Source organism: Manis pentadactyla, chromosome 8 (assembly GCF_030020395.1).
Source record: "Manis pentadactyla isolate mManPen7 chromosome 8, mManPen7.hap1, whole genome shotgun sequence".
Lineage (NCBI taxonomy): Eukaryota > Metazoa > Chordata > Mammalia > Pholidota > Manidae > Manis > Manis pentadactyla.
Genome location: NC_080026.1, coordinates 64,815,774 through 65,103,165, shown reverse-complemented (window position 1 = coordinate 65,103,165; position 287,392 = coordinate 64,815,774). Strand labels below are relative to the sequence as shown.

Below are 287,392 nucleotides of genomic sequence, written 5' to 3'. Positions count from 1 at the left end.
TCCTGGGAGGGTGTGGAAGGACACTCGGGGAAGGGGATGGCCCAACAGGAGCTGGACCTTGGTGGAAGAGACTGGCTACTCATGCCACAGCCAGGAGGGGGCCAGGGTGGGGTACCCATCCCCACCCCCACCCGAGAATTACACTCCCCTCTCAGGACCCCGTGAGGACTAGAGGAAATAATGACACCATACAGCTGCAAGGAGATGAGAGGACCACCTGGTGTTTTGTATTTTCCATGCCATGAGCTTGTGTCATTGCTGGGAGGAGGAAACCTTTCAGACTGACATTCAGCCTGGCCCCAGGAGAGAAGGGACACTTTACCTCAAACAGACTCAGTGTGTTGGGAGGGGACATGGCAAGTCCCAGGCCAGCCTCTTCCAGCCTGATTGTCACCCAGAGTAAAATGAGGTGACAGCCCTGGCTGACTGGACAGCTGCGAGCAGAATCCCACACAGCACCCTCCTGGCTCTAGGGAAGGACCAAGACCTGAGTAGCAAAGATTCCTAAAGACACTCAAGTTCTTTTCCCAAGCTTCACAGCCCTTGTTCAGACCACTTTGGCCTGAGTGACAGCATTTACCTTCCTTTTTGGGCAGAGAAACCCATGGAATTACCTTCCTTTTCATATTTCCACTGAGGGTACAGCCTGAAACTTAAATGTGAGTTTGTCATGACAAAATGAGGACAGGGGACTTGCTGGGTGGCCCTTTCTCAGAGTGCTCCAGCAGGGCAATGGGAGCATCTCAGCTCTGCCCCCACTGCCCCCAGGCTGTTGGGGAGGGGTCAGGGTGTTGACTGGCTTCATGATGGTGGCTCAGGCTCTATCGGGAGTGTTTCATGGAGAAAGTGATGCTGCGTCAGCATTCCACAGCCATGCAGGGAGGGCTGCCTCTATCTGGATAAACTGATGCTCAGAGAAGCTCACTTGTATGGTCATCTTCCTGCAAAGTAATGGGGTCATGGATTTCTAAGGGAGTCTGGGGTTCTAGGGAAATTAAGATACTGGCTTTTATCTTTCAGCTCCAGTATTTTGTCCACTCACTTGATGATTAGTTTTTGTCTAACAGGAGCCTCTGGGCCAAGACTAAGCCCCAGGATCTGAAAGTAGGAAAGATTATACCCCAGATAATTTGACCATAGTGGAAGGATCAGTGAAACTTTCAGTTAAACTTGGATGATTGAGCATTTCATTTATTTTCACCTTCTCTGAATCCTACCAAAATGGTCATAAATAAAAAGAGAAGTTTGAAACCTAAGAATACAAGTGAACAATGAATCAATAAAAGCATAGGAGAAGAGATAATAAAATGACTAATACCAACACACACTTTTTTCTCCCAGACTTCAGTGAAATAATTCAGACATTTGTAAATGAAGGGTCTTGGCATCTGCCCATGGCACCCAGGGCCAGCTCTGGTCATGAAATGGGCCAAGTGGTTGTAAGAACCATTTGCTGGAGCTGCCCTGACATCACTGGGGCTACAGGTAAGTGGACACCCTAGGCAACTGCTCCCTGAGGGTGGGTCTGGGCCTGGGCTTGGGCTCTGGGGGCTGGGGGCTGGCCCAGTTCTGCTGACGACTCTGGAGGGGACCTTTTCTCTGCACATCAGAATGGGGTATGGGTTCAGATCCCCACAAAATCAGAGCCTGAGATGAGGATTTGGTCCAAGGCATTTATCTGGGAATTATCTTGGTGAAGCACAGTGAGGGAAGGAGGCAGGAGGTGAGACAAGTAGGAGGAAAGCTTAGGGTCCCAGAGAGAACTCAGGAATAGCGTGGGCAGTCTGGTGCCAGAGCCCATGTGCATGACCACCGTGTGTGTGTGTGTGTGTGTGTGTGTGTGTGTGTGTACAGTGAGTGTGTGTGTGTGTAACTGGCCTCTCCTCTGGGAGCCTGCCCAGGACCCCTGTGGAGGACCTGGAGCAATCACATCGGGATGAAGCTGTGTGCCACTTGCCCCCAGAGCTAATGGAGCCGCTTCCATCACCACCAGCCTAGGCTTTAATCATCCACACTTTCAAGAGAAAGATAGCCATCCCCAGACACCAGAAAGGCCATCATCTTCTATCTGGGGGTACAGAGCACAACTGATGAGTGAAAGGGGAGATGCTGGAACTTCGTTGCAGGCAGAGCCCACTGGGGACCTAGATAGCTCCGGACTGGGGGTGGGGTGAGGTCGTGAACAATAGCCAGAGGCAGCAAAGCCAAATTGTTTCTTATAACCACAGCTCCTGTGACCTGGTGGGGAGAGGGGTGTCCTCCACCTCTGGGCAATTCTGGGTGCAGGCTGGCAAGGCTGCAGGCCAGTCCAGAACTTGGCCCAGGGATCACCTACTCCACAGGTGTCCAAACTTTTTGGCCTCAGAATCTTGTTCAGGTGCAATGTTACGTGGTGGCCCAATGCATAAAAGCTGGTCTGGTTGCCACAAGGCAAGGAGCTGCTCCCTTTCTGCCCTGCATCCCCTCTCCCAGGCTGTCCCTAAGAGGGTGCTGAATAGCACACTTGAGTGCCCATTTCCACCCTGCCCCACCTTCCTACAGTGACCACCACCTGATGGGCATTCACAAACTCCGCAGACATGCTGGCCCCATTTCTTGTCCTCCTCCAAGATCCTTGTCCTCCTGCCTGCCCTTTGGTCTCCATGGCTTAGTGCAGAATGAGGTGTGGGCTCCACATTCCAAAGGCAGGAGAAACATGTGGCTAAAGGTACTGAAATGCGAAGGCTTATCCTTTCTTTCTATCTTCCTTTCTTTTGAGGTGTTTGTTATTTAATGTCTCTAAGAAAAATAAAAATATTTATTTGCATAAATTTTACATTCATCTCTCTATTGTTCAATGCCAGTTATAAATGCAAACACAAGAGTGTTTAACTCATGAAGAATCAGAACAGTGTGAATGCTTCACACAATGAACTGACTGTTCTTTTCACTTCTTGACACAAGAGCACATGGCTCACTCTTTCCCTCTCCGATGTCACCATTTTCATTGTAAATTGTTGGCTAGTACAGGGAGATGACACAGGTGAGAAAGGCGTGATGGTCTCCTTGGCTGTTTCTTAGCACACTGCTGCCCTGCTCATTTTGTTTCCAACGGAAGCATGGCCTGTTGGGGCTGTCTTGTCCCTGACCCTTACTCAGCCATCAACGTGACAAGCTCTCCTGGTCCTCATTGGGTAGCTGGTTCCCACACAGCCATCCGGCACCCTGGGCTCATGGGACCTCAGGAAGGCATATGTGGATGGGGCTGCATGTGTCACACATCTACCCTGCTCACACGTGTTCCCTTGTCCCAGGGCTTCACTTAGAGAACACAACTTCAAAGATAAAATTAAGAATATCAGGGTGGCCACAGCCTAGCAATAAACTGAGTGTGGGCCTTTCTGAGCTTGGACCCTGGGTCACTGTGCCCCAGGCCCTCTCCTCTGGCTGTTCTGTGTGCCTGTTGCTGGAACCTCACTGCACCAGCCCTCCTGGTGCCCCCGCTCAGGGGCTCCTCCTGCTGCCTGGCCTATTCTCTTTGTGGGTCTTCTCCCACCTGAACACAAGCTCCTGGGGACAGGGCTGTGTCTGTCCAAATGGCCATGGCCTCAGTCCTCAGCCTGGCACAGTCACTGAATAACTATTTGCTGAATAAAAGCATCAACCTAAAGATTGCCACCATCCAAAAGGCAAACAACAACAAATGTTGCCGAGGTTGTGGAGAAAGGGGAACCCTCCTACACTGCTGGTGGGAATGTAAGTTAGTCCAACCATTGTGGAAAGCAGTATGGAGGTTTCTCAAAAAGTTCAAAATAGAAATACCATTTGACCCAGGAATTCCACATTTAGGAATTTACCCTAAGAATACAGCAGCCCAGTTTGAAAAAGACAGATGCACCCCTATGTTTATTGCAGCACTATTTACAATAGCCAAGAAATGGAAGCAACCTAAGTGTCCATCAGTAGATGAATGGATAAAGAAGATGTGGTACATATACACAATGGAATATTATTCAGCCATAAGAAGAAAACAAATCCTACCATCTGCAACAACATGGATGGAACTAGAGGATATTATGCTCAGTGAAATAAGCCAGGTGGAGAAAGACAAATACCAAATGATTTCACTCATATGTGGAGTATAAGAACAAAGAAAAAACTGAAGGAACTAAACAGCAGCAGAATCACAGAACCCAAGAATGGACTAACAGTTACCAAAGGGAAAGGGACTGGGGAGGATGGGTCGGAAGGGAGGGATAAGAGTGGGGAGGTGAAGAAAGGGGCCATTAAGATTAGCATGTTTAATGAGGGGGGACACGGGGAGGGCTGTGCAACACAGAGAAGACAAGTAGTGATTCTACAGCATCTCACTACGCTGATAGACAGTGACTGTATTGGGGTTTGTGGGGGGGACTTGGTGAAGGGGGGAGCCTAGCAAACATAATGTTCCTCATGTAATTACAGATTAATGATACCCAAAAAAAAAAAGCATCAACCACCCACTGTGTGTTTGTTGATCACCTAGGATTGGACATGCCTCCAGGGGCCCAAGATACTGATGATGCAACAGCTTCTGCCCTCAGGGCCTCAGTCCATTCCTCCCTGAACAGGGTCCATGAGGCGAGTGGGTCCACAGGGCTCACCCATCTGGCTGCTGTGCGAGCTGAGGCCGAGCGTGTTGGACCCATCGCAGTAGCCTGGTTGCCAGAAGCAGACCCAGGCTGCTCAGACCCAGGACCACAGGAGCTGAAAGATGAGGAGCAGCGGGCAGGGAGGCCCCGTGAGACTTGGCCCACTGGCCCCCGGCTGCCGGAGGGGAGCCACCGCCCAACCCCGAGGGGAGGCCTCCCTGACTTAGAGCTGACCTGCTTGTGCTGCACAATCGATTTTCAATTGACCTTCGCTTCCCCCTTCACACTTCAGAGCCTCCGCGGCCTTGGAGCCCTCTGGACAAGCCTTCAATGCCCTAGAAAGGCCAGCTGGGCCCCAGGTCGCAAGCACCGCCCTTTCTGAGCCTCCCCAGAGGAGTCCTCATGCCTTTGGCTGTCAACACCCAGATCACCACTTCTTTCCCTTCCCTTCTTTTTAAAATCACACAAATTGCACTGTAATGGCTAGTAAGAGCGCTTTGCTGTTTTGACTTTTTATTTAGAAAATAATCTCAAACCTACAGAGACACTGCAAGAGGAATGCAACGAGCTCCCGTATCCTGTGAAATTCAGCACATCATGAACAAGACACGGAGGCTCTCTTGCAGGAACACAGCACAATGACCAAAGCTGGGAAACTGAACAGTGATGCAATGCTGTTTTCTAATATTCAGTCCATGTTCAAATTATACCCACTGCCCTGACATTGCCCTTTATGGCAGAGGTTTTTTCCCCTAATATGGGATCCAGCTACAGATAGTGCATCTCATTTACTTATCACATCTCATCATTAAGGACATTTTCAGGGAAAGAAGAGTCATCACAGCCTGCATTCCCCGCCCCATTCTCACACACACTGGACCAGCATGGGGTCTTGAGGCTGGGCACTTTGTCTACCACCTTCACCTCACTTTACCCCATCAGGCAGCCTCAGCTCCCAACTCCCCTCTGGCATCTGCAAATCTGTCCCCAGGGTAGAGATCCTGTGCTTGCTTTGTGGATTCTTCCAGAGAATAAGAGCTACCCCTGCCTCTGTGATACCTCAAAATCATACACCCTGCTGGGTCGGCAAAGGATTTCTCTGAGTGGCCGCCCTCTAGCTCAGGCACAGTCCCTGCCAAGGGTGTGTTCTTCCAGGTCAGCCTTGTTTGGGGCCAGAGGTCTAGTCCTGGTCAACTTGCTCCCAGGGAATCTCCAGAGTCTGGGGTGCCCAGCAGTAACCCCGGCTTAGCAGGAGGCACGTGAAGCTGCTGGCTTATGCAGGAGCCTCCACCCTCGGGAAAGGCAGTTGAGTCCAACGATCCTGACTCTCAGCTCTGCCTGCATGACCTTGGGAAGGTTCCCTGGCCTCTGGAAGCCTCATGTCCCCATCTGGAAAATGGAAAGAGTAAGATCTATTATGTGAAGATTAAATAGGACCATACTCAAAAACCTCCCTGTCATTCTGAGAATGGATTAAGTGCTCAGTAAGCCTTGGCAACAACCACCATCAGCATCCCTGCCCTCCGGAGGAGAAGCACAGAGCCCAGAATGGGCACACTGTCTCTGGGGTGCACCTGTGGGGCACACAAGGATGACAGGCCCAGGGCACAGAGTCCAGCCTGGCAAACAGCAGCATGAAACACAGGCCTGCCCATACTCAGCATCCAGAAAAGGCCTCCTCTCAATACCACCCATCCTCGGCAATGCAAAGGGGAGATGCCTTGGCCCAACACAAAGGTCAGAGCCATGGCCCAACACAGGGACACTGCCCAGAGCAAGTCACAAGCCCTGTGGGCTGCATGCAGTCCCTGCAGGGGCAATGGACACCACTCCATTCACAGGGATATATTCATGTATTCAAGGTGACCTGTTGGACCAACCAGACCACTGCACCTGCAGAGGATCCAGTTACACACCAGACCCCACCATTCTAACCCTGGGGCAGCCCCTGTGTGATAGGCCCAAGGGTCAGGCACATCATTAACACTTGGGGTCCTCAGGACACCTCGTGTGGCTCTGCCCAGGCCATCCTTGGAGATAAACAGTCATCAGTTTTTCCCAAGCCTGTGCAGGACAGGATGTGGGCCTTCACTGGATTTTGCAAAGGATCAGCATTTACAATGGAATACCTGTGCTGTTCCACTGTCATTTTTCTTACTTTTTTTTTAGTGCAATCTTGTTTTCCCAAAGATGATTATGACTATTTCTAATATATTATTTAACTTCAACATACTAATATGTATTTGTCATATTTACTTCCCATGACTCTGCTTTTAGACACTGGGTATATAATGAGATGTCATCTGAGAACAGAGAGGATGCATCTTGCAAGGGCATTTGAACATGCAGGCATCCTGGGGAATGTGGCCTTTGAGCAGGGCCCTCTGGCTCAGGGAACAGGCATACTGGAAAGTTGAGGTTCTGGAGCACAGATGTGAAGGTGGGGATGAGCAGTGGTGGCCCAAGAAATACTAAAGGAGTCACAGCAGGAGCCAGTGCTGGGTAGATGGATGAAGCCAGCCCCAGGGGGTGCCCAGGAGGGCCCTGGCCACTGCAGGTTCTCCTGCCCAGCTATGTGCCGGGGTCATGAGGCATGAATATGATACTGTGCACAAGCTCTCTGTGCTCAGCCTGAGGTGGCAACTGAATAGCCATCCCTCCAGACTCTCCCCAGCAGAAACAGGAGCTCTGAACTTCCCACCCTGGGGTCCACTGTTGAGCAGGTGCAGGGATCAGGGTGGGGACAGCTCCAGAATGGCAGCTCCCTCTTGATTACTGCTGTACTCAGACATGCGGACCCCAGCTGGAAGAGGCAGGGCTGACCACAGAAATTTTTGTATCCAAAGAGTATAGTAGGCTGTGGAGAACACGGCATGATGCTGGGCCCCTGGAAATTATTTCTGGTCATATAGAAGCCAACAGTGCAGCTCTGGTGTGCTGTGGTGGGGGCACACCCCAAGCCCTGGAGACCAGAGCAGGCCAGTGGGGGTGCTGGGTCAGGTGGCCAATGGGTGCCCGTGCCATGGGGCTGTGCAGAGGGACCAGAGTTGACAGCAAGGAGACAGCAAGTGATGTCCCAGGACATTTGCAGTGGCCTCATTACTCACCCAGGAGCACCCCCCAGTGGCACTGGCCCAACCCCACCTCTCCTGACCCGAAGGCAACTCCTTCCCTCCCCAAGGCTCCTTCCTCCCAAGGCAGAAGGGAGGAAGAAGGGAGGGTGCCCGCCCAGGGTGCCCACCCCCAGGAGGGGCCAGCACTGGGGGACCCATCCGACAGCTCCCACCAGTTCTCATAACCACTTAGGTAGTTCATCCTGTCTCTGTGTGTCTGGACAAAAAAAAAAACATGTTGAAATAATAGTATTCTTAGCCTTTTTCCCTCTCCCTGTCTGCTCCAGGTTCTTTCTTTGCTCCTAGGTCTTGACTGGGCTGAGAGGAATGTGGGTTTCCCCTGTGAGGTGTCAGGTAGCCTGGTCCACGTGCACATGCAGATGGTTCACCCCAAAGGAGGGCAGCTGCGACTGGCAAACCAGATGATGACCGAAAGTGGCTGGTGTCTACCTGGTGAATTCAAAGCACATGGTAATGCACTGCTATTTCTATAGCTCTGGTATAAACCTAAGTCTCATCCAGCCCAACAGGAGGGGTGAGTGGAGGGCTGCATGCACTGGCCTGGGTCCTTAAGTCGGGTGTGGGTGGCAGTGGTCAGGGCTGACCTCTCTCTGGGGCCAGAGCCACCAGATCCCCAAGCAGCTTCCAGGACAAGAGCTGGAGACCAGAGGGGCTGCTCAGAGGCCAGAGCTGGACCTGAAATGGGGGCCTGCAAGGCCTGAGCGAGCAGTGAGACACAGTATTCCAGGGCACCCACGGTCACCCTCCTCCAAGGACAGTGGGAGCCTCTGTGGGCTCGGACCCAGGCACGGGCTAGGCGAGTTCATGGGTGTGAAGGCCCATGGTCGGGCCTGGCCAAGGGCAGCTGCTACCTTCTTCAACTCCACTTGCTTTTATTTAACAGCTTGGTTTTCTTCCAGTTAATTCCCTTGTGGTTCCCCACCCTGCCCCCAATCCTCCACTTAAAGTTTTAAAACTATAGAGAAGTGCAAAACATAACAGACACCCGTGTCAGAATTTATAAATGTTGAGATTTGGTTGTGTTTACTTCAGAAGCTTTAAATTCATTTAAAAGCAATAGAACATTGCAGATGACCTCCCTACAGACTCAGGTACTTTCCCTTCTTCTGGGAGCTAACACTGGCACCACCTCAGCACAGTCCATGTTTTCATATTTTTGAGACATATAAACACACACATGAACATGCACACATGTGCACACAGGGCCCACGAGCCCATGGGGATGGTGAACGTCCACAAGGGCTTCAAACAGGAATCTATTTTTGAGCTTATCCATATTGATATATGTCTAATTCATTCATTTTAACTTCTCCATAACGGTTCTATCTTGCAAATATCTCACAATTTGTTTACCTACTTCCCTAATGATATAAGTTATTCCCAGTTTTGTGCTATAACGAACTATTTCATAATGAACATTCTTATTCAGTCTCCCAGTTGCACCCAGGAGTATGAGCCAGAGTGGAATTATGGCGTCTTCAGAAATGTACTGCAAATTCACATGTTTTTGCTCTCTGTTCTTCCAACAGGGTGGATTAATTTGCACCCCTGCTGTGGATGTAAAATCCCTCACTGCTCATCTTTTTCTCCATTCTTGGGGTTATCAGACATAATTTTTTTCCAAACTGATGGATGTAAAATGATATTTCATAGCCTTCATTTGCATTTCCTCAATAATTAGTGACGTTGAACATCTGGTATCAGATTTTTATTAGCCATTTCCTCCTTAGTAACTGTTCTTTTTTTTTATCATTTGCCCACTTTTCCTATTGGTTGTTTGTATTTCTTCTTACTGATGCTTAAGTTGCTAATCCTCAGCTTGCTGTAGGTACAGCACACATCTTCTCCCCATTGATTGCTTTTCTCCTTAAATTGTTCATCAAGTGTCACACCACATGGCAACTGTGGAGCTCCTTAATGTGTGTCTCCACAAGTTCTCCAAAGTGCCTATGTCCCTGTCACCTGGGCATTGCCAGGCCCTGAAGCCCCTCATGCCCCTCCAGCTACTGTCAACCATCAGATCCACTAACTAATGGACCCTGTTAGTACCTTTCCTAACATTGTACTGCCTTACTCACCAGAGTCACGTGCTCCTGGTTGTGGAGTATTATTCTCTGAATGTACAGTGGATTCTACTGCTAATAATTACTTAGGTTTTTACACCTGTCTTCCTAGAGGAGAGTAACCAGTGATGTGGAGTTCTCCGTTCTTTGCTGGTTATTGAGTTATGGGTTTCATCATGGACTGACTCTGTAATAACTGCTTTTCAAACATGAGTGTATTATTAATCCTGCAAGCTGTATTAGGGATAACAGAAAGTGGCAAATAGGGCTCAAATCAGAGTTTCTCGGTGGTCTCTGAGCCTGGCGCTGGGCATCAAGAGGGCCATGATGGGCCTACTGGTCACCATAGATAAACGTGTGCTCTCAGGGCATGGATACTTCTAGGCATGTACCATCATTAATCCTCTCTGCCCAAGGGCATCTCCAGGGCCGCTGGCTTTGTGGGGTATTAATAGGTGTGGTATTACTCTTATTATATCAGTCAGAAGTCTCTAGAGAAACAAAACCAATAGGATACACATATATGTAGGAAGGGATTTATTATAAGGAATTGGCTCATGCAATTCTGGAGGCTGAGAAGTCCCACAACCTGCCATCTGCAAGCTGGAGACCGAGGAGAGCTGGTGGTGTGATTTAATCAAGTCCAATGGCCAGAGAACCAGGAGCTCCAAGAGCAGGAAAAGATCCCAGGTCCCAGCTCAGCAGTCAGGGAGAAAGGGAAAAGGGTTCCCTCCTCCACCTTTTGTTCTATTCAGGCCCTCAGTGGATTGGATCCTGCCCACCCCGGCTGGGGAGGGCCATCTACTGAGTCCACGAATTCCAATGCACATCTCACCTGCAAACACCCTCACAGACCCACTCAGAGAAAATGTCTAATCTGGGCACCCCTCAGCCCAGTCAGGATATACAATTAACCATCACACTCCCCAAGGGGCTCAGGGGTCCTGGGTGTTTGGGACGTGCTGGGTCCTACAAAACTACACAGCCCTTGGCTCCTGTGTGTAGTTTTCATTCCAGGGCTTCTCAAAACTTCTCATATGAATGTCCAAGAATACAACAGGAAAGAATGTTCCTAGACATCTTGAGGCACAGGCCTCTTTGTTTTCCGTGGGACATACTGGAGGGTGGCGTGCAGCTGGCCTGGACACCCTCTCCAAAGTCTCACTGGCACAGGCTGGGACCACATACAAGGGGATAAAGTGTCCCAACCCCTCATTCCAAGGGCAGTGTTCAGCTCAGCCCCCAGTCAGCAGAGTAAGCAGAGCAAGGGCACAGAGGGCACATCCTGAGCTGAGCTGGCTCGCTTCTACCACTTTTATTACTCCATCCTTGCACATAACATGACACTGGGAGCTCAGGTGACCCCTGAAGCAGGCAGTGCTGGTGGTCTCCCGTGAGGTAGCTGAGGCCTGGCAGACACAGAGGCCGCCCTGGCCCGAAGGCCCCATTCCAGTGGTCAGAGAGCCTTTCTTGCCACTGCTCTTGGTTTTAGTCCTTCCCGCATGCCACACTTCTGGGGAAGGAGTGGGCACACCATGGGCCTCAGCACCCTTGGCAGACGCACCCAGCAGATCTACCAGAGGAGGTGGCAGCTGGGGAACTGGGGCCTGCCTGGTGGGAACCGAGGGGTCGGTGTGCAATACCAACTACCCCTCCCCAGAAACCTCAGAAAACCCCTGGGCCTGGATGTAGGGACTGGTACACACTCTCCAGGCAACAGTGGGCGGTTCCGAAGGCTGCAGCTCCCAGAGCACCTGTCAGGACCTCTGAGGGCTAGCGTTCTCCCTCTTCCCAGGGACCGGGAGAAAAGTCAGGTCCCTCATATAGGCCCATACCAAGCAGCAGAGGTCTGAACGGGGCTCAGATTTCAGCCATGCGAGTACCCGGGTGGGCTTCTTGGCCCACGTCCGATCACAGGATCTTCACATCTGTCTCTTGGAGAAATCGGGGAAGAAAATGTTACCTCCAAGGTTACCAGATTCCTGAAGTTCCTCCACTAAGTGAGTTGGACTCCAAAGACCCTTCCTGCACCCCCCTACCCTTAGCTACCCAGAACCAGCTACTCACTGTTCAGCAGGGGCACTTTCCAGCACCTTCTCTGGGTGGGTGTGGCCCTCAGCACTTGTCATGAATTTTAGTCCTCACAGTGAGCCTGGGGAGGAGGTGGATTGCTATCCCTGTTTTACGGATGAGTATGCTGAGAGGCCAGTCCATGTGTCAGGGTCATGCGCCAGGAAGCAGGGTCTCTGGGTTTCCAAAGCTCTTAGGCAGCCACCATGCTGTCTCTACAAAGCAGACTAAACTTGCTGCATTTCTGCACCAGATCCCTCAGTCCCAAGGGAGCTGAGGCACACCTGCAGGACAGCCCTGCCCACTGCCGGGCTTCCCCAGGCTTTGGGGAGCTAATTACATCACAGGAAATCACAGTGCGAGTCTCGCATCATCGGAGATGTCCCCTTGGAGGGTTCAAGACAGAACACATGTAGCAGAGCCGCTGGCCAGGCCCAGCTGCAGCAGATGTCCACCACAGCTGGGGGGCAGCTGGGCGTCAGGCCAGGTGCAGCTCTTCCAATGCAGGGCCTCAGCCGAGGGTCAGCAGTGGGCTCAGAGCACAGGCCTTTAAGTCAGCACTGGGTCCTGCTGTTCCTCCACTCAGAGTGCCCTGCGGAGCTGAGCCTTCACTGTTCCAGGAAGTGTCTCCTCATCTGTCAAATGGAGAAACATCAGCTCTGTGACCCTCAGTGAACTGAGCCCACGTGAGTCAAGGCATCACACCGTGCCCAGCATGGAGGCATAAGGAACAGGGTCCATGATGACAGGACCATGGTGTCCACCCTCAGTGAGCTGACAGCCTGCCTCAGGGCAGGAGATGGGTATGCTCAAAGCAAGGACCACTCAGTGCAGGTGCCAGGCAGGTGAGTCTCTACCTCTCCTAGGAGAGAGACAGTGACCAAGTCAACTGTGACAAGCAGGCACGGGGACAGGGACAGGGGTCAAAGAGTTCACTGGGGAGGTGTGAGTCACATGGGATGGCAGGGTGCTCAGGGAGTGACTTTCTGGAGAGAAGACAGCTGTGCTAAACTGAAGGGAGAGAGCAAGTCCAACAGGCGGGGAGGTGAAAGGGGACCCAGCAGAAAGAAAAGGACAGGGGTTCCCGGTGGCAAATCACCCCAGGAATGGGCAGTGGCTGCCCCAAGGAAGGAAGAGGCTGAAGAATGACAAGTGGACAGGAAACCACAAAGAGCCCTATGGACCTTGCTTGGAAGGAATGTGGAATTTATCTGCTAGCAACAGGGGGTCTCTTTTGGAGAGCTGGCTCTGCCTAATAATGTGTGTGAGCAGGGAGAAGGGGCGCTGTGGAGCCCAGAGTGGGTGGGGGAGGCCAGTGAAAGGCTTCTGCTCTGGTCCAGGGGCAAGGTGGTGTTGTCCAGGACGGGATGGTGGTGAGAATGAAGAAGGAGAATGGAGTGGGCCTGTTAGGCTGGCTGGGAGGCGCTGAGGCAGAAGTGGGGAGGCCAGTCCACAGAGCAGCGTTAGAGAATCTCAGAAAGTCCTGTGGGGAAGGATCCTGTGGCTTCCCATTTCCTAAACTAAGATGAGAGGCCAGAATTCACCCCCAACCTCTCAACACTATTACCCACCCCTCTATAACCCTAAACACCTCCTGGGAAACCCTGGGCTCCGTGGAACACATTTGAGAACCATGGAGTAGACCAGCTTTGCTGGCTGGGAGTTCAGCTAGCTGGTGCCCAGGAAAGGGAACTGGGTAACCCAGAGTACACAGTGAGTCAAGGTAGGGTAAGGGCGATTCAAGGACATCAGAGACCAGCCTAGGACTCAAGTACCCGCTGGAGTGGCCTCCCACCCCTGGGGCCTTCCTCACCTGATATTCAGCCTGAAGTTTCCCCTTCCTCCTGCCCAGTCCCAGGCTTTTCCAGCAGCTCCAGCTGCTCCTCCCCCTCCTCCTGGGTGTACTAATCAGGGATGTGGGAGGCTGGTGGGAGGCCCTTTGATTTTCCCAGGTAGGAAGCAGCTGCAGAAGAGTGTGTTGGGATGGGGGCAGGCCCACCCCTCAGGAAGTTCTAACCAAGTGACCTCTCAGCCCTTGTTCAGCCCCTCCTGACTCATTCATCCCCCAGCACTGGAAGCCCCTGTCAAACCTCAGCCATGAGGCCCTGAGGGCTGGGGCAACTTCCCCAAGCTCAGGCAGGCAGGGGCCATGCCAGGCTTTGTCAGCACAAACCACAGGAGGTGGGGAGCTGGCTGCCACCCTGCAGCTGGCGGCCGCATCTGAGAAGCTCGTTCCAAGCTGGGCTTCCACCAGGACCTCTACATGACCGTTCTTCAGCCTGGTACAGGACCAGCTTTGAGATCATGCCGGCCCCAAATTCTCAAAGTTAAAGACAGGGCTTGGCTTTCTTCCCCAGGTACTACACCTGTCCCAGCTGTGACATGTCCAGTGACGATTCCCATTCTTCTGAGCATCCCTCCTCTGACCAGCCTCAGCCAGTAAGGGGAGGAGGACCCTAGTTCCTGTCTGCTGGCTTGGTCTCTGCATGTGCATGTAGGGCCCAGGTCCAGGAACCCCTCACTCTGGGCTTCACCAGAACTGGGCAGTAGGCAGAAATGGGGTGACTCCTGCTGACCCCAGCCCCTTCCCCTGGTCCTGGGACATGGAGGCCCCTCAGGACTGAGACCATGCCATAGAGCAGCCAGCTCCCAGGCACTTGGCTACCCCTCCCCAAGCCTGCCCCTGCCCAGAGGTGCCCTGACTTGCTGGTCTGGGTGTCTGGGAGGCTCTCGTCACTGTCTCCCACTGCTGGCCACCCCTGAGAATAAGTGTGCCCCAAAGGAGAGACCTGGGCCCAGAAATGAAAGCTCTGCCCTATCAGGTCTCATCTCCTAGAGTTTAAGATCCTTGCCAGGACTTCATGGATCCCAGTCTTTGGTCAGTAGCCAAATGGGGCTTCAGTTACTCACCCACAGGGTAGTGGGGGAACTCAGTTCCTCTGGGAGCCCTGGCTATGCAAAGCCTCCAACTGTCATTTACATGTGTCTGTCCCCTCTGCTCCTGGTTCTGCCCCTAAGTGTGCCCAGAATCAGCCATGCCTCTCCCTTCACAGACCAGGACCTGCCACGTTGGGTTGGAAGCCTCCAACCTGGTCCTTGCCTTCCCATTGTCCCTCCTAGCCCTTGGCCATCCCAGTATAGCCAAGTCCTAGTCCCTACCCAGGAGCCTGAGAACCACAGGCAAGAGGCCACTGACTCCTGTGCTGTGTGGCACAGTCTGAAGAGATTCCATGGGGACTTTAGCGTTTGGAAAAGCTCGTGTCACCCACTCTCTACCCATCACTACCTCTTCCACTGTCCCAGAGACACCAGTGGTCCCTCTGTGTCTGTATGGAAAGAGCCCAAGAGGGGGAAGGTAGGGTGGGCACCAAGCCTCTCCCAGCCAGGAAAGAAATGCTCCACACACCATCCAGGCAGATGCATGTACCCCTCCCTGTCTTTGCCCCTGTGTCCCCTTGTCCCCTTTATCCCCCCTGTCCTGGGAGAGTGCCAAGGTGTTGACCCAACCCCTCAGGCAGGCTCTCAGCAGTTAGGAGCTCCTACTCTGATAACGCTAAAACTTTGAGTGCCCACAGTGGCAATTCCTGGCAGGTGGGATCTGGGCTGCAGTCCCACAACATCCCCTCAACCCCACTTGCTCAGACGGGATGGCAGTGGCCCACCGGGCAGCCCCAGGCCCTGCTCAGTCTTGGGGAGGAGGCAGGAGAGCTCTCCTGATATGCAAACACACAGCCCTTTCGTGGCAGTTGAGGAGGGTCAGCAGCTGGTCTCACCTGGAGCCCTGTACCAATTAAAATGGAAATACAGCCCATGATTTGCAAGCATGAGCTGGAGTGGGGATGTTTGCACAGATGTTCAAAGATACTGCCCAAATGGGTCCATGGAGAGAAAGCAGTCCGCCCAAAGGCTGACTTGCAGAAGGGGTATCAGCCCAGTCTGTGGCGCTCCATGCAGGCACTGCTTGGTGCGGGCCTGAGCCAGCTCTTCCTGCCTCTTCCCTGGGCCCTTGCATCTGGCCTGCATCCCAGGCATATGGGGAGATGAGGGCACTTTTGGCACCACCCTGGGAGTGCTGAGGGTGTACAGGAAGCACCCTAGGGCATGGCTGGTAGACAACTGAGTGGGGGGCTTGGAAAGTCATGCAGCCAGTAAGCGGCAGAGCAGGGATGCACACCCGGGTCACTGGTCATGACACCGTGAACTAGTGCTGGGAGGAGGGAGACCCTGAGCACCGTCACCTCCTCAGAGGGCCTGGCTGAGGGCTGAGGAGGAATGCTCCTCAGTCTCAGGTGCACCTGACTGGGGATGCCCCAGGAAGGATGTAGCCCTTGAAATGGATCCTAGAGAATAACACAGATTGTGATTTTAGCCTGGTGCCCCCCAGCAGGCACCCCACGGGGAAGCAGATGCTGGTGCAAAGATACAAGGAGGCAAAAGAGCACAGCCCACCAATGCTCCAGGCAGGGTAATGCAGAGCACAACCCATGGAGCTGGATGGGAGACCCACATGGGGTCAGCAGGCACCTGCTCCATGAGCTGCAGGCCCACTGAGGAGAAAGGCAGGGTCTCATCTGGCCCCCCATCCATCCTGCCTCTCAGAGCCCAGCACAGGACCAAGGGGAGACTGGAGGGCCCCTGCATCTGCAGGGAGAGGGGGGTACCTGCCTCCCTTTCTTCTCAGGGAAGGAGGGTATGTGTGTGTGCAGGCCTGCGGTGTGCAGGTCGGCTTCTCTGGAGCAGCAGGGGCAGAGGCAGAGGGCATAAGCTCTGTGCAAACATCCTGCCTTCTCCCCAGGATATTTTCTTTAATAAAAGACCTTGGAAATGTCAACTAGTCTAAATAAATAGCCAAGTTTTACAAAGGACAAGCAGCCTGAGAACAAGCACCCCAGGGCCTGCTTTCCAAGGTGGCTTCGGAAAATTGTGTGGCAGAAAGGCAGTGTGGACTCCTTCCTGTCAGCGTGAGCATTTAGGGTAATGACAGCTGAGCCCAGAGGCAGGGCTTGCAGGGTCCCTGGGGAGGAAGGGGCAGGTGGACCCTGGGCCTGGTCTGGGGTGACTGTCCTAGGCAGCCCTTAGGGGATGGACTCCCAACAAATGGGGCCTCCCTCCTGAGGACCCTCAGGCAGGGCTGATCCACCTCCTGGAATCAATCTTCCTTTTGTCCATCATGCAGATCTCTGAGTTGTGGGAGACACCACTGAAGTCTGATCCCAAGGAGCCTGCCAAGGTAAGGGGGACCCTTCGATCTCTCACTGTGTCCACTGGACAGGGAAGAGACCCTCTCCAGTAAGGGGGACTTACAACCAGTGCCTGACACACTGGGGCCTGGGCCTGGTGGGGAGCTGGAGGAGCAGCTATTGGCTCAGTACCCCCACAGTGATCAGGAAGCTGAATCTGATCAGGGTTCAAGATCCTGCCAGGGAGCACAGCATCCCCACTCCTCCAGGGGCAGGTCCAGCTGCAGCCACCAGCTGAGCGGGGCTCAGGGCCCAGGCTGCCACCATAGCTGAGAAAGGGTCTCAGGGTGCTGTGTGGGCTCAGATGACTTTTCTGGATTTGGTGTCCAGGAAAGAGCCACTTCCAAGGCTTGCAGTGTGTCAAAGCCCACTGGGGAAAGGGCTCTGGCAGGCAGGTCAGAGCTGCTCAGAGGGCCAGTGGGCCACTATCAGGGCAGTGGTGAGGGTGGTCTTCCTGGCCCTGGGGGCTCACTGCAGGCACCAAACCCCATCACCAAAGCAGGAGATGGAGCCCAGCACAGGCAAGGTTGCCAAGGCTGCGTGAGCAGATGAAGAGCCAGGACCGAAGCCCAGGGTCATATCCCCAGCCAGGACAGGGCCTCCAGGACCACCACATGGGGAGAAGGGTGCAGGCTGTGGGGTCTGGGGAGTCGGACTTGAATCTGGTACCCTGGTACCCCTGGAACTTTGGACTGTAGGTCATAGAGCCTCCCAGATCCCCATTTCCTCATCCATGAATCTGGGCAGTGATGTCCACCTCATGTGCTGCTGGGAAAGGGCCAGATGGTGTGCTGGGGTGCCAGGCATGGGGCAGGGTGCTCAGTAAGTGGGGGTTGGTCCCCTTCTCAGGACCTCTGAAGTAGGGGCCAAGGCAGGCTCTTCTCACTTCAGGGACTCTGTCCTCGGGCCTCTGGGGGAGGGGGTCCAGTGTGGCAGATGTAATTCTCCAAAAATGGTCACAGAAGTAGCTCTAGTCCCACATGCTCTCTCAGAACGTTGCCATTCCCCCACCAACAGAACTCTTTTCCTTTTCCCCATGTACTCAGGGCAGAGCTCGGGGTGTGGGGCAGCAGGGGCCCTCATGGCTGCCTGGATAAATAGAATTCTGCAGAAGAGATGCCAGGTGACATCACAGACTAGGTCAGACAAGGCAATTCATTTTCTGCCCAGTTTTCTTTCTCTCCAGAGCTTCTCCCTGGGAACCTGGCCACTGTGTTTTGAGGAAGCCCAGGGCCCCCAGGGGGTTGCTCCAGCCATTGCGTCCACGCCAGACCTGGGAGCCGTAAGCCTTCAGCTGCCCCAGCTGCCTTGAGTGGGGCAGAGACGAACTGTCCCAAACCTGCCCAGGCCAATTTGTAGTGTTGTGAGCTAAATCAACATTGTCATTTAAGCCACTAAGCTTAAATGGAGTGATCTGGTACATAGTGAGAAATGACAAATGACATCAGCATTCTGGAGCTGGGCCTTTTTCCTGGGTTCTGAGAGTCACATGCCGAGCATGGAAGGCTGAGTGCCTGCGTCTCCCACTCTCTCATCAGTTGGACCTGGGAGAGCCCCCACCCAGTGAGGCCCATCTCCAAGTGCCTTTCCATCCCTCCTAGCCTGAGGTCCAGGCAGGGCTAGACTTGGAGTCCAGAGTTCCTTGATCCTCAGTAATAAACCCCCCTCCCTGAGCCAGTGGCTGTGCCTCTCACTACTCAAACTCTGCCCCTCTAATCAACTGGAGAACCTTGTGCAATGGGGACTGTTACTTTCCACATGAGAGAATTGAGGCCCCGGGATCAGCTGAGGCCCCTGTCTAATGTGTCCTGGCTTGACCTTGGAAGAGGCACAGGAGAGAATGATGCCAAAGCCTCCACTCTAGATCGCTTCCCAGCGCCCCCACACCAGCCACTGCCTCCATTGCTGGGGCAAAGCAGCAACTCTCAGCCATGGGCACCCCCATCAATCAATACTTTTAATTACTTACATGATTGACTAATAAAATTCTCCACTGACTAATTGATTTTTTGATCAAAGGAGAGCCTCTGTTTTTATTAAAAGCCTACTTAGATGAATTTTTTTTTTTTCACTGAAATGGGAGGTTGTATTTCTTTTGGTCATTTTGGAAGAAGAAAAATGGGAGAGGTGGGGAACAGGGTGAGACACAGAGGCCAAGTTTACAGGCCCAAACTGAGAGGCCCTGTGATAAATTAACTGGCAGCCCCACTCTGCTCTGCTACATGCCTGGAGGCTCGGGCAGTGGGTCAGGCTCTGACCAGAGGGACCCTTGGAAATTCATTTTACCCAGCCCAGGCCTTGGCAGAGCTGCCTCTGTTGTGGTTAAAAGTGAACTGTAAACTTTCTCTTGATTTTAGGAAAGTACTGGTTTTTAAATTATAGAAGTAACTCATTCTTCATGCACAATTTGGAAAAGACAGGAAAATCTAGCAAAACAACAAAGTAATAGGAGATGTCCCTCAGCCTGGGCCACAGCCCGAGAGGGCAGCTGATGATGCAGCTGCTGGCAGAAACTGCAGGGCTGATGCCCACCCCGTAGGGCTCTTCAGTTCCAGAGAACTGTCACCGCAGAAGCCATGGGGTCCCAGGACCCAGAGAAAGCCACTCAAGGCTACTGTCAGTGACCTTCATGTTTGTTTTCTTTACTTTACCACATTGGCACCCCACGGATTTGGTAATGTCCCATGGTTTGCACTGACCTTTAGAGCTGTGTTGTAAATAGCTCCTAAGGGGCCATTATCCATGGTCTGTCCTTCTGGCACACACCCAGACAGTACCAGGCATCTGTAGGCCAGGAGCTTGGTGTGGACGGTTAGGGTGAGGGAAGGTGGGATGTTTAGTGAAGGAGTAACAGGGAGCAGAGAGCAGGACTAGGCCTGGGAGAAGGGCACCCTCGAGTCCTTTGGCCACCCCTTCTGTCTCTAGTCTCAGGCTCCCCACTGGGACCTGGATGCTTCTGCAAGGGGTCCCCAGGCCCTGGCCCCTCCCCATTCTCAGCCTTGTGGGGGAGGGGGTGCACTACACCAGCACAGTTCTGGGCCCCAAGCCTATCATGTGCATGGTCACAGCTGTCCCACTGTCCCTGATCCCACTCTGCCCTCACTTCTGGTAACTGCTGCATACCCTGTAACCAGGACAGAACGGCATGTGGCTGGTGCTCCGTGACCACCTAACAGGTGGATGCTGAGTCAATCCCTGTCACCCATGAACACTCACTGTGGCTCCCAGACAGACTTTCCCAGCCAGCCCTCAAGCCAAGCTGCCGTGACCTAGACATCTGCCCGATAGGAAGGTCATTACTGATGTGCAGAATGATGGCTAATGGTGCCCCTCTGTCCTCATACCAGCCCTGTGCACCGAGGCCATTGTGATGTCCTCATGGACAGAGGTAGGAACAGCTACAGAGGGGCCCAGAGACTCACTGAGCAACAGGTTCTCTGCAGGGGATGCTCAGGATCATGTGGAGAGCCAGTCCTGCTCAGCCAGTGCCCAGATGACCTGTCCCCAGCTGGATGTGAAGTCCCCAGACTGGGCTGAGGCCAGGAGGCTGTCCCAAACCTACCACAGTATGAAGGATCCAGAATGACTCTGGAACCCAACTTGACTTTTAAATAAAATAAAATTCACTGGGTGTTTTTTTTTTCTTATGCAAAAATAACATCTGCTCAAACCAGAAAACTGAGAAATAAAAAACCATAAAGAAAAAGGTCTCTATCCTCCTTCCCTGAGAGCTAATGGCATGGAAAGTGAGGACATTTCAGAGGTGCAAAGGCCCAGGAGGGTGCCAGCTACTCCTCTCCAGATCTTAGCACGACTGGGAGACATACTCGTGTCCAGGTCCACCATGACCTCCAGGTTGCTGGCTGCTCTTGGTGTGGTGAGTCACTCCCTCCTGGAAGCTTTTCCCTCCCTGGCTGGGGCCAGTGGAGGAGCAGCAGGTGGTCAAGGGGGCCCCCAGCCCACACAGAAGATCCCTGGATCTTACTTCACTGGCCACCAGCCCCCGTCCCCAAGTCCCCCAGCCAGCTCCACCCTCTCATCCTGATGTGTGGACTTCGGAATGTCCAGGGATCCACCACTCTTGGTCCTCTTTGTCTACACTCTTGCCTCAGTGATCTCATCTGGGCTGTGGCTCTGGTGCATCTGTGAGCTGATGCTGCCCACCAGGATCACTCTGACCCTCAAAAGGCACCTCAAGGGCAACAGGGGTAACTTGTACCAACTCCTGATCTATGCCCAACACTCACACCTCTCCCCCAACACCTGCTCCCCATCACAGCAGGTGGCAACCTCATCCTTCCAGGTGCTCAATTCAAAACTCTGAAAGTTGAGCCTCTGGGACTCTGCCCCTGTCCTTACCCTTTATCAGCAAACCTTCCTACCCCACCCAGGGGTTCCAGCCAGGCGGGCCCTCAACTAGACCATTGCAATTGGTTCTGACTGGTCTCCAGCCCTACTTGGCTCCTTGCTGATCATTTTCAATGCAGTGATTCTACAGACACAGAAGCTAATCCTTGACTTGTGGTGTACTCTCTGGCTTGCTCCTCATCTCTCTCCCTCTAAAGAAAACCCACTGCCTCTGAATGGCCTTCAGTATCCACAGGACCCAGCCTACCACCTTGCCAACCTCATCTCCCAAAGCCTTCCTGCTCCCTGTGCTCCAGGCATGGTCACCTCCCTGAGGGTCCTGGAGCCCACAGCCATGTTGCCTTAGTCCCCCCAAAGCAGGGCCTGAGATAATAACTTGGGGCAGGTAGTTAATTTAGGAGGTGATGCCAGGAGGCAGGGGTGAGAAAGGGGAGAAAAATCAATAGAGAGATATATTATCAGTGGGGGCTGGGCTCTGGGACCTCCTGAGAATCTTCCAGAATCATTCACTGGGAGGATGCACAGCTGTGGCATTGTCCATGCTCCTGCCCCCCTACATAAGTGTTGCCCCAGCTTTACCTCACTGTACCTCTAGTCTGCCTGGACCCCAGGAGAAAAGGGAAAGACCCAGGGCATGGCTCAAAGGGGACACTGTAGTGGGGGTGACTCTGCATGCACAGAATTGTCCCCACAGCTGTGGCTGAAGACAGGCAGGCCAACAGCTATACCAGGGTACAGCCAAGGTCTTTCCATGGCAGTCTTTTCTCAGGGCCTAGCCTGGAGTGTCCCTCCTCCCAGAGTGGCATGCTCCTCACTCACTTCCTTCAGATCCCTGCTCGAAGCTGGCCCGGAGCCCGTATTGATGGAGCCCTGTTGCCGCCCCCTCCATCCTCATGGTTCTGCACCTGTAGAGCTAGGAGAGCAGATTTCATCACCTCCTGATGCAGAATACGTTTATCTGTTTAATTGCCAGCCTCCCCCACTCGAGCACAAGCTCCTGAGAGCAAGACTTGCTGTGTGGTTTGCCACCCCAGAGCCTGGAGCAGATGGGTGCACGGGAGACCCTCAGTACATCTCTCTGGACGAGTGGATGACTTCTAGCAAAAAGAGAAATGGATCCAAAGGAAAGATGTAGAGAAGGAGAAACAGCAGCTGTCACATTTAAATAACTTTTATCATGGAAGAATTCAAGCATATGGAAAGTAATTAGGATGTACAATGAACTTCTAAGTGCCATCACCCAGATGTGACGATTATCACCCTTTGTTATTCTTGTATCACCTATACCTCCATCAACTCCTCACTCTACTCAGTAACTATTTTTGAAGGTAAAATTTACATATATTTTGTAGAAATAAACAAAGACCACCCCAATGAGAAAAGCAATGGATATTTACTCCAAGTTTGTGACAGCAAGGAAGCCGGCCCTAGTTGCTCTCATGTCTGAGGAGACTCACGTGGGAAAGCCTTCTAGCGGAAAAAAGTGAAGGTGTCATCTACCCCCTGCTTGGATGCTGTTGGCCTGGGGAAACTCCCTGGGCTAATGATCAGTGGGTCATCCTATGTCATTGATTAGGGGGTGCACATCTGGCTTTCTCTAATTGGTCTTAAGTTGTAAATGGGAACCAGAATCAGGGAAGGTGTTTGGTTATTAATCAAGGCCTTGCCATTTGGGGCTAATTGTTACAGAACTTTAACTTCCTGTATTGTCACCAGAGATAGCAATCTGGCTTCCTGCGAGTCAGACACATAGTGGGGCTCATTAGTGTATACAAGGGGTTGGTTTCCTGGGCAGGTTTCTGCAGGCTGTGGGTCAGAGTTCTATTTTATGTATGGTTGGGTCATTGTTCACTTGTATATTCAGTCTCTTAGTTGAGATATATAAATATTAACTGTACAATTCTGATAAATAAGTATACCTGTGTCACATATACTCCTGGTGTTATATAGAACAAGATTTTAATTGTTTTTAATTGCTAAAAAATTTTGAAACTTAGTAGATGCTCAATAAATTTTGGATGAATGAAAGAATAAGTGAATATAGTTAAAATTCCAGATCATTGCAAATTGGGAAGTTGCAAGAGGGAGAAGAGTGGAATAGAAGCACACTATGATCCTTATGCCATGATAGAGGAAATATAGCCACTGCTTCCATTTAGACTTGGTAGAAAAATGTAAATTTTTGTATTAATTTTAAGAGTAAATACTAGAAAAACAGAAACATAATGGGTAGCTTTCAGTAAATAAAACAAAAAGAACTTAATTCAGTCATTTATTTGAATATTTGTTGAGGACTTACTATGTTCCAGGCTTTGTTCTAGGTGTTGGAGGCACAATGAACAGAAAAATTCCCTGCCTCCAGGAAGCTTACATCCTTGTGAGAAAACAGAAAATAATCAAAATAAACAAGTCAATATGTAGCATATCAGTGAAAAATGCTAAGGTGCAGCAGAGGACATTTGGCAAAAGAGGACCCAGAGGTGGCAGTGTTTGCTGGAAGACTGGGTTAAGGCTGCATGGCAGGCAGCTCTGAGATGACCTCAATGATCCTGAATACTGGCATTCACACCCAATGTAATCTGCACCCCTTGAGTGTTGGCTGAGTTTAGTGACTCATTTCTAGAGGATAGAACATGGCAGAAGTGAGGAAGTGTCACTTCCAAGATTAGGTTATAAAAAAACTGTGGCTTCTGTCTAGGCCATTCTCACATGGGGTTGCTGGTCTGGAAAGAGCAGGCCACTGTGCCATCAGAGCTCAGGCAGCTTATGGAGAGGCCCAGCTAGTGAGGAACTGAAGTCTCTTACCAGAGGCAGCAAGGAGCTGACACCTGCCACATAAGAGGGTTTAGAAATGAGTGCTCCTCCAGTTGATCCTTCAGATGAGACTGCAGCCCCCACCTAGCTCGAGTGCATCCTTATGAAAAACTCTGAGCCAGAATTTCCCAGCTAAGCCTCTCCTGACACAGAGCAAATACAACACAGATGCTCACTATTATAAAATGCTTAGTGGGGGGGGGGGGGGTTGTTACATAGCAAAAAGAAATTAACACCAGCTGTGGAACTTGAACAACTAGACAAGTGGAACCATTGATAATCTTGACTAGAGTAATTTCAACAGGAGAATGGGGAATGAATACAAATGTAACTATTTGGGGAAATCTTACTCTACAGGGAAGAAAAGAAGTTGAATAGTAGCTAGAAGTCTAAGGGAGATTAAGAAAGGGGCTTGTTTTTTAGGGTGGGAGAAATTATTTTTTGTTTGTATGGTTTTATAGGAAATATCCAGTGGAAAAAGAAAAATTGATGATGCAGGAAAGATTAACTGGGTAAACGACCTTGAGTAGGCATGAGATGGTAAGATCCCACTAGCTGCAAAGACAGTTTATCCATAGGAGCAGATGCAGAAGGTACTGGGAGCAGGTACTGGTAGGAGGGCAGATGTGAGTGGAGCTTGTGGACATTACTAATTGTTTCTGTTTTCTCTGGAAAATATAAATATACATAAAGTAAGATATACAGCTCCTGCTGAAAGCATGGCATTTCAAGTAGGGAAAAGAAGGTATAAAATAGCTGCCTTGGAGAAAGGGGGAAGGAATGAGTCAGAGCCTACAGTGTGACTGCCAGGTGACTCTGAGCCCCTTGAGGCTGATGACCATGGATTTCAGGTAAGACCAGCCACATGGTCATGGACTCTTTGCCAGCCTGTTAGGCTTGAGGGCAAAAGTGAATTAAAACACCCGTGAGATAATATTCTGTACCTAACATACTAGCTAAATTTTTTCTTTTCCTTAAACTTTTTATTTGGAAACAATTTTAAACTCAGTGCAAAGAACTCCCTTATGTCACTTACCCAGATTCATCAACTGCTCATATTTTGCCACATTTGTTTTCTCTTCTCTGCCCAGCCACCCCATGTGTATTCACGTATGTGTGTGTACAAGTAATTTCTTTTCTGAACCATTTGACAGTAAACTGCATATACCCATGCCTCCTTACTCCTAAATATTTAAACCTGTATCTCTGCCTACAAGGACATTTTCCCATTTGACCATGGTACAAGTTCAGAAAGTTAACACTGATACAATTGCCATCTATTAGTCATACTTTCTGAAGTCATTCCTTAGTTTTGTCAGCTGCCCTGATATTGTTCTTAATAACAACTTTCCAGGATCCTGTTGGCATCTGATGGTAACAACCAAAATTTCAGCACTGGATGTTGTTACTGGGGTGTTTGCAAAATGTTTAAAGATTGAATGAATCCAGGATTGGTGAGGGCATGGGTCAAGGGCACTCTTGTTCTCAGTCAGTGGGAGAGTGATGATGCAGCCATTTAGGAACACCAGTGGCCACACCAATCCAGCGCTGATGTGTGCACACTTGGACACTGCCATGGCACTGGTAGGAATCTCTTCAACTCAGTCTAGCACGTGAATACACAAAACAGCACATGGGAAACAGCCACAGTGCCCATCGACATGAGGTTAGCTAAAGAAACCGTAGTACTTCCTTCCTAAAGAACGCTAAGCATGTGTGGAAAACAATGAGCCAGATCTGTTTAAGTCCATGAATTATTACTGGAGAAGAAGCAATTTACAGAATGTCATGTATAGTCTGATTTTTTTTTAGGTAAAATAAGATGTATGCATCATACATTGGTGAGTATGTTTGTGTGGAGAAAACTGAAAGGACACAGTCCAGTCTCCTAGGCAATGTTACCCCTCTGAGTTATGTGGGGAGGGGTGTGGAGTTTGAAAATATGGGAGCAGAATATTACAATTTTTATTTCATATACTTCTAAACTATGTGAAGATTTTATAGCAGCCATGTATTTCTTCTGTAATTAAAAAAGCATTAAGAGGTAAGAGGTGAGGAAGGGACAGCCAGCTCCCAAGCCTACAAGACTCACCAGTATTACAGAAGACTAAGAAGCTTTAAAAATAAAGAAAAGGATGTTCATCACAAGTGGGTCAATAAGATTTGGAAACAGAGAAGGAAGAGAAAAATCTTGGCAGTGTTCACTCACATGTGCCCTGGAAGAGGAGGAGCTTTGGCCCAAGGTCTGGGCTCCCTGAGAAGTGACCCCACATGCTCTCCCAGCCTGAGGCTCTCGAACATTCCAGGTGTCAGCTCCTCCACCCTGACGCTGACTCCCCACCATCCTTCAGGAGGTAACTGGCTTCCCTGAGTGGTGCATGGAGTGTGAGCCACAAGGCTCAGGGCAAGAGGCCTCAGCCAGGCTGTGCCATTCTTCCCTGTATCCTGATCTTACGGATGAGATGGATGGTACTGCATGTGACTATGAGAACAGATCCCGGAGCCAGACTTCACATCCTGGCTGAAATCACATTCCTAGCCTACTGCCTACCAACTTGGGCCAGTTCCCTCAGCCTCTCTGTGCCTCAGTTCTGACACCTATAAAATGTCCCCATGAAGTTATTGGAAGATCAATATACTTATTGGAAGTAAATACGCCAAGTACTTAGTATAGTAGCTGGCATGTAGTGAACATCAAATAATACATTATTTGTATTATTATTCCTGGTAGTTACAGTGGGTACACCCGGTCTTGTCTCCAAATGTAACGGGAATGCAGCTAAGGTCTCACTGTTATGTGTGGTGCTGGCTGATAGTTGTCCATAGTGATGTGCACTAGCTAGGGATGCTTTCAGCTGCAAGGATTCCAAACACAGCAACTTAAACAAATAAGGTTTTGTTTTGCCTCAGTTTACAAGAAGCCTGTAAGTAAATAGCCGCTTGTCCAAGTTTAGCAGTTCAGCCAGGTTTCAGCAAGCATTTAGCTTCTCTTTCACACTTTTTTTTGCCTCACTGTTGCAATGTGGCTGCACCAACTCCTGGCATCACATCCTTCTTCAAGGTAGGAGGAAGGGAACATTTGGTTTTTTTCATCAAGAAAACCAACCTTTGCAGAATCCCCCAGCTGACTGCCAATTATGTCTCACTTATCAGAACTATATCATCTGACAATACTTAGCTTGAGACAGGCTGGGAATGGAGTTTGTTTTTCAGCCTTGACAGTGCAGATAACAAGGGAAAGGAGGTGGGAAATGATCTCACAGAGCCTGCCACTATTTGTTTTATCCCATTAAAGAAAAAGCTATGTGACCATATTTTACTAAATCAGGAGTGGGTAGTAGAGTTCACCAAATGTTTTCTCAACAGTGGAACTATTGCAGTGTTTCTGTCCCTCTCCTGCTCTTGGTGGCCATATACATAGAGGCCTACCTGTTGTGAAATAGAGGGGAGTATCCAGCTGTAGTGACCAGCAGGGAGTGTATATTCTCTTGGAGACTTAGCAGAACTGAGAGCCGTGGTGACCAAGATTCAGGGCTTTCAGAGCCCCCAGATCCTACTTCCAAACTCAGCCACCTCACTACCAGGAATGGCCATTGCTGCCAGCCCCAGGCCAGCGGAGGAGCAGGAAGCTGTCAGGTTGCTGGATCCACCTCTGCTCATTTCCTCCTGGACTGTTACCCTGTCTTCCATCTTCCAGGCTCCTGGGAGCATTGGGCAGGCGGGCCTGGAATTTGGCGGCTCCCAAGTGTGACAGCCACAGCCTCCCTTTATATCCGCTGGGCAGGCCAGGCTGATGGTATCTAGTTCCTGAGACCCCTCAGTGAACTCAGACCCCAGATTCTCTCTCTTGATAACAGCTTCACCTTTTTCATCTCTTTTAACAAATATCAACTCCTGGCTGAAACCCAAGCTCCTGGCTGAATACTAACTCCTGGCTAAAAATTTCTTGCTGCTTCCCAGACACGAGCCTGGCCTGAGAGGAATGGGGAGGAGAGGCAGGCTAAGTGTGCAGGACTTCCTGCATGCCCAGGGCCACTAGTGCCTCCCAGGGGCCCAGTTCCGCATCAATAAAGCAAGGGGCAGGTCAGATGCTTCCTGGAGCTGCTGTCCTTGGTACACATTCCGTGGGTTCCCTGCCCACTGTCTTGATGCCTTGGGGCCAGGTGCTGGCTCTGCAGCATGGCCACCTTTGGCAGGAGGGCCATGGCCATGGTCCCAGGCCTTGGAGGAAAGGCGATTCATTATTTTTGAGTTTGTGGAAAATGCAGTTTGAATAATTTTGCATCTATGGAGGAAATAACATCTCTCCCAAGAGGCTAGAAAAGAAAGAAAACACAATTTGCCCTGACATCCATCCCTTGGACTCTCTCTTACTACCTGCATTCAAGGCCATTGAGAGGTGGCAATCCTCCCGCAGAGGAAGGGAAACATGCACTGCAGCAAACAACAGGTTTTTCCTCAAGTCAGTAACAAGGGGATGCTTTCTTTCAGGATGATTTACACCTGTCCCCTCCAGCCCCTGCACAGAGCAATACTTTGACTATTCAGAGCACCCGCCTGTCCTGTTGGGGCCACCGTGGTCCCCTCCTGGCAGGCAGTCTCAGTCCTCATCCGCACAAAGTCACGGCCCGGCTGCAGAACCCCTCATAGCCTGTGAGGTTATGTTATTGTTCGCTCCATTTTCCAGATGAAACTTCAGGGTGGGAGGGCTGCCCATTCCTGAAACCGCAGCCAGAGCCTGGACCCAGGCCAAGGGCCGTGCCTCCACCATGGCTGTTCTTTGCCCCAGCTCCTCTGAGGGCCAGTCAAGGGTGTCTTGGGTCGGCCTCTCCTCCCCTCTGTAAAGCTTATCAGCCCTTATTTTATTTCAGTTTCTCACAAAGACATGAAACAAGGCTGTAGATGCAGCGCGAGATTAAGGGCTGAAGCACATCCAGGTCAGGAAATTCCGAGGGCAGTCTCCCAGCACGGCTCCAGCTCTCCCGGTCTCCCAGGGTCACCTGTCTGCCAGCACGGAGGGATGGCAGGGGACTGGCGTGTGCTGCGGAGGCACCTCCATCCTCTGGAAATTCCTGAGGTCCAGACGCTCTGATTCCCCAGCGGCTCCCAGGGACACCTCCCTCGTCCTTCCTCAGGCCAAGTCCAGCCATTCCCTGGTTCCTGCATCCTGGGGTTTCCCACTGGAGTCAGATGTTCCCATGGGGTCCAGATATACTGTTATTTTCCCATCTTCACAATCCCTCTTTGGCTTCACTTTGCCCCTCAGCTTCTCCCCTATTTTTTTGCTCCTTTTGACAGTAAGACAGTTCAAATGGTGGCCCTGCGTCTGCCTTGTCCCTCACACATGCGCCCCAGACCTCTGCAAAGGCTCAGCACCCTCACTGCCACTGCCCTCCAGTTTCTGCTCCCAAATGAGTGTTTGGCCTCACCTTTGGCTGCAGCAGTGCATCAGTGCTGCAGCCCCTGCTGCTCCTCATCTGCTTGGGGCTCCGGGCCCTGGCCTACCCCTGGGTCCTCTAGCCCCTCCACACTCACTCCTGTCTCTTGGCTCTAAAGACTGTCCTGGCCAATCACCACCTAAGCCCCCACTCCAGCTCAGGCAGGTAACTAGGCTTGAACCCAGCCTCCGGGTGTCCCCAGCCCCACCTGCCACCACCTTCCTCTGGAGGCAAAACCAGCTCTTTCCTTACAACCCATATCTAATCCTGTGGTCACTTTTAAAGTGCACCCAGGACCCTACACCACCAGTCATCTCCCTTCTACTGCCCAACTGGACCCTGTCAAAATGAGCGACTGCTCAAAATCTTAAAGGACCCCTTTTCCTGAGCCCAGATGCAAGCTGATGCCCCCGTCTCCCTCTGTTCTGCCCTGCCTTTGCCCCCTTGCTCTCTTCCAGCCACCCCTCTCTCCTGAGCTACAGCAAACACACATCCCTGCCCCCAGCTCTGCTGCCAGCATCCCATGATGCTCCATCTTCAGGTCTTTTCTCAAATAACACCTTCCCTGCCACCCTACTTTACACTGTACACCCTACCTTAGCACTCTAGTCCTCTCCATATCAGTTAGATCTTGCTGAGTAACAAATGAGCCCAAAACTTAAGTGACTTAAGACAGCACTTGGATGTTTCTATCTCATGGTTTCTGTAGGCCAGGAATCCAGGTGTGGCTTAGCTGTCTGTCTGGCCTAGGGTCTCTTGAAGGCATCATTCAAGGGGTCTGTTGGGCTGGGGTTATTTCAGGGCTGGACCCACCTCAGCCTCCCTCATGAGGCAGTGAGCAGGAATTGGCTCCTCACAGACTACCCTCAGTCCTCTGCATGGGGTGCACCATAGCTGCTCAGAATATCAAAGTGACTGAGGGACAAAGAGGGAGGGAGAGCCAATGAGACAGACCTATGGCCATTGGTGACCTCCTCTTAGAAGCCACATCCCATCACTTCCGCCTTTTCTACCCATTACCAGCAGGTCCAGGGATAACCCAAAAATGTGAGCCTCTGAGGCACTCCCTGGGACTGGCTACCACACAGCCCCTGAGGTTTTCAGAGTACCTCTTCCAGCTCATGTAACACAGTTTGCTCACATACTTGGTTCCTGGTCTGTCTCCCAAAAAAATGCAAGCTGTCTGTGGGCCAGGCTTTTGGTGCTCTTCTGGGAGGTAGCCTCCCCACCTACAGCAGCAGCATCTCAGCACAGAGCAGGCTGAACAAATGGGTTTTGGATGGGTGCTGGTGAACTTAAGGTGGTGCTCTACAATGCGAGGTGAATAAACCACCGTCCACTCCAGTGACTGTATCTTCTGCATTACAATGGATCTAGTGACAAGCACAGAAGGTTGATTTCTGCAAAAGTGAAAACAACTGAGCTGTCCTGGTTACCACAGCCACAGCGGCCAAGAAATCACAGTCCTACACCCTCTCTGAGACTGGGCCTCACCCCTGTGCAATGAGATGGCCCCAGTGCCTGACCTTACACTTCAAGGGCTCTATAAGAAAGTGGTGCTAATTTCCTTCTTTTCAACATGTGCTTTCAAATATTAAAACTATCATAATTTGTTAAAAAACACTCTGGGGACTATAGTTTGGCATCATCTACCAGAGCTTTAAAATGCACACACTCCTTGACCCAGCGATACAAAGCCCAGAATTACTGACTTCTTACTAGCATCACACATGAATGCAAAAATATGTGTACAGATATTGATGTGCAAGATCCCGGCCAGCCAAATATTCTGGTTGAGAGTTTCTGACCACCTAGAGTCCCCTCTGCAGCAGCTATACTCCGGAGGCCCCTACTGGGGAGGAGACAGCCCCAGCACAGGTCACACGTCCTTCTGCAAGTGCCGTTCATCTGAGTATCTGCCTGGCAATGTCACTGAATGGGGGCTGTGCTGTTACTAATAGAATCATAGCTTGCCAGGCAGAGCAGGAAGATTTATAAAATGCCCCAGGCATGACAGATCTGCCCTTTGAGTGGGTCATTTGCTAAAGGAGGTTCCATGGTGACTCATTCATAGACTGAAGGGCCCTGGCATCACAGTCTGAGCTGGGGAGCCTTGGGAGAGGGTCACGACTCATTTGTCTTTGTGTTGATGGGCCCACAGGGCCAGAAGGAAACACAGACCATGAGGCATTGACTCAGTCACTTCGGCAGCAGTAGGGAGGCATTTTTGGACTGGCCCTAACTCCTGATGAGTGAATCATATTTGGCACCTGCCCTCCTTGACCCAGACTCCCTGGTGTGACCTCTGGTCCATGGTGTGACAGATTGCATTTTCCAAAAATGACCACAGCAATATTCCTGCCCTAAAGCTCTTCCAGAATCTTGCTCATCACCTCCTTCTCCACGAGTAAGAGATGGATTCTATTTCCTTTCCTTGAAATTGGGCACGCCCTTATGACCACTGTGATGAATAGAACACAGCAGAGACGCAGGGTGACTTCTGAGGCAGGTCACAGGAAGGAACATGGCTTTGGCCACCATGTTGTAAGAAAGCCCAGATCCTGCAGGGCAGCACGACGGCGCCCTGGCTGGCAGCTCCGGTGCAGGTCAAAGGTCTGGGCCAACAGCCAACACCAACCACAGCCCCCTGATGGAGCCCTCAGATTATTCCAGATCCCCTGGAAGCCACCCTGAGCTGAGCAGCGTAAAACAGAGGCAAACTGCCCCAGGCGAGTGTTGCCCAAATTGTAGACTCACGAGCGAAGAAAATGATGGGCTGAGACTCTCAGTTTGGGGACAGTGGACAGTTTGTTATTTAGCAATGGAAAGAAAAACAGTGCCCTGGGCCTTCCTGGGGTTTCTCTGTTTCTCTGGGTTGCACATGATTGACAGGCTCTGTGGTGTAGGGCTCCTCATCCTTCAGGAGTTCCAGCTGGTCTGGGTGTGTGAGAAGCCTGAGAGCTTCATTCACCTGAATCTGCTGCACACGCAAAGGGAATGTGCCTTGTGCCAAGAAGCCCTGTCAGGGGTTTTCTGTTTGATGGGAAATGTTTTCATGGTAATGACATGCTAGGAGTTAGCCTTCACAGTTAGATACTTGGTCATTTTGCCAAAGATGTAATGTCTCTGAATCCCTCCTATAGACTTGCAGCAAGCTGAGGTCTGGCCTGCAGAGAAATTGCTGTTTGAAAACCTCCACTTATAAGTAGCAGTAATGAGGCTGCTATGAACAGCACTGAGCAGGTGCATTGTGGGGCATTGAACAACATGCTGAAATTCCCCAGAGTAACTCGCCAAGTGACGGCCTGTGATCTTACATACAATACATATCATATGATTATGCCTACATCAGTAATGTCCATGAAGTCTTCTTTATTAAAACAACGCTGTCCTGTTATTATGTGATGGGACAGGGCACTCAGAAGCCTATTTCCTCTATCTCTTGGGCTTCACGGTGCCCATTTGGGGTTACCAGGGGATCCCTGATTAACATCACCGCCATCAAAGGAGACAGGAAATGTCACCAGATAGTGGGAGGTGAGGGTTGTGACTACCTCATCCTCTCTGGGCTTCCAACAGCCCACACGACCAGCAGTCCTCTGACCTCCAGCCCAGCAACTGTGGAACAAAGCTCCCATAAGGGCTGCCACCCCTGGAACGCACAGACAGCCTCCCCGTCAGCATCTCCTTCCCAACCTCTGACTGCTAATAAATACATTCCAATGTGTCCATAAATACAAAACAAATTGAAAAATTAAAACCACAAAAATACCTTAAACACCAACCCCCAAAATAAAAAAAAACTAATAGTGCTCTGTGTTCATCATCATGAATTTCTCTACAGTCTAGTATCCTGGGGTGGCCACAACACAGCACCACATAGGGCAGCTTTAACAACAGCGATTTGCTAACACACAGCCCTAGAGGCTGGAAGTCCCAAATCAGGGCCCTGAAGGAAGGGCCTGAGGCCTCTCTCCTTGGCGGTGTCTCTTCACACTGTTCTCCTTCCATGTGTGTCTGTGTCCAGAGTTCCCTTCTCCAGGGACACTAGTTACATTGGAGGGCCCACCCGATGACTTCATTTTTTTTTTTTTTTGAGAGGGTATCTCTCATATTTATTAATCAAATGGTTGTTAACAACAGTAAAATTCTGTATAGGGGACTCAATGCACAATCATTAATCAACCCCAAGCCTAATTCTCAACAGTCTCCAATCCTCTGAAGCATAATGAACAAGTTCTTACATGGTGAACAAGTTCTTATGTAGTGAATAAGTTCTTACATGGTAAACAGTGCAAGGACAGTCATATCACAGAAACTTTTGGTTTTGATCACGCATCATGAACTATAAACAATCAAGTCAGGTATGATTATTTATTTGATTTTTTTTTTTGTAGATAATTATTTTTTATTGAAGGGTAGTTGACACACAGTATTACATTACATTAGTTTCAGGTGTACAACACAGTGATTCAACATTTATATACATGATAATTCTAGGTACCAGCTGTCACCATACCAAGTTGTTACAATATTTTGACTATATTCCTTATGCTATACATTACATCCCGGTTACTTATTTATTTTACAAATGGAAGTGTGTACTTTTTTTTTTTTTTATTGTGAGGGCATCTCTCACATTTATTGATCAAATGGTTGTTAACAACAATAAAATTCTGTATAGGGGAGTCAATGCTCAATGCACAATCATTAATCCACCCCAAGCCTAATTTTCGTCAGTCTCCAATCTTCTGAAGCATAACAAACAAGTTCTTACATGGAGAAAAAATTCTTACATAGTGAATAAGTTACATGGTGAACATTACAAGGGCAGTCATCACAGAAACTTTCGGTTTTGCTCATGCATTATGAACTATAAACAGTTCAAATATGAATACTCATTTGACTTTTATACTTGATTTATGTGGATACCACATTTCTCTCTTTATTATTATTATTTTTAATAAAATGCTGAAGTGGTAGGTAGATACAAGATAAAGGTAGAAAACATAGTTTAGTGTTGTAAGAGAGCAAATGTAGATGATCAGGTGTGTGCCTGTAGACTATGTGTTAATCCAAGCTAGACAAGGGCAATAAAATATCCACGTATGCAGATTTCTCTCAGAACAGGGGGGGTGAGGTTCTAAGCCTCACCTCTGTTGATCCCCAATTTCTCACCTGATGAACCCACTGCGACTGTGCCTGTCTTAGGTTGTTCCTCCCTTGAGGAATCTTACCCGTCTCTGGCTAACCACGATGACTTCATTTTTACTTGATTACATCTGTAAAGACCTTATCTTCAAATAAGGTCACATCCTGGAGTACTGGGGGTTAGAACCCAACACACAGATTTGGGGGAGATAATTCAACCCATAACACAATACAGAGAAGAATATTTATGTTATCTCCTTCGTAAGGTTCTATGACTCTGTGGTGGCCACAGCAGCATCACAGGCAACCTTAAAGCCAGACAGACTGGGCAGGCAGAGGTCCTGGAGGCCTTGGCCAGTCTCTCTGGGGCCTCAGTTTCTCCATCTGCATGACGAGGTGGCCACTCAGGGCCCTTCTATCCCTGACATTGCTCAGGGTCATTTTTCCCTGGCTGTAGGTCACATAAGGCTTGGGGCCCTGCCTTGGGTTGGCCCAGTTTGGGGGTCACCAGGCTCTTCTCCAGGGCTGCTAAGGGCAGAGCATACAGGGAAGTTATCAGTAGGTCTCCCTGGGAAAAGCCAGGTTCTTGTGTCATTAAGGACTAGGAAGCAGCTCTCCCTGAGCTTCCTCACTCCTGGCCCTGCAGGAATTGTCCCTGGGGCCTGTGTGGTCACAGCCCAGCAGAAGCAGAGGGCACACCTAAAGCGAAGACTAGGGTTCGGCGTCATTGCATAGAGCTGGGGGGGACATGGTGCGAGGCCGGCACAGTATGGAGCTGGTAGCTACGACAGCTTCCAGACCCCCAGAGCTGGTAGACAGTGTGGCTGAAGGAGCAGGACCCCTAAGGGGAGGTGGGACTTAGCAGGGAGGGGCTGGGGGATAAACACTGTCCCTTCACATGGATCTCCTCCAGGGCCTCCACACTGAGGAACAGAGGACAGTGTGCTCTAGCTGGGGGATAGACAGCTCCCTGGCAGGCTGGCCCTGGCTGGCCCAGACACCAGCTTGCGCACCCTGCTGTCCACCCCTACCCAAGTGTGGCATGTGCACAAGAGGAAGTGGGTGGAGCTGAGCAAGCATGGCCCTCACCACAGAGGGCTGATGGCCCCTCACAGCTCATCACGGCAGGATGGCCAGACCCACGGCTGAAGTTAGGCTCATCTGCTTCCGTTCAGGAGCCCTGTCTTCAGGCTCACCACAGAGAAACACCAGGGACTGGCCAGCAAGGGTTTGGGCTCCTTCAGGACACAGTGAGCCCTAGACTGCAGAGAGTGGGAATGGATGGCTGCCTGGGAAGTGTCACCTCACCGGAGAGTTTGGAGCAATAATCTCAGAGAGCAAGGGTGGGCGTTTGTGACTGACTCCTCTCAGGAAGCTCACAGAGCCCAGCTCTGAGGCAGGGCGGGGGTCATTGCTCTGGCCCAGCCTACTTGCCCTCTTCCCCCTGCATCTCCTGCAGCCATGAGGTGTTGGGGTGGGGGTGAGGCCTAGTGAAAAGGTGTCATGGCCCAGGGCTGTGGAAACCATCAGCCTCCGGGAAGGGAGAGAGAGTTGAGCGGGTGGACTCAGATGGGCCTCCTCCTCCCAGAAGCCTCCAGGGCAGCCAGTGTGCACCCCTTGGCTCTGTTCCCCGGACCTGTGGGCAGGCACAGCTGGTGGCCCCATTTCTCATCTCTATCGATTAAGCCAGCACAGCCCTGCAGCACAGAATGTAAATCACTGTCCCTGGAGTATTTAACCCGGGGAGGGTCAGTAGGAGGTGGCATCCCTTATAAGTCCCATATCTGATGTTTTTATATTAATTCCTATAGTGGCCAGATTAATTTTTATTCCACTGACTGTTATCACTTCTTCATTGACTAGGAACATCTCTAAGCAGTGCATATCTTATTGAGTATCAGTCATTTAGCAGGGTGCTTCTTATAGTAGCAAGGTTTTCATTAAAGAATGAAAATTTTTTGGCTCCGAAGCCTCAGTCTTTGGAAACAGCAGTACACAGGCCAGTCAGGGTCACCACCACCACTGAGCCTCCACCACCTGTGTGTGCTGTCTGGAGGGCCCAGGAGTCCCCAGCTATGGGCACTGGGTCCCCTGTCCTCCCCTCTTCCTAGGCTATCCTAGGCCCCTACTGGCCATACATAAGTCTCGAGTCAGTCTTTACCAAGTGACCACAGCTTGGCAGAGACAAGGTCCCCTAGAGCTGTGCACATGGTAATCCAGCTGAGAGCAATAGCAGTCTTGCTCTGCAGATGAGGGCAGTAAGTTTGCTATAGATTCCCCAAAGCTCAGTACCCTACAAGGGTCGGGTCCCAGGTTGCAGGTTGAATCCTGCATGATCATGGAAATGACCATCCTGTCTGCCTGCACAGTGAGGGCTCTGGACCCCCACCCACTGGATTCCAAGGGGTCTAAGCCTCATGCAAGGGGCCCAGCTGAAGAAGCCAGTGTTAGGAGGAGACAGAGCTGAAAGTATACGTGGGTCCCTGCACAGGAGCACAGCAGGCATGTTCTGGGTGTGCTCCCAGCAAAGCTAGTCCCAGGGGCAGAAGGCAGGGTGGATGGAGGCTGGGAACCGGGAGGACCTGCAGGGGAGGAGGAGGGGCTTGCTGGGGATGTAGCATGCTGGACAGAGGCTGAAGCGGTGGGTACCTTCCCCCTGAGACTCTCACCCAGCTGCCCCTCATCCCATGGCACTCTAGAGCAGTGGACCCCACAGTGGAGACCTGGAACCTGCAGCCACAGCCCCTGGGAATGGGTTCCAGGTACATTCTCTTGCCCAGAATCCAGAGGCAGCCTGCTTTGTGCTTGAATGGCCCTCCACTAGAGTTTGGGAACCAGGAGCTGCATGGGGAGTGGGCTTCAGAGAAAGAGCTGCTGGGCTTGCCCCTGAGTGACCTCACCTGTACAATGGGCAGGGGCTGTGCCCCTGAACAAGTTAGAGGCTGAGGTCCAGGGCCACCCACAGACAGGGTCTCAATAGTGAGGGCCATCCTCACTCTCGCCCCCACCCCCAGGGCCTGCTCTCCTTTTTCTAGGGGAGAACGATTTGGGCCCCAAAGCTTTGCCTCCCATAGTGATCTCACTTGGCCTTGCTTCCTTCCAGAGGTCAGACATGCATAATTAAACCCAAACTTTTAGGATTCAGAGAATGCTAATAAATTACAGATGAGGTGAGTAACCAGTCAACACCCCCCACACCAGCCCGGGTGTCAGCCTGGGAAATAAAGTAGAGGTCATGCCCTCCTGCCCCATGCCAGCAAGCTCGTAAGAGCCCCAAAGATGATATGTCCTTTACGGGCTGCTTTCAGTTTGTAGGCAGATGTTTTTCTCAAGACACACTGTGAAAAAATAAAAAAAGGTTTTGTGAATGGTGCTGAGAAATCAGCTGCATCAAGTGTCTGGATCCTGAAAGGAAAAAACTTTGAGGCAGGAGCAAAGCCTCAGATGACCATGGGGCTTCATCCCAACTGTTCTCATCCACCCATGCTGTGGACTCCGAAGAAGGTCCTCCAAATCCCTGGGGCTGAGAAGGCAAGTTTGGGGTGGGGGCTGGGGCCAACTGTCCAAGGCGGTGGGAAGGGGAACCCACGCCCCAGCCTCCAGCATTCACTGCCAGAGACAGCCCGGGATAAAATGACCAGAGCCACTGACTACACATGATCCCATTTGCACCAAAACTCTCATTCCAGAGGAACTTAAGACCAGGAGTGGCACCTGAGACAAGGTGAGGGTCCATGACTGGCCCCTGAGGGCCAGGGGTAGGAGGTGGGAGATAAAGGGGCAGGGTACGTGGGCAGAATATCCACAGAAATGGAAAAACTGAGACCAAGTTGCTCAGTTACAGCAGCAAGGGCTATTGAAAAACGTGGTTCCAGGTATTCACAGAAGTCACCTGCGCAATCAATGCTGAGTCTTGGTGTATTAATTAATTAGAACATTTCTGCTACCCCGAGGTGGGGGAGTCCTGCATCAGAGCAGGCCCTCTGCTCCTGGCTGGGCTCTGTGTGCCCCAGCCCTAGCCACACCCACTGTGCTGGGAAGACAGTCCTGTGGTCAGCAGGCTGCATGTGGCCATGTGGTGTAGCTCTTTGATGCTGGCCTCATTCAAGGACGGGCTGTAATTTGAAGAGGACACCACCCCCATAACACAGCCCCTGTCCTTGGGGGGAAGTGTTGGGGCTGAGAGCAGAGCAGCACACATGGGGTAGTGAAACCAGCCCCACATGTGGCTGGCTCCTTGATGCCCAGGCCAGAACTGGTTAGAGAGTGACTGCGGTTCCCAGGATTTCTGCAGAGCCTGGGGCAGAGCCCAGGATGGACAGGTGGGGGGGCCTATCTCCAAGCCGGAAGGGAGAAGCTTCCAGACATGATTGCATCTGACCTTCTTCTTGTGTCTCCTCTCTCTGGCATAGCGCCCGAGGTGAGCTCAGTTCCTCATACTCCTGGGCTTCAGTGTGGGGAACTTTGTAAAGTTTTTTCCAATTCATAGAAAACTGCCAGCCTCTGGAGGCCTCACATCTTCCACACAGAGCCTTTCTCATGCCTGAGCACCAACCATCTAGGCTCTTCTTCAGGGAAACTGGTGGGGGGCAGGGTGGGGGTAGGGGCTGCTCTAAGCTTGGAGGATGCTTCTAAGCTTCCCAATCAGCTTCCTGAGAGACCCCCACTCCCACTGGCCTGGAGAACTGAGGTCTCCAGAACCTTCCTGAACATTCCTCAGCTGAGCAATCCCAGCCCAGGGCAAATCCCCAGGGCACCTGGGAAGGAAGAAAGCTCCCCTTGCTAAGGATCCTAGTATCCTTACATTTAAAGGGCCAAAGGGACGAGAAAGATTCTGAGCTTTTAAGAAAAAAATCTCTCAACAAAACATTTCCTGGTGCTTGTCTGACAGTAAAACCCCCTTAAAGTCATAAACTTCTCCTGTGGTACACTTCTCAAAATGTATTTATCTAAAGGGCATCTGTGTTTGGTCTCAAACTCAAATGTTCCAAATGTCAGACCCCACATGATTTATTTGCAGCACTGTGTTCTCTGCCTGTAAGGTGTTTCCCAGCTCAAACCCCTGGTCATGTGGCTCCTTCTGCTGATTTTTATCAATGGCTTCGATTCCCCCTGAGGCAGGCAGCCCAGAGGAAGAAGGGGCACAGAGGGCTGTGTGAGTGTACATTGGGGGGCAGCACAAGATGCTGTCTCTGCAGACAGCCTCTCACCCTGCAGCTGTCACCCTGAGCACCTCCCTGCCCCTGCCCAGGCTATCCTCTCTGCCTGGAGGGCTGTTCCTCACAGCCGGGCATGTGCCCTGCACTCTGAATCCTCACTAGGTCCCCATGCAAAGGCTCAGAGATAAATCCAGCACATTTACACAGGAAACACTCTGGGCTGACTTCGACTATCTATGTTGAGCATAGGAGTATGGGTTGGGAAGAGGGGTCCCTCGGAGCCAAGACTTCTGAATAGGAGTTGAACAGAAGAGCCAGGAGGAGGTGGGAAGAGCTATCTGGCAGAAGGAACAACCAGTAGAGGCCAGTGGCCAGGCATGTGCAGATTCTGGGACCATTGGATGGCAGGGTGGGGGCGGTGCTCAGGAGCCAAGGGACACAAGCAGTGGAGATGAGCCAGGCACTGAACTTCCAGCATTAGCAAGCAGGCCCTTGGGTCTCAGACAGCTGCCTAGTCCCCTGACAGCCCTTCATCACCGCATCTTAATATGCACGAGCTCATCAGCCCCTTTCCAAAGAGGCCCCTGAGAGCCCAGCCTGTAGGACTGCACTGTACTCATTCTGCCTGCAGGAGGGGTTTCAGGAGGTGAGGTCAGGCCTGCAGGGGGGCCTGGAGGGGAACCAAAGATTCCCCAAGGCAAGGGGTGTGCCCACGGTGTACCCAGCAAAGCCACCCTTCAAACCATCAGGAAGTCAGGAAACAAAAGAGAGCTTCTGCTGGATCAGAGAGCCCACTGAGGCCACTCTGTGAGCACATGGCCCGGGGCTGAGAACTCAACAAGCTCTCTGTTCCTGCACCACCCCCAGGAGCTCCACAGAGAGACTGGGGAGCAGTTTCTCAGAGTTTTGCTGCCCAAAAAGTATACTAGCCACATGTGACTACTTAGTTCTACACTACTGTAAATTCAGTAGAATTAAAAATCAGCCCCTCAGTCCCACCAGCCACATTTCAGGTGCTCGACGGCCACACTTGGCTAGTGGCTATAATATTGGACAGCACAGAGTAGAATATTTCCATCATCACAGAACCTTCTACTGGATAGCCCAGTTCTAGGGAATGAAGGCCAAGCTGGCCGGCACCTCAGTAAGACGGAGAGGCCCATCTGGCCTATGTGAGGGGTCTGCATCAAGGGTGGGACTCTGGGCAAACCTCAGGGACAACCTCAGGGAGGTGCTGGAGAGGAAGCAATGAGGGCAGTAATCTGCAGATCAGCCCAGGCTTCTGAAATATCTGGGCAAGGCCTGCAGGGGGACTACAGGGTGGAGGATGAGTGAGTGTCATGCTCCTGGGCCTGTTCGCAAACACAGGGCTGGGGGAGCCATGCAGACTGGCTCCCACACTGTGCTTGCCTGCCCCCACCCGGGGTCACGGCATACTGCCTCAGCACTGCAGGCCTGAGATGGTCCTGGAAGTTGCACACTGTGCGTGGAGCTGCAGTCCACGCCATCCTGGGCAAGGAGCCTTGGGAGGCCATTATAGGGCATTAAGTCAATGGGCTTCCTATTTGTCAGCATTCCAACAGTACGGCAGGTTTTTCCCGCTCCAGAAGACAGCCTAGGTCAGAGTATTCGCTCTGCAGGTCCTGCAGCCTGCAACCTTCTTAGAGACCAGAGCTGCAGCTTCCAGAGGGCAAGGGTGAGGCTGCAAGCACACACTCTGCTGAGGAGAGGAACCAGGCCACCTCGGCCCTGCTGGGGCAGCATAGGGACTCCAAAGCCAGTCCTGCCACCTGCCCACCTCCAGCGCCTCCAGGGAGGGCAGCACCAGCCCCACAGCTGGATCCTCCTTGCCATGCTGGCTCCCCAGGGGACCCAACCCTGCTGATACCCTGCCCAGCCCTCCCCACCTGGGGTCACTCCCGACACACACCACAAAGGGGGGCCTTTGCTTTGTTCACTGTAGTGTCTCCAGTGCCAAAAACAGCATCTGGAATATAATGTGTACTGTGAATGTTTGTGAAATAAATGAACTCTTCAAGAAGGGCAAATGGGAAACATGCCGTCTGGGTGAATATAGATTCATACATGAGTTTGAGCAAAAACAAGTCTCAACTTCATGCTCATTGATCACTTAAAGTTCCATGACTGGGGAAGGGAAACAGAAACACTAGGGACCTGAGGGGGCCGGTGGCACCCTTCCTGTGAACTCTTTTTGAGTCACTTCCCCTTTGCCTCGGCATCCTTCCCACAAATCAGGCTTCCCTGCTTGGCCCTCCACTCAGACCTGCAGCCTGGCGATCTGTCCGCCCCCCGCAGCACACTGCCACTTTGTCTCCAGTTCTTCTCCTTCATTGTGGCCATAGAGCAAGTGGAGAAGCATCATCCATCTTACCTGAAGGTTTTGCTATTTTAGTCTTGAAACCAGGGAATCATAAATAAGTTTTGCAGTGATAAAAGTAAGCTTAATTTTTCATTCACCTCCAGCTAATAACTGATGGGGAGGTCCTCCTTTGCTTCCAGAAGCAAAAGGGGGGGGAAAGGCTTCCTAGTGACAGCATAATTTGTCAAAAAGTTGTGAGTGAATATGGGCAGGGCTGTATAGGAAGTGTGTATCGAATAATATGACACACTGGCTTCTAATTGCTGCTGCCTTTCTGATCAATAATACATGTTTTCAAAAAGCCTTCTGTTTGCATTTACACAATGGACTGTAACTACTGCAAAGGATCCATTAAGACCTATTTTAAAAAGTGCATTCATAGAAACTTGTCTAAATCTGCATTACAAGGCAGATTATGAAACTGCCTTGGGAGATATTTTTTCTAAAAAGCATTCAGGCCATATTTGTCGGACTTGCCAATTTGAGCTCCCTAATACGGCCATAGCTTTCTTGTGAGCCAGGCTGGGCCTTCTCTATGGCATCCAGTTGATGTGGGAGGCAGGCACGGTCAGGCCTTGAGGTCCCATTAGGCTCCAGCCAGCCTCCAGCCAGCATGCCCTGCATGCCCTGAGCTGGAGACTTGATGTGAGCAAAGCTCCCAGGTGGGGTGAGGGCATTAATCAACCCACCACTCACGAATGTGTAATTCATGGCCAGCTAAGTGCTGCAGCAAAGGGGGCTCTGAGGTTGCAGGGTTCTCTCCTTCCCCTGAGAAAGCGGCATTCATGTGGCATGGGCAAAAGATATAGTGCTGGCTCCTGCAGGCCAGTCCCACATTTGGCTGCCCTCCCCATATGTGTGTGAATTGTCATTTATGCAAGTGGGGAACCAGAGCAGAGGGAAGCAGACAGCTTGGGTTTAGGGACCACCTGCTTTCTGGGCTACTGTAGCAATATCCACTGACCTCTCTGGCCTCAGCCTCAGCTTCTACAGAGTGTGGGGACCCATGACAACGATGACAGCTTGGGGTCTCTCTAGTCCTGGGCACCTGCTGGGAGGGAGCTCCGCTTTCCACTCAGGCCCAGAGATGCTGGAAACATGCCAAGGTCATACAGACAAGAGACACAGGCAGGACCCAACTCATAGCCACCTGTAACATTCACCCCACACCACTGCCCCCAACCTACCACCCAGATAGCCCCATGGCCTTCAGAGGACCCTGGAAGAAGAGTGAGAAAAACGCTCATGTTCTGCTGAGACAGGAGCTGTGCTGATCCTGTCAGTGCTTCATTTGGGTTTAGCCTCAACACTGCAAGTCACTTCACTGTATTGTTATTTCTATGCTACAGATGAAGAGCCTGAGGCCCCAGGGATGCCTTGCCCTGGCTTTTGCTGGGTAAAAGGATGGAGACAAGAAGGGAAGGGAAGAAGGAGAGGGCAGAGCAGAGGAGGAGGGGGGCAATTCCAGGGAGAAAAACAAGTCTGATGGGGGCCCACAGGAGGGCCATTCAGGGCAGGCTGAGGTCAGGCCTCTGGAGGAAGCTGGACCTTGTTTGAGCCCCAGGGGTCTCTGACAGATGTGTGGCACACACTGCTTGTGCTGCAGAGCCCTGGGCTCAGGCCTTGGGCACCCATGCCTCGTCAGGCCTGAGGGAGGGTTCTCTCCCCAGCCAGGCTGAAGCCCTGTCTGTAAACATCAGCTGTGGGTGCCAGGCAGGTGGGAAGTTCTCCACACAGGCAGGCTAGCAGTGTACCTGGGCCACACCCTGTGAGACCAAGCCTGCTGTGTTGTCAGCGTGTTATAGGGACAGAATATTTGACATGGAGGTGGGTGGGTGAGGAGCACCATTTGGGGGTCCTCAGAACCAGCTGCTGGGCACTGGTTGCTCTTGCAGCTTGCCTGAAGGAGGGCAAACTGTGGAAGAGCAGTTGATCTGCCTCCACCCAGTGCCCCCTGGGGTAGCACAGTGCAGCACCATTGGCAGGTACTATTGTTATCCCCATCTACAGTGGAAACTGAGGCACCAAGCAATTAGTTACAGGGAGCACAGTTAGCCTCAAAGTCTACACTTCTGGCCACTGCTCATGCTGCCTGTAGGAGGGACTGAGACCCCCTCCTACACCCACTTGGACCAGTCTGGCCCTAAGCAGGGACCTGAGCAGCCTCAGTCAGTAGGTTGGTAGTTCCAGGAATGCTACCTGGCCTTCCAAAGTTCTGCTGCAGCCCCTCCGCCACGCACACAGGGCTATGCTCCTAGCTTTGTTTCCCCCTCCCTATAAGGCCTGTAAGGCCCCCCAGGGCCAGTGCTTCCTGTCTCTACACTCAGCCACCACTCCTAACAGCTGGACTCCTCAGCTCTGCTGGACGTCCCTGATGCCCCACAGCCACCTGGGCCCATGGTCACAGAACATCCTGCTCAGCCTTCTACCCCCTGGAGCAGCTTCCCCAACCTGGGCAAGCCTGCAGCACCTGGGATGTACCAGCTGGGATCCTAGGCTTGACCTCCACACTCCCTTTCCTGCACTGTTTGGAGCCAGACCCAGAGGGCTCCATGTTACCCTGCTCAGAAGCAGGAATGCTTCAGGGAAAACATGGGCATCCCTTGCTCACAGTACCCTGTTCTGTGCTGGGAGCAGGGCCTCGAGAGCCCTATTTTAGTCATGCTTCACAGTCACCCAGAGTGTGAAGGATGCTATTTCAGCTCCCATTTTACAGATGACAAAATTGAGGCTCAGAGAGGTAAAGTGACTTATGCAATGTCACATGACTATAAATGGCAACAGTCAAACTCAGATCTGACTCACTCCTAAGCAGAATCCCTTATCAGAAATTCTTGGGGATCTTTTTTTGAAATGTGGATTTTTATGGAGATGGACCCAGCAATCTATGTGTTGGTAGAAGCTGCCCTGGTGATATTCCAAGGTGGCCTGAGGACAGGGGTAAGGAGCACACTGACGATGCTGTGATGTGCCCCCCACCCCCGCCCAGAGAGTTTCTCAATACCTGTGGAGCCCACACCTCTCAACAGTATGTCAGGGCAAGGATGCTAGAGCCAAGTCCTAATCCTGGGCAAGTGGTTGGCTATGATTGGCTGACCATTCACCATGTGCTTGGCACAGAGCTCTGCCCTCACAGGCACTCCCTCTTCTTATCCTCCCTCTTCCTTCTGAGAGAAGATGCTTACAGTTGGGAAAACTGAGGCTCAGAGACAGATAACAGAGAGCAGGAATCTCCTGCAGACTGCAGTGCAGCTGTCTCATGGGGCTCCAGGGATGCAGAAGCATGAGGAGGAGCTTCTTGGGGAATCACAGACTATCACCTTTGGACTCCACCCCAGCTCAACCTCTGACCTCCCTTTGAGGGACCTCAGGGAGGTGACACCCATTCCCTCTCTGCTGGATAAAGAAGATCCTTTCTGCTGCTCTGATGTTCTGCTTCCTGAGTTACTCCTTCTGATGGTCCCAAAGGCAGCAAGCCCACGGTTTCACCTCTGCCTTCTACAGATGGCCCTGTGGTCAGGTCCCTGGGCATGCACATGGGGGAGGTAAGAGCCATGACCACATATGTGAATACAGGTGTATGCACATATGCATATATGTGTGCATATACATGGGTGTACAGAGGTATACATGTGAGTCCCCACAGACCTTTTTCTAAGAGGGCAATACCCCCACCACAGTGTCAGGTGTCAAGACCCCCAAGGGGTGGGGCAGTGGAGAGAGGGTGGAAGGGCCTCAAGTGGTCCAGGCTAGAACACAGCCTCCAATGGGCCCTTTGGGTGGTCACACAGAGCACAACCAGACATCTAGCCTGTCCACTGTCAACCAAGCCCTGCCAGGGTGGTCCCTGGGAGGTATGGAGTGGGGTTCTTTGGAAGAATGCGCCAAAGCACCCCTCTTCCTTCTGCATTCACAGGAGCCTGTTTGCAATGAAGTCCTCCTCAGCCCATCCCTTCCCACTCAGCTCCCTTCCCTGGGCTTAAGTCTGAGGATGCAGCCTTGGTTCCATTATTAGCACCAGAAGTAGAGCCTGTCTACACCTAAGGGAGCCCACCATGGCAAATTCAAGCCCATGAATCCAAGGTCTGGTGGCTGCCGGGTGGCTCTCCTGAGCCAGCAGGGTTGTGTCCTGGCCTCCTGCCAGGAGGCCCGCTGTGGACATCTCTGCTGGCAGAGCCCCCAGCCAGCCTCTATTCTGGCAGCTCCTCCTCCTGCCTGGGAGGGTGACTTCACTTTGACTTCATATCTGCAGAGTGATACGCAGATCTCTTATTCAGCCCTGAGCTCAGCCAGGCAAGAGGGCGGGGTCTGTGCACAACAGAAACAAGAGACACTGAAGTAGGGGTACCCCAGGCCTGGGTACTCTGGACCCTTCAGCCCCAAGGCCCCATGGGCTTCCAGTCCTCTGCCCTTAGGTGGAGGCCAGACCTCAAAAGGCAGCTAGGAGGTGGGAAGAGAACAGTGGGCTTTCCCACGGAGGCCTAAAATCCACCTCTAACTCACCCCAGAATCCCTGTTAGGAGCCCAGAATCTCCCCCCTTTTAGGATTGGATACGCTGGACATATTTCTTTGGGAAAAAGATTAAATTCTTTTGGGCTCCAGTTCCTCCCTGCTGCTCACTCTCCTACCCAGTCGGTCCCACATCCCAACACTTCTGTTTGGAGAGGGTTGGGTGGAAATGCACCCTCCAAGCACTCTATTAGGCCACCAGAGCCGGTCTCTTTGAAAGATGTGCTTAGAGCCAGTTTCCTTCTCCCACTCGCTGGAACAGTCCTAAAAAGTGGGCATCACAACCTAGCCCTAGGAGACCCCTATCCTCTTCCCCCACGCGACCTCAGCATCGTAAGCATCTGTCTTCCCCAGACTGAGCAGAGAGCTCCGTCCCCCCTTGCCTTGCACAGGTTCTCCCTCTCTTCTCGCCTGGGTCCCCAAGAGAGACCGCGCTCCCGGCTCTGAGAAATGGCGGAGGATGCGCTCCGCGTGGAGACCCCCCAGGCCGGGCGCCTGCCCGGTCTCCACATCCGCTCGGACGCACCCCCACCAGTCCACCCAGAGCCCGCATCCTCGCGCTGCTTCTCTGCGCAGCACAGAGGGCAAGCGCAGGGGATACAAGCGGGCGCACAGGCCGAGAAAGAGGGGCTGTGCGCGCGAAGGGACGCACACTGGGGCCGCGGTGACAGGCCCGCACTCTGCTCCTCCTCGCGTCCCGCCCGGCCCGCAGCCCAGCCCAGTCCTTCTCCCGCCCGCGCCCCGCAGGATCCGCCCAGGCGCCCCGCCCCCTCGCCCCGCCCCGGCCGCCTCTCCCGCGCGGCCCGTGCCCGCCCCGCCGCAGTCCCGACCCGAACCCGCCGCACGGCGGCGGAGAGTACCCCGGAGTCCGCGCCCGCCGCTCTGCGCCCCAGTGTCCGCCGCGTCCCGGCGGGCATGGGGCGGCCCAGCTGAGCTCCGCAGCCCGCGCCGCCCTTCTGGCCGCGGTCTCAGCGCTCCCGCGATGGCGAAGGCAACGGCCGGCGCCGTGGGGCTGCGGGCGCTGCTTCTGCTGTTGCTCGGCGAAGGTGAGTCCTGCCGGCCGGGCTCGCGGCGCCGGGCGAAGTTGGCGCCGCGTGGCGGAGCGGACGCGTTCGGAAACGCCTTTCTCTCGGTGGCGGGAGCGGGCTGCTCAGGTGCGGGCAGCCGGGGTTTGGCTGGAGCGAGACGGTGCGGCGCTCGGGCGCCTCCGCCCCGGCTGGGCGCGTCCCGGGCGCTCCGGCCCGAGCTGCAGCTGCGCGTCCCAGCCGGGCTGCGCCTTGGAGTCACCCGCACTGATCTTGTCGCCGGTTGGGCACAGGCGGGGAGGACGGGGGAGGCAGCCCTGGAAGCTCGCGACTTGCGGGGGGAGCGCTCATTCCGCCCCCCTGTTTCTCCTGCAGCCGCTTCCCCGTCTTGGCTCCTGTGCACGCTCGGCGTCGGGGCATCTTCCCGCTCTGGTGCCCCGCACCTCCGCGGGATGCGGAGGAAAGCTGACTTTCTATAAAAGGTTGATTTTCCCTTGTGCGGTTTTGCTGCCCTAATCTTTTTTAAAGAAAAACGAAAGCAAATGTTTTATGGGGAGACTGCCCTCAAGGGCGCTCTCAGACCGGCCTAGCGAAGCCGACTGAGGACCCGTGCGGCCCGCATCCCACCTGGGGCTTCAGTGTCGCGCGCCGCTGCGGGTCAGGAACGCTTGAAGGCGCGGCCTTTGGGACCATCTCATGGCTCTGGGCGAACCTTTACCAAGCACTTTTGACCATCTTGGGGCGGAATAGGGCTGTGTGCCGCCAGCGTCGGTGTTGGGAGGATTAGATGCGGCCTTGCAAAGGCTAGGCACCGCCCCCACCCCCAAACCGTGACGGGATGAACCCCAGGGCTGTGGAATCTTTGAGCCCCTTTACCACACATTTTAGTTTCTCTCAAACTGGCCCTGACTTGATCCCCTCTTGCAGCACTTATGCATGCACCGAATTTCAGAGAGAAGGAGCCCCTGCCACCCTCCCCCAGTGCTTACAAAGGGCTTTCTTTCCCTGTGGCCTTTGGGAACAGAAGGGTGATCGCCTGCCTGTAGTCCCTGGTCATGCACAGACTCTTGAGTTCACAGGCCACCCAAGGCTTCGTTTGTGTGACTGGATCCTGAGATCAAGGGGCAGATATTGAAGCCAGAACGGGTCCCCAGCCCATGTGGGAAGGGCAGGGAAGAAGCCCTTTCCTTGGCCTGGGAAAGAGTTGGGGGAGAGGAAGCCTGTTTCCAGTATATGGACTCTGGGATCACAATGCTGCTGGGAAAGGGAGGTAGGAGGCTGCCAGCAAGGCAGATGTAAACACAAACAGAATGTTCTGAGGATTTCCTATTACTCTGGGTTGCACCTTTGTAACTGTGGTCAGGTGGTCGGGTGTGAGCCTATGCTCCTACCTGCTGGGCAGCCAGGGCTAGCCTGCATCCTACAGGGGATTTCCTGGTCCCCTTGCCACAGCCTCGTGCTTATCTGGGGTGTCCTGGGAAGACTGAGGGAACTGTTCTTCAGGGGCCAGGCCACGAGGGTCCTCCTGTGGCTTTGGCAGGAATGGCTTTCCACACCCCTGGACCATGGAGTTCGGTAGCCCAAGGCAGGCTCTCAAACACAGGGAAAGTGAGCCCTGTGTCCCACCTACCCTCCCCTTGGAATTACCAAGAAATCACCATTGGTGGCATTGAGAGTGGAAACTTGGCCTAGCAGCACCCAGGAGGACATCTGGGGCCTTTGGAGAGGCCTGTAGTCACCTTTCGCCAGGAGCAGCACCCTGGAGCTGCTGAGCTTGGCTCTGTGAGCTGCTGCAGACCGCTGCTAGTGAGTCCTGGGGTGGCCCACCAGGCTAGGAGCAGCTTGGGGTCCTGGCGCCCTCTTGTGGATACAGCGCTCCTGTGGCCAGCCTGTTTCCAGCCCTTCTGGGTCTCTAGATGAAGGAAGGCATTTCCCCCCCTGGACCAGACGCTTCCCCAAGACAGAACATTCCCTTCTGTTCTGGGAACTGATAGGAGGGAGCAAGCAGGAAGGCAACCCAGGTGAGAGGTATCGGCCTAGACCAGAGCTCAGGAGAAGGAGCTGCTCTGCCTCAGGACTGAAGGGGTGGGTGCAGGGCCCTGGGAAGCCCAGAGCAAGGCCACAGAACATAAACACGGCCCCATGGCCTGCCTCTGCATGTGGGCAGACTCTTACTGGGTGTGACTGCACACTTTCAGAAAAAGGTGCCGACCCAGACGCAGAACCCCAGGGCAGGGCAGGCTTCCCACACCCTGGCATCCTTGCTCACGCACATACGTGTACACACACATGCACACAAACACACACCCTTGCATCTGTGCTTGCTTCCTCACTCATGCTCTGTTATCATCAAGACACACTCCTGCCTTTTCTCAAGGATATGTGACTATGCTCTCCCACAGCACGGCACGGCCCCCTCACACTCCACCATCATCCAGGGGGCCCAGCCCTGCCACTCACAGGGATACCTGCTTTATCCCCTCATACAGCCAGGAGTGAAGCCCATCAGCCCCAGGCATCCTGGAAGCAGAGCTAGGGAAACCTCCACCTAAAAGTTGCTCTAGAAGAGTTCCTAGCCTTTTGATATCCAACACAGGTACACCTACCAGGTTGCATGGATGAGGAAATAGTCCCAGTGTCTAGGGCTCCCCCTGCATGTTCCAGTTGGACCCCTCACCCCATGCATCTCACTGACTCCTCCAGCTTTTCAGTGGACCTCACATCGCTCATCTTCCTGGCCTGACATCGGGTCCCATTTTGCTAGCACTTCTGGCTTTAAGGAAGGACTTGCCCTCCCTGCCTGCGGACCCCTAGCCTTTCACCACCGGTTACTGAAGAAGGGAAACATTGCCATGACTTGGCAGGCCCCGTTTCCAGGCTGCCAGGCTAGTACCTCTCCAGTGGGGCCTGGGAAGGCCACTTACACTATGAGGGCACTGCAGGTGCCAGAACACCCCTGCCTGAAGGCAGCCCCGCCTACTCTTCCCCTTCTCTTTTGGCCCCTCCCTCTCTTTGGCCAGGGGCTGGGGGAAGATGTCCTGCTTCAGCAGGCTTGCTGGGCCCTCCCCTCTTCCTCCTAACCAATGAAGCCCCTCTGCCCTCTTGGAGCTGCTTTTGAGGCCCAACCTACCTGGGGAGAGGGGCTGGCCCAGCCCAGCTGGTGGTCTCCTGGGGGTGGAACCTGAGGTCACAGAGAAAACAGGAAAGTTTATTGAGCCCATTGCTAAATTGCCTTTACTCTGCAGAATTGCTTTAGGGACAGCTAAGTAAATCACTGTTTCCTTGGTGGTGTGAAGAAAATGGGATGCATTCACCTAATGGGGAGCTAATGGCCTTTTAGCCAGGGGAAGAGAAAACTAATTTAAAATTATGGTGTCTGCTAAAATGGAGCCCGGGGTGCTAAGGGGAAGGGAGGGCCTGGAAGCTGCAATCTCCCCTGTGGCCTTTGCCCCTGAGAGGACTCCTCTGTCCTCTGGTCCTAACTGGAGAAGGTTGTTGTCAGCAGCAGCCACCAGACAGGGGCTCAAAGCCTGTTGGCCCTGTGCTGATCACTGCCTGTTTGCTAGCTCACTGTAACCTCCTGGAACCTTGAGCACAAGCCTTGTTTTCCTATTTCACAAGTGAGGAAAGGGCCTCCCCAAGGTCTGTGGAGAGGACTCAGCGACCTCAGCACTCTCCTCCTGCTTTCAGCAAGTGCCTTTCTGTACCAGTGGTGTCAGGAACCAGAGATGGGGCTGAGGAGGGGTCCTGGGAGGGGAAGGTGGTCCTGAGCCTACTCACCTACTGGTAACTGACCTGGAGGGCACCAGGGCCCTGGGGCAGCCTCACAAAGAAGTGTTAGTGGAGTGTGGCTTGGTGCTTGACACCCAGAACAGCAGCCTCTCTGGTCCTGGCTCATTTCTCAGGCAGGACCACTGCTTTAGCTGATGGCTGGGAATCCTAGGGGCCTAGGGTGGCAGGAAGAGGCGCCTGTGCTGGCAGAGGCTGACATGCTGGGGTGGGGAGAGGGAAGTGGGGTTGGAGATGGAGGGTGTTCAGGGGGCGAGGGTGCAACTGGGCCTCCTTGTCCAGGACTGGGCCTTCCTCCCCAGGCCTCCAGGGCAGGCTGGGGGAAGAAGGCACTCAACTGGGCCCCCAGGAATAAAAGCAGCATCAGAGGGGCCCCCTGCCCACCAGCGCTTCCTCTGTCTTATGGAGATGGCTGTGCTTCCACTGTGGGACCGTTCCCCCTTCCTGTGAGCATGGGGGGCTATGCTCCCTGGAGGAGGGTGGGTTGCGCTTGGCTCCAGGTTGCTGCCACTCAGCTCAGGTGCCCCTCCTCTTCCTCCTCCCTCCAACATTTCTCCCCCATATATTCTCCTCCTCCTCATTTCTGCAGTTGTTTTTCTGAGTGGGTGAGACCTAATAGTAACAATAACCATAGTGGCGATCATCCCACAAACATTCCCGAGGGACCACCTCTGCCTGGGGGGCTTCTACAGGGCTGGGGATACACTTGGGAAGATGCCAGGAGGGCCCTTTGACTCAAGGCTGTCACTTTGCAGGAAGGGACAGGCAGCAGAGGAATGGCTTAAGTGTGTGTGTGTATGTGTGTGATTTCCGATGGAGTTCAAGCAAAGCCTGGCTTAGGGGTGGGTGAGGGAAGGGTGGTGGGGAAGGCCAGCAGAGAAGTGGCCCTCCTGGCCAAGGCTGCAGGGAGTAAAAGCACAGGGGGCTTAGTGCCCTCCTTCCCCCTCCCTCCCCCTCACTTACCTCCTAGGCCTGTGAGTGCCCTCTCCCATGCTCTTTGAGGTGGGAGTGCTTCGGCCTCTGGAAGGCTGTGGAGTCAGTATTACTTAAGGCAGGCCCAGGGTGTCCCTCTGGTGGCCTGGGAAGATGCTCCTGGGGAACTTGTAGGGGTGAGAAGGCTTGGACTTCCAGAGCCCACCTGGCTCCCCCACCACAGAACTGCAGCCCAGAAGTGTGGTGGGGGTGTACATGACCCCAAGAGGACCTGGGCTGGGAGGCAGTCCAGGCTCCACCTGAGCCCCCAAGGAGAGCAGGTGGCCAGCCCCGAGCAAACACCTCTGTTTGCTCTTCCCTTGTGGTTGGCTCCACGAAGTAGAGCAGCCAGGGCATTGCTGCAAAAGGTCACCTGTGCACCTGGACAGGTGTGTGCCCACCTGGTGCATTAGTGGTGCAGGCTTTCCATGACATCAGCGATCCCCAGTGAGGGCAGGGACTGCAGCTCTACAGCAGGCAGTTCTGGGACCTGCTCACGGGAGATGCCTGTGTCTCTGCAGACCCAGGTCCTGGGGGCCCCAGGCTTGCTCCCAAACTCTGATGCCTGCAGCCACCCCTCATCATAGTCTTGGGCCTTTGGTCATCTGTGACATGAGGTGCTGGTGTCTGGGTTCTGTGGGGTCTGGGGTTCCGGAGAAGTACCGGAGGGGTCATGGCCTGGGCAGAAGGGGCGAAGCTCTGAGCCCTGCCACAAGCACCAGCCCTGATCCGGTCTCTGATTAGAGCAAGGTCCTGTTGCTAAACTAACTCAAAAGGCCCCTGGCAAGATAATGGCCATCAAAACAGGCCCCAGTGCCCCCATGTTAATCTATGTGATCGCCAGAAAATGCTAATGATTCTCACTCTTCCAGAAAGAGAAAAAGAAGAAATGTAAGCTCCTGAAATTACATTAATGGCCTGGCAAGTATGTACCCTCTGTGCCAGGGCCAGAGGGTGCAGTGTGTGGGAGAGCAGCTGGGTGCACAGGGTGACGGTGGGCATCTGAGCACAGGCAGGCATTTATTGAATTCCTTCCTCTAACATTTCTTGCGTGAAACAAAGACGCAGGAACAGTGAATGAGTGAAAGACACAGGAACTGGGAGCTGGGAGCTGGTCCTGGGCCAGGGCAGGCTTCCTCCTGCTGCCCCATCCGGCCCTTCCAGTGTTCGCTGTGGGGTGTCTGAGTCTCCTTTCTGGGAAGGAGAAAGGGGTGGAGTTGGGGAGCAGGGTTCTGTCCCAGCTGCTCACCTAGCCCAGGGACCATGCAGCTGTCCTCCATCTGTGGAAGCAGGGTTAACTGGCACTTACAGCCTTGGGGACATCCTTTGTCACTGAAGGAGCTGAGACTTGTCAGGTGGGCTGGCTGCGGTGGTCTTCATGAGACCATCCAGCAGGATTACATGTGACTCCACAGGGCCTTCAAAAGTCTTGACTGAGGACCCAAACAAATCTTCTTTGCTCCTCAGCTTCCCACTCTCCTGCATCTGCCAAGGCAGGTGACACCTCACTTGGTAACAGCCCCCACAGTCTCAGTGATGTAACACAGTCTGTTCATCTCCTGTTCAGAGTGCCTGAGGCCCCACGCCCGGCCATGTGCACAGGAAGGGGCCCATGGCACTCAGCCCACGTTCCATGAGCTGGAGTCTTGTCATACTGCCCTTCTCTGTGCAAGGGAGGCCCGGACTACAGAGGAGAGCCTGGTGGATGGGGGAACATGCTGGGGTAACTGCACACACTCTTAAGGGAACCCTCTCCAGACTTGCACCCCTGAGCACTGGCTCTTCCAGGCAGGCTTCTCCCGGTCAGCACAGCCAGGGCCTATGGTGGGCCTAGCAGCTTGCGGGGGTGGGGGAACAAGTGACAAATAATTTGCTGACTATTCAGGTAACATTCACATACCATGAAACCAGCTGTTTTAAAGTGAAGAATTCAGTGGCATTTGGTACATTTCATGGCTTTGCACAGATGTCACCTCCAAGTAGTTCCAAAACACTTCCAACACCACAAAGGAAACCCCTCCCATTAGGCTTTTCTGCCCTCCCCGCCCCCAAGCCCCAGTCACCACAACTCTGCAGTCGGACTCTGTGGATTTGTCCATCTCAGATACTTACATGAACAGATCGTTGTGTCTGGCATCTTCCACTTAGCATGATATTTTCGAGGTGTGTCCACATTGCAGATGTATCAGGACTTCATTTCTTTGTAAGGTGGTAATTTTCCATTGGATGTATAGACACATTTGTTCAGCCACTCACCTGTTTGTGGACTTTTGGGTGCTTCCACCTCTTACCTCTGAGTAGTGCTACTGTGAACATTCATGCACAGCTATCTGTTGGACCCCCTGTTCTCAGTTCTCTTAGGCATACACCTAGGAATGGGATTGCTGGGCCATATGGTGACTCTGCTTTATTTTTTGTGGAACTGCCAAAGTGTTTTCCACAGCAGCTGGACTGTTTACATTCCCACAGCAGTGTACAAGGGTTCCCACATCACCACATCCTCACCATCCTGGTTATGTTGTCTTTGTTCTGTAATGATAGCTGTCCTAGTGGGTATAGGGTGGTATCTGGTCGTCATTTTGATTTGCATGCTCCTAATGATCAGGTGTTTTTGGCCACTTGTATCTTTGGAGAAATGTCTGTTCAGGTCTTTGCTTATGTTTTAATTGGGTCGGGTGTCTTTTTGTTGCTGGGTTTACTTTGTTTCATCAAATCTGCTCCAAGTACTGCTGAGGGGCAGTTTCATCCAGTGGCATTTCTGTCGGTTTTAAGCCCCAGCTCCCTTTTGAGGAGGACGTGGGTTCATTGGATGTCCTCCTGTGGGGCTGAGTCACCATGATCCCACTGGGACCCTGAGGATATTCTTGGAAGACCTAGGCCCTGAAGCCCCATTGAGCTCAAGGGTCCCAGAAGTGGTGTTATCATAGCTTGTGTGTGAGATGCCAGCGCCCAGGAACTGCTCTATGAAGAAGGGGAACAGGGCAGGGTGCCAGGACTAGTGGCCCACCCGGCCCCCCTGTCGGCAGCAGGGGAACCCAGGGCTACCCTGTCTTGCTAATCCTCCATCCAGACTCTAAAAATAACCAGGCAGATCCGGGGTAAGTTGATTACTGTAATTGCAGCTGTGTGATGTCATGCTGCCAGCCCCTTGAACCTGTTTTCCTGGGACAGCAGTGCATAGTGAGGCAGTGCCCCCCAACACACACACACATACCTAGAAGCTCAGGAGTGCTGGGGGGCCAGCATGGGGGCAGGAAGGCCCTGATTGAGGAGCTGGAAGCCTTTGTGGGCCCTGGGCAGAACCGATTCCAGAGTGGGGGAGAGGATGGAGAACTGGTTTCTGTCAACAGGTGCTCCATGCCTGGGCCACCCCAGCAGTGCTTCCAAGGAGAAACTCCGTCCTGGTACACAGCTGGGAACTGTCTCAGAGAGGCTCAGTGTCAAGCTGGACACATAGCGAGGTGGTAAAGGAGCATGGCCTTGGGCCCAGCTCTGCCCTAGTCTTTCTGCTTTCTTGTGTCATGCTGAAATCTCTCCTTTGGATGTAGGCTCATGCCTTTTTGCCTCATCTAGGAAGACATGTGTGGTCCTAGTCCTGTTCCAGCCCTCCAGGGAGCACCCAGGCCAGAGCCTACCCCAGTTTCTGTCATGCCCATTAACCTGCCTCTTGGCCTCTGGTCAGGAAGTTCAATCAGCAAATGCTCCTGTACTCATAGATGTGAAGGAAATGGGATTCTGGTCTAAAAGGAGCCTCAGCATCTGGTGCAACCCTCTGATTTTACAGATGGAGAAACTGAGGCCAGAGGGAGGCAGTGGTTATCCCATGTGGGGAGGCATCAATTGAGGACTCAGTTGCTGTGACTCTGGAATTTGGTGCCTTTTTACTCTTGAAGTTGGGGTTTCTGTGGTCCAGTGGTCTCATGGGCTTGATAAGTGCATCCCAGTGGAAATGTGTTGAGCCCACAGCACCGGTCCACTGGGGCACACAGTGGGGCCTTCAGGACTTCCCAACTTGTCTGGGCCCTGGTCCATGCTCTGCCCAAACCTGACTCCTGGAGCCTTCCCAAGCCTTTTCCCTCCACCCTCCCAGCAGAGCAGACTCTCAGGCCTTCTTTGTCCCTCCTACCCCCAGGGAAAGCCCACCCCTGCTGCACCTCCCCATGCTTACAGGGTAGTGGGGAGAGGAGAGGGAAGCTGGCCTGAAGTGGCAGGCAGGGGATTTGGGGGCCCCCAGAGGGAGCACTGTGGCATCCTGAGCCTGCCCCACAGAGGAGGGAGTATGTGCTGGGGGCATGAGGGCAGGCCTACTTGGCTCGAGTCCCCAAGCCCCTGAGCCCAAGGGGTATCCTTTGAGAGGGCTGACTTGGCCCCTCTCTGCTCCTCTTTAATTTGTCAAGGAGCACATCCACACCACAGGATGGCCTTCCTGGGGAAGGAGCCCCCAGCTCGAGCTGCAGCAGTCATGGTGAAACCCAGCTCTGACAACAGGCTGCCGAAGGCTCAGGGAGATCCCTTTGTGGCGGTCACCCCTTTGTGGGTGGCCCTGTATGCGTGCTGCTCTCCTAGGGGTGCCCTAACCCCTGCCCCTGCTGGAGGCACAAGCTGAGGGTCACTGTCCATGTGCAGAAGCCTGACTTTGCCAGATCCACCTTCTCGAATGTTTCTTAATACTAGGACCTGACAGGGTTGGGGGAAGGACACCTCGAGGCAGACTTCTGTGTCTAGTGGGGACAAGCTGATCAGGCCCCTAGCAGAGTGGGCACCTGGCAGGTGCTCCCCCTGCACACAGCAACCTTCACTGTGTCTGTCCCTGTCAGGTGGGTGTTGCCTAAGCAGACTCCCACCTGGCCACACTTTCCTGAGCCTTCACCCGCTTCACTGAAATGTTAAAGAGAAAATTTATATGAGGAAATTTTCAGGGGCACTTGCTTTTAGAGGAGGCTGAGGGAAGTGGTAGATGGTTATTTATGGGGGCATTTTTAGCCTGGTCTGCAAGCAGGTTGGTGGGTGGCCTGGGTCCCAGGTCACAGTGCCTTGGCTTCTCTCCCCGTGTGTGTGGCTGTCACTGAGCAGAGTGGATCGGGACTATCCACACCAGCCCAAGCAGGATCCTCAGCTGAAGTTCTGGCTTACTGTTCATGTGGCCTTGCAAGGTACTTAGCCACTCTCTGCCTCAGTTTCCCCATCTGTAAGGCAGGTATCACAGTCATCCTTATCTCTGGCAGTTGTGTTAAGTGGGATGATGCAGGTGGAGCACTTTAGAACAGGGCCTCTCACAAAGAATGTGCTGTGGAGGTCTTGCTGGTTAGTGTTGAATGTGAGCAAAAAGAGGGCTCAGTGGCCAACATGGGGAGGACCATCTCTGTTCAGGGAGCTTGCCATAGGTGGGGTGGCAGATTTAAGTCTGAGTCTCCATGCCCTTCGTGGGTGTGGGGGACAGTTACCTGGGAGGAGGCTACAGGGTCAAAGCTGGTATTGTCCTCACTGGTCACCCACAGACCAAACTCTGCACACCCAAATTTAGCTGCGGCCTCAGGGTGCAAGAGCCCTGGAGCGAGGGGCCCTTGTGACCTGTATATGGTCATCATCAGGCCACTTGGGTGGCCAGTCTTTTTCCAACCAGGCCTTGCCCTGGGTAAGAAATTAATTGTAACCTAATTGGCAGTTTCCTTTGCATAGAGGCCGGAAAGAACTGCCGGCAAGGCTGGTGATTAACTTCGGCAGCAGCTGGGAAATCACATTTGGGCAGGAGTGTCCATCATCTCAGCAAGGTCGCTGCAGCTGGTCTGGATGGGTGTGGGAGGTGGCCGCTGTGCATGCTGGGAGCAGAAGGCTGGGGCCTGTGGGCGAAGGCTGAGTCCGGGCTGCTGGCTCCTGTGCTCTGGGGTTGCAGACCTCAGCCATCAACCTCACTCCCCAAAACCTCAACCATGCCTGACCCCTTCCCCACTCTTGGCAGAGGGCTGCATGGATGATGTGGGGGTGTCAGGAGCTCCCAGCCCTGACTGCATTTCCACCATGAGTGCAGGTGAATTCTGAGTTTCTGTTTCCCAGCGTTGATTGGGAAGAGTGATGTATCTGGCCTGTAGTGAGAGCTCAGGTGAAGTGTGTGAGGAAGAGCTTTCCACAGAGGTGGAGGGGTGTGCCTATGTGTGCAGGGCCAGCAGTGCTGCTCCAGGCCACCAGCCCCCCCGCCCAGCCAGGACCCAAGAGGACAGGTGTCTGGGGAGACACTGCATCCCACCTTGGATCCCTGGCCTTTCCCCACTGTGCACCACACAGTGAGGGTCAGGCTGGAGGGGGTGATGGTTGGCAGGGCTCTGAGCTGTGTATGGGGCCCCTGACCAGACAGGCAGGATGGAGCCCTGGGCTTGGAGCTAAATGAGCCTTCAAGAGCATGGAGAGTCCCAGAGATCATTCTGGGAATTCCAGGCACCTAGTGTGTGCCAGGATGGCCACTTGCTGCTTCCCGTGTGCTGGGCCCATCCAGGTTACCTTGGCTGTGTGCCCAGCCCAGCCCAGGAAGGCCATTCAGCCTTGTGGCCACAGAGGACACAGGCTCCCATGAAGGGCTGCTGGCAGCATTTGGGAAGAAGGAATTGAAGCCTGGAGCTGAGGCAGCACTGCTCTAATGGTGACTAGAGTCTGCATCGGCCACCAGGGAAGCAGCTGGCCCTGGCACTTATTGGGCGCCCAGGGAGTGCACTGAGCTGACCATCTGTCAGGCACACCTGCAGAGGTCAGAGTTTCCTCAGTGGCTTTGCAGGCAGAGGCTTACATTCAGGGCATCAGGATTGAGACAGGCTGTCAGATTGCCCCCGAAGGAGGTGCTGGCTTACAGGTGAGTACAGACAGCTGAGCTGCCCCAGGAGCAGAGATACCTGGCTCCCAAAATTAGGTACCTAGAACTCTGAAGTCACTAGAGCTTGTCCAAGGCCATCCCATCACACTGGTTCCGTGCTGGGCATCAAGCAAGGTTCTGGAGATAAAAGTGAGCAGAGAGGCCCAGTGCTGGCCCTGTGGGACTTTATAGCCCAGCTTTCCTCCCATGGCTTGGTGTGGGTCAAACCTGGCAAAGCTGTTCTCATTTAGAAGCTTCAGGATGGCTGGCAAAGTGATGGTGGTGATGATGATGGCGGTGATGATGATGAAAGTAGTGGTGAAGGTGGCGGTGGTGGTTGGGATGGGATCGTCTGGTTGTGGTGATGATGGTGATGGTCCAGGTGGTGGTGAGGATGGTTCTGGTGGTGTAGCCACCCTCGTTGAACATTTACTAGGTGCCAGCTATTTCTCTGAGTGTTCCATGTGCATTAACTCAGCTTAGCCTCCAACAGCCCTGTGAGGTAGGAACTCTTGCTATCCTTGGATACAGAGAACAGGGACCCAGAATTTAGGTTGCTCTCCCACCACACCACCATAAATGCACAGTGCTCTCACTGCCCCCAGTCCAAGTTGCCCAGCATCATTCACAAGCTGGCTTATCCTGTCTCTCCTGCCAGGTTTGCTAAGTTCATGACTTCTTGGCCCTGCAGAGCTAGACTTGTGTCTCCAGCTAGCACCCCCCACCGCAGCTTTTTGCTAACCCTGCTCTCCTAGCCAGCTGCTGCTTTCTCTCCTCAACCTTCAAAGCAAGCCCAGCCCACCTGGCCAGTGGCCCTCAGGCCACCCTCCTTTCATCCCTCTGTCTTACCAGGGTGCTGTCTCCCACCCGATGGATGGCTCCCCAAGGACTGCCCCTACCTCCCATACTGGCCTCCACTTAACCATCTGCAGCATGCAGCCTGGATCCTCCCAGATCCTACCCCACTTCCTGCCTGTCTCCCAGTTCAGGCATTTTTCAGAAGGGGCAATTTAGGTCTGCCAAAGCCCCTCAGGGATAGAAAGGATTATTTTTCAATTGTGCCAGAGCAGCCAATCAACACAGATAGCAGTACCATGCAGAATCAATAAGGTGGGGAGGGGGTGTGGGGGTGCCCTCCCCCCATACACAAAGGTACATGCATGCACACACAGTAGGCTCCCCTGTGCTTTCCATACACATGGGCAGGAGTGTTCCTTGGGCCATCCTCAGTGCCCACAGTTGCCTGCCAGGCTCTTGGCCCTGGCCATCTGGAGCAGCCTGCTTGGGAAGGGGGCTTTGGGAAGGCGTCCCAGTGCTCTGCAGGACACCGGGAGGTCTTGTGATGCTACCTCTCAGGCTTGTCAGCTCCCCATCTTGGGCCCCAGCCACCTCCAGGTACTTATTCTCTGCCCAGGATGGGAGCTTTTTCAGACGGGGTGGCCTGCATACACTCAGCAGGAAGGTGTGTGACAATACAGGTCACACCCTGCTCACTGGGTGCTGACCAGGCTCACTGTGCTGCCACATCCCTTGGTCAGAGGTGATACCAGGGAGGCAAACACTTCCCCACAAAGTCTGCTTCCCTGACACTCCTGGCAGGGCGTGGTGGGTGTCTCAGTCGCCAGTGTCAAGATCCAACACATTCATCTCTCCAAAAGCTGGGATCACTAGTAGCAAGGGGCTGTGCAGCCCAGGAGCCTGGACCTCACGGACTGTGCATGGCTGTGAGGCAGTCAGACTGTGTGTGTCTGTCTCTGCTGCCTGGCTTAGGGTCTTAGAGCACCAAGGACACATACACCATCACTTCTCCCAAGGCAGGCAGATGATGGAGGGAATAGGTGCCCCTCTTTCTGTAGAGTGTCCCCCAGGATCCTAGGGAGACCGTGTGGAGAGGCAGAGCTGGTCACTGCTCACACTGAGCAGAGCAGAGGCCTAGCCCACTCTTACACCCTGTGCAGTCCTGTCAGGCCTCTGAGCTCTCTGGCCTCAGCTTCCTCACTCACACTATCAGGCTAATGAGAGCAGCCGCTGGTGGTTGTGCCGTGGGAGGCACAGGAGCATCATCAGCCTCTGCTTCTCTTAGCATTAGGTGAGTGCTCTGAGGGGTAAGGGAGCAAAGGCCAATGGGAGCTGGGGCAGGGGGGAAAGGGCTGAGCTGGGCCGGGGCTCTCCTGGGAGGAAGGACAGAGGACTATGTGCCCTGGGGGCCCGGCAGGACTGGCCGAGCCAGGATTGACAGTGTTGGTGACTGTCTGAACAGAGGCCCCAGGCTTTGTGTGCCCTCACACCTGGGCTGACAAGCTCCCCAGCCATTCAGGTCCCTCTTGTGCCTGGGCACTGTGGTCTGTGAGTGACTGATAGCTGGGGTGGGAGCTGCAGCAGAGACCATCTGCCCAGGGCAGCATTGGTGGGATGCCAGATATGGCCAGGGACTTACTGTTCTGTTTAGCCCTGGTTCTGGCTAAAAAGATAGAGCTGTGGGCACACCTTTAAAAGCAGGATCCTCCTATGTGACACCAAAAGCCCAGGCAACAAAAGGAAATACAGGTAAATTGGACTCCATCAAAATTTAAAACATTGATACATGAAAGGATATAATCAGCAAAGCGAAAAGTATTCTATGAGATGGGAGAAAAGATTTGCAAATCACATATCTGTTACAGGGCTAATATCTAAAACACATGAAAAACTCCTACACCTAAACAACGAACAACTCAGTTCAAAAATGGGTCAAAGGACTCAAAAGGACGTTTATCCAAAGAAGATATACAAATAGGCAATAGCACATGAAAAGATGCTCAACATCACTAATCAGTAGGGAAATGCAAATCAAAACCACAATGAGCTCTAACTTCATACCCATTAAGATGGCTCCTATCAAGAAAGCAGAAAATCACAAGTATTGGAAAGAATTTAGAGAAATTGAAACCCTATGCACTGTTGGTGGGAATGAAAATGATGCAGCCACTGTGGAAAATAATATGGTGGTTCCTCAAAAAATCAAGTATGGATTTACCATATGATCCAGAAATTCCACTCTTGGGTATGTATTCAAAAGAATTGAAATCAGACTCTCAAAGAGCTATTTGTATACCTACATTCATAGCAGCACTATTCACAGTAGCCAAAAGGTGGAAGCAACCCGAGTATCCATCAATGGGTGAATAAACAAAATGAGGTCTATCCACATAATGGAATATTATTCAACCTTAAAAAGGACAGAAATTCTGACATATGCCTACAGCATTGGTGAACCTTGAGGACATTATGGTAGGTGAAGTTAAGCCAGTGACAAAAAGACAAATACAGTCCTAAAGACAGCATCGAATTGTGGTCACCCTGTCCTGCAGTTGGGACAGGGGGATGGAGAGTTAGTGTTGAATGGGGACTTTTTCAGCTTTACAAGATCAAAGGGGTTCTGAGATGGATGATGGTGATGGTTGCAAAGCAAAATGAATATATTGCATGCCACTGAGCTGTACACTCAAAAATGATTAAGATGGTAAATTTTATGTTACATATATTTTACCACAATTACCTAAAAAAAAAAAATTGGAACCCCCTTCATATGCACCTCCAATTTTGTTATTTACAAATTCCATTTGAAGATATGTGCTTTTTTTCCCCAATGCAAAATTATATTGCAGTGCCTTGCAAAAGTAGCCTCCAGCTGGGATGAAGCATAGAAATTGCAGGGTGCATGAAGCATACTGCAGAGTGACCCCGCCCGTGTGTGCATGCATGTGTGTGAGCACTCACGTTCTGGCTAACATCTACTAGTTGGCAGTGTTCCTCAGTCACCAGTAAGTCATTTCCTGAGCTGGTGTTACAAGTTTTGTTCTCAGCCTGATGGCTCTCCGCACCAACCACTGGCCTCAAGTAAGGGGCTAGTGCCATAACTGCACGTCCCTCAAGAGTCTTATGAACACAGAGGGGCATCCACACAGTTAGTCTAGCTCATCCAGCTGCTGACTGTCCACCCGTGGCTCCCAGTGCCCATCAGATCAGGCCAGAATATCTTAGCCAGGTCTAATCTCACCTACCTTCCTGGTGAGGTAGGTGGCGCCATCCCCTCTCCTATCCTGTTCCCTATCTCCTATCCCAAATCCCGACCATTTCCCAAGTATGTCCTCAGCTGTTTCTCATCCCTATTCATGAGACTATTTGTTTGTCCCTTCATTGTTTCACTCATTAGTTCTTTTGACTCTTATATAGCAAGTTGGCTGATGGCTGGAAGTTGGGTACCCAGGAGAAGGGTGAAGATGTGGGTTGAGGGAGGGAGATCAGGCTTCATCCCTCAGAGGAGCTGTGTTTTATTCTGAAAAAAGCAGGCAATAAAGGCAGGGCTTCAGGCAGGAGGTAACATGGTCTGACTTTCTGTGGATGCTCAGGGGCAGGTGGCCTTCAGGGTTGAGAGTGGACCCAGGGAGGCCACTTGAGCAGCTTGGTGTCATCAACCGGAGGGAGGTGTGGAAGCATGCGGCTTGGGCTGAGGCGCAGAGGGCAGGCTATGGGCTGGTGAAATGGGTGGAAGTCGGAAGAACTCAGGGTGAGCGTGAGGTGTCTGGCCTGAACAATGAGGTGGGTGGTGCCTTGACAGTCAGGGAAGATGGGAGGCAGTGGGCTGGGGCCTAGGCTGCTCTCTAAGCTTGACTGAGACCTTGGCGTGGATGGAGCAAGGCAGTGGTCACATGCATCTAGTGCTCAGGGCAAGGTCAGGGCTGGTGTGCATTGCAGTGATCAGCACAGAGGCAGTAAGCAGAGCTGCGGACAGGCTGCCGTTTGCTAGGGGAGGGTATGGAGGGAGAACTGGCAGCTCCCAACAGACAGAGGCCGAGGAGGAGGAAACCAGCACAGGAGGTTAGCCAGCTGGCTGACAGTAGTGAAACTGGAGAACACCAAAGATAGGAGGTCCTAAAGGCAGCCAGAGAGAAGAGAGAGTACCAAGGAGTGGCAATTAGAAGGGGAATAGAGTTCTCAGCCAAAACAATGGAAGCAAAAAGACAGTGGGATGGGCCCTTTGAAAGACTTAGAGGAGATAACTGCCCTACAGAATTCCCTGCACAGCAAAAGTACTTCCCAAGGATGAGGTAAACGTGTTTTGCAAAAATAGGCAAGAGGAACACAAGACCCACGTTCATGTTTGCATGGAGTGAATGAAGTGGAAGGTGCTGGCCGTCCCCATGTCCAGATATGGTGGCCATTGATTCATGAGTATTGTAGTATTTACTTTCCACCTAAATGTTCTGCATAATGTGTTCTTTGCACATGTCAAATATTCAAGTAGAATAAAGAGAAAATGAGAATGGGATAGGAGGAGGGGCTGTGAGGTGGATGAGCTACACTCTGAGGGTGGTGTGCCAAGTGCTGGTGTCTAGGCCCTGGGTTGGAGCTAGAGGGACCCCCCAACAAGGGAAGCTGGCCCGCGGGGGTGGGGGGGCCATCTTGAGGGAGGAATCAGTGGGATCTTTTTCCCATTCCCAGTGAAGATGATGGCATTAGGAAATCGTCTGTTATGGAGATTCTGCTCAGTCGCAATAAAACTGTCATCTGCATGATCGAGTACTCAAGGGCAGGAGCCAGGGCTAGTGGGTAAGTGGTAGATGCAGGCACTGCTGCTACCCCCATGCAGTTCTTGGATCATACTTTTTCACAGTTTTCTTCTTTCTTGGGAGCCCCAAGGCCCAGCTTTCAAGTCATGGTTGTAGGACATTTTTCTTTGCTTGGGGCAGTGTGCATTTCTGTGGCGTGTGACCGTGTGCCATCGGGGTGTGACTCACTGATGCTCAGAGCAGCTGAGAGGACAGCCCCAGAGGTGGGTTAAGAAACCATGGGCACTCAGCCAGGAAGCACCTGCCCAGATCTAGACTGGCATGGTCAGCTGACACCTCAGAGGGTGGCAAGGAGGTCAAAGGAACCTTAGGTGAGCTAGGTATGGCCCTGAGAGGCAGGGCCAGCTGGGACCATGGAGAGCTGGTGAAGGTGAGCCTACAGTTAGGACTGGTGGAGGCTCAGTGCATCTACACTAAGTGAGCCAGAGAATGCATGTGGGGGAGAGGGGGTGTGTGTGCGTGAGAATGAGTGTGAGTCAGTCTGGGTCCCGTCAGGAGAGAGCACCCCTGCAGCAAGTAGAACAGATGTTAACAGAAGAGTCACTACACTGGGATGAGAACATAAGGCATGGAGAGCTCCGAGGGCCCAGGCCTGAGGGCACCAGGGGAGGAGCCCCTCCCCAGCCTGGGGTCACAGGCTGCTGGAGAGTGGGCTGGCTTGCCAGGGTTCGGGGTGGGCCTGCAGCCTCCAGGGCACACAGAGGGGTCTGCAGGCAAGCTGGGAGTGGACTGTGTAGGCACAGAGGGGCTGCATGCTCTGGGTATGTGGCTGGGGTGCAGCATCCAGGACGTCTCCACACCTCTCTGCTGCTCGCTACCCAGGGAAGTGGAGCCAGAACAGGCAACAACCAGAGCAGGAGCCAGCCTCTGTCCACCTTCAGTGTGCTCCACAATAAGGCCCAGCTCACTGTAGGGGAGGCTTAGAGCCCAGTGTGGACGTGAGCATGTGTGCATGTGTGGCAGTGGTTGGTGCACACATAAGTGTGTGCATACTCATGCTCTTGTGAAGGGCTGAATGGGTGAGAGGGAGGAGGGGCCTCGTTCTATCAGCATCCAAATGCAAATAAATTAAACATCCCAACCAAGGATGGAGCATTGGAAGCTGCCTTGCCAGGCTACTAAAAGGTGCAAGTTAGAAGAAAAATCATGGCTGGGTGCCTGCGTGCACCAAAGGAAGCCAGCATTGCCCAGTGGGCAGACCTCGTGGCGGGTTTACTTGTAAAGGAGATGGAGTAGACCCTGCTGAGAGTAGGACAGCACTTCACCCCTGCTGAGTGCCAGTTCCACTCCTTTTGCCCTGCAGGAAGGGGCAGGGTGGAAGGAGATGGGATCTTGGGCCAGCACACCTCTGTCTGGGTTCCTGCTCCCCCATGCCCATACCTGTGCACACACACCAACTCACACACATGTGGGTCATGAGAGTTCCTGGGGTCTCTGAACATGAGCAGTGATTGGGCCTTTGGCTGGTATGCCATGGGCAACATGGGACCTGTCCGTCCTGGGCAAGGAAAGGCCAGCTCTTCCCCCGTCGGCATGGTGCTAGGGCATGGGGCAACCCAAGGAACCAGAACCAGAGGTGCCCCTCCCTGGGGGAGGATGCTGACCAAGCCTGTCCAGGGAGAAACCCTATACTAGAGCTGTAGAGTAAGGATTCTGTCACCCTGTGGCAGGCATGGGTAGGAGGCATGGTGGAAATGGCTTTACAAGCCCTGCCGTGTTGCCTGTTTGAAGTGCCTGGGTAGGCTCTCACCAGAGGCAGGCCTGCGCCCAAGAGCAGCCATTCTCATCAGAAAGGTTCCAGGGGTAAGGGGTGGTCAGCCGGCAGGACCCTGGGCCTCCCTGCAGGCTCGGTGTCTGTGCTTATCCTGACTCCTGCCACCACTTGGTTAACCAGTGAACAAAACCTGAAACATAGGACCTCCAGCTGTTTGAACTTGCTAAGGCTTCTCACCTCCCAGCCTTGGTGTTCTGAACTGTGAAGTGGATAGTGAAGGGATCTGCTCCCAGCAGTTGTGAATCTGAAGGAAGAGTTCTGTGCGGTGCACGCCTATGCTCAACAAGGCCTGTCTGCATCTCTCCCCAGCATGCTCTCCTCTGGTTCACTAGGAGAGCAGGCCCAATGGAGGCCAGCAGCTGCAGGGCTGCACAGCCCTGTCTGGATGCCCATGGCCCATCCCGGCTCTCCTCATCACCCACCAGGATTGGCTACATCATTTGTGGGGCTCTGGAGAATGAAGATGTGGGCCCCTTTTTCTAGAATTATGAGGGATTTCAAGACAATGACATCAGAGCATTAAACCAGGCATGGGGCCCTCTGGGGCTGCTGGGGCTACCCCGCCTAAGGCCAGACCAACTCCCACCTCCTCAGTTCCCCAGCTTTGAACCATGTGTTTTTCCATCTAAAGTGTTTGTGACAAGGAGAAGCATTAAGGCATCCATGCCCTGCTGTGGAGACCACCTGGGAGGCATTTTAAGTGCATTTACGTCTGTTTCTGCTCACAATCATCACCCCACCCACAAATCCCTTTTGGCAGCAACAGCCTGGGCCCCACATGGATCCTGTAGGGCTGGGTTCTGGGAGGGGAGAGTAGCAGGGCTGATTCTCCCCTGCACATGTGGTCTGTGTGGTGGGGACTGGACCAGCTAGGGGGTGGGAGCTCTTGGGGGGCGGCCACCCTACCTCCCAGCCCATGGGCCACAGAAAGTGCATTCACTCAAGGGACCCCCCAGAGGAGAAGCCCTCTTCTGAGTCTGCTCCTACCTGCCTGTAAGGCAGGATGCTCAGGGCAGAGGGTCTCCCCTGACAGACACGCTGCTCTTCTGCAGCCCCCTGTGTCACTGGAGCCACCCTGCAAGGCCCTCCCCACAGCATGGCTCCAAGGGCAGTGGCTCTCAGATAGCTGGCCAGAACAGGGATGTATGCGCCCACAGAAGCTAGCAGAAGTTGTGTTGCCTCCTCCAACATAAGCTTCATTGTCATGCAGTGTCACCTCACTGGTACTCTGATGGCAAGAACGCAGACCCCACCTCTCCGTGGAGGGGTCAGGCATGCTCCTGGTGGGAGGTGGCTGCCAAACCCCATCAGGGACTCGTCCACAGCAGTCACAGGGAGCTCTCCTGTCTTTGTCTCAAGAGCCATAATGAGTTGTGATTAGGGTTCTCTTTGGTCCCCCCACCCTAAGGAGAGTGTGGGTGCTTCTCCCAGGAAGTACAAGCCCCCAGAGTGGGTCCTAGCTGTGCAGGGACCCACAGAGGACCTGCCAGCCAAGGCCCATCACTAGCCCAGCTTGCCCAAGTTCTGTCTCTGAGCAGGTGCATCGGCTGCCCTTTCACAGGGAGCAGCTGTGGCCCTTTGGGGCTAACACAGCCCTCTGAGCTGCCTACCTGTGCCTGCTAGGATCAGCTCCTAAATCCCAGAGACTGGCCCTGAGTGCTTCTTGTGGGTAGTGGGGGTGCCTGCATCCTCTGATCCAGTGGGGAGGCTGTGAGGAGAGGAAGGTGGCATTCAACCATACTTCCACCTGGGCAACCCCTGTCCTTGGTTGCTGCCAATGAGAGTCCAGTGTTGGTGAGGTATGTTCTCAGCACTTCCTCCCTGGAATTCCCCAGTGGACTTCTTCTTCATGGGGCTCCACTAGCTGCCTCCCCCTCACGTGGCAGGTGGTGTGACACTCTGGAGGGATTCCTCCTGCAAGAAGGCCAAGGCACAGGACCAGGCTCAGGGCAGCTCCTTGGAAGTCCTATTTTGCCCCTCCCTGAACTGCACTTGCCAGGACTGAGTAATTCTAGGTCCCACTCCGGGGACTGCTCTGCTCTGGAGGGTCTTTCCAAACGTCTGGAGGGCCAGCATAGTGGGCATCACTCGCTTCTCTCCATCTTGGGTTTCAGGTGGAGTGTGCAGGACTGGCCCTTTGGCTGTAACCAGAACATCCCTCTCTCCCCCTCCCCTTTCCTCCTTTCTCTTTATCCCCCTCTCTCCTCCTCCTTATCCTCCTCTCCCTCCCTCTTCTCCTTGCTCCTTTGCCCCTGTCTGGCTTGGCAGCACCCACACTGGAGTGGGCAGAACCAAATGTCTACTTCCCTCTGAGTTGCCATTCCCAGCCTGGCTGCCTTTTGAAGTTGCCCTGGGGAGACATTCTACAGTGCAAGTAGCTGTCCAGTTTTCTTACTTTTTACCACTTTGAGATTCAAAAGGTCTTCTTACCTGTTCCCACCACCTAACTCCAGGTAGCACTTGATTACTTCCCACACCCAGGCATGTCCTTAGGGACCCGACAGCCCCTGAGATGTCCTCCCACTGGTACAGACTAGACGGGCCACTCACCCTGATGGCTGCAAGGGAGGTGGAGATCTAGGTGGAAACACTGATTGAAAAGATAAATTGGTTACACACAAGTACAGTACTTCTGATGTTTTCTCTGTTTGTTGGTATTTTTTGTGCATTCTAGACTATATTTGCAGGTTTTTAATGGTTTTATAGCTTTGCCTAATTATTTTTAAAATTCTTACTAATATTTTAAGCTTTTTATTATGAGAAGTGTTGGACACACACACAGTGAGCAGAGTGTTAGGAGAGTCTCCTGTGTGGGTTCTCCCAGTGCAGCTGTGGTCAGCTTCCCCAACCTCATGGTGTCCACAACCAGACCCCCAAACCCCTGGCAAGCCAGCTTTTTAGGGACAGTGTATGTAGGTTAAATGCACAAATCTTGGCTATACATTGTTGGCTAACGGAGTGCCTATGTGACCCATGCCACTATCCGGACATGGAGACTACAATCCTGGAACAAGCACTCCTGCCCTTTGCAGGCTTGTAGCCAGTCTGATTTCTATCACCTAAAGCCAGTCCAGAAACATGCTGTCTGTATTCTTTTGTGCCCAGCGGCCCCTTCTTGGCAGGATGTCTGAGATCCATTCAGGTTGTGGTGTCAATCTGTCAATCCGTAGTTCATCCCTCACTGCTGTGTTGGATTCCGTGGTGGGATATCCACTGTTCGCTCACCCATCCACTTGCTGAAGGGCACCTGGGCTCTTCCCTGGCTGTGTGAATGGCCTTGCCATTTGTGAATAAGCCATTTGAGGGGCATATGTTTTCATTTCATGGATAAATGGAGTGGAATTTCTGGGTCACATGAGAGGAGGGTGTTTAACTTCAGATAAAGATTTGTTATTTGCTTGTAAAGTGCTCTGTACCCTTTTGGTGGCTGTTAGCTGCCCTGCTTGTCTGGCAGCATCTTGCATACTTGAAAGCTCTGCTCAAGGTGATTTATTCAGAAGCCTGTTCATGAGCGCCCAGCTCCGTGTGGCTCACTTCTTCAGGCACTAGAGAATAATCTTGCAACTATTTTACACTGCCTCCTCTTTCTATTTCAGAGCAGTGCATTTTCAGTTTGTGTTTAGTTATACAAATAATTGTGTGTTGATGTTCTTAGGACTACTGATGAGAAAGTCCTACTTAGATCGGAATTTTAAATTACTGAACTTTTTGTCCACAGAGAAGCTTATATCAAAATGTGGAATAAGGCCCCAGGGATGTGGGTCTGCCTAGAAGGCCTCTCTGGGCCCTGTCATTACCCCTCTCTTACCTGCTTCCCTGCTCCCTGCTCCCTGCAGCACCACTGGGACTCTACTTCTCCAGGGATGCTTACTGGGAGAAGCTGTACGTGGGCCAGCCAGCTGGCATGCCCCTGCTCTATGTGCACGCCCTTCGGGACATCCCTGAGGAGGTGCCCAGCTTCCGCCTGGGCCCACACCTCTACGGCAGCGCCTACCGCACACGGCTGCATGAGAACGACTGGATCCTCATCCAGGAGGACACGGGCCTTCTCTACCTTAACCGGAGCCTGGACCCCAACTCCTGGGAGAAGCTCAGCATGCGCAGTAAGGGAGCAGCCCCGACCCACCCTCCCTGACCCCAGGTCACACCGAGGCTCCAGGGTGGCTTCCCCTTTGACTCTGCTGTGTAAGAGTGGAAGGGACAAGAGGATGTTGGCCTGCCTCTGTGTCCAGCCTGCTGGGATAAGCTTGGGGGCCTCTGATGACTCTTGTGCTTTCTGAGGCTGTTGGGATTTTGGAGAATCCACATGAAGGATTTGGGGGCTTTCTCCATGCTGGACCAGATGCCTTTTCCAGTTGGGTGAACATGGATTTGGGGGTTGTAAGAGAGGAGTTAAAAGGGGGTGGAAAAATCTCAAGATTCTGATTTAACAAATGATTTGGAACTTGCTGGAGAAGCAGCAGTTCTCACAGAAAGCCTGTCTTACCATCAGCAGCGAGCTGCCCTTAGAGCAGAAAGGAGACCTGGCCATCTCCTCAGAGCAGGGGTGAGAGCCAGAGGGATGGCCACGTGTGATCCTGGTACTGGGGTGCGTGGAGCAGAGTGATGCCTTGGGGCATGAGGTGCTCGCACACCCAGTCGCCCCCAACCTGCCAAGCCCTGAGCACCTTTCCCAAAGACATAGCCTCACTGGACCTTCACACTAGCCCTGAGCACCCTTGTGCAGGCAAGCGGCAGACAGCATGCCTGTGAATGCAGAATGGGGGGACACCACCCAGCAGGGGCAGAATGAATTGCACCCCCATCTGCCAAGTAAGGCCAGGGTCACACGATGGGGTCCCCAACCAGGGCACCCCAGATAGTTCCCAGAGGAGGTGGATCTGAAGTGGGTCTTGGATACACACACATACTTAGTTGCTGCTGTCCTCATCCCAAGCCCCCAGAACTTGAAGAACTAGGGTTTCTGGGGTGGAGGTCAGAGTGGAATTTGCTGGGGGTCCATGTTTCATAGGAAGTCTATTCTGTTCATGACTTAGAGAACCACCTCAGGCACCTGTTGGATCCAGTTGAGAGAAGCCACACAGTAATTTGAATGGGGACTGTTTGAATAGAGAATTACTAACTGTAAGGGGGTTGGAGCAATGGAAGAGAGGCTAGTAAGAAAGAGAACTCTAATGAATGCGGGAAGAGCACACAGGAGCAGCCACCACCAACAGGGCCAAGAGAGGAGCCAAGAAGGTCCCCCACCCAGCTGAGAGCCAGCCAGAACTCCCTGGAGATGGTGTCCCAGTGGTGCCTCCATGGTGGAGTTTACTGGAAACCTCCCTCCAGGTGCTGGGGAGGCCCATCCCCTGGATGCATCTCTGCAGAGGCACCCACAGTGACAGTGCCTGGGGGTCATGTGGAGGTGGAAGTCGGCTGGGGGAGCTCTCCTCCTGGGCTTAGACCTGGGTCTCAGGGTGCCCGAAAAGGGAGTATTGGTGCTGAACAACAAGAAAGGTAGCCTGTGAAGCACCTCCAGGAGAGGAAGCAGAAGCCATGAAACAGGGACAGACCCCAGGTCCAGGGCAGTGGGGGGCCAGCGGGAGGTAACGAGCCAGGACAGAGGGTTCAGTGGACCATAGTGAGGATGGACGGGACTGTGCTTTGGCCCCCAAGCCCCTGTTCCCTCCCATCCCAGGGCTGTTCCCCACCACCGAGCCATTGGCTGATGCCCCACCGGGCCTGCCCTCTCTCTCTCTGCAGATGGTGGCTACCCTCTGCTCACCATCTACCTCCAGGTCTTCCTGTCACCCACGTCCCTGCGAGAGGGCGAGTGCCAGTGGCCAGGCTGTGCCCGCGTGTACTTCTCCTTCATCAACACCTCCTTCCCGGCTTGTGGCTCCCTCAAACCCCGGGAGCTCTGCTTCCCTGAGACAGGCCTGTCCTTTCGCATTCGGGAGAACCGGCCTCCTGGCACCTTCTATCAGTTCCGCCTGCTGCCTGTGCACTTCTTCTGCCCCAACGTCAGTGTGGCCTACAGGCTCCTGGGAGGTGAGTGCTGGCCTCATGGGGCCCTTCCTTGGTGCCTGCTGTGTGCTAGGCACAGCACTGCAAGTCCTCAGCATGAGCCATCTGGTTTGCTCCACACCACCATGCCATCCATTTATTTAATGTTCCAGAAATATCGTACGTCCTAGGGGCTGAGGATGTGACGGCAAAGTAGGCTGAAGGTCCTGCCTGCCTGGACCTTCCATTGCTGTGGGAGATGGATACCAGACATGTGCTAAGGAAATGGGGTGGCCTCTGGAAGGTGCTAGATGGGAGGTGATGCCAAGAGGACGTAGACTGGTGTAGATCACTGTCTTCAATCAGGTGGCTAGGGGAAGGGCACAAGAGCAAGGTGGGAGGACACCAGGCAAGCAGGGCCAGCCCCTTTGAGAGCACTGAGGTGGGATCCCCTTGTAGCTGGTGTGCACTGAGCAGTGAGATAGGATGGAGCCCAATGAGGGCAGAGAAGATTCTGAGGAGGGGGCAGGGCTTCCCACTGAGGAACTGTGGAGTCACGGAAAGCTGGGGGACAGTGTGAACAGGTTCTGGCTTACCTTTAAAGAATTAACCTAGCTGCTGTCCTTTAGCAATTTTTTGTCCTTTTAGGAATGATGTGGTGAGGGCAGTTTAGGGTGGAAGCAGGTAAATAACTAGGAATGTGCACAAGAAATCCCTTGGGCGAGAGGATAAGGACTGGGAAGAGGGCGGAAGCCACTGGGCAATAAGATGCGGGCAGCTTCTGGACATGTTCGGAAGGAAGACGTGGTAGGATTTGCACAAGAGTGGGATGTGGGGTGTTAAGGGAAACGGGAGCAAGCATTGTTACAGGATTCTGCCTGAGCAGCACAAGGACAGCTGACCTTGCCATAAGATGACTAGCCTAGAGGTGGTCCTGGGGAGGTGAGAGGTGGGCAGGGGGAGTAGGGTCCTAGTGGAAATGAGAGAAGGCAGCTGAGCAGCCAGGTGGGGGCACCATTAAACCATTTAAAGGCAATGAATGGGACTCACAGAGGCACAGGCGCTGCCCTGCTGCCATCTGGTTTACCACAGATTTGTCAGGCACACGCGGTACTAATATTAAAGACAATGTCAGTGAAGCAAGGAAGTGGTCACCACATCCCCCACCCGCACCCCGTGGCCTTTCATTGGCCCTGTGGGAGAAATAAGGTCTTCGTGCAAGATTGTCAGCAAAGCATATAGTTCAGCAGGTTGCCCTTTCTTGATAAAAACTACATAATTAAATTTTGTTGAACGTGTTTTTTGTAACCATAAACAATAGAGGGAAACATTATATGATAAACATTTCCCCCATATGTAATCCTTATGTGTGGCTCTGATGTGCAAGACGGGAGTTCCCATTGAGTGGAGCTGACATAACCCTCTTATGGTTGGCTGTGTGGCATGGTCAGGGCTGACCTCCATGCCTGGGGCATGTCCCAGTTTCTGGGTTTTTTCTGGAGGATAAGTCCCAGGACAGGCTTGGGTTCAAGAGTGCACTATGGTGACTGGTCCTCCCCTCAGCCACTCATTGGGAGATATGTGAGTCACTGAACATCCAGCCTGGTGAGGAGCAGCCCTGTTTGCCTTCAGAGAGAGGTATGAATGGCCAGTCTCAGGCCATACAGCCAGGAGGCATGGAGTGGGAATGTGAACCAGGTAGTTAGAAACATTTGTGTTAATGTCAAATCATGTATCGCATATCCACCATGCTTGTTTTCAAGTGGTAGAATAGTGGCTTTATTTCTCATATTCTGAAAAATGAGCACATACTACTTCCATAATGAAAAAGAAATTCCTAACGTTTTTTTCAAAGCCAGAAAATGCTGGGAGCTAGACCTCTGGGCCTGCGGGCTGGCTGAGTTGGTGCCCCCCGCCCCCACTGCCGAGGCAAGATGGGCAGAGGCCAGCCACCAGCCCTCCTTGGTGCTCAGGATGAAGACCTGATGCAGGCCTTGTGGTCGGTCCCTGGTCTTCCGCATGAGGACCGCTAATGCTGCAGCCACAGTAAAGCCCCTTAGCGCGTCGCTGCTGCTGCAGACTGGGCTGGGAGCGCTGTGTCCCCACTGCGGCCTGAACGGAGCGCAAGCCGCTCTGACCTCAGAGCCCCCGCCCGTGCCGCCACTCCCGCTGATCCCTTGAGGAAGGCAGCTCGCCCTGCCCCGGGTCACGCGGGGCTCCTGGTGTGCTTGGTGCACAGGTGAGAGTCAGCCCTTCCGCTGCACCGCGGACAGCCTGGAGGTGAGCGCGCGCTGGGCGCTGGACCGCGAACTCCGGGAGAAGTATGAGCTGGTGGCCGCGTGCACCGTGCGTGTCGGTGCGCGCGAGGAGGAGGTGATGGTGCCGTTCCCCGTGACCGTGTACGACGAAGACGACTCGGCGCCCACTTTCCTCGGGGGCTTGGACACCGCCAGCGCCACTGTGGAGTTCAAGCGAAAGGAGGTGCCTGTCTGCCCCCGTGCTCATCTGCTGTCTGTCGTCCTTTTATCTGTTCAGTGTCTGTGTCTCCATCAATCATTTATTCGTTGGTGTATTCAGCTGGCCAACCAGCCATCCAACCCCGTGGCTGACCGACCAACTAGTCCATCCGTCTGTCTGGTTGCTCTGCCTGCCTCTAGGGGCAGCTGAGGAGGAGAGGGGTGCTATCTCTGCCGGCATCCAGCTGGCCCCTGATGCAGAGGCTCAGGGCCCTGAGGTCGCAGCCTGTGTCTGAAGGGGCGTCGAGGCCCCGGGGAGCGTCTGGAGGCACACCTGTCCCACTGTGCTCAGGCACTTCATGCTGCCCCTAGGAGGGGAACAAGACCTGACTGCCGGGAGGCCACTCCTTCCACCAATGTCAGCCCTCAGGAGAGCCACTGAGGCTCAAGGAGCCAGAAAGGCAGGCAGATGGATCCGCTGGGATCTCTAGACAGCATCCTGCTCCTCTCTGGTAGCAGAGGTGGAGCATGACTGCCACCTTCAGGGCCTCTGGCCTTCCTGCAGGCGGTGGCCAGCCGTGCAATGGGAGGATAGGGGTGTAGTTGGTCTGTCTCTGCCTGCCTTTCTGGGCACCCACGGTGCAGGTTTGGTGGATGGGCAGGCAAGAGGAAAGCATATCTTGTGTGTCACGTGAGCCTGGAAGGGCTGCCTGGGGTGACAGCAAGGAGCCTGGTTATCCAAGAAAGCAGAGGTGCCTTGTGACTTTGCTCTGAACCTTTCTCATTATCCCCTCCAGCCTGGTATGTGGAAGATGCTTGGAGAGAAAGTTCTGGTGTACACCTGGGCTTGGACCTGCCCCAACCCCCTCCCACCAAACCCCTGCTCTTGCTATGTGATAAGGGGCTAGCACCTCCACCCTGTGAGACCCAGACTCCTCAGGGGAGAGTAGGGGTGCTTGCTCTGCCCTTTGGGGACCTGAATGAGGCCTGTCAGTAGAGCACCAGGGCATCTGATCTAATCCATCCATACAGGAAGCCTGTACATGTCTATCACACTGTTGCACAGGTGAGACCCAGTGGGAAGGGGCCCCATGGGAACTTGAACCCAGGTCAGTCCATCCCTGCAGCCAGCTCTCAGTGCACACTTGGTCCACCTGTGGGACACAGGCCCTTCAAGTCTGTGGGCTGCAGGTGCTCTGAGATGTTCCTCTCACCAGCTCTGATTCATGCCTCCTATTCTCTGCAGGGCACTGTGGTGGCCACAATACGTGTCTTTGATGCGGATGTGGTGCCAGCATCTGGGGAACTTCTCAGGCGGTACACAAGCACACTGCTCCCTGGGGACACCTGGGCCCTCCAAACCTTCCGTGTGGAGCACTCACCCAATGAGACCTTAGTCCAGGCCAATGACAGCTTTGTGCGGGCAACCATTCACGACTACAGTAAGAGGGGCTGGGCCTGGCCTGGCTGGGGCCCCTGGGGAACTAGCTGCCCTCTTCATGGGAGGTCAGCATCCTGCACATGCAGATACCTGTCCTTGTGCTGGGGCCTGTGGAGTTCAGGTGCTCCACTAGAGGCTGCTGCTGTCAAGGAGTTCTTGGGGGGACTGGGGGCCAGCACAGTCTTCCGAAGCAAGGCTGCAGGGTGGTGGGTTTTACCTTGTGTGTGCTCACTGCCCCTCATACCACATCCCCATACACATACCCCACACACATGACACACACATACCCCACACACACATAATACAAAACACACGTACACATAACACACACACACACACCAGGTTGTTACCTCCCAGCCGAGAAGGTTCTCTGGGCTTCCAGCTCAGCACAACTACTAATATTTAAGCAGTGGTTCTAATTTAGCACCACCTGCCAGGTCTGTTATCTATGCACAAGTGCATGAAAGTATGTGTTTGCACACGCGTATGAACGTGCAGAGTACACAGCTGGGGGAAGGCTTGAGGTGGCACAGGGCACTGGTCTAGGACCAAGCAGCTAGTCATTGCTGTGTCCCACCCACAGGGCTGGTTCTCAACCGGAGCCTTCCCATCTCCGAGGGCCGTGCCCTGCAGCTGACAGTGCTGGTCAACGACTCGGACTTCCAGGGCCCAGGGGAGGGTGTCCTCCTCCTCCATTTCAATGTGTCCGTGCTGCCAGTCAGTCTGAGCCTGCCCAGTGCCTACTCGTTCACTGTGAGCAGGCGGGCCCACCGCTTTGCCCAGGTGAGCTGTGGCCCACTGCCTGCCTGGGGAGGGGCATGGAGTGGCAGGGAACCCAAGGGTGGGGTGCTCCATTCAGCAGATTACAAACAGGGCTGGGGAAGCTCAGCGCCCTGGCCTAACAAGTACATGAAGTGGCTCAGGGGAGCCATGGGCACAGGGCCAGGGAGCCTGGGGCTGGGGAGAGTGGGAGAATCATGTGGGCAGGGCTGGTGGGCAGCATACACCTGTTTTAACCTCTCCCTTCTTGGTGTCTTTAAAAGATGCTCTGTACTAAGGTAAGAGGAACACTAGGTAAACCTCCGTATGATGACTTAGAAAGACTTTCCTGATGGATTGTTAAGTGAAAAAGTGGTTTGTAGAAGTACTGGTCTCACGTATCTCCATGTGTTTAAACTAAATCTTCACTGATGGGAATTTGCATGTGTGTAAAATACAGGCAGTGATTGATGGTGGTGCCCCTTGGGGGAAAGGTCGGAAGTGTTTCACTTAATGCCAGTGTGTTCACTAGAGCTTACCATGTTTGTCTTTGGGGAAAAATAAAAGTAATCGGTATTGGTTAAAGAAGATGAGGGATGGGAAGGAGTGATCCCTTCTCCCCATCCCAACGTTAGCATTTTTGGTTCAGTGGTTTCTAGAATGTTTCTCTTAAAGACTTCTGTAATTTTACTTGCATGCATATGATTTAACATACTGCTTTCCCCCAGTGGAACAGCTATGGGTATACATCCTCCTTAGAATGTCATGTTTAGAACTGTATCCTATTGTCCCAGTGGATCTGCCAGATTCTGTGCTTGGTTGCCATGCCCCTTCCACTCCTGGCGGCCACCTGGGTCCAGCACATGAAGGACCCCACCTTTGGCATAGCCAAGCTTCCTGACCCGCCACCCAGTCCTGGGCTTTCAAGGAGGTGAAGGTCAAGGATGGCGAGGGGTGACAAGGCAGAGAAGCCTGAGGGGTGTCTGAGGAGGTGAGGGGGAGCAGGCACTGCTGGAGGTGGGTCACCTGCACCCCAAAGATTCAGGAGACCACAGGGACCAGAGTCCTTATCCAGCCTCATACTCACTATGGCCTCTCACCTCCTTCTCAGTTGTTATGATTGTAAATTGAGGATAGTGACCTTGTGCTGTTTTGAGGGTCACATAGACAGTGGAAGTGAGCCTGCTTTTTGTGAAGAAGGCCGCCACTGTCAGGTGCAGGCTTGGGAGAGCTAGGATCTGCTGTATGTCTGCAAGCAGAGCCTCTCCTTACTCTGCCTCCCACCCCCACCTTGACTAGTTGCAGTGCCTGGTTTCAAGCTGCTGAAACCCTAATTCTAACTCCAATGACTGAAGGGTCAAAAAGGAGAGTCCACCTGGCCAGCTCCAGGCCAGCAATGGTGCTGCCAGCCTAGCATCTCCTCTTTCCCAGGGACTCCAGCCAAAGTCCCAGGAAGGCTTCCTGGGGCCCATGACAGGCAACTACACTGCACGAGTCGTGTGGCCTGAGAACTGGTGGTTCCAATAACAAACTTGGCCTGACCGGGAGAATCAAGGGAGGCACATAGAAGGGATCCTGATGGTCTTTGTGCTTGAATGAGTGAGCAAGTGGGAAAGGGCTTGGTGCATCAGCCCCTCTCCAGAGGACCTGCCAGTACCCAAACCTCAGTGTCCCTGAGTTCCTTCACCTCCAGCTCCTGGGAGGAAGAGGACACACGGTGGTGAGGGCCTGGGCAGGGCAGGGCCTCCAAGGATGGGTCTGCAGGTTCCAGGGGCATGGAGGACATCTGCAGGCCATATAAGGGAGTGCCTGGGACTAGAGCTGCCTGGGAACCCCTCCCACCACCATCAGGGTCAGGCCAACCACCCAGCTAAGGCCTTCCCTGTGCTCACGCCTAGATTGGGAAAGTCTGTGTGGAGCACTGCCAGGAGTTCAGCGGCATTCATGTGCAGTACAAGCTGCAGCCTTCCAGCGCCAACTGCAGTGCCCTGGGGATGGTCACCTCAGCCGAGGACACCACGGGGACCCTGTTTGTGAATGACACAGAGGCCCTGCGGCGGCTCGAGTGTGTCCAACTCCAATACACGGTGGTGGCCGCTGACCGGCCGACTCGCAAGCAAGCCCAGGCCCTGCTTCTGGTCGCTGTGGAGGGGATGTGTGAGTGCTGGGACTCCATGGAGGTTGGGTGGTGGGGTGTGGTAGAGCCTTGGGCTTGCCCCCACGGAAAGCACTGGTCCTGTTTGCCTCACCTACTGGTAGCCTCTCTGAGCCTGCATCCCCTCCCTGTGAGATGGGGTTAACAGTGCAGGTTGCGCAGCTGAGCCAGCAGTACCCCAGGAGAAGTATGGAACGGCTTAATGGCTTGTGATTGTAGGAAAGGGTTGCAACTTGCCTTCACCAATGTTAATGCATTCTGTACATGCACTTGCCTTAGGGCTGCTGGATGAAGTACAGCATCCTGGTTAAATTTGAATTTTAGGTAAAGCAATGTTTTGGTGTGTGTCTCATACAACCTTTGTAGAGTCTCCTAAAAGACCAGCTCTCAAGTATATAAACATAGTATCAGGCACATACTTAGGCAAAGCAAGTATTCACTGTTTATGTGAAATTCAGGCTTAATGGGGCCTTCTGTATGCTGTTGACTCAACCTGGCCACCTCACATGCTCCCTCTACTTATGCCAGCTCAGTAGCTGACCCCACTCTGTGACTCTGGTGCCCCCCTTCCCAGAGGGCCCCATCACTGCCCTGCACTCTGAAGCTGAGTCGCCCTCATCCCTCTGGGCTATATTGTTTGGGGCAGCTCAGCCAGTGCCCCTGTCTATGGGTGCTGGCTGGACGGGTGCAGCTCTGTGACCTGCTTCCTGCCACCCCCAGACACAGCTGAGGAGCCAGGCTGCCCCTTGTCCTGCGCAGTCAGCAAGAGGCGGCCCGAGTGTGAGGAGTGTGGTGGCCTGGGCTCCCTGACGGGCAGGTGCGAGTGGAGACAGGGAGATGGCAAAGGTAGGTTCCACACAGAGTCATGGGCCTGTGGCCAGGCAGTCCAGATGGTAATGGTGCCTGAGTGGGAATGGGGTCCGTGTGGGCCCAGTGGGCCTCCGTGTTGGCCCTCTGCACTCCAAATCTGCTCCCCAGAGCCTGTCCCCATCGTGTTTCCTGACGTCAGGAAGGCTGGGCATGAGTATGGTGCAGGCATTCAGGCTGCTCATTGCGTGGGACCACAGGTGGCTGAGACTGGACTCCCTTTGGGCTGGGAAGGTCTGGGTCAAAGCTGCGGTGTGCAGGGCACAGAGATGCTCAACCTGGTGGTGCAGGCCAGGGGCTGTGGCCTGGACAGGAGGAGCCTGAGCTGGCTTAGGTGTAGAAAGCAGCCAACTCCAAGCCACGCCCACCACAGGGTCCCACTAACATTCCCCTGCTCAGGCCTCATTTGCTCCTCTTTCTGGGCGCCGGGGTGCTGCCCTCCTGGCTCTGGTAGTGTGCCTGGGGTGGGCACTCCTGCAAGGCTCTGACCAGCCACTGTGTCATAGGGATCAGCAGGAACTTCTCCACCTGCTCTCCCAGCATCAAGACCTGCCCTGATGGCCACTGTGACGCCGTGGAAAGCCGAGATGCTAATGTCTGCCCCCAGGACTGCCTCCGTAAGCAGCTGCCTGCCCAGCTGAGCTGGGGCCGTGATAGGGCTGGGCAGGAGGGCAGCCAGTTGAGAGGTGTGGACCCCACCCACTTCCACCAGACAGTCTGTGTTCCTGGGTTTTATGTGCTGAGTTTCTAACATTTCAACAAAGATCTCCACCCCACCCCAAGCTGGTACCCTGATCCATGCTTCCCAGCGTCACCCTGGCCAACCATGAGGGTGCAGCTCCCCACCCCCATTCTGGTGGCTCCCCGCCACCCCTGCTGCCCCTTCCGCTTCTGGAAAGTAACCATAGGTGGACTCAGCAAGGGCCCCAGGCAGCCCAAGAGTGCCTCCCTGCCCATGCTGAGACCCCTGCCCTCCCCAGACCTGAATGTGCAGATACCAGATGGGGAGGGGCTCACCTCGCACACTCCTATCCATGTGGTCGTGGCTTCTCAGGGCACCCTAGGGAATGAGTGGGCTGCTGAGTGGCGGCATCTGTCATCAGGGGGCGGCAGCATCATTGGAGGGCACGAGCCAGGAGAACGCCGGGGGATTAAAGCTGGCTATGGGATCTGCAACTGCTTCCCGGAGGAGAGGAAGTGCTTCTGTGAGCCAGAAGACAGCCAGGGTGAGAGGGTGGGGGGCATGGGCCCCCACTCAGCAGGGTTTCCCACACCTCCCTGAGCCTCAGGGAGCCAGGGAGGAAGTTGCAGGGAGGCAGGTGGAACCCAAGAGGCCCTCCTTCCCTATGGGCCTTAGTTCCACAAACTTGTGCAGACAGGGAGGTGGGTCAGGGCCCCTATTGAGAGCTTTTGGCTCAAAGTCCTACGATAAAGACTGGGCTGAAAGGTTAGTTCTTTGGCCAAATAGCTCCATGGCTGCCTGGATTGTTCCTGTGTGGGGTCTTGGCTGCAACCATGGTACTGTTCAGCTGGGACCCCACCCTCCCAGCCAGACCTTCACCCCACCGCCCCTATGCTTTTTTTGAGGCAGTACTTGTGGTGGGCTGCTCAGGCCCCACTGAGCACAGGGGAGCTTTCCTGCCTCAGCCTAGGGACACTTGTGGTATTTGAGTTGTCATCATATAGCCCTAGGTACTCAGCTACTTTCCTACCTTCCCCACTTTTTAAAAAAACATGACAGGAACACGGGAAGTTTAGTTCCCTACAGCCCACCAGGTCCACTGGCTTCGGTGTAGCCACGGCTGGTGCAGTGGGGCACAGCCTCTGCTGTGGGACCTTGGGCTGTCTGCTTAAACTCTCTGTGCCTCTCGCTCCTTCTGTAAGAGGGTGCCACTATCCCTGACAGGGAACATGCACCTAAGGGTGCAGCGTGGTCAGTGCTGGGGTGTTTGCAGTCATTCTGGAACGTTCATACCAGCAGCACTTGCCAGGCTGCTCAGAGCCTGTCACAGCATCTTCCTGGCTGCCATGTGCCAGGCAAGCTCCTGTTAGGGAGCCCCTCCCACAGTGCTGCCCCTCACGGCCACCCTGCCCACAGACCCACTGTGTGACGAGCTCTGCCGCACGGTGATCGCAGCCGCCGTGCTCTTCTCCTTCGTGGTCTCCATGCTGCTCTCCACCTTCTGCATCCACCGCTACCACAAGAATGCCCACAAGCCGCCCATCGCCTCTGCTGAGATGACCTTCCGCCGGCCGGCCCAGGCCTTCCCAGTCAGCTACTCCTCGTCCGGTACCCGCCGGCCCTCGCTAGACTCCATGGAGAACCAGGTGTCTGTGGATGCCTTCAAGATCCCGGTGAGGTTCCACGTGGAGCCTTGGGGCTGGGGCAGCTGGAGGTACAGAGGGAGGGGTCTGCCTGCCACACTGTGCCCTATGGCTCATAAGCACCAGTGTGTTCTTGTCCACCCAGATCATGCCATGAGCGTTCCATCAGTGCCCTGCCCTCACCCAGTCACCTTCCAGTTTAGTGGTGTGGAGACTGATGGGTCCTGATTTAGATGGACTGAGATTAGGCCAAAAGGATACAGGGACCATGTTGCAGACACCCAAGGGCCTGGGCTGTAGGATGTCAGCTCCTTGCGGGCCTGGTGTCCAAAGTGGAGGCAGCACCAAAAGGCTTGGGCCCAACTCTTAGGGAAGAGGCCATGTTCTTATGTGAGCACCTGTGGGTGCTGAGTGACCCCTAAATCCCCCCCATTTGAGGGATGAGGACAGGGGTATGGGGTGGCCTAGGGAATGTTCAATAGATGGGGGACCAATGAGAGTCTGGGCATCCAGAGTCCAGGCCATTCTGTGGCAACACCTGCCTTCCCATAGGGAAAACCCATCATGTGACAGTACCTTGGGGCCTGAATGTGGGATCCCACCCTCAGTTGAGGTGGGTGGCCATTGCCTCCTGGTTTGGGTGACAGACAACCGCCTGCATGCAGGGGCCCATTGATGGGTCTTGCGTTCTTTCTTGCTGCTTACCCTTACCATCTTTCCCTCCTTTCTTCTTCTCTCCCTTCCTTCAACCCCAATGTAGGAGGATCCAAAGTGGGAATTCCCTCGTAAGAACCTGGTTCTTGGAAAAACTCTGGGAGAAGGTGAATTTGGAAAAGTGGTCAAGGCAACGGCCTTCCGGCTGAAAGGCAAAGCAGGGTACACCACCGTGGCCGTGAAGATGCTGAAAGGTACTGTGGAGGCAGCACCCAGGTTGGCTGTCATGCACCTGCAGAACCCTAAGGGGTGGATAAAACCACCTGACAACTTGGCAGCCAGCCGGGGCCCCCCTGAAGCTCCCTCATTGCTGTTCTTGAGTGGCTGCATTCTGGGGACCCCGCCATGGGTGACATGGGCCAGGGTGGTCCCTGGAGAAACAGAGTGAGGACTTTCCTCACTTGGAAGGTTCAGGAGAGGTGCTGTTTCTGCACCAATGTTGGGTCAAGATTCTAGTTTGTAAAACTTAGAAGCTCTTTGGTTTTGCACGAACAGCTCTCCTCACTCCAGTCTGTCCCCATCATTCCTCTCAGCCCATGTCCACTGGGGTCCTGATGAAGAGTCCACCTAAGGACTGGCCTCGGCCCCTGGGCCCTGCCTTGCCCAATCCCTGGTGCCCCAGCAGGTCTGCCCCACCCTGTGATGAGTTTGACTCAGAATGGGCACACGCACGCACATGTATATACATGCACACGCCCACACCCACACCCACATGCACTGGTATTGCTGAGCAGAGACTGAGCAGGTGGCCTCTGCTGTGGCCGGGCTCCAACCCGAGTGTGCTCAGGGCCCAGCAGTGCTGTGGGTACAAGTTGGCAGTGCACGTGAGAGTCTAGTGCAGTAGTCGTGGGGGAGTCCCGCTCTGCAGGTACTTCTGGGTGCTGACCCGGACCTCCACCTAAGGTTGGCCCATGCCCAGGAGACCCCAGGCCCTAAAGGGAGACCACCCCTGGGTCACCACACATGGACCCAGGTGCCTGACATCCCATCTGCCAGCTGTCCTCTCACTTCCAGACAAGTCTGCAGCCAGAGGACGCAGCGTAGCACAACTGGGCCCTGGGTCTTGGGGCAGCTGACCCAGGAGGACTGTTTAGCCACAGCTTCTGAGTCAGGATACCTCCACCCCAGGCTCCTGGTGGGAGCCCAAGCACAGCCCTCTACTCTCAGGACACACATGCTCAGCGTGGTGAGAGGCCACTGTCCTGGAGTCTTGTCCTAACCTCTCAGGGGCTTGCCCCCACTGTTGAGTGCTTGGTCAGCAGGAATTGGAGGTCGGAGTGTCCCCGTGCCTTCCCAGAGGGATTAATGGGGATGGTCTCCCCACACCACTGTCTTTGAAAGGTGGCAGTTGCAGGAAAACACCACTTACACAGCTCAACCCTGGGAGGGTTTCTACGGAAAGATCCTGCTTATGTGGAAGTTTGCTCCTTGGGACTCTTGTTTCCTGGAGGCAGATGAGCCTGTTGAACGTTCCACGGGCTAAGAGAAGCCCCAAGCAGCAGGGTCCATGGGGGTCTTGTCTGAATCTGGGTGGGGCATCTGTAAAGTGGGGTGGGGTGATGTGGCCCAGCATGGTCACAGAAGGGGCTTCCAGAAGGGATCAGTATGCAGTCTGCTCTGTGTTTACATGCATTTCAGAGAACGCCTCCCCAAGCGAGCTGCGGGACCTTCTGTCAGAGTTCAACCTCCTGAAGCAGGTTAACCACCCGCATGTCATCAAGCTTTACGGGGCCTGTAGCCAGGATGGTAAGGCTGGCCAAGAGCAGACGGGCATCTGCCAGGTGCAGGCTGGGGGTCTCTGGGCTGCTCTGTTCTCCTTTGCCCCTTCCCCTTCCTCTCCTTCTCTGGCTGTGTTCTCCCAGCACACCACCCCTGGCTCTGGCCTCTCCTGTATCAGTGGGGGCAGGACGGGCCACTGTGAGTGCTTCTGTGCTCCTCTGCTCTAAGCGTTCCCCAGGCCTGTGGGCTGCTCAGAGGTCTCTAGCCAGGTGACATCCTTGTTGTGGCAGCCACATCCCCAGGGCAGGGAGTTCCCTAAATGGACTGTGCATCCCAGTTCCAGCTGCGGACTAGGTGTGCCATGACCTCCAGGTGGCCCCAATCCCAGCCCTGCAAGGCAAAGGCGTTGTCAACATTTTTCACATAAGGACCAAGGAGAGTGGCCTGGTTTGTTGGCTTTTCAGATCCACTGTACTGCTTGAGGGCCTCTCACTGTGTATGCCTTTGCGTGGGTGTTATGGTGCTAAGAGGTGAGGGAGCAGGGACTCTGGTGTGCACCACCAGACCCAAGGCTCGGCCTAGAGCTGGCAGGAGTGGGGCCAGGTGCCTGGGAGGACCCAGACCCTCAGCCTCCCTCACCATGCCCAGCCTTTGCTGCAGCAGACCAAGGCTGTGGAAAGGCACAACATGCCAGCAGCTGGGCCATGCCTTGGGCCCCCTGGGACAAGGTAGTACTTGGCCACTGAGGGAGCCAGCCTTGGCATGGGAGCGGAGGCGGAAGCAAGCATGTGAGTGGGGACTGAAACTCTGGGTCTGACATGCAGTCTTGTGCTGTGCAGAGCCCAGGCCACATACCACAGAGCAGGCCTCTGTCCATCTTCTGCCTGCTGGTAGGGTACAGAGGCCTGCCTGGGGCCCTACAGCTGCCCTGGTACCCCAGAAGCACACTGCCCAGAGATGGCCTGACTCGGCCACTGGGCCCTGCAGGCAGCCAGCCACAGGCCCCCTCTGCCCCCAGGGCCGCTGCTGCTCATTGTGGAGTATGCCAAGTATGGCTCTCTGCGGGGCTTCCTCCGAGAAAGCCGCAAGGCAGGGCCCGGCTACGTCGGCAGTGCTGGCAGCCGCAACTCCAGCTATCTGGAAAACCCTGAGGAACGGGCCCTGACCATGGGCGACCTCATCTCCTTTGCCTGGCAGATCTCCCGGGGGATGCGGTACCTGGCGGAGATGAAGGTATGTGCCACCCCAGCCCGGCCTCCCCACCCTGCTGGCTCTAAGGCCTGGGTTTCAGCCATTCTGCTGTTGTCTTCCTTGCAGCTTGTCCATCGGGACTTGGCAGCCAGAAATGTCCTGGTGGCCGAGGGGCGGAAGATGAAAATTTCAGATTTTGGCCTGTCCCGAGATGTTTATGAAGAGGATTCCTATGTGAAGAGGAGCAAGGTGCCTGTGGGGTCCTGGCCTGGGGCTTCAAGGCTGGGTCGAGGGCAGCAGTCAAGGTGCCCACAGGGGTGAGGCAGGGCCCTCTGAACATCTGGGGAGGATACAGGAAACTTCTAGAGTCTGACCTTCCAGCCCTCATCCCCCAATCCTGCGTCCTCGGGGGCCTTGCAGAGGGCCTTCTGGGAACAGGGCCCTCAGCTCCTGCTGCTTTTCATCACTATCACTTGAAGGTGACCTAATGCTCCAGAGAGAATTCTCTCCTCCACAGTTCTTCCTGCCACAGAATAAAAGGCCACCGTGTAACTTTAGGTTTCTACATAAGTTCGGCTCATTGCTCAAAGGAGACTAGAATAAACACACCCGAGCCTGGTGGTCATTCTTGGCGGAAGAGAATGAACCACTTTACAGGTGGGGGGTTCTCCTGGGACTGGGGCCTGGGAACCCCTAGCTGGGTGAGTTTGGAAAGCACAAAGGGAGGCCCTGGAGACAGGATCCAGAGACACAGAATAGACATCTGACGCTTTCTCCAAGTCTCTGAAGTAGGTGGCCGAGCCTGTCTGGGGGAATCTGACTCTGGTTGTCATCCAGTTCCATGGCCTTTGTCTTTCTCCTCTTGGTTCTGCTGCCCTCTAAGCCTGTCTCCTGCAGCCTCCCTGTGACAGACTGAACAGGGCCAGTTCACAAGACACTGAAAACGCACAGCAGACCTGGCTTTCAGAACAGGCACTGTTCAAAAAAGAAAAACACGCAAAATGACTGCACTCACTCCAGCTTTGCTCCAAGGTTTGGGAGAAGCCTTTGTGTCACCACAGGCTGTGACCACAATGTTCCCCTTCTTCTGGGGTTTCTGTTGTGACAGCCTGTTTCAGAGCTGCTGAAAGGGAAGTGGAAAGGGATATGGACAGAGCCTTCCTGTTGACGTACAGGCCCTCCAAGAAAGCACTGTGTAGAGAAGCACAAGGGCCCAGAGAGCACTGGCTACAGGCGGCGCTGTTATGAGCCTGGAAACAGCCATGCTTCATTAAGGACATGCATCCTAAAGAATGCTCTCAAGGAAAACGAATTGCAGTAATTGTAGTATTAAATCCAATGCGCACATATTTTGCTGACTTGTGCCTTAAGACTACCTATGGAAAAACCATTTCTCAAGGTGCAGTGGAAAGGGTTTTTTAGGTCTGACCCCAGCACTTCTTGTCAGAGGATGCTCAAAGGGCCCTGAGATAAAATGAGAGGGAAAAACCAGCCTCGAGGCACATATAGATGTCAGGGTTTCTTAGAAAAGCCTTTAGAATGTCAGTTTGTGTCAGAAGTCCCCAAAATGGAAATGCTGGATGTCAGTTTCCCAAATTCATTCTTACTCAGAAATCAGGGCACATCTTGCTAGACAGTGTTGTTGGCCCACACATTGGGCATCACCATCCCAGGTGCCCCAGAGCTCTCTCGACCTGGCCATAGAGGGACCTGCTTGGCTTGGTCTCCATTCCTTAGGTTTCATATCAGCAAGGATGTGGTGCATGACAAGCACACCCTGTGTAGTTGTGGGCTGACCAGCTGACTCCCTCTGGCATGAGCCAGGCCTGGGAGAGCCAGAGGGGAGCCTCATTCACTAAGGCTGTGCGACTGGTTCTGCACCTGCGAGGCCACTCAGCAGCCCCTGAGCTGACAACACCTGGGACACTGGCCCAGCTCCCTCCACACCCCCCACCGCAGTTCCCTGGGTGTTAGAGCAACATTAATGCCTTTCTTTCATTCCCTCTTTAGGGGAGGATTCCAGTCAAATGGATGGCAATTGAGTCCCTCTTCGACCATATTTACACCACCCAAAGCGATGTGTAAGTGTGGGTGTTGCCTTCCTGGGGTGGAGGCTGCATGCATAGGATGCAGCTCAGCAGGGGAACAGCACTGGCCCCAAGTGCCTGTTGGCGCATACCAGCCATCCACAGCAACCCCCAAAACTGAGGGACTTCACGTATTCACTCAGCAAATGCACCAGGTCTGGGCAGTGGTTCTGAAAGTCGCAGTAAGAGTGGGTGAGAGCAATGACTGCAAATCGCCCTCCTCCCTTCTCTTCCCTTCCTCTCTACTCTCTCCTGCCCCTCTCTTCTCTGGGCATCTTAATGACACACAGGCCCAGCCACATGGCTCCCCTCCTGGGGGCTGGGTTCTGGCAGCACCCCCACCCAGTCCCAGTCCTTAGGCAGGGGTGGCCTTGAGGGAGTTTCTAGGCGGGTGTGTCAAAAGTACTCAGACAGGAACCAAAACTCTAATCTTCCAGGTCAAATGACAAGATCTGGTAGTTTTCAAAACAGACTTGTTTCTAAGTGTTGTGCCATCAACAGACATGCTTATCTTTAATAATGGGCTGTGGAAAAGCAGTTCTTCAGCCGTTTTGAACAACTGTTCTCTGAGTACGAAGAAGACTGTAAGAAAATTGGAAAATGCCGAGAAAGGCATAATGAGGAGGCTAAAAGCCCCTTGGATCCCCCACCTGAGTAACCTGCTGCTGGTCCTCGCAGGCACGCCTTCCAATGTTTCCTCTGCTGTGCAGAGATACGCTTTTTGTCACTCCAAATGGGTTCATGTGATAGGGTTTTGTGACATGATTTTGTTCCCACTTCACAGTGTGTTTTCTCTCACAGTTAAAATTTTTCTCTAGCAGTGACTTTTTTTCTTCTAATTTTCTATGAAGATTTCTGAGTGTACAGGAAACATGAAGGAATTGTGCAGGTGGCCCAGGGCCCCTGGCTTCGGTCCCCACCTCGAGTTGTGCAGCACCTGCGTGGCTTTGCTGTGCCATCTCTGATACCATCCCTGGTTGTCTCAGGGTTGCTGACACCGCCCCTGGGGTGGGGGGCCAAGCTCGGGCAGCGGCTTGGGAGATGGGAGGTTTGGGCTGCTCTGAGGGGCCGCAGGCCCAGTGCAGCCACTTATAGGTCACATTGCTCCCTGCAGGTGGTCCTTCGGTGTCCTACTGTGGGAGATTGTGACTCTGGGAGGTAACCCCTACCCTGGGATTCCTCCGGAGCGGCTCTTCAACCTTCTGAAGACAGGCTACCGGATGGAGAGACCCGACAACTGCAGCGAGGAGATGTGAGCAGGCTTTGCTTTGGCCCAGCCTCTTGTGGCCACAAATACATGCACTTTCCCATCCCCCTCTCCTGAACAGCCCCATGCTAAGCCCAGGGTGAGCTGGGTAGTGGGTAGTGACAGGGTAGAGACAGAGAACCACCCTTGGGCATGACAGCAGAGAGAAGGGCTCAGGGAGAGGTGGTGGGAAGTATGAGGGGGCCTCAGCCCAAGGCCTGATGTCCCTGCAGGACATTTGTGGAGGAGTTAGGGGGCGCATGCTGGGAAGGACTCAAATGGAGGTGCAGAGGCAGACGGGGCAGGCAGCGGTACCTGGACCTCAGCCTGAAGACAACAAAGTCTTCAGATGACTTGGAGATTGAGAGCACATGAGAAAGGAGCTGTCCACAGGCAGAGACACCCTGTCCATTCATTCCACAGTCTGTTGTGCGCCCAACTCAGGGCTAGATGGGGTGAATAGGTGTCACCTCTCTGGGGGCCCTAGGTTGATAGGCAGCTGGCTCAACTCATCGTACAGGGCAGCCCAGGAGGCCCTGCAGCCATGCCAGGCCCCAGGGAAGTGAGGAAGACTCAAGACAGAGATGTCACTGGCAGAAGTTTCTGTCTTTCCACACCCAGTTCATCCTTCCTAAGTTTCGAGGACTGATATTCTCTCCCCCCACCCAGCCACTGTAGTGAGCATGGTATCCCATCAGCTGTTTACCAGTGTCTTTGAAAGGGAAATGCAAACAAAACTTGCTCAAGGGAAGGGAAGCTTACAGGGTGCTGGACCACAGCACCAGGCACCCCAAGCTCCCAGGGACCCCTCAGACCCTGGCCCAACTCAGAGAAAGATACCAGTGATGCAGAAACACTTTGGAGTTTGGGAACAGAGCTCCCAGGGCCCAGGGCACTGTGTGGGGTGGTGGCTGAGATGCGGCAGCCGCTGCTCAGGCAAAACCACCCACATGTGCTTCCCACAGGTACGGTCTGATGCTACAGTGTTGGAAGCAGGAACCGGACAAGAGGCCAGTGTTTGCCGACATCAGCAAAGACCTGGAGAAGATGATGGTTAAGAACAGAGTGAGTATCTGGAGCTGATTCCTGTTGCTGGCCACCTACAAGCTGAATAAGCCAGTAGGGCTGGTGGGAGCCAGAGTCGGGGAGTGGGCAGGTCCAGCCTGACCCCAGGTTTATGGAATCCCCAGTATAAGGGCAGAGTGAGACTGTGCAGAGGGCGATGGTCATGCTTTCTGTCTCCTGAGGGCAGCCAGCAACCGGACCTTTCTCCCGTGTGCTTCTTTTCAAGCCATGAAGCAACCAAGATTCTTACCTTGACACTTAGGAAGAGCTCTCCTCAGACAGGCATGGGAAGAAAATATTCTAAAGCCATATAAAATCATTTTCAATAATGTAACATGAGAAAATAGAATTGCAGCAGGTATCTTTCATTCAGATCCTGTGAGGGGCCTGCCTGTAAGGGAAATGATAGGGACTGGTGGAGACTATGGCAAACAGGAACAGACCAGCCCCCTCTAAAGGATCCCTTATTGTAGCCATATGTAACTTATAGGAATATGTGCCAGGTCTTCTGAATTTCAAGGGATATTTATGTTAAGTTTCCCAGTTTTTAACGTTAGCAATTAATTTAAATTTTCAAAAATGCAGTGTGGGCCAAATTAAATATATTTGGGAGACTAGATTCAGCCCATGTGTCTCCAGTTTACAATGGTACATGAAAAAGCCAACAAAAGTTTCAACTAATATTTGCCGGGCAATTGCTATATACCATGTTCTGTCTTAGATGCTGGCGATACATGTAAACAAGCCAGGCACAGATGTAGATTGCCCTGCCCTCAGAGTTTCATCCTTATATTGATACTAAAATACTAAAAGCTGTCATTTCTTCAAAATCGAAAAACGAAGTATCTGGTCTAGGCCACTTGTAATAAAACCTAGCATCAGTGTGTCACTTGGCAAAGCCTCCAAATCTGTGAATACAGGGTTGTTGGAAACCAGTGATGCATGATGCCAAGAGAGCTGGCCTTCCCAGAACAGAGCTGAGAAACAAGCCAGGAAGCACTGAACACATGGAACTGGGGCAGTGGAAGTAGCAGGCATGGGAGAGTCATCATGCTTGGAGCTGAAGCTCATAGCAGCATCTTCTGCAAACACACATCAAGACTTCAGATTTTTGGGTCTTGACATGATGTTCTAGATGCTAGGGGTCCTGGGAGGAAAGCTGGGCAGCAGAGCAGATCAAGGACACTGCTCTGCACTTGCAGATGAGTAATGGGGCTGCAACCATCCCTCCTGGAACCTTGGATTTTGTAACAGACCAGTTCCCCATTGCTAGGCGTGGTGCCCCAAGTGCTGCAGAGATAGGACTGGGACAAGGAAGGAGCATATTTCTGTCCCCAAAGAGGTGCCTTTCTGGGGTGATGAGAACTGCAGATCAGGGCTAGGTGAGGAGGGGCTTTGGGTGCTCAGTATGGCCCCCTGGAGTGGGGCTCAGGTGGAGAGGTCAGTAAGCCAGCATGGGGTGCCAGGGGCCAGTAGTGGGCCCAAGCCAGAGTTAACCAGCCATCTCCCTCTTCCAGGACTACTTGGACCTGGCTGCGTCTACACCATCTGACTCCCTGCTTTATGATGATGGCCTCTCAGAGGAGGAAACACCCCTGGTGGACTGTAATAATGCTCCCCTCCCTCGAGCCCTCCCCTCCACGTGGATTGAAAACAAACTCTATGGTAGACTTTCACATGCATTTACTAGATTCTAGCAACATTGTTCCTCTGCACTATTCTTACTCTCTGTAATGCTTGTTAAGAGTGTTTCTGGTCTGAAAGAAACCAAAGTTCTCCTCTGAATCTTTTTATTTGTAAATGTCTGATTCTGCATCTGTTTACCTTCAGGTGTTCTTTGCAACTTTAAATGGTTTTTTAAAAGGATGTGAAAATAAATGCAATTATCTTGCTGCCCAGCAACTTAAGATGACTGAGAAGAAAGCAGGGCGGAACTCTCAGGGGATATTGAGAAAATGATGAATAAGACTTCTAGGGTGGGGTCAATCATAGTACTTGTAATGTAACTACTGGGATAAATTTACCCAACCTGGGGAGGCATTTAATTTGGAAAGGAGGAGCCAGCACCACCCTGCCTGCACTGAGAGCACAGCCAGGGGGGCTCCCCCAGACTCCATCTGGATGGGCTGGGGGCGCTTAGAGGCCACCCAGTACTGGGGAGCAGGGCCGGCTTGGCCTTGGCCCCAGCCCACACGTCCCTACTGGGGATACACACTGACTGCTGTTTTCACATCCTTTGCATTACACACTGTCAACACAGTTGTCACCTTTGAAGTCAGTCAGCGCTAAAAGCTGGAGCAAATGCTTTAGAAAAAACACAGTCTGTGGTGCTGTGGTCTTGCAATGGCAGTAAATATGGTTCTTGCCAAAACTCCTTCGTCTTTGATTAAATACTTGAAAATTTTTTCTGTTTCCTAACGTTATCACTGATTGTTTTGAAAACTTGGGAGTTTCAAGCATTTTTCAGCCGAGATTGTTCCTTTTGCATGCCTCCTGAGTCACTCCTTGCTGGCTTTGGGTCTATGCTACATGCCACTTGTCCTGTCGACTCTGTGGGGCTTGCCTGCATGCAGCCTCGATTTGGAAGATTCTCTCCTCTGTGGTAGGCTTGGATGGAAGACAGTAGGCTTCTTTACATTAAAGAACTTTTTATAGAAGCTGCCCAGTGCAGTAAGCCCTTTAGTACAGCAGTGTGCTGGTGCTGTACACTGCCTTAGAAATAAGTTAAAACAGGCCAACCAATGTATCTATCAGACTTAAGAGTTTGAAGCTCGTAAAAGTTAAAATTGATCGTTTCTCTGAAGTTAGTTACCAAGCAAGCATGATATTTCCCCCAAAATAGAACAGTGTTTTGGAAACCTGGAGCACGAAGCCATTCATGTAATTGGCACAGAAACCAGAAGTTTGGTTTGAACCTCAAAGGGAGTTTTGCCAAGGCCTTACTGTCTGCACATGAAGTGTTGGTTCTTCAGTGCAGAACAAATGATCTGTTTTCATTTTTAGGCATGTCAGACCCGAACTGGCCTGAAGAGAGTCCTGTACCACTCACGAGAGCCGATGGCACTAACACTGGGTGTCCAAGATATGCAAATGATAGTGTATATGCTAACTGGATGGTTTCACCCTCAGCGGCACAATTAATGGACGCATTTGATAGTTAACATTTCTTTGCGAAAGGTAATGGACTCCCGAGGGGAAGACACATGCCGAGATCAGAAAGTCTGCCAGCCCCTTCTTTGTGCCCTTCACGCTGGCTGCGGTTTCCCCTGCAACAGACGTGGCACACTGGACGAGAGCTCCAAGTCCAGTGTTTAGGCACCTATTTCCTTCTCTTCAGCCCTTAGCAGTGCACAGTGATGGTCTGTGTTGAGTGCTCAAATCTGTGGGTCCTCACTCACTACCTGAACTGTTCGATTTTTCTGGTTGCCACCAAACACGGCAACAAGATTTAAACATGAAGCACACACACAAAAAGGTAGCAGGGGAAAAAAACCTGGACCAGACAACCTGTCCTCGTTTAGAACAAGAGCTCGGCAAGGCCCTGTCTTGGTGTCAAAGCCCTGTCAGGGCTGGAGGGGAAATGGGGACCTCAGGACAGGCCTCGGCTCAGCAATTCATGATCCTGAAAATGGTTTTTTAAAATCATGTAACTTTTTCTTAGAAAGACATTTGATTTTTATCGTGATTAAAATGATTCTTAGATTTAGCACAACAGAGAGATTTGATGCCATATTTGTTCTGTAAACAGGCAGTGTGAAGGGAGGGGGCTCCCAAGACACATCTGTCCCCATCACTGAGTGGTCATGACCCCCTGATAAGAAAAGAATGAAGAAAAGGGGCATTTGAGTAGGGTAACCTCCAGTCCAAGGACTGTTGGCAGCAGAGACTTGGCTGGTGTGAATCCTACCCCCAAGGACTTCAGTGCTCCACATGTTCCAGCGCCAAAAAGCAGTGGGTCCTCTCACATGTGAGCAGTGAATGGGACTGGTACTCAGCTTCAAAGGGACAGCTTAGCTAGTTCTGTTAGAAGTAGCATTGACAACGGCCAAGGGCTGCTACACCTCTGGTTTCAGGTCTAATGTGGAAAAGACACTTTGGCTCTTATAGAGCTTGTGTGAAAAGGTTCATGTATCCATTCACTCTTCCTTGTTTGTAACGTAATGCTGCTATAGCAAGACATTTTTGTTTCTTAGATTCTGACCATGATTCATAAGCCCCTTGTCATTCTTCCCTGCTTGTGGCTGCAGACACCCAGCACTCCTCCCATCTTGTGGGGGTGGCTTCCAGGAAGTCCTGAGTCCTCTGCATCAGCACTGTAACTTTGCAGGAGAGGGCTAGTTACCAAAACACTGCCTGGTCTTCAGACTTAGAGCACTGTGAACGGTCTGACAGTAGTAGTCTCTTTCAAATACTGTATTTTACAGGCATTTCACAAAAGCAGTAAAAGGATGGCCTTTTTTTGGACAAGAAGGTTTTGATGAGTGTATGTTGGAAGATATATGGTGTGTGTGTATGTGTGTGCACACACACCCAGAGAACTGGAAAAGTTTACTGGAAATGTAATGTGGCTTTAGTTTGGGCCATTTTCCAGATACACTGTGATAAGTTCTTTTACAAATATCTAGTTGTAACAAACTTTTGGTTTTCAGATGTGCTTAACGATAGTCTTATTAAATGTAGAAATAAGGGTAAACTCTCAAATGATTAAAACTGCCTACTCAATAAGTGTGAGTTGCTGCACCAGGTCTGTTCTTGGTGGGTAAGAACTCCAGGTCTGACTAACCCAGTGCTGGGGAATTAATTGTTGACTAAGAATCTAATTGTCTATTCCTCAGTCATAAAAGTACTCATACTTATTAGTCCTCTCAGACAGGATTTCCATATGCATATATGCAGAAGTTACTAAGTATTAAGTGTTACTACTGAGTATTAGGTAGCAATCTGTCAGGTGTTAAAATTTGTAAAATCTATTTATGAAAGGTTATTGAACCATATCATGTTAATTTGCTTTTGTAATCCAGGTGACTGAGAAAATAATTTCAGTTATGTAAATAAAGTCATGTATTGTGAAATGTGTAAACTCTCAAATTTCCTATGTGGAAACATCAGGTTTCTGATGTTGATATTTCTACGTAAACATTGAAATATTGCAAGGGAATCTATTATGGTAACCACTGGGGAAGTAATAGTGGTTAGAAACCTAGAAGGCTCTTGGTGCTATTATTGACTTGTCTTGTACAAGGTGTATAGGAACAGGCACATTTATGAAAACTGTTAAGCTCAGCTAATTCTACCATTCAGGAAATTCCTTCAAGTTTCCTTTTATAAAACAGCAGTAGTCATGTCACGTCCAGGTTTTTACAGTTATATTGCAATTTGCTTGCTGTTTACTTCTTGAAGCTAGACTGGACAGTTGTGGGAGAATATAAAATGCATAGCCGTGACTGAAGGTCTATTAGAAGTTGGAGGAATATTTTTCCCTGGGCCCCTATGAAGCTTAAGATAATAAATGCTTCTGGTTCTATCTTCCTGTTGGGTTGTGTAGGAATTCTATGAGCTTCTCCTTAAAAGCCTGGCATGGCACACCCAGGAAATGACATGAGTTCTCAGTATCCAGTGCACAGGAAACTAGAAATAAATGTAATTTCTAGGGTCAGTTATTTGCTACAGCCTTTATCTCTGAATGTTTCGAAGCCCATGCTGAGGAAAGCTAATATGAAAATACTAGAAGTCACTTTTCAAGAGCACAGAAACTTCCACTGGGAGTGTTCATGTGTATGTATTTGGTTTTCCTTAAAAAGCATCCCCCACCAGCTTCCACAGAGGCGTCCTTCCCACTGATAGGCCCCTTATTTGGGTGGAAATGTAGTTTAATATTATGTGTGAGCGCTGGACTTACACAAATACTTTATATAAAAGAAAATTCAAAGGGAAAATATAATTTCCCCCAGTGTAAATAAAGCATTTTTCCCCAGGCAGAGCAGGGAATGGTTCCTCTCCTTCAAGCATATTCCCACATAGGGTATTAAGCTGATATATCATGGGCATGCCACCCCCACATCCCGTGACTAACACGTGAAGATGTGAGCAGCACCCATCCTCTGCTTATGAACTGCACATAAGAAAACACCCCCTCCCCTGAGGTTGCCCTGTGCCCATCCCTTCTCCACGTGGCAGCCATGATGGCCTTGTTAGAACCTTGTCTCCCACATTGAGGATTGATGCCTGAGGTCATGAGAAACCAGAACCAGTATATAGAGGATTTTTCAGTTTGGAGCACAGCACCAAGTCCCACAGCTGGGGCCAGATGGGTGGCTGAGTAACCACAGGGAGAAGAAGCTTCACCCTACAGAGTTAAAAAAGCACACTGTGTGCCCAAAAGAAATCAGTTAATCTTTGCAGCTCAGGTTTTGATTATTGCTTCAAGTGACATTTTTGCAGATGTGTCTGGATGTCCTAAGTCACGGACGCAGCCAACTGGGATCTCTCAGCAGGAGCCCAGGCAGAGGACCACCACAGGGAGGCCATCTCAGGGTGGTAGCTACAGAGATGTCAATGTCACAAGGAACTGGGCCAGACAGCATAAAGGGAGTCACGACCTGAGACCACCCCCAACCACAGTGACTTCATTGCAAACTACACCAGGGAGACCATAATGTGCATCACTTCAGAAGACACTGAGTAATTTGAGTTCAAAATTAGTGTGGACCAGCAAGGTAAGGCAAGTGCATTCTAAGACTAAAAAAAAAAATACATCATTTTTCATTTATTGAGAAGGGAACCCATTTTGGTATTTTATACAGGCAGTATTTACTATACAAACTGCGAATTTCTTGAATAAAAATAGGACGTTCATTTTGTGTCCATGTTTTTATTCATCTTTGTCGATTTCCTAAACAGTCCCAAGAGTAAACCATACCCTTTTGGGCTGCTCTTGTTTCTCACCTGCACTCTGGTCCTTTTCTGCAGTTGTCATTTCCCCCGTGGAGAAAGGTCATTCCTGTGGGTCAGGAAGGGTCTCTTCCAGGAGGAACAGGAGGCTGCCTCTTGCTACCTGATGCAGGGACTTTGTCCACAGGACTGTGGGAAGCCCCTATCCTCTGAGGCTCTTCTCACAAAGGCATGTGACTTGCTCTGTATTCTGTGTTTGCTTCTGAGAGTTTTAAGAGCTTAAAAATTTTCCTGGAGGCTCTGGCCCCTGGGTTTGAGAAGCCAGGAGCACACCAAGGGTTTTGGGGGATTTTATGAGTGCCTGAAAATATTATAGGAAGTGATTTATAATAGGAGTGACACAGAGGATGAAAGGACTCTTGGCCCTTGCAAGGTAGTCAAAGAAGAGAAGTGGTAGAAAACTTAACTTTTTAAGAGAGGTCCAATTATGTATGATCTTTGGCTTTATAGAAATAAAGACCACCCAAATGAGAACAAGCAGAGATTATTTATTCTGAACTTGGTATAGTAAGGGAGTCAGCTAATATCACTTGCTTTTAGCAGAGCCTCAAAGCCAGGCAGAGAAGTGGGAAAGCTTTATAATAAAACAAGGGGCTGTGGGAGAGGGGCGTCAGGCATGATTAGAGGTTGTTGGCATGGGAAGGTTGGATAACTAGAACCTGGGCATCTTATGTGATTCACTTGGTAAACATACTTGGCTTTCTGTTTGGTCCAGAGTTGGAAATGAGGGCAGAAAATAGGGAAGCTGGCAGTCAAGTCCTAACCAGTCCTCACCACTCTGCACTGGCTACTACAGAGGTTGTGGGGCAAGTTCTTCAGTTATGTGTGCTCTGTTCATTATCTGAATATTCAATATCTCTGTCCTCCCTTTGGTCATTTTCTTGCTTATGAGAGACTGATGAACCCATGGAAGACTAGAAATCCAGATCTTCACTACTCAGACCGTTCAGTCATCTCCATGGCCAACTGTATCATGAGGTCTTCTTGACCTGTGGCTGGATCATCATGGCTCAGAAAGTGGTTGTGTGGAAGCATTTCAGACCCAGGAAAGAATGCATCATGACTCACTATGACAAAAATGAGAACAACTAATAATCCCTGTAAGATGCTTTGAGCCAAGAACCCCAGCCCAGGCTGAGGATAAATACCTTATAGGCCTTGAGAACCAACATTAGAGAGCCAAGTAGCTTGTGCCTTAAAGCATTATGTATGCCCACCCTCCCTGTTTCACTGATCCAAGTACAATATTAGGAATGGCACAGAGCACAACTAATCAATATGAAATTAAGAGCAATGCCACTCACCATCGCTACTCATAACAGGTTGAGACTGATCCATGTTCCATGTAGAGAAGAGGTGGTATCACTCACAACTTCTGCCAGTTAGTGATAAGTGTCTTATCCTATATGTATGATTATTTGAATAAACAGTGAATCTAATTCCCTCAGGAGTGTTGAATAATCAAGGTGGCTTCATTTTGGAGCTCATGTCTAAGTTGGAATTTTCAGCCTTGGTGATTCGAAGTCTTTCTGTGCACAGACAAGTCTTAGAATACTGTTCCTAATATAGATGAGATATTAGTCAGAAGTAAATAGGACCAGGCATCCTGACCACAAAAGACGTAGTGTCTGGTAGGCATACATGGAGATCTAGGTAAAAAGAGGTTGTTGCAGAATAGACCACATACTAGGCCACAAAAAGAGCCTCAGTAAATTCAAAAAGATTGAAATTCTACCAACCAACTTTTCAGTCCACAAAGGTATAAAACTAGAAATAAATTGTACAAAGAAAGCAAAAAGGCTCACAAACACATGGAGGCTTAATAACAACACGCTCCTAAATAGTCAATGGATCAACAACCAAATTAAAATGGAGATCCAGCAATACATGGAAATAAATGACAACAACAACACTAAGCCCCAACTTCTGTGGGACGCAGCGAAAGCAGTCTTAAGAGGAAAGTATATAGCAATCCAGACATATTTAAAGAAGGAAGAACAAACCCAAATGAATAGTCTAACATCACAATTATCAAAATTGGAAAAAGAAGACCAAATGAGGCCTAAAGTCAGCAGAAGGAGGGACATAATAAAGATCAGAGAAGAAATAAACAAAATTGAGAAGAATAAAACAATAGAAAAAAATCAATGAAAACAAGAGCTGGTTCTTTGAGAACATAAACAAAATAGATAAGCCTCTAGCCAGACTTATTAAGAGAAAAAGAATCAACACACATCAACAGAATCAGAAATGAGAAAGGAAACATCATGACAGACCCAACAGAAATACAAAGAATTATTAGAGACTACTATGAAAACCTATATGCTAAGAAGCTGGAAAACCTAGAAGAAATGGACAACTTCCTAGAAAAATACAACCTTCCAAGACTGACCAAGGAAGAAACACAAAATCTAAACAGACCAATTATCAGCAAAGAAATTGAAGCGGTAATCAAACTACCCAAGAAAAAAAACCCCAGGCCAGATGGATTTACCTCAGAATTTTATCAGACATACAGAGAAGATATAATACCCATTCTCCTTAAAGTTTTCCAAAAAATAGAACAGGAGGGAATACTCCCAAACTCATTCTATGAAGCCAATGTCACCCTAATACCAAAACCAGGCAAAGACCCCACCAAAAAAGAAAATTACAGACCAATATCCCTGATGAAAGTAGATGCAAAAATACTCAATAAAATATTCGTAAACCGAATTCAAAAATATATCAAAAGAATCATACAACATGACCAAGTGGGATTCATCCCAGGGATGCAAGGATGGTACAACATTTGAAAATCCATCAACATCATCCACCACATAAACAAAAAGAAAGACAAAAACCACATGATCATCTCCATAGATGCTGAAAAAGCATTCGACAAAATTCAACATCCATTCATGATAAAAACTCTCAGCAAAATGAGTAGAGAGGGCAAGTACCTCAGCATAATAAAGGCCATATATGATAAACCCACAGCCAACATCATACTGAACAGCGAGAAGCTGAAAGCTTTTCCTCTAAGATCGGGAACAAGACAAGGATGCCCACTCTCCCCACTGTTAACATAGTACTGGAGGTCCTAGCCACGGCAATTAGACAAAACAAAGAAATACAAGGAATCCAGATTGGTAAAGAAGAAGTTAAACTGTCACTATTTACAGATGACATGATATTGTACATAAAAAAACCCTAAAGACTCCACTCCAAAACTACTAGAACTCATATCAGAATACGGCAAAGTTGCAGGATACAAAATTAACACACAGAAATCTGTGGCTTTCCTATACACTAACAATGAAGCAATAGAGAAATCAGGAAAACAATTCCATTCACAATTGCATCAAAAAGAATAAAATACCTAGGAATAAACCTAACCAAAGAAATAAAAGACCTATACTCTGAAAACTATAAGACACTCCTAAGAGAGATTAAAGAGGACACTAACAAATGGAAACTCATCCCATGCTCTAGGCGAGGAAGAATTAATATCGTCCAAATGGCCATCCTGCCCAAAGCAATATACAGATTTGATGCAATCCCTATCAAATTACCAACAACATTCTTCAACAAACTGGAACAAATAGTTCAAAAATTCATATGGAAACACCAAAGACCCCGAATAGCCAAAGCAATCCTGAGAAAGAAGAATAAAGTTGTGGGTATCTCACTCCTCAACTTCAAGCTCTACTACAAAGCCATAGTAATCAAGATAATTTGGTACTGGCACAAGAACAGGGCCACAGACCAGTGGAACAGATTAGAGACTGCAGACATTAACCCAAACATATATGGTCAATTAATATTCAATAAAGGAGCCATGGACATACAATGGGGAAATGACAGTCTCTTCAACAGATGGTGCTGGCAAAACTGGACAGCTACATGTAAGAGAATGAAACTGGATCACTGTCTAACCCCACACATGAAAGTAAATTCAAAATGGATCAAAGACCTGAATGTAAGTCATGAAACCATAAAACTCTTAGAAAAAAACATAGGCAAAAATCTCTTGGACATAAACATTAGCGACTTCTTCATGAACATATCTTCCCGGGCAAGGAAAACAAAAGCAAAAATGAACAAGTGGGACTATATCAAGCTGAAAAGCTTCTGTACAGCAATGGACACCATCAATAGAACAAAAATGTACCCTACAGTATGGGAGAATATATTCGTAAATGACAGATCTGATAAAGGCTTGACATCCAAAATATGTAAAGAGCTCACACACCTCAACAAACAAAAAGCAGATAATCCAATTAAAAAATGGGCAGAGGAGCTGAATAGACAGTTCTCCAAAGAAGAAAGTCAGATGGCCAAAAGACACATGAAAAGATGCTCCACATCGCTAGTTATCAGAGAAATGCAAATTAAAACCACAATGATATACCACCTCACACCAGTAAGGATGGCTACCATCCAAAAGACAAATAACAACAAATGTTGGCGAGGTTGTGGAGAAAGGGGAACCCTCGTACACTGCTGGTGGGAATGTAAATTAGTTCAAACATTGTGGAAAGCAGTATGAAGGCTCCTCAAAATGCTCAAAATAGACTTACCATTTGACCCAGGAATTCCACTTCTAGGAGTTTACCCTAAGAATGCAGCACTCCAGTTTGAAAAAGACATATGCACCCCTATGTTTATTGCAGCACTATTTACAATAGCCAACAAATGGAAGCAAACCTAAGTGTCCATCAGTAGATGAATGGATAAAGAAAAGGTGGTACATATACACAATGGAATATTATTCAGCCATAAGAAGAAAACAAATCCTACCATTTGCAACAACATGGATGGAGCTAGAGGGTATTATGCTCAGTGAAATAAGCCAAGCAGAGAAAGACAAATACCAAATGATTTCACTCATCTGTGGAGTATAAGAACAAAGGAAAAACTGAAGGAACAAAACAGCAGCAGAATCACAGAACCCAAGAATGGACTAACAGTTACCAAAGGGAAAGAGACTGGGGAGAAATGGAGGGTAGGGAGGGATAAGGGCAGGGAAGAAGAAAGGGGGCGTTATGATTAGCATGTATAATGTGGGGGGGAGGAATGGGGACGGCTGTGCAACACAGAGAAGACAAGTAGTGATTCTACAACATCTTACTATGCTGATGAACAGTGACTGTAATGGGGTTTGTGGGCGGGACTTGGGGTAGGGGAGAGCCTAGTAAACATAATGTTCTTCATGTAATTATAGATTAATGATAACAAAATTTAAAAAATGCAACTATCATAATACAACAGAGTTTTAATACAACATTCTTAAACATAACTAGATAATCATTCAATTAGGCTTTTGCTGAATGTTAAAAAGGGCAATATTTAGCAAAAATCTTTAAATGAACATATTATTGACCAGCAACTTGATGTCTAGAAATGTATTCTAAGAAATAATGAAGCACATACAAATTAGTTTCTTTGTAAAGATTATTTTTTTCAGCTTGATATATGTGGTAGGCTAAATAATGGCCCTCCAAAGACATCCAAGTGCTAATTGCTGGAGCCTATGAACACACTGCCTTTCATGGCAAAAGGGATTTTGCAGATGTGGTTAAGTGAAGAATTTTGAGATGAGAAGATTATCCTGGATTATCTGGGCGGGCCCAGTGTAATCACAACTGCTCATGTAAGAGAGAAGCAAGGGGGTCAAAGTCAGAAAAAGGACACATCACAACAGAAGCAGAGGTTGAAATGACGTACTTGAAAATGGAAAAACGGTCCTGACCCTAGAAATGGAAGTGACCTCCAGAAGCTGGGAGAGGCAGGGATATGCGTTCTTCCCTGGAGCCTTCAAGGGAGCACAGCCTTCCAGCATCTTGATTTTAGACTTCTGAACTCCAGAACTGTAGCGTAATAAATCTGATTATTAAAAAAAAGAGGTTGTTGGTGGTAAGTGGCAAGTATTTGACTCATCACCCTAGGAAGGTTGTTGGATTGAAATTTAGAATTACCTAGGACATCACTGATAGATTGCAGTAATTGGTTCTTTTTCTGGGAGAAAAAGATACTAGTAAAGTTACAGGTTAACTTGTTTATTTTTCCATGTTACTGCAGTGAAGCTGCCATCAGGTGTAATTCTCTATCGTTTCCTTTGATGAGTCTGGAATTTCTCAGATGTTTTTGTCATTGGGGTGATGGATGGCAGAGTCAGCACCCATCCATCAGTAAGATCTAGGGCCATGGCTACTGTTTGGGATAACCTAAAAATGGCATTAGAATTAGTAATATTCTGGCCTCAATGATTATAATAAAAAGGAAAGACAAGAGAGGAAAAGGGCCATTATTGATGGATGACAACCAGGGGTCTAAAGAAAATGAGACAACAAATGGTTACAAGCAAGCAGATAAAACAAAACAGGAATTAGACAAGAGTCCTGGTCCGTCGCGTTGGGCACAAGCTCACTAACCTACGTCATCTGCTTGTTTAAAAGTCTTGTCACCTATCTACTTCTGAAGACCAGCTGCTTTTAGTGGATCTCTGAGAATCCTCAGCTTGAGGTTCCCTACCGGAGTGGCCTCCAATTGTGTGGAATTCCAGATTGCTTCTTTAGCTGTGAAGCCTGAACCCAAGTACTGATGCCCTAAAGTTTCATTGCTGTAAATACTCAAATCTAAAACATACTAAAATCCCATGGAGAGTGGAAACTGGATAAAATCCATTTAAAGGTGTTCAAAGGGCGCTTGAGGCTTTGGTTCTAGGCCATATCCCACCTTCACAGTTTTTCCAGGATTATGTTGTTGACAGGCAACACATGACCCCAAAATAACTTCAGCTGTCTCTTTAAAGCTTCTCCAGTGTTGATTCAGGATAGCATTCAATGTGTACCCTATGAGAAGTTTTATGGAGAAATTTAGCTAATACCCATTTGAAATCATCTGATGCTACCAAGTGACTATCTTGAAGGCACCAGAGATTATCTAACGGAAGAGAACAATCAGATTCTTCTCACTCTTCCTTTTCAGAACCAGGGACTAAATGCTGATCTTTTATAATGGCCTCTTCCAGTTGCTCCAGAGATTTATTTTTTTGGGGTTTAGATAGGACCATAATCTTGATTAAGGTTGCTTGTTTGGCATGGTGATCTGCTAGCACATTTTCTTTAGCTTCAACATTCTCTCTTTTTGCATGGTTCTCAACCTTTATAATAATCACCTCTCTAGGAAGTAGAGAAGTAGAGTGTATCTAAAAACTGCTTAACTTGCTGTGTACTTTAGTGGGGGCTCTGATATCTCAAAGTCATGTACTAATCCAAAAGCAGATTTGCTATCTGTTATTCATGTTTACTCTCAGTCTTTGTCTAGTTGACAAGTTCTAGTAAATGCAGTAAGTTCTGCCATCTGAGCTGATTTTACACTGGTAAAGGACTAATATTCTATAGCATTTAGTCCCTGATTCTGAAAACAGTGGGAAGAATCTGTTTGTGTCTTTAAGGTAGTCACTTGGTAGTATCAGATGATTTCAAATGGGTTATTAACTAAATTAGTGACACTATATGCTGCTTGATAAGTTTCAGATTCAGGAATGATCTATCAACAAACAGGATTAGGTAGGATTCTCAATATGAGTCTCTTATAAATCTGAGCAAGGTCTAGCAAATTCCCTAATTATCTGATAAGATAATCACAAGGCTCCCCCCTCCTGTAGGGGAAAGAGTGGCAGGCTTCAGGGTGTCACAACGGCAAATAGTAATGTGAGAGAAAGAGAAAGAATTTCATAAGAGGTTAATCAGCTGGCTTAAAAATGTGTTCCTAGTCAATAGTAATGTCTGTACTGCAGGAAGAACCATGAGATCAAGCAGGGAACCTAGAACTAGCTCAGCAGAGCATTAGGTTCTGCAGCAGAGCAGCTGCTCTGTTAGGGATGTAAGCCTTGTAACCAGGTCACAGGAAAGCTATAGTGAGTGATGGGTTGTGGGTGGTTCCCATGAGACTCCAAGGTCTTGTCCAGATTTCTTGGGCACAAATAGGTAAAGGGGCTTTCTGTTATGGCTATCTAGGGAAGGAGGTCATTGAGGAGTCGCCTTCAGGTTCCAGAAGGCCTGTTCATGTCTGGGCTTCCAGGGGAGAATCTCTTACTGAGAACTTAGTTCATAAAGAAGTTTCACAGTTGCAGAACAATGTGTCACCCATTGCCTGAAGTATCTAGTTAGACCCCAGAACTATCCCAATGGCATTTTATGAGGGGTCTAGAATAAATTTGGATAACTGTTAGCCTTTCAGAAGACAGTGTTTTCCCTTCTTAGGATTTAGCCCTGAATAATGAACTGCATTTTGGCAACACTATAATTTATCTTTTGAAACTTTATGATCCTTTTCTTCCAAGGCTGGAATAAACAAACTGAATCCCCTTTCTCTGAGTAGATCGTCTACCTATTATGTCAAAACTGAATCATAAGGGGAAATCACAAGGGGAAATGAGAGGATGGGCATATTACAAGGCAGGGCATGAGAAGACCTTTAGATATAAGGCTTTTAACTATAGGTTTGATCTGTTTGCTTCTGGCTTCAAGGTATATTGGGAAAGTTTGAGTAATGGATCTAGCTGCACTTCAATAGGTTCTGCTCTGATTATTTCCTGTATCGGTGAAATTTTTAGGCCCTGGGTGTCAGGTACAGTGTCAAGATACTTACCTGGGGCATGCATCAAATAATGAAGAATGCAAAGGTATATCCAGAGCAGAATGAATTGGCTTATGGATGGAAGAATCCTCTGGAGTCTCACAAATAGTCCCAAATATTCTGGTGTGCATTTAAGATTGCAGAGTAAGCCTCTCCCTGTTAAGTTTGCAGAGGTGCTGTCACAGAGCAAGAAGGAATGATTTGCAATTGAGGGCTCCTGGCATACACTTAAGGTCTAGAATAGAGAAAAGCTGTGGGTTGTTTGAAATGCATACCACCTGTGTTGTGTTTCCCCCCAGGAAAAGGTTGAACCAAAGTGGTAGGGTTTCATGAAGAGCAGTGCCTGAATCTACTACAAATTGATGAGGTCTCCATCCATAGTGAGTTGAATTGTGTCCCCCAAAAGATATGTTCAAGTCCTTACTCCCAGACTCTGAATTTGACCTTATTTGAAAACAGGGTCTTCCTAGATGCAATCCAGGTAAGATGAGATCATACTGGATTACAGTTTACAAGAAGTAACAACTAACCTTAACCCCACTGCTTCTGTTTCATGTCAGGTCATACCACGGGAGAGCCCCTGCGCTTTCTTCTCTGGGTTTCTGTTCTCCCCACTCTAAACTGAGGACCATAACCTACTCCACAGGGATGTTGAGAGGATTAGGAGTTAAAACAGGGAGTGTTGGGAGCAGCAGCTGCTGCTGAGCACACGCTTGCTCCATTTGTGCCAGAGGTGGCTACACAGCATGAACAGTTAAGGAAAGTGTAGGATTGTGGATAAAATCAAAGTTCCTGTGGCCAGGATTTTCACCTGGCCCTGGATGGCTAGCTCACTACACATGCATGGGCAATACGTTGTTATTGACTCTATATAAAGAGCCATGCCCAGGACTCTGGGCAACACGTAGCACGGCTACAAGGCTGCAGGAGAGCAGAGGCTGGAGTGGTGGCAGCGCTGAGGACAGAGGCCCAGAGGCAGAGACTGGCTTGCTGCATGCAGACTGGCTCTGAGTGAACGAGACTTTAGTGATTGACCTGCCACTGTGGAAATAAAGTTGGGTCTAACCCTTTCACCCCAAGAACGTTCTACTGTCATTTCTTTGGTCACATTGAATCCATATGAACTTGCCTGGGGCTGAAACCCATTGGCAAGACAAAGAGAAAAAGAGAAAAACTAATGCTACTGTTATTGTCTCTCTAACACAGCTGAGGAAAGTGAGACTTACGGAGACTAAGCCCGGGTAGCCTGCCAAGGTAACCTGGTAGGGAAAGCAGAGTCGCGCTTAGCACAGCCATGTCCTGCCCCAGCCCAGGTGGCAGCTGGCTCTGCCTGGCATCTCCCTCCTGCTCCTTACTCCCCAGAGCAGGCCAAAGTGCTTTGGGCATGCACCTAAAGTAAGCAGTGGAGGGAGTGCCAAGGAGGGCTTTTTTTTTCCACTCACTAAAACCATACAAAGTCAGATCTGAAGCCATTTTCCAGAACGCCAGCCTACCTCAGCTCCCTTGTTCGCATATAAGGAAATTCGGTCCGAAGAGATGGAGTGACGTGCCTGAAGGTCACTGGCCGCCCAAGGATTCTTCGCTGGAGCCTTCCCAGCAGCGGCTCATCACGCCGAGGACGTCGGGGGACAGCTGGCAACCTGTCAGTCAGCTGGCGACCTGTCAGTTCTTAGCCCCAAGCCCACGCAGGCGCTCATCGCCCCCTTCAGCTCCCGGACGGGGCTCCGGGACAGGATAGAGCTGGCCTCCGGGGCGAGGCCTCCTGTCTGCAAAGCCCACAGCCCGCCAGAGCTCGAAGACTTGTCCCTACAGACGCCTGCTCTGGCAGACGCGGTGTCCTGTCCGGAGCACTCTCCTGGCATCCACACAAATCCTTTTGGAAACCACACACACGTTTTTAGCAGATGACGTATCAGTCGGTGCTGTATGCCGGTTACCGAGCTTTCCACGCCCGGCTTGGGCGCGGTGGAAGTTCTCCGGGCCGGGCGCTGGCAGGACTTGAGGGAAAGTGGGAGGTTCTTTCAGGAGCGTGGGAGGAGATAATGGGGGACGTGGGCGGGACTCCCGGGACCATGGGCGGAGATTGCGGGGGCGGGGGCGGGGCTCTTGGGACCTGGGCACTAGCAGGAGTGAGCGAAGATCTTGGGGCGTGGGCGGGGTGGGCGGGGCTTCAGGGTGCGTGGGCGGGGCTCCTGGGTAGCGGGCGGGAAGGGGCGGAGCTCTTTGGGCGGTGGCTGGGTGGGGCGGGCGCGCGCCGCCGCGGCAGCCTCATTTCCTCACGCGCGCCGGAAGTGGCTGTTGGCGGCGCGGCGGCGCGCCCAGAGGGTGGGCTGTGAAGCGCGCGGGGCGCCGCCCGGGTGTGCCCGAGGCCGGGGAGGAGGCTGCAGCCCTGCGCAGGCTAGTGAGTGCGGTGAGTACGCGGCCCACCCGGCCTCGCTCGCCAGCCTGCAGCTGTCCCGGGCGGAGCAGTGTGGATGCTGGGGCGCGGACCGAGAGCTCTGGGTCCCTGGGCGGTGGGTCACTCCACGGACGAGCCCTCAGGGGGATCCCATTCCAGTGCGGTCGCCTGCGGACAAGCCCTCCAGAGTCCGCTTCGGTGTCAGGAAAAGCCGCGGTTTTTTCGGAGTGGTTTGAGTTATCTTTTGAGAATGATGCTACCAGAGACCGTTGGTTTTGGTGTTTGATTTTTATCGCTTTTTTTTGTTAACACCTCACCAACATCTCTGCTTGTCGGTGGGTAAACTCTGCAGTCAGCTGCTACCTGGTCGTCGCGTTGATGTAACCTCTGACAGCAGCTCCTCGCTGTGTCTGGCAGATGCACATTTGTGTGAGAATTAGGCGGCGAGGACACCAGGGCAGGGGGAGCCTCTTGCATTTTCACACTTACTCTTGAAAGTTACGCTATTCCTGAGGTCCTTGCCGAGGATTCTTAAATCTTTTCTTTGTGAAGTTGTTATTGGCAAAATGAAAATTTGACTGTAAATCTTAAGCTTTTATCCTTCAGTCTGCTCTTGAAATTTACATGCAAATACCTGGAATTTAACCGTCTTTTAAAGTTCACAGGGCCTGGGCCTTCGATTTTGGTGGAATTAATCTTTTTAATGTTGTATTAAAATAGTCCTTTCAAACTTAAGACTGAGAATGTTAACGTTCATTTTATATTATTCTGATAAAGTGTTTAAAATTGTAATGGGACTAAAAGATGGTTAAAAAGGGTGTTGGATTTCCAGTATTTATGGCCCAGAGAATTTTGATATAAATAAGCACAGTTTTGGTTCTAAACAGTCTCGAAATTACTTTTTTTTTTCATTTGTTAACTTTTTTGCTGAGGTATTAAAAACATGAAGTCATTTGCATAAACCTTAATTGTACAGCTCAGTGAATTTTTATGTATTTATTAACTTGTGTAACCACCAGCAGATTAGATTATACCTATAGAACATTTTCATCATCCTAGGATGTTCCTTCTCTTTCTACTAACTGAATTTTACTCCTGCTCTTCAGTCAGTATTCTGATTTTTGTCACCATCTATTTGTTTTGTCTGTTTTGGGCTGTATATTAATGGAATCATACAGTGTGCACATGCTTGTGAGATTCACCCATAATGTTTCGTGTATCAATTAATTCTTTTTTATTGCTGTGTAATGTTCCATTATATGATTATATGACTACTCTTCTGTTGATAGATATTTCTGTTTCCAATTCTTGTTATATATTTTGAAAAATGCTATGAATATTCTTGTAAATGTCTTGGTGAACATTTGCATGCATTTCTGTCAGTTGTGGAATGGCTGAATCATAAAGTAGGCAGAAAATGAAATTTTAGCCAACACAGTCTTCCCTTTTTTTTTTTTTAAGAGAATTTAACTTCTGTAACGTTAAAGATGGGTAAAAAGCATAACTATTACAAGTTCAAGATTTAAGTGATTCATTACTGTATTATTATTTACTTCTTGGACTTCTATCAGACTGTCATTACTTATTTATAACTGGTAGACAAGTCTCTTAAAGCTGGTGATGATCTGTCCCTGCAGCTTGTTGCATAACACTTAGGTAAAAACTGTTACCCAAGTTAGCGGTTTTTAGGGGAAACGAAACTTTCCAAAAGGATATGACTAAAAATGGATTGAAGAATCATGAGATTGCAAGTCAAAGAACTTACATTGTTATTGTCTACTACACAAGTACTAGGTTTAACTGTAAAATTGAAGTATAGAGTTAGTTACACATGTGGATTTGCTGTAAGACAACTGATTTCCGTGTGTACTCAGCTACTGATACATTTATGGTAGAGACAAAAAAATTCTAAACATTTGTGAGAAATCAGTAGTATGTCAGAGATGCCCCAGACTGAGCAAATAAAAGAACTAGACCTGAAGTATTGGAGTTAACTGTAAAAAAAAAAGAAGAAGAGAACTTTAAAATAAATATTAGTATGCTCAGATTTGGGAGTGTATCATGCCTGCTGAACATATACAGGCTGCCCTGATAAAAGCAATCAGTTCTAGAATATTAAAACGTAGAAAGTAGGAAAAAATAGCCACGACATGGAAAATAGATACAGAAGAGCCAGTGTACTTCTAATAGGACTTCCAGGACGGACTAGAAATTGGAAGAGGAGAAATGACCACAGAGATGATGAGAGTAGGAGAATCCAGGCAGTCTAGGGCAGGGAAGCCACATTTATCAGGGGATAAAGCACTGGCAAATACAAATCCACCTTCCCCTCTCCCATCTCCACTTCTTTATCTGTAAGGTGGGGATGATCAGGAAGTATAACTTTAGAGAGAGCTTGTGGAAAGATGTGGCACAGGTTGAGGGTTTCTGGCTATGCTAACAGCTCTTGCTCACCATTCTCCTCCCTTCACAACACACAGTAGATGACAGATTTCCCATTTCTACCTTACAGTAGAATTGGAACAAAATACTGTGTCAAGGGAACAAAAGAAAGAAACAAGGAAATTTCTCTGAGTAGAAGTGTATGAATTTGTGAATGGAATAGACATACTGAGAGTCTTAAAAGAATATTGATAGACACACCTACATACATTCTAATGCAATTTATGACCTTCATGGATCAATATACAATCTCAAAAGCTTCCACAGAGAAGCATGGTTACCTATAAACGAGTGGAAATCAGACTTGCAGTTAAACTTCTAATCTGGGACAGGGAATATTAGATGAAGTGGATCAGTGTTTAAAAAGTGCTCATGGAACATATTTTGAACTCAGAATCTTATCCCTAACCAAACTGTCTTTCAGACTGAGGGAAAAATAAAATCATTTTCATCCATACCCACTAGGAATATCCCAAGATGTACTATATCTAATGAAAAAATTAATCCAAGAAAAATAGAGGTGGAATTCAAAAAACAGTAATGAAACAAAACAGTGAACTTACTTCTCTACTCCAAGGCATTGATAACTATGCTAAGAAATTTAATGTAATGCTATAAAAAATATTCATTAATCACAATAGGTACAGTTTTAAAATCTGTAATCTGGAACAAATATTTTACATGATTTTTAAAGTGGTCGGGAAGGTGGGAAATAGGTGAAGGCATGTTGGAAGGCTTATCCTGAACACAGGGGAAACTACAGGTACTGACCAGTTACATGCTGGAATGAATATTTTAATGAAATTTAACCCAGCAGTTCTGTTTCCAGGGATTTATCCTATAGATGATACATATGTGAAAAGTTACGTATATATAAGGCTGTTTATGATGGTAGGTTTAGTATTGGCTATAGATTTGGAAGGATACACAAAAACAGGAAAGGGGAACTGGACCTCTGGGATAGAAGGGAGAGGTTTCATTGTATGCTTCTTATATCATGTTTAACCATTTTCTCATACTTCATGGAATTTTAGAAATATAAAAAAATTTTAGTGTAAAAAAATGTAAGGGTTTGAGCATCATGACCAAACCTGGCTGCTCAGGTATTTTAGTATGACCTGTGACCTTAGAGTGACTTTTATATTCATATATATATTTTTGGTATCATTAATGTACAATTACATGAGCAGTATTATGGTTACTAGACTCCCCCCATTATCAAGTTCCCACCACATACCCCATTACAGTCACTGTCCATCAGCATAGTAAGATGCTATAGAATCACTACTTGTCTTCTCTGTGTTATACTAGCCTTCCCCGTTTCCCTACCCTCCACATTGTGTGTGCTAATCATAATACCCCTTTTCCCCCCTTATCTCTCCCATCCCACCCACCCTCCCCAGTCCCTTTCCCTTTGGTAACTGTTAGTCCATTCTTGGGTTCTGTGAGTCTGCTGCTGTTTTGTTCCTTCAGTTTTTTCTTTGTTCTTGTACTCCACAGATGAGTGAAATCACATGATACTTGTCTTTCTCTGCCTGCCTTATTTCACTGAGCATAATACCCTCCAGCTCCATCCATGTTGTTGCAAATGGTAGGATTTGTTTTCTTCTTATGGCTGAATAATATTCCACTGTGTATATGTACCACATCTTCTTTATCCATTCATCTACTGATGGACACTTAAGTTGTTTCCATTTCTTAGCTATTGTAAATAGTGCTGTGATAAACATAGGGATGCATATGTCTTTTTCAAACTGGGCTCCTGCAGAATTAGGGTAAATTCCTAGGAGTGGAACTCCTGGGTCAAATGGTATTTCTATTTTGAATTTTTTGAGGAACCTCCATACTAATTTCCACAATGGTTGAACTAATTTACATTCCCACCAGCAGTGTAAGAGGGTTCCTCTTTCTCCACAACCTCGCCAACATTTGTTGTTTGTCTTTTGGATGTTGGCCATCCTCACTGGTGTGAGGTGATATCTTATTGTGGTTTTAATTTGCATTTCTCTGATGATCAGCGATGTGGAGCATCTTTTCATGTGCCTGTTGGCCATCTGAATTTCTTCTTTGGAGAAGTGTCTGTGCAGCTCCTCTGCCCATTTTTTAATTGGCTTATTTGCTTTTTGTTTGTTGAGGTGCATGAGCTCTTTATATAATTTGGATGTCAATCCCTTATCGAATATGTCATTTATGAATATATTCTCCCATACTGTAGGATGTCTTTTTGTTCTACTGATGGTGTCCTTTGCTGTACGGAAGCTTTTTAGTTTGATATAGTCCCATTTGTTCATTTTTGCTTTTGTTTCCCTTGCCCAGGGAGATATGTTCATGAAGAAGTTCCTCATGTTTATGTCCAAGAGATTTTGGCCTATGTTGTCTTCTAAGAGTTTTATGGTTTCATGTCTTACATTCAGGTCTTTGATCCATTTTGAGTTTACTTTTGTGTATAGGGTTAGACAATAATCCAGTTTCATTCTCTTACTTGTAGCTGTCCAGTTTTGCCAACACCAGCTGTTGAAGAGGCTGTCATTTCCCCATTGTATATCCATGGCTCCTTTATCGTATATCAATTGACCATATATGGTTGGGTTTATATCTGGGCTCTCTAGTTTGTTCCGTTGGTCTGTGGGTCTGTTCTTGTGCCAGTACCAAATTGTCTTGATTACTGTGGCTTTGTAGTAGAGCTTGAAGTTAGGGAGCATAATTCCCCTTGCTTATTCTTCCTTCTCAGGATTGCTTTGGCTATTCAGGGTCTTTTGTGGTTACATATGAATTTTAGAACTATTTGCTCTAGTTCATTTAAGAATGCTGTTGGTATTTTGATAGGGATTACATTGAATCTGTAGATTGCTTTAGGCAGGATGGCCATTTTGACAATATTAATTCTTCCTATCCATGAGCATGGGCTGTGTTTCCATTTATTGTTATCTTCTTTAATTTATCTCATGAGTGTCTTGTAGTTTTCAGGGTATAGGTCTTTCACTTCCTTTATAGGTTTATTCCTAGGTATTTTATTCTTTTTGATGCAATTGTGAATGGAATTGTTTTCCTGATTTCTCTTTCTGCTAGTTCATCGTTAATGTATAGGAATGCAACAGATTTCTGTGTATTAATTTTGTATCCCGCAACTTTGCTGAATTCAGATACTGACTTTTATATTTTTAAGAGCATGAAAAAAGAACAGAAAAAGAAGAATACTTTGTGACACAGAAATTATATGAATTTCAAATTTCAGTGTCCATAGGAACATAACTATGCCCAATCATTTACACATTGTCTAGGGCTGCTCTTGTGCTGCAAGGCAGAGTCGACTGGTTGTGTTATTTACGATCTGAACCTGCACCTGAAATGTTTGCTAACCCTTGGTTTTGAGGCCAGAAATAGATATCCATATATAAAGGAATTTTGCTTGTGATAAAAGTGCCATTTCATTTAGTGACAACAATGTGTGATAAGAATTAGCTATCTTTTGAGGAAATTAATTATATTTTAGGATTATTTTGGGTAGGGGTGCTAAAGTCAAGAAGTCATGCAGGGAAAGATTGATAGATTTAACAACAAAACCAAACTTTGCCTAAGAGAAACAATACCTAACACTTGAGAGAGCACTTACTGCTTGTCATATTTTACTTGAATAATTGTTGCAGTAGCTCTCCAAAGTAGGCTCTGCAGGTTATCCTCACCGAAGAAGTGAGAAAGCTGAAGTTCATTGAGATGAAGGGACGTGTCTGTAATGAAGAGTTAGAAAGTGGTAGAGCAGATCTGTGAATTTAGGCCATCTGGCTCCCAAGCCTAATATACAGACAAGACAAACTGAGAAATATGTGTAATCTGTTAAGTCCATTTTATAGATATTATCTATGTCAGCACATCTGGATCTTTGTCTTCTTTTAAACATTTTGTTGTACAAATGTATGCAGTTTATTTAATATTTCTCATATAAATGTATGCAGTTTATTTAACATTTCTCTTATTGGTGCACTTTACATCACTTTTATTTTTATTTTGCTGTTAACACAACACCAGTAAACATCTTATGCATGTGACTTTATATACTAGTATTTCTGGTATAGAATCTTAAAAGTGGGATTGTGAACTACTGGATTGAAGGGCAAGTGCATTTAAATTGAATTTGTTCTCCAAAAAATTAGAAGTTTGTGTGTGTGTATTTTTAGTTTACCTTTAAGCAAAGGAACTGTAACATTTTGGGAAGGAGCCTTGGCCAGCCACACAAACTGTCTTATTTTATAGAGGAAACCCAGATAGGTTAAGTAGTATGCCCAAGATTACACAGCTGGTAAGCAGCTATTATACTTGAGTCTCCAAGTTGTTTTTACTGCCCCACAGACTGCCTTTGGCACGTTTTTCTTCATTATATATAGTGATATGTTGCCATTTGTCTAGCTGAAATCTGGATACCATGCGTATACTTTTCCCCAGGAACACTTCTCAAAATAATCTGTCAGGTGTTACTTGGCACCCAACACAGTGCCTGTCTTAGTCAGTTTGGGCAGCTATAACAAAATGACATTAACATGCTTATGAAAAACAAATTTATTACTGACAGTCTGAGTTTGGCGTGCCAGCCTGGTTGTCTGGTGAACCCTCTTCCAGGCTATAGACTGTTAACTTCTTGTTATATTTTCACATGGCAGAAAGAGGGCTACATAGCTCTCTGGGATGTCTTCATAAGGGCACTAATCTCATTCATGAGTACTTCCTCATTACCTAATACCTGCCAAAGACCCCACCTCCTATCATCACACTGGGTGCTAGGATTTCAACATATGAATGGGGAGGGGAACTCAGTCCAGTGCAATGTCTGGCCCACAGTAGATACTCAAATATTTGTTGAATGAGTACTGCCTTCTGGTGATCAGTACCTTTATTTCTAAATACTAACAAACCATTATTCAATGACGTGTTAAAGAATCCATGTATCAGTGCAATACTTATCAATTGCTCGAGAATAAAAGGTTCTAATCTCTTCCCTCACAAATATTTATACTTATATTTATATTTATTTTTCTGACAGTGGTTATGTTTTCTAAATAATTTTGCAACTTTGTTTTTGTTGTATAAAAACTCAGAATTACAAATTGTTTTTGAAGACCTTAATAAGAAATTGTTTTGTACAAAAATTTAGGGACCTTATACAGAATAGTACTTGAAAAATAAATAGATTCAAGTGGCAATAGATGTTACTCTTACTGCTGAAGTTAGCTTGGAACACTGCAGTGTAAATATGCTGAAAATGATGAATGAAATATGTATTAGTACCATAATATTGTAAAATCAAAAGATTGAGTAGAAACTGCTGAAAGGTCATATTTTTATGTAAGGGCCAATGCTGTAGAATGAACTACCTTTAATAATCTGTTGTTTCAAAATTGCAAGGCAAGTAGAAAAGATGTAAGGGAACCTTCAGAGTAATATGAATTCTACTTTTTTTTGAGGGAGGTTTGCTTAGTTTTGTTGGTTTTTAATTTTGTTTTGGCTTTTTAATTTTTTTAATTGAAGTATAGTTGATATACAGTATTTTAATGGTTTCAAGTAAACAGCATAGTGATTCCACAGTTATCTACATTATTAAATCCTCATCCCAACTAGGGTAGTTACAATCAATCTGTCAACATTGAACGATGTTACAGAACTATTCACTATATTCTCTATGCTGGATGTTCATCCCTGTGACTAATTTTTATTCCAATTGAGATTTTGTGCCGCTTTATCCCTTCACCTATTTCACTCACTTGTGCCTCATTATCCCCTTCACCTATTTCATACCCAACTCCTTCCCCATGGTAACCTTAACTTCTCAGTGTCTGAGTCTATTGTGTTTTGTTTTGTTTTTAGATTCCACATATAAGCGAATTCATATGGTATTTGTCTTTCTTTGCCTGGCTTATTTCATATAGCATAATACCCTCTAGGTCCATCCATGTTGTCACAAATGGCAGGATTTCTTTCTTTTTTATAGCTGAATAATATTTCATTGTGTATATGTACCACATCTTCTTTATCCATTCATCTATTGATGGACACTTTGGTTGCTTCCTTATCTTGGCTGTTGTAAATAATGCAGCAATAAACATAGGGGTACATATATTGTTTTGATTCAGACATTTTGTTTTCTTTGGGTAAATTCCTAGAAGTGGTGTTACTGGAATGTTTGGTACTTACATTTTAAATTTTTTGAGGAACCTCCATACTGCTTCACATAGTGGCTGCACCAATTTACAATTCACCAGCACTGTAGGAGGGTTCACTTTTCCCCACATCCTCACCAACTCTTATTATTTCTTGTCTTTTGGTTAGTGGCCATTCTAACTGGTGTGAGGTGATACCTCATTGTGGTTTTGATTTGCATTTCCCTGATGATTAGCAATATGGAGCATCTTTTCCTGTGCCTGCTGGCCATGTGTACGTCTTCTTTGGAAAAATATTACTCATGATTATGTTCATGAGATTTTGCCTGTGTTTTCTTCTGAAAGTTTTATGGTTTCATGTCTTAGATTTAAGTCTTTCATCCATTTCGAGTTTACTTTCGTGTATGGAGTTAGGGAGTAATCCATTTTCATTCTCTTATATAACAGTCCAATTTTCCCATCCCCAGTTATTGAAGAGACTGTCTTTTCCCCATTGTATATTCATGGCTTCTTTATCATATATTAAGTGACCACATATGCATGGGATTATATCTGGGCTCTCTGTTCTGTTCATTGATCTGTGGGTCTCTGTTCTTATGCCAGTACCATACTGTCTTGATTACTATTGCTTTGTAGTATAGCTTGAAGTCAGGGAGCATAATCTCCCCAGCTTTGTTCTTTCTTAGGATTGCTTTGGCTATTAGGGGTCTTTTTGTGGTTCCATATAAATTCTAGGATTATTTGCTCTAGGTCATTGAAAAATGCCATTGGTATTTTGATAGGTATTATATTAAATCTGTAAATTGCTTTCAGCAGGGTGGCCATTTGATAATATTAATTCTTCCTATCCATGAGTATGGGATAGATTTCCCTTCATTGGTGTCTTCTTTAGTTTCTCTCATGAGGTCTTTCACCTCATTGGTTAAGTTTATTCCTAGGTGTTTTATTCTTTCTGATGCAATTGTAAATGTTTTCCTGATGCTCTTCCTTTTTTTCTACTACCTTTACTGTGAGTTTATTTTCACTGATGAAAAATATTTAGGCTTAAGAACATTACCATCTACAGAAATTCTTTAATATATCCTGTAAGTCTGATTTAGTGGTGGTAAATTCTTTTACCCTTCATTTATCTGGGAAATTTTTAATCTCTCCTTCAGTTCTGAATGATAACCTTGCTGGGCAGAGAATTCCTGGTTGGAGGCTCTTCCCTTTCAATGCTTGGAATATTTCATGCCACTCTTCTGGCCTCTGAAGTTGCTGCTGAGAAATCTGATAGCCTTATGGGGTTTCCCTTAGTAAGTAACTGCCTCTCTCTTACTGCTTTTAGGATTCTCTCTTTAATCTTTCCCATTTTAATTACCATATGTCTTGGCATTGTCTTCCTTGGGCTTATCTTGTTAGGGGCTCTCTGAGCTTCCAGAACCTGGGTGTCTATTTCCTTCCCTAGATTGGGGAGGTTTTCACTATTGTTTCTTCAAACACGCTTTCTACTCTTTATCTCTCTTTCTGGAACCCATATTATGCAAAGTTTCATTTGGAGTTGTTACACAGCTCTCTCAGCATTTTCTCGTTTTTAGAAATTCTTTTTTCTTTCTGTTCCTCAGCTTGGTTACTCTGCTGCTGTCTATCTTCCATCACACTGATTCTTTCCTCTACTTCCAGCAGTCTGCTGTTCATTCCCTCTGTGGTATTTTTCATTTCAGTTATTGTATTCTTTAGCTTTGATTGGCCTTTTTTCATATTTTCTGTCTCTTTGTTAAGGTTCTTGCTGAGATCATCAGTTCTTCTACAGTTCAGTGAGCATCTCTAGGACTGTTACTTGGAATTATTTCCTAGGAAGATTGCTAATCTCCATTTCATTTGGCTCTTTTCTCTGGGGTTTTATCTTGTTCTTTTGTTTAGGACATATTCATCTGCCTCCTCATTTTGTCTGGGTTTCTGTGTTCCTTCCTTTTTATTAGATCAGCTATGCCTCCTGGTCTTGAAAGTAGTGGCTTTATGAAGTGGGAATCCTGTAGTGGCAAGAAGCTCAAGACTCTTTGCTCACCAGTGCCTGGTTCTCTTTTGCAGCTGACTTGCAGGTGCTGTGGTGAGCTGTGGGCGGGACCAGCCTTTCTTCCTGTCTGCCGGCAGTTGTTGATCCCCACAGCTCACCTCTGTGAGCCCTTAGTGTGACATGAGGGACTTCTGCTGGCATTCATTATGGGTGGAGCTGTCTTTTGCCTGCTAGTCAGCAATGGCAGACTGCTGCCAGGCCAAGTGTGCGCAATGGGGTAAGCATGCTGTGAGGTGCTGGGTTTAAGCCAGTGGGGCAGGTGGAGAGTCTAGAGCTGGCTCCTGCAAGCATCTGGCCAGTTGAGTTGAGGGAGGGCTGGGAGAGCTGGGAAAGTGTAGTCCGCTCTCTGCCTGCCAGTCAGCAAAGTTGCACCATTGCTGGACTGAGCAGGCCAAGTGAGGCAGGTACACAGGGGTGTGCCACCTCAGGGCTGAGCCACCAGTGAGGAAGATGGAGTGTTTTTGGAGCTGGCTTCTGCAAGCCCCCAATCAGTTGGGCTGAGGTTCCCTGCCCTTTCTCCTCCAGAGATAGCTCCCCCAACCCCTACCCCTCTGGCATACTTCCTGCTGCTGGTAAATCTTTCAAACTGCTACCTCTTTGTTGGGTCTCAGTGGGACCAACTGCCTGTCCATCACAAGTGACAGGAGTCTCAGCCCTCCAGAGTTCTGTGCCTCTCCCTGGTGTCCAGCCCTGTTAATTACCAAAGCCCAATGCAATGTGGCTCGTGTTCCCAGAGCAAATCTCCAGGGCCAGACGTGCAGGATTACTGCATGCTTATTCCCTCCCCACTCCTTTCTTCCTTTCACTTGTGAGCTCGGATGGGGGAAGGGCTTGGGTCCCATTCAGTTGCAGCTCTGCCACTTTACCCTTCTCAGTGTGGTCCTCTCTTCTTCACCAGGTGTAGATGGTCTGTTCTGCAGTCTTTGGGTCATTTTCAGGATTAGTTCTATTTGCTGTAGTTGCTTACTTGGTGTGTATGTAGGAAGAAGTTTTCACCTTGCTGCCCTACTCCACCATTTTTTCCAAAAACTTTTTCAAACTGAACTCTTCATTTTGTTATTTAAATCCAAACTGTGGACAACAAATATTCATGCTTGTCTTTTTCATGAACAAAATGGAGGTTTCTTACAAATGCAATTTTGCTGCTACTATGAAAACTAAATCTGCTTTCTGTCACTACAAATTACCTTAAATTTTCTAGAGTCTTATGTAAATGTAATCATACAGTATGTTGTACTCTTTCATTGTTGAGCTTCTATTACTCTGAATAATTACTGAGATTCACCCATGATGAAGCAATGTATTTGTAATTTATTACTTTTTATTGCTGAGCAGTTTTCTATTGTATGGCTATACCACAATTTGTTTATCTCCACCTGTTGCTGGACATTGAGTTGTTCCTAGTTTTTGGCTGGTACATATAAAATTGCTGTGAACATTTGTGCACAAGTCTTTGTATGGACATGGGCTTTCATTTCTCTTGGATAAATATTTGGGACGAAATGACTTAATCATTTGGTAGGCTTGTGTTTAACTTGTTAGGAAACTGTGAAGCCATCTTATCTCCTAACCATCAGTATATGAAAGTTCTAGTTCCTCCCCATTGTCACCAAGTCATTTTTTTGTCATTAGTCTTTTTAATTTTAGCCATTCTGTGTAGTGGTATCTCATTGTGGTTTGAATTTGCATTTCTCTAATGACTAACAATGTTGAGCATTTTTTCTGTGTGTGCTTATTTGAAGTGTTTGTTCAAATCTGCTAATTTCTAATTGAGTTGTGTTTGTTTTATTATTGCATTGGGATTAACTTTTTTTTTTCTTCCCTACCCTTATCCCTCCCTACCCTACCATTCTCCCCAGTCTCTTTCCCTTTGGTAACTGTTAGTCCATTCTTGGGTTCTGTGATTCTGCTGCTGTTTTGTTCCTTCAGTTTTTCTTTTGTTCTTATACTCCACAGATGAGTGAAATCATTTGGTATTTGTCTTTCTCCGCTTGGCTTATTTCACTGAGCATAATACCCTCTAGCTCCATCCATGTTGTTGCAAATGGTAGGATTTGTTTTCTTCTTATTGCTGAATAATATTCCATTGTGTATATGTACCACCTTTTCTTTATCCATTCGTCTACTAATGGACACTTAGGTTGCTTCCATTTCTTGGTTATTGTAAATAGTGCTGTGATAAACATAGGGGTGCACCTGTCTTTTTCAAACTGGAGTGCTGCATCCTTAGGGTAAATTCCTAGAAGTGGAATTCCTGGGTCAAATGTTAAGTCTATTTTGAGCATTTTGAGGAACTTCCATATTGCTTTCCACAATGGTTGAACTAATTTACATTCCCACCAGCAGTGTACGAGGGTTCCCCTTTCTCCACAACCTCGTCAACATTTGTTGTTATTTGTCTTTTGGATGGTAGCCATCCTTACTGGTGTGAGGTGGTATCTCATTGTGGTTTTAATTTGCATTTCTCTGATAACTAGCGATGTGGAGCATCTTTTCATGTGTCTTTTGGCCATCTGACTTTCTTCTTTGGAGAACTGTCTATTCAGCTCCTCTGCCCATTTTTTAATTGGATTATCTGCTTTTTGTTTGTTGAGGTGTGTGAGCTCTTTACATATTTTGGATGTCAAGCCTTTATCAGATCTGTCATTTACGAATATATTCTCCCATACTGTAGGGTACATTTTTGTTCTATTGATGGTGTCCATTGCTGTACAGAAGCTTTTCAGCTTGATATAGTCCCACTTGTTCATTTTTGCTTTTGTTTTCCTTGCCCGGGAAGATATGTTCATGAAGAAGTCGCTAATGTTTATGTCCAAGAGATTTTTGCTTATGTTTTTTCTTAGAGTTTTATGGTTTCATGACTTACATTCAGGTCTTTGATCCATTTTGAATTTACTTTCATGTGTGGGGTTAGACAGTGATCCAGTTTCATTCTCTTACATGTAGCTGTCCAGTTTTGCCAGCACCATCTGTTGAAGAGACTGTCATTTCCCCATTGTATGTCCATGGCTCCTTTATTGAATATTAATTGACCATATATGTTTGGGTTAATGTCTGTAGTCTCTAATCTGTTCCACTGGTCTGTGGCCCTGTTCTTGTGCCAGTACCAAATTATCTTGATTACTATGGCTTTGTAGTAGAGCTTGAAGTTGGGGAGTGAGATACCCACAACTTTATTCTTCTTTCTCAGGATTGCTTTGGCTATTCGGGGTCTTTGGTGTTTCCATATCAATTTTTGAACTATTTGTTCCAGTTTGTTGAAGAATGTTGTTGGTAATTTGATAGGGATTGCATCAAATCTGTATATTGCTTTGGGCAGGATGGCCATTTGGACGATATTAATTCTTCCTAGCCAAGAGCATGGGATGAGTTTCCATTTGTTAGTGTCCTCTTTAATCTCTCTTAGGAGTATCTTATAGTTTTCAGAGTATAGGTCTTTTACTTCTTTGGTTAGGTTTATTCCTAGGTATTTTATTCTTTTTGATGCAATTGTGAATGGAATTGTTTTCCTGATTTCTCTATTGCTTCATTGTTAGTGTATAGGAAAGCCACAGATTTCTGTGTGTTAATTTTGTATCCTGCAACTTTGCCGTATTCTGATATGAGTTCTAGTAGTTTTGGAGTGGAGTCTTTAGGGTTTTTTATGTACAATATCATGTCATCTGCAAATAGTGACAGTTTAACTTCTTCTTTACCAATCTGGATTCCTTGTATTTCTTTGTTTTGTCTAATTGCCGTGGCTAGGACCTCCAGTACTATGTTAAATAACAGTGGGGAGAGTGGGCATCCCTGTCTTGTTCCCGATCTTAGAGGAAAAGCTTTCAGCTTCTCGCTGTTCAGTATAATGTTGGCTGTGGGTTTATCATATATGGCCTTTATTATGTTGAGGTACTTGCCCTCTATACCCATTTTGCTGAGAGTTTTTATCATGAATGGATGTTGAATTTTGTTGAATGCTTTTTCAGCATCTATGGAAATGATCATGTGATTTTTGTCTTTTTGTTTATGTCGTGGATGACGTTGATGGATTTTCAAATGTTGTACCATCCTTGCATCCCTGGGATGAATCCCACTTGGTCGTGGTGTATGATTCTTTTGATATATTTTTGAATTCTGTTTGTGAGTATTTTATTGAGTATTTTTGCATCTACGTTCATCAGGGATATTGGTCTGTAATTTTCTTTTTTGGTGGGATCTTTGCCTGGTTTTGGTATTATGGTGATGTTGACTTCATAGAATGAGTTTGGGAGTATTCCCTCCTCTTCTATTTTTTGGAAAACTAAGGAGAAAGGGTATTATATCTTCTCTGTATGTCTGATAAAATTCCGAGGTAAATCCATCTGGCCTGGGGGTTTTTTCCTTGGGTAGTTTTTTGATTACCACTTCAATTTCTTTACTGGTAATTGGTTTGTTTATATTTTGTGTTTCTTCCTTGGTCAGTCTTGGAAGGTTGTATTTTTCTAGGAAGTTGTCCATTTCTTCTAGGTTTTCCAGCTTCTTAGCATATAGGTTTTCAAAGTAGTCTCTAATAATTCTTTGTATTTCTGTTGGGTCCGTCTTGATGTTTCCTTTCTCATTTCTGATTCTGTTGATATGTGTTGATTCTCTTTTTCTCTTAATAAGTCTGGCTAGAGGCTTATCTATTTTGTTTATTTTCTCAAAGAACCAGCTCTTGGTTTCATTAATTTTTTTCTATTGTTTTATTCTTCTCAATTTTGTTTATTTCTTCTCTGATCTTTATTATGTCCCTCCTTCTGCTGACTTTAGGCCTCATTTGTTCTTCTTTTTTAAATTTTGATAATTGTTACATTAGACTATTCATTTGGGTTTGTTCTTTTCTTTTTCCATCCCTTGACTTTAAGTCTGTGCATGTCTTTGGGTTTGAGGTGAGTCTCTTGTAAGCCCCATATCGATGGGTCTTGCTTTTTTATCCATTCTGTTACTCTGTGTCTTTTGATTGGTGCATTCAGTCCATTTACATTTAGGGTGATTATTGAAAGGTATGTACTTATTGCCATTGCAGGCTTTAAGTTTGTGGTTACCAAAGGTTCAAGGTTAGCTTCTTTACTATCTTACTGTCTAACTTAACTCGCTTATTGAGCTATTATAAACACAGTCTGATGATTCTTTATTTCTCTCCCTTCTTATTACTCCTCCTCCCTTCTTCATATGTTGGGTGTTTTGTTCTGTGCTCTTTTTTAGGAGTGCTCCCATCTAGTGCAGTCCCTATAAGATGCCCTGTAGAGGTGGTTTGTGGGAGGCAAATTCCCTCAACTTTTGCTTGTCTGGGAATTGTTTAATCCCTCCTTCATATTTAAACGATAATCGTGCTGGGTACAGTAATCTTGGTTTGAGGCCCTTCTGTTTCATTGCATTAAGTATATCATGCCATTCTCTTCTGGCCTGTAGAGTTTCTGTTGAGAAGTCTGATGATAGCCTGATGGGTTTTCCTCTGTAGGTGACCTTTTTTTTCTCTTTGGCTGCCTTTAATACTTTGTCCTTGTCTTTGATCTTTGCCATTTTAATTATTATGTGTCTTGGTGTTGCCCTCCTTGGATCCCTTGTTATGGGAGTTCTGTGTACCTCTGTGGTCTGAGAGGCCATTTCCTCCCCTACTTTGGGGAAGTTTTCAGCAATTATTTCTTCAAAGACATTTTCTATCCCTTTTTCTCTCTCTTCTTCTTCTGGTACCCCTATAATGCGGATATTGTTCCATTTCGATTCTTTAAATTCTTTCATTCCTGGAGATCCTTTTATCTCTCTGCATCAGCTTCTCTGCGTTCCTGTTCTCTGTTTTCTAGTCCATTAATGGTCTCTTGAATCTTGTCCATTCTGTTTTGAAGTCCTTCCTGAGCTTGTTTTATTTCTGTATTCTCCCTCCTTAGTTCTTGCATATTTCTCTGCAAGTCCATCAGCATGGTTATGACTTTTGTTTTGAATTCTTTTTCAGGAAGACTGGTTAAATCTATCTCCCCAGGTTCCTTCTCAGGGGAAGATGTAGCAGATGTCGAAGCTGTCTGGGTTAGTCTTGTCTGGATCAAATTTTTTTTGCCTTTTCATGTTGATAGGTGCAGTGGTGAGCTATTGACTTTCTGTCAGCTGGGAGAGCCAAGGCTTTCCACTTGGTCCTGGCCTTTCTTTACTGGGACAACTGCGACCCCTAGTGGCTTGTGTTGGACAATTGCGTGTAGACTGGGTCTCTGTATCTTGCCCGGCTGGTATGGAGGAAGCTCCCTTGCTGTGGGCATGGCCAGCCTCTGGCTGCTGCTGTGCTATGGCAGGGCCCCGGAGGGGTAATAGACGGGGGGCTGTTTGGCTGTTTACCTCCGTGAGGGGTCTCAGAGCTGTTGCCCAGGGGGTTAGTGCGCCCGGAGTTCCCTGGAATTTCTAGCGGCTGGACTGTGACCTGGGATGCTTCCTTCCAGCTGTGGCATCCCTGTCCCTTTAAAAAGCACTCGCTTTTCTTTGTCACAGGGACGCTGGCTTCGGGACCCTCTCACAGGTCCTACTGTCCTGCTTCCCTAGTTTCCAGCACCCCACGCATGCACTGTGTCTGCGCTCTGGTGCGGATGGCTAGAGCTGGGTGTTTAGCAGTCCTGGGCTCCCTCTCCCTCCCCGCTCCGACTCCTCTCCTCCCGCCGGGAGCTGGGGTGAGGGGCGCTCGGGTCCCGCCGGGCCGGGGCTTGTATCTTACCCCTTTCACCAGGCGCTGGGTTCTCACAGGTGTGGATGTAGTCTGGCTATTGTCCTGTGTCTTCTGGTCTCTCTTTTAGGATTAGTTGTATTTGTTGTATTTTCAAAAATATGTATGTTTTTGGGAGGAGATTCCCACTGTCCTACTCACGCCACCATCTTGGCTCCGCCCCCTGGGTTTGTTCTTTCTTCTTTAAATATGCCTGGATTGCTATATACTTTCCTCTTAAGACCGCTTTCACTGTGTCCCACAGAAGTTGGGGCTTTGTGTTGTTGTCGTCATTTATTTCCACATATTGCTGGATCTCCATTTTAATTTGGTCATTGATCCATTGACTATTTAGAAGCATGTTGTTAAGCCTCCATGTGTTTGTGAGCCTTTTTATTTCTTTGTACAATTTATTTCTAGTTTTATACCTTTGTGGTCTGAAAAGTTGGTTGGTATAATTTCAATCTTTTTTTTTTTTTTGAATTTACTGAGGCTCTTATTGTGGCCTAGTATATGGTCTATTCTGGAGAATGTTCCATATGCACTTGAGAAGAATGTGTATCCTGTTGCTTTTGGATGTAGAGTTCTATAGATGTCTGTTATGTCCATCTGTTCTAGTGTGTTGTTCAGTGCCTCTGTGTCCTTATTTTCTGTCTGGTGGATCTGTCCTTTGTAGTGAATGGTGTGTTGAAGTCTCCTAAAATGAATGTATTGTATTCTATTTCCTCCTTTAGTTCTGTTAGTATTTGTTTCACATATGCTGGGGCTCCTGTGTTGGGTGCATATATATTTATAATGGTTATATCCTCTTGTTGGACTGAGCCCTTTATCATTATGTAATGTCCTTGTTTATCTCTTGTTACTTTTTTTGTTTTGAAGTCTATTTTGTCTGATACTAGTACTGCAATATCTACTTTTTTCTCCCTAGGGATTAACTTTTTAAATAAATTCTGAATACAAGTCTTTTATCAGATACATGCTTTGCATGTGTTTTCCCCAGGTCTGTGACTTGGCTTTTCATTCAGTTACCAGTGTCTTTCAAAGAGCAGAAATTACAAATTTTGGTGAAGTCCGGTTTACCAATTATGCTGTTAGAGTCATATCAGAGATATCTTCGCTTAACTCAAGGTCACAAAGATTTTCTCCTATGTGTTCTTCTAGTTTTATAGTTCCAGATTTTTCTTCTAGATCTATGGTTCATTTGAATTATATCCTAGCAGTTATGAAATGGTATCTTATCATGGTTTTAATACTCATTTCCCTCTTGGCTAATGATGTTGAGCATTTTTTAACATGCTTATAGGCCTTTCTTAATCATTATAGAAATGCCTATTCTGATTTTTTACCCATTGGGATATTTATCTTCTTAATAGTTGAGTTGTAAGAGTTCTTTATATATCGTAGACACAGACTGCCTATCAGAAATATCATTTACAGATATTTTCTCCCATCCTGTAGTTGTCTGTTCAATTTCTTGATGGTACAAAAGTTTTTAATTTCAATAAACTCCAGTTTATTTTGTCTTTCGTCTTTTCATGTCATATCTTAGAAACCATTGCCTAATTCAAGGTCACAAAGATTTACACTTACATTTTCTAAGAGTTCTGTAGCTTTAACCTTTATTTTTATATATTTGACCCTTTTGGAATATAGGGTAAGATGGGGTCAAATTTCCTTTTTTTGCACATGAATATCCAGTTGTCCTAGATCCATTTTGAAAAGACTGTTCCTTCCCCATTGAATTACCTTGTCACTCTTGTAAAAAATCAGTTGACTTAATGTTAAAGTTTATTTCTGGATCCTAAATTCTGTTCCATTGATCTAGATGTCTGTTCTTATGCTAGTACCACACTATCTTGATTACTGTAGTTTTGAAGTAAGTTTTGAAATGAGGATGTATGAGTCCTCCAGTTTTGTTCTTTTTCAAGATTATTTTAACTTTTCTGGGTTCCTTGAATTTCTACATGATTTTTAGGATCATCTTGTCAATTTCTGTAAAGAAGTCAGCTGGGATTCTGATTCTGTAAATCAGTTTGGAAAGTATTGCCATCTTCATACTGTCTACAGTCCATGAGCATGGGTGTCTCTCCATTTATTTAAACTTTCTTTTAACAATGTTTTGTAGTTTTCAGAGCACAAGTCTTATACTTCTTTTGTTAAAATTATTCCTAAGCATTTATTCTTTTTGGTGTAGATGAAATTGTTCCTTTAATTTCATTTTCAGATTGTTCATTGCTGGTATATAGAAATACAGTTGAGTTTTGTATAGTGATCTTGTCTTCTGCAACCTGACTGAACTCATTTATTAGTTCTAATAGAGTTTTAGCGAATTCCTTAGGATTTTCTGTACAAGATCAATCATCTGCCAATAGAAATAGTTTTACTTCTTCCTTTCCAATCTAGATGTCTTTTGTTTCATTTTCTTGCCTAATTGCCCAAGCCAGAACCTCCTCCAGTACAATGTTACATAGAAATGATGAGAGTAGACATCTTTGTCTTATTCCTGATCTTAGGTGAAAAGCATGAAATCTTTCACCATTAAATATGAAGTTAGTTGTAAGGTTTTTGTATAAGCCCTTTATTAGGTTGGGGAAGTTCTCCTCTATTCTAGTTTGCTGAGTGATTTTATCAGAAAGCTGGTATCAGGTTCAGCTGTTTTTTGTCAGGTGTTTTTTCTGTGTCTATTGACATGATCATATGGGTTTTGACCTTTATTTTATTCATATGTTGTTTTGCATTCATTGATTTTTGGATAGTAAACTAACCTTGCATTTCTGGGATAAATCTCACTTGGTTGTGGTGTATAATCCTTTTTATATGTTGAACGATTAAGCATGCTAATATTTTGTTGAGGATTTTTATCTCTTTATTTCTAAAGAATGTTGGTCTGTAGTTTTTCTTTTGATGGCTTTGTCTGGTTTTGGTATCAGAGAATACTGGACTCATAGAATGACTTGGGAAATGTTCCCTCCTCTTCTGTTTTTCAGAAGACTTTGTGAATAATTGGTAGTAATTCTCACACATGCTTGCTAGAATTCACTAGTGAAACTATCTGGATTTTTTCCCAGGGGGGGTAATTATTTGATTACTAATTCAGTCTCATGATGGGTCTATTAATATTTACTATTTGTGTCTTTATAGGAATTTATCCATTTCATTCAGTTGTATTAAAGAGATTTTTTGTTATTATGTAATAAATTTTAACATGGAAATTACAAGATTTTTGTTATTGTGTAATCTTGTAATTTCCATGTTAAAATCTGTTTTTTTCATTGCCTTGTGTAGATCAGTCTTTCCATTGGATATCATTTTCCTTCTTCCTAAAGGACTTGCAGTGTAGGTCTGACGATGAGTTCTTTTAGCTTCTTAATGTCTAAAAAGAGTATTTTGTCTTTTGTTGAGGGTTTTTGTGTCTTTATTCCTAAAGAATACTGGTCTGTAGTTTTCTTTTGATGCTTTTGTTCTTGATAGATACTTTTTCTGAGTATAGCATTCTAGGATGACTTATTTTCCTTTTTGTTTCTTTAAAGATAGTGATCCGTTCCTTTATTTCTTGTCTGTGATATGTGTTTTTCCTCTGGCCACTTTTAGTATCTTCTGTTTATCATTGGATTTGAGTAATTTGATTATCATGTGCCTTGCTTTAGTTTTCTGTATGGCTCTTGTATTTGGTATTCATTAAGCTTCTCGGATGTATGTGTTCATAGTTTTCATCAAATTTGGACAGTTTTCAGCCTTATTTCTTTAAATATTCCTCCTGGCCCTTGCACCCTTCTTTGGAGACTGTATATATATATTAGATTGTTTGAAGCTGTCACACAGCTTACTGGGTGTTCTCTTTATGTTTTTCATTTTTTTCCATCTACATTTTGCATAATTTTTATCACTATGTCTTCAATTCATTAATATTTTGTTCTGAAATATCTAATCTACTGTTAATCACATTCAGCATATTTTTTTATCATATTGATGTTTTCATCTCTTGAAAAAGACATCTACTTTGGAATCTTATGTCATCTGTGTCTCTAAGTTTTTTAAACATGAACATCGTTTTATATAAAGTTACAAATAACTGTTTTAATGTCCTTTTCTATGAATTTCACCATCTGTGTCAGTTCTAGGTCAGTTTCATTCATGGATTTTTCTCTTTATGGATTGTATTTTTCTTTTCCTTTGTATGCCTGATCATTTTTGTTTGGATGTCAGACATTGTGAATTTTATTTTGCTGGGTGTTGAATATTTTTATATTCCCACAAATATTTTTGAGCCTTGTGCAGTTACTTGGGAACAGTTTGGCCCTTTCAGGTCTCACTTTTAAAATTTGTTAGGCAAGACCAGAGCCATGTTTAGTCTAGAGCTAATTATTTCCCACTACTGAGGCAAGGCCTTTCTTAGTACTTTACCCAACAGCCCATGAACTTCGAGGTTTTGCCGTCTGTCTGGTAGGAACATGCACTATTCCTGGTCCCGTATGAATGCTGAGTTCTGTGTCCTCTAATATTTCTAATTTTTTTAGCCTCAGTTTGTTTCTTTATGCCTGCATTGACTAGTGCTCTGTTGAATGCCGAAAGGGTATCTTCTTCAGATCTCTAGAGCTCTCTTTCTGTGCAGCTCTCTCCTCTGGCCCTGTAGCCTTTTAACCTACCTGCCTTAGTCTCTCCAGACTGTCAGCTACAGCTCAATGTAGTGAGTCAGCTGGGCCCTGCTTAGGAGGGAACTCTCTATGCTATGGCCTGGAAACTAAGGTATCAAGCTGGCTAGTTATTTGTTTCTTGTTTCTCCACAGATCACTGTCCTTTATTCCCTAATGTTCAGTATCTTGAGAACCATTGTTTCACATTTGGGGGGGATTTTTTGGATTTTGTTTGATTTTGGTTGTTTCAAATACAGGAGTAAATCTGGTCCCTATTACTCCAACTTGGCTATCAGAGGAAATCTCTTCAGTCTCTTTTAAAGAGCAAGAATTGATGATGGTTCCTTAGGTTACTTTGAACTTAGGCCTTTAATTTTATATTACATACCTTTAACAGGTCATCTTCCCATCTCCATAGTATCCCATTCTCACCTCAGAACATGAGTATCTGCTGTGTGTACATAGAAGGTTGCTTGGGATTATCTCTAAGTTATATGAATGAACCTTGTTTATGATACAAATACACTGCATAGAATGATAGCAGTTAAGGTGTAATAGCAGAAAAATGGATGTTTTCTCTAATATTTTCAACATATTTAGGGCTGTTATAATCTAGTCTTCTAGGTTGTGGCTAAAGAGTTCATTTCAGGAAGAAGGCAAGTAAGGCTTTAATGAGAATCTTTTAACAACCACAGAGCTTTCAACTAACATCTTATTCTGAAGTATTTACAGCAACTTTTCTTTCATTTTGGTGGGTATATTCAAATATGAGATGAGCATGTAAGATATCTCAAAACCTATATTTTGCTGAAAGGTGTGAGAAAGACGACCTTGTTAATGCTACCACTTTAATGGTTATGTAAATTTATTTAAATATTTTCATTTCTGAGCCTATTTTTCTTATACAAAAGTAAGATAATATCAACACTTTCTGAAAGAATGGTATGGAAAATGATTAAAAATAAATCAGTATTTTTCAGGATTTTTGGATCACAGCCCACTTATAAAAGTAAATTTTATGAAGAGATTGGCATGATATATTTAATGCAATGAAACAGAAGGGCCTTGAACCAAGAATACTGTATCCAGCACGATTATCATTTAAATATGAAGGAGGTATTAAACAATTCCCAGACAAGCAAATGTTGAGGGAATTTGCCTCCCACAAACCACCTCTACAGGGTATTTTAAAGGGACTGCTCTAGATGGGAACACTCCTAAGACTAAATAGATGTCACCAGAGAAAATAAAATCACAGCAAAGAAAGCAGACCAACCAAATACTAACTAAAAGAAAAAATAAAATCAACTACCCACAAAAGCAGTTAAAGGAAACATAAAAGAGCACAGAATAAAACAACCAACATATAAAGAATGAAGGAGGAGGAATAAGAAGGGAGAGAAATAAAGAATCACCAGACAGTGTTTATAACAGCTCAATAAGTGAGTTGAGTTAGACAGTAAGATACTAAAGAAGCTAACCTTGAAGCTTTGGTAACCACGAATCTAAAGCCTGCAATGGCAATAAGTACGTTATCTTTCAATAGTCACCCTAAATGTAAATGGACTGAATGCACCAATCAAAGACACAGAGTAATAGAATGGATAAAAAAGCAAGACCCATCTATATGCTGCTTACAAGAAACCCACCTCAAATACAAAGGCATGCACAGGCTAAAAGTCAAGGGATGGAAAAAGATACTTCATGCAAACAACAGGGAGAAAAAAGCAGGTGTTCTAGTACTAGTATCAGACAAAATAGACTTCAAAACAAAGAAAGTAACAAAAGATAAAGAAGGACATTACATAATGATAAAGGGCTCAGTCCAACAAGAGGATATAACCATTATAAATATATATGCACCCAACACAGGGGCACCAGTATATGTGAAACAAATACTAACAGAACCAAAGGAGGAAATAGAATGCAATGCATTCATTTTAGGAGACTTCAACACTCCACTCACTCCAAAGGATAGATCCACCAGACAGAAAATAAGTAAGGACATGGAGGCACTGAACAACGCACTAGAACAGATGGACCTAATAGACATCTATAGAACTCTACATCCAAAAGCAATAGGATGCACATTCTTCTCAAGTGCACATGGAACATTCTCCAGAATAGACCACATACTAGGCCACAAAAAGAGCCTCAGTAAATTAAAAAAGATTGAAATTATACCAACCAACTTTCCAGACCACAAAGGTATAAAACTAGAAATAAATTGTACAAAGAAAACAAGAAGGCTCACAAACGCATGGAGGCTTAACAGCATACTCCTAAATAATCAATGGATCAACAAACAAAGTAAAATAGAGATCAAGGAACATATGGAAACAAATGACAACAACAACACAAAGCCCCAACTTCTGTGGGACACAGTGAAAGCAGTCTTAAGAGGAAAGTATATAGCAATCCAGGCATACTTAAAGAAGGAAGAACAATTCCAAATGAATAGTCTAACATCACAATTATCGAAACTGGAAAAAGAAGAACAAATGAGGCCTAAAGTCAGCAGAAGGAGGGACATAATAAAGATCAGAGAAGAAATAAACAAAACTGAGAAGAATAAAACAATAGAAAAAAATCAATGAAACCAAGAGCTGGTTCTTTGAGAAAATAAACAAAATAGATAAGCCTCTAGCCAGACTTATTAAGAGAAAAAGAGAATCAACACACATCAACAGAATCAGAAACGAGAATGGAAAAATCACGACAGGCTCCACAGAAATACGATGAATTATTAAAGACTACTATGAAAACCTATATGCTAAGAAGCTGGAAAACCTAGAAGAAATGGACAACTTCCTAGAAAAATACAGCTTTCCAAGACTGACCAAGGAAGAAACACAAAAGTTAAATAAACCAATTACGAGCAAAGAAATTGAAGTGGTAATCAAAAAAACTACCCAAGAATAAAACCCCCGGGCCAGATGGATTTATCTCGGAATTTTATCAGTCATACAGAGAAGACATAATACCCATTCTCCTTAAAGTTTTCCAAAAAATAGAAGAGGAGGGAGTACTCTCAAACTCATTCTATAAAGCCAACATCACCCAATACCAAAGCCAGGCAAAGACCCCACCAAAAAAGAAAATTACAGACCAATATCCCTGATGAACGTAGATGCAAAAATACTCAACAAAATATTCACAAACAGAATTCAAAAATATATCAAAAGGATCATACACCACGATCAAGTGGGATTCATCCCAGGGATGCAAGAATGGTACAACATTCGAAAATCCATCAACATCATCCACCACATAAACAAAAAGGACAAAAACCACATGATCATCTCTATAGATGCTGAAAAAGCATTCATCAAAATTCAACATCCATTCATGATAAAAACTCAGCAAAATGGGTATAGAGGGCAAATACCTCAGCATAATAAAAGCCATATATGATAAACCCATAGCTAACATCATACTGAACAGCAAGAAGCTGAAAGCTTTTCCTCTGAGATTGGGAACTAGACAGGGATGCCCGCTGTTCCCACTGTTATTTAACATAGTACTGGAGGTCTTAGCCACGGCAATTAGACAAAACAAAGAAATACAAGGAATCCAGATTGATAAAGAAGAAGTTAAACTGTCACTATTTGCAGATGACATGATATTGTACATAAAATACCCTAAAGACTCTACTCCAAAACTACCAGAACTGATATCGGAATATAGCAAAGTTGCAGGATACAAAATTAACACACAGAAATCTGTGGCTTTCCTATATACTAACAATGAACCAATAGAAAGAGAAGTCAGGAAAACAATTCCATTCACAATTGCATCAAAAAGAATAAAATACCTAGGAATAAACCTAACCAAAGAAGTGAAAGACCTATACCCTGAAAACTATAAGACACTCCTAAGAGAAATTAAAGAGGACACTATATGGAAACTCATCCCATGCTCTTGGTTAGGAAGAATTAATGTCGTCAAAATGGCCATCCTGCCCAAAGCAATATACAGATTTGATGCAATCCCTATCAAATTACCAGCAGCATTCTTCAACGAACTGGAACAAATAGTTCAAAAATTCATATGGAAACACCAAAGACCCCGAATAGCCAAGCAGTCCTGTGAAAGAAGAATAAAGTGGGAGGGGGATCTTGCTCCCCAACTTCAAGCTCTACTACAAAGCCACAGTAATCAAGACAGTTTGGTACTGGCACAAGAACAGAGCCACAGACCAGTGGAACAGAATAGAATCTGCAGACATTAACCCAACATATATGGTCAATTAATATATGATAAAGGAGTCATGGACATACAATGGGGAAATGACAGTCTCTTCAACAGATGGTGCTGGCAAAAGTGGACAGCTACATGTAAGAGAATGAAACTGGATCACTGTCTAACCCCATACACAAAAGTAAATTCAAAATGGATCAAAGACCTGAATGTAAGTCATGAAACCATAAAACTCTCAGAAAAAAACATAGGCAAAAATCTTTTGGATGTGAACATTAGCGAATTCTTCATGAATATATCTCCCCAGGCAAGGAAAACAAAAGCAAAAAAAAAGCAAAAATGAACAAGTGGGACTACATCAAGCTGAAAAGCTTCTGTATAGCAAAGGACACCATCAATAGAACAAAAAGGTACCCTATAGTATGGGAGAATTTATTCGTAAATGACAGATCCGATAAAGGCTTGACATCCAAAATATATAAAGAGCTCACGCACCTCAACAAACAAAAAGCAAATAATCCAATTAAAAAATGGGCAGAGGATCTGAACAGACAGTTCTCCAAAGAAGAAATTCATATGGCCAACAGACGCATGAAAAGATGCTCCACATCGCTAGTTATCAGAGAAATGCAAATTAAAACCACAATGAGATATCACCTCACACCATAAAGGATGGCTATCATCCAAACGACAAACAACAACAAATGTTGGTGTGGTTGTGGAGAAAGGGGAACCCTCCTACACTGCTGGTGGGAATGTAAATTAGTTCAACCATCGTGGAAAGCAGTATGGAGGTTCCTCAAAATGCTCAAAATAGAAATACCATTTGACCCAGTAATTCCACTTTTAGGAATTTACCCTAAGAATACCGCAGCCCAGTTTGAAAAAGACAGATGCACCCCTATGCTTATCGCAGCACTATTTACAATAGCCAAGAAATGGAAGCAACCTAATTGTCCATCAGTAGATGAATGGATAAAGAAGATGTGGTACATATACACAATGGAATGTTATTCAGCCATAAGAAGAAAACAAATCCTACCATTTGCAACAACATGGATGGAGCTAGAGGGTATTATGCTCAGTGAAATAAGACAAGCGGAGAAAGACAAATACCAAATGATTTCTTGGTTTCTCATTATCTTTTAAATAATGAGGTTCAGGGGTTTCTTATGGTTTTAAGGCATGGTAAAATCCTCCTAGTTTTACTTGCTTTGCATCCCTATTTTATTTTTGCATCCCACATTCATATGTGGAGTATATGAACAAAGAAAAACTGAAGGAACAAAACAGCAGGAGCATCACAGAACCCAAGAGGAAACTAACAGTTACCAAAGGGAAAGGGACTGGGGAGAATGGGAGGGTAGGGAAGGATAAGGGCAGGGAAGAAGAAAGGGGGTATTATGATTAGCATGTATAATGTGGGGGGTGGGGGAAAGGGGAGGGCTGTGCAACACAGAGAAGACAAGTAGTGATTCTACAACATCTTAGTACACTGATGGACAGTGACTGTAATGGGATTTGTGGGTAGAACTTGGTGAAGGGGAGAGCCAAGTAAACATAATGTTCTTCATGTAATTGTAGATTAATGATAACAAAATTTTTTAAAAAGTGAATTTTGTGTAGATATCTTGTATGTGTATGTGTGTGTGTGTGTAATTGTAACATAAAACTTCCTACTATATGTGTTATAATATACTGATATTTCCTGTTCTATTTAACTGAATAATAAACTTTTTGTAATGACTCATTAATGGGTCATATCTCAGAATTTAAAATAAATTGCCTATATAAAGAAAAACCATATTAATAAATGGTAGAAGAACTTAGATTACATACTGTTAGTACTGTTAGCAAGTTTCACTTCAACAATTTGAAGTATCATATAGTTAAATCATATCTTGTATTTTCACTACAAATATCTTTTCCACAAGCATTTTTGCTGCAAGCATTTTCACTTCAAACATTTTTGCCATGTAGCTAATTGGCTGTAAGACAATTTTGCTTTAAGAGATAAAATCACAAAAAATAAAGAGGGACATTCATTTAAAAAGACATAACAAAACATGAAAATGAGTAACAAAATTAAAAAGACTATTGTGGAATAGCTAATATTTGGATACATTTAAAAGGTGTGTCAATTCATGGCAACATTGCAGAAATAGCTGGTTTTATTTTGTGGATAGTAACCTAAGCACTTGTCTTGGCAAAATCTTCCATTCATAGTATTACACATTTTTTTGTTTGTTGATTTGTGTACTTGTTTGGCATCACCCTTTTTTTTTTGCTAAAATTTCTTCCTTCGTTAAGAGAGATTATCAGTTTTCAAATACTAGGTTTCATATTTGTAACTCAGCTTTGTATGCCTCTGTGAAAGCCTGTCTTCACTGTTAATTTTTCTTGGCATACTGTCACATGTCGTTTGACAGATATTCCAAAGTTCTTAGGAAATGGGGGTTCTAAACTCTGTACCAGTCACTATACTTCATTATGAGAGCTAAGATTTATATAATGTAAAAATGAGAATACTCCATCAGTGGAGAAATGAAACCAGATGTCAACCAGTTAATGAGACCAACAAACTGTCAACCTGTTATTAAAAAAAATTTTATGGCAGATTTGCTTTACAGAAAATTAGTTATGTGGAGAAATGCTTGGTGGCAAAGATAATTACGGAACAACTGCATAGGACCTAGTTAAGTATGGTTAACTTTGTTAATAATTTATACGTCTCCACATTTTCTGCCTTGGTCTTTCTTTTCCCTAATAAACTGACTAGTAATAACTTATAAATCGTTAAAAGTTGTGCCTCTTGAGTTTTATCTTTTAAATAATGAGATTCAGGGGTTTCTTATGGTTTTGAGGCATGGTAAAATCCTCCTAGTTTTACTCGCTTTGCATCCCTATTTTTTAACTAGAGGGTTTTCTTAATACCAAATTTTTTTTCCTGTTTTTCTTTTACATCTCTTAAAACAAGATTTACAATCACAGTAAAACTTTCTGTGGTGAATTAAATTTTTCAGAATACTTAATTATCATTTGGTTAACTAGAGTAATAAATGGCTAAGGATAGTTAAGTACATTGTGGTCTGCTAGACATAAGTTTGAATCTTACATTTTAGACAGTTATGTGTCACAAAAAATACATTGCTGCATTTTTCACAGACACATCCGGACTTTCCTAATCACTAAGAAACTGACTGGGACTGATGCTCCCAAGTGATCTTCTGTAGGTTGGTGCTGCACTGCAGAAATCATCTCAGTTAAAGTATTACATATCCTTCCTGGCAAATATTTCTTTAGAACGGAAGTTCTCTCTGCAGCCGAGGCCTCCTCTGCCTCCTGTCTCCTAAGTTAACTTCTACTGCTAGAATTAAGGATCCTTAGTTTAAAAAGAAACACAGAGGAGCTCACGCAGCTGGTTCTGGTATGAATGATAGCATGTAATTTTGTAAATTTATAAACTTTTTAATTTTTTCTGTGTAGACAAATATTAAAATGTTCATTTTTTTTCTTTATACAGACTGCAGGAAATCTTTTGCTATGTAATACAGTGGAAAGAATTATATGATCTAATGCTCAAATAATCTACTGGATGACTTTGGATGTAAAATGTTTCTTAATGTGTTTTCCAGATGTCAGTGACCTTTTGAAATTGTTTTTCCTCCCACTTAATTTTAAGGCTCTTATATTGATGGAGTTGAGCCATAGAAATTAATGAAGTAGAATGCTTGAATTGAATAAACTGGAAGAAAATATCTCTCACTAATAAGCCACTATCAATATAGCAAAAACAATTTATAGCAACACAGTTCTCAGTGGTGATATCCTGTAGGTGGGAAATAGCATGTTATCAAAATATTATGTTAGTAAAGAATTATAAGTTATATAATTCTCAAATAATTAGAGAACAGTAGAATCTATGTAACTAACATAAGCTATCCTAAACGTAATTTTAAAGTTTCTTTGATTCATTCAAGAGGTTATGGATATGTAGACATTCTGGTTAAAAGTATTACTTAATATTTTAATGTTTTGTAAGACATTTTTCTTAATACTTTGTCCCAGCATGTACTGAATATTTTTACATTGTATTAACACTTCTTCTGGTGCTCTTCATGTACTAGTCACATAGCTAAGTTTACTGACACTCAACAATTTGATATACTCAAGGAAACAAAATTCTGATTGATTCTGATTTGTTTCTTTCAGAAAAGTTACCACCCATATAATGGAATTTTATGTGATTGCATAGATCAGATTTCTTTATTCTGGATATCATGGTAACAATACAGGAAGTATGCATTATTTCTCATTTCTGCAAGTAGTCATCACTGCTGAAGGAATAAATTTTTTCACACTGCAACAGAATTCATTTTGGAATTTTTATGGAAATCCTGATCTTGTTTTCAGTTTTTGATAATCTCTTGCTAAAGGTATGAACAAGCAAAGAACTTACCTCATCAGGCAAGTCCACATTAGTGAGAATGCCTAGAAGAGGATTAATTCTCCAGACCCGGACCCACTGGCTTTTGTTGGGTCTTGCTTTACTCTGCAGTTTGATACTATTTTTGTACCTTCTGGAATGTGCCCCCCAGACTGATGGCAATGCATCTCTTCCTGGTGTCATTGGGGAAAATTATGGTAAAGAATATTATCAAGCCCTCCTACAGGAGCAAGAAGAACATTATCAAACCAGGGCAAACAGTCTGAAACGCCAAATTGCCCAACTAAAACAAGAATTACAAGAAATGAGTGAGAAGATGAGATCATTGCAAGAGAGGAAGAATGTAGGGGCTAATGGCATAGGCTATCAGGGCAACAAAGAACAAGCACCTAGTGATCTCTTGGAGTTTCTTCATTCTCAAATTGACAAAGCTGAAGTTAGCATAGGAGCCAAACTACCTAGTGAGTATGGAGTCATTCCATTTGAAAGTTTTACCTTAATGAAAGTATTCCAGTTGGAAATGGGTCTCACACGCCATCCTGAGGAAAAGCCAGTTAGAAAAGACAAGCGAGATGAATTGGTAGAAGTCATTGAAGCTGGCTTAGAAGTGATCAATAGTCCTGATGAAGATGATGAACAGGAAGATGAAGATGGTCCCCTTGGAGAGAAGCTCATATTTAATGAAAATGACTTCATAGAAGGTAATGTGAAATATGTGTTGGTCCATAATTGTTAGTATGACAAAGTGCTTTTATATATGCAGGTGATAAGTCAGTCATTATCCACAGTATTGAAACATTTAAGTTTCTACCCACTTCATTCTACCAAGAATTTGAAGTGGCTTTTGGAAAAAAGTGATAATGTGATCATAATAAAATAGTAAGGACCAGGGAAATAGAATAAATGTAAGCTTACATAGAAAAATCCTATCCAAGTTGAAGGGCTCTTAGGGCTGTGTATTTGCATGTGTATGTATTTGCATTCCTCTTTTATCTGGGCTTGATGTTCCCTTTTTATATTTTTTAAAATATATGAACTAAGGCTCAAGATTTGAAAACCATTTGATAGAGGAAAAACAAAAACCCAATTGAGTAGATAAGTGATTTTTCTGTATTTATGGGAGAGGAAAAGCACATGTCAGAACATCAAGGAGTATTTAAAGAAGTATATTTGGCAATTGAAAAAGTAAAGAAATAATCTATTTTCCTAATAGAGACTGCAGAAAGGGCATGGCATTTTTATATATCAAAATGGGGCATGACTCAAAAGCTGAAGAATACTTCTATAAATTTAAGGTATTTGTTAATTGATATAAACAGAAATAATAATGAATTCCCACCCATCTCCATCTTAATACCCTCTGCTAGATATTTAACTACAGACTTAAAACTATTTTGTATATAAATCTTTTTAAAAGTTCTCTTTCTTGATTCTGTAAACAGTATACCACATGTGGTTTTTTTCTTAACTCCAAGTCATCACAGATTTCTCTTGCTGTACTCTAATATAATACTATTGGAGGCCATCAGGGAGGGCATTGTGCATTTCTGTGGCAATTCAGCTGTGTTCTCATTGTAACCACCTCTTTTTTTTCTGCTGTCACTTCCTGCAATTTTTGATGGGTTGTTTCTCTCAGAACTGTAATTTTTCTGCAAGCTCCGCTTTTTTCTTTTCACTCTATGTAACTTACAGCAGAATTGAAAGCTGCAGAGGAAATAGATAACTAAGTGTAAAATGTCTTCATGTCTGCCTAAAAAGAAAGAAATCTATCCTGCTTTTAAATCTATGTTTCTGCTTGTCATATAACTCTTTTTGGATTCTGTCACTTACAGGATTTTTCTCTACATGGAACATGTTTGTCTCTTACTTTTCCTCCACTCTGCCACTCCCCACACCAAAAAAATAATCACTGACGACTGAATAACTCTTATTCCTCTTCCAGATTCTAGCTTAGATGTGACTTCTTCAAGGGGGTTTTCTCCAACCTGCAAGTCTAAGATGGTTGTGCTTCCTCCATCCCTTCTCATAGCTCTTATCATAGCAAATGGTAATGCCCATTCCCTAATTTGTAGTTCATGTTTGACTGTAAGCCTCAGGAAGAGTGGGACTGATCTGTCTTCTTCACTGTTTCATTACCATATACTAACTGTCCTGAGTGTCACACTTAAAAATCAGATTGCCTAGTAGACTTCCATACTTTTCTCTCAAAGGCATCTCAAATCATGTTTAAATCTATACCACTTTTTCTTTGCCTGACTTTATTCAGTGCATGTATGTGTATAGAGCAATATACATATATCACTGTATTGTCTTCTTTATTTTCTTGTCTGCCTCATTAGACTGACCCTTCCTCAAAACCAGGACCACGTAGCCCTCTTTATACTACCAGTGACTGACACAAAGGCACTCAATTCATTGTTGAACTGAACTAAGCAATAGAAGTTTTGACTATTGGGTCTAGAATTTAATATTGCTAGTAGGAATTTCTTTATTTTCATCATATGCTTACTGTGGTGACAGGCTCTACTATTAAAAAGTCATATGAAAAAGAAATAATTGTCATTTGGAGCTGACTTTTTGGCTTGAATGATAGAGCAGTGAATACTTTTTTAGCCTCTTCTTTAAAAGAACCAGTTGTCGCTTTACAGTGGGGATAAATACTTTTGCAAATAGATTAAAAGCCCTACAGGTCTTGTTTTATTTATACTTTTGATCTTTGAGTAAACTCAGTACTCATATTGAGTTTGTAAACTTTGATATGGAGACCCTTTTGTCCCCAACTCTTTCCTTTAGGTTATTATCGTACCGAGAAAGATAAGGGCACACAGTATGAACTCTTTTTTAAGAAAGCAGACTTTATGGAATACAGACATGTGACCCTCTTCCGCCCTTTTGGACCTCTCATGAAAGTGAAGAGCGAAATGATTGACATTAGTAGGTCAATTATTAATATCATTGTGCCACTTGCTGAAAGAACTGAAGCATTTGTACAGTTTATGCAGAACTTCAGGTAACTCTCAAGGCTTAATAATTTGGTTAAGTACTTCTTTTGAAAAATCACATTTCATAGTGATTTACTTAATTTATCTTCATTGAGTATGATTATTTAGAATTACAGGATTTTATGGGCTTTGAGGAACTTTATTTTTTGAGATTCTTCTGTTTCTTACAGCGTGTGCATGTTGTGTTACTGACAATAGATACAAAACATTGCTATCTCCCCAGAAAATTCCCTTGAAAATGATTTGAATTTTAAAATTGAAGTAAACAGAAATTCAGCTAAAAAATGAAAAAATTACTATATCTTGGGAAGTAGAGACTAGCAATAAAAATTTTTTTTATTGTCATTACATTTGGATATTTTTAAATACTGAAATGTTAAAGAATTAACAACTATTCATTAGGGTAATTATTTGAGGAAAGTTTTGCTGTTTTAATTTTAAAATTGCCATGTTTTTAATACTTTAATATGCTAGTTTTAATGCTTTATAATCCCAGTCTTTATTCTCATATTGAAAATTATTGGATCTAAAAATTAACACTGTTCTGTAGCAGAACATCTAGAAGTCATGCAAACGAGTTTTGCCTGTTTAAAATAGCTTGCTTGAGATCTGATTTCTTAAAGCATTTTTTTTATTGCCTTTCTTGGAATTGCCTTGAGATGCTATATTACTCTTTACAGTAAGTAGTTTCAGTCATGGCAAATATTTATTCCTTCATGATCAGTACAATTTCTGGAATTAGCCAGTTTGAAGACAAAATAACTTTTGACCCAAAACTTGAATATTTATTTGCTTGGCTTTGAACTGATTGCACTTACTTCCTTAAGTGGCTTCTAATTTGCTTCTGAAGGCAATAGAAAACAAAAGCTCCAAAAATGTTTTGAAAGATGGCACCTTCTTGGAGTGTTTCCATGGCCCTCCGAGGCTGCATTCACTTAGGCATACACGTGATGCATTTGCTGTAACACCTTTAATAATTGAGCAATGTCACTACTTTTATATTTACTTAAAGCTTTGTGTGATTTCACTCTAAATGAGTAATGCCTCATAGGTTTTCTTGTTAAAGTTCATGTGATTGCTTTCTTTTATATTTTCTTTAACAACATTTATTTTTTATTTCTTTTAGGAATGTATGTATTCATCAGGACAAGAGAATTCACCTCACAGTGGTGTATTTCGGGAAAGAAGGACTATCTAAAGTCAAGTCTATCCTAGAATCTGTCACAAGGTTGGTAAGCTGTGTCCACATTGAAGCCCTTAATACTTATCATTAAAAGAATGAGAATTTCAGATATTTAATGAGTTAATAATTTTGAATAGCTGCTGTTTAAAAGTTAGTGGAGCATGTGAGTGGTAGTGATAGTAAATTCCTCATTTCACCCTTAGGTTTACTAATGCAACTCAGAATGACTCATTGTACCTTAACCTCTTAGCAGACAGCCTGGCATGATAAAGATGCTCTCACTGTGTGGCCCACTCACCTTCTGTATATTTGCCTCCATTTATTACTTCTTCATTTCCTCCTTGAATTCTTTCCCTTTTCCTAAATCTATTTCCTTCACTTGGTATCATCTCCTGAGCTTGTCTCTCACCTTTCTTGACTTCTGTTTCTCCAGGTTCCTTCTCACCCTGCAAATGATGCTGAGGTCTCTCCTCTCCTTAAACCCGCACCTGACTCCACAGTACCCAGGAGCTGCTGTTAGGTTTCTGTCCTTTCACAGCTAAACCTCACAGAACATTTGTTCTCTAACCAAGCAATTCATGTAGTACCTGGCACATAGTAGGTGCTCAGAGGTTTGAATGAATGAATTAGTAGTTCCTTAGCACCCAATTATTAATCTGTAGCTTCTCAGCCTTTCATCTCTAAGTTACAGGCCCAAAGTAACGACTTAATCGCCAAATTCAGCCTTTTCTCTCTGTCATCTTCTTTGATCACTTTTTTACATTTGATGCCTAACCAGTACTTCTTTCCTGAAATGTTCCTCTGATGTTTGTAAAAGGTAAATATTTCATAAATATAAGTATGTTATAATGTAAGATATTAGGTTGATTGTCTTCTCTGACCACACCAACTCTGTATCCTTTACTTGCTTCTTTACCTTTCTGCTAGTTGTGGCCATTCCCTAAGAGTCCAGATTTGGCCGGCCATTCTTCTCGAATCGTTCAACTAACATTCATTGAGTCCCACCGACTATGTTCCAGGTACACTGCTTGGGAGTCTGACTTGGGGGGTTGGCACAGAGGAGGGATTGCTGTCCATATCCCGAAGGGACGCTCACAGCATCGGTGTATAAAAACAAACATTGCCTTCTCCTCCCCCTGCACTATGTCCTCCTCCTGAAGGCCCTCTTTTTGTTCAAAGCCCATTCTCATGATCCCCTGGGCTTCATGTCTGAGAGACAGTGTCACTCACTCACTCTTTGCCTCTGATTAGCCAGCGCCTGCTCACTGCACAGGACCTTTCTGTCCTTTCCTTGCTGCCATCACCCTAGCCCAGGCTTTTCCTTCCTCTGTCCTTCCCTCCGTACCATCTTTAGGCCACCTAAATGCCAAGCACGCACATTGGTATCACTGTACTTAGTCCTGCATTAACCCAGACTCCTCTGTGGCAAATGATGGATACCTATATTGAACTTGCTTAAGGAAAAAGGCAGCATTATTAAAGAATCTTAGATAACTCCCAAAATTAAAGGGATTATTGTAACCAAATTTGGGGAAGACAACCAAAACAGCTTTAGTATCATGGGGGCTAGGCACAGACACTTGAATACCATCAAATTCTCTTGTCATCTTGTCAGTTTTTCTCTGCATGTTCACTTCATTCTCCTGTTGCAGATTGGCTTCCCCTACATGTGAGGTATATGGCTGTTGGCGGCTTTGGGCTCATCTTCTCAGCTTTGCCATCAGAGAGGAAAGAGCTTTCTCCCAGATCCAGTTGAGAAAATCTGAAGGAAGGACTTTTGCCCACTCTTAAGCCAGTCACTCTGGCCCAGTGGGGTGGGTGTATTGTGATTGGCCCAGCTTGAGTCTGGGTTTCCACCCCTAGGAAATTATGGTGGTTGGGTGCTCTGTGATTAGTTGCTCCACTTGGTTCTGGAAGTTGAGGTGGTGATTAGCAGTTTCTCTAAAAGAAGGGGGAGATTTATATCCCATAAGAAGGGGAGCATGGGCACTGAGAGCACTTGGAATCTGCTCCATGTGCTATTTGCATCTTTGCTTCCATCTCTCTGTTTCCTATTCTACACTCTGTAAAAGTAATCTCCAGCTTTAACATCAGCATCACATGGAGTGACTTATCCCAAGAGAGACACACAGATGTTCAGCTTCACCCTAGTATCTGGTTCAGGGTGGGGATGGGAATTCGCATTTCTAACACATTCCCAGGGGGAGTTGATGTTGTGGGTATGGGGACTTCACTGTGAGAACCACCCTTGCCTTTAGGACACTGACCAAGTTCTTTAATTTCTCCTTTTCTGGTCTTCTCTTGTTCGCATTTTAGGATCCCTCTGTTCCAGTCTGATTTTTCTTATCCCTGTTCTTTAAAATACTTTCTCCTTTCTTACCTCTTGGCCTTTGAGAATAATTGGAATGACCTTTACACTCATCATTGAACTGAGGATTTTAACCAAAGCATAATAAATTTTTCTTCTAACATCTTCTCTAACTACTCCAAACAAAAGCAATCTTTTTTCTCAGAACTGCTGTTCATTCATTTATTCAGAAAATATTTATTGAATCCCTACTTCATGAAGAGGGGCACTGTGTTCATAGTAACAAGCAAAAAAAAATCCCTGCTCTCATGGAGCCCACCTTCCAGGGGGAGAGACACTTGAACAGACGTGTGTGGTCCTGAGGAAACAAAGCTGGGCAGGGGATAGAGGTTAAAGGAAGGGAGGTCGGGGCTGTTGCACATGTGAAGTGAGGGGGTCCCTGATAAGGGACATTTGAACAAAAACCTGAAGAACTTGAGAGCAAGAGCACTCTTTGTATGTATCATGTGGAATGTTTTATTTCTTACCGAGGACCACGTGTGCACTTCTTACCTCTGCAGTAGGTTTTAAAGATCTTGAAGGGCCATGGGCCCTCCACACTTTAAACCTCACATGAGCAGCATCTTGCCTCAAATACGGGTACTTAATGAGTATCAGCTCCTGGTGATGATCAGATGTACAAAGCTGGTGACATCCTTTCCTTGTATGAAGGTAGAACCAACGTAATAAAATGCCTGAAATGTAAAACATATTCTGTAAGTTATGTTGAAGGAAAAGAGTTGTTTAAGGGGGACTTACCATGTGTTGTGCTTTCCTCCTAGTGAGTCTAGTTTTCACAATTACACCTTGGTCTCACTGAACGAAGAATTTAATCGCGGACGAGGACTAAATGTGGGTGCCCGAGCTTGGGACAAAGGAGAGGTCTTGATGTTTTTCTGTGATGTTGATATATATTTCTCAGCCGAATTCCTTAACAGCTGCCGGTTAAATGCTGAGCCAGGTGCGTGAAATGTTGGTAGATAAGTTGAGTGCAAAATTTGGAACAGTGACAGCATGTCCCATATTTTGAATCAAGTTAATTATTTTTTTTTAATTATGTTAGGCATGATTTAACTGGAATATTAAGTAGAAAAGTGAAACTTTGCCCCTCTGAAGTTCATATCCCTTGTTCTCTTGTGGGCAAATTTCAATGTCTACATTGAATCCAAATAAACAAATGCAGAGAAGTAAAAGACCATGAAGTTGACAAGGAGGAAGCAGCATTGTCAGAAGAAGCTGAGCAGACAGTATGGAGATGTGTGAGTCAGAATCATACTGTCTCAGGCAGATGGCGCCCATACCCAGACGGCTAGGGACAGCTAGTGCTTGGTCTCTGGACTATACATTTACTGATGTTGTAGATATTTTTTGAAAATGTATGAACAAATGATACTTTTAGAAATAAAATCTTACTTTAAATGTGAAAAGGAAGTTTTCTGTATTAAAAAAAATCATAGTTAATGTTTTTGATGTAGAACTATCCATACCTTGCAAATGAGTACCTTACTAGTCAGTTGTGTTAAAGATAGTTGTCAGGAACTCTCTGGAACCTAGAGTGTAATGAGGGTTAGGTTTAATTCTGTTTCACCAGACAGCATGAAGTTCACAATGGAAGCTGAAGGGGATATATTTGTTCAATGTAAAAAAAAATTTAATGTCCAGAAATAATTTGCCTCTGGGAAATTGAGCTCCCCATCCTCTAAGTGGGTTTTAAGGAAAGTGAGATGAGCATTATAGGACCTTTTAATAAAAAGGCTGCCATATCACCTATAGGGCACTTCACAAGCACAGTGCTTTACGCTACCATGGCTGACTGAGCCAGTCTTAGCAAGAGGCGCTCTCCTGAGGTGGATGGGCTACTGGGTGAACCTTTAAGGTTCCATCAGTGCCATCAGTTTGAATGCTTGTGACAAAGCCTTCTGCCAAAGCTATTCCATCAGGTCCCTTAGCTCTTATGTTCCCAACTTTTCCAAATCTTATTCAAATTTACCTGTAATTCTATATTTTATTCATTCTCCAAATACTGTACAGTATTCTTTGGATATACTGTTTCTATTATTCATTTTGAATGGTAGGTTTAACAGAAGTTTCTAAGTTTCTTAGCGATTGTCAGAGGTTAATCTATATCTACAACTGCTAATTAGATGAAATAATAAGTGATAAATAGCTCCCCTAGTGAATAGCTGAGAGAATACCTTTGTGTATCTCCCCAAAGTCAAAGGAATAAATGTGTGGTGCACCTTTTAGGCTATTCCTTTCTCTGCTCTTTTTAAGTTTATAGTTTCATATCCTGACCTACTGATGTTACAGTCATCATCACATGCATCAGATCAGAATGATGTTCAGTAGCCTATTGATAAAATACAATATTGATAAAATAAAATCATCATATGTGATCAAAGAAAGACTTGAACAAAATATTGACAGAAATTGAATACATATCACTCCTTCATTTCATGGCTTCTTTGTGTGATGTAAACATATATTTTGACTTATAGGTAAGAAGGTGTTTTACCCTGTGGTATTCAGTCTTTACAACCCTGCCATTGTGTATGCCAATCAGGAAGGACCGCCGCCTGTGGAGCAGCAGCTGGTAAGACTCTTGGCAGTTATGAAAGGCCCACAGATGCTTGCAAGTTCCCTTTATGTCTGTTTCACAAGTAGAAAACAAAGTTTCAATGAAAAACTTTAGTTATTATAAACACATTTTCATAGTCTCTTTCACACCCCACCCCCCAATAAAATGCTTTTCACATTTACTGTTTTAGAATTAAGGGTCATTCTGGATGAGAAAAAAAGGTGAGGCTACAAAGAATGTGAAAATTGTAGTCATTTCTGCCAACATATTTTTTGTAATACTAAAAGTAAATTTTAGTTTTAAAAAACTGGTTAACTGGAAGTTAGAAACTACTAAATAACTAAGAAAGAATAATATCCTACGCAGAAAGTCATGGCATGGGAATGCCACATGCCAGAACTTACAATTATTGACAAGGTTATACTTACATAAGTCTTTTAAAATTTTTTAATAAACTTACTATGTTAGAATAAGTTAGATTTACAGAAAAGTTGTAAGGGTAGTATAGAGCATTTCTATACATCACCCATTCTCCCCTAATATTAACATCTTTCATAACCATGGTACATTTGTCAAAATGAATAAGTTAATGTTGATTTTTAATCATAAAGTGGGCAGATTCAGGGTAAAAAGGAAAACACAACATTGGAAATTAGAATAATAAAACATTGAGAAAAATCTATTTTATATGGTAAGTTTAAAACATTCTAAATAAAATGAAAGATTTTAAAATGTATAAACTATTAACATGAGCGAAGTTTGTATTAGTATTTTATAAAAACTCATGTTAATAATATTTTATAAATTTAAAGAGGTGGAAGCTCAAGATACTAAGAGCTGCTTTAAAAATTAGAACAGTTATCAAAAAATTACCCTGCAGGTACATACATATAATGTTTTACTGGTAAGTTTCTCCACACTTTCCAAAACAGGTAATATTAGTGCCATATAATCTCCTTAATACATAATTAATTCATGAGGCCAGCATTATATTCATACCAATACCCAGCAAAGCAGGTACACCTCTGTAGGCCACTGTTACTTAGGAATATAGAATATAATCGAATCAAAAATGGCAACCCAAGCACCCATATCTGCATTATCTGACACCCTAAATTCTTTGTAAAAATCAATTATTAAAAAGAAAAAGATGTATCAGTATTAGAAAATGAGAGTGGTGCCACTAAAATATCTAAATTTCGAGAAATTTCTCTAAGCTGGCAGTATTTGGCACAGGACTGATGGAGGAGAGGACAGACTGGAACGTGTTCGGGAGAGCACTGAAGATGGCGTTGCTTTGCATCCTCTGAGTTCATAGAAGGCAGAGTGGTGGAGTGTATGTGCTTCTCTGGGTTGTGCTGAGCAGCAGGCACCCCCTGCAGTATTGGCCTGCAGGCTGAGGCAATGTGTGTGGAGCTAAAAGGTAGAGCATTGTTGATTAAAACTTCTAGTTCTTGGAATTAAATTAAAAAAAAATTTTTTTTAACTTAAGGTTCATAAAAAGGATTCTGGTTTTTGGCGAGATTTTGGCTTTGGAATGACTTGTCAATATCGATCAGATTTTCTCACCATTGGTAAGTATACCTTACGTTTAAGGATAGGACTTCACATATTTACTGTAGCACCTTGTAGCATTTTTCTAAAAGGTTTCAGATTTGAGTGTTTTCCTATTAAATTATGAGTGTCTGAAATTAGCTGAAAAGAGGAGTCTGGAGATATGAAAAGCAAAGTGAGTTTATAGTTAATATCTTTGACTAGCAAAACTGAAGTCATAAAGATAAAAGTGTAATATAATATTTATTTGTTTCTTTAAAATCAAAACACTAGTTTTTAAAAACATCCGTTTGATTTGTTACTCATATTTGTAGTTCTTACGAGTACTCCTACAAAAGATCTCTCTACATAACTTTTGGTGCTGGACTCTTGCATTGTTACAGCTAGAAATAATGTTAAATTATCTACTCCAAGGGCTTTCTTTTTTTTGGTATCATTAATCTACAATTACATGAAGAACATTATGTTTACTAGACTCCCCCCTTCACCAAGGCCCCCCCACAAACCCCAATACAGTCAGTGCCCATCAGCATAGTAAGATGCTGTAGAATCACTGCTAGTCTTCTCTGTGTTGCACAGCCCTCCCCGTGCCCCGCCCCACATTATACATGCTAATATATTTTTTTATTTAGAGATCAAACCTGCTTTAATTATCTGTTGACCTCAAAATCCAAGTATTAAAGACATAGAAAACACAACTGTTCTTTGTAGCTCTGGTTGAAGTTGAGTGGGGACATAGCCTAGTCATCCTCTGCCCTACACCAAAGATAACTATGAACAATCTGGTCTGTGCTTCCTGCCCGAGCCCAGCATTAGCCTTACCCAGCAAAAAATAAAGTACCAGAGCATAGTTTAAGAAAGCAGCTGAAACCAAGTTCCATGTCTCCTGATTCATTTGGTAGCTGTTTTCCCACAGGATGTAAGATTATATTTTATATATTTTATGTATTGTATATATACATATATGTATTCATATACATATTTTATAATAAGAGTATATATTATGTACTTTCTAGGTCCATCTTATATTCATTTTTATGATCAGCCATTTGCTTTGGAAATTCTTCCACCTTCTCTCTTTATAACACTTGAATAATGGAAAATCAACCAATAGCAATAAAAGGACTACTAAAGGAAACGAATGCCCTTTTCCCTGATTTCTTGCATAATAAAACAGTAAGGATACATTGCTGTCTTCTGACATCTGTTATTTCCCACTGTTCTTTTCTCATTTTTTTCTCCTCATATTCCTATTAGACATAAGTTGCTGCAATTAATGGTGTTCCACATTTCTGTGAGAATCTGTTCATTTTTCTTCATCCTTTTTCTCTCTTTTCTTTGGATTGCATAATCTAAATTGATTTATCTTCAAGTTTGCTGATTCTTTTGTTCATCTCCACTATTGGGCTGCTCGAATGAATTTTTCATTTGAATTATTGCAATTTTTAACTCTAGAATTTCCATTTGTTTCTTTTTTTATCAATGACACTTGAACAACACAGTAGTTAGAGAGACCGAACCCCCACATAGTTGAAAATATACATAAACTTCTGACTCCCCAAAAACTTCATTACTACTAGCCTACTGTTGACTGGAAGCTTTACCAATAATACTATGGTTGATTAACACATATTTTGTATGTTATATATATTACATAATTTATTCTTACAGTAAAATAAGCTAGAGAAAAGACAATGTTAATGAAAACATAAGGAAAAGAAAATACATTTATAATACTGTATTGATACTGTAAGTTCACATCTTTTATTTACAAGAAGAGTCATCTGTCAATACCTACATAAGTATTATTTTACATGATACAAAACACACCAGATGTTACATGTCTTATTAGACAGTAAATAGAAAATGTGAAATTCACATTTTTTTACAGGTATAGCAGTTCATGCACTGATAATAAAGGAACAGCAGTATGGCTGCTTACAGCAGCCTAGTGTGATCATGCTATCACTTCACTGCAGCCTCGCCTACAGCTAATGAATCATTATGAAATGTTCATGGCATGCAGTATTAGTCATATTCATAATACAGTATTGGGCATACCTAACTTTGTCTTAAATTTTTTTTGATATGTGGTTCATCTGTGAGTTTTTTCAAATTGTCACAAATCTCAAAAAAATTTTCCAATATATTTACTGAAGAAAAATCTGCATATAATGGACCCATGCAGTTGAAACCTTTTGTTCAAGGGTCCATAATTGATATCTCTTTATTAATACTCTCTATTTGATGAAACATTGTCATCTTGCTTTCTGTTACTTTAAACATGATTTAAAAAAATTTTTTAACATACTTGTAATGGTTGTTTTGAAATGTTTGTCAAAACCAACATCTGGGCCCTCTCACAGGCAGTTTCTGTTGCCTGCTTTTTTCTTTTTTGAGTATATGGGTCACACTTTTCTGTTTCTTTACATGTCTTATAATTTCTTTTTTGAAAACTGGATGATAGTAATACGGTAATTCTGGATATTAATTCCCCCCTGACTCCAGGGCTGTTCTTTGGTTTTGTTGTTGCTTGTTCGTTTATTTGTTGGCTTGGCTTTACTGCTTTATACTTCAGTGAATTCCATCTCCCCACCTCCACTATGTCACTTCTTGTGTCACCTTTCAGGGCATGTGCACCCAGGATGGCATTAGATTGAACAAGACTCCCCTTTACCGTCTCTTTCCATGCCTCTGTTGATATCACTCCCACCTGTTAGGCTCCACTAATTGCTCCTTGTTTCTTTTGATGCTCTGGAGCATAAATTGCTTCATAGTCTGACCCAATTAAATCAAGCCCTTTAGCAGGGCAGTTTTTGAGGCAAGTCTTCCAGGCTTGTTCAGACCCCGGGAGGGCTCTTATTAGCTGTCTCTTTCCTTCTTTCTTTGTAGTAAACTAGTTGGCCTACATTTTAGCTTATTGCTCAAATAGAGCTACCAGCCTCCTCTTATTAATTACTTATAATGAAAATCTCCATTATTTTCATGAGCCCCCTTAGGCTTAATCTTCTGCACACTCTGTGTCAAATAAAGTCAGCTCCTTTGGGAAGAGCTTTAGAGTGGTGGTTGTTATGAACCACCTCTTCCCCTGGGAAAAAATTTCTGAGGCACTGCTCTCATTGTCTCAGAATGACAACCCTGCTTTATGAGCAGGACACAGTAGGGACAGAAGGGCCTGGCTCTCTCCTGGGTGAAGGCTCTTCCCTGCAGTTGTGGGCTGGGGGAGGAAGGGAGCCCTTGCTCTCTCAGCAGAGCTTGTTTAGAATTTGGCCTTTTTGATTTGGAGCTTCTGTTCCCTTTTATTTCCTCTCCTTCTGGTATTCCTATTACACCTATGCTATACATTTTGCAGTTGTGCCATAGTTCTTGGATATTCTTTTCTGGGTTTGGAGGGTTTTACCCAATCTTCTTTATCTTTGCTTTTTAGTTTTGGAAGTTTCTTGACCTGTCCTCAGAGATCCTTTCCTCAGCTAATACCACTCTACTGTTAAGCCCTTCAAACGCATTCTTCATTTCTGTTATATTTTTATCTTTAGCATTTCTTTTTGATTCTTTCTTAGAATCTCTCTCTGCTTAGATTACCCATCTGTTCTTACATGTCATGTACTTTTTCTGTTATAGTCCTTAGCATATTTACCATAGTTGTTTTAAGTCCAAGTCTGGTAATTCCAACATCCCTGCCATATCTGAGTCTGGTTCTAATGCTTGCTCTGTCTCTTCAAAGTGTTTGCCTTTTAGTATGCCTAATTTTTTCTTTATAGCTGAACATGGTGTGTATTGGGCAAAAGGAACTGCAGTAAATAGACCTTTAGAAATGTAGCGGTATGGTGCAGGAGAAGAGGAAGCATTCTGTGGTCCTGTGATTAGGTCCCAGTACTTAGTGAGCCTGTGCTCTGGACCATGAACTTCACAAGTGTTTCTCAGACACTGCCCCTCACGTTAGAGGGGACAGGAGTTGGGTATATCCCTTTCCCCAGATAGGTTAGACTCTGACAAAATAGTTACTCCTGAGGGCAAGGCTTGTTAAAAAGAGCAAAATATTCTGGCATATTTCAGAATGATTACTTTCCCTCACCCCCTGCTGGAAGCACTGGGGGATTTTTTTCCAGTTTTCCTTGCAAGAGAACCTGGTAGAACTCCTAGAGGTAAAGCTCAGAAAAGCATAGGGGCCCTCCGATGACTGGGCCCCCCTGGAGTTTGTAGCTCTCAGAGGTACCCACCAAATATCTACAGTTTAGATTTTCCTACCTCAGTACTGGTTTCCCTGGAAATTTTTACAGTGGATTTCTGCTCTAATAATTGTGACTCTGTCTTAACCTATCTGTCTCTCCAACGTTGGGGTAGCAATTTGCCCTGTGACCTTATTTCTTTAAGAAATCTGAGGAGAACTGTTGATTTTTCAATTTGTTCTGTTTTTTACTTCTTGTTAAAACTCTTCTCTAAACTCTGTACATGCTGGACTAGAAACTAGAAAGAAGTCCCTCATTTAGTTATCTGTGCCATCTCTGATATTTGAAGAGCTTTTTCATATCTACAAGGAAAAAAAGGCAAGATGTATCCAATATAGAATTTAGTAAAGCTGTGACTATTTCATACTGTTTAGAGATGTCAGAATTATTGTCATCCTGTGAGTGTAAAATTAAGTGGCATAGAATTATTTGGCAGAAGATGTAATTTGGAAACCTAGCTCTTAATTAAAGAATTAATATTTTTCTCAGTTAATCTTTTCTAGCTCTTTCAAAAACTTCTTTAAAAAGTTTATTGTTGATCTTATACCAATATAAAAATAATCTCAACTTTACCTCCCATTTCCTGTGTCCACCCACGCCAGTGAGCCTTCTGCCCCATTGTTCCAATTGTTCTAGGTAAAGTTTAAATGACATTTATGTTGCCAGGTCTACTTGCTTCTTTATAAGCTCTTAATTGAATAGCACACACTTGACCTATTCTTCCTCAAGACACTTTATTCACTTGACTACTGTGATAGCACATTCTCCAGAATTTTCTCCCTTCTGTGGGGACATTTTTCAGTCTCTTTGGCTGACTTGTCTTTCTCTGCCTGTTTAACCTCTGTATGTTGGCATTTCTTAGCATTTAGAACTAGGCCCTGTTTTCTTTCGAAACTCCTTCATCCACTCCAATGGCTTTAAGTCATGCATGTGCCATTCTCAAATACATATCTCTAGCTTGGCCATTTCTTCTATTTTCCCCTCTGGGAAGTTTTCTGTGACCCAGAAAAACCTGTGTCTAGAAGGTTAGAAAACAATAAAATATTAATGGCAGTAAGATTATGGGTGATTTATATTTGACTGTATTTGACTTTCTATAGATTTTCTTTAAACTTTGGAGTTTGCAAAGCATTCTGAAATACTTTTATCTCATTTTGATAATCTCAAAAACAGACCTTGGGCTCCTAGATGTCAGCTGGTCCCTGGACTTCCAAGCCAGGACATCAGTCCTCCACATCAGGTGTCCTGGAGCTGTACTGTGTCATCTCATTTGAGGCAGAACATTGCAATCTTTGTCAGGTTTGGCCATGCTCTGGCTGCCAGGCACTTACTTATAGTGTCAATTTTGATCCTGCAGGTGGATTTGACATGGAAGTGAAAGGTTGGGGTGGAGAAGATGTTCATCTTTATCGAAAATACTTACATGGTGACCTGATTGTGATTCGGACTCCAGTACCTGGTCTTTTCCACCTCTGGCATGAGAAACGCTGTGCTGATGAGCTGACCCCAGAGCAGTACCGCATGTGCATCCAGTCTAAGGCTATGAATGAGGCCTCTCACTCACATCTGGGGATGCTGGTCTTTAGGGAGGAGATAGAGATGCATCTTCACAAGCAGGCATACAGGACGAATAGTGAAGTTGGTTAACGTAACCATTGACACATTTGTCTGAACCACAAACCAGCTCTATTTATTTAGCCTTAATTCCAATTCCAGACGCAGTGCCTCTTTCACAGAACACATGCTCATCTTTTGTGTTCTTTCTGACATTACTTTAGCAATTTAACTTCATACAAGAAGAAAAGCAAGCATTTCAATGCAAAGCCTCTGTTTCATGAGAGAACTGCACTATGGAATGACAAATCAAAATCCAGAGTTTGTCTCCAAATAGTTTTGAGTTAGTTTCTACCGTGCACCCACATTCTGATGTGTCCTGATTGCATCGGGACAGAGGAATGGAATGTGTTCTGCTCATGGAGGGTCAGGAGCAGCCATTCCTCATAGAGGACGGAGAGCTGTGGAGGGGGTGCATGGACAAGTGCTCTTCACCTGCCAACCCCTGGGTCAACCTGCATGATTTTTAAATGAAGACCTTTGGTCAATTACTTGAAGAATCCTTTTTCTCTGAAGCAGATAAATAAATGACACATCTAAAATCCACCACCAATCGAGAAGGTAGAAACAAAAACCCCTTAACGTTGCTTAGCCTCTAGAATGTCTATTTTTAAACAAATAGGTAATAGAAGAAAATACATAGGTTAGAATCTATGACCTGATTAAAAATATAACGTGTTATTACTTTACCGTCATGTTGAGGATTAGTAGTCAAAGTTGTTGTAGACTCTTTGGAACAAAAAGGAACAAACGTGGAACTGTCTTTGATAGAACATTTAACTGTATTGGATTTCAGGACTCTAGGGGTGCCTGGGAACATCAGTTCATGTGACCAGGGCTCTATGAAGGCCTTCTTGTGGTGGCTCAGAGTGGATGAGCAGACAGTGTCTTGTGGTTTTTTGCTTTGCATAGTCTCATTTAGCATGGATCCATATGTATTTATTATCCTTTTATTTCTAATATGTTAATATATGCTACATCTGTATTTGTAATATTATAAAACTTTGAGAGAGAGTTTCACTGAAGGGAGAAAAAACAACTTAATGAGGTATACCATAAGATCACACTGATTTGAGAAAAAAAAGGTAGGTAGTCTGAATGGAAATATGAATTACAAAATATTTTAGAGAAATATATTACTTGCAGATAGAATGATGCTTTAATTGAGGTATAAATTATATTAATGAGACAAGATGAATAATAAATTATATTCAGATAGGACTATACTATGTTATTTATCACACCTGGATCTTTTACCATGTGGTCAATTGCTAGACCTAGAAATTGGAGATATGGTAAAAGGCATACATAGATTTTTGAACTTCCGCTTTTAAAAGGGACCTATAATGTCTTCTTTCTATTTATATATAAACCCTTGAAAATTCACAGAAGAAAACTCATTATTCTTTTTGTTCAGTAAATCATATCATCTGAAATACTACAAATCCCAAATTTCTTGGTGCTATATGAATACAATTTTACAATAATCCTTACTAATTATTCTTAAAAGTTTTAAGTTGGGGTAAACTTAGACTTGTTTTTTAACATGTGTAGAATATTCTCTGCAAAATATTCAGGCCATTGTCTCCTTTTATATACAATTATTTATGAAGACCAGTGAATTAAAGTATTTCAAGTGAGAGAACCAATTATTTGCAAATGTTTATTTGCAAAGGTACGTTGCAGCCTCGTTTTTTGACAGGATAAAGTGATTTGACCTTTTCTCCTGTTTTTTTAAACTAGCTTTTAATTTAAAGATGGAAGCTAAACAATGTAAACATTACTGTTTCTGACATTAAATGGTACCAATAAAGTATTTTATTACCAAAAGTTCGATGAAAATGTGCTAAATTAATTTCTTTCTGTTGTAAAATATACAGGAAAATGTGTAACATGTAACTGTGTAATTTAAAGAATAATAAAGCAAACACCAGTTCACCAGCTACCCAGATTAAGATATAGATAGAACATTACCAGTGAAAGGCCTCTGTGTGCCCCTCCTTGGTCACATACCCACTCTCCATCATAGTCACTGTCTTGATTTTTAAAATTTTTCACTTGTTTCCAACCATGCATATATCTCTACCCAATAGATTATTTTGCCTGTTTTTGAATTTACATACATACTATTTCATTATATATTCTCTTCCATTCAGTATTATGTTTTTGAGGTTCACCCATGTTATGACTAGTATTAATTTATCAATGTATAAATTTATATAATTTATAAACTAAAACTGATATTCTACTGTATGAATATGTTACACTACTCATTCTGTTCATAAATTTGGGGTGCTCATAGTTGTTTGCTGTTGTGCAGTGTTGTCATGAATACTGCTTTACATGTCTCTTGCAAGTGTGTAAGAATTTCTAGGAATAATAATGCTAGGTCATCAGTTGTGTGCACATGCAACTTAACTTTCCAACATGGACCACCTCTAGCCCTGTGAGAGGGTTCACTTTGCATCCTTGGCAATACCTCATTTTGTCAGCTTTGTTAATTGCTAATCTAGTGGGCTTTAGACATGAACTGCAGTTATGATTTTCATCTCCAATTTTGCCCATTTTTATCAGTTCACAGGAATTCTTCACATATTCTGGATACTAATTCTTGTTAGTTGAATGTTTGCAAATATCTTCTCCCAGGATGTAGCTTACCTTTTCCCATTCTTGATGGTACTTTTTGATGAATAAAAATTAACTTTAATGTGACTAATTGATCTTTTTCCTTTTTGTATCTACTTTTTATTATTGACTAATTACCTCATAAATGGGAAAGGATATCTTAAAGACCTTGTTTCATATTATCTTTGGAATACCTCATACACAGCTTTGCGTTTTCCTGTTACGTCTTTAACCTAAGTGAAGGGATATTTATTTATGATATGAAGTAAGAATTACATTTCACTTTTCTCTAGTGTCACCTTATAAAGTCCATGTTTTGCCCACTGACCTGCAAAACCAGTCTCACCCATCAGATGTCCACACATGCACAGGTCTGATTCTGGACTCCAGTCTGTTCAGTTGGCTTTTGTTGGTGCTGACGTGACCATGCCATTACATTGTGTTCTGAATTACCATAACTTTAAACAAATTGGTATCTCTGAGAGCTATTCCACTCACCTCACTGTTAAAAATTGTCATGGCTATTTGTAGCCTTTGTACTTCCATAAATTTTGGAATAAGCTTCATGAAAACTTGTATGAATTTGACTGGAGTCTCACTGAATCTATAAGCTGACCTTGGGAAAATTGACATCTTTTATCATATGAGTCCTCCAATCTTTCAAACAACATATCTATTTAGGGTATTAACTGTCTTTCAATTAAGTTTTGTACTTCTTTGCACAGTGGACTTTTACATGTATTATTTTTTAGGTTTTTCTTCCTTTGCATTTTTGATGCCATTGTAGCTATCTTTTATTTATATTTATTGTTACTGTGGTTAGAAATCAAATTGATTTTTGTGTATTAACTTTTGTGTTGAGCAACCTTGCCAAAAACATTTAATTCTAATAATGTATTTCTAGTTTCTCTGGCATTTTTTTCTGTTATACAATCATAGCATGTATAAGTGAAAGTTATGTTTCTTTTCAAGTTTTAAATCTTTATTTTTCTTTGCTGGTTAGGATTTATTGTGCAGTGTTGACTGCAAGTGATAAAAGTGGGCTTTCTGCCCGCGTTTCTGATTTCAAGGGGAGCACTCTCAGTGTTCCATCAATAAGTATGGCATTTGCAGAGTTTTTGTAAACACCATCTATCAAGTTCACAAAGTTACCTTCTATTACTACTTGGTGAGTTTTTATCATGCTTGAGAACATTTATCAAAAACTTAACTATCTGTTGAGATGAAGGTATGATTTTTTTCCATCTTTAATATGTTAAACTGATGAATTGTGTTAATTTTCTGGAGTACCCTTGCATTCCTGGGGTAAACTGCAATCTGTGTTGGGGTGTGATGTTGTGTCCTTATTGTACAGTGTTGGATCGATTTGCATATGGACACACGCACACAATATTCTTTGCCTGCCTGTATATGTATTTGTGTGTGGGAGTGTGTATATGTGTATATATGTATTTCAGGTGTTTTCCATCTCTTCATGAGATTGCCTCTGCCGTCCTTTCTCATCCTTGTTGGACTTTTTTGTTAAGGTTATGATAGTTTAAAAAATAAGTTACAGGTGTTCTTACTCTGTTTCTGGAAAAGTTTTGTAAGACGAATTATTTCTCCCTTGAATATTTGGCAGAACTGCCTGAAAACCACCTGGTCGTGAACTTTTCTATATGGGAAATTTATGTAAGAATCTATATGAGAATGTTTCTAATGGTTCAATTCATTTAATGACTGTAGAACTATTCAGATTTTCTGGGTTTTTTTACAGTCAGTTTTGAGTTATTCTAGATAAGGTACAATTTTGTAGGAATTTATAGTGGTAAACTTGAAAATTTAGAGGAAACGTACAAAGTTGTTTGCAATATCCTCTTACTCTATGTAGAACATGCATGCGCAGGATCTATCGTGATAGTGTCTTTCATTCTTGATACTGTTTGTTTGTGGTCTTTTTTTTTTTGTGATTAGTCTGGCCAGAGTTTTGGAGACTTTTTTAAGTCCTCTCAAATAACTGACCCTACCAGCCACACAGGAGAGATCCAGTTGCTTCACATCTTCCCCAACACAGTATTTTCAATGTTTTTAATATAGATCCTTCAGTTTCTGTTGGGTGTGTACAGTTATCTCAGTTTGGTTTTATTGTAGGGAATATTTTAAATGTTCAGTTTAACATCATCAGGGAATGGCATTAAATATCTTTTCATAAGTTTATTGGCCTTTTGGATATCTTCTTTTGTGAAATGCCTACTAAGATTTTTTGCCTTTTTTAAATTGCCTTTTTAAAAAATTGATTGTAGGAGTTATTTCTATATTCTGGATGTTAATCTTTTGTCATATCTATGTATTGAATTATCTTCTCCCAGACGGGACTATTTTTCCTTTTCTTAATGATATCTGCTAATAAACAAAAGTTCTTAATTTTAATAATGGCCAGTTTATCAATTATCTTTCTTTTATGGCTACTGATTTTGGTGTCCAATTTAAGAAACCTTGCCTGCTCCAAAGTAAAAAGAAAGTTTCACATTTTCCTTTAGGTGCTTTATTGTACCGCTTTAAGTCAAGATTCATCCTGCAGAATTTCTTTTAGTGAAGGGCCACTGATAGCAAACCCTCTTTCAGTTTGAAAAATATCTTTTGTCTCATTTAAAAAGTGTTTCTTGGAGAACATAAAATTCTAGGTTAGGAAATTTTCTGTTAGAACACTGGTGTTATTAGTCCACTGTTTTCTGGCTTCAGTTATTTCTGTTGTGAAGTGAGCTGTCAGCTTAAGAACTGATACTTGTTTGATGGTAATAACCTTATCTTTCCCTGGCAGGCAGTCTTTAAGATCTCATCTTTTTCTCTGTTACGTATCACTATGATATGTCTGTGTGTGGATTAATTTTTTTCTAGTCCTGCTTGAGATTCATTTAGCACCCCCAGATTGTTGTCTGTTATCAATTTGGGAAGAGTCTCAGCTATTATAATTTTAGTGTCTCTGCCTCATTCTCTCTTTCCATCTATAACTCTGATAATATATGTTAAACCTGTTATATCCTCCATGTCTCTTAACCTATTTCGTGTTTTCCAATCTTTGCTACATTCTGGTAATTTCCTTAGTTAAGATTTGAGAAAGAACATCTATTTCTTCTAGAAATGAAAACAAATTTTTGAAATACAACACGTGGGTTTAACAGAAGATTAAACACAGTTAAAGAGAGACTTTTTAAACTAGCATATAGGTCAGAATGTCTGCCTCTACTGGGTAATTTAGGGCAGTTCAGGGCCATGTTAAACTAAATACTTGGCTTAAAGTTTTTTTGACCAATGTTACTTGTGCTATAAATGAAATACACTGACTTGTGGTTATAAATGCTCAGGGTTTTCTCCACCCGCATTCAATGCCAAGGTTCAAAACAGGCAGTTTTCCTTAACCCCCTTGGTGGGGTTGAGAGTGGAGCATTGTATTACAAGTTCACTGAAGGGTGGTTCTTTGGGATTCCAGCCTTTTGGGCTAGGGTCTCCTATAGGACCCCTCTTCTTGCACAGGCCCTGGGCTTTCTTTCCTATCCATCCCCCTTGTGGACGTGAAAACGGAAGCTCACAGTCCCTGCCTTCAGGACAAAAGGTGGCTTCAGAGTTTCCCTAACCTCTCTGGGTTTCTGCCTTGAATTTTGAAGTTTTGTATAACTTTTATCAGTTGATTTCAGCTTGCAAGCACTTAGTCTTTCACGTCCAGAAATGGACAGGTGTATAACTTACTTATATTCTTGACATTGTTTTCCCAACATCGTTTGTTACTCAAGATCCATGTCTGAGAGTCCTGGGATGTATACTGGTTTGGGGGTGAGTGGGGGGTGGGGGTGGGATTTGGCAGCTCTTCATCTTACAGTGTCATGACTTCCTTTTTGGGACTAAAGGTAGAAAATGCATTATGATCTAAGGTTACCAGCCTATAGGTGGGTAGTAGGTTTTTCATTTAGGAAGTTGCTGTGAATCCCAAATTTGTGGGAATTTTTCCCCATATGTGTCTATATACTGGTTAAATTGAGCACTGAAGCAACTCTTTGGAAATGCTAGAATATGTATTGACCAGGACTTCAGTTATTCCTTTGACAAGGGTGCTTTTAATCCTTTGTTTCACTTTTCCCAGAAGATTGTGCAAGAGAAGTGGCATTGCGTTTCCCCCCGGGAGCCGCCACAGGTACCCAGCTACCACCGCTCCTAATGAACTAGGTGCTACGCTTCTGCCATAATATGACAACAACCCTGTGACACAGAGAGTACTGGGATTCCATAATAATCATGAAGAAGTGGAGGATGAAAAAAGCAGCTTGTCCAAGGGCATCCAGCTGGGAACCGAAAACCTAACTTGATTTCTTGCTCTTAACACGTATCCTGTCTTGCCTCACTGAGCAATGTGGCTTACATTTACATAGAGGTATGTATTTCACAGGTGATCTTAGTTTGTCACAAGCCTCCATGGCCTTAGCAGGGATCCTTGGTTCATCTTCCTGTTGCATCTGATGCTGTAACAGATTTGTTCCCAAAGTGCATGTGTGCAGTGAAAGGTAGCATTCGGTCATCCAGTGTTGGCAGGACCTGCATACCATGCTGGTCACTGGCTACACAGCTATACAAGTGGCTTCTACACAGAAAGAGCCAAGACTCTGGTACATAGGACAAATGCCAGCAGTGTGATGTGGAAGGAGGGGCAGGGCCTGGAGGAGCACAGAGCATGACTCACTGGGGAAGATGTAAGGAGGCTCTTGAAGAGTGTGTGTAAGAATGGGGTCACAAGGGTATTAGGTGCATAAGAGTGGCGTGTGGGGTTAGCATGCCTGAGAAGTAGGGGCACCTGGGAGAGTGAGCTAGGAGGGCAGGAGGGAGCCAGTCCCTGCGGTTCTCACACCCTGGCCGGCTTCTAGGACTTGCCTGGGTTTCCCAGTAAGCAGGAATGCAGTGGGGCCCTGAGAACATTTTGAGCAAGTTTCCAGTGCTGCTGCTGTCAGGGACCCACAGCTTGAGAAGCGCTGGCCCGAGGGACCACCGCGGGTAAAGGAGGGCACCAAGCTGGCTCACCTCCTGCCCCAGCACAAGCTGTGTATTCCAGGCGCAGCCTGTCTCCCAGGCACAGCAGCCCCTTCTTCAGCTGAGGGAGGTGAACCTTCCAAAAATAACTACCAGGACATAGAGGATACCACTGAATTTAAAGACCCAAAAAAATGCTGTCATTTACCCAAAATTAATTCACATATCCTCATAGGTGCCCTCATTTGCTCCACGAACACCTGAGCACCCATTGTGTGCAAGCCTGGCCTTCTGTCCAGTATGTGGCCACTAGCTATTTAATCTTAAATAAAATTAAAAGTCCCATTCCTCAGTTGCACTAGCCACAGCTCAGTGCTCAGGGCCTATCTGTAACTAGCAGCTACTCTACTGGACAGTGCAGATACCAGACACTCCGTCATCAAAGAGTTCTCTGCTGGGCAGCACTGGTCTGATGGGCATGGCAGACCTGAGCACATTAAAAGCAGGCTGAGCTAGCTCTTCAAGAGTAGGTAAGGTTCAGTGAGCTGTGACAAGCAGACCTCATCCAGCCTGGGCCTCACTGACAGGGCAGCAGTGGGACAAGCTGGAGAGAAGCGGATGGGAGTTCAGCTTCCCGTCTAGGGTCTCAGTTATTTTCCTTTATTTCCTCTCATGTGCCCCTTAACAAATCCTTTTCCCTTAGTGCTCTTGAATGAAACCCATTACCACAGGAAGAGCCCCATCCGTGACTGTTCTCTGCAAACAGCTCTGCAGAAGATGTCAGCAGATGCTCCCCAACTTCCTCCACCCCAGACAGACCCAGGGTGCCCAGGACTGAGGATTATGATTAGTCCTGCAGTAAAGGAACCTTTACCATCTTAAGTTAGGTCTCCCAAAGTCCCATGGCCATGTAATACAAGCGCTAGGGACATATTTTTGGATGTTACTTGGAGGAAAGCACACACTTCTTGTACAACTTTGTCTCGTTCTGCATTATTTGTTTGAAAAGCCCTTTGGCAGCCCCATCCTCCCTGGCCGGGCCTCCCGCCAGCAGCAGAGCCTCTTTACCTCGCTGAATTTGCACAGGGAGCAGGCACACGACGGGGCAGCATGCTCCTTTATTGATACAGGTACGTACATCCAATCACACCCACCCTGACATGCTGCGCCACGGCACAGCTTTATACTCAGTGTTCATCTTAAGATACCAAAATATCACAGTTAAGGAATGTATCAAATGGGGAAAACAAAGTAGCAGACAGACACTATCAGGTAGGCACTAGAACCAAGGGAGCTGCTTAACGCATGTACAGAAAATGTTCTCACGTTGAACTCCAAATATATATTCTCAAGTCTTAAGCCTTTATCTCAAATACATAAACAAAGCAATATATACTATCAGTATACAATATGTACTATCTAGAACGTCTGAAAAGTGCAAAAACACTGTGACAATACAGTGCGAATACTCTTGTTCCACCCAGAGCAGAGGATCACGGAGCCCCCTCCTTCTGAGGCCTCACCTTCACATGGCAGCCTCTCCTAGCAGCTTTGGGAATTAGCAACTAACTGACCCGTCCTCACCCAGGCCTCCCCACTGGAGGTTCCTGTGGAAGCCGGGCGTGCAGAGAGAAACAAGGGTGACTGGTTCCAAAACTGCTTGTGCAGACGGGAGCCCCACTAGGAGGGAGATGGAGTCAGCGTGGATTGCCCACCTCTGGCTTTGGAGGGAGCAGCGCTGTCCCGGTCACACAGCCAGGACGTCAGACAGAAAATGGAGTGTACTTGCCAAGTTTGGGTGTGGAAAATACCTCCAAAGGTTGGGCAGATTATGTGAGGGGGCTCCAGCAGTGACTGGTCCAGCTGATTGTCTGTTTCAGAGTCCGTTAGGGGAGCACCCACCCAGAGGGAAGGAGGAAGCGGCCCACCAGAATACTGATTCGAGACCTGCTTCTTTGTATTTTGTACTTGGTTTCAAGAAAGGTTTTAAATGTCCCCATTCTCAGGTCTACTTTGTATTCTCTTCATTACAGCCAAGTGTCTTTCAGTGATAGCCTGGAAAACTGACAATTGCATGACTCCCCCACTGACATTGTGTTCGATTTTCTCCTTCCCTAAAACGTTGAAGAACAATTTGCCAGATACGTTCCAGCAGCTAAGATGCTGCCAGGTGTCCCCTGCCCCTCCCCGACCCTCTAAGTCCCTGATAAAGGAAAATGAAAATGTAAACTTTGGAAAGCCTGCACTAAGGTTCACTTCCAGAAGTATGCCTCCCAGACCCCCTGGCCACCCAAGCCCCTCGTGCTGGAACCTCGCTGGCCCGGGCTTTGAGAGCAGAGCTTTCCCGGCGGCACTGGCTGGCTGCGGGCTAGAAGAACAGAGCGGGAGCCCGGCCCTCCGTCCGCTCTAAGGCACTAACCCCGACATCAGAGACACTGGCTGGAAGGGCATCCGAGCAGGCAGGGCTTGTGTTGGTTTGGGTTGGGTTTTTTAAAATATTTTTCTGTAAGGTGTTAATAATCAAAAAGTAGAAAGAAAATCTCCATTCCGTTAGATGTCATCATGGATGCCATCTCCCATGTTACTCCTCCCTCCCCAAAGCAGGGCCCTGCCCTGTTGTTTAAAATAAACAAAAAGAACTTCATAAGTGCTAAAGGTTGATGCATGAAATAATTACCTTTTTTTTCATAAAAGTTATATACAAAATGGACCCCAACCAGTGAGGCCTCCTGATCTCTACTCCTATCAATCAAGACTGAAACTCAGTGCCTGTGTGTGCTTCATCCAGCGGTGGCAGGCTGCTCCGGTGCCTTCAGGCTCTGTTAAGGAGGGTGGTCCTAAAGGAGGTGGGGCACAAGGCAATGTCAGGCACTGGCGGGCAGGCCCTTCCCCGGGCACACATGCTATTCAGGGAGGCTCCGGACCTTCAAGCCCCACGTCCTCAGCTCCCACCACCGTCGCCTGCACCGGGACAGGACGCCTTCCTCTACCGCAGTTCTCCCCCTTCCCAGTAGGCTCAGGTGTGGGCTGGGCTGGGGGCTCACAGGACGGGCCTTGGAGTTCCCTACCTGAGCGTCTTCCAGCTGTCCTTTTCCATGTGGTTCTCGGGACCTTCGCTTTCAAAGGAGGCGATGAAAAGAGCTAAGAGATGGGAAGCCCCTCAGAACCCACGTCCGCATGCAGCCAGTCTGCCTGCCACACCAGTTTCCCCTTCTCAGACTCTCCCTTCTGGCGGTCAACTCTCGGGCCAAAGGGACAGTGACCTCTGGCCAGGGCTCATCCACAGGTCTCTACAGCGTGGGGTTCCCTGTGCCCTAGAGCCCCCGGCTCCCTGATCCAGGAGTCGGCCAAGTGTCCTGGTTCTGCAGCTGACCCAGCCCCCTTCTGGCTCTCACGTGGCCTCCAGAGCTGATCTCTGCTTGTCCTTATCTGTCATTTGCCCACAACCCTCCCTCAGGCTCTCACCCCTGCAAGCCGAGCTTCCACTCTGTAGCTCAAGCCCTAGACGTGGCAGGAGTCAGGGGTATGTAAGTGTGGGTGGTGGCCCTCACCTTCCTCGCTGTAGATGGGTGCTGTGAGCAGGTAACTCTGAATCTTCTTGTCCTTCTCGAAGGGACACTCTACCTGTGTCCATGTCATGAACTCATGGATCTGTCTGGAGATCTCCCAAAATTTCTGAAGGGGCAGAAGACCAACTAGATGTTCATTTGTCACTAAGATTGAAATCCTTGGTTAGGGCACAGGACACAGGTTCTGGTTTTAGTCTGCTGCTCCCTTCCCTAGTCCCCAGGGTCACTCTGCCCTCCCCCTGGGCCACCAGGCTGCAGCAGGGTCTCTGCCTCCCCTGTGCAGGGACCCCAAGCATGCCCCATCTTCATCTCCAGGCTGAAGCAGGCATCCCAGCCACCCCAGCACCGCCAATCAGAAAACGTCACCACCTCAGTCTTCGGGTTCTGTGTAAGAATCTGTGACTCCCTGTCACCCCTTACTTGGACGTTGCAGCTCCTCTACACCTGCCCAGCCACCTCTGTTGCTACCTCCTGCCCTCGGCCAGGTACCCTTAGCTTCCATCTAGAATTCTACTACCTTCTCTCTGCCCAAGGCCCTTGTTGCCTGAAGCCTTCCTGCTCCCCAAGCCCCTCAGGATGGTCCCTTCTGTCTCCAAGCTCTGTAACCAGCTCATTCACCCATAAGGGCTGAGGCCACGCCCTCACTCCCCACCGTGTGTGGGGAGCCTGGCCATGCCCCCCAGACCCCAATGGGCTGAGCTCACCTTGAAGTTAATGTGCCCATTGGGCAGGTGGTTGGTGTGAATTTTGTGCAGGAAGTAGATGTCCTTCACGAAAAGGTTGAACACAGGGATGACGATCTTCTCCCGGCTGCTATTGGCCATCTGGGACCTCTGTGTGGCCCCCTGCAGGGCCGTGCGGTAGTTGCAGAAGTTGCTGGATGGGTCCATGTGGTGCTGTGGGCAGAGGATGTGGTGGGCAGTGCCGCCCCTCTCCGACCTGCTCAGGTGCCCCTTGCCAAGCAGGGAGCAGCTGATGGGGAAGGCACTTCCTGCCTGGGAAGCCCTGGACTGTCCCCACAAGAGATCTATTTTCCAGTAGTGAGTGCAGGAGGGGGTTGCCTGGAGGCACCTTGCTGAGCACTGGGCCAGGGCCTTTTGGGGGTCTGAGCTCCACCAGGAAAGCAGAAGGAAGCCTTGCAGCTCTCGCTCGCCTCTTCCTGCTCTGTGGAGCCTGGGTCTCACCCCTTTCCTTTCAAAACCTTCTTTTGATCCTCTCCTTAGACTAACTCCTCCCAAACCTGAACAGCTTCACAAAACGCATGTTGGCAGAAATGGATTCTGTGGGCAGGTACATCTGGACAAGGCTGCACAGGAAACTGTCAGCCCCTGGCTGCTCAGGTGACCCAGGGCCAGGTAAACCAGGCTAGGAAGAGGCCAGTCTCTGCTTAGTCTGCATCACCCACAAGGGGCTCATGGGCCCTCTTTGGTCAAGCTAGCCACTCCCCAGAACTTGTGTAGACAATGCCAGGTCCGAATGAAGTCCCATAGTTGAGGAGAGCTTCCTCTACGCCCCTCCTGAGGGCAGCCAGGCCAGGCCCACTCGACGCACCCAACCCCAGGCAGCACTGTGGGCACTGAGTCCTAAGTGAGGCGTGAAGTGCGCTGGGAGGCCCTCAGAACCCACATCCACATCCAGCAACGCAGGCGGGGTGCCTACCTCCAAGACGTCAAACTTGGCTGTCTTGACTTTGGACCACGTCTTCTTCAGCCTCGCCACAGGACTGAGGTTCATGCCGGCTGCAAGGGAGGGCAGGTGGGGTCAGGGCAGGGGAGGCAGACCACACAGAGGCTGGATGGGAAGCCCAGCCCAGACACTCACAGACGATGGCCATCATGGAGTTGAAGTTGCCGATGTTGAAGCACTCCCGGGCCACGTCGATGAAGAGCTCCAGCACGTGGGTCCGCTGCTTCTTCTTCACCGCCTGGGCAGCCGCACAGCCTCCGCATGAGCCCACCAGGCCCCCCTCCAGCCCCAGAGCCGCCCTGGGCCCACAGAGCTGTCAGACCCACGGTTGGGGGCACCCGCAGGCTGCAGAGGCAGGAAATGCAGCCATGGCATTTCCAGCACTGGCAGAGGGGCAGGAGGGCAGGCTGAGAGTGCCAAGGGGGCTGCCAGTGGGCTCACAGGCCGTGCTGGGCAGAGTGCCCTCCTCGGTGGCTCTCATGATCTAACGCATCACTGCTGGCCGTGGGATAGGGGGGTGGCACCTCCGGGGCCCTAACAAAGGGAGCATCCTCTGCTTTGAACATTTCATCATCTGAGGGGCACAGGAGCTAGAGCCTCAGCAGCAGCCCCCATACCCAGGTTGTGCTGCAGAGCTTACCCGGCACACCTCGGTGGCCACCAGCATGCTGAGGCAGTTGAACCAGTTGTCGTAGGCCTCCAGGCTGTAGGTCTTGGTCAGGTCCCCTCGGCACTGGGGGGACACAGCAGGTCACAGGGAACCCGAAGACCTGCCGGTGGATGCTGCCCCAGCCCTAGCCCCAGAACCAAGAAGCAGGAGCTGGAGCTGGAGGAGGGGACTGTGAAAGTGACGGTAGGTGGGGGAAGCTGGGTGGGTGCCCTCTGTGGGCCCTTACCCCAGGCCCCTCAGGACTAAGCTGGCAGCCCAGCTGGCTCCCCAGGACCCTGGGAACACTAGGCCCCCTCCCAGCATGCACCACCCCACATGGCCATCCACCAGCTCCCAGGAGCAGGGGCCAGGAAGCCAGACCCACATCCATTGGGTTGTGAGGCCTCACCCTCAGGAGGCCCCTACCCACCTGTGTGGGGTGTGGTGCCAGGCCCACCCTCAGGCCACCCCAGAGTACCCGCCAACCCCTCACCCTGTGCTTGTCCCGAGAGTCCATGTGGCTGACAATCTGCATCAGATCCTCAGGGTGAATGCTGCTGACCCTCTCCTGGACGGGTGGGGAGGGAGAGGAATGCTGGGGTCATAAGCTGTCCATCGTCAGGCAAGCATAGCCCCACACTCAAGAGCATAGGGCATGGTCACCTGAGACTTCCCTGCAGGCTGCATCTCAGCCCTTCTGTACACAGGCCCTGCCCAGCACCCCCAGTGTACACAGGGTTCTGGAAGGGAGGAGACAGGGCTGCATGGGAGGGAGGCGGAAGCCATGGGGCAGTGGCTGCTGGGTGTAGGGTACCCTCCCAGCCCAAGACACAGGCGGGAAGAGGTGACAGGGCTGGGGAGCTGGCTTTCCCTCTGGAAGCCCTTCACTTCTGCCCAGGCCAATCCCCCATCCTGGGCCACTGTGGTCCCCATTGCCCCAGCCCCTCCCATTAACATGGGCTACTGTAACCCGGAGACCCAGGCATCAGGCGCAGAGAACCCACTGCTCAAGTGGATACACCCGCCAAAGCAGTGGTTGGAACAGGCAAGCAGGCTTCACCTGACCCTAGTCTAGCTGCTGGGGGGCCCTGCAGACTGACCAGCTCCATGTGAGTCAGCTGCTGGGCCAGAACCAGGGGGTCACCGCACACTCCCAGGATGTCCTTCTGAGCAGCTGGTGGCTTGGCCTTGAGGATGGACCCCTTGTCCATGGCCGGCGAGCGGAGCTTCTCCCGAAGCTCCTGAAGCTGGCTCCGAGCAGCCAGGGACAGCAGCAGGCTCTGTGTCATTTGGGCAATGGCCTTCTTCACCGTTCCATTCTCCTGTGGGTCAGAGGCAAGGAAGGTGCTGGTGTGGGCTGGTGGCAAGACCACCACCTCCTTGGATGGGCCCTTCTCATCTGCAGGGACATGCCTGACTTTGAACCCACATCCTTCACCCACACCTGCCCTTAGAGCTTGGGCCTTTGGTGACAGAGTTGGTACCATGCGGGCTTCTCTGAGTACTGCTGGGGAGGGCACCCAGCTGTCTGCCCTGTGGGAGTGAGAGCCGAGGGCCAGGTCAGGGCCAAGGGTAGGCTTCTGGTCTGAAAAGCATGGCTTCCCGGGTAGTGGCCAGCTGATAGGGCATCTAGAGGGCTTCTTCCCAGGCCAGGAGCCTTCGTTCCCTGGGTAGGGGCAGCCCTGGCCCTTCCCAAAGTTCTCTGGGCTCTCTGAGCACACAGCTTGTCCGCTGGTGGACCTGGGAGCCCAGAAAGTAGGCAGCCTCATACGGCCTCTTGTGAGGCCCCCACTCTACCCACCCAAAGCCATGCAGACAGTAGGGCCTGGGCTCCTCCCGCCCACTGCTCGAGTCCCCTCAGGCAGAGGTGCCAAGGCAAGTCTGGCCCGTTGAGGTGTCGAGGGTGGGGGCAGATGGGGCCACCCAGGAGTCCTCTTGGGGGAGTGACAGCAAAAGGGACCATGTAGAGAGCTGTCCCTGAAGACCCACCCTCCTGTGAGAGTAGACCCCTGCCCCAGGTCTACCTAAAGAGCCCTGGCAGGGGCCAAGGAGGGCCTTACCTCATCACACTGTGTGACCCGGTGGGTAATGGCCTTCAGCTCGGCCATGGCCTTCTCATCCTGGAAGTCGTAGGGGAACGCTTCCGTCCATTCCTGTAGCAGCTGCACCATCTTGGCTGAGAAGGACTTCAGCTTGGCCTGGGACAGCAGGGCGAGCATGAGGTCTGACCCTCCAGAGTGAGCAACAAGATGACCAGTGGTACCGGGCTCCCCACGTTCCCTGGGGCCCCCAGACACCCTTCAGAGCCAAGTCCACTTCGCAGTGCCTGGGGGCCTCTGGACAGACAATCCCCACCCTGCATGAGGTTCTGTCACACCTGCTGTTTCATATTCCCTGTAAGTCGGCTCTTTCTCACTCAAGTTCATTTGCAAAAAACCTGTCTTGTCACTACCATGACACAGAAAACTGCTTTCTTTTGCTGTAATTAGAAGTTACCCAGAAGAAAACATAAAGAAAACGAAGCAAAATTATTAACATTAAGTGAGAGACTTTCCTGCCTCCTCCATTAAAATGAGGTTAGCAGAGCTGGGAGGGGGCACAGAGCAAACACGGATAGCGTCCTCTTCCCAGCTTCATATCATTAAAGGCATCTGGAGGTCCCTGCTGTTGCTCCAGGCCCAGGCACTTATAGCCCAAGAAGGGGGTGACATGTGCTGGGCCCCAACATCCTGGACGGCCCTTGTGCCCAGCCCCACACTGTCCCACTGAAACGCCCAAACAAGCCCACAACCCTCCTGTGCCCACCTTCACCCCCAGCCCAGACCCCAGCCATGACCCCTGCCCCTAGGTGGTCATGAGGGATGGCTTCTCTGGCCATGCAGTGCCTCTCCCAGCTGGCCCGCTAGCTCCCTGCAGCCTCTCCTGGCCAGGGAACACAGCATCTCAGGAGGCCTCACAGACATTTTCCCCAGATGTCCACAGAACCCCATTCTTAGCAAGAGAGCCCTGTGTTCCTTCCTCAGAGGCCCAATAGCACATGTGACCATGGACACAAGCTGGCAGGCTCCCCTCAGGCTTCTAGGGTCCCCACACTGACTCTCAGCCTAGAATCTCATCTCCCCTCTCACCTGCACTTACTTCCACCTGTGCTTTTGGGAGCCTTTCCTGCCCACCACGCTAGGGTCAGTGCTACCACCCTGCCCCCCACCCCTGGGGTCAGCCTGCCTGGAGAGGAGGCTCTGAGGGTTACATGGCATTCACAGGCCTTTGCTATAAACCTGTGGAAGCAGGAGGCCCAGCCTGTGGAGGGGAGGGTCAGCAGCAAATGGGGACAGACCATGTTCTGCTGCAGCCCAGTATAGGCCCAGGAAGCTCTGACACATGCCCACCACTGCTTCTTCTGCACCAGACCCTAGGCTTCTAAAAGCTTCACCCCAAGCTGCTGCCCCTGCCTGCAGGGCTTCAAGGACAAACTGTGGTTTCTTGACCATCCTAGCCACCCAAAGCTTGGCTCCATAAGAAAAGTCAACAGTTGACAAACAGCCCTATTTGAGTCACTGAAAATGCCTACTGTGTGCAGAGAGGGGAGGTGACACAGGCCCCACTGGCTTCCTTTCTACCAGCTGTAGCCAGGCCTCCGTTTCAGGAGCCCTGGCCTGACTAGGAGATCTAGCAGAGCTGCCTGCTGTGGCCCTTCCCCAGGATGGGCTGCAAGTGCCCACCAAGAGCAGTTGCTTCCAGACTGCCAGGAAGAGTGCTCGGCCCTGTGTACGCTGCTGGTCTCCAGGGAGCTGCGCCCCAGCTGGTCCAGGAGGCCCGAGACCCAGTGAGGGAGCGCCCAGGCCATGCTCAGCCAGACTCTGCCCGGCCTGCTTACGGTGAGCACGCTTGTCTCACATGAGTGACAGGGTGGAGGGGTGTACAGACAGCACCCTGGCAGCACGCCTTTACCTTCTCAGACGCAGCCTCCAGCTGCTGCCTCTGCTCCAGGCAGATCTGCCCCACTCGGGCCAGCAGGTCATGAGGCGGGATGAAGACCCGGGAGCTCAAGAGAAATGTGAAGATGTATGTCCTCTGAAGAAAGGAGTCAAAGAGAGGCAGAGTGGGTCGGGCCTGGCCTGGCCTCCAGGATGGTGGGCCAGGTCTGCTGCGCCCAGTGGCACCAGCCAGTGGCCATGCCTTCTCCTTTCCCCTGGAATGCCCTTCCTTCTCTTCCTGCTGCTAAATCCCCCCCACCCCCAACCCCCACACAGCACAGCTCAAACCCCAATTCCCAGCAGCTCGTGGAAGCCCCCCCACAAGCTCCGCACTAGCAGTCTTGCCCTGCTGGGATTCTCCCCACCCTCAGCCTTCCCCAAGCACAGGAGCTAAACCCAGCCTGGATGTTGGTGGGACACTCTGGGCCTGTTCCAGCCTGCTGCCCAGCCTGTGGTGCTCCGTGGGCTGGGCCCCAAGCCTCCTTCTCCAGACCCTCACTGGCTTTGCCCAAGGTCCCTCGCTGGTGAGGTGAGGCCTTGTCTGTGGGGCAGGACAGGACCTCCTCGGCCCCAGCACCCCTATCAAGCAAGTCCCCATGCAGCCCCTAACCCGCTGGGGCCTTGTCCCCACCTGCCTCACCAGAGCCCTTCTGTCCCACATCCACGTGCCCTTGTTGCTGGGCTGTGTGGTAAGGCTCTGGGGGTCCTCATGATCCGGACTGAGAGGTGGCAGGGAACAGGGCCTAGGCAGAGGGTTCTCCAAAGCCTTTTGTCTGACATGGATCAGAGCCAGTGAGACAGCCACACTGGCCCCTGTCTGCAGACAGGTCAGACCTGGGGGTGGGCGACACTGCTTGGGGCCCTGCTGGGGACTCTACTCCCACATGGCTGCTGCAGATTGGGGGGCTCAGGCCCCCAACCCCACTCTGGGCTCAGAGGAAAAGGTCTTCCTTACTTCAGCCCACAGCAAGCTGTGCTGTGTTTGTGGGAGCACAGGCTTCCTGGAACAGGACTGAGGCTGCAGGCCCACTGCCCCATGCAGCCCTCAGGGGCACCCATAGGACCTATGTCCTGTCCCCAGGCCAGGCAACGTGGTGCTCAGGGGTCCCAGTGGTCAGTGGCTCCACATCTAAGCACGTGGCTCAGATGTCAGACAGAAGCACCAGGTGTCACCTCAGAGTTCTCAGCCAAAGGCCAGCAGGGCCCCCGGGGAGGAGCCGTGCCTCTCTGAGCAGCATGGGGGCTCCTAGTGCATGTGACCCAGCTGCCCACATGGGCAGTGAGGGAAGGGTGGGGTGCCCAGAAGTTTGGCACCGGCTGCTGCCCTCCCAGACTCTCCCAGGGACACCTTCCTACTTCCACCTCCATTTCATTCTCCTGGAAAGCAGGCTGGCATCCCAGGGCACAGTACTTTGGGGATGACACTGGGTGACATTTTGCTGAGGAGGCTCCTCTGGAACAGATCTAAAAGAGGAGGGTCCTCCCACAAAACCACAGCTCCCCCTCACCCAAACAACCCTGGACTCGGATGTCCCAGGGCTGGGGTGGAGGGGGGCCAGGCACAGCCCTGCCTGGACTGCTTCAAAGGGCCTCAAGTGCCCTCTTCTTGGTTCTGCCACCTGGGCCCTCAGCTATATCTGTATCACCACACCAGCCCCAGCCAGGCCCCACGAGGGTTTCTGAGATGGATGGAAGGGCAGATGGAGAACAGACTAAGCCCCAGGACTGGGGGATAAGGCCTGACATGTTGGGTGGGCCTGGAGCCCCCGGAAGCTGAGCCGACACCAATGCCAGCACATAGAAGCTAGAGTGCAGAGGGGGCAGTGCCTCCCCTGCCCGACATCGCAAGCTGTGTCTGACCACCAAGGCCAGCACGCAGGGCTCTGCCCCTGGGAGGGGGCTGGTGCGGCTCAGCACTCCAAAGGGAGCAGGCAGGCCCAGCGCCACCACTGCTAAGAGATGTCACCCTTCAGAGGCACAAGGGAAGCCACATGATGAAGGAACTTCCTGTCCCAAGAGTGTCCTGATGTCATCTTGAGGTGAAGAGGGAAGATGGAGATTGTGGTTGAAGGCCAGTCCTGCCCACGCAGGCGGGCCCTGGGGTCTGCATGCTGGCACGGCAGGGCTGTCCCCGCGGTATTCTGGACTATGACGGTTCGTGCACAGACCAAATCTCCCCACTTAGAAACAGGGCCCATGCTGGGTGGACCCTTGCAGGGACCCCAAGGCCTTTAGATGCCCCTTCCTTGCCTCAGGCCCTGCTCAGAACTCAAGCCTTGCCTCTCTCCCTGCTTGCCTGCTTCTTTGTGCTACCAGGCCATCTCCCAGCTGCCCAGGGGCGGGGACACAGAAGGAGGCAAGGCAGGCACAGGAGGTGGGGCTGGGGCTCCCCGATGGCCACCCTGCATCCCCCCACTGCTCCATCCAGCTCTTTCTGGGCCTTCCCCCCATCCCAGAGGCAGCCTCTGGAACCAGGCTGCCCACACCAGGGACAGCCCTCTCCAGGCTGTGGACACTCACGTCAGGATAATAGTCCACTGTGGGGACCAGGTGCTCCATCAGTGCCTCCAGGGATCCAGAGATGAGGCGTCCATCTTGGAAGATGAGGTCCCCGGAGCCACTGGCCCCACCTCCTCGCTCCCCCATGCCGGGTGGCACCTGTCCACTACAGCCAGGCCCGAGTATGCTGGAGAAGACGGCGGACGTCTGGGGCATAGTTTCCTGGGAGAGAAGACGAGGCCAAACATGAAAGGCACCCCCCCAGGTCCCCCACAGGCCTGCATGTTGGAGACCCCCCAGTGGGTCCCAGAGAGGCACCCCCACCAAGGGCAAGGGGTGGGCATTAGATATCAACTTGGGCTGGCAGGTTCCTGGGTGGCCCCACAGCTCCTGTTCTGTGCATCCCAGGCCTCACTCCAGGGGCTGGAACATCTCAGTGGGAGATGAGAAGCCATGGAGAGAAATAACACCTGGGAAGAGAACACCAGGTATGCACGGGGTGGTCAGGGCAGCCTCAGGTAAGGGCACTGGAATAGACTGATGGCATTAGCTATGCAGCTCTCTGAGATAAGAAAGGAACATTCTAGGCATAGTCACAGCAGATGCTAAGGTCCTGAGGCCAGGGTGTGTTGAGGGGATGTGCAGGGAGTGGTCTCAGGAGTAATGGGCCAGGCCATGCACACTCAGGGGACAGGGTGAGGTGTGCTGTTCCTCTGAGACAAAAGGCACAAGGGCTCTGAGCACAGGAGTGACCTGACTTGGGATGAAGGTCACCGTGGCTGCTACATAGAGACAGCAAGGGAGGGATCTGAAAACCAGTTGGTGGGTTTTGCCGTAATCCAGGGAGAGGATGCACAGGTCAGGGGGTAGCAGGGGAGGGGAGGAGGGTCGACTCTGGACGCTGTGAAGGATGGTCTTGGGCCTGAGCGAGCACGGGGAAGAACATGAGGGTAGGTTTGGGAAGAGATCTGGAAGTTGGCTTTGGACATGTTGAATTTGAAATGCCTGTTAGATGTAGATACTGGGCTGTAGAGGGGCAGCAGAGCAGGAGGGCTCAGTGCTCCCAGGGCTGCCCACAGTGGCCTGGCCTGGTGTGACCTGGTCTCCACCTCATGCTGCAGTGGGGCCTGTACTAGAAGCTCTGGTGAGGCCTGGAACAGTCCACAGCCCTCTGGGCCTCAGTTTCCCATTTCCCAAGGCAGGGACCACCCTGAGAGGGGCTGTAAGGGCCTCAGGGAGATGCACATTGACCAGCCTGAGGCTAGGGCCACAGGTGTGCTCCCTTCTGGCACTGGGCTCAGGTCCCCATGGGAGCTGGGCCTTCCCGCCTTGGCAGGGCATGGTCGCGCTGTGCCTTCTCCGGTCTGGTGGGTGCTGGCCATCGGGCACCAGCCCTGCGCCTGCCACCCCAGGCTGCCTCTCCACCTCCTGGAGCCTGCGGGAGGGGAAAACACACGCCCCTCCCTCCTTGGCTCCCAAGGTGGCAGGACCACCTTCCCCAGTGATGAAGCCGCCCCAGCCCAGCTGGCTCTCTGACCCGGACCAGGCAAGTCTCTGAGCCAGTCTGGCCTCAGCTTCCTGACTCTGCAGAGCAAGCAACAGCCACGATTATTTTACTGCCATAAGGGGCCCCGGCCTCTGCCCTCCAAGATGGTGCAAGCAGAGCTGACTCCCATGGCACAGACATCAACTGTGCCTCACACCAGGGGTAAAGGGCACCGGGCTCAAATACCCGCCTGACGAATAACTGAAGGTTGCCTGAGAATTCCCAGGAACGCTTTGCACGGAGGTTGAGAGCACAAGAAAAGCTCCAAACAAGGCTGGGGCTGGAATGTCTTAGGCCCCAGGCTCTGTGCTGCCTCTCTCCAGGATCAGGGTTTGGACTCACACAACACTCTCCTCAACACGTTAGAATGCACATTCTTGGGCCCTGCCCATGTGTCAGAAACTCAGGGTGGGCCTTTGATCTGTGTTTTAACAAGGCCCCCGCCAGGGTTCTGGTACCACTTAAGTCTGAGAAACCATGACTTGAACAAATCCTTCATTTTTCAGATGATGAAACAGGCTCAGTGGGAAGGAACTCAGCTGAGGAAATCCTAGGAGTTCCAAGGCCAGCCCAGGCATCACCACCTCCAGGAAGCCGCCTTGGGTTAAACCCTAGACTGCTGACCATGTTGTTTCAAGTGACTGATTATTCCATTTCACGTCCTCCTGCCTAGCCAGAGCCTGGCCCATTAACCACTTATGGGATGAAATAACAAAGGTGGGCTCCCCAAGCACCTTGGTACCCACAGCTGTTCTCCTGTGCACTTGCTGGCTCCCAAGGGACCCAAGCCCCGGCACCTTACCTGAAGCCCAAGCACCATGGGACAGCGTCTTCAAGGTCACACAGTTCTAGGCTCAAAAGGCGACCCAATAGTAGTCAACTTGGTGAGCTGGGCTTCCTGACCCCTTCAGAGATGGGTTTTCCGAGCTGCTGGCCTCCCGTTGCAGAGGCAACAGACTGAAGGGGCCATGGGCAGGTACACTCAAACACCCCATCAACTCTCACAGCCCCTGCCAGATTCCCCAGAGAGCAGGCCACCCTGTGTCCAGCCTCCAGGGATACCCAGTGGTAGGGAGGCTACCTGGGAGGCTGGGAGCCAGCAGGGACTCAGCCTGGGGACTCGGCTTCTGGCTCTGCTCCCCAGGGGGTGGGCAAGCCTACTAGGACGTGGGTGCCAAGTTCTGTGCTAGGCAACAGCCTACAGCTACACCCTATGGAGCCTCAGCACTCGCAGGGTACAGAAAGGTAAGGGAAAGATGCTCAGGGTGGAGTCACCTCCCCCAGGAGGGTGGGCCCAGGCCATGCATCCTGGGCAGCCTCTGGGCTGTCCTTCCCACCTGACCCTGGCTCACCATGCTGCTCCTCCCCCAAGGCTCCCTGCCTGCGTGGGGGCCTCAGTCCTCAGTGACCATGCCCCTCTTGGGACCAGCCAATGCAGACCCTAGCAGGCCACAGGAAGGAGCGGCCAGGAAGGCCCATCCCTTCAGCTGGGGCGGTGACCCTTCCTATAGCAGCTAGTCTCAGGCCCCCACAACTGGATTCCCCAACTGCACAAGATCCCACATTGGCCATTTTTAAGTAACATTAATATAAGTGTACATAAGTGCACAGAAAACATGCAGCCCCCACAACCACACTAACATAGAGTTTACTGTGAGGGAGCTGGGCAGCAACTCCATGCTACATCTCGGTAAACTATTTGGTAACTTTTCTAAATGTCACGTACATCTATTTTGTCACTTTTAAAATAACTTTGCTTTAAATCTCTTGAATATAAACATGACCAATTTTTCCTGAACATATCTCCTCAGGCAAGGGAAACAAAAGCAAAAATGAACAAATGAGACTACATCAAACTAAAAAGCCTCTGTATAGCAAAGGACACCATAAGCTTCTCCAAAGAAGAAATTCAGATGGCCAAAAGGCACATGAAAAGATGCTCCACATTGTTAATTATCAGGGAAATGCAAATTAAAACCACAATGAGACATCACCTCACGCCAGTTAGGATGGCCAACATCCAAAAGACAAGGAACAACAAATGTTAGAGAGGATGTGGAGAAAGGGGAACCCTCCTGCACTGCTGGTGGGAATGTAAATTAATTCAGCCATTGTGGAAAGCAATATGGAGGTTCCTCAAAAACTAAAAATAGAAATACCATTTGACCCAATAATTCCACTCCTAGGAATTTACCTGAAGAAAACAAGATCCCTCATTCAAAAAGACAGATGCACCCCTATGTTTATCGCAGCACTATTTACAATAGCCAAGATACGGAAGCAACCTAAGTGTCCATCAGTAGATGAATGGATGAAGAAGAGGTGGTACAGATACACAATTAAATATTATTCAGCCATACAAAGAAAATAAATCCTACCATTTGCAATAACGTGGATGGAGCTAGAGGGTACTATGCTCAGTGAATTAAGCCAGGTGGAGAAAGACAAGTACCAAATGATTTCCCTCATTTGTGGAGTACAGCGACGAAGCAAAACTGAAGGAACAAAACAGCAGTAGACTCACAGACTCTAAGAAGGGACTAGTGGTTACCAAAGAGAAGGGGGTGGGGAGGAAGGGAGAAGGGGATTAAGAGGCATTATGATTAGCACACACAGTATAGGTAGGTCACAGGGAAGGCAGTACAGCACGGAGAAGACAAGTAATGACTCTATAGCATCTTACTACACTGATGGACAGTGACTGCAGTGGGGTGCGGGGTGGGGACTTGATAATACGGGTGAATGCTGAAACCATGATGTTGCTCATGTGAAACTTTCATAAGATTGTATATCAATGATACCTTAATTACAAAATATAAAATAAAATAACTTTGCTTTTTAGTGCAAGCAGGCTGTTTTGAAATCAGCACTTTTTATAAAGTCACCACATTGAAGAGGCTGGAGCAGGATGGAAGCACAGCCACCATCTGGCAAGCTACCTGAAAGGGCAGGCTTCCAGGAAGGGGCCCAGAATGACCTCGGGGAGTGGGCAGAGCCCACAGGGGCCAAGTGGGAGCAGCTGGCATCTACCCTGTGCTGGACCCACCCAGGGACGCTGCCTGGGGCTGGGTCTCCCTGACCTGGTGTCTTGCCCATTGCCACTCCTCTGTGTACTGAACCCCTTCCTTGTCCCTACTCCACCCCTAGCAGAGCCCACCCCTGCCCAGCTACAGCACTGAGGGAGGGTCTCCAGGCTCAGTGCCAAATAGGAGGACGTAGGCCCCCTGAGTAGGCAGGAATTCAGAGCACCTTTGGTTTGAATCCCAGCCCTGCAACAGGCCAGCTCTTTGTTTTTGGATGAGTCCTACCACCCTCGATTTCCCCAGCTATTAAACGGGGATGACGACAGGACCACCCTGCTGAGCCCTCCACCTGGTGCTTCCATGCCATCCCACCCAGCCCTGTGCTCCCTTCTGTTCCTGCTTGTGGGTCCTTTTCTCGCATCCTAGCAAGGCCTGTGTGCACTGCCCTCAGATGGCCCCACCTTGGGGAAGGGACACTGGGAGTGGAGCACCAGGCAATCTGGTGGGAGCACACAGCAGGGGGGAAGAAGGGAGCAGCTGCAGGAAGACTGCATACTTGGTGCCATCCCACAGGGACGCTAAGGCTAGAGCTGAATCATCTCCCCCACCCTCACCACACCGCTACGAGAGCAGCCATCACTCTGCACACACTGCAGACAGGACAAGGCGCAGAGGGGCTGTGACTGCCCAGGGCAAAGCTGGGGTGCAGCCTGCCGCATGGCCGCAAAGGCAGGGGGCTCGCACTCTGGGCTTTCTCTGGGCACTCAGCCCCTCAGAGCCTCAATTTCCTCATCTGTGAAACGGACACAGGAAGGCCACCATAGCGGCTGCTGGGAGGACTAACAGGGCCCACTGCACAAGGCCCTGAGGGGCGACTCCCTCAGGTGCCCCTGCTCTGGCTCCAGTGGGACACAGCTACCTGGACTGCTATGGACACATGGCCCAGAAGGGCCAGATCTGAGCATCCAAGCCTCAGGTCAGGCCTGCCAGGGGGCTCATGGGCAGTGTGCCTCATCCTGAGCGCTCACTCTCCTCCAGGCTGGGATCCTCAACTAAAGTTTTGCTGCCCACAGTGTGGCCCCTGCGAGCGGCGCCACCTGCGGATCATCTGGGGGCGCAGCCCCTCCCTGCTTGGCCTTGGAGTGCATGAGCCTGCAGGTGAGGGGGGACACCTCTCTCTGTGGCTGCCAGGCACCCCCCTGCCGTGTGTAGAGCCCCTTTGCCTAGCCCCCACCCAATACTGACTTGGCCCCCTGGGGACAGCACGGGGACTGTGGGTTCAGGCTGCCCAGGTGAAAACTGGAGCTGGATGTATAGGGACCCTCTCCCGCCTTGGCAGCTCCTAGCTGCCCCCAGGTCTATTCAAGGCTGCAAACCTTCTGCGGAGCCCTGGAAGTTCCCTGGGGCCAGGCTGAGGGTCAGGAGGATAGAGCTGAGGTGGATCAGCTTTCCACACCAACACCTGAGGCTGGTGCCTTACTGCCCCAAGTCAGCTGCAGCCAGCCTGGACAAAGCAGCAGCCCTTTGTGGGGAACAGGGTACAAACTTGCACCCAGTCTGCCTCCTGACTGCAGCTCCTGCCCTACAGGCAGAAAGGCAAGCACCTTCTAATTATGGATGCACTCAGCTCTTGCAGAAGCAGAGGAAAGTGAGTCACTGCCTCCTGGAAGCCAGGCCTGTGAGCATCCCACCTCCCACACAGGCTGGATGGGTGCCAGGCCAGGGTGGGCCCAGGTCAGGCCCCCAGGTGCAGGAGGGAAGCATCCCCAGCCAGCTCCAGACACAGTTGGCTCCAAGCTCCAAGGAAGCAGCCATGTGCCAGGGCTTGCCCATTTCCTACATGGATGGTGTGAGGCCCTATGCCCAAGACGGCCTCCCACAGAATGTAGGCTTTCCACTCCCACTACCCTGGAACCCCCACAGCTCTGATGGAGGCTCAGGTCCTCCTAGGAAGGGACACAGGGCAGCAAGGGAGGACAGGGGCCTTGAATTGGGAGGGGCCATGGCCTGCCCCATCCGTGGGCTCTCTGGAGCCCATGGGCTTTTTGGGCTCTAATGCCCAGCTCCTTGCTCCCAACTCAAACTCTGCCCTCCTGGACACATTTGGGGAAAGGGAGGCAGGACTCAATGAGCGTTCATTCCCCCACCCTGGGGTGTCTGCACAAAGCATGCTTCTCAGCTGCAGAGGGAGTAAGGGAGGAGTGGTGGGGGTGGCACAAGGGATAACTTGGTGGCCTCCGACACAGCCAGCTCTGCCTCAGCTGACAGTGGTGATAACAGCCCAGGGAGGGGACAGTGTCCTGCACAGCAGGACAGGAACAGTGTCAGGCCTCAGCAACTCTGAAGGGGAGCAACTGTCTTGGGCAGATTCCCAGGGCAGTCAGAGTTGGTCAGAAGGATTCTTTCTAGATCCTAGAGTCTGCAATTCTGGAAATTTCTGAGAAACCAACTTCTGAATTAAACAGTTAAAGTACAAGATTAGTCAAAAGAAAGCTTATCTCAGCTTCTATGTTTCTCAGACATGACCCTCTGAGCAATGGATGAAGGCTGAGGCCCTCACCCTGAACACATGGATAAAGTGCACATTGCCAGACATTCTGCATATGATTCTGGGAACTGATGAGCCCCCAAAAGGCCATCCATGCATGGCAAGTTAAGATTCCCAGCTTCCTGGAAATCAGGGCCTATCCTGCATGAGTCCCCAGGGATCAGCCAGAAGGTGGAGGAGGGGCACCAGTCAGCCCCCTGCCTCTGCAAGGGTGCTTCTTTTGGAGGCAGCACGTGGGCTTCTATTTTTTAACCTACTCAACAAAATGAATACTATTTTTAGCTCAGCAAGCTGCAGGGCATCACAATTAGTAACTGAAAATTACACCTCTTGCCAGTCTCCCCTCTGTTGGCTGGAGGAGAGAGAGAGTGCTTCTGGAGGGAGCTGGGTGACAGCCCTGTGCCCCCGCCCTGGTGGGGCACTTAAACAAGAAGGCAGCCTTTGGCAGAGATTTCAGGAGTGCATTATGGAGTTGTCTTCAGTTTCATCCCTGTTCCAGAAAAATCCAGACATGGTGGGAGCAGGGCAGCTGGGCAGGACCTCCATCAGCACTCAGAGACCACAACTGGAGAGAGAACCATGTTGGGTGCTTGGACCAGGGCCACCAACACACAAGGTGAGCTCTGCCAGGGACCACTGGGCCTCCTGACTCCATCGGTAGAATGGATCCAATCACCCTTCTAGGGCTACCTGGTTCTCTGAAATCATTTGCACTGGGGTCAGGTTGGAGCTGGGGTGTTCCACAGAACCCTACTGCTGTCCACCCATGCACCCGATCATCAGTCACAAATGTTAACAAGTACCTGCCCAGATCCCAATGGAGCCCCACCAATGAAGGAACAGGGCTCTCTGTGCCCCACAGAGCAGGCTGTGGCTGGCATGCACCATGACTACACAGAAACAGATGCGATTCGGTAAGTTAGGGGTGGATCCGGGCTCTGGAAGCGGGACAAGAAGGTCCTGAGTGTGGGGGCAGGGCAGACGGTAACGCCAAAGGAGTGGAGGGAATGGCCCCTAAGGAGGTGAGATGTGAGCAGCCTTGAAGGTGATTACTGGAAAAGGAAGAGCCCTGTGAGCAGCGGGAAGGGCTGCGGCCAAGGCCTTAGTGCCCCCAGGCCTGTGGGCCTTCCATCCCACTGATTCTCGGGACCCGTTTTCCCTGGAGCACTCCCTGCCTGCTCACTCACTCCTGAACAAGAATTTCCAGACAGTCCTGCGAAACCTGGGTCTGCTCGGGTGCCCCCTCCTTCCTCCAGCCCCGTCCCCAGTCAGGCCGCGAGGAGCTTCACAGCCCCGCCCCCAGCCCAGCGGCGGCGGACCTAGCAGATGTGGGCAGGGCCTCGGTGGGCGGAGCCTTATGGGCGGGGTGCGCTCCCTGCGCCCCGTCCTGCATCTGCGCGGGCCTGGGGGAGATGGGGACCTCCTCCTGCGGGCTGCCTGCCGGCAGTGCCCCTTACTTGCGGCCCTCCTGGGAAATGGCAGGGACCCCTTCCGGGGCAGTCTGGGGATAGGAATAGAATTAGGGGGCCCCGACTCCACACAGCAGGGAATTCTAAGCAGGAGGTGGCGGGTCAGACCAAATTGGTTAACGAAACGCTTGTGTAAATGCATCCCTCCGCACACATACTTAACAGGATTCCTTGTGCAAATGCACACCTTTCGGTAAAGCTTTAGTCAGTGCTTTGCGTACTGGGGATGCTGACCTAACTCTGGACCCTCTCTAGTCACATGACCTGAGGGAGTGGGGTACTCCTGTCAGGAGGCCATCAAGACACTGAAAGTGGCATCGACTGAAACGCTGTTCACTAAATTATAACTGAATCTACCAGTTGGGGGTAAGGGGAAGTAGAAAGCTGGAGGTCCAGTGGGTGGGCTGAGGGGCCCCCCTCACCTGCTGGCTCAGCCACCATAGGGAGGGTGAAGTGAGGGCCTCACACTGGGCACAGCCACCCTGTACGCACTAGTGGCCAGAGGCTGGGGGCCTCCCTTCTGCAGCAGGGCACGTGGCAGGAATAAGGCCTCACACCCCAGGCAGGACAGGTCAGGGAGCAAGGCACCTGTGCCTGCTTGGTGCCCCCAACATCCCACTTAATCCCTGTCCTATGATCCTGCTGTTTCCTAAGTAGGCTCACAGACCAGAAAATGCAGCAAAAGCCAGGAGGGCCAGTGGACAGGCCACTTCACGTGGGCCTCCTGAGTCCCGTACCAGTGCAGGGCACCAGAGGAGGGGAAGAGACCTAGAGAGGGCACTGCCTTCCTGGATCCCACTGACAGCCAGGGAGCCTAGAGTCAGGGCCAGCTGTGGGGGTGGGGTTTGGAGGCCTGGCCGGGGTGAGGGTGGGGTGGGTCTGAGGGACACTGTGACATGGGGCACCAGAAAGCCTCCCCTCTGGGGTCCTCCCTGTCCCCACGTCTCTAATACCCCTGCCATGGCAAGCTCAGTGTTTCAGCCCACCACACACTCACACTCACTCACACACACACACACACACACACATCCCTCCGCCTCCCACCTGGGACCTGAGTTTTGTGCAGCCAGGGCTGCAGTCCCCCAGGGTGAGTAAGAACTGTTTAAGAGAGTGTGGCTTAGCTCACTATTATTTTCAGAGATAGCAGTGGGTGTAAGAGGTTCCAGGAGTCAAGACCTCATAAGCCAGACATTGCCCCTGCTTTCAGGGTGGCTCTAGGCCTGTCCTCTTGCTCAGCTGCTCAGATTCTGGGCCACTGGGAAGTGTAGCCCTGCTGCCCATCCACCTCCGGCTCCTCCACCCCAGGGATGGAAGGGCCCTCTCCCAATGACCCACAACAACAGAAGGGTACAAGCAGCCACTAGCCTGAACTCAAGACATTCCTAAGGCAGGAAGCTTCTTCCTGGGGGCTGTCTCCAAACACAGTGCTCAGATCTTACTGACTTTGAGCTGGAATGTGTCTTCCTTAAGTTCCAAAGAACTCTGGTCCTGTCTGCTAGGGCCACATCCCACAGATAGCTGGGCTCTTGCTGCAAGCATGACCTGGGGGCCAGCAGGCTGGCAGTGAGGCCTGGCCACCCCTTGAGCTGGGAGCCAGAGCTCTCCTCTGTAAAGGACACTTCCAGCACCTGTTGGCACAGGTGGTAATGAGCATGCAGTGAGGCCACCCTGCTCAGGACATGCTCAGTACCTGTGGGCCTGGGTGGAATCAGAACTGCAGGACGCTAATGGGCCCTTGTCCTGAAGGTTACCTGTTGCCTTCCTACACACAGATTACAGGGGCTGGTGCTTTCCCTCTCCCTGATCCCACCTCTGGGGCCCCTCTCACCTCCCCATACCAGGACAGTGGGCCCTTCCAGAAGACAGGGAGGAAGTGGAGAGGAGCTGCCTCCTGCTTCCAGGCGGGCAGATCCATTGACCTGGGTGCACTGCCCCATCATGGCATGTGGGGCCTAGGGCTGGCTGTAGCCCAGGGTGCTGCTTGGCCCCTGCCCAGGGTGAAGAGTGGCAGGTGTGACACACCTCTTTAGCCCTCACCCCTGCACCCTCTGCACCTCCATGGACTTTCCAGCAGGGGAGTCCTTGGGACATGGCTGGCCCCATCTCTGCAGGTAAGGCCATAGGGGCACCCTGCAGCTCCCGCCTCTCCATCCTTCCAGCCCCATGGGCATCGGGGGCTAGAAGGCGAGGGGTGATGTTTTGCATAAACCAAGCTTCAAGCAATCATGTTCACAAAAGCCATAGGGAGAGCCATGTTTACCTTTGTGTGTACCTCTGGGCCACCAGGGCAGCCCCAGGGCCTGGCAGAGGGCTACAGTCCAACACCAGCCAGGGGGCTGTTGCCATGGGAACCAGAGCACAGTAGCACCTCGCTGGGCACCTTTTCCACAAAGGCCTGGCCCAGGAGTGACGTTGATAATTAAAGCTTTGTTATAGATGCATGATTCATTTTTTTCCTTCTTAATTCCTTCAACCAAATACTATTCGAATTGACTAAAGGAATCTTGCCATCTCCTCTCTACAAACCTAAATACAAATTCTGCCAAGACCAGGATTTTCCCTCTTCTATTTTTCCTCCTCCTTTTCTCCTTTTCTGTCCAGTCAGCTTTTTCTGGTGGCTATTCAGTAGACAACATGTCATTGTCCACCAATAACCATTCCATTATTGAGCGCTGAGAGGCCCAAGGACAGAGCAGGCAGGATTTCAGAGAATCCTGCCCTTTCCCAGCAGGGTAGCAGCTGGCATGCTGGCCTCCCACCCAGGGCCCTATGGCTGGTGGGTTGAGGGGGATGCCCCACCCCTTCACCTGTGGCCTCCTTCCCTCTTGGGCTGATTCCATCAGATTCCACTGGGGTCACCAGGGCACTCCTGCATGTGGGCAGACAACTCCTGGCAGCTGAGCTGGGTGCAGGCTTGGATGGGAGAGTGCAAACAGATAAACTTTGAAGGCTGTCCTGTCATGTCTGGGAGTCCCTTCAAGGTTCCCCGGAGGAGGGGGACTTGTGGCAGGGTGCAGATCCCCACCTCAAATGAAATGGCTCTTCTGGGACCCCCTTACTATGTGGGACATTCATGTGAGACTGCAACTAATCAGTCTGATGCAGTCCCTAGTACCCCACCACCTTCATCAGGTAGGAGGACCCCAGGTTGGTCCCAGGGGAAGTGTCCTACCCAGGCTTCCCCCATGCCAGGAGCCTCAGGGCATGGCCATGACGGAGCCAGACAATGAGGGGGCTGTGCCAGAGCTGAGGGTCCTTGAGAGGCAGAGGGCTGGCCTCCTGGGACAGATGCATAGGGTGGGGACAGGCCTTGGCTCAGGCCTTTCCAGGAGTGGGTGTCACCCTCCAGCCCCCAAGGATCCTGGGGTTGCTGGGAGATGGAAAAAAGAATGTACGTCTCTTTTATTTTCAAATGACATCTAATTAGGCTGAGCAACGATTTTCCTTTGTGTTTAAAAACAAATAAAAATCAATTTCCTTTGCTTGAATTGTCATCCTCCTGGCAGTCGCCCAGCGTGGCGCCCCTGGGACCTGCTGCACTGTGGGAGGATTACTGCACCAGCTGTGTGTAGAGGACGGGGATGCCCCCACTCTCTGCTCCTGCTGGGCCTGGAGAGCCATGGCCTTGTCTAGTGGCCACAGCCTCTCAGAAACAGGACCAGGACACATGTCTTAACTTCCAACAAAAATGTCTGCCACTCCTTGTGCCACTCCCTGTCCACAAGCAACTTACCTGCCACATGCCCTGTGTCCCCTGGCCCTGAGGGCTTGCAACCAAGTTTCCAGAACCTGGCCAGCTCCCGGGGCACCAGCAGCATAGCTGCCTGTCGCCCCCAGGATGTCCCACTTCCCCACACGCTGCCCCAACAAGCTGCCCACATGCAAGCTGCCATCCTATTTTCCAGATAAAGGAAAAAGGGCCCAAAGGGACAAAGTCATCAGCGCTAGGTCTTACAGCTTCAAAGTGGAGGAGATGGGATTCAAATCCTAGGGAGTATGACTACCACGATCTGACGTGAAAACCAGGACCATAGCGCAGGCTCAGAAGAAGGGAGAGCAGGTGCAAAGCAAAGACAGGTAAAAGCCAGCCAGGGCTCCTGTGAGCTGCACAAGGCCTGGCCCAGAAGGAGCCACCTGCTTAAAGTGTGCAGAGCAGGACCAGTGAGCACAGCACTGCAGTGGGAAGAGGGGACTGGGCCATGGTCTGAGGGCCAGCCATGCATGCATGTGCCCCCAAGGGCCCCATTTAGGACAGCCAGATTCAGGCCTCCCTGCAACCTCACTGCCAAAGAGTGACATCCACAGAGGGCTTTCCACCTACTGGGCATCCTGCACAGCCCCACAGTGCCTTCCAAGGCATATTGTCCCCTTTCCAGAGGAGGTGCAGCTCAGAAGACTATGGACAGCCGGAGGCCACATGGTTCAGCAGGGCAGAGCTGGAAGCCAGCCCAGGTTTCTCTCCTGCAGTCTGGTTCTTCCTGCCAAGGGTTGAACATGAAAGGCAAACTTCTGAGAACACGCCTGCCCTACTGTGCCCAGAAAACGGGCCAGGTGCTCAAGCACAATGCAGCGAGAACCTCTTCCCGGACCAGTCAGATAAGCAGAGTGACCAACAACTAGAACTTCCTTCAGTCCCTGACAAGTGGTAGATCCCCAGAGATGAGTGGTAGAAAGGAATGAAAATACTGCAGTGCATTCCCTAGAAATGGGGGAGTGGAAACACAAAGAGACAAATACATGAAATACCATGCCCTGAAAACAGAAAGGCATATTCTTCTATCCAGAATACTCATTCACATTGTTCATACATCATATCACCAGTGAAACCTGGATAGAGTCCCCAAACAGAAGTGTACAGGTGACAGAATAATGTAGATTAGCTGGATATTCATAAACAAAAGGTGGACAAAAAAATTGACCCACTTGAAAAAAAAACTTCCCTAAATCATATTCATGATAACAAGCAATCAAAACTCCAATTACAAACACTTTGGAAAAATAATCCTTATAAGAAAACTCCTTATGAAATTTGACATGGTCAAAGCCTGTACTCAGAGAAAAATTCAGACTTCAATATATTTTAAATAAACAAGAAAAAACAAGAACAAGTGAACTAAGCACTTGACTCAAAAAAGAGCTTCTAAGCAATACAGACCTACAACAAAGCAAACTGGAAGAAAGAGAAATGAAAAGATAAGTTAGTGTATTTAATGATGGAAAGAATAGAACTTGCTAATTAAATTCAACATAAATTTGAAGATACAAATTAAAAAGATAAAACTCTGAAAATTCTAAAAAGTCAAACCTCTGGCAATTCTAATAAAAAAAAAGGAGGTTGGCAGAGAGGGAAAGAAGAAAAGAGGAAGAGACTAAATGCAAAAACACAGCTATTAGGAATGTAAAAAGTAATCTGATCACAGACATGGAGAAGAAACTTTGAAAGAATAGACTATAAATCTGTGCTAAAAGGTCTGAAAGCATTTTGAACTGGGATTTTATCTAGAAAACATAAATAACCAAAATAGACAAAAACGTTTAGGACCCCAAAAGACCTATAACCATAGTACAAATTGAGTAAGCTGTCAACCAACTGAACCTCAGGGAAAAATAAAACCAAGTGCTGGCTGAGACAGTTTCCAAAATGAATTATTTTAAGCCTTGGAGAATAAAATATTATATGATATTTAAACTATTTCAACTACACAATTCATATTGAAAACCTTTCCTATTCACTTTATGAAGCTAACATAACCATGATTTATAAATGTGACAAAATGTTCCCTAATAGAAAAGTATGGATAAATTCTGGCCTATGAATATAGATGAAAAATATCCTAACATACCAGCAGCACAATGGAGCCTGACCCAGTGGGATTTATTCCAGAAACATGAGGATGATTTAGCTCAGAGAAGCTAAGAAGTCAACACATTAATAAGTCCAAGGAGGAAAGAAATTTGATGATTTTGCTAGATATACAACAGCCTTCGATGAAACTGAGTATCTATTCTTGGTGTACACTCTTGGCAATTAATGCAGGAATGGAGTGTACTATTCATGAGGAAGAACATCTATTTGAAATTTAGGGCCAATTTCAGACTTCACAGGAAAACATTATAGGCCTTCTCATTAAGTGAAGATCAAGCCAAGGACAACTGCTATTATATAATGCTTCTTTGTGCCTTTAAAAATACACAGTAAGAAAATAAATAAACGATACATTAGAAATAAAGAAGTAGAATGTTCCTTATGTGAAGGTAATATGAATTATTTCTCGGGTTTTCCAGGAAGCCAAACTGAAAATCTGTTCAAACTAATAAGAGACTACAATTACCAATTACCTAACATATATTTTTAAAAATCAATAGTTTACCTATCTACCTCCCCTAGGTATAGCAGTCCCCAGCCCCAAAGACATCCCCCCTCAGCCCATGTAGAGCAGGCGCTGTGAGGTCCACTCTGGTGGCAGTAGGGGGAGGGACGTGTGTGAGCAGGAGCCTGGATGTGTGGGTCCCTGGGACCACCAGGCTGTGCAGATCTCCCAGCCACTGGCCAGGGCCACACTGTCCGCAGTGGTCCTGCTCTGCTGCGGAGGTCAGCCACCCAGCCTGCAGCCCCTTTCCTGGCCACATGACCAGGACACAGCCCCATTCCACTCTCTGGGCCAGGCACTGCCAGTTTCCAGCCTCCTCCAGGAACCTGCCATCCCTCTTCTGAGGAGCTGCCTTGGCTCTGGTGCCTGCAGGGAAGCCAGTCCCTGGGGTCGGCCAGCCCCAGAATGAATGTCGGCTCCCCGGGCTCCTGGTGCTGCAGCAGCCTTAGACCTCAGGCCTAGGCTTCCACTTGTGTCACTGGAACAGCGACCTCGTAAGGGTAAAAGGAGACCCTCGAGCTGACTTACATGTCCTATGACTCACACTCTCCGGTGCCACCATGGACAGGGGGTGGCTCTCGTGGCAGCCACAGTGACATTTGGGAAATGCTATGGGCTTGGCCCCAGCCAGGCTGGCAGGTGTGAGGGGGACAGTGAGGGTGGGTTATTCCTCTGGAGGCTGAGACACAGGGCAGTGGGTTTGCCAGAGAAACCCCACTGGCAAACTGGTGACACCTGACCACAGGGCCAGAGCCCTTGGGATCCGCAGGGCTCCAGAGGGGAGAGAAGCTGGTGCCTTCCTCCTCCAGAGACCCTGGCGCATCGTCCATATGCTCCCACTGGACTGCTCACCCAAAGGCCCCTCAGCCTGTCTGCCTCAGGATTCCCCCTTGTCCTGGAACCCCCAGGGACCAGCTAGCCCAGAACCTAGCAGAGTAAAGGCATCCTGGCCTGGGAACCAGTTCTGATTCCTGACCTCCTAGCTGAATGCAGGCAAGCCATGGGCTGGGTGCAGTCTCCACATGTGTAAAACAAAGAAGCAGGAATAGGCAGTCTCTATGGGCTATTTTCAGTCCTCGTATTTGTTCTTTCCCTTACTGTTTCAGTCAACAAACATCCACAAGGCCCTGTTGACCTGTGCCACACACTTGGAAATAGAAGAGCCCAGGGACCTCAGTGTCTGCCAGGAGACACAGATGTAACCCCAAGGTGCAGTGTGAGCAATGCAGCATCAGGGGTCAGTGCTGGGTGCTAAGGAGGTATGAGAGTGGGGGAACTAACTCTGTAGGGAGAAGTCAGGGAGGGCAGCCTAACGGAGGTGATTTTAAGGTGAGCATCTGAGAATGACCAAGGGTTTTCTGGCGGATTAGAAGGAAGAGCGAGGAGCTAGACCGGTTCCCTGGCTAACACCACAGTCCCAACAGAGCCAGCCCGCCTCTGCTCACTCACCAGCAGCTCCCCTGGAGGGTGAGGCCCAAGGAGCTCCGAGGAGTGGCACAGGCAGCTTCACAAGTACTTCAGCTCTGTCTTGGGCCACTTCACTCCTGAGTCAAATCCTACCCATCCCAAAGCCAGTGTGTGACTCCTCCAAGTGACCCTTCCAGACTGCACAGCCCCCAGAGACTACATCACTGTGATCTCTGTGCTTGGTGGGGAACAACCCACCCACGGGGCTACCCTAGTGCTCCTGTGCCGGGTCAGCCTCCAACACACACAGTAGCCAAGTCGACACAAGATGCTGCAGCCACCTCAGCTTACTCTGCTTGCCCTGGTGGGCTCACATGAAGGTCCCCCACCAGCAGGCAGTCCCAGCAAGACAGGGCATGGTTCCTGGAGCAAGCTGGGCCCAAGGCCTCGCTGTCCAGAGCCAGCAAGTACCAAAGTAAGCAGTGTGGCCAGGGGGCAGCAAGGGGCCCACAGGATGGAGCAAGCTGGGGCCCCATATTAGCACTCCAGCCAGACCTCTCCCTGACCTCTAGACTGCCCACCCCACCTAGGCAGCATCTACCTGAGGGTGTCGAATGTCCAGGGCCCTGCACACCCACCTGCATCCTTTCCCTTCCTGGAACTGGCCTACCTCCTCGCCATCTCTGCCACCAGCAAAGCCTCTCATTTTACCTCCAGAGTATGTCTGAAACAGGCCTGCTCTGCTCATCTAGCTGCTCCCTTCCTTGTCTGAGCCCCTGGGCCACTGCACTGGCCCCACTCTCTTCCCCCCCCACCCCCTGCTCCAGTCTGGCCCCTGGACAGAAGTGACTTCCTCTTCAAAGCCCTTTCTTGGTATGGCCTCCCCTCCTAATGTCACTGATCTCCTTTCTCCCTCTGTCAGGGCATCAAACACATGCCTCCCCCCACCACCCCACCCAAGTACAAACAGCACCCCCTCGCAGGAAGCCAGTGTAACGTGTTGGTCCCCTGCTGGCCAGGCTGAGCAGAATTGTCATTACTGTTCTTAGTGAAACTGAGTGGAGCCATGTGACCCATCTGGCTTAAGAAAGTCAACTAGAAGTGATATGTGGCACTCTGAGCTGGGGTATTAAAATGCTAGTGCAGGTGTCTCTCTCCCCTCTGTCAGGGGGCTTGTCAGCCCAGGGCCCTGAGTGAGGAATGCTTGGAGCATGGCCCAGCCAACCTGGGGTGGGCACATGAGTGGCAGTTACACGGTATTGCTGTAAGTCACTGGGTTTGGGGAGTTGTTTTCTTACTGTGGATAACCTAAACTGTCCTGACCCATGCACCCTTGATATGTTCTGGTCCTCTTTCCAGCTTTACTTCTTCTCTTTAGCACTTACCACCATGTAACATTCCATGTTTTATTGACTGTGCTTTTTTTCCTGCCTCCCTAGCTAGAAGGTGAGCTCCATGAGACAGGATGTTGTATTTGGTTCCCTACTGAATCCACAGAGCCTGCACACAGCAAGTGCTCAAGACATGGGTGCTGCATAAGTGAATGAATGAAGGAACAAGTGAGTCCTGCTTCTTTGGCACAGCCAGGCCCTCGTCTGCACCCACAATCTGCCCTGGGCCTGAGGTCCCAGGTCTGTGCCAGTCAGCAACATGCTAAGGGGGCTTGGAGCAGCCGCAGCACCCTGCCTCTGAACCACACTGCCTGTCCATCTCAAGGGGAGCATTTTAACAGGCATGGAAATGCAACACTGCCTCATGCTCAGGATTAATTCCAGGACGAGTTCTCAGCATGCCTTCAGTTAGCTAGGAAGTTGCACCTTACCTGGGAGCCCACAGTCCTTGCAGCCCCAACCTGGAGGGCCACTCTCAAATGCACAAGCATTTGTGGGCCCACAGGGCACAATCCTGCCCCCATACACACTTCCCCCTCTCTCACTCACACACATCCCATATATACACATGCCCTCATTTTCACATACTCTCAACTCCTACCCACACATCACATAGGCACATACACACCTCCCACGTGCCCACTTCATCACATACCTCCCCCTCTCCCCACACGTCCTCCAGGGCAAACAGGTGGTTCTGTGCCCCTCAAGGCTGGGAAAGGATCCAGGGTGGTCTGGCTCTTCCCAGCCTGACCGCCGATCCAAGGGCAGCCACCCTCCTGCCAGCCCAGCCGCTGGGGCTGCTGACTCCTGCCTCCCAGGATCTGATCACCCCACAGGGGCCCTACCGGGTTTACAGGTGCCACTCAGCCATAGATGATCACTGGTGTAAGCAGGCCATTCCAGGAAGGGCAGTGGAGGCCAGGGCGCCCACCAGCTCTGAGCCCTGGGCGCCGCCCACGTGGCCCCAGGCGGCCGCAGTGGGCAGTGGGGGACACGAAGAGGTTGTACTTCCCAAGGACAGGCTCCCTCCCTCCGGTTCGGGATGATCGCACTCCCTGCGGGAGGATCAACACCTCTTCCAGAGCTCGGCGGCGCAGGAAGCCCCAGGCCCGGGCTCTGGCTGCAACCAGAGGGCTGCCCTGTGAGTGCGCCCACTCCGCTGCCTCCGCGACCCGCCGCCCCGCACCTGCCACGAGCCGCAGCCCTACCTCGGACTCCAGAAACATGCTGGCTGCCCAGTCCCTGCGCTGTCCCTGGCGCCACAGGCGCCCCGCGTGCGGCCGCGCTCCTCTCTGAGCGCCGAGGAAGATCGCGCCCGGCGGCGTCCACGGATCTCCCGGCACCTCCCCACCCGGCCGCAGCCTCCCGCGGGGCGGGGCGGAGCCTGGGCGGGGTGGGGCGAGAACCGGACGGGAGGGAGCAGGAAGGGGGACCGGGAGGGAGCCGGGAGGGGGTCGCGGCGGGGCCGGACGCACCGGCTGCGCGGAGTTCGGGTCGCCAGGAGCTCAAAGGCTGTGGCAGGGCGTCGGTTTGGGGGCGCCCTGTGGGTCGGGGCTCGGCGCCACGGCAAGGCCGGGTTGGAGAGACTCGCTGGCCGAGAGCCCCCGGCTCCTACACCCGGGAGCCTCTCCCAGACCCGCCTGCACCCACGAGCTGCGGCAGGAGCTCTGCCCGCGCTGGGGTTGCCAGCTACCCTGTCGGGGCACTCCCTCCACACCGCGACTCCAGCATTTCTTTGGGTGAACGTGGGGCACGGCAGCTGCTCTGTGGAGGGACTAGGCTGAGACAGAGAGGGCATCGTTCCAACCTGGGAGCCCCCGAGCCCCGAAGAAATAGCATCGGCGCAGGTCTTGCTGCAGCTCTCCGCTGCGGCCCCGGCCCGGGCTCCGAGAATTTGAATGGAAGAGGTGAAAGGCACCGACAGCGTCCTCTCGGGGAGGTGGGAGACCAGAGGGCCCGGGCTGCGGTGGAGGAGGGAGCTGCGCTGGCTCCTGCAGCAGATACCGCTGAGAAGAACGGACATCCTCTGGACAGGGAGGAGCAGGGGTGCCCAGCGAGGGGCTGAAACAGCCCAGGAAAGCTCATGAGCCAGCCCAGGCCGGGATGCGCAGAGGTGCCCTGTCTGTGCCTAGCCTGGTCCCAGGAGGTCCACCCCTCTGCCCAGCAGTCTTGTCTGTTCCCACCCCTTCTCATCTGCCTGCTCCCTTGCCAGTAGCAAGATTAGCCACCAGGCTGAGTCTTGGTGGGCAGTTATTTCTATCTTGAGGAATGAGGGGTGTGCTGGGTCCATTCACCAGCCTTCCCCAGAGGATGCAGGAGCTTGGAGACAGGCCTCCCTTCCTTAGAGCTTGGCCCACCCCTCCCCACACTTTCTCTACTAGGACTGGAACCCAGCTCTCACTACTCTGGAGTCTGCCCTGGGAGCTACAGCCCCTGGGGATGTGAGGGAGACACACCAGGCAGAAATGTTCAGGGAGGCAGACACTGGTGACTCATCACCTCCCCCACCCTGCTTTCACACTGTCCTCTCCTGCTGCTTCTGCATCTCATTTCAGGCCAGCTGGAGGGTGCAGAGTTCACAATGGCCTCTGGAACTGACTTGTGGCACCAGGACCAGCCTAGGCCCTTGGGTCTTGAGCCTGCCCAGCCACCCTACTCCCTCAGACAGGTCCAGAGCACCCAGAGAGGTGAGGCCTGGGGTCTTGCCCTGGGGAAGCCTGCCAGGCATCTACCCATAGTCCTCAGGCCTATCCCAGCCCTGTGGGACATCTGGCCCTAATGTGGCCACAGCAGTGTTTCAAGCAGTTTGTGGACAGTTACCCTTGCTGTCACTGCACCCAGAGTAAGCCTTCTCTGCCTCTCTAGATGTGACAGCCCAGAGGAGGCAGTTGAGCTGACTGCAGCCTCACAGCGCCTTCCTGTGTGGTCACAGAGCTGTTCCCCACGCACGCTCACCCATAGATTTCGCAAAGCATCCCAGGACCTCCATAAGGTAGATGCGTCCCCCAGAAGGAAGGAGGGCCCCTCTGCCTGTTGTCTCTGCAGCAGGAATGTCTTTGCAGACGCGGATGACACGCTCTCCTCTGCTCACAGGTGTGACCTCAGCATTCATGTGTGTACCTCAACTGTATCTACATCCTTCCTGGTGCTCAAGGTGGGGGGATGGGCAGGCCAGGGCTGACCCCTGCTGGGCTGTTCCCCTGCTTGAAGCTATGGGTGGGGCTAGGCACAGGGAGCAAGGTTCTGCAGGGAGCACTTGTGACTGACACAGAAATCCCTTACCTTGCCAGAGTCAGCTGTAGAAAGTGGAGAATGAGCCTTCTGTGGTATGGCCAGGGGCTTCTGGAAAGATGAGGCATATAGGAAGGGATACCCCAGACTGTGTGGGCTGGACATAGGGCCAGGAGCAGTTTGACCATCCCTTGGCCAAGAGAGGACACTTGGAGGATGGGAGATCAAACAGCAGGGAAGCCCAGTTCTGGGATGACAACAGCCCTGGACATCCTCATGAGTGCAGACACCTGGGACACACAGGAAACTGGGACTGGAGGCTGGACCTACTGCAAGGGGCTCCTGGCTACTGTCTCTCCTTCCACCCACGCCCCCTCAACACAGCAGCCAGGGACTGTCCTGCCCCTTCTCTGCCCAAAACCTGGGAGGAATGAAAGCCAGAGCACTGTGGCCCTCCAGCTGACTGCCCCTCATCCGAGACCTCCAGCCTCCGGCGCTCCCCTGGCTCTGCACCAGCCCCTGAAGGCCCCACTCACCCGCTGCTCTCCCTCTGGGTCTCCACCGACATGTCACCTCCTCAGTGACATATTTGTAGTGTTAACCTCACTTCAGCACTTCCTCTCCCACAGAACTTTCCTCCTCACGGTTACTGCAGTGGAACATATTCTTTCCACTCAGATGAGCCCCCCAGGGAGATCTGAACTCTGTGAGTGCAGCGTGGGGTCTCTGTTGTGTTCCCAGCTCTGCTCCAGTGACTTTGACACATTTGCCCATGGAGGCACTTGACACCTGCCTGTTGAATAAATGTGTGTGTGTGTGTGTGTGCATGGAGGCAGATGTACTTTAGATGTCTATTTCCAGCATGGACCTACGGTCCAGGATACATAAAGAACTCATACAAATCAAAAAAGAAAACTCAGTTTTTTTTTAAATGGGCAAAAGACTTGAAGAGGCACTTTGCAAAAGAGGATATCCAAAGGGTGATGAACAAGAAACAGCACCCAGCTTCATTAGTCACCAGGGGAAGGGAAATGAAAACCACAGCGCGATACTGCCACACACCCACAGAATGGCTAATATGAACACGCAGAAAATGCCAAGTGCTGACGAGGACATGGCACAGAGGAAACTCCTGGCCAAGGGGGTAGAGCCACGTGGGAAGACAGTCTCATAGTGCCCAGGACAGCTGAGAAACTCCTCCCCAGGGGTAGTGTGCTCACACCAGAGGACACATGTGCATGTCTGTAGCAGCAGGCCTCGCGTTGGCTCAGACCACAGCATGTTGTGCTGTGGCCACCCAGCAGAGCAATGAGAGCAGACAAGACAACCATCTCACCACCTCCACAAGGAGCAGAAGAAACTAGGCCTGAAACAGTTGATCAGGATCCCACATACATCAAGCTCCCAGGGGCCTGCTGGGGCTGATGCCTGCTACCCAGGTATCATCCCCTTGAAAAACCACTGAGCTGCACATGCTTATGTCTCATGCACATTTGTGTATGTACATTACACCTCAGAACAATTTATGTTTAAAAAGTTAAGAGAGAAAAAAAAAACAAGAAATAACACCCCAGGCAGCTCACCTGAGCACCAAGAGCCTTCCAAGTCTGCTGTGGGCCACACCTCGAGAAATGACTTGAAGGAAAGAGCATTTTAGGGACACTGGGAGCCTTGGCCTCCCTCTCCTCATCCCCCCAAGACCAAAGGCCCTCTCTGGTGAACATGCCTGCTCCCTCCTTTAAAAAGGCACAGCCTGCAAGGTCTTAGTTTTAGAAGATGGAAAGTGGCCTAAGGAGGGGTTACTGACCTTGCAGAAGAGAGGAAGCAGGAACCCAAGTACCCCCACCAGGGTGCTGACAAGGATTGCAACAAAGACATTAGCAGAAGCTAAGACCCCAGAGACTCAGGTTTCAGGGTGGGGAGGAGGCCAGGCAGCCAACAGGCCTGGGTGAGTCTGCATGGCACCCAGGATTGGACCCCAAGGGAGAAGGAGCAGATGACCACAGGGTTCTGTTTCCTGCACTGACTCCCCTCCCCACACCAGCCTGCTGAGGCCTCCACCCCTCCGCAGCCTCATCACCCTGCAGCCAGGCAGGCCGAGCTTCAGCCAAGCCCTGAGTGGGTCAGGTGAGGCGTGCACCCCTGAATTATTGTTTCCTGGGTGTGAAGCAGGTTTGTGATGCCCGACTCACTGGGTAGTCAGCAAAACACGAAGCAAAATGAACCAAGCATCTGGTGAGCTTAGTTCTACTACTCAGTATCTAGTTCTGAGGGCTCATGGACACAGAAGCTGTGTACCTGCCCTCGGGGGGTGGCCTGGGCTGCATGCACTCAGCAACAGTCTACTGAAGCCTTTCCTAGGAGCACTTCACAGGAACCCATGGGACGTGTGGCCAGAGGGTTGGTCGACTCTCCTGGAGTGGCCCTCACACCCAAGCACACTCCATGGCAGGTGTGCCAGACACCCAGGGAAGAGCGTGCCAGTTCTGTGTTTCAACAGTTGAAAATTCAATGGCTGGTGACCCTGTCCCCAAGGGACCTGGGCCAGTTGGGAGTTTTGATGCCCACTGGAGAACCCACATAGGCCTCTGCATTTTCCTAACACAGTCCCATCAATACTCCCTTTCGGAGAATAACACTCTAAGCAAATGAATCATTAATGATTTTAGGCACCACAGGAGCAAAAAGTATTGGGGTATAGAACTGGGAGGAGACACAGACCCTTCTGATGCCCTCCTATCACAGAGGTAACCACTCTGCCTAAATCAGCGACCCCAGTGGGGCAGGAACCTCCACAGCCTGTCTGCCCTTTGACTCAGCTCTCCTTTTCATCCTGACATATCAGCAGATTAAGGGAGAGCTGCCCCCACCTGTCGGTGTGTAGCTGGGTGGGTAACCGGCACTAACTAGCCACGCAGACTGCTCATGCACTGGGGCCCTGCCATTACTCTCCCATCAACAGGCTGGGAGCCAAGCAGGTGCACTTCCTACTTCACCACCACCCAGAGACAAACCACTCTCCTGGACAGATGGACCGTGTTCCCCAAGGCCAGAGGAGTGCCAGCCGGAGGTCACATGCCTTCAGAGAAGCCAGCCTCAGGGTGAGGGGCTGGAGGCCCAGAACAGTGTTCAGACTTGCTCCAGGCCCACAAAGGAAGGTGACACAAATATGGGGCTGGCCTGTCTCCTGGGAATCTGTGGCCTCAGGCCAGCATGCCCCAGGGGTAGGTACCATGGTCCCAGGGCTGCAGGAGAGCAGGGTTTGGGGAGCAACACTGAGTGAGCACTGGGTTCTCCACAGAGCTTCTCAGCATCTTGCAGATCAAAGCAGGGCTGGAAATCCCTCCAGTTCTTACCATGCCTTTGTGAGAATTAGATAAAAAGCCCCCAGGCCCCGTTGGCAAGCAGCAGCCTGCTGGCTTCCCGCCCACTCATCCCTCTGCCAGGCATCCTTGTGTGGGGCTGCCATGTTCTGGAGGGAGCACCAGGCAAGTGTGTCTCAAAGGTATTTGGCCACAGAACTACTTTCTTCCAAGTGTTCCATGAGACCCTGCAGTAGCTGAGGGGGGCCTCCTAATGTCCTTCATGCTGGCCAGCCCCTCTGCCCCACTCCCTGCTTCACATGGGGTGGTGGTAGGGGGGTGGTCAGGGCTGCCCTGCTCAGTGGTCCCCTGGAGAGGGCAGCCTGCTTCCCACACTCCAGGAGCACAACTCACCAGCCAAACCTGCAAATGCACAGCTCTTCTCATCAGCTGGGGACCAGCATCTCCATCTGTACACATGTGTTCCTTCGGGAAATGTGTTAAGGTGCCACAGAAGATTTGTAATGTCTTTTCACACGAGGCTCCCAAAATCCATCCATCTGCTTCCACCTCCTGGAATCCAAGAGGTGTCTTGAAGCTCTTCCTGGAGTCACGTTCTGGAGCTGCTGTGGGCTGGCTCTGCTGGCCAGGGGTCCACAACCTGCCTCCCCATCCAGGACTCAGCAGCACCGTGGAGCTGTCACAGATGCAGGGGCAGGAGGAAATGGGGGAACCCTGGATTAGGGGGCTCCCTCCAAACAGGGGCTCTCAGACCTGACCAAATGCCCCCGACCTTGCTAGAAAGGTGCAGCAAGGCCCCATCCTCAACATCCTGCCTTGGCAGCTGCGGGTGCTGCTCTGGGAGATGGCGTCAGAATGCAGATTGGAGACCAGGGCCGTGGCACTGATGGGCAGCCCATCAAACATGCAGAGGGGACAGTGAGGAGCCATTCAGGGAGAGGAGGGTGGGAACACAGGGCATGGGGGCAGTCACCAGGGAGAGGAGGGTGGGGACACAGGGCATGAGGGCAGTCACCAGGGCATCCTCAGGGCAGAGGGACCCAGTGAGGCCCAGGGCAGTTGCAGGGCTGGAGGATGAGCCAGAGGTCAGTAGGAGGCTGCTGGAAGGTAACTTCCCCAGAGATAAAGTTGGTCAGGAGGTAAACCAGGCACCCAGAAAGAGCCTAGTGAAGTATCTGTGGGGGAGTGAAGGTGGGAAGCATGAAGGGAAAGATGAGAGAGACCCTTCCCCACACAAAGCCCTCAGCACCCACCCGTCACCTGTGCTGCCTGGAGAATAGACCAGCGCACAGCGGGACAAGGACAGGGTGGATGTCCTTGCACAGCCTGGAGAGCCTCCACCTCAGAGCCTGGAGGGGGGAAGCTTCCTCCAAGTGGAGAAGCTGGAAAGGCCCATCAACAAGGGGCCATTGCTTCACGGCAACAAAAAGTCCTGAGTCATCCTTTTTATCTGTGACTCTGCCAAATGTGTGCTAAAGGTAATACCAAGAGTTAGCAGCGCAAGGGAGGAGGCCAGTGTCCCTGATAGGAACAGGAGAGAAATGGACAACAGAGTGGTTTCCCTGAGGCACCTCACAGGAGAACAGCCACTCTTTGGCAGCAGCCATGGTTTAAAGCACAACACATCTGCATGTGTGTGTATGTGCACATGGGACCTTATGTGGTGCACATGTATGTGTGTGTGAGAGTATTTGCATGTGATTGCTTTGTACAGAAGTGTGTGTGTGTCGTGCATGCACACACATGTGTGCAGGTGCCTGTGTGCATCCATGTGCACGTGTATGCCTACTGAGCAGACTGGCCCATGCACTGAAAGGCTAACCAGGGCCTCTGCCTGTGCTGACCTCTGCCCCCCTCAGGCCCCCTTTTGCTCTTCTTTTCCTCACTATCTTGATCAAGCATGAATAGCTCTGTCATCAGCATCACACAATGCATGCTTTTTTTCTAACATGGGCCTTAAGGTTTTAGTGCTCCTGAGGATGCCTGGTGGGAGGCAGTGCTGGACAGCCCACAGGGGGCCTGCCCTTGAGCCCTGTCACAGGTTCCTGAAGAAGGGAGACCTGCTTCTGCCAGCAGTGGTACAACAAGAGAAGGAGGGCGCCCAGGGCATATGGGGCAGCAGGGAGGGTCAGAGAAGCCTGAGGACCCTCCTGGTTGGGTGTAAGGAAAGACTGCATCAGACAGCATGGCTGCAATGGGAGCATTACCCTCCAGACACCTGGGTCCTCAGAGGCAGCCTCTCCGCTCTGTGTCACGTGGATCCAGAAGGCACACCAGGAAGGTGTTCTGGTGTACCTTCCCAGCACTCGTCACTTCTCTCCCTACACCTCGCTAGCTTCCTCCAGCTGACAGACCAGAAGGCCCTATGTGGGACACACTGCTGGAGCTGATTGGCAGCAGGCAAGTGGATCCCCAAGCCAGCCTGACAGATGCCCTCTTCCCTGCACAGGCTGGCTTTTATTGTCTTGGGGATATGTCCTCCACATCCAAGACTTACGTTATTTCCCACCCTCCAAACTATCCTTCTCCTTCCTCCTCTGCACCTAGTACCTTTCAGGTCCTCCCTGTTACCTCCTCCAAGAAGCCCTTCTGACCCTTGGAGCATCCTCAAGGGCTTCACCTTGGACTGCCAACCCACTCATGATGTGCATCCTCATCTTCCTCCCCCCACCTCTCAAGGAGGGCTAGTGGCTCCCTGGAGTGCCTCACTGTGAGGATCAGAGCTGTCTGGGCTCCATGAATTGACTATTCTGTGTTAGATTAGTGATGTCTGCCTCAGACGAGGGTGCAGAGGAATGAAGCAGAAGGCCCTGGGTCTGCAGCCCTCTTCCAGCTCCTTATTGGAGGGTTTGTCAACAACTGGCTGGTAATTTGCATTCCTAACTAGACTATTCAGTCATTTATTTTTTAAAATGAACATTTAACATGTGCCAAGTTCTCTAAGACATGGTTCCTGCTCTCAGGGTTTATGAATCCTCCCTCTCAGGAAGGTCAAATGGTAAACAAGCAAACAAAGGAATAAAATACAACTGGAGACGAGAAAGGAAATGGTATAGAACCTGTGGGTCAGAGGAGCCTCTGTGGGCAGGTGGGCCTGGAGCTGAGATTGCGATGCTGGGTTGGAGCCAGCCTGTAAAGGTGCCAGGAAGAGTGTACCAGGTGGGGGCTCGGCAAGCACAAAGGCCCCCAGGCTGGAAGGAGCTTGGCACAATCAAGACCCAGAAACACTAGGGTAAGGGCCTATAGTGAGGGTGCCTGGACACATAGGGCTGTCCTGGGAATTCCCCAGCAGCAGAGTGGCTGAGTTGGGTCTGGAGGGTTAGAGAGAGGAGTGCTCCCTGGGAGGCTTTCACCTTCGAGCCCTGAGCAGTCCCAGAGCAGCTGGGGTATCAGCTTTAACCCTTTGGGGCTGACTGGACAGTAGCTGTTCCCAACCGGATGGAAGCACTTCACTGTTTTAGACCATCCTAGCCACGGTGGGCAGGGCGGGCCACTCGCCAGAATAACAATAGTCCAGAATCCATAAACAGTTCCTCCTAAGATGAAAGGACTCAGTGCCCGCCCAGCGACTGTGGAGCAGGCCCCAGCACAGGCCACTGTGTGGCACAGGGATCTGTGTGCAGGTAGTGGACCAGCATGTCTGTGGGCCTCGGTTTCCCCATCTGAACTGGTGAAATGATCCTTTCAAATGAAGTCCTGAGGCTGCCGGGCAGCAAGGTGGAGCCGGCAGTGCAGGCTGGTAGGGTGAGCAGGGCTGGTTGAGATGCCTGGAGCCAGCACCCTCCCACCATGCCCTCCCTGTATGCTCGTGGTTTCCTGGTCTCTGTGTAGAAAGGACTCAGCTGCGCTATTGCTGCCCCATCCACCACTGGCTCTTGGTCACTGGGGCCATGTGCCCTCGGTGTGGACAGAACACACCCGGGCCCATACAGGGTCCCCACACATCTCTGCACCCCTCACCTCTGGTCCCAATGGGCAGCACTCATGGATCCAAGCCAAATCCCCCTTTGCTGCCTGCTGGTGTCTGCAGTGTCCTGGCCCAGCGTCCACTGCTGCCCCCACTGTTAGCGTGACTTGCCCAGCCCTCCAAGGGAAGCACATGGTGCTGCCTTCACCTCCTTATGCCCTCTCTGCCCTGTTTCCCTGCCTGTAGTGGGACTGGGCCAGGTGAAGGTTGTCACCTGCTCTGTGGGTACCCGCAGGTCAGCCAGGTAGGGGCTATCCTGGGCATCAGTCCTGGTGAGGCCAGTGTCACTGAGAGACCCTGGGACCCATGCCCTCCCTGCTCTGTGGGGGAGGGCCCAGGAAGCCAGAAAGCATTGGGACCGCTGTGCCCCATCAAGAACACGTCCACTCAGGCTTTTCACTTGGCTGTCCCAGGAATCAGGAAGACCCAGGGGGACCTGTGACCTCCTAGGAATTCTCCAAAGAAGGTGTTGTGGGGCTAGGTCAGGGACCACCTGCCCTCTCCTCTCCACAAGGTTACCTGGCTACTGTTTACAGTTCTTGGGAGAGGCTCTGCCAGAGAACTCACATTTGTATTTGGGGTCCCCTGATGAGTGTGTACGTGCATGTCGGGGATCAGGGAGGCAGATCCTGTGAGGGGAAGGGTCAGGACCAGCCTGGCCTGGGCTCTCCTCCTCCTGAACTGCAACTCCCAGGGGCCCTACCCCCACCCAGCCCTGCAAGAGTCCTTGGGAACCCCTCACATGCACAGCCTCCAGCCACCAAGACATTTCTGCAAGCACACGTGTCCCAGATGGCCTCTTTGAGGGGAGGAATAGACATTCATCCTGCCATCACTTGGGCAAAGGCACCCCGGGCCCCAGCCCCATATGCCATGGGCAGCAATCTAGGCCACACAGCCCCGACCCTGAGGGCCTGATGCAGGTACCTTTGCATTCTGCCTTCAGGAAAAGGTTTTCCTGGAAGCAGAGCATATGGTCTCCTACACTTGAGCTTTTTGATCTGCTTCATTGACTTCAAATACTTCGGGCAGTTACAGTCCACTCTTTGACAGTTCACTCATATTTTATTCTAGGCTTGAGGGAGAGTTTGCATCCCTCCTCCGGTTTCGTCATTCTCTGATCCCATCCCCATACCTCACACAGTCTTTCGGAAAAGGTGCCAGGGCCACTCTGAGGGCCCCGTGGGCTCTCCGCTAGTCCTCTCCCTTTTGGCAGGGAAGGGCTGTCTGTGAGGGACAGGGAATCCCTGACAGCAGTGGGGCGTCTGAGCAGGGGAGGGGCCCTGGGGACACTGAAGGCGCACCCAGAGTGGAGGCTGGGGAGGCTGGGGAGTTTGTGGGCAGGTGCTGGGCCTCTCACAAGGAGTTAAGCCCTCCTCCCCAGGGAGGGCTGCAGCTGCCTGCCCATGAGCATCTGCACGCAGCCAGTCTGTCTTGAGCCAAAGAGAATGATGCCACGGGCTGGTGGGAAGGGACCTGATGCTGGCTGCATGTGAGGTGGCCTGTGTGTGCACAAGCATATGCCTAGAGCAGACACAGACCTTCCTGGCAGGGTTCATTCACAGTAATCTCCAGAATCATGGCCTCTCAAAGGATGCTATACCCTCTCTTCTTGCCCCACATAGCTGCAGTGCCCACATCTTGGCTCTCTGAGTTGCAGCCCACAGCCAGGGCTGGATAGGGCAATCCTGAGGGTGCCTGGTGAAGTCACAGAGATGAGACTTAGAGCACCCAACCCCGGCCTAGGGACCCTGTGGGAGGGAAAGTAGGGGCATGGCCTGAAGAGAAGTGCTCTTCATTCTTCCAGCCAGAACCAGGGATCCAGAGACAGGGAAGGGGCCGGAGCCTACCCATGTGGGGCCTTCCCATGCATTCACACACTTATTTGCCTAGTTTGCTTGTTTATTTTACCTGTTTTTAAATTGAAAATGCAATATAAGCTCATGTAAAAATACCCAACAGTACAAAAGGTTATGTAAGGAAAAGTAAGCCCCCTTCCACCCCAGGCTCCAGCCCCTTCTCAAAGACATCCACTATTAATAGTTTCTTGTGTGCAAGCTTCCAGAATTTTCCTGTGTTCATGAAATTATTTACATGTACATACAGGGTTCCTTTTCTGAACTAAAGGGCTCACATTTCACACCCTGTTTCAACTTGCTCTTTTCTCTGGGCAACTCTTAGCTTTCTGTAATAGCTGCAGAGAATTCTACTGGGGGTCTGGGCTGTCACATGTACGATAAGTCCCCTAGCAAAAGGCACTCAGGTAGGGTGTGGTGTGACCACAAACATTCCTCAATGAGCATCCTTGACCAAGGGTCTTTACTCAAATACATGACCATATTTGAAAAAGAAACTGAAACTGGATATGTTGGGTCAAAGATTATGTGCAATATAAGTTAAAGAGACATCACAGAAGTGCTCTCAAAGGAGGTGTCAGATGTCAGCAAAATGGTAACAAAAAAAACCTTTCCCCATAAAAGCAACCAGAAAACTAGCAAAAATTATTAGAATCAACTTTTTTTAGAATGTTGGAAATTAATCAGAGGCTTGGAACAAGCCACAGAGCATTTATTCACAAAAAAATGGCTGAATCTCACTAAGAATTGTAAGCTTCATGGTGTTTTAATGTGCCCTTGTCCCATCCTCCACTCACTAGCTCCCAGAGTCTTGAAAAACAAGACCCTGCACTTGTCATTAAAACCAGTAGTCTGGAAGCCACTACGGGGAGGAGAACGGGGCTGATACTCTTTAAATGCCTCATTCCCAGAAAATTGTCATTATTTGACCTGTCCAATGGTTCCCTGAAAGATTCCACTTGCAAAGATGTCTGTACTTCACCAGTACAGATTGACCCAGTACAAAAGCCTGTTTCCCAGGGTTGATTGACAGAAACAATTACAGGCACTTAACTTCACAGCTGCCTGAAACAGTGAATAAAATTTGGAGCAAACAATCTTACTACGCTGATGGACAGTGACTGCAATGGGGTGTGTGGGAGGGACTTGATAATATGGGTGAATGTAGTAACCACAATTTGCTCATGTGAAACCTTCATAAGATTGTATATCAATTATGAAAGAGAAAAAAGGAAGGAAGGAAGGAGAGGGAGAAAGAAAGAAAGAAAGACGCTATGGAATACAATAAAAGCAATGATTAGAAGGGAAAAAAAAGTTGGAGCAAACAATAGACTCACCAGAAGACAAAGCTAAGTAATGTGATGTCCTAGGGGCTTTAAAAAGTTGCAAAAGTATTCCAGGGAATCTGGAAGACCACATGCATGGCTAGGTATGTGCACATGCTTAGGTGAGCCCAGAGAATGACCTCAGCTCTCACTCTGCCTGACACTGAGGGTCTGTGCAAACAGGATGTGAAGACTACAGCAGAGTTGTCAAATGCCCAGCTGAGAGCTGAAGATGCATCCCAATAAGCATGCAAAGCCCCTGGGCAGAGACTAGGGACTTACTGATTTCAGGCATTAAAGGAAATTTCTGTCCAATCATGAAATGATGCCTGTGATAACCAAACATAAACCATAGTGGTCACACACAACAAAGAATATAGACTTTGCAGAATTAATTCAGAAAAGTCACTAAACAAACAAACAACAACTTCAACAAACAGGAACAGAAAACCCTAAAGAAGAGTGAAAATCTGACTTTCAGAGTCACCACATTAGTTATTTTAGATGTCCTATGTTCAACCAAAAATTACAAGACATTCAAGAAAACGTGCCTCACAAGAAAGCAATCACTAAGATCTGCCCCTGAGGAAATTCAGACATCTAAATTATTAAATAAAAACTTTAAATATGCTAGTTTAAATATATTCAAAGAAATTAAATAAGGCAACTTAAGGAATGGGTGAAAACACTTGAAAAGGACGTATCTGAAAAGAGTTTAATATCCAAAATGTATAAAGAACTCATAAAGTTCAATAGAAAAAGAACAAATAAATCTGATTTAAAAATAGTGAAAAGACCAGAATAGATATTTTTCCAAAGAAGATATTCAAATGGCCAACAGGTACATGAAAGTGACTGTTAATCATTAGGGAGGTGCAAATCAAAACAACAATGAGATATCACCTCATACCTGTTAGTATGGCCATCCTCAAAAAGACAAAAGATAACACATACTGGCAAGGATGTGAAGAAAAAGGAGACCCTTGTGCACTTTTGGAAGGAATGTGGTCCTATTGGTAGTAGCTATGGAAAGCAGTATGGAGGTTCCTCAAGAAATTAAAAATAGAACTACCATATGATCCAGCAATTCCACTTCTGGGAATATATCCAAAGGAAATGAAATCACTATCCCATGGAGAAATCACATCCCTGTGTTCACTGCAGCATTATTTATAATAGCCAAGACATGGAAACAATTTAAAGGTCCATCAATTGATAAAGGGATAAAGAAAATGTAATACACACACACACACACACACACACACACACACACACACACACACACATACACCACACCACACCACACCACACCCTGGAATACTATTCAACCATAAAAAGAAGTCACTCCTGCCTTTTGGGACAACATGGATGGATCTTGAAGGCATTATGCTAAGTGAAATAAGTCAGACAGAGAAAGACAAATACTGCATGATCTCACTTTTTGTGGAATCTTAAAAAAAAACCTCCCAGAAACAGATCATTTTTGGATTGCCAGAGGTGGGAGGTAGGAGGTAGGGAAATTAGGTGAAAGTGATCAAAAAGTACAAACTCCCAGTAAGATAAATAAGTTTGAGGACATAATATACAACATGGTGACTATAGTAAACAATACTGTATACTTACTGTATATGTGAAAGTTGCTAAGAAAGTAAATATTAGAAGTTCTTATCACAAGAAAAGAAACTGTAACTATGTGAGGTGATGGATGTTACTTACTGTGGTTATCATTTCATAACATATACATGTATCAGATCATTATGTCTTGCACCTTGAATGTATACAATGTTATATTTCAATTATACCTCAACAAAACTATGAAAAAAAGACTTAAAAAAGGAAAGTAAGAAACCATGTTTAAATAACTTTTTAAAAATAGGGCAACAATGCTTCCCAAATAGAGAATATCAATAAGGAGGTACAAATCAGATGTAAAGAAATAGAAATGCTAGTGTTGAAAACTCCAATAACTGAAATGAAAATTTAACTAGAGAGGCTCAACAGCAAATCTGAACAAGGAGAAAAAAGAATCAGTGAGCCTAAACATAGATCAATTGATGTCATCTAGTCTGAGGGACAGAAACTAAAAAGAATGAAGGAAAATAAACACAGCCTCAGACAACATCATGCATACCAACATATGTATAACGGAATCCTAGAAAGAGAAGAGAGAGAGAAAGGAGCCATAAGAATATTTGAAGGATTAATGGTGGAAACATCCCAAATTTGCTGAAAAACATTAATCTACACCTCTAAAAAGTTCAACAAACTCCAAGTAGATTTCCCATTAGAAACCATGGAGGACAGAGAACAGTGGGACAACATATACAATGTCCTGAGAAAAAAGGTGTCAAGTAACAATCCTTTATATAGCAAAACTATCCTTCAAAAATGAAAGAAAAATTGCCCAGATAAATAAAATAAATAGAGAACTCGCCACTCAGAGATATTTACCCTATAGTAACTACTAAAGAGAGCCCTTCAGGCTGAAATGAAAGGACAGTAGCCAGGGACTCAAATCTCCATGAAAAAATAAAGAGCCCCAGTAAAAGTAACTGTATATATAAACGTAAAAGACAATATAAAATGTCTTTATGCTTGTAACTTTTTTTCTCCTATCTGAATTAAAAGACAAGTGCATAAAGCAATAATTATAAATATATGCTGATGATATATATGCACAATTTACATAGACATACATTTTATAACAATAAAAGCACAAAGGAGAAGGGAGGTACAGAGCTACAGAGAAGCAAAGTTTCTGTATGCTACTGAAATTAAGTTAGTATTAATCTGAACTATACTGTTATAAATTAAGATATTAATGGTAATTTGCCAAAACAACAACTAAAGAATCAAACAAAAATTATATAGTAAAATAAATGACAAGGGAATTAAAGTGGTCCTACAAAATATCTATTCAACACAAAAGAAGGCAATAGAGGAGGAATAGGAGAACAAAAATGACATAACATATGAAAAACAAATAACAAACCATATCAGTAATTACATAAAATGTAAATGGATTAAACACTCCAATTTAAAGTCAGAGATTGGCAAAATGGATTAAAAAGCATGATCCAACTATAGCTGACCCTTGAACAATGTGGGTTTGAACTCTGTGGGTCTCTTATATGTGGATTTATTTAAATAAAGATTGTACAGTACTGTAAATGTATTTTCTCTTCCCTATGATTTTCTTAACATTTTCTTTTCTCTAGCTTACTTTATTATAGAAATACAGTCTGCAATACATATAACATACAAAATATGTGTTAATTAACTTTATGTTATTGATAAAGCCTCTGGTCAACAGTACGCTATTTGTAGTTAAGTTTCTAGGGAGTCAAAAGTTATACACAGATTTTTGGCTGCACAGAGAGGGGTATCAGCACCCCTAGCCTTGTTGAAGTGCAACTGCATGTTATTTCTACAAGAGACACACTTTAAATTGAGTGGCATATGGGTTGAAAGTGAAAGGATGGAAAAGATATTCCATGTAAACAGTAACCAAAAGAGAACTGTAAAGGCCATATCAAACAAAATAGACTTTAATAAAAAAATTATTACTAGAGACAAAGAAGGGCATTTTATAATGCTAAAAGAGTCAAACCATCAATAAGATAAGACAATTATAAATATATGCACCTAACAACAGAGACCCCAAATTTAAGAAGCCAAAGCTTATAGAATTGATGGGGAAAATAGACAGTTCAGCAGAAGTAGTTGAACACTTCAGTAAACAATTTTCAAAAATGGATAAACTAATAAAACAGTAGATAAGTAAGGAAATGGACTTGAACAATACTATAAAACAAGTGGACCTAATAGACATGTACAGAACACTTAACAACAGCAAAATACATATTCTCCTAAAGTGCACATGGAACATTCTCCAAGATATACCATATGTTAGGCCATAAAACAAGTCTTAATAAATTTAAAAGAACTAAAATCATACAAAGTATGTTCTGTGACCACAACAGAATAGCGAAAGTCGGTAACATAAAGAAATCTGAGAAATTCACAAATATATGGAAATTATATAACACATTCCTAAATAACCACAGGGAAAATAAAAAACCATAAAGGAATTTAAAAATGCCTTGTGATAAATGGAAATTAAACACAACATACCAAAACTTATGAAATGCAGCTAAAACAGTGCTTAGATGGAAATTTATAGCTTTAAGCAGCTGTATTTAAAGAAGAAAAATCTCAACTTCTATTCAATATTGTACTGAAGATTCTAACTAGGGCAACTAGGCAAAATATAAGATATAAAAGAAGGCATCTATATTAGAAGGATGAAGTAAAACTATCTCTATTTGCAGATGTCAAGATCTTACATATATGCAAATCTAAGGAATATACACAAACATGTGAGCATGCACACACACAAACTATTAGAACTAATAAATTCATCAAGGTTGCAGGAAACAAGATCAACATACAAAAAATCAGTTGTAATTTTTATACCAGTGATGAACAACCCTAAAATAAAATAAAGAAAACAATTCCATTCACAATGGCATCAATAAGAATAAAACACTTAGGAATAAATTTAACAGAAGTGCAAATCTTGCACTGAAAATTACAAAACATAATTGGAAGAAATTAATTTAGTCTTAAAGAAATGAAAGTACATCCCATGCTCACGGATTGGAAGACAATATTGTCAAGACAGTAGTTACTCCACAAACTGATCTTCAGATTCAATGCAATACCTACCAAAATTCTAGCTGCTTTTTTCTTTTTTGGCAGAAATCAACAAGTTCCTAAAATTCCTATGGAAATGCAAGAGACCTAGAACAACAAAGCAATTATTATAAAGAAGAACAAATTTGGAAGACTCACACTTTGCCATTTCATACTTACTACAAAGCTAAGTAATCAAGTCTGTATGATACCAACACAGGGATAGACATACGGACCAAGAGAATAGGATTGAGTCCAGAAATAAACCCATAAAACTATGATCAATTGATTTTCAACAAGGGTGGCAAAGCAATTCACTGGGGAAAGAATAGTCTTTTCAACAAATAGTGCTGGGACAACTGAATAGCTGCTTGAAAAGAATGAAGTTGAACCCCTACCTCATACCGTGTACAAAAATTAACTCTAAATGGGTCCAGGACCTAAATATAAGAGCTAATAACATACAACTCTCAGAAGAAAACAGGTATATAAATCTTTGTGACCTTAGATGAGCAATGTTTTCTTGGCTATGACACCAAAAGCACAAGCCACCAAAAAAAAAAAGAGAGATGAGTTGTACTTCATCAAAATTAACTTTTGTGCTTCAAAGGATTCTATACAGATATTAAATAGATAACCTCCAGAACTGGAGAAAATACATATACATATATAGTATATATATATATTAAGGGTCTAGTATCCAGAATATATAAAGAACTCTTATAATTCAATAATAAAAGACAGATAACCTGATTAAAAATGGGCAAATAATCCAAACAGACATTTATCTGAAGAAGACATACAAATGACAAATAAGCATATTAAAGAGTTGCTTAACATCATTGCTTATGAGGGAAATACAAATCAAAACCACAATGAGATGTCATGTCACACCCATTAGGATGGCTATAATAAAAAAGATGGATAATAACAAGTGTTAATCAAGCTGTCAAACTGGAAATTTAACACCATGCTGGTGACAATATAAAATTGTGCAGTGCTTTGAGAAAGCAGTCTGGTAGTTCCATAACATTGTAGGCATAGAGTCACCATAGATTTACCAGCAATTATAGTTGTAGGTATTTAGCCAAGGTATTTGAAAGTTTATATCCACATAAAAAATTTGTACATGAATGTTCACAGCAGCACTATTCATATTAACCACAAAGTGGAAACAACCCAATGTCCATCAACTGATGAATGTATAAACAAAATGCAGTATAGTCATACATTTACATGGCAATAAGAAGGAATGAAGTACATGCTACAACATGGATGATCCTTGAGAACATTATGCTAAGTGAAAGACACCAGACCCAAAAAGCCACATGTTGCATTTCTCCATTTACACAAAATGTCCAAAATAGGAAATCTATACAGTCAAAAAGTAGATAGTGGTGGCCAAGGGCTGGCAGGTGCAGGAAGAGGAAGTGGCTGCTAGTGGATATGAGGGTTCCTTTTGGGGATAATGAAAACCTCCTGGAATTAGATAGTGGTAATGGTTCTACAACTCTGAGTATACTAAACACCACTGAATTACTCACTTTACAATGGTGAATTTTATGTTATATGAATTATTTGTCTAAATTTTTTTAAAAGTGAAGAGATAGCCCAGGTTACCTCCCAGAGCTGCACCCACTTCCCCTCACATTCACTACAATATAGCAGGTGAGAATGACCTCATTAGAGATTTCATTTGTATTTCTTTAATCAAAAGTGAGACTAAAGTAAAAAGGCTTTTTTTTTTCTTGAATTGCCTGTTTTGAGATTTTCCCCATTATTCATCTGGCTTGTGGATTTTTTCCTCATTCATTCATCCAGGGATTACATACTGAGTGTGTATGTGCCTTGCACTATTTTAAGCACTGGCGATAACAGTTATTAATACAATCATCAAAATCTGGCCTTCATGAGACTTATCTGCTAGAGGGAGACCCAAAGAGTAACAGTGAACATGCATAAGCTGGCAGTTAAGAGAACCAGAGCAGAACCAGAAGGCCAGGCATGGGTGGCAGAGGCAGGGTGTTGTGTAAAGCAGGTGGTCAGGGAAGGCCTTCCTGATAAGGTGACTTCTCAGCAAGACCTAAATAAATGAAGCCATCCAGGTGGCTGTGAAGACACAGTAAGCATAAAGGCCCTGGGGTCGGAGCACATGTGACCTCCTCAAGGTGGAATGGGGATGGTAAGTGTGAGACAGGCACTGATGGTCCTTGTAGGCCAGGAAAGGGGTTTACAATAGTTTCCTAGGGCTGCCATACAAATTACCACAAATGGGTGGCTTAAAACAGCAGAAATGTAGTCTCTCATAATTTGGAAAGCTAGAAGTCTGAAACGAAGGTGTCCGCAGGGTATGCCCCCTCTGAGATTCCAGGGAAGAAACCTTCCTTGCCTTTTCCTAGCTTCTGGTGGCTGCTGGCAATGCTCGGTAGCCTTGGCGTGTAGATGCTTCACTTCAGTCTGTTTCTTCATTGTCACGGGTCATTGGACTTAAGGCCCACCCTAATCCAGTATGGCCTCAATTTCACTCTATTACATCTGCAAAGATTCTATTTCCAAATAAGGTCAGATCACAAGTTCCAGGTGGACATAAATTTGGGGGGACACTATTCACCCTGACATGGGCTCCTCTTCAGACCCTCAGAGCCTAGGTCTGTCTGCAGTGTTTCCTGCCTCTTTCATCCACACACATTCTCTTTACTCCCCACTGGAAGGCTTGGGTGGAGAATGACACAATCTAATTCCAATCACTCTCATTTATGGAGACAAGACAAAGGGGCATGTTTGAAGCAGGAAACCAGTTAAGAGTTCCTGAAAAAATCTACAAGCTTGGGAGGGTAGCCTGGAGTGGGGAGGCAGCAGTGCAGGGGATGAGAAGTGGAAGACTGTGGACTGGCTGAGGACAGCATTTACTCACTGATCAGATGTTAGTGTGAAATAGACACTTTAGGCAATGAAAGAAATCTTGAAGAAGCACTTGAAAAAGAGAATGAGGGAGACTTGAGAAGCTGTGCCCACACACGGAGCAGGACACACCAACTGAGGGCCCACCCCCACCCCACACCCAGCCCACCACCAACCCCAGTGGTTTCACCTGCTCCACATTTCCCTGTCCAGCCATATCTGTCTGTCTGTCCTGCTGACTGCTGACACAGCCTAGCCCAAGAGGCATCCCCTCTCTCCCAGGGAAGGACACTGACCTCCCTCCCAGCAGACCCGTCACTCCCCATCTGCTAGCTGCTCTACAGATGGGACCGTGTGTGCAGCTTCTACCTGCCCTGACTTCCTAAAACCCGACAACAGCTTCCCACTGCTTCCAGGAGGATAGCAGCTGGTGACTGGGCCCAGGCCCACAGTGACCAGATTCCCCTGCTGTCGGGTGGTTCCACCCCCTGACCACAGGCCCCTGAACAGGCTGTTCCCTCTGCTCAGAATGTTCTTCCCACCAGCCTCCCCTGCTCCACCTCCTTGACAGGACTCACAAATCAGGAACCCTCTCTGCCCCCAGGTGGCCTCCAATATGGGAGAGGCACAGGGCACCGGGGGAGCCCGCAGGGAGCCCCCTGCAGCCTGGCCTGAGCCCGCCTCCAGGACAGCTGTGAGGGGCGGGAAGGAAGGACAGGGACCTGAGGGCAGGCTACAGAGTAGATGGAGGTCGGCCTCGTCCACTCTCAGGCTCCCAGCTTGGGCTCGGCCCTCCTTCACACTGTTACAGACCTCTGCTGCCCCCCACCCTGTCTTTAGAATGCAATAGAAGGCACATGAGCAGCTCACTCTCAAGCCCAGGAATCTGAGCTCCCCACTCCCAGTGAGAACTGAGTCCAAGGGTCTTGGGCAGAGGTCCCTGGTCCGGTGGTGGAGGGGGATTGGGGCAGGGCCAGAGACCGTGTTTGAGCCTGAGGGGCCCTGGCTGGGTCAGGAGCTGCTACTGAGGCCTTTGGCTCAAGGGTCTACACTTGGCTTCGCGGTCTGATGGTACCTTAGCTAGTGAAAGTGCTCCTGCAGATGGTTAACGAGTGTTAATGTCAATTGATGTGTTTAAGGAGTATCTTTAAAACAGGATTATTCAGTGCCCTCTTCTGATAAAGCCCCCAGGGTAGTGACACAGCTCATACAGCAGGGCCTGGCAGCCTGGCGATGTCCCACTCTGTGTCTTGCATTGAGGGAGGTGAACCAAACCTGTCCCCAATCAGAACCTCGGTTTCCTCTTCTAGAAGACACAGTGTGGGTGTGCACGGAGGGCAGGGGCAGCTCCCAGCCCAGCACTGCCCAGCATTGCACACCACAGATGAGGCGGAGGTCTCAGGCCTATGGAGGCAGCCAGGGTCCCCAACTGGGGTGACAGCTTTGATGATCCCTGGCTGGGTGATGCAGAGACCGGCTCCCGGTTCAGCATGCACCTGACCAACCACAAGGGGATGGTCAGCCCCACAGACTGAGGTCAGTCCGGCTTTGCCCGTTACCTGGCATAATTCTCTCGCAGAAAGTGCCCCCATCCTCACCCACCAAGACTGCTAAAAAGTAATTCCTGGGCTCCAACCCCAGGCTGATGAGAGCAGACTGTCTGAGGATGTGGCCCAGGAATTTATACTTCCCACCAGCTTGAGTGGGGCTCTGACATGCAGCCCAGTTTAAGAGCCCCAGCTGTGGGGCATGAGTGCAGCTGAATACACCACCTCTGGCCCGGGCTGGCCCCTTCACTGTCGGCTCCGTGTTGGTATCCGCCCCTCACCCACCCCTGAGGAAAGGCCAGAAATGTCAAAGGCACCTGAGGGGCTCATGGCTTAGCCTCATTCCCACCTGCCCCCTGGCCAAGGGCAGCTGCCTGTAGGGCAGAGAAAAGAGCTGACCAGAGGCTGGAATGGGGGAGTCCTCAAGGGACTGAGACCTTTGGGTCCTGAGCAGGGACGTGCTGGCGGGACCTGTCCTGGGTCAGGCAGAGGCTCCCGTGGCCTGCTGAGTATCTGGAGGGGCCAGTGGGAGGGACAAAAGGCAGAGCAAGTGTCTGCAGAGCCTGGATGTCACTCTGCCTATTGCAGATGGCACTGCAGCCTGGGTGTGCCGGGGGCACCTCCTGGCTGCAGGGCACAAAGGACAGTGGTGCCCCTCTGAGGGATGCCAACCAACAAGGGAAGGGCTGGGGAAGAACCAGAACCCAAAAAATCCAACAGGAAGGGCTGTGGGAAGAGACCGCTCTGGGGTTGGGGCCTGGCTCCCTGTTCTGTGACTGTTTCCCTTCCTGCCCCAGCCCCTGCAGACAGCACAGATCAGCAGTAGCAGACTCCTGGAGCATTTCGGAGAGGTATCCCAGGGGCTTGGCAGCCGGCCCCTTGGCTACTGGGGTCAGGTGTGGCCACATGCTGCCTGCCTACACCTCCTAGGCCACCCCCTCACCATTCTGTGATTTGGGGCTTTGCTAGGCGCTCCCCAGGAATGCAAGAACACTGGGGCAGGAACGCACCCACACATGTATTGGAAAGGAAAGAAAAAGCCACATGGATGATTTTGTTACTCATCTGCAACAAAGTAGGGAGCGTTGGTGTATGTGGTGGACACAGACAGCCATGAAAATTGAAAGCCTACAGCCATGCCATCTCACCTCTGAATGTGGCCAAGCTAACAGCACAGTCCTGTTCACCATGTGACCCCTGAGCAGACCGCAAAATGGGCTCAGTTGTGGTGGCTGGAGAGCCTCAGACCAATGGGGACTGGCCAGGCAGAAACCCAGTTCGTTGCCCCACACGCCTAGCTCAGCAACCTCACTCAGCCCCACAGACCTGCACTCTGCCTCTGACCACGGCCTGCCCCTCCAGGGCTGCAGTGAGCAAGGACAGGGTGCCTTGCTAGTGGCCCAGACAGTCCCCAGCCCTCACACATATCAGTTTCCCCTTCTTATCGTCAGGTTCAGAGGAGGGCAGGTTAAGGTGCTGTGCCCTGGGGGTCCCAATGACACACCCCATCGCTGATCTGGGGGGACAGGCAGGCAGGGAGTCCCTGGCTGGTGGCAGTGCCCCCAAGGACATGTGAAGTGGCTGAGCTCCCATCGGGCCCTGGCCATGGGTGTGGTGTTGGAGTTTTGGATGAGGCTGCAGGGAGCACTGTGCCCACTGAGGCTGGGAGGACCCAGCACGGAGACTTGCCCCGGTCATGCCCCCAGGAGCAGATGCAGCTTAGAGCCCCTGATGGGCTGACCAGGGCACCCCTCCCATGTATGTGCATGGTGATGCCCCCACCCAACATACACATTTTCTGTATCAGGAGGCGCCCCCAGGTCGAAAGATGTCAGCGGATGGAGCAGGACACCCAAGACAGAGCAGAACTGACTCTCCCAGGCCTCACGAAGGCAGAGGAAGTCCATCCCTGAGATGGGGGCTTCAACAGTGGGTGTGGTGTGGGCGGGCCTCCAGACAGATCGGGGCTCAACTTCCAGTGGCCCTTTCTAGGAAGGGCAGGAGGAAGAGGTGTAAAAACTGTGGCTAGAGGGCCATCAGGTGGGAACACTGGGCTAGACAGGAATCCACATGGAGGCGGGCTGAGGTGGGGTGGGGCAGCCAGTGCATGCAAACAGCAGGTGCATGGCCAGCAGGAAGGAGGGAGGCCTGGGTGAGACCCTTTTGGCAGATGTGTCTTCGTCCCGTGTCCAGTACGGGCTAAATCTGGGTGAGTCACCAAACTCAGAGCCCACACACTCAGTGTCCATGGCGCTCTTCGTTTTGGAAAGTCTGTTCTCCCCTCTCCTGCCCCAGGCTTGGGGGCTTTTAGCAGCACTGGAGAACTGGCTCTGGGCTCAGGGTGCAAAGCCCACCTGAATGGAGAAGGGTGAGCCCCTCTGCAGCTTGCTGCAGGCTCATCTCCATATACGTCAGAAAATTGCCTGCTGGAAGGACTGGGATGATGGGCTGATGCCAGGACTCTGTCCTTGCTGCCCTGTGGTACAGCAGAGTTGCTGGGTTGGGGCTATCTGGCTGCCACACCCTGAGAGCAGCCCCAGGAACCCCCGCCCCCACCACAGGCTCCCTGCTCTCAGCCCATCGTCTGAACCCCTCCAGAACTTCCACACTGTGCAGACAAATGCTGCCGCCCCAAGTCCTCTCCAAAGAGCATGTGCACCCCCTTCCCTCAGGACCACACAAGAGCACAAGAAGCTGGGTCATGCGAGAAACCATTAGGTCCCCTCTGCTGCCCCTTCCCGAGATGGGGGACACACCCAGCCCTGAGAAAGGCCCACTGCAGAAAACTGTTGTTCCCACACACTGTCATGGTGTGGCATGGGGGGGTGCTGGACTTGTTACCCCATGCAGGGAGGCGGGGCTGCAGGGGAGCACCAACCAGGTCTCCCTGGGCTGTGACTGCCTAAGGTACCTTCTCTGATATCCCATGGATGAGAATAGCCTCTCAGTAGTGTGCATGGTTCCCAAAGATGTCCATACCCTGATTCCAGAGACTGAATATGACAAAAGGGACTTTTTGGCAAAAGGGCTGCATGGCAAAAGGGACTTCACATATTTGATTAAATTAAGGCTCTTGAGATTATCCTGGATCACGTGGGAGGGCCGAATCCAATCACATGAGTCCATAGTCAAGGAGCCATGTGAGGCCTGCAGGCTGAGGGGCCCCGGCCCACAGCCAGCAGGGACTGGGGACTTCAGTCCTACAGCACACAGAACAAACTCCTGGCTGAGCAGTAAACGATCCTCCCTAGAGCCTCCAGAGAGAAAGGCCAGCAAGAACCTTAGCCCACTGAGACCGCACTGGCCTCTGCCTCATACGACCTAAGATGACAAGTCTGTGTTACTGAACCCCTAAGTTTGTGGCAATTTGCTAGGGCAGCCACCTGTGTGGTCCCCAGGCAACAGCTCTGCTGCACAGACCCAAGCGGAGGCTGCAGTGGCACCGGGAAGTGCCTCACGTGCCTGGCTCTGTGGCACCAGCCCATGTGGACATGGGCTCTGGAGGCTGCTCTGCGGCCACACACACAGCTGACAGCTGCACCCCTCTGAGCCTTCTATGCCTGGGAGCAGGCCTGGGCCTGGAACTCTCTTCCCCACCCTGCAAGGTTGCTCTGAGGACTGAGCCAGACATGTGTGCATGGCCGGTATCAGCACATGCTGGGACCCCAAGAACCAGCATCCCTAAAGAAATGCCTGTCATGACCCTGGCTGTCTGAGGGGAAGTGAGCCACACAAAACACCTGATGTGGAAAGCCCAGAAGTTGGAGGACAGGGAGAGAGCAGGGGGCACAGAGGGAGGTTGCCCTTGGGGCCTCTCAGTCACCTGAACTGGGACAAGGGCCCGAGACAGCTGCAGGACCACTGATCCTCTGCATGCCAGGTGTGGGGGACGGGGGCCCAGCTGCTGCCTCTTTGGACCACGGTTCCCTGGGCTGCTCCCTGTGCTGCTCCCGCCCAGGGCAGGCACCTTCCCTGAAGCTCCATCGGCTCCATCCGTCTGGCCCACACCTCAGGCTGAGGCCTGTGGCTGTTCCTGCCTGGTCCTCCCTCCCCTCTTCTCCCGGCTCCTCTCTGCTCTGCTCCTCTCAGCTCTGCTCCTCTCCTCCGGCCCCCTCCCCTGCCCTCCCCTCCCCACCTCAGGCTCACAGGAGCAGTGCCTGCCACCCCTCCAGCTCCCTCCCCTCTTACATATCTGGTCTAGTCCCATGGGCACCTGCCTGCAGCTGACACCTTCACACCCAGCCCACACAGCCATGACATGGATCTCCTCGGCCCCAAGCTGCAGGAAAGTGGGGAGATGGTGGGGCTGGGAGGCCCAGCAAGCACCCCACTCGGCCATCACTCTGTGGCGCCCCTCCCTCAGGCCAAGGTTACTGAGCAGAGTGTCTATGGCTAAAGCAAGTGTGGAACCACTGCTGTAGCTCAAGGTCACTGTGGAGTGAGCCTCAAGCAGAGAGCTCCCTGGAGCCCCTAACATCATGCCTAAAGGGAGAGACCAAAGGAGGCAGCCCCTCTGTGACATGCAAGCAATGACACGAGTAACAACTGGCATGTCCCCACTGGGAAATGACCACAAGGGACCCCCTGGTGTGGCCAGCAGCCATGCCCACTGGAGCTCCTGCACCCTGGCAGCCCCAGCCATGGAGTACAGAGGGAAAGTTGGGGATTTTCCTCCTGGGCAGAGGCCACCAAATTCCCAGGCATTTGAAGAGGAAACCAAGAGGCACTGGGGTTTCCAGCACTGTCCTGGGAAGTCCCCCAGCCACTGCCTGGTCACTGCCCGGAAGAGGCAGCCCCACCCCACCCCACCCCACCCTCTGGCTCCTTGAAGTGGGAATGCCAGGAAGGGAAGTGCGTGAGGATGCAGGAAAACCCTCCCAATGTCACTGTCCTGAAACAGGCCCCTCCCAGGAGCCAACACCCACCAGCACCCCACCCTTGGCTGGCCACCTGCTCGGTGTCACTCCTTCCTGCCCCACCCACTCCCACTGGCCTTGCTTCACTTGCCACTCTGAGTCCGGACCCCTCCAGGGACGTCCTAGACAGTCATGCATGCTGCCGTGTGGAGCTGAGCCCAGTCCTGACCCAGAGGCTGCACCTCTGTCCAGTTTGTCTAAAGGCCCGGGAAGTCAAGGGACCTGTCACCCTCATCTTCTCTTAAACTGTAAACTCCCAGGGGCAGGGGCTGCTCCTCACAGAGCCTCCTGTGTCCTGCAGCCCCACTCATGGGTGCTCTGCATGCCACTGAGGACTACATGGCCCTCAGATTGAGTATCACATCTTTGTCATTTACTGCTGGCCCACCTTATAGTACTGCCAACCAAGGTTAGAGGTGTGAAGCAGTCTGTCCAAGGACAAAGGATGCTGGTCAGCATCAAGATCAAATCCAAAACCCAGACTCCTACTTCAGGGGCACCCTGGAGCCTGGTGCTCGGCAGGGTGGGGAGCAGCCCAGCCTCTGGATCAGGACCACCAGGTGGTGGGCATACAGCTGGTCCTGGGAGCTCCACCACCCAGGGCTCTGGAAAGAATGCCCTGGGAGGAGAGCCTGAGGCCCACTGGGGCCTGTTCCCAGCTCTGTCTGCCTGCTGACAGAGGAAGGTGAGCTGAGTGGAGCTGGGGCATTGGTGCCCTCTGGGCTCCTCTCTACCCTCCGTCTTTCTCCTCTGGTTGCCAAGCAACACCAAGCACAGCTCATGCATGTGAGTTAGGGGGGCTCTTCAGACGTGCCCTCCCTCTCGACCCTTCCTCACTCCCACCACCTCTGTCAGATTGCTTACAGTGGAGGCTGTGTGCCACCTCCCCTGCCAGAGGGAGCTCTGTGCAGGAGGAGGCCGCTGAGGTGGCCCAGAGTGGGCCTGCCTGCAGGAACTGTTCTTGCCCACCAGGCAGCTCTCCCCTGACTCAGCCCGGCAGGCCAGCACCCACCCACTCCTGGACCTGGACCCTGAGAGGCCAAGCTGACTGGAGCCCGTGTGGGCCTGGGGAGGGGCGGACCAGAGAGCTCTGGGGCCCCAGCTAGGTGCGGCACCACCTTGCTCTGGAACAGTTCACAGGTCACCTCCTTTTACAGAGTAGCTGCCTAATTCCCAGAGCTGGGCAGCCACCTGCACAAGGCAGGAGGTGGCAAAGCTGGGCACCAATGCAGGGCTGCACCCTCGCCACCCATGTGCTCCCCAAGCTGTCCTCTGGAGGGCATCGTGTGGGAAGGTGGGTTCCCCAGCTCCTGGCTCCCTGGCCATGGACAAGAGGGAGAGGCAGGAGGGCCCAGGCCTGAGTGGGTGCTCAGTGCTGGGGAGTCAGGGTCAAGGGGTGCAGACATGGAGCAGGGGCCAGGCTACAGCCCGGTGGCCCCAGGCAGGACACTGTGGGGCATCTCTGACCAGGCCTCCACCTGCAGCCCTGACACCTCCCACCACCCCTGCCCTGATGAGGCCCCCAAAACCACTGCAGGCCCACAGGGCACCTTGTCATGACACAAGAGGCAACAGAGCCATGCAGGCCAAGGGACTGAGGCCTCAGCCTCACATGAGGAGGATGGCAAGGGACATCCCACACGGGGAACTCAGGGAGGCGGTCTTTGGGGAACTTGTGAAAAGGTGCAGCTGGGCAGTGTGCACTGAGCCTCTGTGCGCCCCGGGGGGAGCCAGGGCAGCCTCCACCTGGCTGGCTGCCTCACAGATGGGGAAGCTGAGCTGGGGGTGCCACACTGCCTGCCCCGGGCCCAACCTGACAGTGGGCCTTGGCTCTGGGCTGACCCTGGTTGCCCAGAGTGTGGCTCCCACTGCATTGTGGGAACAGGAAGAGGGACAGTGTGTCTGGCCACCTTCTGCACAGCAAACGCAGTCAAAGAAATCACCTGGGTGCTGCTTCACAGGCCAGCTCTAGCAGGGTACTGTGGGCAAATTCAGAAGCCAGACCCGCCAGCAGGGCGGTCATGAGGCCCCTGAGCCACAGCAGGGTGCTCACAGAGCCCAGGTCCTTAACAGTGACCTGCTGGTGGAGTCCCCACCTGCTCAGCTGGGTAACAAAGAAAAAGTACAATGGAACCCAATAGCCCTGGCAGCAGGCCTGGATGTTTGAGTGAACGACCCCTCTACAGAGAACCTACTGACATCCCTCAACATCTCTTCTGGACCCTCTCATTGCCTCTGACCAGCCAAGCTCCTTCCCTCCCCTAGCATCTGGGCCTCTCAGGCCCTGGAGGAGGAACAAGGACGGGCCTCTGCCACCCACAGGAATCTCCCTATGGTCACCTCCAAATGGGGGTTCCAGTGGCCCACAGCCACCAAGGGCCCCCACTCCTCCTCAAGTGAGTTCTGACTCAGGGCCCACCTGACCCACCCTCCACTGCAGCACCCCCTTCTTCTCTGAGTCAACAGTGCAGCCTGAGTCAGCCCCCATCTCCTGGCCAGCCCCTTAATCTCTCAGTTTCCTCACCTGTAAGATGGAGCCAGGATCGGCCCTGCCTCCTAGTGTTATGATGGGACTAGATGTGTTAGCATGTGAGATGATCGCAGTGCCCAGAGCAGAGCAAGCCCATGTAAGCATAGGTGTCATCATGATACCCCCGCCCTGCACCCCAGTGCTGGCCCCATGGAGTGGATCTGGACTGCCTCACTGAGCCCTCTGGGCCCACAGCCCACGTCTGTGCCTCCCAAGTGGGAAGCAGGCCTGCCTTGTCTCTGGGATCCCCTGGCCGCAAGCAGGCTGAGGGAGGAGGGGCTGCAGGGGCCCACAAACACTTCCTTTCCATCCTCCTGTGGCTCCAAGGAAAGGCCCCAGAGGTCACCATTGTGGGCTTGTGACCACCAGTCTGGGCTTGTGCTTCCTCTGGCCTTGACCTCATGCTCTGGGCCTTCTCCTGGGGTGGGAGGCGGGGTAGCGAGGTGGGGTGGAGGGGAAAGGCGTGTGGGAGTGAGGAGGGGGCAGTCCTCCCCTGGGTGTGGTGACAGTAACAGGCAGGGGCAGGCGGCTGGGCTGGGCACAGAGGCAGGGTGTGGGGCAGGCAGTGCAGGGACAGAGGCTGTGTCCCCGCTGGCTTCAGGGTGGCCTCAAGGCAGGGCCAGCCAGGGCCAGGGCTCTCTGAGGCCAGGCAGGCCTCGGCCCATAGAAACGGGGCCTTGTCAAGGCTTCAGCTCCAAGTCCAGGACATGAACAGCCCAGGGTACAGGCTCCCAGGGATCAGGTGAGGGAAGCAGAGCAGAGAGCATGGTGAGACTGGGGGCCCAGGCACAGCATGGGTGATGGCCTCGGCAGGGGCGGGGAGGGGTGGCATTCACCTGCCCTCAGTCCGTGGGCAGACACAGGCCCGAGGTTGGGGGTGCGGAGGGTCCAGGGGCAGGGAAGGGGCCAGCATCCTTGGTGGAGTAGAAACCCCTGGAGGGGCACCATGGCTGGCAGGACAGAGGGGTGAAGGGAATGGACTTGGTGGGCAGCAGCCTGGGACTCTCTGGTCAGAAAGCCCTGCTACGTGGGTGAATGAACGAAGTGTGGTTCTGCAGCTTAGATATAACCTCCCCCACCTGGAGCTTCCCCTAGGGCTTGAAGGGTCAGGGCTCCTGTGCCCTGCCCTCCCTGGGCTCAGTCCCTGCCCATGGCTCCCCAGGACCCAGAGGTGGATGTGAGCTTGGAGGACAGGGCCTGAGCAAGTGAGGCCCACCCTCTGAGCTCCAGGTGGCAGCCTGTTGCAGGAGCATGTCTTCGGCTCCCTTGCCCCTTGCACCTGACGAAGTCCCCAGGCCTGGTGAGGGAAGGGCAGCAGCTGCATCCCAGGCCGCATGGGTGAACAGAGTCTCCAGACAACCAGTCTACCCAGTGATGCTCCTGGACCTTGTCGGCAGCTGTCCACTCCTCACAAAACCCCCCTGCTCCACCCTCTAGGTCTGATGCACCCTAGGTCCTCTGCCTGGTGGAAGGACAGCCAGGCTGCAGCCCCATGGCCACACCATGACACCTTCCTTCCCACTGGGGCACGTCTAGGGCCAGTGCCTTGCCATCGGGCAGATAGGAGGACTGTGCCAGGGTGGGGTGCCAGTCTCTCCAGCACCACTCCTGCATCTTTAGCCCAGAGCTGCCTCTGTAGCTGCCCTGCCCAAGGACCCCTCACACAGGATCCAGGAACACCAGTCTCTCCTCCCCAGGAGGCTGTGAAGGTTCTGTTCACTCTGTTCTCCTCCAGAAGCTTCAGAAACCTTACTATTTAATAATCAAATATTCTCCCTGTTTCTGGGGGAAGGAAGGTGGTTATGCACCTGCTTCTGTAGGCCATGCATTGTGTTTGTTTTGCCAGATGAGAGGGCCTGGGACTCTGAAACGGCCAGATGGGGTCTGAGTCCCAGTTCTGACCCTTTCTGCTGTGTGACTTTATTGGGTTTCTCAGTCTCTCTGGACCTATGTTATGCCTCAGTAGGACTGGAGAAATCCAGTGTCTCAGGGGCTCTGTGAGAATGAAAAGATCTCTTGTGAAAGCATCCTCAAAGTATGATGCCCTGCCCTCTCATTCCACCCACTCCCTTAACAAAATCTGGAATTCTTTGTCAAATGATCCATTTAAAGAAGGTTTCTACTGGTACAATCTCTCTCTAATGCAGCAGCTATTTGACCTGGATGTTATTCTGCCCCAGGCAGGGGAAGAGATGCCATCAAGAGACATCAGCACCCCCAGGTGTCCTGGAAACCCTCACAAACTCCCAAGTACCTGAATGCCAATTACAGGAAGTCCAATTCATCTGTACTCTGAGTAACTGGGTCCACTGAGGCCCAAGGGATTGTCTGAGCAGAATGTGGGTGGGGTGACAGGCAGTGGCCCAGGAACTGAGCTCCCTCACATCCTGACTCTGGGCCAGCCACTCACTGCCCCTAGAGGATTTTAGGTACAGACACAGACCACACCCTGAGCGCCACCCCATGGGTGCAGCTGACCTGGTTCCGGGGTAGCTTTCTGCCCCATCGCTCTGTGACTGATGCTGTGAGCTGGCTGAGTGCTGCTGTGCAGCTCTCCAGAGACCAAAGCAAATAGGATGGAAAGAAAAGTTCTGGGTTTGTATTGAACTCAAAGGCCCCTGCACTGTGGCACCAGATACATAGTCAGAAGGTCAGGTACACAGACCTCAGCTGGCAAGTGTCCAGGTCCCAACTCAACTCAGTGTTCGGGGTTGACCTCGTGGGTCAGCATCTGGGGGTGGGCTTAGGGCTCATCAGGGTTCAGTGGGCCCAAAGCTGCAGGCTGTGGTCTGGGAGGTTTCTAGGACCAAGAGGAAGAGTCTTATTCCTATCTAGGCCTGAACCCTGGGACTGGACCATCTGCTTCTGAGATGTGGTCCTCAGGCTAGTGGTTACCACAATCCCCTAGAAGGCCTTATTAGAATACACATTGCAGCTTGTCTGATTCAAGAGGTCTGGAGCACAGCCTGAGAATATGCATTTCTAACAAGGTCCTGGGGTTCCGGTCCTGGGATCCCACTTAGAGAGCCACTGTTCTAAAACCATAGCTGGGAGAGGGCCTGGGAAGCAGAAGCAAGGAGGCACTGTGCTCAGAGCCTGGCACGCCACTTGGCCTGGTCAAAGGCAGACTTGGAGGCAGCCAGTGGCTGGGCTGGGCTGGGCAGGAGCAGGAAGCAGGTGGTTCAAGATGACGGCCGCACGGCACGGAAGGAACACCTGAGGGGAAGGGAGCCTTGGGCCTGTTGTGCCCTTGCCCAGCACTGCCCCACTCGGACTGGCAGTCCCGGGAACTTCAAGAAACCCACGTTCTGCAGCTGTGCTTGCTCTTGCACTTGGGCCTTGTCCATTGCCTGCTGGCCCATCTCAACGCTTCACCTCTGGAGACTTTCCCACCCCTAACCAAGCAGAGCCTATTACAGGTTGCACACCTCCAGACGTGCCACCACAGTGCAGAATGGGATAGGCAAGCCCATCGCCCTTCAGTTTGGCCACCTTTGTGGTTCCAGCACGGCACCGTCCAGGGAGGCAACTTCTGCCATTCACTCACTCAACAGACATTGGCTGGGTGCTGGGAGCGGCAAGGCCCGTGACCACCTGCTCTGCCCAGCAGAAGGGGAGAGGCCACCACACACTCAGAGCCCTTTGTCCATGCGCCACGAAACCCTAGCTGTCGATGCCCCTGCTCTGAGCCAAGCTGTGATGGGCCTCCCAGCAGGACAGGGACCCAAAGGTTGCTAGGTGTGGACTAGGCTCAGTGGGTTCTCCTGGCCAGTGAAGTCAGGGAACCTCTGCTCACTGAGCATGACCCACCTCCAGTGGGGGACTCATCGGACCCAGAAAGCAGGCCCAAAAGGACAGGGCAGTGATCGGATCCCCCAAAATCAGCTGAAACTGGGCGGGGCCCTGACCTGGGGACAGAAGTCCAGAGGGACCTGAGGGGCAGGCACCTCCCTGGGCCCCGCCCTCCCAGACAGTGCCATCCAACGAGGCCCCGCCTTCCCACACGCCCCACCCTCCCGCGGGCCCCTCCGGTCCACAGGCCCAGGACTGTGTCTGGAGCGGCTGCAGTGGACTAGCTACCAAGGCCCTTTGTCTTCATGTGATCCCACCTCCTGAGGCCCCTCACGGCCCTACCCAGCTTCTATCTGTACCCCATATGTGTACCCCTATGTGCCCCGCCTCCCCCAGTGCTGGGGGTCCGGCATCTCCTCCTGCTGGGAGGTCTGCCGTGTCATGAGCGTGCCACTTGTCAGACGTTTCCTAATGTTCTCAACCATGCAAAGGTGCCTCTTTGGTATCTGTAGATGGTGGGCCTCTTGGGGCCTTCAGCTTCCCCTCCGGCCCTCTTTCCTAAAGCACAGCTGGCTCACATGCATGGACGGAGGGAGGGCAGGAGGGCTGGGATGCACTTCCAATGTCCCAGGCAGGCTTCACTCCATGCATACTCTTCACCAGCCTCCCAAATGTGCAGGCATTTCCACTACAAGATCTAGCATTCTGGGGAAGAAACCTCACCTGCTGTGAGGTCACCCCTCAGTATATCAGGACTGATGAGAAAACCAGGTTTGCCCACCACCACCATGGGTTGCCAAGTCACAATGAGGAACTGGTCAGCTGTGGCAACAACCACAGTAAATCACAGTTAAGGCACGCTAAATCCTACCAGGTGAAGTATGCTTGGGGGTGTGCCTGAGCAAAACGGTAAAGGCAGCTTGATGAAAAGGAGTATGGTCAAGCGACGCTGCTGAGTTACAGAGACAAGCGCAGCGGCAAAGATCAGAAGGACCTTTGCGAAGGAAAGAACTTAGCACATATCCTGCTTTTTTTAACGAACTGATTTCAGGTAAACAGCCCTGTTTGATGAAGCAACACTCTTTATAGAAGAACTGCACAAATGCATTCAGAGGGACAATTAGAAAGGTACCATGCTGCAGCCCTTGGTGCAATACTTGGCTCATACGTGGTTGTCAATGATCAAAACCATCAAAAGGATGCACAAATGGATGCAGAGGAATGAGGGCCCATCGCCCTGTGTTCACCCCACTGCAACCAAACCTGGCACCACACATTCCTGCCAAATGCAGGGCAGCACCACGAAGCATTCTTGACAAAATAACATGAATCCCTGTAAACTGAAGATATTTGAGCTAAATTCCAATGCAGAGAAAATACTAGGAATGGACATAATACTTAAATGACACTGTGAAGAAGCAGACAGACAAGTCTCAAAACAGGATATTCTGGGACAACTCCTAGGTTTCTGCAAGAAGCCAATGGCTTTAAAAAAGGGTGATGGGGCTGCTTTAAATTAAAGAGGCTTATGAAAAATAACAATCAAATGCCACATGTAGATTTAATTTGGTAACCAGTTTTACAAACCAACTGTAAAAAAAGGCATTTTCAAGGCAATTAAGGAAAACTGACTAGGAGCTGGGTGTCAGATGATAGCACGGGGTTAGGCAGCAGAGACTGCTGTTAATTTTGTTCAGGGTGATAATAACTGTGTGGTTTTGTTTGAAAATGGATTTGTTTGTTCATTTTAGAGAGCCACCCTGGAGTATACAGGGGCAAATTACTGGGGTCAGGGATTTGATTTAAATACTTCAGCCAAAAAGAAAAAGAATTAAGAGAAAAGGGAAAAGAAAAGAAAGAGGAAGGGAAGGATAAAGAAAAATGAGTCAGTAAAGCAAGCTGGTAAAATCTTAACTGCTGAATCAGTATAATGAGAATATAGCATTCTTTATTCTATTCTCTTTACGTTTTAGTGCATCTGAAAATTTTCATAACAACATTTAAATTTAAAACATATCAGCACATTATATATAATAAGAGCAGTGAAGCAAACAAGAAAGTGTAGAAATAACCCCAAACATATGGCAGCTTGGTATATGATATAGTGATGTTTCAAATCAGTGAAGAAAAGGTAATTAATAAGTGGCATTGGACAAATGGGTGGCCATCTGGAAAAAAATTAAGTTGGAGTCTACCAGATGGATTAAATATTCACATTTGAAAAAGGGAACTATAAACCTATGAGAATACACAAGAGAATTTCTTTTTAGTTTCTAAGTAGAGAAGTCTTTCTGTTATTTTGAACTCCATGAAATTACTAGTAAGCAATCATTTGACCTATAGAAGGAGTGATGTCAGGCTTCAAACCTAATATGTATGTTCCAAAATCATTAAAAAAAATAATGGTAATGGCTACATAAATTTTTAATAGTCTGCATGGCAAAAATCATAACAAACAAAATGAAAACACAATCAATTGGGGAAAAGATGTGAAACTTTTACTCCAAAGTGTCCATTTCCTTAATATAGAGAGAGCTTCTATGAATCAATAAGAAACATACCATCAATCCAACAGAAGTACTGTATTAATAATTCAAACACCAGTTCACCAAAAAAAGAGAATAAAGGTGTATCTTATACATATGAAAATATGCTCAATCTCATTCATAGTAAAACAAATGCTAATTAAAATTGCAAAGAGATACCATTTCTCACCTATCAAGTTGGCAAAGAGAAGGGGGTAGAGAAGCAGGCTTTCATGTATCACTGACAGAAGTACAAATCACAGCTGAACCTTGAGCAACACATGGGTTAGGGGCACCGACCCCCTGCACAACTGAAAATCCATGTATAACTTTTGACTTCCCAAAACATCACCACTGATCACGTACCATTGACCAGAAGCTTTACCAATAGATAACAGTCCATACATATATACTCTATGTTGTATGTATCATATACTGTGTTCTTACAATAAAGTAAGCTAGAGAAAAGACAATGTGTTCTCAAATTATAAATTGAAAATGTGTTTGCAAATTTGTTTATAACAAATTATAAATCTCCAAAAAAATTTCCAATATATTGAAAAAAATCCATGTTAAGTGGACTGTCACAGTTCAAACCCATGTTGTTCTAGGGTGAGCTGTAGTATGGCTGTGGAGGACAGTTAGACAAAAATCTATCCAATTACAAATGCACATCCATTTCACACTGCTACTCTATTCATAGGGAATTATCCTACAAATATGCTCACACATGTGCAAAATGACACATGTGCACTGCAGCACTGCTTATAAAGGAGAGTGGACACAGGGTGCACAGTCACCTCTCAGCACCTGGATGAATGAGATATCGTACATCCAGCAGTGGAAGAACACACAGATATTGAAAACAAGGCACTCTATGCACAGAGATTGGGGCCCTGGGATGCTGTGCAAAGTAAGAGAAGCCAAGCGAGGCATGCAGCCCCTGATCCCTCACTGCCAGGTGCACAAGCACCAAAGTGTTGTGTGTGTAAGAGGACCAGAAAGGTCAGGAGGATGCTCAGGAAACATAACAAGGCCCCCAAAGAGGAGCTGGGAATTGGCGGGTGGGAGGAGACATGCTCCCGTGGCCCAGTTTACTTTTTGAATGCTATGAAAATAAACACAACATGAAGATTCGTAAATTGAGGAGGGGGAGGGCAAGCCCTGCAGGAGGTTAAGCAGGACTCCCACTGAAAGGAAGAGCTGAGGATGGCAAGAAAGGTGAGGCACAGTGGTCAAGGGGCCTTTCTTTCCAGAGTCCCCATCCACATGGCAGCACACAGGCCTCTCACCATCGGCTTCCCAGGACACCCAGTCTCATTGTGACTCCAGGGATTGCAGCCCCTCCCAAAAGCAGCCCCCAGGCTCTCTCACAGGGACTGAGGACACAGCTGTGCATCACTGTCCCTCTATGGGACATCCACACGTGGACACGGATGAGCCCTGGAGCTGGCACGAGACCCCAGTCAAGCCAGTCCACTGGTTCATGCCTGGGTAACATGTCAGCAGTGGCTTGCAGTCACGGCCTGCTTGGCACTGTGTCCCCACTTTCTCATTGCTCCCAGACACAGCAGGCGTCCATCTATGGCAGGGGACCAGCTGCTCCCTCTGTGGGAGTCCTGCTCAGGGAAGCTGGCCTGAGTGGAAGCCCTGCCTCCCCCTTCCCCAGTCACCCTCTAATTAGCAGGTATGTCCATCTCTGTTTTCGGATTTGCTCTGTCTCCCAGAGCCTGGAGCAGGCTTGCCCGCAGGTGGTCCCTGCACACCTCCCTGGATGGGCTGATGCTTGGACATCTTCGGGGCCCTGTGGCCCTTCAGTGGCTGCCCCGAGTCCATCTCAGATGGGGGGTGAGGGGTAGGTCCCTCAGGGCAGAGATCTCACGTGGCTCCCGAGTCAGTGATGTATGAGAAGGCACCCAGGCCCATGCTTGGGACCAGCCCCTTCTCGGCTCTCCAGCCTCAGCAGCTTCTCACCTCCCAGGGTCTCGCTGCCACATGGGTGACCAGCTTCAGGCCCACCTCAGGTCACTTGTGTCGATGGCCCCTCCATGTCCATCTCACCCCACCGCTCCTCTGAGCCTCAGTCCCCACCTCTGTCCCATCCGACCTGTGGGCCCAACCAGCACCAGTGCCCTCTGACGCCACGTCCTTCTGCCCAGGCCTCCCCGCTCCCTCGCCCTGCCTGCAAGTGCACAGAGCACTGGGCAGTAACAGCTCTGGAGCCCACGGCCTCCCCACTCTGAAACAGGCCTGGCACACACCCTGCCTTTCTCCAGGGCCAGCCCCTGGCAGCTGTCACATTAGGTTGTTTGTCATTTTCATTCCTGCAATAAAATGTCAGCAACCAGGGTTCCAGCCCTTTCCACCATGTCCCCAGGCCTCATGGTCCCCCTCTGGCCATCCTGCTGAGCTGGGGAGGGGCGTGAAGCCTTCAGGCAGACAGACTCACAGGGGCATGGCCCGCCCTCCTCCTGCTGCCCAGGGCCTGGCAGACCAGGCAGTCTGCATTCCCACCACGTGGCTGTGGCCCAGGCCAGGACTGAGGGCTCCGGGTCAAAGCTGGAGAGGCTCTGCGGTTTCCAGGGCTTGTCTGTGGGAGAATGTGTCCTGAGGTGAAGCTGTGTCCACCACAGGTGAGCTCAGAGGGGGTGTGTGCAGGGGACTGGATGGACAGGCATGGGAGCCCTGCCCCTGAGCCACTGGGATAGGAGCTCAGAAAACCCCGCCCCATCACTGGAAGATGGGGAAACTGAGGTGCAGCTCAGTTTAATCCAACTCAGCATGATCTAGGAGGGGCTGTGGGGGTCTAACCCTGAGGTGGGGGTGCCACAAGCATGCCCTGTCAGGAGGCCTGGGGTGAAGGGCAGGGCAGTGGCAGGGATGAGGTCAGGGTCCACTCAGGGCTCTCCCACTCCCACCCTCCTCCTTGTGGCCAACCTGGTCCTCACTGCCCTCAGCCCCACAGGGGGACAGCCACAGAGCCACCTACCACACTGCATCTGATGCCGGAAGTCCACAGCCCATTTTCTGGGGGCAAGGCTGGGAGCACAGTGGGTGCTGGGGCAGGTCGCAGAGGAGTTGCAAGCTGACCCAGGTTGCAGAAGGTGGCCAGAGGAGGCCAGGCCAGGCAGGTCTGGGGAAACAGGCCACCCCTCCCTGCAGCCCTGTGCCGCCTCCACCTCATGGGGTCACCAGTGCTTCAACGAGAGGGGCCTTGGACTCCTGCCTTGTTCTCATTATGTTCCACATTTGGGAGGCAGAGGGCTGGACCTGCATGTCAGGCACTCATGGGCAGCAAGTCTCACTCTGCAACCTCTTAGCTGTGTGACCTTGAGTAACAGGAGTGGCCCCTTCTGTAACCCCCAATGGAGCAATCTCTGTCCCCCCGGCCACAGCTCCTGCCCTCAGGGGGACCTGGGGTCCTCCAGCATCTAGAAGCGTGAAGTCTGGAATGGCAATCACCTGCACCAGAGCCTTCTGCGGAGAACGCTGATAAAGGGGCCCATCTGTGAAAACTAGAGTGACGCTTCCCAGCATCCCAGGTAAGTATTCTGGAGCCTGGCAGCCACTGGTGTCCACTCATCATCAGGCGGAGCTCATGCCAGGCCCCTTGTCACAGTGCCCTGCTCTCCCAGGCCAGGTGGCCGAGTGGTACCAGGAGCGCCTTCCACTGCAGGCTGCTCCAGGGCAGGTGGTGGCCAAGACACTGCTAGGTACATGTTTTACTGCAGCCCGGTACTTGCATGTGCTCGGTCGGGACTATGCAAATGGGCTAGTGTTAAATTTCTTTCTAAAGAACTGCTGGAGAGCATAACTGGTCCCCATTGAAGCTTATAAACTCATCATGCTACAGTCAGTAATGTCCAGCCCCTGGGGATCCCCTGTAACTCAGGGACTCCAGGATGCCAGCAGCTCCCTGCTTCTGCTCTCACTGGCTTGGGGAGCTCTTGAGGGGGCTTAGGACCCTCTGTGGGCCACCCTGGGAGGAAGGGGCACCATTTGGAACAAAAGTCCAAAATGTGCAATGAGGAAGGCAGAGATTGAGGGGGCAGGGGTCTGGAAGAAGGAGCACAGCTTGGTTTGGGCAGGCCAGGTGGTGCAGATGGCAGGGAGCCACCGAGGCCCTGGCTAGTCCGGCTGGGCTGCCAAGCCAGCAGGGTGGCGGCACCAGGCACTCTTGCGGGCCAGGCCCACAGCCTGTCTTTGCGCCAGCCACACCCACACTCCCTCACGGGCTGCTGCTTGGCCCACCTCTCCACATGCCTCGCCAGGTTAGTCCCAAGTCTGCACCCTGAGACAGGCCGCAGAAGCCAGGAAGAGCTCATGGGCCCTCGTGCTGCAGGCCGGGCCCACATGAGGACACCAGGGAGCCACCAGCCAGGGCAGGACAGCTGGGAATGGGCAGTGAGACAGGGACTGGCCTCTGACCCCTTGGCCTAGGTGCCTCACCCCACCCTGCCCTCTCTGGCCTGGGGCCAGGACCCTCTCTCCAGTGTGGTGGGGGTTCTGCCCAGCCTCCTGCCATCAAACCTGGGCCTGACAACCATGATTGTTGTTCAACTGTCCCTGGACAAAGTGACAGAGCCCGTTCTGTGCCATAGCATGGCACTCAGTCCTGGCCCAGCAACACGGCACAGAGAAAAAGACTCAGAGACACAGGGATGCCCCCAGCGAAGAGGAGACATCATGGCAAGGTGGCCAGTGCTGTGTGAGCCGGGCCACAGGACATCACAGGCAGAAGCAGACTGGACCTGAGGCTGCACCCCAAGCCCCCACAGACTAGCTAGGAGGCCGTGGGGAAGCATGTGGCCTCTGGCCCAGGAGTGGTACCACCCAGATTGCCCTCCCACCAGCCTTGGGAACCTGTCCCCCAGGGCTGCTGGCATGCTGCACTGTTCACATCTCAAACCTTCTCCAGAGGACTGGAGGGATAGCAACCAATGGCTGACCAACAGGGGACCACAGCCCAACTTCCTGCTCACAGCAACTTAACCTTGTCATGTAGTCTGCACTCTGGAGCTCCCCACAGGGCTCAGCTAAAGTGAGACTCTGCCTGCAGCTGCACCCCTGTCTGGCCCCTCCCCTTTCCTAGCCTACTTATCACCCCTCACACGTGTCTCCAGAGAGCACATCCTCTGCAGCACTTGCATCACAATCCCTGCCTCAGGCTCTGCATCTTGGGAATCCTGACCTAAACTATGGCCTTCAAAGGTGTGGATGAGCTGAGTGGACACAAGCAAAACACTTAGAAGAGTGCCTGGCACACAGGACACTCTCAGAGGCTAGTTACTGCTATCACAAGTCCACAGGAGGGACATCTCAACAGCCCTGGAGGGCAGAGAGGCTTCCGGCTGGGAGCCCTGTTCAAGTTGAGACCTGAGATGTGGTGTGAGGTCAAGGATGCACGGGGGCAAAGGGAAGTCACAGTCAAGGGCAGGAAAGGGGATGAGAGCCAGCTCAGGACCTGGACACAAGGAGGGGTAGCTGGAAGGGCACAGGAAGGTAAAGGGAGGCAACAAGGAAGTATGTCACCCCCTCTCCAAAGTGCTCCTTGGCATAGAGGAAGGAACCTGGGTTCACGTTATGCCTCTGCCCCTCTCTCCAGACCCAGGAGGCTCATCAGCAAAATTGGTATAATGATGCCAGCATAAACAAACTGTTTGGGGCATTAAATTAAGTCATGTATTAGTGAAATGCACAGAAGAGCCCTTGAGACAGAGGACAAGTCAGGGACCCCCCCTGTGCTTGTATGTAAATGTACACATGCACACGCATACATGCACATGTGCACACACACTGCCCAGCACAGACAGGGTGGTCCAAGGGCTCTGGCCTCTGTCACACCGCCTGCTGTTCCTCCCTCTCGCCATTCTGCACCCCCGGACTGTTCCTTCCTTCCCTAATGGGGCCTCCAGTCACCTCACACTACAGCAGCTCTTCAGAGCCTCAGCCCAGGGCTGCGACACCTCAGCCAGAGTGTGCTTTAAAACTGGTCTCTGCAAGATCAAGTGCAAGGCAGCTCCCCCGGGCCATGAGGCCTGACTGCAAAGAGAAGCCAGAGGACTCGAAGTTGTACACTTCCTGGCCCCTCTCCCAACTGGGGGCTGAGGAAGAGGCACCTGGAGGTAGACTTCTCAAAGGACGAGGACTCTTCAGACAGGGGCAACTGGTGACACCTTTGCAGTGCACTATGGCTGTGTCCCACAAGTATCCCTCACTATATTTTTAATATTTAATTCCATTATCACCTAATTTCCACTATGATTTATTCCTTGGTCTACTAAATACACATTTTAAGTTTCCAAAAGCACCCTTTTTAGAATTATGTTTTGTTACTAATTTCTATCACAACTGCATTGTAAGCAAAAAACATGGCCTAAATCACAGTGTGTCTTTGATATTCCTTAAGGAGTTTTTACAGCATTTGCAGACAGTTGATGGCTTGGCTGCATGAGCACCTATGAGCTCATTAGCCACAACTGCTGGGGGCGAGGCCAGGGGGTCACAGGGGTATGAGTGCCCCTCCAGGCCCTGCCCCCACAGAGGACCCCCACTTTTGTGGTTCTGGCTATCCTGGCCTTTCCCATAGGAGCATCTCGGACCCCAGCCAACCCTGCTCATGGTGAACCCTCCCTCCAAGTCCCTGAGAACCCAGCTGTAAGGGACCTGGGCCCAGGTGCTTGGAGGTCCCACAGCAGCAAGGACTCAAGAGATGCTGGTGTCAGACATGCTCACCCTGGTGGGGATGACCCGGGCCCCTAGGCCAGGGGATCAAGTGGCGCGGGCATGGGAGTCCCCTTCCCGTGGTGGGGCCAAGCGGGACAGTGCAGCCTCTGGTGGGCCATGTGGACAGCATGTGAGCTCTCCCAAGAGCCACCCACTCCTAATAACAATAATAAAATGATTAACTGACACAGCCTCCCGCCCTCCTTCCTTGTCCCCCCAGCTCTGAGGGTGGAGTCCGGCCTGGGTCCCAGCAGCCAGGGTCAACCCCCCCACCGGGGAGACCATGCCTGCCAGGCCCCAGGCTACAGCCTGACGCAGACGTCTGGGCCTCTGACCTGGCTCTCCACAGCCACAGAATGGAGCTCCTCACCCCAGGAACGGCCTGTGCCAGGCTGGGCACATCCCCCAACACCCCAACTGGAGGCCTCCCTGGGCTGCAAGGTGACCCAGCTGGGGCTGAGTCCAAGCCACACCCAGATGGAATGGAGGCTTCTTGACACTCTATCAGGAGGCTCTGGGTACCAGAGGCCCAGAGGTCCTGGGCAGTGAAGGCCAGGGAGGGGGCCCGCGATTCAGCAGCCTTAGTGGGGGTGGGGAACAGGCTCCACTGATAGACCCGTGAGATGCTGAGATGCACCCCCTCTCCTACCCCCTCAGCTTCTGGGTGAGCCAGCCTCCATGGAAGCTACTCTTTGTTAACATGTTGCCATGGCAACCGGATCCAGGGAGACCGCTCTCTTCAAGGTAGAGTCTGAGGGTGACACTTGGAGAAACAGAAGCGGTGGTGACAACAGGCAGGGGCTTGGCCTCCCAGCCCCACACCCACTACTTCCTGACCAAATCTGGTCCCCAGCGACCCCTTGCCCATCCCAGGCTGGTGGGTCTGCTGCCCTGTCCACTCCCTGAAGGGGGACAGCAATATGGTCTAGACAAGCACCCCCCACACGATCCTGCACACAGACCACCATGCACAGTGGCTTGCAGACGTCCACACGCAGCCCACAAAGTTCCGAGTCCCTCAGCACAGCCACCATCTCAGAGCTGGAGGCCTAACTGTGCCCAAAGGGCCCGGTGTAGGCTCTACTCCAGGGGATCCCAGACCATTACACAGAGGGCAGCGCCATGCAGAGGCCCAGGGTGCCTTTTACAGCATGCCCAGGCAGGCACCCCCAAGGAAGGTGGGAGCAGACTGGAGGGAGAGGGAGACCTGCATGGGAAGAGAAGCTCCCAGTACTTTTTCAAAGGTTAAAAGGGTCACCCGGCTGTGGTGGGGAAAGGGACAGAAGGAAGGAGACTGCTGCAGTTGTCCAGTCCAAGCCAGGGGAGGGCAGCCCAACCTGAGGAGGGGGCAGTGGGCAGGGGGAGGTGGAGGGGGTGGAAGAGAGGTCTGGGGCAGGTGGGCCAGACTGGCTGATGACTCAATACAGGTGGGGGTGGGCCTGGCAGAGGCTGGAGGAAGAGTTTGGCTGTCCCACCTGCTAGATGGAGAGGTTCAGGGGCAGGATGGCAGTGCACAGGCTGCCCATGGTCCCCCTGGGGGCTCCCTACAGGTGCGGGCTGGAATGCCGACAGAGCCCAGAGGCCAGGCCAGGCTGATGCAAGTTTTGACGGATCAGCACCAAGGAGGAAACAGAAGCTGTGGTTGGGGAGGGGAGGGTGAAGGTCCAGGTCCTGAGGATGAGGAACACTGGGTGTCCTGGGAGAGGGAGGGAGAGGCTACAGGAAAGTTGGCAGGGAGGCGAGAGATCATGGAGACCTGGGGTGGGCCTGCAGAGCCCAGGCAGGGGTCAGGGCCGGGGTTGTGGTGGGTGGGGGCCCGAAGCAGGGACAGCAGCAACTGCAGGGCTGGACATGTCCATGGGCCTCTGAAAACGTTCTCCCTGGAGGGAAGGGGGTGCACCAGATTGGAGGGGGCTGGAAGTGGGTGGGGAGTGAGCAAACAGGGACACCACTTCAAAGTCAGCCTGAGCAGAGAAGGGGAGAAGGGGGAGTCCCTGGAGGGAGAGGCAGATGAGAAAGGTTTGTTGTGTTTAAGCTGGGAGATGCTCTCACAAGCAACTTCTCCTCTGTCACCTGTCTGCCAGGCTGGCAGCCCCTCACCTGTGGAGGGAACAACACCCCTGAGTGCCCAACAGTGCACTCCCAGGCAGGGGGGCTCACCACATATGTCCCACAGGCAAAATGAGGTGCTCTCCTAGGGAGAATCAGGGAAACTCCCTGAGGCCCAGCCTCAGACCTCTTCCTGAGTTGGCACCCACCAGCTGCCCCCTGAACTTGCCCTGCCCCAGGGAACCCCATAGCCTGCTCAAAAGGGACAGAACAACCCACAACCTATCCCCCGAGTCAGTGCTCATGGTGGGGAGGGGCCGAGAAGCTCTTTACTCCCATGCCAGGCCCCATCCCAGCACCAGTGCCCTGGCCTGAGGTCCCCTGCAAAATGAGGGAGGTGGGCAGAAATTTCCCAGAGCAGGACCACCTGGTGTTGCCCTGCATCAAATCCCAGGCACCTATGCAGTGCTTAGGACGTGTGTTTGCAGATGGCAGCCTTCAGACACCCAAGGCCATCCACCCGCCACCCTCCACAGCAGCAGTGACAGGCAACACGCACACTCCGCCCTCCCTGGCCCTGGAAGACATCCATGGTGACCCTAACACTTTCACACCAGTGGCCAGATTCCTCTCATAAGTCCATCTTCACAGGGCCCAGGCCTGTCCCCAGGGGCGAATCCCAAGGCCCTCTCTGGCCCAGGGTGAATCCTGCACCTGGCTGCCCCTCCTGTCCTCTGAGCAGCCCCATAGGGCTTTTGGCCTTCCCCTCCCACAGCCCGCCGACGCCTGCTGGCCTTCCCAAACCATACCCCAATGTCAGACTGGGGATTCCCAGTGTCCGCAGTGTGGAACATTCTGAACACACCACAGGGGCCAGCCCACTGTGTGTCAGGCTAGGGCATCCCATGTGCCCACTCTCTGACATGCACTCACAGGCCCACAGCTCCCTGCTCCGTGCAGTGAGCAGGGCACTCACTCTGAGAGAAGGCAGAGTGTCCCTCCCAGACCCCCTCAGGCCCAGGGCCCTGATGTGTGGCCAGCGTTGTCGGAGGCCCTCCCCCCATGGCCACAGCTGGCAGCATCCCCGAGATGCCCTTCAGCACCCTGTGATGACAGCCTCCCTCCCTGCCTCCCTGCCTCCCTCCTCAGAGTCTGCAGGAAGACATGTTGCTAAGTAAACACTCATCCGCAGGAGGGAGGTGGGCAAGAGAGGGCAAGGAAAGGAGAAGCAGCCTGGAGTGGGTGGGAGTTAAAGGAGGAAGATTTCTGCTCAGCATTTGGAAGCTATGAGAGAAAAACAGCCAGAGGCTGAGGCAGACGGCCTCAGGAGGGAGAGCAGGGGAGGGAGGAGCACCAGCATCGGGCAACAGGAAGGATGGGCAGCTGGGAGCCACACTGAGTCTTGAGCACCCAGACAGGCCCTCTGCATCTTAGTCCCTTGCCCCCACCATGGCCCTGGGACCCACTCCCAGCAGTCCCTGTGGGGACACCCAGGGGCCTCTGCAGGTGTTGGGTCATGCAGACATGAATCCTAACCTGGCCCACCCCAGCACCTGCCCAAGTCAGTGGCTGGACCTCAAAGACCCACTTCCACCCCCCCACCTTCACTTGAACAAATGTGGCTTGTGGACAGTGTTTTGTGGTTAAAAAAATCCAGTTCTGCCCTTCGGCCCACTATTCTACAGATGGGGAGACAGTGGTGCTCAGAGGCTCTCCAGCCACACCTAACCATCCCAGCCTCCAGTTGCTCTCTTCTGGTGGGCCCAGGGAATGGACTGTGGGTCTGTCCCTCACCTGGCCAGCCCATGGAGGGCCACTTGCACTGGGAATGCCCACCCCTCTCAGCCTAAGCACACCTGCCAAAGGCCTCACTCAGGCCTGCCCAGCACAAATACTGGTGGGGCCGGTACTTCTCCCTCCTCCTCTGCCTGTGGTTGCTAAGTTACACCAAAAAACCCCTCTGCTCCGCGTGTGAACTGTTCCATTTCTGCGATTTGCCAGGTGGAAGGGAGCCATCAGGCTGGCAGTTCAAGGATGTCTCCCAGAGAAAAACAAACTTGCTGGCTGGTGTCTAGGCCCCCATGGCACACCTGGGGACACCTGCTTGTGTTCTCCAAACCAAGGGCCATGACACAGGAGGAGTACACAGCTACCCTGGGAGGGTGTCACCATGTGGGTTTGTGCTGCTCCTCCCCCCTCAGGGGCAGGGCCTGTGGGTTCTGCCGTCACCCACACCCACAACCTCCTTGAGAGCTGCAGGTCACTATGTCCCTAAGAGCAAAGGCTGGAGAGGCAGAGAACCCTCCCTCATGCTCCCAAGTGGAGGTCCCCCACTTCTTCCCTCTCTGGATCCTATGCTCCTGGGCTGGCGTCCTCAGTTTCCAATGCAAAGTGTCCCTGGATGTCAGGAGGGAAATGCCCTCAGAGGTCACTGAAACCATGGTCCCATTCTACAGATGTGGACACTGAGTCTTGGAGGGGCCTGCAGCCTGCCCACAGGTCAGAACCAAGACGTGTGACCACCTGACACGCTAATTCTCTGCTCACAACAAGCACTGTTTGGCCCTCTAGGCTTCCTATCTGGGCAGGCAAGGGCCCAGACCCAGACCAGGCTGTGCTGGGCAAGACTATCCAGAGGGAGGTGGGAGACTGCTGAGTGCAGTGCAGACCACTACCTCTGTGAGACTCCCTGCATACCAACCTGACTCATGGTCCCATGCTCCCGGGCAGGTGGCCATCTGGGCCCTTCCCTTGCTCCACAGGGTGGGTGATGGGTGACAGCAGTGGGTCAGTGAGCCAGATGGAGCTCACAGGCCTAACTACGCCGGAAAGGGGTACCCTGGCCACCACCATATTTCAGTGCCCCAGCAGCTCCCAGGAGGAAGGCAGCCACCTATAAATATCCACTGGCCCCAATGGGCTTGTAAGCAACTAGAGATGCAGGGGGCAGGAGCCTACTGCGTGGCCCCCTCCAGACGGCAAAAGCTCCCTCTCCACAGCACACACAGACCACCACCAGCTGCACCCGCTCCCAGCAAGTCCTGGGCAAAGAGGGCACGGTCCTCCAGATGGCCCTTGCTCACAGGACACGGCACACCTTGCCCTGGCCCTGGACGGCTTCCCTCAGATGCTGAGCCCACGTCCCAATTCATCCAGCAACAGCAAGGGCGTGAAACACCGCCGCCGGGCCCAGAATGAGGACAAGCAAATGGAAACTTCCAACTGCGCAGCCCCGAGCGCCCCGATTTCCCAGCCCCCTCCCCACGCAGGCCGCAGCGGTGGACCTGCGGGCCGCGCCCACGCCCGGAGCTTCCGCTACGCTAGGCTGAGACGCCCGCTGCCCCGGGGGCTCCGTGGGTCCCGCGTAGTTCCGACCAGGCGGAGTTCCCGGCAACTCCAAGCGGCGCTCCCGCGCGCCCCACTCCATGCGCGGCCCCTGCCCAACGACGGCCGCGCTCGGCGGGACCCCGGGCCCGCGCCTTCCCGCTGCGCCCGCGACCGGAGGGCCCGGCCCGCAGCAGGCAGGTGGGCACCGGGGAACGGCGCACCGGCCGCTGCCTACCTCGGTCCGGGCCAGCGAAGCTCCCGCGCAGCCCTCCAAACGCTGCCGGGACCCAAGCAGCGCACCGCCGCCGGCGGCTCATGCTCGGCGCGCCCCGCGGCCGCCCCCGCGCTGCGCCAGCTGCGGGCAGAGCAGCTCCCTCCGCGGCCGGCGCCGGGGAACTGGCGGGGAGCGGGCGCGGGACTGGCGGGCGCGAGAGCGCGGGCAACGGGGCGCGGGCACGGAGCTGGCGCGTGCGAGAACTCGGAGCTGGCAGGCGCGGGCCCGGGGCGCGGGGCGGGCGCGGGTAGCGGAGCGCGGGCACGGAGCTGGCGCGTGCGAGAACTCGGAGCTGGCGGGTGCGGGCCCGGGGTGCGGGGCGGGCGCGGGGAGAGGTCCTGCGGGACGCGGGTGCCTGGAGTAGAGCGCGTGGCTAGGACGCAGGGCGGGGTTGGGGGCACAGAGGGATGGCTCAGGGAGAGACCAGGCTAGGTTTCATAAAAACGGTAAGGCGACAAACAACCCAAAAGGTGATGTAGCCACCTCAGGTAAAGACCCTTAGGGACTCTCTAGAGCTGGCAAAATTTTTATCAATGGCATCTGCAGTGGAAGTCTTCTGAGTGAGCAAATCCTAGCCCCTTGGTTATTCCCTTTAACCATCATAACCACCCTCCCTACAAGGTTGGTGTTTTTGCTCCCATTGGACAGATGAGTAAAAGCGATGATCAGGGAATGAAGTTGCTCTGCAGGATCTCAGAGCTGGGAAGTGGCAGAGCAAGTGCCTTGAGAGATTCCGTGGTCCCATTCTTCCAAAGCCACGAAGAGAAGGATCCAGGTCTTCTGGCTCTCAGTGGAGCCTCCTATCTCTCTGAAGGGTCATCCTTGTTCTCTGGCGACAATCCCAGAGGTCAGGAGTGACCCTTGTAGGCAGCCCAAACTCAAGTGAATGTGGAACAGATCTGGGGTCAGGAAGCCCACTGGGTGGAGGAATCTGGTGGGTGGAGGGAATGGGGAGATGCCCCATAGCACCTCTTGGAAAAGCACCTTCCTTATTCATTCATGCCTTACATGTTTACTGAGTGCCTACAATGTGCAGGTGCCATTCTGGGCACTGAGATATGGGTGTGAGTGTCCCTGTCTGGTTGAAGTGTGCATTCTTATGGGAAGCAGGCAGCAAATAAGCACAGAAAAATATTCATACGTCAGATGATGCAGGTGCTCTAGAGAAAGCATGGCAGGGAGACGGGTAGGGAGTGCAACTTGTGGAGTTAGTTACTTTGGGTGGTCAGGGTAGTCTTCACTGAAAGGGTGACATTTGAGCAAAGACCTGACTGAGGAAGCCATGCTGAATCTGAAGAATGAATACTTGAGGCAAAGGGAACAGAAAGTGCAAAGGGCCTGAGATGGGAGTATGATTCAGCATGTGCAAGCAGTAACAAGGAGGCCAGAGTGGTGTGAAAATGAGGGAGAGTGTGGTAGTGGATGGGATTCCAGGAGGTGCCAGGGTGACCAAATCAGAAAAAGCCTGTTTGGCCTTTGGCCCATTGACTCAGAGGGAGCTGTAGCGCTCGTGCAGGGTTTTGCAATGTAATATTATGGTTTGGGTTTTTTTTACAAAAACATTTTATTATGGAAAATTTTTAACATTTATAAAAGTAGGGGCTAAGGAGGCATAAGAATCATAAGCCCAATGTCCCCACTTCAACAATGACCAATACATGGTCAATTTTGTTGTATCTCTTCCCCACCCACCACTCCCTGTATCATTTAAGTGAACATTTAAAACCTTTTGTAAGTATAATGTACCTAGGTGATAGTACACAAGCCATACATTTGTGCTCCACTGATTTTCAATAAGAATGTTATTAGCAATCTGCACCTTGATTTTCACCAAGGGAAGGTTTTAAATTACAGATTGATTTTCCTTGATGTAGGATCATGCACATCATTCACTTATTCCCTGTGTCTTTTTTGGTAAATTGAGTTTTTGAACTAGTTTTCCATTTTGCCTAAATTTTTAGATTTACAAATTTTTCATTACATCCAGATGTCTGTGGAATCTGTAGTGATGTCCCATTTTTCATTCAAATATTGGGGAATTTTGGTGTTTTATTTCTTGATCAGTCTTGCTAGGGTTTTGTCCATTTTATCATTTTTCTCAAAGAAACAACTTTTGACCTTGATGAGTTTTTCCTATTGTGCCTAATATTTCACTGATCTCTGCCCTTAGTTTTACTATGTCTGTATTTCTAGTTTGAGAGGTAATTTATTGTCCTTTTTTTTTTTCAATCTGTTGTTAGAACCAGGCTTACTGGTTTTCAACTTCTTTCCTTCTGTGTTCATTTAAGACTATGAATTTCCCCTAAGCACAGCTTTACCATCTCTCACAGGTTTTAAATGTTTCTTTAAATTATCATTTAGTTCAAAATATTTTTTAATTTCAATTTTGATTTCTCTTCTGGCCCATGAGTAATTTGGAAGAGTGTTGTTGGTTTCCAAATATTAAGAGATTTTCTGGTTACTTCCTATTTCTCAGATCCACTTTAATTATACAAAACACAGAGGATATGCTATGAATGATTCCAATTCTCTGAATCGGCTTATACATTTTTAAAAATCAGGGAATAGTTGATGCACAATATTATATTTGTTTCAGGAATATAATATAGTGATTTAACAATTATATACATTACTATTTGCTTACCAAAATAACTGTAGTTAACTATTTGTCACCATGCAAAGTTATTACAATATTGTTGGCCATATTCCCTATGCTGTACTTTCAACCCCCTGACATCTTTATCCATTCCTCTATTGATGGGTACTTAGGTTTCTTCCCTATCTTGGCTATTGTAAATAATGCTGCAATAAATATAGGGGTGCATACATCTTTTCAAATTAGTTTTTTGTTTTGAGTAAATACTGGGTCATATGGTGTTTCTATTTTTAGTTTTTTGAGGAAGCTCCATACTGCTTTCCATAGCGGCTGCACCAGTTTACATTCCCACTAACAGTGTAGGAGGATTCCTTTTTTCCACATCCTTGCCAACACATATTATTTCTTGTCTTTTAGCTATTTGCCATTCTGACTAGTGTTGAGATGATATTTCATTGTGGTTTGATTTGCATTTCCTTGATGATTAGTGATATGGAGCATCTTTTCATGTGTCTCTTGCCCATCTATATGTCTTCTTTGGAAAACTGTCTAGTCATGTCCTCTGCCCATTTTTAAATCAGATTATTTGTTTTTTGGGGGACTGAGTTGTAGAGTTCTTCATATAATTCAGATATTAGAACCTTATTGGATATATCATTGTATTTTCATTCTGTTGATGGTTTTCTTCACTGTGCAGAAGATTTTTAGTTTGATGTAGTCCCACTTTTTAATTTTTGTGCTCATACATTCTTTGTGGTCCCAAATATGTTCTATTTTGATAAATGTCCATGAGCCCTTGAAAATAATGAATATTCTGTATACATCAGTTAGGTCAGGCTTGTTAATCAAGCCCAAATCTATATTGCTACTGAATGTCTCTTATTCTGTAAGTTCCTCAAACTGGAAATGATCCAAAAGTCCTTCAGTGAGTAAATGCTTTAACTGTGGTATATCCATGCAGTGGAATACTACTCAGCAACAACATTAATGATTCTCAAAAGCATTATATTAAGTGAAAGAAGCCAGATTCAAAAAGATCTAAACTGTATGATCCCATTTACATGACATTCTAGAAAAGGTAAAATTGTAGAGATAGAGAACAGATCAGTGGTCCCCAGGGGTTGGGGAGGTTGACTACAGCATGGAGAAAAGTTTAGGGGCCGTGAAAGTGTATCTGTATTTTGATTGGTAGGAGTGGTCTCATGACTCTATGTGTTTGTCAAGACTTAAAATAACTGTATACCAAAAAGAGTATCTTCTACTGTATGTAAATTTATAAGTAATTCTTAATCTCCAGTATAAATAAGGGCTTCTCTGTCTGCCTGCTCACCTCTTTTTGTCCTGTTGTCATCCACAAGTTTTTGGTTTTCCCCTCCCCTATTATTATGGGGAAATCAAGATGATTCATTACTGCCAATGAATATAACATTGCCACAAAGATGAAGAAGTCTGTAGGGTGCACAGGGAAATCGGAGGGGGCAGTTGAAAGGCTGTAGTAATAATCCAGTGATGGATGATGGTGGCTTAGAACCGGACAGTCATCCTATCCACATGGTGATGAGAAGTGTTTGCAACTAGACATATACTACAAATATAGCCAAACGTGCTTGGGTCAGAAAGAAGGAAGAGCCGATAATCCTTTTGCCCAAGCACTCCTGCTGTTTACCCTACCCATGCTGGGGCCACATTCAGAGGTGTACCTGCATAGCAGGGCCCTGGTAATACTTTGAGTGTTGCTTTTTTGGGCTGGCTTTGGAGTAGAGGGATTTCTGCAGGTTATAGGAACTAAAACAGACACGCCCATAACAATTCAGACCTGTCACACCCAGACATTGTCTTGCCTCAAATGTGCCCCCTTCAAGACCTCCCATCATAACAGATGCACCAGCTTACAGCTTTTACTCCCATGGAGTCCAGTTTGTTAACTGCACTAGGTTCCTCTAGATCTTATATTCCCTGCCCGAAACAGGTCTTCCCAGAATTTCCACTTTCTCTCCAATGACTTCACTTGTCTCCCCTTTTCGCCTTGTTTCCACAGAACAGGTTTTCATTTGTTCCCTTTCCAATATTCTAGATTTCCTTGGTCCTTCTACCTTCATGTCAAAACTCCAGTGACAGATTAATTCAACTCTGCCTTCTCCAGATGTCCCCTCAGGTACCTGAGTGCTGCTAGAGGCAGTCATACAGCCCTGCTATCACTCTAAATTCACAATAAATTCATCAATGGACTGAGAATGCAACACTACCCACCCTCCTATGGTTCTGTCCCTCCATTTCTTCAACTATGAAATATGTCATACACACAAAAGAGATGTATATGCACAGTTAGTTCCAAGAATAATCACAATGAGAGTCCCCATGGAACTGGGCTTAGATTAAGAAATAGGCTACTGCCAGTATATGAGAGCTGCTTTGGGTCCTTTCCCAACTGCTTGCCCCTTGTACACTCTTCCTACCTCCACCCTCCCAGAGGTAACCATGATCCTGATACTTGTTCCTCTGCCTCTGTTTAAACTTTTATCTCTTACTATGTATGGCTGCTTCTGCAATTTTGTGAATGAAATCATATTCTATATTTTCTACTGTCCCTTACTTGTATCATCACCCATGATGAGGAGTGTAGTTGATTCATGTTGACTGTTGTTTGGCATTCCATTTTATTTATTTGGTTGTCTCACCTGATGGTTTCAGCCCCAGGCAAGTTCACTCTGCATCTGGTGAGACTGAATAATGACAACAGAAGGTTGGGGGGATAAAGGGGCTCATACCAAGCTTTATTCTCATGGTGGTAGGTCAAATGTTAGAATCACATCTGCACCCAGCATTCTACAAGTAGCAAGCCCATCTCTGCCTCTGGGTCTGGCTCTGTCTCCACTCCAGGCTCTGCCCTCACCTGCAGCCTCTCCTCTTCTCTCTCCTGATCTCTTGCTTTCTTTTCTGGGCTCTGCTCTTAGCATTGGGGGAACTCTTTTTATAGCAACACAGACAATAATGGCTTATTACCAATGGGTATGCAAGCATGCCTCTGGGCAGAAGGCTAAGTATTACATCATTGCACATATACAGGGGGTAGATTAGATTAGAATCAGGTGAGGATCCTGGCCATGAAATTTCCATTTTTCCTACACTATTAGTAAATACTTGGGGAGTTGACACATTTTTTATATTATTCATTTATTCACTGAATAAATAATTTTGAGCACCTATTATGTGCCAGGCACTACTTTAAGCATTGGAATAGAACAGTGATCAAATCAGGTAAAATTTCCTTCCCATATGGGTATTCTAGAGGTGGATTATTACAATAAACATAAAAAGAACAGATAAATTATATTGTATGTTGAAAGATGAGCAGTGCTAATTAGGAACAAAAGCAGGGAAAGAGATGAAAAGTACCAGGGTGGAGGCTGCAATTCTATGGTATTTCCCACTGAGTTGATATCTAAGCCAACACTCAAAGCAGGTGAAAATGGTGCCACGCAGCCATCTGGGGCAAGGTGTTCCAGCAGAGGGAGGAGCCGGTGCATCGGTCTCAAGGCAGCACTAACACAGAACGGTCTATGCAATGCAGTTCTGGCACTGACCACCCAGAGTTAGGCCAAATGTCACAGGCTGAGGACACAGTCCCCACAGACAGCCTTTACTTCAGACAACACATGCAAACTCAGGAGTGTCCAGGTTTCCCGAGCTTCTGACCAACTGGCTACAAATTTGGAGGTTCCCATTTGAATTTTATAATCCACTAGGACAACTCACAGAACTCAGGTAAGCACTGTACTCATGATTAGAGTCTTACCATAACAAAAAGGATTCCAATAAGGACAAGCCCCAAAAAGAGTCTCACAGGGTGAGATCTGGGAGGCCCCCAAAATGGAAAGTTTCCTTGTCCTCTCCTCTGGAGGGATGCATCACCCTCTGGGCATGGAGCATTGTTAACCAGGGAAGTTCACCTGAGCTTCTGTGCCCAGAGTTTTTATTGCTGTGTTCAGGTTTTCATTACATAGGCATGATGGAACCATCCATCACCTGTGTGGTTCAGTCTTCAGCCCACTTCCCACTTCCTCAGTGCTGGACTGATGTCTTGTGACTCAAAACCCAACTCTTTATTACACTGTTGTCCTTCTGGCAAGACTAGCCCCCATCCTGACTCAGGTGGGGCCTGAGGGCCCATCATGAATTATAAAGACATTCTTATCACTCAAGAAATTCCAAGGATTTAGAGGCTCCCTCTCCAGGAGATGCAATCAGAGAGATACTGGGACTAGACCCTTTGATTATTCCAGTACCTTTTTCCTGGTGCCTAGGTACAGGAGTTCTCTCAGGGGTAAGTTGGAAGTGCAACTACTGGGTAATAAGAAATGCACATTTAACTCTACTGAGAAATATCCAGTTGTTTCCTGAACTGGTTATGCCAATACACACACTCCTACCACCAGTATGTGGAGTTCCCATTGTTCCGATCTTTGGTGGGCAGCTTCCCAAAAAAAGTCCATATCTTAATCCCCAAAATCTGTAAATATATTTCCTTACATAGTAAAAGGGACTTTGCACATGTGATTACTTAAATATCTTGACATGGTAGATTGGGGATGTGGGGTTAGCAAGTGCAGTCACAGGGCCTTTATAAGAAGGAGGAAGGTCAGAGTCATAGAAAATATGATGACAGAAGCAGAGGTCAGAGAATAAGAGAGATTCAAGGATACTACATTGCTGGCTTGGAAGATGGAGAAGGGGATCACAAGTCAAGGACTGCAGGTGGCCTACTGAAGCTGGAAAATTCAGACAAACAGATTCTCTCCTACAGCTTCCAGAAGGAACCAGCCTGGCTGGTAACTTGAACTTATCCCAATGAGATTGATCTTGAACTGGAGGATAGTAAAATTGTTTTGTTTTAAGCCACATTATGTGGTAATTTGTTATAGCAGCAATAGGAAACTAACACATTTACCAATACTTCATTAAGTGTTGACTTCTCAATCTTAGTTTTTGCTAATCTGTTCATTTGTAGTATTGTCTCATTGTGAATTTAACTTTCATTTTCTTGATGATGCATGATATCAAACATTTTTTCAGATGTCTAATAGTTATTTGGATTTACTTTTTAGGAAAATGCCTATTCAAGGTTTTTGCTCAGTTTTCTATTATTCTTTTTCTTATTGATTTAGAAGCTTTCTATATATTCTAGGTGCCAGTGCAACAAGAGCTAAATGTGTTATAAATTGGTAAACATCCAGTTATTTGGACAATCTTCTCTCCATTCATGGCTTATACTGTTACTTCCTTTGTGTTATCCTTGATGGAGAGAATGTCTTAATTTGAATAATAGGGATCCATTTATGGCTCTCTTCCTTTATGGTTTGAGATTTTTCTACCTACTCTTCTCTAAATTCTCCAAACACTCCCAGTAATTTCAAATCCTCCAGGCCTTTCCTTAACCCCACAATTTTATTTCCCTTGCTGTCAGACGATGAATCTCCTTTCACCTCATAGAGAAATTTGAAACCATCACCAGGAACTGTCTCAACTCTTACCCCCAGATTTGTACATTTACCTGCATCCTTCCCACTTTCCTGTCTGTCATAACAGGGGATACAACCCTTTTCTCTCACAGATCACTCTCTTGTCCTCTGCCTAGATACCATCCCCTGCTACCTCTTCTTTAATACTGTGCATTCAAATATATCCTCTCTCATTTTTATCTTTAATGTCCTCCATTTAAACATCTAAGATTCCTTATTTTCAAAAACTACCTGGGACCCCTCTATGCCTCCTGGGTCCCCTCTTGCATGCTCTTCCCATTCACAGCCAGGCAGCTTAGCAGAATTATCTCCCTCCTATCTGCCTGAACCTCTGTGACATAACAAGAAATATGTATTTGGCCTTTGGCCATAATTCCTGACATAGAACTCCTAAATGGCTTGGAATTTCCTGACCACCATTTCTTCTAATAACATGACTCTGGGCAGGCCCCTAGAGAGCTTCAGGATGGAGGCTGGTTGCCAGAAAGCCCAATCCTTGATTAGAACTCTGGAACTTTCAGCCCACCCCTCAACCTCTGAGGGAAATTTATACCATGAATGCATATATTAGAAAAGAATAAAGCCCTATGAGAGAATAAGTTTTTATTATTTCACCACCCAATTTGTAGTACCTTGTTACAGTAGCCCTAGGAAATTAGTACAGAGACCTTCAGAAGCAGTGTTGGGACAACTGCCTTTTCAGTTTGGAAAAACACGTTATGGTAGATCATTACTGTATACCATAAAAATGTTGCACTCTAGAAATTAAAGTCTAAACATGAAAAGCAAAACTTCACCTTTTGAAAGAAAACAATATCTTTGTGACCTGAATGTAGGAAAAAACTGCTTAAAAAAGCAAATGACTAAGATTGATGCATTTGCATTAAAATTTAAAATTTAAAATACAAGCATAAATAAAAGATAAGACACATAGTAGGAAAAAGTATTTGTAACCTAAAGTGTCAACAGTTAATTGACATACAAATTATATAAAGAAGTTACAGAACTGAAAGGACAGAGACCCAATAAAAATACAGGTAAAAGGATGTGAACAGCCAGTTCACAGAACTGAAAACAAATCATCACTGGATAAAAGAATAGATTAAGTATTGTGACATATTCAAACAATAGAACACTGTACAAAATCAGATCAGTTATATCTACATGGACAGATCTCAGAATGTTGAATGACAAATCAAGTTACAGTATAATAAAGCACTTGTGCATAAAAGAGAAAGCAACACTTTACAAATGTATGTGTATTAGAAAATTAAAAACATGAAAAGTTAATATTCATCATAATGTTTGCCTCTCAGAAAGGAGGAGAATAAGACTAAGTATAAGAACTATCGAAGAAGGTACCGAGGAGACTTGGGTTTCATCTGTCATATTCTATTGCATGAAAAGAAAATAAAAAAATGTTAATATATGTTAAAAAAAAAAAGAAAGAAAAGAATAAAGACCTAAAATCAATCATCTAAGCTTCCCCCTTGGGAAACTAGAAAAAGAATAGCAAACTAAATCCAAAGTAAGAAGAAAAAGAGAAGAAATAAAATTAGGACATAAATCAATGAAATTAAAAATAGGAAATCAATAGAGAAAAATCAATGAAACCAAAATTAATTCTTTGAAAATATCAATAAAATCAATAAGCCTCTAGCCAGAGTAAGAAAAAAAGAGATGACACAACTTAATAACAAAAACTAAAGAGGGGCATCACTACAGATCCCATGGACATTAGAAGGATGATAAAGGAATATTATGAACAACTCTATGTCCACAAATTTGATAACCTAGATGAAACAGACCAATTTCTTGAAAGACACAAACTGTCAAAACTCACACAAGAAGAAATAGACAACCCAAAAAAGTCCATATCTATTAAAGAAATTGAATCAATAGTTTATAACCTTACAAAATAGAAAGTATCAGGCCCAGGTAGGTTCACTGATGGATTCTACTAAACATTTAAGAAATTACACCCATTCTTTACAATCTCACCCAGAGGATAAAACTAGAAGGAATACTTCCTAACTCATTCTGTGAGGCCTAAGACTCAAACTCAACAAAGACAGTACAAACAAATATTCAACTATTTAAGAAAAGATGATATATACAATATATATCCTTAAATGGGTCCATGGAAACTACAATAGGGGCAAAACTCTGAAGGCAGGAAACATGTGAAGGGACCACTGTCCACCTTCTGCAGGACACTCCTGCTTTGCCCCCAACATGTGGCCTTTACCAGACACTACCAACATCACCTAACATTTGGTCAAGGAGGTGAGGGCAAGTTGCATATTGGACATAAGTAAAGCTGGATTTCTCCATTTAAATAAATAAATAAAAATAGGTCATGTAGCACACCTACCATTGGAAACCACTGCTATCTTCTGGCAGCAATATTTACCTACTAACTACCAGCCCTGTGCTGCATCCATAATGTGAATTATTGTATTTAATTCTGACAGCAAAATGAAGTGGACCCTAAGAAACTTTCAGTGATGGACAAAATTGAAATTCAGAGATAATCAAGTAAATTTCCCAAGGCCACTCAGCTATTGAGGGTTAAATGAAAACCCAGACATTTCTAACCTCAATCAAAGCCATTGCTTTTAACCATATTTGTTATGGCAACCATAGTTGGAGCAGTATCCCTATTCTTTGCTTAGTGCAGTAACCCTTTTTATTGGACACAAACAAAGTACAGTCTATGCTCCATCTTTGCCATGAACCAAGGTTCTAGTCCCTTTGTAGAGGGCAGGTGGAATCTAGATGTGCCCTCCAGCTGCCCTTGCCTCCAGATTCCAGATCTCCAAACAGGATGGTCATAGAGCCTTCCAGTGGTCAGGTCAGTCCTTTTATTTGGTCTTGTCCCTCCTTTCCTGGAAGAATATCTTGACTATCTGAATTTATGATTTGAGAATTCTACATTTCTCCAATTCTGTCACTGATGAATGCTTTTCCTATTTCTATATTCTGTTGTTGTTAATTTCAATGGAAATTTGCAGTGAAGTTAGAGTTGCATACAAATGTAGCTATTCTATCTGGACGTCTGTTATCAAGTACAAAAGCTAAATATTTTTCTTGTCTCTAGAGTATGATTACAGGCAAGTTCTCTCAGCTGAGATATTCTTTCTTCCTCTCATCTGGGCTAAGTTCCGGTACCATAAGCTATTCCACAGTATGTACCTTTACCAAATCAGCAGAGCCAGGAGAAACTTGAAGGTAGTGGAGTGGTAGATCCCTCAAAATGCCCCCAGGCTGCACTTTTCTGTTCACTCGGCTTGACCCATTCAAGACCCACTGTTTACAAGGTTTTTTCTAGGGTCATGGTTTTCATTGTAAACTCTGTGGATCCCTGGGAAGTGGGAAGGAGGCTGAGTGTGAGACCCCATAGTCCCCTATTTCCCCTTCATCCAAACAACTCTGTGTGTATCTCTGTTAGAAACATGGCCTGAGTCCTGATCAGATGTTTATGGATGACATAAGTAGATCGATCCAGGCATATCCTTGTAGGAAGGGTGTAGGGGATTCTGAGGTTCATCCTTGTCCTGAACCAGGAAGTCTTATGGCAAAGCCAGAAAGACCCTACCCCAGGATGTGATGGGGAGTCCAGTCCCTTCTCTATGCAAGGCTGGGGTTTAGTTTGTTTCTATAATCCAATTTCTGTTATTTCATAGAAGAATGTGGATTTTTTTTAACAACATAGAATGGGAAAGGGTACAACATCAAAGCAATGTTTATTTGGGCAATAACCAAGAATGATGTCCCTTCACCCTGGGGAGCTTCTACCTTTGATGAAGGAGTACCTCCACTGCAGCTGCTTTTGCTCCAGCCACCAAGGCCTGCTGCCCACTGCCCTACAAACAGCAAGCTGTGTGTGCTATGCTGCTCCCCAAGACAAGCAAGGCCTCAGCATCTGCTTCTGAGACTGAGGACAGCCAGGCAGCATAGGGCTTAAGGTGCCATGTAAGCTAGAAAACTTGCAAGTCTGCAGCCAAGATTAGAAAGCCCTCTCTGCTTAGAGGTCCTTGGCAGCTGGTCACAAGGAGGTGCAATGTTAGTCAGCACCAGGGACAGCACCCACAACAGCGCTTAATGGCATCGGGGGAGGTGCGGCTGCTAGGAGAGAAAAACCCTCTTTACCCACCAGAAATGGTGAGGCTGAGGGCAGGGCTGAACCTAAGTGACCTGCAAATGCCACAGACAGCTGACATCCCCTTATCATCATCACAACCAGAGTTATTTAGCTGCACCTTCCAAAGTATGAGACACCCGCTCACTTAGGGGCTGGGAGGCCAAACATTTGGTGTGAACAGATGCCAGGAAGGATTGGAGGCTGGGCAACCTCTTTGGAGAGAGATATGCAATGAGTCTCTAAATGGCAAATTCTGCCTAACCAACACACACTGGTCTCAAGGCTTTCCTGGCCAAAGCATTCTTTTCTCAAAATCATTTTCTCACAGTGTTTTGCTTTCAAGGGTCCTTGAAGTAGGAAAAGAAGTGCCTTTATGGGTCCAACTTTGTATGGAGAAATGCTAACATCAGAAGGAGTCACTGCAAGAGAGAAAAATGCAGCACTGAGAGGAGGCTGCCCCATGCTCCTGCCACAGGGTCCAACTCTGCTGCTGGGTTGGGCAAAGCTGAATTGAAACTCTCTGTTCCCAGCACCCCTAGTGGTGTGACACTGTACCCTGTCTGCCCCTGAGGGGTACCCTCTACTCTCTACTGACCACTCCTGTACCCCATGTACACTATCTACCTCTATCCTCTCCTGATCACCATGGTGGCCGTGTGGAGCGGGTGCTGCTGCTCCCATTTTGTGGACAAGAAACTGAGACTCAGAGAGGCTGAGCCACAGCCAGTGAGTGGTGGAGCCAGGAATGTAACCAGGTGTGCCTCCCACCAATGTCCTGGTTCTTTACTGCATGGTTCCAAGAGCACAGGATTTCCGGGGCAATGCTTCTGGGGTAAAGGACACAGCACAGCTGAACCCCATAGCCTTCCTTCTCTGGAGAGTCAGAGGCCTTTTAGATTTGGGGGTCAGACAACAAATGGCATTGCTCAGGCCTCTTTCTGCTCCTGAAGCCTTGAGTCCAGCAGGAAGGTCAACATTAATGCACAAATAATCATACACCATATAATCATAGCCTCCCAGCCTCCACTATTCACCTGCCCAATAAGGGCATGACAGTCATGTCTTTTTCACAGCGCTGCCAAGGGAGGAATTCCACTAAAAGGTGTCTGGCCCAGGCTGCTCAAGCAGCCCCTGCATGGTGGGGTTACAGCAATCTGCTGCCCTGAGGGTGGGGACGGGGTCTCTCCTGTGGCCACTCCCTGTCACTTCCCTTTCCTGCACTCCTGTGTTGATGCTGGAGGCCAGGACGTGGGCCTCTGTGACCACATAATTTTCTTCTTTGGAAGCCCAAGGTGCTTCTCCATAAGGGGCCTGCTTGGAGCCCACCAAGCATAGAGTTTGGAGGGAGGGGCTGGTGTCCTGAACTGAGAGGCAAGGGAGGACATGAGGGATACCCACCCTGGAATAAAGAGAGCTGTGGCCCCAGAGGCTCAGAGGGAGTCACAGCTGATTCCTGTCCCTGCTTTGCCACTTATTGGCTATTTGGACTGGGGCAAGGACCCCGCAGGCAGCAGTTTCCACATCAGTAAAGGGGAGTAAATGGAGGCCCCTCCTCAGATGAAGTAGGAGGTAACATATGGGAGACCTTCGTTTGAGAGGGATGAATATCTGGAGGCCCACAGCATTTCTCAGGAAGTGCAGTTGGTGCCCTGTTGGGCCCCTGGGAGAGGGGCATGGTTTGTCCTTGAAGAGGAAGGACGTGAAGCCTCTTGGGCCACACTGCCTGCTTCCTTCATTTCCAAGCTCCTGACCCAGCACCTGTCAGGACACTGATGGTCTGTGGAGGCTCCCTCCTATCTCCCCTTTCCTCCCTCTTTCCTCCACTAGAAAGAGGAGACCACACACAGAGGGGGGCACGCTCCACCAACTGGGGGAGAGAGCCAAGTGCTTTTGTCTTTCAGGATGTCGATGTATGTGTCAAAATCTAACTTCTGCCTGTCCTTGCAGATTAAATGACTCATTTTTCATTTGGACAAAAGCTCTGATGCAAACCAAAAGCTCCTATGCGGGGGCTGCTGTTAACAATATCGGTTTTTAATCTAAACAATATCTGTCTAATCTAAACAGATCAAAACTGATTAGAAGGTTTTCTCCATCCCTCTGATTTTCCTGTTTTTGAATGTCAGCTTCAAGGAAGCCGACTTGGGCTCTGGGTTGGGAGGTGGGATCCATGGCCACTCACTGTCACTTCCCCTTCCTTCACTCCTGTGCTGCTGAGATGTGGCTCCTAGAGAAGAGGTGGGGGGTGCATGAAAGAGGACCAGAGGGTTTTCAGCGGGCCGGATGGTGCTGCTGTCCCTCCGTGCTCGCTGCCAGGCCGCAGCACATGCTCATTAAGTGAACGAATGGAGAAAATAGGCAGAGGTGAGAAACGTTGGGAGGACTTGTGCTCACTCAGCCAGGCAGGATGGCTCCTCTGGTCCCACTCATGTCCCACAGGAAAATAGCCAATCATGCTACAGAGTAGGAAATGAGCTGAAGGCTTGGGTGACTTGATGCAAGGCAGTGGCAGGGGCTGGGCAGAGCCCAGACCACCCAGCTACAGGCCCATCCCCATCTGCCGTGAGGCCTCTCCCCTGGCCTTGACTGTTCACAGCCAGGCTCCCAGCCATGCTTCCAGACTGGATCAGAGGTGCCTCCTCTAACGGGGTTGCTGGAACCACGGCTGTCCCTGGAGGGGGCGGCCCATGAACCCCTGCCTTGGGGGATGAGGGATGGGTGAGTAGACACTCTGGGAATGCCCTGAGCCTCATTCTCGGTAGTGTCTGTGCTCTGTGAGCTCACTGCAGTGGGCCCCTGGTCCTGATTTTCACACCACTCTGTGCCCCACCGTGACCAGCCCTCCTCAGTCAGGGACAGTGGACAGCATCAGCCTTACGTCCCACGCTCTGGGGCTGGCCCACACAGGGGGCTGGTGTGGCAGGGACACGGGCATTCAGTCGACCTCTGCCTCTCTTCCCACAGCACAGCTGATGGCTGGTAAAATGACAGAAACCCAAACCTGAGAGAACAGAGAGGGAGACAGTCAGATGGAGGAAGAGAAGTTTCCCTGAGAAAGATGGGGAAAGGACAAGAAAAGATAAAGAAGAAGTATAGGTAAATATGGGGAAAGAAAGAATAAAACACACCTAGGTGTGCATATCCATGCTTGAACATGTGTGGTGCATGCACATGTCTGTGTGGGTACACACACAGGCACTGGGCAGGGGTCAATACACACCCAAGCCCCTCCCCACTGAGTGAGAGCATCAGTTATTTGGCCACCGCTGCAGGCTTGGGCTTCATAACGTCTGGAAATCTCAAAGGGTTGGAGGCAAGATGGGGAGGTGTTTGGCCTTTTCTACTATCATGAGTTCCCTCAAACTCTGGCCACCCACTGGTCACGGCCTGAGAGCCACAGATAGGCCAGTATGATGCAGGCCCTTTTCAAACTTGATTGCGGTGAGGTGTCGAAGGCGGTCTTGGACATCTGAATGCACCTCAGTTTATGGGCACTGTCCAAACAGTGTCCTGAGCTCACTCCCATGTTGACTTTTTGAGAAGGGAACAGAAAACCTACTTTACAGATGAGAGGACGAAGTCAGTGAGGTCTGCTTTCCAGTCCCTTGTGCCATAAATTCATGGAATAACAAAATAGCTCTTTTAGAAAACCTTATCAGGAGAAGACTGTGAAAATAGGTTGTGCTACAGGCTCTGAGAGGAAGGAGACACAAGAGCAGAAGGAGCTGGGCTACTGAGGGGTGAGCGCTCAGGATTCTGGGGCAGTAAGTTGGCGGTTAGGTCCTCTGTCCTCCTTTTCTTGCTCCAAGATAGGGGCAGTAGGTGTGAGCACTTGGGCTTCACAGGCCAGACAGAGCCTGGGGCAGCTCTTGGGAAGACAAGCAGCACACTGCAGGTGCCTCCACCACTGGGGCTCACAACTGACTGCCAGGCTGGTCCTTGCACCCCCGATCCTGAGCAGGGGGCTGCAGGGAGGAGAGGAACATCCACACCTGGGTAAACAGGAAGTGGCAAAAGCAAGAACCAGCATGGTTCTTGTTAAAAACCTCGTGATTTAACACACACCCGAGGGAGACAGACAATACAGGAGGGGCCAGTACATCCATGGAAACCAACATTTAAGGACCTAGGGTTAGGTGAGCAAAAAGAATAAGACTTTGGAATAAGTATAATTAGTATCCACAGAGAGATGTGAGTGAATAGATAGAAAAATATTCTATTACTAATCCTGAGTCTAGATTTAAAGGAAGAAGTAAAACTATCTCTGCTTGCAACTAACATGATCTAGTTAGTAGAAAACCCTAAAGACTTACACACAGACACACCCTTAGCAGAGCTAATAAATGAATTTAGAAAGGTTGCAGGGTACAAGATCAATAAACAAAAATCACCAGCAATGAACAATCTAAAAATAAAGGCAAGAAAACTATTCTATATTTGTTTGCTAGAGCTGCTGTAACAACATGCCACAAACTGGATGACTTAAACAGAAATGTATTGTCTTACAGTTCTGGAAGCTAGAAGTCCAAAATCAAGGTTTTGAAAGGGTTGGTTTCTTCTGAGGGCTGTGAGGGAAGGTACTGTGCCAGGCATCTCTCCCAGCTTTGGCCATCTCTTTCGCTTTTGACAGTGTAATTCCAGTCTTTACATGGCAATCTCACTGTGTGCATATCTGTGTCCAAGCTTCCCCTTCTTATAAGGACGCTAGTCATATTAAATTAGGGCCCACCCTAGTATCATCTTAACTTCGTTGTCTCTGTAATGACCCTAGCTCAAAATCAGGTCACATTCTGGGGTACTGGATTTTAGAACTTCAACATGCAGATTTTGGGGAGATACAATTTAATCCATAACAAATTATCAAAATAATAATAATCAAAAGTAATAAAATATTTATGAATAAATTTAACAAAAGACATGCAAGACTTGTACACTGAAAACTGTAAACATAATTTGAAGAAATTAAAGAAATCTTAAGTAAATGGAAAGACATCCATGTTCACAATTGAAAGACTTAATATTGTTAAGATGATAATACTCCCCAAGTTGATCTGTAGCTTTCCAAGTAATCTCTATCAAAACCCCAGATGAATTCTTTGAAGACACTGACAAGCTGATCCTAAAATTCATATGAAAATTCAAGGAACCCAGAATACCTAAAACAATCTGGTAAAAGAACAAAGTTGGAAGACTCATACTTTCTGATTTTAAAACTTACTACAAAGCTATAGTAATCAAGTCTGTGTGGTGCTAGCACAAGGATAAACATACAGGTTAATGGAATAGAATCAAAAGTCCACAAATAAACCCTTACATTTATGAGAAATTTATTTTGGAAAGGTTGCCAAGACAATTCAGTGAAGGAAAGAATAGTCTTTACAACAAATGGTGTGGAAACCACTGAACAGTCACATGTGAGAGAATGGAGTTAGGCCTCCACCTGCCGCCATATGTAAAATTAACTGAAAATAGATCTAAAGCTTAAGTGTGAGAGCTAAAACTATACTGCTCTTAGGTGAAAACACGTGTAAATCATGACGACTTTGAATGAAACAGTTTCTTAGATATGAGACCTAAAGCACAAGTGACCAAAGATAAAATAGACATGTTAGACTTCATCAAAATACAAACATTTATACTTCAGAGACATGATTAAGAAAATTAAAAAGCAAGCCACAAAATGGAAGAAAATATTTATAAATCATATATCTGATAAAAGACTTGTATCCAGAATATATAAAGATCTCTTACAAGTCAGTAAGCAATAATAATAATAATAAAATCTTATTTTTAAAAGGGAAAAAGATTTGAAAAGACACTTCACTAAAGAATATACAGAAATGGCTAATTTGCAAATGAAAGATGTTCAACATCACTAATCTTTTAGGAATATGCAAATTAAAACCACAATGAGACGTCATTTGCTAACCAGTAGGGAGGCTGTTATCAAAAAGACTAACCATACCAACTGTTGTGAGAGTGTGGGGAAACTGGAACACTCAAACATTGCTGATGGAAGGTAAATGATGCAACTTCTTCAGCAGAACACTTTGGCAGTTTCTTTAAAAGGTGAACATAAATTTACCACATGATTCAAGCAATTCCACTCTGAGAGAAATGAGAGCCTATCTCCACATAAAGATGTGTATGCAGCTGTTTATAGCAACATGTTCACAATAGCCAAAAAATGGACATAATTCATCAACCAATGACTTTATAAACAGAATGAGGTGTTTCCCTACAAAGGAATATTATTTGGCAACAAAAAGTAGTGAAGTACTGACACATGCTACAACACAGAAGAACCTTAAAAATATTATGCTAATTGAAAGAAACCAGAAGCAAAAGATCACATATCATGACTCAATTTTTGTGAAATGTCCAGAAAAGATGAATCTATAGAGAGAAAGTAGATTATTGCTTTTCTAGGACTGGGAGTAGGAATAGGGATTTACTGCAGATGGACATAAAGGCTCTTTTTGGGGTGATAGAAATGTTCAGAATTGGGTTGTGGCAATGGTTACATAACTCTGTACATTTACTAAAAATCATTGAATGTTACACACAAAATGAGTAAATTTTGGGTACATAAATGATAATTCAAAGCTCTTAATCAAACACAATACACATATAGTAATATCTCAGTGGAACTTCACACTTCCAAGAATAAAGAGAGATACCTAAAACTTCCAGAGATTTAAATTAAAAGATTTCATCTGAAGGAATAGGGAATAAATGTACATAAAACTTCTCCTTTTCCACAAATATGCAACCTATATGGAATACTACCTTCAAAATAACTGAATGAGAATAATGTTAAATACAGATTTCTGTTTACAGAGAAATACTTATTTCAATAATGATTTTTTAAAGTTTTCAGACACACAAGCACATATAACTTTGTAGTACCCATAAACTTGATAAAGAATGAAAAGATATTCTAATAGAATGCAAAATAGATACAGAGAAAGAAAAAGAATACAAAGAGCGATGGTGAAAAGAAAACCAGTAACGTTAACTAGAAATGAGTGTAGGTGATACTAAATGTACAATAAAACAATCTGGAAAAGACTAATAGCTATTAATTTCATGGAAAGTGATAGAAGGGGCAGAGGTAAAGAATGTCATGTTGAAAATTTTGTTTTGTTTGGGAAGAGAATAGAAGTAGAGATCAATGTTAGACAGCACTAGAAAAAAGTTTAGCAATTTGTTAAACAGTTAAGAATTATAACCATGAGATTAAAATTTAAGGGTTACACTATTCTCTCATGGCTTAAAATATTCATCAGAGAATTCAATAAACAGAGTAAAATTAGTCACTGTAACAATAGGTAAGGTAAAGGAAATTAAAAGCCAACAAAATAGTATTGGAACTGAAAGCACAAAATGAACTGGCAGGAATCAAACCAAGCACATTCTCAATCACAATATATGTGCCTGGGGTACATTCTCCCATTAAAACAGTAAAACATCTCAGATTGAGTAAAGTCAAAAAGATTCAGTGGTATTCTACAGACATGAAATGCAATTAAAAGGAAACAACATGAGCACATTTGACAAAATTCAATCCTCTTTCATGATAAAAGCACCCAGCATATTAGGAATCGAAGGAAACTACTTCAACATAATAAAGGTCATATATGAAATGCCCACTGCTAACATCATATTAAATGGTGAAAGACTGAAAGCTTTTCCTGTAAAGTCCAGAAAAAGGCAAACATGTCTACTCTTACCACCTCTATTCAATATAGTACTGGAAGTTTTAGCCAGAGCAATTAGGCATGAAAAAGTAATAGTAGACATCCAAATTGGAAAGGAAAAAGAAAAATATTTCCATTTGCAGACCTTATATGCAGAAAACCAAAATGAAGTCACACACAAAAACTGTTAGAGCAAATAAATGACACAGCAAAGTTACAGGATATAAAATCAATATGCAAAAATCAGTTTTATTTCTATATACTTAAAATGAACACTCCAAAAGAAAAAAAATTTAGTTTCAGTATAGTAGCACCAAAAAAAGGAAAATACTTAGAGATAATTTTAACCAAGAAGCTTAAATATTTAAACACTGAAGACTACAGATGTTGCTGAAAGAAAATAAAGAAGACATAAATAAATGAGAAGACATCCCATGTTCATTGATTGGAAGATTTAATATCATTAAGATGATGACACTATCCAAAATCATCCACAGAATTGGGGCAAACTCTATCAAAATCTCAATGGTGTTTTTTAAACCATTAAAAAATTTTTAAAACATTCTAACATTTTTGTTGAATCTCAAGGGACCCAAATAGCCAAAATAGTCTTGAAAAAGAACCAAGCTGAAGGTCTCACAGTTTCTGATTTCAAAACTTACTACAAATCTATACTAACCAAAACTGTGTGGCACTGGCATAAAGACAGACACATGGACCAGTGGAATAGACTAGAGAGCCCAGAAATAAATGCTTGCATATATAAACAAATAATTTGTTTGTCAGTACAAGAGTGCCAAGACCATTCAGTGTGGAAAAAGGATAGTCTTTTCAACAAATGCTGCTGGGAAAATCAGATACACAGACATCCACATGCAAAAGAATAAAGTTGGACCCTTACCTAACACCATCTACAAAAATTAACTCAAAATGGATCAAAGACCTAAAAATAAAAACTAAAACTACAAAACTCTTAGAAGAAAACTTAGGTGAAATCTTCATGACATTGGATTTGGCAGCAACTCCTAGGATTAGACACCAGTGGCACAGGTACTGCATAGACTGCTCATGGGCATGTTAAATGGTGCCACTGCTATAGACATGGTTTAGCAGTTCCTCCAAAAGCTAAACATGGAACTGCTGTAAGACTTAGCACTTCTGTCTCTAGGTGTATACCCACAGGAACAGAAAGCAGGAACTGGAACAGACACTGTATCTCAGTGTTCACAGCAGCATTATTCACAGTAGCCAAAAGGGGAAAAGAAACAACCCTAAAGTCCACCAGTAAATGAATACATGAACAAACCAGTACAGCCCTGCAGTGGCATATCACTCAGCCATACAAAGGAATTAAGTTCTGATACATACCACAGCGTGGACCAACCCTGAAAACATTATGCTAAGTAAATGAGCCAGACACAAAAGTGCAAATATTGTGTGATTCCACTACATAAGTATCCAGAATAGGCAAGATTCATAGAGACTAAAAGTAGATTAAAGAAGATGGGGGATTTTTGTTTAATGTTTGGGATGATGAGAAGTTTGGGGAATAGATAGTGGTGATGGTTGCACAATATTGTGAATGTAATTAATGCCACTAAGTGGTTCACTTTAAAATGGCAAATTTTATGTTGTATATTTTTGCCATGATTTTTAAAAATTAATAATGTAATATGGCCAAACCATTGAATTGTACACTTTATAGGTGTGAATTCTATGGTATGCAAACTATATCTCAATAAAGCTCTTTTCTGCATGCAAAAAGCACACAACCATCTTACACCATTCACACAAATTAAATTGAAATAGATTAAAGACTTAATTTTAAGACCATAAATCCCAAAATTCCTAGAAGAAAACATAGGAGAAAAGCCTACTGACATGGGTCTTAGAAATAATTTTTTGGAAATGACACCTTAAAGCACGAGTAACAAAATAAAAAATAAACAAAGGGGGCTATATCAAAATAAAAGCTTCTGTCCAGCAAAAGAAACCATCCAGAAAATGAAAAGGCAACCTGATGAATGTGACAAAATATTTGCAAATCATATATTTGAGAAGGGGTTAATTTAAAATGGACAAAGGATCTGCACAGACATTTTCCCAAAGATATTCAGATGGCAAACAGGTACTTGAAAAGGTGCTCAACATCACTGATTGGTACTAATCTTAGGTAAATGCAGATCAAAACCACAATGAGATGTTAGGATGTCACCAAACGCCTGTTAGGATGGCTGCCATCAAAAAGACAAAAGATAAATGCTGTTGAGGATGTGAGGGGAACCCTGCACTGTTGATGCAAATGTGCAGCCCCTGTGGAAAACAGCATGGAGGTTCCTCAAAACACAAAAAATAGAACTACCTTATGATCCAGCAATTTCTCTCCTGGGAATACAGCCAAAGGAAACAAAGTCACTGTGTTGAAGAGATATCCAAACCCCCCATGTTCATCGCAGCATTATTTACAATAGCCAAAACATAGAAACAACCTAAGTGTCCACTGATGGATGAATGGATAAGAAAATGTGATAAAGAAAGATAATGGAATAGTGTTCAGTCATAAAAAAGAAGGAGATCCGGACATTTGTGACAACCTGTATGGACCTTGAGGGCATTATGCTAAGTGAAATAAGTCAGACAGAGAAAGACCAATACTGTATGATCTCACTTACATATGGAATCTAAAAAACCAAACTCATAAAAAAGGGAATCAGATTTATGGCTGCCAGAATTAGGTGATGGGGGTGCAGGGGAGGAATTGGATGAAGGTAGTCAAAAGGTACAAACTTCCAGTTACAAGATAAATAAGCATTAGAAAGGTAATGTACAACATGACAATCTATAGTTAACAATGCTATATGCTATATTTGAAAGTTGCTGAGAGAGTAGATCCTAAAAGTTATCTCAAGGAAAAAAAAATTTTTTTAACTATATGAGGTGATGGGTGTTAACTAAACTTATTGTGGTAATCATTTCATAATGACATGTCAAGTCATTATGCTGTACACCTTAAACTTATATGGTGTTGTATATTAATTATATTTCAATAAAACTGGAAATAATAAAGCTATTTTTTAAAACTGATAGAAACATCAGGAGATGTTAGAATAGGTCCCCTTTAAGTGGGAATCTTTTATGTACTTCACTGAAAAATCAACAGATAAAATGGAGAAAAGATAGATGGATCTGAATTATTCCATTAACATCTTTCTACAAATAATAGAATTAATCTCTAAAAAGACACAAATAAGTGAACTCCTAAATATCTCTTAAGTCCAAAAGAACAATTTGTGTAGCACATGTTTATTGGCTTCAAAGTAATAAAGTTAGCAATGAGTATCCCCAAATTTAAAAAACACATTACAACATGGATTACCAACCACTGAGAAATGCATAACAAATTACTCCACTTTTTATACTTACAAAAAGTTTTCAAGGCAGCATCAGAGAAAATTTAGAACCTTAAATGCATTTATTAGAGAAAAGGAAGTTAGACATAAATGAACTGCTATGTTGGTTCAAAAACAGAAATGCCAACGTCAGAATAAACCTAAGAAAATTAATAAAGCAATTGATAAAGAAGAAAGTAATGAAACAGAAATCAAATATACAGTAGGAAAAAAACTTACACTGTTAATTCATAAAAGCCGAAACAGACCATCAGAGTGTAACGGTGCTGGGTTTGGACAGAAGCCACACGCATGTTTGCAACCTGGTCAGACCACCCAGGAGAAAATGAGAAAAAACACAGACTGGTGATATCAGGAAAGAGGAAAGCAGATACAGGAAATTAAATAAATCAAAGTAGGCCAATATGTGCAATAAAAGGTTTGAAATCATGGACACCATGGGAAATTTACAGGAAAATATTAATTATCAAAATGAGTGAGAAAACCTCAATAGACTAATAACTACACAGAAGGAAATGGGCAGGAGAGTACAAGATTTATCCTAAAATGCATGCTATTTTTATCAGACAGTATGATTTTCTACCTAGAAAATTGAACTAACAAATTATAAGAATAATTAGGACAAATGCCATTAGGTGGAGAAGAGCCCTGCTTTTCTAAGCCAAGCCTTCTATCTATTAGCCATGATGAATTATAACATATAAAGAAAAGTGTCATTCATAATAGCAACACTGCTACAACACAGCTGGAGTAAACCAACCAAAATGTGCAGGACCAACATGGAGCAAATGGCAAAGTGGGATGTCCAGTTAAATGTATCTTTAATTAAAATTTGCATGAATAAATAGACACCCTGTGCTCCTTGATGGAAAGATTCCATATGATACAAATGTCAGTTTTCCACAAAATTAGTGTAGAATTTAAATTTAGCACTAATTACAGTCATGCAGGATTTTTCTTATGAAACTGACAAGCAGATTCTTATATTTGAAGGAGGAAATGTCAAGACAGTTATGAAAAAGGAAAGACATTAGAGATTCAAGATGGTGGCGTGAGAGTTGAGATAGAAAATTCCTCCCCAAACCACATATAGTGTGAAAATATAGTTAATACAACTAGCCCTACAATAGCAACAGGAAAGAAGGTTGCACCAGACTGCATACAGACCTCACGAACAGAGCAGACCTTATGAAACAGGGTAACGTATGAAGGCCTTGATCTGGCGGGACCCAAGCCCTTCCCCCACCCCAGCTCACTGGTGGGAGGAAGAAAAATGGAGTGGGGAGGGGATGGAAGCCTAGAACTGCTGAAAACCCAGCCCTGGAGGTCTGCTTTGAACCACAGACCTACATTCTGTGGTTCTCTGGAGGTTGCTAGAATTGGAGAACTGGGACAGAGTGCTTGAAAGACTGAAATTCCAGCCATTTGTAGAGGTCAGGGATCCACATCCAGCTGCTCTGGGACAAAGGAAAGGCAGGTGGTCTGAGAGGCTTCCTAGCAGGGAGAGGGCTGCAGAAGGGGCAGGATTTGCATGGAGCTTGCTATGTGGGAGAAGGGATAGGTGGACAAGGGTGTCTGGGTGCTCTCTGCCCAGTGGGTTGGGAACTTTGAGGAGCTTGAGGCACCCCATCCCCCTGGCTGCCTACTCAGCTCTGGGGGCCCCAACTGTGACACATCGCCTGCTGCACCTTCCTCCTGGCCTGCTGGCACCTGCTCTCAAACTGGCAGTCACTGCACTGGTGTCAGGCTAGCTGAAGGGAGGCCACACGTACAACGGCTAGAGATGCCAAGCACAGAGGCTTACACCCATGTGCTCAGCCCGCTGGCTTTAACACTGGAGACAGGCACTGCAGCTGGGAATCAGAAAACAGCAATTTCCTGTCCCCAGGCACCAGCACCGCTCCCCTACAACCTCACTCTAGGAGCTGAGCAGTTCCAGAGACTAGACCTTCTGAGCACTAGAGGGCACCACATACAATTATGAAACAGCAAAGGAACCTGGTTCGGACCAAAATATCACAAACCCAAGAAAAAGGGCCAAATGAAACTGAACTCACCAATCTTCCTGAAAGAGAGTTTAAAATAAAGTCATAAACATGCTCATGGAGGTACAGAAAAATATTCAAGAACTCAGGGACAAATTTAAGATGGAGATTCAATCATTAAAAAATTCCATATCTGAAATGAAACATAGAATGGAGGGATTTAAAGGCAGATTTGATGTAGTAGAAGAGACAGTAAATGGGATAGAATTTAAAGAAGAGGAATACAAAGAAGCTGAGGCACAAAAAGAAAAAAGGATCTCTAAGAATGAAAGAATATTGAGAGAACTGTGTGACCAATCCAAACAGAACAATATCTGCATGATAGGGGTACCAGAATAAGAAGAAGAGAGAAAAAGGGACAGAAAGTGTTATTGAGGAGGTAATTGCTGAAAATGTCCCCAATCTATAGAAGGAGATAGTCTCTCAAGCCATGGAGGTGCACAAATCTCCCAACACAAGGGACCCAAGGAAGACAACATCAAGACATATAATAATTAAAATGGCAAAGATCAAGGATAAAGACAGACTTTTAAAAGCAGCTAGAGAGAGAAAAAAGATCACATACAAAGAAAAACCCATCAGGCTATCATCATATTTCTCGACAGAAACCTTACAGGCCAGAAGGGAGTGGCATGATATATTTAATGCAATGAAGCAGAAGGGCCTGGAACCAAGAATACTCTACCTGGCAAGGTTATCATTTAAATTTGAAGGAGGGATTAAACAATTTTCAGATGAGCAAAAGCTGAGAGAATTTACTTCCCACAAAACACCGCTACAGTGCATTTTGGAGGGACTACTACAGATGGAAGTGTTCTTAAAGCTAAATAGATGTCACCAGGAGAGATAAAACCACAGCAAAGTAGAACAATTCATTACTAAGCAGATGCAAAATCAAATCAACTACTCCCAAAGTCAATCAAGGGATAGACAAAGAGTACAGAATATGATACTTAACATATAAAGAATGGAGGAGGAAGAAAAAGGAGGGGAAAAAAAGAACCCTTAGGTTGTGTTTGTAATAGCATATGAAATGAGTTAAATTAGACTGTTAGATAATAAGGGAATTACCCTTGAACCTTTGGTAACCACAAATCTAAAGCCTACAATGGCAATAAGTATATACCTATCGATAATCACACTAAATGTAAATGGTCTGAATGCACCAATCAAAAGACATAGAATCACTGAATGGATAAAAAAACAAGACCCATCTATACACTGTCTAGAAGAGACTCACTTCAAACCCAAAGACATACACAGACTGAAAGTGTAGGGATGGGAAAAGATATTTCATGCAATTAATAGGGAGAAAAAAGCAGGATTTGCAGTACTTGTATCAGACAAAATAGACTTCAAAACAAAGAAAGTAACAAGAGACAAAGAAGGACATTACATAATGATAAAGGGGTTGGTCCAACAAGAGGATATAACCATTATAAATATCTATGCACACAACACAGGAGCACCAAACATGTGAAACAAATATGAACAGAATTAAAGGAGGAAATAGAATGTAATGCATTCATTTTAGGAGACTCCAACACACCACTCACTCTAAAGGACAGATCAACGAGACAGAAAATAAGTAAGGACACAGAGGCACTGAACAACACACTAGAACAGATGGACCTAACAGACATCTACAGAACTTTACACCCAAAAGCAGCAGGATACACATTCTTCTCAAGTGCACATGGAACATTTTCCAGAATAGACCACATACTAGGCCACAAAAAGAGCCTCAGTAAATTTAAAAAGATTAAAATTGTACCAACCAGCTTCTCAGATCACAAAGGTATGAAACTAGAAATAAATTACACAAAGACAATGAAAAAGCCCACAAACACATGGAGGCTTAATAACATGCTCCTAAATAATCAATGGATCAATGACCAAATAAAAACAGAGATCAAGCAATATATGGAGACAAGTGACAAAAATAATTCAACACTGCAAAAATCTGAGTGATGCAGCAAAGGCCATGCTAAGAGGGAAGTATACTGCAATACAGTCCTAACCCAGGAAAGAAGAACAATCCCAAATGAGCAGTCTAAACTCACAACTAATAAAACTAGAAAAGGTAAAACAAATGAGTCTGAAAGTCAGTAGAAGGAGGGACATAATAAAGATTAGAGCAGACATAAAAAGAATCGAGAAGAATAAAACAATAGAAAGAATCAATGAAAGCAAGAGCTGGTTCTTTGAGAAAATAAACAAAATAGATAAACCCCTAGCCAGACTTATGAAGAAAAAAAGAGAGTCTACACACATAAACAGAATCAGAAAGAGAAAGGAAAAATCACTAGGGACACCACAGAAATACAAAGAATTATGAGAGAATACTATGAAAAATTATATGCTAACAAACTGGATAACCAAGAAGAAATGGACAACTTTCTAGAAAAATACAACCTTCCAAGGCTAACCCAGGAAGAAACAGAAAATTTGATTAGACCAATTACCAGCAAGGAAATTGAATTGGTAATCAAAAAACTACCTAAGAACAAAACCATCGACCAGATGGTTTCACTGCTGAATTTTATCAAATAACTAGTGAAGACCTAATTCCGATCCTCCTTAAAGTCTTCCAAAAAGTAGAAGAGGAGGGAATACTTCCAAACTCATTCAACGGGGCCAACATCACTCTAATACCAAAATCAAGCAAAGACACCACAAAAAAAGAAAATTAAAGACCAATATCCCTGATGAACATAGATGCAAAAATACTCAACAAAATATTAGCAAACTGAATTCAAAAATACATCAAAAACATCATCCATTATGATCAAGTGGGATTCATCCCAGGGATACAAGGATGGTACAATCATCCACCACATCAACAAAAAGAAGGACGAAAAACACATGATCATCTCCATAGATGCTGAAAAAGCACTTGACAAAATTCAACATCCATTCATGATAAAAACTCTCAACAAAATGGGTATAGAGGACAAGTAAGTCATACATAGTAAAGGCCATATATGACAAACCCACAGCCAACATTATACTTAACAGTGAGATACTGAGAGCTTTTCCTTTAAGAATGAGAACAAGACAGGGATGCCCACTCTCCCCACTTTTATTCAACATAGTTCTGGAGGTCCTAGCCACCACAATCAGACAACAGAAATAAATAAAAGGCATCCAGATTGGTAAGGAGGAAGTCAAACTGTCCCTGTTTGCAGATGACATGGTATTGTATATAAAAAACCCTAAATAATCCACTCCAAATCTAATATCTGAATTCAGCAAATTTGTGGGATACAAAATTAATACACAGAAATCTGTTGCATTCTTATACACTAAATGATGAAGTAGCAGAAAGGGAAATCAGGAAAACAATTCCATTCACAATTGCTTCAAAATAATAAAATACCTAAGAATAAACCTAACCAAGGAAGTGGAAGACCTATACCCTGAAAGCTACAAGACACTCATGAGAGAAATTAAAGAAGATAACAATAAATGGAAACACATCCCATGCTCATGGATAGGAAGAATTAATATTGTCAAAATGGCCATCCTGCCTAAAGCAATCTACAGATTCAATGCAATCCCTATCAAAATACCTACAGATTCTTCAATGAACTAGAGCAAATAGTTCTAAAATTCATATGGAACCACAAAAGACCCTGAATAGCCAAAGCAATACTGAGAAGGAAGAATAAAGCAGGGTGAGTTATGCTCCCTGACTTCAAGCTCTACTGCAAAGCCACGGTAATCAAAACAATTTGGTACTGGCACAAGAACAGACCCATAGACCAATGGAACAGACTAGAGAGCCCAGATATAAACCCAAGCATATATGGTCAATTAAAATATGATAAAGGAGCCATGGATATACAATGGGGAAATGACAGCCTCTTCAACAGCTGGTGTTGGCAAAACTGGACAGCTACATGCAAGAGAATGAGACTGGATTATTGTCTAACCCCATACACAAAAGTAAACTCAAAATGGATCAAAGACCTGGATGCAAGTCATGAAACCATAAAACTCTTAGAAAAAAACATAGGCAAAAATCTCTTGGACATAAACATGAGGAACTTCTTTATGAACATATCTCCCCAGGCAAGGGAAACAAAGCAGAAATGAACACATGTGACTATATCAAACTAAAAAGCTTCTGTATAGCAAAGGGCACTATCAGTAGAACAAAAAGACATCCTACAGTATGGGAGAATATATTCATAAATGACATATCCAATAAGGGGTTGACATCCAAATTATATAAAGAGCTCATGCACCTCAACAAACAAAAAGCAAATAATCCAATTAAAAAATGGACAGAGGAGCTGAACAGACATTTCTCCAAAGAAGAAATTCAGATGGCCAACAGACACATCGCTAATCATCAGAGAAATGCAAGTTAAAACCACAATGAGATATCACCTCAGACCAGTTAGGATGGCCAACATCCAAAAGACAAATAACAAATGCTGGCCAGTATGTGGAGAAAGGGGAACCCTCCTACACTGCTGGTGGGAATGTAAAATAGTTCAACCATTGTGGAAAGCAATATGGAGGTTCCTCAAAAAACCAAAAATAGAAATACCATTTGACCCAAGAATTCCACTTCTAGGAAATTACCCTAAGAATGCAGTAGCCCAGTTTGAAAAAGACATATGCACCCCTATGTTTATCGCAGCATTATTTACAATAGCCAAGAAATGGAAACAACCTAAGTGTCCATCAGTAGATGAATGGATAAAGAAGATGTGGTACATATACACAATGAAATACTATTCAGCCATAAGAAGAAAACAAATCCTACCATTTGCAACAACATGGATGGAGCTAGAGGGTATTATGCTCAGTGAAATAAGCCAGGCAGAGAAAGACAAGTATCAGATGGTTTCACTCATCTGTGGAGTATAAGAACAAAGAAAAGTGAAGGAACAAAACAGTAGCAGAGTCACAAAACCTGAGAATGGACTAACAGTTACCAAAGGGAAAGGGGTTGGGGAGGATGGGTGGGAAGGGAGGGATAAGGGGGAAACGGGGCATCACGATCAGCATAGCAGATTAGCACATATAATGTAGGGGGTGGGGACACGGGGAAGGCAGTATAATGCAGAGAAGACAAGTAGTGACTCTACAGCATCTTACTACACTGATGGACAGTGACTGTAATGGGGTATGTGGTGGGGACTTGACAATAGGGGGAGTCTAGTAACCGTAATGTTGTTCATGTAATTGTACATTAATGATAGCGAAAGGAAGGAAGGAAGGAAGGAAGGAAGGAAGGAAGGAAGGAAGGGAGGGAGGGAGGAAGGAGGAGGGAGGGAGGGAAGGAGGTAAGAAAGAAAAGTAAGAAGAAAGAAAGAAAATATGAACACACACACACACACAAAGGAAATACATTAGGTAGAAATTCTCTAATGCCAACATATAGAATAGGCTCACTTTAAAAGAGAATAGTGTCCTGAAACTGGTCCATGCATTTAGTAATTTACTATTTAAACTAAAAGAGATTAAAAATACAGATTATTCAAAAAATGGTACTGGACTGACTATACATTTGTAACATGTAAAGATAGCTACCTCCCAATATTAAAACAAAACCAGAATGGCTTATCCCAACAAAATTATAAAAACCATTTAAAGAAAATATTTTGAAATATGTAAGTGAAGAGAATATGAGAAAATACATATGTTGAAGTAGAAGAGTCATTCTTAAGACACAAATTACAAAATCTTAAAATGAAATGATTGGTAAATTTGACTACAAGTCTAAAAACTTTCTCTACAATAAAAGAGACTAAATGCAAACATAAGAGACATGTTACAGCATAGAGATCACACATGTCACATCTGCAATAGACGAAAGAGTATAACCAGCTCCTGATACATCAGAAAGGACAGTCAGTGATTCAGTGACAAGAGGACTGAACACAGAGGTCAAAGGAGAGGAAATACACACAGCCAAGAGGCATGAAAACATCTTGTGCATCCTCAAGACACAAGATACAGTTTTCACTCATTAGTTTGGCAAAAACTGTAAATACTAATTAGGACTATTTAGGACTGATGGGAGTGTATAGAGGCATAGCATTATGAGAGAACAATTTGGCCATATCTTCTAAAATGAAAATGTGCGATCCTTTAGATGAAAAACTTCCACTTCCTATACAGATGCATAAGCCAGTTATACAAGGATGTTTATTTAGCATTGTTTATAGTAGAGACACAAATACATAAAACAAACAACCCAAGTGCCTATCAACATGGAAAAGGGTAAATAAATTATCACTATTCAGCAGTTTATTAATTAGGTTGTCCTATATGCATTAATATAGGAAGTTCTCCTAAGATCATATTAAGTGGAAAAAGCATATTGCAAAAGCATGACTACAAAGGGTATTGTTCATGCTAACCATTTGTGTTCAGTCACAGGTGAAGCCCAAATTATGCAAAAACAAATTAACCAAAAAACTGTCAGGAAGGATACAGACACCAAACAGTTACAGTGTCATCTTTGGGGAGAGTCTTGGGCTTGGTGGCAGGGAGTGGACAGCCATGCAGGGCTTATGCATCTGTAAGTTTCATTTATCACAGAACGTGTTCATGTGCTATTTGTGCAATTAGCATAATCAAATATAAATATAAAGGATTTGATCTAGTTCAAGGCAAAGAGCAGGAATACGTGTGAAAGAATTTGCTGGGTCTTGGTGATGCTTAAAGTGGATTCCTGGGCTGCCTTCCCAGTCCTGAAGGCCTCCAGGGGCAGAAAGAAGAGGAAGGACCTCAAGTTTCTGCCTAGTCTGGAGATACCGTATCCCCAGGGCAGACTATGAGTGTGGATGTGCGTGTACATGAAACAGAGAGAGGTGTTAATACTCACCTTCTGACTCTGATACATCAGTGTCCAGGCTTTCCACCCTTTGTGACCGCAGAAGCATGGATGATACGCTATTTCTGAAGACGACACCCCACTCTTCCATGCCACCGATCCCCATTCTACAAGGTTTAATGCTGGCACTTTCTCAACCTTACCAGAAGGTGTCAGCAGAACATTTCAGACACCATCTAGAACTCTGGTTTCTTCCTCCAATGATCCTTCACTGGTTGATGGAAACATTGAGGAGCTGAGGTATCTAGACAGGTTACTAGGAGTGACATGTGCAGGAAGTGATATTAACTTTAAGTCTGCCACCTACTCAACAGAAAGTGAAAACTGCCAATGAGAAGTATCCTGATCTCCGAGATGTTGAGGTATGAAGGAATACGTTTCAGAACTGATTAAATGTACTACTTCTCTCCCATCAACTCCAAATATCCAATAAAACCATTAGTCTGTAGGGAATACAAGGATGGAGGGCACAGGAAAGGGCAGTGCCCTTCCTGTCACCATCCCTGATGCAGTGGAAGCAGCTCCTAAAGACAACCCTGCCCTGCCCAACCAGTCCGAGTGGACGCCAGGAGAACTCCACCTGCCACTGTGTGCTGTCTCCCTGGGTATTGCGTGCTCCTCTGTCTACCTTGGCTAGAGCGTGGATGCCCTATAGAATACCCTGGCCACTCTGGCTCACACCAGTGCTGGAATATAGCACCCCCGGGCTTACCACAGAGAATCCCAGATATCCCAGAATCTCCATTCATATCTGTAAACAAACTCACTCCTGTCTCCTTCACAGGGTTCCATGCGGCACCTGAAGACATTAGCATAAAACGAGCATCAGCCCAGTGAGTGGCCTGTTGTGGACTGTGTGATTTGTTCAAAATGTCTGGAATCCCTTTTACAGCCCCTCCCTATTAGGATCGTGCATTCCAACAACTGACATCAGGCTTGGCAATTTGACTTGTTATAGCCAAAGAAATCTGATGGAAGTGACATGTGCCTCTTCCAAGGGGACCATAAGGAGCCACTGTGTTATTCTCCCATTGCTCTTCTCCCCCATCCAAGAAATTGGCATGTCCCATGTACAGCCTGCTTCTAAATCCTGAGGCCCTGGCTGAGCGGAGTTGAGGTCACCTTGCAGTGGACTTTACATGTTAGTGAGAAAAAAATCATTTGCTGTCATACACCACTGAGATTAGGGATTTGTTACAGCAAAGCTCTTAACCCATGCTGACTGATGTAAGCCCAGAGAGGGCCAGGGGTGTGTATTGTTTGGTTCCTTATCACCTCCCCTTTAAGGATGAGGAGTCTTTATGCTTTGTATAATGAATTAGGAAAAACAATGCTCCAAGTTTCAGAAGCAGGGTAGGGCAAGGACTTTGGAAGTAGCAAGGGGCTGAGGGCTGTGCCTGGGAGTGGCACTGCTGGGAGTGATGGAGTAGGGGCAGGAGGTGGGCAGGTGGTGGGCCCTGGGATGTCAGGCTGGGAGCTGTGATTTCAGCCAGGAGACTCAGGGCCAGGCAGGAGGAGGAGCTCATCAATACATGTGGAGGTGCTGGGGTTATGGGTTGAAGACCTAGAAGGACCCAGTGGTGTTGCATTCTTGGCTGTGTTTCAGTGTAAAAATAGTATCATTAGTTATCGTCCAAGACTTTCAGTCATAATGAAATTTTGCAAGTGCCCTTTTGGGAGGCAGTGCCACATATCCTGTTTTAGATGTGCAGGTAAAGGCCATGCCCATTATCCCAGGGTGTTAGCACAGGCGGAAGGTGGAAGACAGGTTGCTGGAGCACATGGTGGAGGTGGGATGGCATGGGCTGGGGAGATCAGGGCTGGAGGCAGAGCACAGGTGCACAGGTTGCAGTGGCGGGGGGGCTGGATGTAGAGCAGAGCCACATGGAGAAGACGGCTCTCCTTTCCCCTAGTCCAGGCTTCCCCATAGGAGGGAGACTGTCACATGGCCAGAGACGGTGGGGACTGGAACTGCTGCCAAAGCCCACATTCTATTTGTCTAGCATGAATGAGAATATTATCTCCAAGAAGGGGTGCTCTCCTTGGCAGCACAGGGAGATCATGGGAGATGTTATCTCAGCAGACATGAAGCCCAGCTACAAATCTGAATGGAAGAAACAAAGATTTCTGCTCCTTGTTAATTTCATGGTTGACTTAACTGTTCTTACGTGATTATGATGCTGGTGAGGAGGTGCATGAAATGCTTTTTTTTCTTTTCCAGCCAATTCTTCTCTTCTTTTTGTCCCAAAAGACTCAGACTTGATTTGAAGTGTAGGTTCCCTGTTTTAGGGCTTCCTGGGTGTAACTGTTTATGGGAAAATGCTTATTTTGTCTGTAGTAAGAGGGAGAACATTGAAGAAAGACTGGTGATGATGATAATGAAAACCAGCCATCCTCAGGGGCAACTGGGCTGAGTGCCTGCCTTCCCGATGTAGTTTTGTTTAATTCTCCCATCAGCTCTTAAGGTAGAAACAACCACTTGGAAAGTGAGCTGCAGGAGGGCAGGGCTTATTTGCCTCCATCAGTCCTCCAGAACAAGGCCTGGCACATAGGAGTTCAACAGATATTTGTTTTTATAAAAGGAGTATTTTTTACACAGATATATTATACACGTCTTGTAGGTGACAGAACCAAAGTGGGAACTCAGATCTCTGGGACTCAAAAGGTTGCAATCAGTATTTGAGAGTGAGTATGATTCAGCCTTCCTCAGCTGTCAGGATAGACAGGGGAGTGGTATTAGAGAGAGGCATTTAGAAAAGACAGGAAGAACTTACCAGCAGATGTGCTATGTATTTTTAACGGACTATGACTTAGGTTGCACATGAACTAGAAACTCTTGTACACACACACTCTTTTCACAACATTTCATGGACTTGCCTCCATTGAGAGGTGGGGACTGAGTCCTTCCCCTTGAACCTGGGCAGTAATCAACAGTGTGTAACTTCCAAGATGTTCCTACAGAGCAACACAGCTTTGTCTTGGAGCTCTTTGGGGACATGAGCCTAGGAAGTGTGAGCTGACAAGTAAGAAGTCCTTACCTGGACTTCCCCCAAGGCCTAAGGTTGAGGAGGCCACCCAGAAAGAGATGCAGGAGCGAGGGATGGAAGAAGGACCAGAGCCATCAGGTGATTCCAGGCCTGGCCTTCAAACTACCTAGCTGTTGCAGAGTGCAGACAGACGAGAAGTCTCGATGGAGCTTTGTGAGCCATGTAAATATTGTGGATGCTTTCCCATGCTCTTGGTGGGAATGGCGGCTTGCAAGCCAGTAGAAGGGATGTGGGTGGTGCAGCTGCTCCACGTCCTGCTGTGCTCCGCCCTCTAGCGCAGCTGTCTGAAAGCCTCAGCTCAGTGGGAGCCCTGGGCCACTGGAGGCATCACTGCACCCCACATCCATCTGCAGTGACACTGCAGCGCCCTGCCCCCCCTCACAGTGGGTAAGCCCACCGTCTGGGGAAAAAAGATCCCTTCTCACCCCCACTTTCCCTCTTGACTGGGTCATTAGTATCAATCTCAAACACCTTTTCATTAATCTTACCCTTTAAAAATGGTCTCTTTGTTTTGCTTGTGCCTCTTTTTTGCTCCCATTTTAACCAAAATGTTCTTAAAATTTTGCCTATACCCACTACTATCCTATCACTCTTGAACCCATTCCAATTGGTTTCATTAACCAAATCTGATCTTCCATGGTCTCAGTGACCCCCACATGACCAAATCCAAGGACTAACCCTTGGTTCCCATGTGACTTAACCTGTGGTTGGCCTTTGCATGGGCTCATGCCCTCCTTCTTGAACTACTTCACTCATCTGCCCCAGGACATCCCCTCCTGGTTTCCCCTGCTCCTCATCCTCCTTTCCTGGCCCCGTCACAACTCCCCAATCTCTAAGTATCAGTGTGCCCATGGCTTAGTGCCTGGGTTCCCCTGCCCCGTGTCTACCTACTCTTTATCTCATCTCTCTCCTGACATTACAGACACCATGTGGGCGCTGACAAGTCTCAGACTCACATGTCCATCCTGACCCTTGCTGTTTGGGTTCAGAACTCCAGCCTCATATGGCTGACAGCCTGGTTGATCACTTTACTTGGAGTCTAAGAAACCTCTCAAACTTTATTCTCACATCCAAATTTCTGGTCTTCTCTCCCAAACTTGCTCTTCCTACAGTTGCTCACTGAAAGGCCACTCTATCCTTCTGGGTCCTCTGATGAAAAATTATGAAGTTAACCTTGACTACTCTATTTTTCTCAACCTAACTCCCAATCAGCAAATCCTTTTGGCTGCACTGTATAAATATAGCTTAAAATCCCTCCAATGGCCACCACCCTGGTCCAAGCACTCATCATCTCTCAAAGGGTTATTAGACCAGCCTCCTAAAAGGTGTCCCTGCTCTGCCTTTTAAGCATCCCTACCATCTATGCTTCAAGCAGCCCTAGAGTGACCCTATTGAAAGGTCAGCTGCATCCTGCCTCACTACGAGTATGTGCCACACCCACGTGACAGCCCTCCGGCCCCATCCTCTCTGACTTCACCACGGCTGCCCAGCCCGCAGCTCACTCTGCATCCTCCACATGACCTCCCTGCTGTCCCTCAGACCTTGCAGCTGGGCTCCCACCTTGGTTATATCTGAGCACCTTGTCCCCAGGTGTCACCATGGCTTGTCCCCACACTTGCCTTTGGACCTTTGCACGTGTCACCTCTCAGTGAGGCCTTCTCTGACCTATTAACATAGACCCAGCACCCCCCTCTACTTCTTTTATTTTTCTTCATAGTCCTTTAAATGTATGTGTACATTTACCCTTTTATTCTATTTATCATATCCAAACACACGCACCAGAAAGAGTCACCAGCACAGCAATTTATTTGTTTTGTTCACTGCTATCTTCCCAGAACCTAGAATGGTGTCTGGATATAGTAGGTGTCCAGTAACTATTGTTGAAAGAATTTTCTCTGGTTCTCCAGTGTGGGGCTCTTTTTTGAACAACTACAGCATTATTCATTTTGTGTGTCATCACACAGGGATGTCTTTATTTGTTCAGTATTGGGAAGTGAGATGTGTTATCACAGATATTCAGTATATTCATGTCAAACACGTTTGGCTCAATATGTGGTGGATTCTTTGTTTACCTACAAAGCAAAATCCCCTTCTTTTTACTTGCAAGAGAATAACTCCTCCAACTCAACAATAAAAAGACAACACAAATAAAAATGGGCAAAGAACCTGAATAGGATATTTTTCCAAAGAAAATCACAAATGGCCAATAAGCAGGTGAAAAGATACTCAACATCATTAACCACTAGAGAAATGCAAATAAAAACCACAGAGAGACACTATTCATACCTGCTACGATGTCCATAATTTTAAAAAATGGAAAATAAGTGTTGGTGAGACTGTGGAGAAATTAGATCCTTGCATACACTCCCATTTCAGCACTATTCATAATAGTCAAAAGGTGGAAACAATCCAAGTGTCCATCAATAGATGAGGGGATAAATAAAATGTTGCATACACACAATGGAATATTATGCAGCCATACCGAGGAATGAGGTTCTGATACATACTAGAACATGGATGAACCTTGAAAACATTATGTTAAGTAAAATAAGTCACATACAAAAGGACAACTATTGTATGATTCCGCTTATATGAAATACCTAGAATAAGCAAATTCATAGAGATAGAAAATATGAGAGAGCTTACCAGAGATGGGGCAGGGGATGTGGGGCTGGGAGAGGAATGCAAAGTTATCGCTTAATGCACACAGAGTTTCTGTTTGGGTATGAAAAGGTTTTGGAAACAGTGTTTGAGAGGGTCCCAGACAGAGCCAATCTGCAAAGACTGGTCAAGGGATTGTTTCTTCTCTCTTTTACTTGTTTGTTCTTTTTGGCTCTTGTCTTTCAAGGGGTGTGTCCTCAATTCAAGGAGTATGTTGTATGTGCGAATATTTGTGTGTATGAGTGTGAGGGGAGGACTGGAGTGGACAGTGCAATCCCTCCCCCATAAAATTCACCCATTTTAGGTATGGATTCAATGATTTATTGAATTTATATATTTATCAGCCCCAGGCAACCACCAATTTACTTTGTCCCAACACCACTAGTTGAAAGCTCCATAGAATTGTCTCGACATTTTTGCTGAAAATCAATCAACCATAAATATAAGGGTTTATTTCTGGACCCTCAAATCTGTTCCATTGATATATACATCTATCCATATGCCAGCACCACACTGTCTTGCTTGCTTTTTCCTGAAGCATTATAAGTTTTGAAGTCAGAAACTGTAAGTTCTACAGCTCTGTTGTTTTTCAGAATTCTTGTTGGTGTTTTTGCTCTCAGGGGTAATCTTGCCAATTTCCACACACACAAAAAAAGCCTGCCAGGATTTTGGAAAAGATTGCCCTGAACCTATAGACACCTTGGAGAGACTTGCCATGTTAGTAACATCACATCATGCCACCACGAACACAGACGCTCTCCCCATCTGGCTAGGTCCTCGCTGGCTCCCTCGCAGCCCAGTGGTTATCAGTGTCGTGTCCAGCTCTTACACGCACGGCATCAGGAGTCGGAGGCTCAGGGTCCAGGCGAGAAGGAGCAGGTGCCCTCTCCACAAACACACGCTGCCAAGTCACATCAGGATGAAATAGCCCCTTATTATGTACCTGAAGAGCAGAGGGAAATTTTTTTAAAAACCTAACTCAGGTAAATGGGCATTTACCTGTACCATAACAAGTGTAAGAACTCAGTTGAAGAGATTGGTGTTGTGAAACAGAAGCGAGGCTCTCTTCTGCTGTCAAGAGAGCAATTTCCCAACAACGCTGAGCTCTGCTCGCCCTCTTGTGGCTACATGTGGCACCATTGTGGCCCCTGACCCAGGGCCCTGCTGCCTCACCGTCTCCATGCTGCTCCATTCAGCCTGGCTCAGTGTTCAGAGCTCAGGGAGGAGACAGGGCTGGAGACACAACTTTGGGATTCATCAGCATATAGATAGTGTCTAATGCTAGGTGAATGGTTGAGATCACCTGGAGAGGGGTGTAGACAGAGGGTGGAGGGCCCAGGATGGATCTTTGTGACATTCAGACACTTAGAAGTCAAACAGAGAAGACCAAACAAGGAGATGAAGTGGGAGAATGGTGTGGCAGGGTGAGAGTGGAGAAGTCACGGAAGCCAGACAGAAAGGACTGGCCAGTGGGTCAGACTCAACTGAGAAGTCAGGTAGGGAAGACAGGGGTCCTCGGATCCGACCGCACATAAGCTTCAGTGGCCTTGAGAAAAGAAGTCCCGGTGGAGAGGTGGGGAGAGAAGACAAATGGAGGGGGCTGAGAACAGATGGGACACGGAATGGAGAGTTACTATAGACCTGTACTCTCTAATATGGTAGACACCAGCCACATGTGGGTATTTAAATCTAATTTAATTTTAAATCCACTCCTTAGCTGTACTAGCCACATTTCAAATGCTCAACAGCCACATGAAGCTAGTGACTACCAAATTAGACAAGGCAGAGATGGAGCATTTCCATCATTCCAGAAAGTTCTATTGGACAGCACTGCTGTGGACAATAATTTTATTAATTTCTGCCAGGAAGAGAACAGAGAAATCAGTTTGTAGATGGAAGACAAGCAGATGTCAAATAAGAGTGTCTTTGGTTTGTTTTTGTTTTTAAGAAAGGAGATACTGGAGTCTGACTAAAGAGAATGAGCCATTAGAAGTGAAACAATGTATGAGTGAAGCAAGCAAGGCGTGAAGGACCTTGAAGCTAGAGGAGATGGGATCTGTTGAGATCATTGAGGGTCTGAGATTTTATGTTATCTGCACACTAACAAGTTAGCTTGCTAAGTTCCATGGATGCTGGCAAGAGATACGCGCCTGCCCTTTTCTTCAAGGGTAGATATCATCTCTGTCTTCCAAGGCTGTTTGCTATACAAATGTCCTTGAAAAGATCATCCAGAACAAAGGTCAGTGCCTTGCAAGATATGCAGAAATGTAAGAGACTACAGAGAAGTGTCCGCCAACAAAAGCCAGAGCACGGGTGGACTTGATTGAAGATGGGAGCAGGGACACGACATGCAGGTGACAGGAGGCTCGGCTAAGTGGGTCCAAGTGTGAGGAGGGGGAGTGGGGCTGGCGGGATGTGATTTCCATGGTGGGACGACAAGGCAGTTCTGGTTTGATGGCCTATTTTGTCAGGGAGGTGCGATGGGGTATGGAGACAGTGATGGGAATGTGAGGGGAGCAGAGAGGGCATGATATATTGTCCCAGAAGATGGTGTGGTGAGCAGAGTAATGGCTCATCCACATCCTAACTATGCAAAACAGGATGGCCCCTAACATGGCAAAAAGGACTTTGCGGGTGTGATTACGTTAAGGGCCTTGAGATATAGAGATTATCCTGGGTCACCCAGGCTCCATGTAGTCACAGGGTCCTCATAAGGGAAAGAGGGAGACAAGAAGTCCAGAGAAGGAGGTCTCAGGACAGAAGCAGAAGCTGGAATGAAGGGCTACAAGCCCACGATGTGCACAGACTCAATAAGCCGGACAAGGCAGGGTTCTTCCCCAGAGCCTCTGGAATGAATGCAATCCAGCCGATACCTCCTCACCTCAATGTCCTAGGCTGAACTGTGTTCCCCAAATTCCTATGCTGAAGCCCTAGCCCCATTACCTCAGAATGTGACTGCATTTGAAGATACGGCCTTTAAAGAGGTGATTAAGGTAAAATGCAGTTTGGGATGGGCTTAATCCAATCTGACAGGAAATTTAGACAAGGACACACCAGGGATGTGTGCGCACAAAGGAAAATCTGTGAGCACAGGGAGAAGACAGCCACCTGTAAGCCAGGACAGAAGGCCTCAGAAGAAGCCAGCCCTGCCAGTTCCTTGATCTCAGACTTTCAGCCTCCAGAACTGTGAGGAAATTAATTTCTTTTGTTTAAACTGCTCTATGTGTTTTCTTATAGTAGCCCTTGCAAACTAATACACCCAGTGAAACCCATTTTGGACTTCTGACCTCCAGAACAGTAAATAACAAAGTTGTGTTGTTTTAAGCCACCAAATTTGCAAGCATTGTTACAGCAGCTGTAGGAAGTGACACAGAGGGGAAAGCAAGTGCTGTGAGAGTGGAGTAGGATGTTCTGGCCCTTTGCAGGCCCATGACATGGTGGTTAGACTGCTGATGTGGACCCAGTCGGCTGAGCCTGCAGCCCCAGAAAGCACAGGCCACTGGGGCAAGGTGGGGCAGAACCCAGTGAGAAGGGGGAGCAAGGGTGGGGAGAGTCGATTGGAGGTACTGTTCATGATGACAACCCCCTGGAACCTGAACTGTGTAGGCAAGAAAGTAAGGAGAGTGGTGGATAATTGCAGGAAAGCAGATAGATTAAAGGTAATAGGGCAAAGAATTGTTAGATCTGGTGGAAAAGAATTTCTAAAATGCCAGTCTGATCACATATCTCCCTTGCTTAAAACAGTTTATGTTTTTCCAAGTCCTGTAAGATAGCATCATATTCCCTAACTTGGCTTCAAGGCATCTCTGTTTGGGCCTGGCCCGCTGCTCTGGCCTCTCCTTTAGGATTCCACACCCCTGCCACCTTTAGGCCTTTGCATATGCTATTCCCCTGCCTGGAACATTCTTCCTGCCCTCCGCCCTTCTTCTTCCCCTGATGACTCTTTCTCATCCTTCAGAAGTGCTTATTCCTCTGGCAAATTTCCCAGACCCCTGGACTGGTGAGACCCTCTGCATGGCAGGGTCCTGGATGACCCTCCACTTACCACTTAGTCCTCCACCTCTAGACACCAATCCTGCATGGCACCTGGCATGCAGGAAGATCTCAAAGACAGGTGCCAAGTGAGTTAAATAAAAGATGCCACTTGAAATGGTTATGTGGTTCAACTGGAGGACATGCAGAGGACTGGGAGATGCCTAAGAACACCTCCCAGGTCAGTTTTAGTCCAGGGAATATTCTTGTTGCTCCACCTGCAGGCAGCACGCAGGGCCAGGTACAGTCCCACACTCAATTTTGTTCAGGTATTGGAAATCGTCCCATCAACCATCAAGCCTCTGGCTCTTGGATCTCTGAATTTGTCTCATTTTTAGAGTTACTCACTTCATTAAATGTCAGCACAAAGCACTGGCCTTCATTTTGTTGACCTTGTACTGTATTTCTGAGCCTTCTTAGTCAATGTGTTTCCTCTTCCTGCCCTTTTCTTGGTAGTATCCTTGTACAGATTTTTTTCTGGTTCCTTTGTGGTAACTCATGTCCTCTGAGGTGTTTTCTGAATCAGTTTTTTGTAGAAGGCTCACGTGAAGGGAGGCCCAAGGCTAGTCAAAGTTTTAATGGGTAGTTAGTTTTTTCTGTTATAAAAATGAAATACCTGGCACATAATGAAGAAAACAGAATGAAGACCAGTGTACCTGGCCCTGAGGTTAAAAAGTTGGGCATGATCACCATCTTTGGGGCCCACCCAGTGACCCCTCTCCAGAGGCATGATCCATGATCTGGAATGTATGCTTCCTAATCACCTGCTATTCCTCAGAGATTTCCAACATCTTTTCCTATCCCTACACATTAAATATATTTACATGTATATCTGGGCTTTCAAAGAAGCAATTTCATGCTCTGTATCTTCTGTGGTTTGCTTTTCTTAACCAACATTACATTTGACAGCTTGCTTCAAGTTGGAGGAAGTAGCAACATTTGTCAGTCATTCTGCAGCTGCACAGAATTCCACTTTAATGACTGTACACAATTTCTGTCTCCATTCTTCTGTTGAAGGACCTTTGTGCCGCCCCAGGCTCTATGATATTATCTTTCTGAACTATTTATAACAACCAATCTGTCCAGTCTGCTGAGCCCCTACCCGAGAGTCCCGCAGGGGTATGCTTCTTGGGAGGACCTGCTGGGACTCAGGACGTGCCTGAAGTCCATCCTGCCATGGGGAGCAAGCTGCAATGCTCCAATCCTCAGAGATGGCCCACTGCTCTATAGCTTTCTCACCTTTCATATTTTCGTCAATTCTCTCCCACAGTGGGCAGACGCTGGTGGACTTGGGAAAAGCCCTTGCTTTTCTACATCAAACCGATGCTTTCTGTCCATATGGCTTGAGTGTGTGACTCCTTACTTGTACCCACTCCTTTCTCTCCATGCAGAGAAGGTGGTTCCACTCCGCTCCTGATCTTGAAGGAAGGTGTTTTCATCTTGCAGTGCAGGATGTCAGCTCCTGCAGCCCCTGCTGAGCCCTCCCTCCTCTGCCCCTGGTCATGGCTCCTCTCACACTTGGGGGCTTAGCATTTTAGCTTCCCCTATTTTATTTGAAGATCATACTGGCCGTTCTTATTTGATTTTGGAGAGAAAATGAAATGCCAACTTAACATTATCATTAAATGGAAAGATGCCAAGATTCTTAAAAGTACATTCTCCCAGCCCAGTTCCAAGCCCTCGGCACTCATATTTCCAGATGAGGCTCTGAGCATCTGTTTATAAATTCCTCCAGGTGATTTGAATAGAGAGCTATATTGGACTAATCTGACATGAAAACTCTTCTTTCTCCTTATGTTTTATTCTTCCTATTATTTTTCAATTGAGAACTGATCTTTTATGACTTAGAAAATAGATTGACATCCCCAACTTCTGCTCCAAACCTTTTTCCTTTTTATACAAAACTTGTCGCTTATTTAATAATTCTGTAACAACTTTGCATCTCAATTTGTATTTGACCTGACAGATTAATATTTTATTTACTAAAATGATTGGGCTTATGCTAAAAATTAGCTGGTTAATGACTTGGCTTCTTTCTTACATACGTTTCCTGACAACAGGAGAGCCTTCCATATGTCCACTTGCTCGCCATGTAGGTGGGATGAACTACTAAAATCCCCTGCACTGCACGGACGCAGCCCATGTGGCTGTCCGGCCTCTATCCTGGTTTCCCAGCCCTGAGTCCTGGAGGGGCTGGCCATGTGGACAGGGGGCTGTCTGTGCCATCTGAGTTTGTGAGAATTGAAAGCTCAGCCTCTGGCAGGCACAGGGCTCACTGCTTCACTTGTGGTGTTCCGTCAATTTGCCTCTAATTCATCCTGCAAAGGCAAGAAGTGCCCATCAAAGGAAACATATTCCTGAAGATATAAATAAACATTTAACCAAGGTTTTCTTTAGCTATAAATGCTGCACTTCTGGGCTCAGTTCCTGGAAACAATCACTGGCATCATGCGCTGCTCCTTGAATTTTCAGTCACAACATACCAAAAGCAAATCCTGGAACTGACCACAGAGAGGGTAAATCGGAGTTTTCTTTGGCTGTTGTTATCTTTTGGCTTTGTTTCTTGTGAAATATATACATTGG

General features: G+C 48.2%; 3 protein-coding genes and 1 long non-coding RNA gene across 14 annotated transcripts; 3 read left to right on the top strand and 1 right to left on the bottom strand.

Annotated features, from left to right (window-relative positions):
- Positions 1–16,766: 16,766 nt before the first annotated feature.
- On the top strand, positions 16,767–20,545 carry LOC118932807 (uncharacterized). The gene is made up of 3 exons (XR_005032907.2): positions 16,767–16,838; positions 17,054–17,107; positions 20,465–20,545. It is a non-coding gene; the product is annotated as an uncharacterized LOC118932807 (long non-coding RNA).
- Positions 20,546–47,736: 27,191 nt separating this feature from the next.
- Positions 47,737–94,331, top strand: RET (ret proto-oncogene). Of its 2 annotated transcripts, XM_036926562.2 has the most exons (20): positions 47,737–47,983; positions 70,787–71,053; positions 72,696–72,983; positions 75,178–75,419; positions 76,641–76,836; positions 77,419–77,618; positions 79,493–79,751; positions 80,470–80,595; positions 81,123–81,233; positions 81,720–81,842; positions 82,715–82,971; positions 83,702–83,849; positions 85,294–85,401; positions 86,393–86,607; positions 86,692–86,814; positions 88,576–88,646; positions 89,767–89,904; positions 90,864–90,963; positions 92,481–92,628; positions 93,967–94,331. In XM_036926562.2, the coding sequence occupies exons 1-20, from the start codon at positions 47,920–47,922 to the stop codon at positions 94,122–94,124; spliced, it is 3,342 nt and encodes a 1,113-aa protein (XP_036782457.2). In that variant the 5' UTR covers positions 47,737–47,919; the 3' UTR covers positions 94,125–94,331. The 2 variants fall into 2 exon arrangements, with proteins under 2 accessions (XP_036782457.2, XP_036782458.2); XM_036926563.2 differs by lacking the exon at positions 93,967–94,331 and having other exon boundaries at positions 47,738–47,983; positions 92,481–93,367.
- A 14,487-nt stretch (positions 94,332–108,818) lies between these two features.
- CSGALNACT2 (chondroitin sulfate N-acetylgalactosaminyltransferase 2) lies at positions 108,819–157,887 on the top strand. 7 transcript variants are annotated; one of them, XM_036926558.2, is made up of 8 exons: positions 108,819–108,952; positions 139,316–140,251; positions 142,344–142,560; positions 143,679–143,780; positions 146,865–147,043; positions 148,581–148,675; positions 150,153–150,234; positions 155,801–157,887. In XM_036926558.2, the coding sequence occupies exons 2-8, from the start codon at positions 139,591–139,593 to the stop codon at positions 156,088–156,090; spliced, it is 1,626 nt and encodes a 541-aa protein (XP_036782453.2). In that variant the 5' UTR covers positions 108,819–108,952; positions 139,316–139,590; the 3' UTR covers positions 156,091–157,887. The 7 variants fall into 7 exon arrangements, 5 of the variants coding, with proteins under 5 accessions (XP_036782453.2, XP_057361808.1, XP_036782454.2 ...); XM_057505825.1 differs by lacking the exon at positions 155,801–157,887 and adding an exon at positions 152,106–155,794; XR_005032904.2 differs by lacking the exon at positions 148,581–148,675 and having other exon boundaries at positions 155,801–155,867.
- A 6,889-nt stretch (positions 157,888–164,776) lies between these two features.
- Positions 164,777–242,975, bottom strand: RASGEF1A (RasGEF domain family member 1A). 4 transcript variants are annotated; one of them, XM_036926586.2, is made up of 14 exons: positions 242,761–242,975; positions 200,763–201,045; positions 176,079–176,279; positions 173,533–173,655; positions 171,642–171,779; positions 170,682–170,903; positions 170,075–170,149; positions 169,573–169,665; positions 169,068–169,170; positions 168,906–168,985; positions 167,951–168,142; positions 167,229–167,352; positions 166,746–166,818; positions 164,777–166,514 (listed from the first exon to the last, which is right to left on the bottom strand). In XM_036926586.2, exons 2-14 carry the CDS (start codon positions 200,826–200,828, stop codon positions 166,490–166,492), a joined length of 1,515 nt encoding a protein of 504 aa, XP_036782481.2. In that variant the 5' UTR covers positions 200,829–201,045; positions 242,761–242,975; the 3' UTR covers positions 164,777–166,489. The 4 variants fall into 4 exon arrangements, with proteins under 4 accessions (XP_036782481.2, XP_036782483.2, XP_036782482.2 ...); XM_036926588.2 differs by lacking the exon at positions 200,763–201,045; XM_036926587.2 differs by lacking the exons at positions 200,763–201,045; positions 242,761–242,975 and adding an exon at positions 195,024–195,166.
- Between the last annotated feature and the right edge of the window lie 44,417 nt (positions 242,976–287,392).

What these genes read in the sequence shown, in the direction of transcription:
- RET (XM_036926562.2), top strand. Translation starts at nt 47,920, where the DNA reads ATGGCGAAGGCAACGGCCGGCGCCGTGGGGCTGCGGGCGCTGCTTCTG. An exon ending in GAGACAGGGAGATGGCAAAG is followed by an intron (nt 80,596 to 81,122) that starts GTAGGTTCCACA and finishes ACTGTGTCATAG; the next exon opens with GGATCAGCAGGAACTTCTCC. An exon ending in AGATGATGGTTAAGAACAGA is followed by an intron (nt 90,964 to 92,480) that starts GTGAGTATCTGG and finishes TCCCTCTTCCAG; the next exon opens with GACTACTTGGACCTGGCTGC.
- CSGALNACT2 (XM_036926558.2), top strand. Translation starts at nt 139,591, where the DNA reads ATGCCTAGAAGAGGATTAATTCTCCAGACCCGGACCCACTGGCTTTTG. An exon ending in TGAAAATGACTTCATAGAAG is followed by an intron (nt 140,252 to 142,343) that starts GTAATGTGAAAT and finishes TCTTTCCTTTAG; the next exon opens with GTTATTATCGTACCGAGAAA. An exon ending in CAGTTTATGCAGAACTTCAG is followed by an intron (nt 142,561 to 143,678) that starts GTAACTCTCAAG and finishes TATTTCTTTTAG; the next exon opens with GAATGTATGTATTCATCAGG.
- RASGEF1A (XM_036926586.2), bottom strand. Translation starts at nt 200,828, where the DNA reads ATGTGTACAGATGGAGATGCTGGTCCCCAGCTGATGAGAAGAGCTGTG. An exon ending in CCAAGTTTGACGTCTTGGAG is followed by an intron (nt 168,143 to 168,905) that starts GTAGGCACCCCG and finishes CTCTGCCCACAG; the next exon opens with CACCACATGGACCCATCCAG. An exon ending in ATGGGCACATTAACTTCAAG is followed by an intron (nt 167,353 to 167,950) that starts GTGAGCTCAGCC and finishes CTGCCCCTTCAG; the next exon opens with AAATTTTGGGAGATCTCCAG.